The sequence below is a fragment of the Indicator indicator genome, chromosome 13 (assembly GCF_027791375.1).
Source record: "Indicator indicator isolate 239-I01 chromosome 13, UM_Iind_1.1, whole genome shotgun sequence".
NCBI classification, from domain to species: Eukaryota; Metazoa; Chordata; class Aves; order Piciformes; family Indicatoridae; genus Indicator; species Indicator indicator.
Genome location: NC_072022.1, coordinates 6922367 through 7197246, shown reverse-complemented (window position 1 = coordinate 7197246; position 274880 = coordinate 6922367). Strand labels below are relative to the sequence as shown.

Genomic DNA, 274880 nt, shown 5'->3' with positions numbered 1-274880 from the left:
CAAAAAGCCATATACTTCTGCACTCCAAGGTGCTAACTCCCCATTTTACATGTAGGGCTGGGTGTTGATACAGACATCAATGGAGATAGACATGGAAAAGAGTGAGTGTGCAGCTGAGTTCTCCCAGTTTGGCTCAGGGATCCCTGAGAGCAGGCTTAGCAGGCATTTACTACGTTCATCCCCTGACAGAAAAGTGAAGCTCAAAGCTCCACAGCATCACTTCTGCAGGCTCCTGAACTCCTGCCTGGAGTTTCCAGAGGGAGCTCTGAAGTCATGCTACTGCTCTGAGGTTGGAGGAGACACAACGCAGTGATTCACAGGACCCTGCAGATGCATACGCTGGGAGGTGATGAGTAGAGTTTTCCTATGCATTGTGGTTATTCCTAAACATCTATGTGAGTTTTCCAGGCACTGGAAGAGTTGGGTAACTGATTGGTAGTCAGGAGGGCAGCAAGCTGGGCAGTTTTGCTGCTGGGATCTTGGCAGTCCACGCTTTCAGGGTTTGCCCTGAGAAGCGCATTAAAAGCTGATCCCCTTTGGTTTTGCCTGACTATCTTTGTGACTCTGCACTCTAGGTCCTGCCTGCACGGTGCCACTGCAGCTCCTGGGATAGCTTCAGCACACCGAGTTTGTTTGAAAACTAAAATGAGCGAAAGTGTAGCATAAGAGAACTTGGTTGGCACCTGGTCTTCAGCGCTCCCAGAGCTGCCTCAGTGGGAGATCCTGCCCTCTCGGGAGGGCCTGGGGAGCCTGCAGGGTCAGTTGGCAGGAGTGCCCACCCCTGGGCTCTAGTCTGATCCCAGCTGGCTGGAGGGAGGGTCTCCTCTTCCCAGATTTCTTGTCAGCAAAAATCTTCGGTGATGATGCAACAGATCTCACTCTGCAGCATCCCTTGGGCAACCTGGAGTTAAAAATAACTCCCTTGGGTGGTAGAAGGCAGCAGAGATGGGGTAATTTTAACTACAGCTGTTACATCTTGTTCTGAGCCTTAATGAGGACTTTAGGAAGCCCTGCATACTTACAACTTTTTGCTCCTAGTGATGAGGGTGGTAGATGCTGCCTCTTGAGAGCAGCATTTAGTGACTCCTTATTGCCACATTGTCTGGATGAAGTGCAGGGATTCTGCAATTAAACACAAAATCATTTCACAGCCAGGAAGTTGCACAGCTTTGGGAGAGCTGGTCCCAAACCTGTGCCTCAGTTTCTGTGTCCCAGCACAAGTTTGGCCCAGGTCTCAGCTCTGAGAGTCTGGCTGAGACTTCTGGTCTGGGGTGGCAGTTCAGAAACAGAACTGCTCTGGAAACAGAAGAGGAAAGGATCACTCCTGTTCAAGCACAGCTGAGCACAGAGTCTTTTCTCCAACTGAATTAAGTATAACAAAGAGATAATTAAATATTTGGGTGGCTCACTTACTGAGCTGCAAAGTTAAATCTCTCTCTGTACAGAAGCCAAGGAGCCTTGCTGCAAAGTGTACGCGCAGCTGCTGGCACTTTGTGGCCTCTATAGCTTTGAAAAGAAAGTTTCATCCCAGCAGACGAGGAGAATCCTAAGCATAACTCACAGAAGACCTGATGACACCTCCCTGCAGTGATGCCCCTCAGGAGCACAGCGTGGGTTTCTCTTCCCTCTTTCCCAACAGCAATGCTGTGCAGCCTTGGAGTGCTGCAGACTTCAGCTGGTGTTTCCCCATGTGAGAGGAAACACTGACCTGGTACCACCAAAGCAGCGAGCAGCAAGTTCTTCCTCACCAGGCATGAGTACAAGAAGCAGGAGATGCCAGGAGCCTGCATCCATCCCATGACGGCAGGCAGTGCTCCCAGTGTCTCCCCCTGCTTGTTCACCACCTGCCACCTGTCCCAGCCCATGCAGGGTGAAAGAGATGTGTGAATGTGCAGAATTTTGGCAGTCAGGTGGGGTAGTGCATGCTCTGTCAGCCCACAGACCAACCACCTGGAGCAGGCTCACCATCACCCCCTGCCAGCAGAGGGGTGAGGGTGGTGATGGCCAGTGCAGAGCTCCCAGCCTGCCCAGTGTTACTGGGACCTTCTGCTCACAGCCATGCAGAGAAGGGCATGCAGTGGCACAGATGCCATTCTGCAGCTCCCCTGCAGCTGATGAGGGACAGGCAGAGGTGGAGGGCTCTTCTACCTTCCAAAGGGCACCAGGACACCAGGACTGCCTGGAAAACCACAGATCAGGCTGCTTATCCACCAGAGCCAGAAGGCAGCTCACTGTGGTCTGTGGGAAGTGTGGAGGTGAGGAGCCTGGCTAAGACGTAGGTTGCTGTCTTAAAGTAGCTTTTGCTAACACAACGTTTTGCTTGCTTCTGAGTGTGGTCATTTGAAGCTGCCTTTTTGTCTGTGTCTGCCCTGTGTTACAGATGAGTCTCTTGCTCTTCCTAGTGGGGCTCTATCTGTGTAATGAAATAGAAGAAGTTCTGGACCTGGCTGCAGGCTCCTCTAGTCATCTTCTCCCCTCCCTTTCCATGCATAAGGTTGTGTAATTATTTGTGTGCTGTGGACCATCTTCAGCACAAAAGCTTGGGAGACCTGTCCTCACCTCCCACATGAGTCTTGGGGAAGGAGAGCTCTCCCAAAGTGGGGGTGCTGCAGTTTCACAGCTATGCAGCAAGCAGGTCATCCCACCCACAAGCCAGTTGGGATCTGACTGTAGTGCCAAGGACCTGTGCCCTGGAAACCATGGCCTCACTGCAGCTCTTGGCAGAGACTTCAGCCTGTCCTCCTTTTGCATTTCTGACAAACTTCAACAAGCTGCTCCCTGGAGTATTTGCTCCTCTCACTGCTTACCTCTCCATTAGTATATGGGGCCAGGTACTGATGAGAGTTTATGCCTTTCCCAAGGGAAAAGAGGAGGTAAAAAACTAAAATCCCCCACCTAAGCTTGTGCAGGTATTCATCCATAAGGCCAACCTTGCTTTATCTTCCATCCAAAATCTCAAGTTGGGAAGCAACAGGAGGCTGCTCTCCCCCTCCCTGAATACCCACACACCAAACCTCCAGAAAGCTCCTTGCTGGAGCTGTGTCTGAAAGTATGGATGCTTCCATCCTGATTTCTCCCTCAACTGTGAATGCCAGAGCAGTAGCATGACAGATGCAGTAAATATCCACAGCAATCACTGCCACGGTATTTCTGACTTCTTCTGCAGCAGGATAGGATGGAGCATAAATCTTGTGAGATAACATGTTGCCACAGAGACTTCCAGCCAGTTTTTTAAGCCTCAGAAGTCTAAATGCTGCCAGGATGTCAGAATCAGCCCCCATAGGGCTGGGCATTGCCAGCACAGACAGCAGCAGGTTTCTGTTATACCCAGGAACACAGGGTGAGTATTTGCAGCTTCCCCTAGCACCAGATCTTGAAGATACTGTGGGAAATCTTGCCAGGACCTAAGTCACAACATGGTGCAATTAGGGTATTTGTTGTCAGAAGACTGAAAGTGTAACTGATCTGAAGGAGAGATCAGGAAAAATTACAGATTGATTCCAACAGAAGCTTTGGGTTCTTGCTATGAGTTTACAAGCACTGCAAAAGATCTTACTCTCTGATGAATCATCAGGACCTGGGCAGCCCCAGCCAGGATCCCCCACCCTGCCCATGAGCCCCTTTCAGCCCTCCTGTGCCTGTTCCTTTCCACTGGGGTGGGGATGGAGGATGTTGGGTTCCAGCCTCAGTGGGCTGGACTGACCCGTATAATCCTTCTCTCCAGCAGACAGAGCCCATGATCCTGATTCAGGCAAGAGCAGCACTCAGGGGCAAGAGATGCATCTGCTCTGATAGGGTTGCTCCTGGCAGCCATGACCCTGGTCTTGCTAAACCTGCTGCCCTTGAAAATGGTCCTGGTGCCACCAAGAGGTCGCTCCCTCCCACCTTGTACTTCTTCAAATTCTTGCCCCTGCTGTTGCTTCTCGCTACTGAGAGGTCCCTGCTGGGTGCTATAGCTAGTGGATGCGTCCCTGGCTGGGCACTGGCATGCAGCAGAGGGTGCTGGATCAGCAGAAGTGGAGGGAGCTGCTTTCATCTGGCCTGCCAGTGCTCTTCCTGAAGCTCCTCTGGATGCCACCCTGCTCCCTGCCTCTGCTCTGTGGGGATTAGCCACGCTTAGCAGAGACCTTTCCAGGTGAGGGAGTCTGCCGCACAGGGACAGGGATTTGAATTCCCTCTGCTGATGCAGAGCTCCACCTCTCCCTGTTACTTACAGGTTTTCTGTAGCAATGAATCCCTCAGCAAGGGGCAAAGTGCTTTGCTTCCAGCTCATCTGATGTGGAGCAGCACTTCTCCTGAGCAACATCAGCAGCCTGTCTGGAAAGCAGGAGAAAGGAGCCAAACCCTCGGCATGCCACAGCCCAGTCCTGCTCCTACTGGGGCTGCCCAGGCAGCATCCCTCAGGGATTAAACCATTCCCCCTCCTCCTCCTCCCTCGAAGCCTTCTGATCCTTTGTTTCTCAGCTGAGGAAGAGTTGCTCCTCATGTTAATTGCTCCACCAGATCCATGAACTTCCAGCTGCACTCTGACACTAATCTGTGAGGAGCAAATGTCCCAGCAGGGCAGCAAGTGGCTCCTGGGCTCCTTTTGGCAGTGGTTATGTATTTGTCACAGCAGACATGGCTTTGTGCCCTGCCAGGCCGGTGTTCCCTTGCCTCAAGGGGTTTGTCAACACAGGAGGTAACTGCTGTGTGGGAAGCTCTGATGGGCACAGGGGAGAGGCCAGCTCCTCTGTGCAGGGTGACAGCGTTCAGAGCTAGGGGTTCAGTGCCTCGGGGGTGACTGCAGGCGTAGGGATGCCCTTATGTTTTGCAGCATCCTGTGGCTCTGGGGGTGTCCAGGCTGCAGAGGACTGAAGAGGAGACAGAAATGCAGAAACAGGTGCACAGGGCCTTTGGGAAGATTTAGCTCAGCTGTAGTTTGCCATCCAAAATAGTTTCCATGCCTGGGGGGACAGTGACCATCCCTGGCTGCACTCTCTGCACAGTCTGCACCAAAACCCAGGGACACCCTGAAAGCTGGAGCTGGTGGCTCCTGTGCTGGGGAAGGTGAGCTGCTGGCAAGGACGTCAAGAGCACCTCAAGAGGCTGGTAGAATTTTTATTCCTCTTTTGTCATTAAAACAAATTTCCCTCATGGCCTCGGCTGGCATGAGGCTCACAGCGCTGGCAGAAGGCATGGGTGGGAGAGCAGCACAGCACAGGGCTGCTGCAGGATGAGACAGGCAAGGGGACAGTGTGGCATCTCGAGGAGTCTGACACAGGATGGATGTGTGTGTGACTGACCAGCGAGTCACTGTGTGCTCCCTAGGGGTGTGGGAACCTGAAGCAACCCTCCCCAGCCTGGCAGGGGACAGGCCTCACCCTGAGAACAGCTTTCCCATGTGCAGCATTTCCCCCCCTGGCTGCAGCAGCCCAGGGAAGCTCTGGGCCAATGCCACACTGACACCAGAGCCTCCCACCCTGGCACTGCCAGAAGTCTGTTAGTTCTAACCTGCTGCCAAAAACCACACAGTGCTGTGACTTGAGCAGATTTGCCAGCCAGCCTCCAGCCAGCTCCTGCCCTGGCTGCCTCAGGAGGGCTGTGGGGTGGTGGGTGGGAGGACAGGCTGTCCCCAGCGTATGCCCTGAACTGCAATTCCCAGAGCCCTTCTAGTCACCTGCTGCCTTCAAAAAGAGGGATCTAGTAGGGCATGCCTGGTTGGTGGGACAAGCATATAGCAAAGTCCATCTTGTTCATCAGCTTGGTGCTCCTGTGTGGAGGAGGCTGTAGGAATGAGGTAGGCAGATACCTCATTAAGCTATTGCTCTCCCCTCTGCAGCCCAAGGGGATTCCCAGCTTGTCTGCAATCCCAGGCACCCCTGGAGCCCCAGTACATGGTGCCTTACAGCTGTGCAGTCCTTGCAGTCCCTGCAAAGCTGTAAAGGGTGCTGGAGCTGTGGCCCAGATGGGTGCCACGAGCACTGGGTGTTCTGAGCAGTGGGTGGAGGTGGGCAACAGTCCCCAAACTCTGGAAAAAATCCCTTTCATCTCTGCCAGATGAGAACAAGGGGTGATGCAGCTGGCAGCACAAAGCACAGCCAGAGCCACGCACTGGTGCTGCTGGCCGTGCACAGGCTGGTACCACACCACTGGGCTGAGCCCCAGCCACTGCCTGCTACCCTGAAGGGCTCTTTGTCATCCTGGCTGCTGTGGCTCCACCCTGTGCCACCCATCTCCACTCCTAGTCCCCCACTTGAAGCAGAATCCTGTTCACAGATGCTTTTGTGACTTTCTGACCCACTGCAGCCATGCTCTGGTTTGCAGCCTAACTGAAACTCATGCCAAAGTCCCCCAGAAATCCCTCAGAGTGAAGAGCAGACCTTCAGCTAAGTGGTTTTCTGAGTTTGCTCTAGATGTGGCCAGTCTTGAGCTGTGCTGGGCAGAAGGCCTCATGTGCTGGCATCTGGGGTGTGATGATCTCCCAGGATGTGCATCTTACCCAAATGCCACATGTTCTACATGGCACTGAGGGTCACCAGCTTCATTACCTAACAAAGACCTGTGGCAGAGCTGCTCTCATTGCATTGAGGTCTGTGTCCAGGAGCTAATCCTGGCCCTGGCACACCTGCCCATGGCTCTGCCCACCAACACTGGTTCTTTTCTTTGCTGCTCTGTTTGGCCTTCCATGGGATGGAAAATTTGCTGCCATTACTTGTGAGTAAATGGGGCCTTAGGTGGCCCTAGGCTGGGCTCAGTGGTGTTGTGTGCCTGGCATGTGCAGGGAATCACACCAGGGAAGCAGAAGCAGGGCAGATGTCCTGGTATCTGAGAACATCAGCTGGTGTTTTTCTTCCCCATTCCAGGAAAATATTGGCATTCTGGAGGACAGTATTTGCTGACTGCTGCTTCCACCCTTCTACAGTTCTTCAGAGAAAACTCCAGGCATGAGAGCTCCATCCCAGAGATGGAAAAAAATACACCCAAAATCCCAGCCCAGCTGACAGCCAGGCCTCCAAGGAGACAGGGCACAGGATACAGACCCTGTCTTTGGCATCTCTCGGGCATGCCCACCACGCCGAGACCCGGCTCCTGGAAAAGGACATTCTGGTGCTGCCTCCCTCCCGGCCACCCAGCTCTCAGCCAGCAGGGACGGGACTGCCAAGATCTTTGACGTGTGCTTTGTAACAGGATTCATCTCAGTCTGATACAGCACAGAGAGAGGCAATCGGCAAGGAATTACCCAGGAGCTGGTAGATGTCTGTCAGCCCGCGGCGAGGATGAAAGCAGATCAGCTTTCTGTAGGGCTCGGCTGAAACGCTCTCCAAGATCCACTCTCAGCAGCACTTTGAGCTGTGCCGGCAGCTCTGATCCCGAGCGTGGTGGGAAAGCTTGCAGGAGCTCCTGTACTGCTGCGGTGGCCAGCAGCAGCCAGACAGGAGGTCTTGAGCCAGTAACAGTGCTCCCAAAGCCATCACAACTGTTTTGGAGGACTTCTCTAAGGGAAGGCAGCAAATGGGCAGGGCTGGGTTTGTAGCCGGCTGGTAAGGAGGTGGTGGATGTGCCTCAAAGCTGTGACTGAACAGGTGTGCGGCACACACCCACGGTAGAGTTTTTCAGACATCACATTCCTTCAAGGACCACATTTTGGAGGTCCTGTGAGTGCTGTCGATGGTAGAACCTGCTGAAGCTTCTGCAGCAGCAGCCCCTGAGCAGACAAAGGGAAATGCAGGCACAGCTAACGCAGGCGTGGCTGCTTGGAGATGCTCCCCCCCAGGCTGGGGTCTGTGCCCTTGAGGACAAGCTGTGGCCACCTATCTCGGGCTGTGATCCCTCTGACAGACAGATTCTTGTCACCCTTCCACCCTTTTGGGCTCAGCCCTCTTCCAGCCTGGTTACAGGGCTGGCTGAAAACGCAGACGCTTCATGGTTTCGATGTGAGTCACAGAAGCTTTGGTGGCTTTCTCTCCTTGCAGCTCCAGGCTCTCTGGGCTGAAGTGGGTAGCTGGCAGTGTCAGACTCCTTGCCTCCAAGGAAGCAGATCTGCATCCCTTGTACTCGTGGAGAGAAGTGTTTTGAGCAGGCTTGGGGCAAGCAAGTAACAGTCCTAGGTGTTGTTTTGAAGGCTTTTCCTGGGTTTGGGGAAAAGAGACCCATGAGGTTGGTGGTGGAGAGGCTGGGCTTTGTGGGACCCCTGGTATGGAGGGATCTACTCCTGGGGGCATGGGCTTAGTGCCTGCCATGCTTCCTCCCCTGGCCCCAAGGTGGGCAACCCCACTCATCTTTCTCAGGGAATGCAGAGACTTGCCAGGCTCACTCCCCACTGGCAGGAGTTCCTGCCATGCTGGGTTTGCTGGCAGAGATGGGTTTTTAATGAAGCAGACTGCTACAGCTGGGGACACAGGCAATTGCTCAGGTAGGTGAACCCTTCCTTGTGACTGTAGAGCCAGCACAGGACCTCAGCTCTCCCTGCAAGCATCACCTCACAACGCTGGGAGCAGAAGCAGCCATTCTGGCGTGCAGTGTTGCCCAGGAGGGGGAAGCCTGACTGAGTTACAGTCATAAAGCACTGCAGAGAGGATGTGCCACAGCCTTTTCTTTGGTGTGATGTGTTTGTGGAGAGCACGGTGCTGGGGCAGTGCAGAGACCTGCAGCTCGGTGCCCCCATGTACAGGCACTGCCATCAGATGTGTCCTCTGCTACCTGATCTCCTACACAAAGTGCCCAGCCAGCCACAAATTTGAATGCTGAGTGCCCACAGGGCTGAAGTGGGTCCTGGTACTCTTCTGCATAGTTTGCCTAGGCACAACTGTCTGCAGCATCCTCCAGCTCTTGTAGAGGGCAGTGACTGTGCAGGACTCAATATCTCCCTCCCTGTCCTACCCTTCACTCTGCTGCAAGTGTCCTCCCCAGGCCTGGAGCCTAGCAGGGAATGGGCATCTTGGTCTCACCTGGCTCTCTTGAGCTCCATATTCAGACTTGTGCCACCTTCACCAAAGTTTCTCCACCCTCCAAGACTGGTGCCAGCCTTCAAAAAAGTTGATAGTATCCCTTAGTACTTAAAGAGCCTTTCAGCAGCTGTATACTCTGGGAGCTGTCTTTTGTGGAGAACTCTATTCTTTTATTTTGTTTGCACTAAAAATAGCTTGGGAAGCTGTCAATGAATAGCTGTGGAGACACACCACGAAGCAATATGAAATGTCTCAGGGTGAACCTTCACAATGGGCACCATGTTGTCCTGCCTGGGAGCTTGGTGACCCCAGCACCACTTCTCCAGCTTCCATAACAGTTTGTAATGTCAAAATAACCCTGGTCTAACAGCAGCCCTGCCATTTATTCTTACTTATCAGTCTATTTATAATACCTCTAAACAAGCCTGTTATTTACTGGGATAAAATTGGCTCTCCAGAAAGGCTGAAGTCTGCATGGGGGCAGGAAGAACATGAATGCCCATTTTCTAATTCTGACACTGTAAGCCTCCCAAAGGCAAAGGCTGCCAGTGCTGTTAGCAGCCATTGCAGCATGATGGGAAGACAATTCCTGCAGGAGAACCATTTCTGCTGGGCTTAATGCTTCACTGGCACATGCAAGTATCATTACTCCTCAAGGGACTGGAGGCTGGTGGCCTCATGAAAAAAGCTGTTCTCTGCTTGAGCCACAGAGAGTTTCTCCTCTGCTCTGGGTGTATTGGAAAATACAGGGGTGCTGTGCTCATGGTGTGCTAACACTGGAGCTGGGTCATGCTTTGGGCTTTTCTACTGGTGCCTGCCACTCTGCAATGGGAATCTTTGCTTGTCTGATGGGGCTTTTGCTGTTGAGCTTTTCCCCTGCAGCCACAGCTGTCCCATGCAGAATTAGATGGCCACACCTTGAGTATTGTGTTGAGTTTTGGGCACCTCAATAGAAGAGAAATGTAGAGGTGCTGGACCAAGTGCAGAGGAAGGCAATGAAGCTGGGGGAGGGCCTGGAGAATAAATAATATGAAGAGTGACTGAAGGAGCTGGGGCTATGTCGTTTGAAAAAGAGGAGGCTGAGGGGAGACCTCATTGCTCTCTACAACTGCCTGAAAGGACATTGTGGAGAGGCTGCTGCTGGCCTTTTCTCACAGGTAGTTAGCATAAAATAAGAGGGAGTACCCTCAAGCTATGACAGGGTAGGTTTAGACTGGACATTAGGAAAACTTTTTTCGCAGCAAGAGTGGTCAGACCTTGGAACAGGCTGCCCAGTGAGGTGGTTGAGTCACCAACCCTGGATGTGTTCAAAGGTGGTTTGGATGTGGTGCTTGGGGACATGGTTTAGAAGTGAACCTTGCAGACTAGGGTCAGTGGTTGGACTTGGTGATCCTGAGGATCTTTTCCAACCTGAATGTTTCTGTGATTCTGTGACAGGTGAGAAGCTTAGCACATTCACTTGCCTTTAGGTATTCAGGAATATCCTAGGTTCTCTGAGGTTCCCCACAGAAAGGATCACAGCTGCCCTTCATGGACAAAGTACCTTAAGCCCTTCTTTAATGGCAGTGCTGGCTGCTGGGCTTTGCTGAGGGCAATGGATGGGTGGGTTGGGGGTGCTCCCTTCTGTGCTTGAGGCTGTGGGGCAGCCAGGTGCTGCACCAGCTGGTCCAACACACACCACACAAGCTGGCATGGGTTGTGGAGTAATCGGTTTGTAATGGAAATGCTGCCTGCAGAGCTCCCTCTTCCCCTCAGCAGCACTCTGAGAACTCCAGTGCTTATATTCTATGGTTTGTGCATATTCTGGGTGACTTCTGATCACAACAGGCACAGCTAAAGGTATGATGATATGCAGAGGAGCTTACACCAGGCCTGCAGAGAGTCTCCTTCTGAGCAAAGGCTTGCACATTTGATTTGCTGTCTGACTTTGTGAGGGGTTGATTTGTAAGAAAAAAAAATAACAACCTTCTTTTCCCCCAAGTTTAAACCCCCTGGTAAAAATCTGTGTTCATTTGTTATTTATTGCCACAAAGTATTTGTCTAACAGTTGTAGTCACTGCTACTACCTTCAACGTGTCTTAAACATTAATTGCCTGAACTCTTCTCTTAGCAGTGAGATAATGCAATGACCTTCCTCTTGCCTCACCAACCAATTTATCCCAGCACAGCGTGTGGTGCCTGCTGCCTCCTCATTCAGCTTGGTGTGCTCAGGAAAGGCCAGGAGCTGGCTGTGCCATACTTGTTCCATGCTCCAGGAGGCAAGGCACACACAGCTGAGCTGGGGTGTGGGTGATGATGGAGGTGAGGAAACCAGGGAGAGGAGTGGCTGTGGGGCCCAGGAAGGCTAGTGGTGACACAGGAGAGACACAAATATGAAGAGCTAAGCCAGCACGAAACCATCTGCCACAGCAATCCATCCAGCAAGTAGAAAAGTGCCCATGGGCTGTTTTTCAGGGTTTCCCTGGCAGAGTGCCATTGGGGTGGGTAGGGAGCAGAGGTGCTGCTGCCCCTCGACATGTGGTCAGCTGAGGGCTGTGTGTGCACCCTCTTCACCCTCTTGCAAGAGATCCTCCTGCTCACCTGAATCCCTGGGGTTCCTAGGTGCTCATACGGCCCCTGAAACAACTGCGTATTGGGGTACCCTTGCTAACATCAAAGCCATAGGAAGGAGGAATTGCCCTCTGGCACTCTCCAGAAGTCAGCATGCTGTAAAATTCATTACCCTCAGACCAGTTTTAGCCCCCTGTAAAATACATTTTGTGTCTAATCTTGGTAACTCAATCTCTCCTTGCCACCAGCCTGGCAGTGCATTTCACTGCTGATGAGTAATGAGAGCAGCCCTGCTTGGCAGGCACATATGGGGGCCGCCTTGTGGAGACAGATTTTCCCCCATCAGGTTGTTTTGAGCTTCCTTAACCTAAAATCACCAGCACCTGTTTTGCAATGCCTCACACACCAGGTGAGATGCTGCCCCTCTGGCTCTGTAGCTTGGTGGATGTGCCCCAGAGATGACACACGAGGCTGAGCCTGGGGTACAGCACAGCCCAGAGGTACAGACAGGGCTTGCACCCCTTCAGCATAGCCTTCAGCCTGCAGTGAGAGGCTCACTGGCATGTATGACCTCCAGAATGAGCTATGAGAGCTGTGTTAGACTAGGAGTCGTTTCTCCTCGTGGGCACCTACAGTCCATTTAAATCTGTTTAAAGCAGTGTGCAGAGAGGAGCATGCCTCCATGGCACCACTAAAGCAGTCAGTGCTCTGCTGGCCCCATGTACAGAAACCCAAGCAATCTTCATTTCCTCACTAAAGGAAGGCGGCAGAAACTTTCTTGCTTATGGGGAACCCTTGCTGAGTGAGGACAGACAAGTTTTTCTGCATTGTGTCAGGCTGGTGGAGTTAAACAAGAAAGCCAACCCTGGGGAGAGGCTGCATGCAGAACCAGCAAAGCCACTGCATGCCCTGAGCTGCTGGGCAGAGCCTGCCTCTGCTCCCCATGCCCTGCACCAGCTCTGCCCCGGGACATGCAGCCTGCCCAGCCTCGGCGCCCCACTGCTGCCTCCCCGGCTCTCCTTGCCAGCTCTGCTCATAGTCCCTCGCCCTGAGACCGTCCTTGTTCCAGAATGAGTCACCGGGATGAAGGAGATGGGCAACAGGCAAGAGGATAATTCGTCTTGTGATGGTGATTCAGCCCCGGCTGGGTGGCGACAGCAGAGCTATTGTTTCTCCCCACCAGCTGATGACAAAAGCGTTCCTGCCTTGCTTCTGACACTTCATTGTAGAAGACGAAATACGAACACAGCAACGTGTAAAGGAGCCTTGAGCCAAGTCCCTGCTTCAGGGAGCAGCCTCTGGCTCTCAGTCTCCCCTGGATGCCAGGGCAGCTTGCTGTGCAACAGCCAGCCCCTCTGATTCCCAGGGATGCTGTTGCTGTGCTGCCGGTCCCAGGAGCAGCTCTGTGCACACGAGGGAGGGGAGGAATCTCGGTGCATGCAGACCGAGGAGGAACACTGTTGTGGCAGCCTAGGAGAGCCACCCCAGCCACTCATGCAGGCTGCACCAACAAATTCCTGTGCCTGTGTGTCACCCAGCACCACCTCAGCAAAGTGATCTGTGAGGAGCGTGGCACAGCCATGCACTGGGAAGATGATCTGGGGTTTGAACATCTTCCCAGCAAGGAATAGTTCAGTAGGTTAGGACAGTTCTACAAACTGCAAAAATAAATGACCCAGGAAGAATACTACAGAAGTCTGTTCAATACTGAATGCTGTGACAAACAGGTAATGGTTATCCTTTGCCTCTTCTCACACGGGGTTTGGAGGTATCAGGTGAAACTACTAGAAGACTGTTACAGCAGCAAATGAGGAGCTACTCGTTTACAAAATTTGTAGCTAAGCTTGGAAACTCTTTGCCATGTGACACAAGCTACTAAAATGTCACAGGGTTTCACAAAATGATTCATTGGATTCATGGAAGAAAACACATGGTGGTCACCAGTTCAAAAACAATCCCCCTGTGAAGTGCCAGCAGACGTGGGGAGGACATTCTGGAGCTGTTTTTGCAAGCTCCCCTGGGCACTTACTTTTCCCTTGTGTGATGGTTTGAAACTGTCTTTTTAATTTTTCTTTGCAAAGTTCAAGCAGAGAAAGCAAAAGAGTGTAAATAAGTCACTATTGGGTGTAAGAAAGCAAAATACTGATTGTTCTAAACACTTCCATTGGATAGATAGAAATGTTTAAGAACTACTACTCAAAACAGAGTTTGGGCAGTTGGGGCAACTTGCTGGGCTGTCTGGCTGCTGCTTCTTCTCTTCTGGCTGGGGATAACACACTGACCTTGGTGAGCTAAGTTAACAGCTTCTCTGCTTCTATTTCTCTGTCTTCTGCCAGGGGAGTCTGGGGGGGAGGCCCCTTGGGAGGTCCCCTCAGGGGAAGCAAAGGGAGCTTGGTTGTGCTCTTCTGTTGATTGTATATATTTGTAAATGTTGTGGATAGTGTCTATTTGTACATATTCATTGCATTTCATCACAGATTGTAGATTTGCTTGTAAATACAGCTCTCATTTGCTTCCAGACTGAGGTAGCCTGGTCATTGTCAGTGGGGGGGATTTCAGCTCTCACACTGATACACCTCGGCATGCACTGGGGCGAGGCATCACTGGCCCAACTCACTGTGACTGTGTCCACGTCCCCTTGCTCAACATGTGAAGTTTATAGGTTCTTGCATAAATCATATATGCAGACTTTCAACAGATGCTGCCTGATCAGTTCCTGCTCCAAAATGGCAAAATGAATATGGAGCTGAAGCAGGGAATCTTAAATCAGCACTTCTCGACTCGAGCATTTTCTTCTCCCGGTTCTTTATGTTTTATATATTTTGTATTTGCATTTTAGATGAAGTCCTAGGAGCTGTGTGTGAGCTTAGTGCATGAGTGATAGCAGCTTCAGGATATTCAGGCAGCAGTAGTAAGTGTATTATTGACAGTGAATATTCATAGGGATAGATCAGCTTGGGGGGTTAAAAGACATATCCTGGAGGGGTGGATATAATGAAAACAGGGGCAATCAAGTAAATGAAGCAGGAAAGGTGTAGCTTTACTGGCCCTTGCAGTCATCACCTCTGAGCCTCAGTTCATAATTAGTTACAGAAGATAACAGCTATTAGCAGTGGTTACAGATCCCTGGGCTTTTGAAGTCCTGAACAATAGGCCACAGGAGGTGCTACAGGACCTTCTTCATCTCCTCCTTAATCTACCATCCCTGGGTTATGCAAACTACTGACATAGCGTTCCCAGCCACCTTTGGCAGCAGCTGCCCTTGCAACAGCTTTGAGAAGCAGGTTTCATTTTGGTAGAATAATAATTTTGTTTCCTGATTGTATGAAAACAACATCAAGAAAGGCAGTCCCTGTATCTGCCTGGGCAGAGAGGGGAGGTGAGCTGCTTTGGGCAGTGAGCTGCTTTGCTCACTCCCCTCCAGGTCATCTGGTTGAACCCATCGACAACAGCACCCTAAAATCCAGATCAGGTTTGGCTTGGCTGTGGCTTTGTGTAAGCATCAAACAAAGCATGAGGCTCATCCTCAGATCCAACAGGCACAGTGAGATGTGGAGGGCACAGAAGGCCACCACTTACCTCTCAATTAAACCTGCATTCTAATAATAAACCCTCCAAATTAAAAGCAACATAACTCTTTAATTCAAGTGTGCTTTCCTTAAGTGTTAGGGACCTACAAAGAGATTCCTCCTGCACATAACAACAGCCATAGCTACATTCTAATTTGTCCATAAGATAAAAACCCCATTTAACTGTTCACCCTGTGGTTTTGCACTAATTCCATACCATTAAGATGTCAGAACATGGCAGCCTTCTTTTTGCACGCCACATGGGTCCTAGCAGATGTTTTGCCAGGTTGCCCACTGCCAGCTGATTTAATCTGCTTTGTCTAGGGCTTTGCAGTACCAGCAATAAATGACTCATGCTGAGCATGGGGCGTTTATGCTTTCCATGTGCAGAAACCATAGGAAGGACTCAGCTCTCCCTTCCTACCCAGCACCTGGCAGGGGTTGCTCAGGACTTTCTTCACTGTATTTGCACAACATCCTTGTTACGGTCTGAGAGCCTACAGGAATGCCTTATGGATGGGGAGCCTGCTGTGGTCTCTTTGCAGGTGTTCTCTGAATTAGCCAGCTCTGAATGTGAAGGCAAAAACACCCTCTCCTTGGATCACAGAAAATAGGTCATGAGGAGATTCATAGATCCTCAAATCTGATCACTTATTATCTCAAGCAATTAGATGATGTTATCTCTTTCATAAGCAGCAGGACTTGGTCTGCACCATTCCTATATAGAAGCTACTGCAGGAACCCCAGTTTTGATGGATAGAAACTTCTTTTAGGGGAAAAAAAATGTATCACAGCCTGAGTTTTAGTTGTGGCCAGAGGATCTCAATTTGTTCCTGTGGCAACACCAGCCCAGACCGCCCCTCTCAATCCCAGCTGCTCAGGTACCTGTTAGCATACAAACACTTCTGCTCTCAACTTCACTTCCACAAGTGAGAGTGTGAGGATGGTGGGACCTTTTCTCTGGATCAACAGTTTGTTCTTTGGGTGAGTAAACAATGGGGTCACAGCAGCATCATGCAGTGAGGTGAATATGGTGGGAGAGGGCTTTGCAGTAACTGGGGATGGGACTGCCCCATCTGTGTTTAATGGAAACGTGGCTGGAGGTTTCTGACTCATGAAACAGTGCTTTGCTGCAGTCAAAGCAAGGTTGCCCTTTGAACAGTGTGAGTATAGATCTGTGTGACTGAAATAGTTCTAGACCTTGTTATTTGATTTGTTGCCTCTTGTTGTCTCCTGGGGGTTGATAGAGTCTTGCTCTCTAATTCAGCAGGTTTCAGTACGTCCTGAGAAGCTGTGAGGAATTCTGAAAGCAAGGTCTCTAAGAAATTTCTTTCCTGCTCCATCTTTGGGGCTGAATTTGGCTCTGTGTTGTGATGTGGGTGTTATCAGCTTCACAGAATTGTTTTGTTTTGGAGAGGCCTTTAAGATAATCAAGTCCAACCATTAACCCCCACATTGCATTTCCACCAAAGCATGTCCCTAAGCACATCTCTGTCTCCAGGGATGGTGATTTCACCACATGCCTTGGCAGCCTGTTCCAATGTTTGACAACCCTTTCAGTAAATATTTTTTTCTTAATATCTAACCTAAACCTCCCCTGGCACAACTTGAGGCTGTTTCCTCTTGTCCTATTGCTTGTCACCTGAGAGAAAACACAGACCTCCACCCCACTACAATCTCTTTTCAGGTATGTGTAGGGAGTGAGAAGGTCTTTCCTTAGCCTCCTTTTCCCTCAGCTGCTGATTATAATTGCTCTCCAGAACCTTCACTGGCTTTTTGCCCTTCTTTGGACATGCTCCAGAACCCTAATGTCCTTCTTGTACTGAGCAGCCTTCCTCAGGGTCTCCCAACTTGTGCCATGAGCCTGGAGATACTCACTGCATCACTGACTCTCTGCCTTCACTATGTTGTATCTCCAAAACTTTCTGAGCCTGACAGAACCAGCTGATTGCCAGGAAAGGGCTGCCTCTCTCTGGAGAGGACTCCAGGGAGCTGCAGAGCAGCTATGCTGGCAAAGACCCAGTCTCCCAGAGATCAAAACTTGGGCTGCACATCTCTTTCACCAGTGAGCTGCACCTGCATTAAGTTCATGTCCCTGTAGTAAGCAAAGCTGGAGTTTGTGGGCAAAGATGGATTGCAGTGCCAGGGATCCCCCTTGCCTGAGCCTCTTCCACACCAAGCTGAACCAGCTGGGTGCCATCCTACTCTGCTCAGCCCTGCAGTGCCCCTATGCCTCCCCTGGTCCACCTCCACTGGGGGCTGCTGATGTGACTGCCCTGCTCACTTCCTGCTGGGGAGCAGAGGAATTAAAGAGGTAGAAAACAAGACTCTCATCCCAGGCCATCTAGAACCAAATCTTGAAAACTTCAGGATAACACAAACCTTTGTTGGAAGCCATTCATCTACTACAGCCTTGACTTTAAAGCTGAATCTGCCTGTGTTCAGTCTGGAAAACCCTTCTCCTAGCCACCTGAACACGTGAGTTCATTTCCAGTAGAGGCTGGAAATCCTTGCTGTCAGACTGGTGATTCAATGTGCTTGCTTTCTAGCTCTCCAAGATGGCTGTTGCCTGGTCTAGCATGCTGAACTTCAGAATTCTCCTTTTGCCTCCAGTGTGGTTATTTCCTTACTTCTCTGTTCATTCCAGCAGCCTGTCCCTTTTCCTATGGCAGCCATTGTTATTCTATAGGAAAGTAAAACTGCATCCTCCTTTTGGGCCTGGGGGACCTCCAGTTCTGCCTCAGCATCACTTTTCTTGCTCTTGTTTGTTTGCACAGCCAAAAATCCTGGTGTTACTAACTGTTGCTTCAAGCCCAGTGCTGCCCCGTGCTCCACTTTTCCACCCGGCCTTGGGCTGTGCAACTACCCAGGGCTCCCTCAGCCACCACCTGGAAATGGCTGTGTGGATTTTTCTGGTGCCAGCAAGTCTGTTTTCCTCTCTCTCTATGGTTCAGTTTTCATTGGGCTGTGCAGCTCTGAGCTTCTTGGCTGCTGTTGGTGCTGCAAATGGCCCCTGTGGTCTGGAGCTGCCAGCAGTTCTGCTGTGCAAGATGTTTCCTCACATCTGTGTTACTCTGACTTTTTCCTGCTCTGGTTGCTTTGGCAGCAGCCTGCCCTGCCTGAGAAAGCTCTTGCTTGTCCTGGGAAGTAGGGCATTGCAGGATATTGGTGCTCCTGCTCTGTGCTGGAAGTGGCTTGGGGCATGGGTTCCCTGTGAACTAGCTGAATATGGGCAGGTTTGTTGAAAGGTGTCTGGGCTGTGATACTGTTTGTTGTTGGGTAGCAACCAGGCTGCTTCTGGCAGCTCCTGAACTGGGGCAAGATCTCTCCCCTTTGACAGCCCACACTAGTGAGTGTTCTGTTTCTTAACCCTCTACATCAAAATCTCTAGGTCACCTCTTTGATTTCTCCTTTCTGGGTAGGCTTGAGTTTGTGATGAATGGTCTGAAGTCTGGCTCACAAGAGATGGTGCGGAGCATGCTAGGCTGACAGCAAACATGCTGGAGGACAGAACTGGTATTCAAAGTAATGGCAAATTGAAGACATCTGTAAATCTATAGCCTGTATTTTTGCAACAAACTTGTGGAAAGAGAAACTTTACTCAAATTTTATTGCTGTCAGAAGTGTTTTCATCTTTGCTTCCATACTTGTGGATTGCTGCTCTGCAGGCAAGAGAACCTGTACCTGATAAGAACACAAGAGCTGTCTGGGAGGTATATTGTAGTAGGTGGCCTATTGTGCAACCACCATGAGGCAACATGAGTGTTACCTTTTGCACAGCTTCCTGTGATGCTCTTCTTGCTGCTCTGGTGAGGACCCCTGCATTTCCTGCTACAGTTTTGGCTTTGCTACAGCTCTAACCCTTCCAAATGCCCTGATGTCCAGGTTGTCCATTATGTCCCAGACTATTAGTTTGTCACTCCTGCTTCTGTTTCCCACTCTGCTGCTGACAAGCCAAGCACTTTGAACCAGTGGATGTGCTCTGGAAATAATGCTTCTCTTTTAAATGTTCAGTAATTCTCTTCTCTTTAGTCATGCCCCAAAACATCTGCTCATCTTAGTCCAGTTGTGAGACCACAGTCTTCCCTATACTGACTGCTGTGAGCAACCTTCTCATTAAAACTGTTATTGCCTGCATCCCCCATGCTGTGTAACTTAGGAACACAGGAGGAAAACAACATTATTTCAACTGCAGCCAAGATGCAGATGTGATGGTGTATGCCCATGAGTTCCTCACCATGCTTGCTGGCAGCTTTGCAACCTGAAAACAGGATGGTGCCTGTCCTGTGTTTGTGGGGTGTCAAAGGACTTGCAAGTGGCTTTACCAGTTGTATGCATGGGTCTGTTTTTATCTGTATGCATGGGTCTCTTTTTATCTGCTTCCAATTGAGGGCTCATATTCTGGGACTGGGGTTTTTTTTGTGTCCTTTCTGGCTTGTACCTCTTTAAGAGTGTCATTTCTTCTGATGACTCCCAGTGAAGGGACTACTGGCAAACTCATTTTGGGGAGAAAAATTTAACATGATTTTGGCTTAGTAAAGAATTTTCTGGCAGGGTCTGTGGGTGCTTGAACCCACAGAAGGCTGCTAACTCTTCAGGGGGCAGAAAAGTGAGGGCTATCTGACAAGGCTGATACTGGTGTGAGAGGCAAGCTGAGCTTGTGTTCTCTTTTTGATGAAACCTGGAACATATGAGTGCCAGTTGTCAGCAAGCAACAGTATTAACAGATAATTGCAAAATATTCTTTCCACAGGAAAGGGCCTTGCAGCCTGAGGCAATGTTTCCATGGTTTTCCAGTGGTTCTGGTCACTTATACCAGATTTTTCTCTATTTTATTGTGGTCTGGCATGTTGTATGACAGGGGAAATTTTCATGTTATGGTTTGCAGACACAGTTTAAGTCCTGTGCAGACAGAATAATAACTCCCTATATTGTTATGGATTTTTTCCCTAAGTTGAAGTAATTTCTTTCTCAAAACAGGAGGCTTTGAATGTCTTTGGGTTTTTGAAATGTTGGATGATTCTGTCCTCTGTGTGAAAACATGCAAAAAGTCTTTCCACCTCAGCTCTTAGCACACAGGACTAAGTGTAGAGGCTTTAGGGTTTTGTTTCCAGCTCTGCAGAGATCAGGTAGTAAGTTCTCCACTCAGCTTTGTGCCTCTGTGTGTACCTGGGGCACTTACCCACTTCTCAGGTGTATCCTGAAAATAAACCTTGCAGAAATGGGGATTTTTGTGTCAAAGGCATAAAGAGCAGATAGCTGCTGCCTTCTTGCAGTGCTGATCTGGGAACATGCTCAAGAAGGATGGGTTTGCACATAGCAGCAGAGCAGTAAATGTTCCCTTCTGATGCTGGCCATGTGTATCATGCTTGTAAGGTACAGGTCAGGGATTTCTGGTCCTCAATACTGAGCTTTCTTGTACAGCTTGATAAACAGAACTAAGTGTACGTAGTGCTGTATCCAGCAGAAAAAGAGGGATGCAGACCTGCCAGATGATGGCCAAGCCCATGAAGAACAGCTATTGTTGCATCAAGCTGGAGCCTGGACTGGAAATTTTTTTATGTGGGACATAACTGCAGCTTCATGCAATGTCTCCTTCCAACAGGAAAAAAAAACCCATAGGCAGTAACACAGAAAAGACAAGCCAGTATTGATCCCTGAAAGCAAAGCTCTCCTGCCAGTAGGCTAGTTTGGCTCGTGTTTTGCTGTAGCAGTCATTTACTCCTGATCCTTCCTCCTTCATGTCTAGTTCCTGGATCCCATCCTCAAAGTTGCACAGCTCCAATAGTGCAAAAGTTTCTGTGGAAGAAAAGGAACTAATAAAGTAACAGGGATACCATTAAATCTTTATGCTAAATATTTTCTTGGGAATAACTCCCTCTTTTTCTTATATTCACCCAAGTCCTCTGGATGTCACTGGGACTGATGTGTATCAGTAGAACCATCTTGAACCATTTCCCTGGGCACTGACCTCACCAAGGCCCTGTGTTTTTGCCAGCAGGTTTGGATATGTAATGGAGATAGCATAGAATCATAGAATGGTTTGGGTTGGAAGTGACCTCCAAAGGTCCAACCCCCTTGCAGTCATTAGGGACATCCTCAACTAGATCAGGTTGCCCAGAGCCTTGCTGAGCCTGACTTTGAATATCTCCAGGGGTGGGGCCTCAATTACCTCCCTGGGCAACCTGTTCCAGTGTTCCACCACCCACATAGTAAAGAATGGCATCTACCATCCATCTGTAGTTCCTTACTAATATGCAGTGAATGGTAGAATTTTCAGAATTACTGAAAATCCAAAGCAGAATATCTTCAAGGATGTCCACTTTCCACCAGTGTCATGAAGGAAGATTCTAAGTCAACACCAATGCTGCTTGTCTAGAAAAAAAAAAAAAGAGCAAGCTAATTACTCCCTGCCTGACAGAGAACTGGTTTTGCATGATTTGCAGATTCTGATCCTTGTCTCCTTAATCTGCCTTTTTTCCTCTCTCACCACCCACACAAAGCTTCTCTTTCTACCTCCTTCTAGCTGCTGCGTGATGGTACTAGTTATTACCTCCCTTCGTGGTGTTAGGCTCAAAACACTCTGACATCCACCTCCTGCCACAGCTGATGGAAGCAAGCCTATCATGCTGGAGACCTGGGGAGAGCAGCCCACAACCCAGCAGCTGTCCTGACCTGCTGCATGACCACAGGCGAGATCTGTCCATCCATCAACACAGCAATCACTGCTGTGCCCAGGGCATTGCTGAGTGTGTTCTGCAGGCAGCACAGCTCTGCTGCCTTAGACAGCCAAAACTAGCAAAAAATAATTGACTAGCAGCCTTGTTTTGTGGATTCTGCTCAGGCTTAATTCCAGGGAACCCTCCAAGCTTCCAATAAAGAATTATTTTTTGTGGAAATTCCTTAAAACCCCCCAGTGGATTGCTCCTCTGTATATCATTACCTGAAGGAGTGTGTTGGTATCTGCCCAAATATGCACAGATACAGCAGAAAACAGATTTCAGTATAAATAAGATTCAAATACTTTTGTGTATGTGGATTTTTGCTGATGTTATTTTTCAGCCACGGGGGTATACTATAGGCTATGGCTTGGGCAAACCAGGAAAGGCCCTTACTGTAGACTACAAAAAGGCATTTCCCAGGAAAAATTCATATCAAAGAAGAACTTTCTAACATATCATCCTGCAGCTACTTTCTGTGCTCAGAACAGCTGAGTAAAGCTTCTCTTTTCTGCTGGGTACATCAGTTCAGAAAACGCATGTCACCTGGAAAAGAACCTTAAGATATTGGGTGGTGAGACCAAACATCAGGAGCAAGATGCTGATGGTCCTGTACCAGGGCATTTTGTTGTAAGAAATGTGTCTACCTCTTTCAGAGAAGAGGTGTGATGTTTCTGGATATACTCTAAAAGACATCCTTGTTCATGGGAGATGTGGGAAGCAGGTAGGCAACAGATGATACAGCTGCAGGAATTCAGGTGTACCACCAGTACTGCTGCTGTTGGCCCCAAAGAGCCATGCTTGGATGGGGCAGATGATGTTTTGGTGCAGAAAGAAAGACCAGGTTAGACTGGACTGTGGAGTGAAACCAGGTCTTCACTCAAATCTGTCCAGTTGGAAGCTGTGCTTCAGTTGCATGCTCTCTTGAGCTGGGTACCATCTGTACATCCTCTTAGTGGTCTGTAGAGTCGTCTCTCTACAGATGTGATGAGCCCCTCAGCTCCTGTTTAGCTTTAATGGCTCTCTGGGGTTCTGAGCTCTTTTTTATGTCTGCCTCATGTTTCAGTCGTTATTACCATGGACTTGGTGATCCTGCAAGGTGCTGCTTTAATACCTATCCCCCTGTGAACCAGTACGATCCTGCTCTAGTTTTTAAAGCCATCTGAGAGAAGCTATTACATACAATCACAAAGTCCTTTTTTTTTTTTTTCTGGTTTATGTTTTTAGTAGGAAGTAAACCAGGATGCTTTTGATGATTCAGCTCAAAGACGTTTCTCCACCTGTTACCTTCTCCTGTGTACTACAGACCAGAGTCAAGTCACACTGATTTGGTCAAGGAATTGCTTCTTCAGGCAAAAATTAAAAGCCCTGAAATTATTGATGGCAATTTACATATGAAAACTTTTGTGAAAAGTTATTAAAGAAGTTATTTTTAAAAAAAATTCTCACTGGAGAAACAGGTCACTTGATAAAATTCGAATGTTTCTCTGGTTCTCTGGGAGACTTAGTAGTTTGATGTTGTACAAATATTTTGATATGAATTCAGCTGGCACTGCAGTGAGTTAGAAATATTGCTGCAGTAAGCACACAAGGAAGGAATGAAAAGAACAAAGATGCCTTGAGGAATTATGCAGTTCTGTGAATACAATTAAGAGGAGATATAAGAACAAAACTAAGCCTCTCTATAAAGTGGGGTTTTATTATTTTGTTGGCAAAATAGGACAAACATCTCAGTTTGGAAACATCTGGGTGACAAAAGCCTCTGCCCAGGCAGTTTCTGTGGAGTGGAAGGTAAGAGATGTGAGGAGTTATTGGGCAGCAGGACAGGACACTGCTGTGGTGCTTGCAGGGGAACACAGCTCTTTGCTTTGCCCCAAGTGCTGCACATGCATCTGCCTACAGGCTCCTGAAAAAGCAGCAAATGTTTCTCTTCCAAGAAACATTTATGTAACTGCTGTGCTAGGTGAAAGAGAGCTTGTCATTGGTTTAGAAACGGAGCTGCAATTCCTGTTTTTCCCCGGTGCCAGCCTTCTGAGGGAAAGGCTCAGGCCGTTTGGGAGGAGGGGGCCAGAGCAGCGGTTTCTGGCACTTGCTGTTGCTGCAGTAATGCACATTTCTGCTCCCTATGTCCTGTCCCCTAGGGGGCTGAGCCAGAGCAGATGGAACCCTCCATCTCTTGTCCTATGACAGGCTGCAGCAAGTACATTACAGAACTGTAGAGAGCTGATATCTGCTGAGTTTTCTGGTGTTACTTTCCTTGTGTTTCATTTCTCTCTCATCAGCTTTTTAAACTGAATACAGCCTCTCCGTTTCTCCCCTGTGCAATGGAGACCTGGAAGGACCTGATGTGGGCAACACCAGGAAAGGCTGAGAAAAGCTGGAGTCTTCTTCCTGAGTGTGGCAGGGGTGTGGGTGTCACTAGCAAGGCTTTGCAGAGAGGCTGCTGAGCTCTGGACACTGATAGCTCATCGTTGCAGGAGCAGTCGAAGAGCTCTGTTACCTTGACAAAACCCCAACTGTTTGAGCAGTGCTAGGTGTCCTTGTAGCTGTCTAATAGAGCAGAGATGCTGCTTTTAAAAGTGTTGCTATTATTTAGCACTGAATGCTCACCTTGTAAGAGTGCTAGTGCTGGTGGGGCAGAGCAAAACCCAGAGGGAATGGTCCTGCTCTCACCATTGTGGCACTGCAGGGACACGTGCAGGACTATGTAGCGGTGTGGAAAATGGCCCCGTTGAAGTCATCTCCCTTTCTACTCATTAATATTCTTTATTGTACTTAAAAAGTACAGCTGCACTTTTTAGACTCGGTTCTGTAACTATGAATCGTAAAGGCTCACCCATGACTAACCACACTTCTATGTGAGGTAAATGACAATAAAAAAAATGAGTTAGGAGCCTGACAGAAAGCACTACACCACTAGCAGGCAGTAGAAGGGTTTAAATGAGCTCTGCAGACTTGCAGAGATAGAATGATGGCTACAAAGGGGGATACAGCTTTAGGATGAGGACCAGACAGTCTGTATGACCACACTAATTACATTGTGATGAGAAGCAAATGGTAAATTTTCAAGCAAGTCACAAGGGAAGGACTAGGTAGGCAAAAGTGCTGCAAGTTCAGTCTTTGCAGGAGATGCAGAGATCTCTGCCTGTTCCACACCAAGAACTGTTAACTTTCTGGCTGTGCAATTAGCCCTGCTATGAAAGATCAGCAATGGATATTTTACCATGTCCTTTAGGAACCTGGTTCATTAGTTTATCATTTTAATCAAAATTTCTTTGACCTCTATTGCCTTTACTGGAGTGGTGCCATTATATCACAGAACAGAAGGACACACCTGATGCTGGCTGGCTCTAACCATTACTGTGCACAGTCCCTAAGGAAAGCCAGAAGGCCCAGGCATTTTGGAGAGCTGTTGCTATCTCCTGTACTCAGCCACTACCTCTTTGGGTCTGATTGCTGTTTCCACCCTTGGTGAACAAGTCACTGACTTCCTTGGTGCTGCAAGGCACTGGCTATGTCTTCAGTGGCACACAAGGTAGATGCAAGGGACAGAATGACAGGCTGGGTTTGTGTGTTGCTGGGACCAGTAAAGAACACCTCCTCACCTTAACTGGCAGTGCCTGGCTGACATTCAGCCCCATCAGGCAAAAACTTTACTGGAGGTTAAGAGGGAAGAGAAGTATTAAGTGTTCAGCAGAGCCTGAACAATGAAATTAACCTCCAAGTGAGGAAAGAGCCTGTGCCAAGCGATTTTTATCTCCCGTGAATGAGCTGGATACCAAGGGGCTCCTGGCTTTTATGAAAGGCAGGAAACTCAAGCTACTGTTTTGTGAGCCAAGAGATTTGACCACCATGAAGCAATGTCTGTGTCATTAACTTGGCTAGACAGGCCAGAATGTGTCAGGACAAGGGTGGTGACTAATGCTGCTAGAAATGCTCCCGAATTACTTGGGAGCAGCTGCTCCCAGGGCACCCGCTGTGACCGAGGAGTCTGTCCTGGCAGCTCCAGGCAGCAGAGCACCTCTGCCAGCTCCCAACCTCTCCCTGCCAGTGCTGCAGGTACTGTAGCTGTGCAAATGCTCCCTGCCCAATTTGTACAGCAACTTGGCATAGTGTGAAGTGAAACACTGCCCAAATGTGAGTGGAAAGAAGCAGGCACCAAGAGAGGAACAGTGGTTCTAGAGGACAGAATGGCTTTGCTGGTGTGGGTGTCAGCCTGGCTGCACCCACTCCCCTGCCCTGGCTGCTCCTCTTCACAAGTGAATCCCTTTTGGTGTGGAAATGAGTTTGGTTTCTTGCCCCCACTGCTGCTGCTGAACGTTGGGCATACCTCAGCCTGCCGGCAACACTGCTGTCGGGTGCTGAAACAACTGCTTCCTGTCTTGTGCCTGTTGTCTGAGGGGAAGGAGGTCTCCACTGTTCTTCTTTCGTGGCCTTAACCATCCAACCATCAGTGTCCTTGCTGCAGCTGGCTGATTTGCTGGCTGGTTTCCTGGAGGTACCATCTTTCATGTCTGTTGAAATTCATCTAGCTTACTTTGATACAGCTGGCAAGCAGAATCAGACCTATGTTTCCCTAAGGTTTGGTCTAAGTGAACGTGCTCAACTGGTAATAATTTCTCTTTACCCCTTCTCTTTTCCCAAGCTGACACTGTATACTGGAGCAGCCCTCACCAGGTGTCAGCTCTCAAGGGTTACATGTATCTTCTGGCACTGCAGTCTCCTGTCTCTGAGCTTCTTTGCATTCCTTTCATGCTGCCTTCATCTTTGTCTCTTCTTCCTAGGCAGATAAATCCCTGCTCTCCTGTTCACTGCCCACGGCTGATGATTCCTTAACTCCCCTGCCTCTGTTGGCCCTGGCCTTTCATTTAGGGCTCAGCAGTTCATGGTCCATCAGCTGAGAGTGAAGCTTAAATAGGAAAAGGCTCATTCACGCAGATCAGGTGGTGGGGCACTCTTGTAAAGCCTGGCCTGGAGAACAAAGCATTTCTGGGGCTTGCCAAGACGCCTCTAAGGCTGCAAAAAAACACCTCCTGTGCAATTCCTTCCCTTAACAGAGGGGAGTCAAACTGCCTCACATAGCCATGGGGTGTGTGTGATTATGTAGGCACTGAGCAACCTTCATGGCTGCTGTGCCCTTGGAGGATCTGGCAGAGAGCATTACAGCTGTTTTTAGCTTCCCCTTCACCAGCTTTAGCTAAAAATCCGTAGCATACAAGCTTCCTCCATACCCTCACACTTGGGCAGCCAAAGCCTTCCCTCATTGCAGTTTGCAGATAGTCACTTTTTGGTTAATTATATAATTGAGATGTTTCCAGTGGTTAAAAGGCTTCTGACTAAGCTGTTGGCATAAATGGGGACAACTGAAAGCCAGAGTCAGGGGGAATCAAGAATTCAACAGAAGCCTTTGAACCAGCTTTCATTTACATATGAATAACGTTGATCTGCAAAGGGAATTGTGTCCAGCCCTCCCCAACCGAGGCACCAGGAAGGAACTGGTTCCTTGCTGGGAATCTTCTCAGTTCCTGCTAGGATTATGCTCTCTACCGTGCTTTCATGACCATGTACTTCTACCTAGTTACACAGGATCTCATCCAGATGTGATGTTGCTTGATCTCAGGGACATGGAACCAAAGAGTCACTGTGGCACATAGAATAGGCACAGATGTATAGTCCTGGAGGTCTGGGAGGCATCACCTGCTGATGTAGAAACAGACAGAGCAAGGAGGATGTTCCATTACTTGATGCCTGTGCTGGTGGTGAGACTGTGCTGTAGAGAGGCTTGTTCTGCTTTGAGGGGGCAAGAACACTGGAGAGGGACTGTTTACAAAGGCCTGTAGTGATATGAGGAGGAGCAATGGTTTCAAACTAGAGATGAGCAGATTTAGAGTGGATGTTAGGAACAAGTTCTTTACTATGAGGGTGGTGGAACACTGGAACAGGTTGCCCAGGGAGGTGATTGAGGTCCCATCCCTGGAGATATTCAAGGTGAGGCTGGACAGGGCTCTGGGCAATCTGATCTAGTTGAGTATGTCCCTGCTGACTGCAGAGGGGGTTGGACTGGGTGACCTTTGGAGGTGCCTTCCAACCCAGACCACTCTATGATTTTAAGGTGGTACCTCTGTGCTGGGTGTTAACCTTGTGACATGCATCAGCTTCTGGAACAGCTGATTGTCAGTTCTGTTGCTGCTGAAGGTGTTGGAGATGAAGGATTTTGCAGTTTTTGTTCTTAGAGGAGGTAGTCAAGCATAAGGTATAGCCTATAAACTGCTTAGGAGGCTCTAAGCTTTACTTACCATTCCTTCTGGGGTAACCAGCGTCATGTGTCTAGCCTGACTAATGCTTTTTAAAATGCAGTAGATTAAAGGTGAATGTGTTGCTTTGGATTTAGCAACCAAGGGACAGAATTTCTCATTGCTGATCACATACAGCTCATCAGGGAAGATGAACTCTTCCTCTTCCTGAAACCTGCCAGTCATCCCTGAAGGTGACAACTGCATTTCAGTGGTTACATCTCTGCCTTCTTCACACATGTGTGTCAAACACTGGTATGCTGTTTGGATTCACACTGCATGAAGATGTATTGGCAAGTCAGTGCTTGGAGTTTCAGACACACTCATTTCTACTTTTCTATGACTTTTGTGAATGTCGCTTAGAAAGTGTAGTCAATAAATTGGTGGTTTGCATTGTTAACTGGCCACAAGAAAGGGGAAAATGGCCAAAGGTGTTTTGAGGACTGTATAAGGAAAAAACATGTCTGCCCCTCTCCACACAGGCTGTGGATCCTTCCCTAAAGGTGGCTCTGCAGCCACAAACTTTTCCTCTCTGTTGCAGTAATGTTAGCCTGACAGTAATTGAGGCTGAAACTGTACTTTAATTCCCAAACTGTCTGTGGAACGTTTGTTTGGATCTGGATGTCACACCAGATCACTTCAATGGCATAGAAGGTACAACCAGTGTATTAGGACCCTCCATACTCCTGTCTCTTTCTGATCACTGTTGCTCATGTTTTGCTGCTTCAAAACTTGTCTTTTCCACTTGCCCCCAAAATATTTTTGGTAATGAGAGCTGAACTAGGTTTTGATTTCATAGAATCTTGGAATGGTCTGGGTTGGAAAGGACCTCCGAAGGTAATCTACTCCAACCCCCTCTGCAGTCAGCAGGGGCACCCTCAATTAGATCAGGTTGCCCAGAGCCTTGAAGAGCCTCAGCTTGAATATCTCTAGGGATGGGGCTATTCAAAGTGAGGCTTGACAGGGCTCAGGGCAGTCTGATTTGGGATTTCTCACTCTGGTTGGAGGGAGATTTTTTATTTACAAGTACTCTCTTCTCTGTGCTTGTGGTACGCTGCAGGACATCTGGCTGGCTGGAGCTGGTTTAGGCTAACCCCACATTGACAGCAACTTATATTTAATCTGCTGTCCAGATCTAGTGCTTGTGAGACACTTCAGTCCATGCACCTACTTCTCTTTCCTATTTTGGGCTCCTGGGTGTGCTTTGGCTCTTCTGTGTGGCTCAGCCTTCCAAGCTTCAGCTGACGTGAAATCCCCAGCACAGCCGGCTTATGTCACCGGCAGCCAGCAGGGACAGCCACGCAGCGATCTGCAGCTCAGCAGAGCTCTTCTCCCTCCCATTCCTCTGGGAGGAAGGGGGAGTGTAAGCTTAGTGAGAAGGCAGACACCCTGCAGAGTTGCATCTCCAGACAGAACTAAAATAAGAAAAAACATGGATTTGTTGCAGATCTTGCTTTTGAATGTGTTTCATCAAGCAATCATTTGCTACCATGTTAGAATAAAACATCAAGTGCAGCATCATGGACAGATGTGTTGGGTTTTTCTTTTAGCCATAGGAAATTACTTGATTAATGAGGGGGTGTGAAGAAGTGTCCCATAGATCTTGCCTGAGCATATGTCCAAGGTACCAGACACAATGTATGTCTCCTACCTCTTCCTTTATTGGAGCTTGGCCTCATCCCACCTCCCTTGGGTCTCCTTCTGGCAGGGCCAGTGGAGGCTCTAAGTGAGGAATTGCAGCTTTATTTCTTGTTCTGTCAGGATTTCAAAGGAAGTCTCTTGAAGGGCTGTTTTGCAGAGAGGCTAGCAACTACATCCAGCTACAAATGCATTTTCCTTGCCCTTTGTGCAGCTCAAAGCACCATGCCCAGATCACAATCACTCATTTCAGTGGAGCCTGGCATGTTGGCTCTGCTGGGTGACCTTGGCCAAGTTACTTTGCCTCTCAGGTTGCCTCTTTCTTGCTTTTTGCCCTGCTAGAGTACAGTGGCAGGACTGCTCTTGCGGTGTAGGTATGAGACAGCCCCGAGGATCAGCTGGTGCTGCAGGCTCCTCAGCAGGTAGCAACAAGAGTGGAATGAGACCACAAGATCAAGGTGTCGAGCAGCAACTCTTCTGCCTGTGCTACCTAGCACAGCAGAGACCTGGTCTTCATGAGAGGGGGCTCAAAAGAGGTGATGGAGTGTAACACCTCATGTTGCTAACCAGGCAGCTATTTGCTTCTCAGTCTGTCCTGACCATACCAGATTTATGTGCTGCTTGTCTCCTGAACAGCCTTGTACATGCTGTGAAATGATGTGAGAGTTGTGTGCTTGAGGAGCCGGATGCAGGGCTGCTCTCTTAAGTGGCTGCTGTGCTCTGTTGCAAATCAACACGATTGCACTGGGTTAATCAACAATTAACTTGCCACAGAGGTTGCAAGAGAAATCTTCAGGCCACCTCACAGGCTCTTCTGAATCTCTTCCAAGTGCACAAAGCCACAGCTGCCAATGCCCTGCACAGACTGACAGAGTTTTGGGTTTTTTTTTTCCTGTATGCAAGTAGGGCCTGAGATGTCTGCAGGGCTTTGGCCCCTGAGCCAAAGTCACCATTTGGGAGTGCAGAATGAAATAGCCCAGAGTTATAATGGAGTCCCACAAAAACCTGCTCTGTGTCCTGCCTCCTTGTGTGGAGACTTGGCTCCCACCACGCCCCTGCCAGGCTAACCTCCCCTCACTGGTCAGAGAACAAGTGGCTACTGGGGCTGCTCCTGGTAGCAGTGAGGTACTCACAAGCTTCAACTCCCCATAGATTCCACAGAGAGCATCCTGGCATGCCCACTGTCTTTCTACCCTAGCCTGGCACCTCTCATGATTCATAGAATACCAGGTTGAAGGGACTTCAAGGATCAGTGGTCCAGCCTTTCAGGATAAGAACAGGCACCTAGAAATAATGCCCCTGGACCCGAGCCCCCCCATCCAGGGACCTACTAAACTTGCCTTGAGTTTTCTTTCTAAAAAAGATTTGACATCCCTTGTGTCCCCTTCCTGGGACATGCTGCTGTAATAAAAGCCTTCTGTTAGCTCCACATTAGATGGAGGAGAGCTCTGTCTTCTGGGACAAAGGAGTTTGTCAGGCTTGCTGCTTAGGGAATGTGCCATCCCTGGAGCAGGGATTAGTGTTCTGCCCTTCCAATGAAGGTAGGGACTCAGCTGTCCAGCCAGCTGCTTGTGCAGATAATTGCAATATCAGTGAGATGTAATTAGATTATGTTTATTTCATGATCAGTTATGTTCAAGCTCTTACTGAGACATCTTTATCATGTTAAATAAAAATTAATTAATCAAATCACTGATTCTGGGGAAAGATTAGCATCTAAAAGCTACATAAGACAGAGCTTGTGTATTTAATATTGTTTAACTTATTTGTGAAGGCTTGATCTTGCTAAAGTCAGGAATGAAACAAGAAGCGGATCAGCCCTGAGAGAGCTTCGTGTAGGACCTGCACAGGAGTTTGCACTCCCCTCACACATTGCTGGTAATTGCCTGTTTCATTTTTGCTGGTGTGGCTGAAGTGTCCTGGCTATAAACTGGCTCAGCTGGAGGATGACTGAGGACACCTGTGACATGCCTTAGAAGAGCAGCCAGGAGGCAGTCCTTCTTGGGGGAGGGCACGGATTTTGGTACTGGTTGCAAGGGATGCCTGCAAACGTGAAAGCAGGAGTAGCTCTGGCACCTCTCTCCCACATCAGGAGTACTCCTGCAGATGAACACTGTCCTCATCCTTCCATGCCCACCACTGTGAGGCCAGGTCCTGCCCAAGAAGACCCAGCAGTTTTCTGTAAGATGAGAAAATACTTCCTTTTTAACTTACATGTCCTGAGTTTTCAAGGTGTTGAAGTGTCGTACTTGTGCAGGGAGCTGAAAGAGATTTTCTATTCCGTACTGTCTACATCCTCTCATTCAAAGATGGAGCACCACTCCACTCAAACTCTAGCTAAAACCATCTCAGCAGTATGTTTGAAGACAGATAAGGTAGCTCCTGCAGAGGCCAACAGGAGATAATGGCCAAGCACTCTAATCAGCTTCTAAACATGGGGCTCATTATTCAGTGTCCATACATTTCAAATAGCTTTTGGAAGTAAACTTGAATGGTTGATTGCTGTTTTTGTAGCCTGCTTACTCTGCTGTCCTCTTACCTGTCCCCACACCAGTATAGATGTTCTGACAGCTCAGACACCAGTGTTTTATTTCTGCTATTCCTAGTTTTTTTTTCATGTATTGCTAGATCAAGATGGTTGTCTCTGTCTCCTTCACTGAATCTGCTGTAATACAAAAGTAGTGCTGCTAGAAGGCTCTCACTCATCTACAAGTATTTATCAGCAAAATTCTCACTTATCCCAAAAGCAGAGTAACTCTTTGTGGATGTCTTCACTGTGGTGAGAACAGGGTTTTCCATCACTGTGGAAGACATAGACCACAGGCTATGCCCTAGGTGTGTTGACCCAGAGTACTTCTCTCTTTAAGTACAGATCTCCACTACACAGCCTTTCTCCAGGACTTCAATGCTTTCAGGCAAAACAGTTTCCAGTTTTGGTGGACATTTTCCACTGAATATTGCACTGTTCAGAGGAACTCTTACCCCATCTCTGCAGCAGATCAGGTTTGCAGTGAACTTGGGTAAAATCATCTCAGTCCCATCTCTAGACACTCAGCACCCGTAAGAACCAAACCCAAAGCAGGGTTCAGGCCTCATGTCCTTAGGTACCACTGGCTGGCAAAACAAACACAATTCTGTTCAGATTTCCTTACCTGTTTCCTGTTCATGTCAGATCTGAGACTGAAGTTGCAGGAGCAAGTGCACCACAGCCACCAGATGCTATGTTGCACTTAATACAGACTTTTAACTAGAAAAATCTGAATTCCTTAACTGCTATTTACCCTTTCCCTTTCAGTTTATTTATGGGGAACTGCTATTTACCCCTTCCCTTTCAGTTTCTTTATGAGCAACTGCTATTTACCCCTTCCCTCTCAGTTTCTTTATGGGCAACTGCTATTTACCCCTTCCCTCTCAGTTTCTTTATGGGCTTTGGGCTGGTGGAAGAATTTGCTGTAGGAAGAAAAAAAAATGGGGGGAAAGGCATCCATTCTTTCCTTTCAGTTTATTTTTGTCTTGCAGGAAATAAATGACAGGCTGCAGCTGTCAAATAAGAAGGGACAGTATACAGTCATCATATGTGGTTCCCCTTTGATGGATAAGTGTGGGCCCTGGCTCAGGCTACTCACATAAAATCACAAAATCCATGTCTTGATTTTACCTCCTTGTTTCCTACCTCTGAGAGAAAACAACCTTGTAAATTCTTTATGGCTTTTTGTGAGGGGGCAGATACTGTATTCCCTGGTGGTGCAGCAGCTTTTCAGATTTCCCTCATCCTCAGTGAACTGTGGGTCTGTGCACTGTCCAGTACCAGTAACTGAGAGCTGCAGCATGCCCATTCTTTGACTGGAGAAGTTCAAGTGAGTATTTGGTCACAGTATTTCCTAGCACATTTAGGCAGTGCTAAGCAGGTACAACTCCTTTGGCTCCATGAGGTAGGTATCTTGCTCTGTATCCAAGCTTAGCTGTTCATTTGTAAACATTAAGAGTTCAGATGAAATTGCTTAGAGCTGCTTTCACCAAAGCCAAAAATAAACAGGGTCCCCTATGATGTCCCTTTTCTGCCAGACTGTGGTCTCCTACAGAGAGTTCTTCAAAGACCAGTCTCTGTGAAAACAAATTATTTTGGAGTACGATTGCCTCTCACCCTCTTGAATTTCATTGTGCTCCAAAGAGTTTCCTGTAAAGAGATCTCATTCTTTAGAAGAGCCATGCTCTTCTGCAGTGCTGATGGAAGACAGCCCTTGCCAGACTGTGCTCCATTAGCAGTTCTGGGACAGGCAGTGGTTAAGCAGCTTGTTATGTGATAAAACGTCACATTGCTTCTTCCCACCACCGCTTCTGCTGATATTCAGCTTCTGCAGGAAACCATATGGCTTCCAGAAGCCTACCCACATACCTGTCCATGCCCACACAGTCCATGAGTCACATTCACTGTTTGGATGCCCCCTGAGTCATGCTGAAAATCTGTGACATTTCCATGTCTATTTTCCATGCAGTCTCTTAAGAACTTTAGGCAGTTATGCAGAACCATTTGCATATGTATGGGTTTTAGTATTCTGCTTTCAGTTTCATGGGTAGTATTGCAATGGCAGTTCTTATTTTGAAGAAAATCAAATCTAGGTGACTGCAGAGCACTGGCTTCAGCTGTTTCAGGCTGTGGGATCAGACTGGTAAAGCTGAGAGCCTTTTGATAATAGGAGCAGAAAGTCTAGCACACACAGCCACAGATATGGCCAGCTGCTTTGGCTCTTTCTTGGTGCTCTGGCAGACCCATACCTGCTCACTGCTGATCCTTGCCTGGTGGCTTTCTGGGTCTAAAGATAGCTCTGTGCTGCCTTCAGTAGGATGTGGGCACCTGGAGCTTTTGCTACTGCTTCACTGAGCTAAGGCTTGGTACAGAAGGAGCACACTCAATCAGTCCACCAGGTCCTGGGTGAGCAAGGCTCAGGGCAGAGGGGAAGATGTCTATCTTCATGCCGGCAGCTCCTCTGCTGAATGAACTGCAGTCTCAGACAAGTCAGTCAATCTCACACCATAGTAACTTTGCCTTCTCAGCACAGCCCAGGCAATGTGCAAACTTTGCCTGTTTCTTTTTACCAGTGAAAACAAAGATCAGATCCCTCTGCCATCTTCCTCTACAAAGGGCCAGCATGGAAGATGCCTTATAGACCAGACTGACAACTGCAGCCCTGAGGTTTGCTGCAGCAGCTATCAATGAAGTAACCAGCCTGCCAGGAACAGAGCTGGTTTTGCAGCTGTACCCCAAATGCTAGCACTCTTAGGTGTGAAGTAGGAAAATCTCACAGCCAGCGTAAGGGAAGGAAGGTGTAGATACCACTGTTGTGCTGTGGAGGATCTGAGTTGGTTCATGGAATCGTAGAACAGTCTGGGTTAGGAGGGACCTCTAATGGTCACCCAGTCCAACCCCCTCTGCAGTTAGCAGGGACATCCTCAACTAGATCAGGTTGCACAGAGCCCTGTCAAGCCTCACCTTGAATATCGCCAGGGATGGGGCCCCAAGCACCTCCCTGGGCAACCTGTTCACATTAAAAAGGTTTGCATTAAAAAGTCCCCTCCACATGAGTTCCTCAACTTAATAATAGTTTTGTGGCCTTGCAGAGCCAGAAAAAGTGCCAGAGGCTACATGTGAGTGTTCGCTATAGCTGGAAGAAAAAAATGTGAGATTGTAGAGAACTTGTGCTGTAATTTAGCATAATAAAATTGTTTGCCTTAATGAATATTTCTGGTAATTTAGCCTTCTCCTTCTCTGGGGGCAGATGAGTACAGTAACATTCTCCCAATAATGTCATTGAGTGAGGGCAGGGACTTCCCTAGTGTTACTGTAGTGCTATGAAGTGTCTGACCTGGAAAGCTGCAACTCTGCACACAAAAGCATGGCTAATTTAGATCCCCTCCTGTCCTCCATTCACATTGGTACCATTTGAAAAAATGTACTCTGTAGAATTAAAAAAAAAAGGCAAAACAAAAAGAAAAGCAAACCAAACCCAAACAACAAAAAATTCCCAACCAACCAAAAAAACCCAAACAAGCAAACAAAAAAACCCCACAACCCAACAAAAACCAACAAAAACCCAAACCCAAAAAATAAACTCCAACCCCCCCAAATGAAATAACCCAAAATGGACATAAACAACAGCATTCTCCCCCAGCCCCTCAAAAAACCCACAAACAAACAAAACTCCCAAATAAAACAAAACCCCAAACCAAAATCAAATCCCAAAACTCTCCTAGCAAACAAACAAACTCACAGGCAATTGGAAAACACAGTAGTAATCCTGGATAGCTTGCTATGTGTACTATTTAGACAAGCAATATTGATAATTGGAAAGGACCAGATGGCTGCTCTGGAATAAGTTTGTCTCAGGCTATTGCCTGGAAGATGGAGGCAGTTTGGGTATTTCTTATCAACAACCTTATCTGAGACACTAGAGAGGAAATGTTTGCAACCTTCCATGGCAATGCTTAGGTAGTTTGTAAGAGAGCTTGAAGGAGACCTTTCTTTGGCTGCCTGCACAGAATCTTGTCCTGGAAAATGACTGAGTTGAGGAATGGCTAGACAGAGCCCTTCAAGAACTTTAAAGGCATTTTAATTGATTTTACTAAATCATCAGTTTTAATATCACTTCAGTGAGCTTGTAAGCTGTACTATGTACACAGTGGACAAGAGAGTAAAGAGCAGAGTTGAAGTATTATATGTGCATGTGATGACAGGACAGCTTCAAGAGAAAGCTGCACTGAAAGCTGTTTTGATGCAGAGGGTGCAGGGGTCCTGCTGAACTGAACCCCTGATCCAGCACTGCCAGGGGAATCTGTTCTGCTTGCAAGTGCCAGCACCGAGTGGACATCTTGTTCAAGTACTGCCAATAACGTGCTAGCAAATAAGAAGCTGAAGTGTAAGAAGAGATTAAATATTCTGTCCAAATGTATGCTTTTCACAAGCAACAGAACTTAGCTGAGTGGCTGCTTTCAGGAGGAGTTGTTCCAAAACTGTTGCTGGAGGGATCAGCGGAACGGATCTGAGCCCATAAAATGTAGCTCTTCAGGAAGAAGAAAGTTTACAGGCTGCTTCTGGCACAGTCTGTGACCTCTTACAACAAAATTAATTCTGTGCTGGAGTGCCTGTGTCCCAGGAAGCCTTCTGGGTGTCCCTGATGGGCTTTGCTGCCCTGTCAGCCCTGAGGCTGCTCTTCATAAGAGAGTGCATCACCCTTCCCAGGCAGTTCTCTCCCCAGCACTGGGGATGTTCCCTATCCTGAGGGACACTTCTGAAGCTGTCTCTGGTTCATGCTGACAGTACTTAAGTGATCTCAGGTGTTCAGGGGAACCTGGTCCCCAGGTTGGCATCCCAATTACTCCTAGGGAAAAGTGCTGCTCACCTGCAGCCTTCAAGGATGAAGAGGCCTCAGGGAGCAGAAAGCGTGGATCATGCATGGCAGGACTTGGTGTCCCAGATCCCTGCTAGCTTGTGTTACTCCATCAACAGAAACTAGAAGGGACTCTTGCTTTGCACTTCCCACACATCACCTCATCCTTCCTTCTAGCTGAGTAGTTTTTCCTCAAAAGGTAGGTGGATTTCTGTACAACGAGCGCTTTCAAGGTGTTACAGATGTGAACCAAAATATGAAGCCCATTGTTTCATGAGCCTAGATGTGGCTCCCCAGGTCTACAAGGACATTGAAAACATTTTAGGAGTTTGTAAAATGTAAACTTGTATTCTCCTTTCAACATATATAATGCTGAAACTCCTGTGGCATGAGACCAATGATTTCATTCTGACTGAGGGGATTATGGGGTGATTTCCTTGACTTGAACAGTGACAATGGCTTGGGGCAGCAGTTTTTCCCTTGTGGGCAATGAAATGGAGTTGGGCCAGGTGTGGGCTGTTGAAATCTGCAGGGTATTTGGGGGAGTTTTATATTTTGCACATTTTCAGAAGTCCAGAGAGTTTGCAGAAGTAACTTGCTGCAAAAAAATATAAAAACCAGCAAGAGTTTGTATTGTGTGGAAATGCTAATTTCAATTTACTGGGGCTAGATCCCATAGTTTACTTATTTGCACTTTCTGCAGGGCTAGTGAAATTTCTAAAGCAAATAAAGGCTGAGCCTCCTTTGGTGCTCTCACCACAACCCGCAAGAGTCTGTAGCCCAGTGTGGAGCAGAGTAGCAGCAGAATCAAACACATCCTGGCTAAGAGCAGAAACCCAAATGAAGTCCACGTCTGTAATTAAATGAGATACAAGCAGGCTGCTTTGTATTCATGCAGTGTCCCTTTGATGCTTGGAGTTTTGTGAGCCTGTACTAAAAATAGGCACAGCAGGTACCTAAGCAGCTAATTCCAGCCACAGATAGAAATCAGCACACTTCAGTTGCTAATTCCTTGAAGGTACAAGCTGCTGCTGCTGATATAAATACAAGCATGTGGCTCACTGTGCAAGGACTACCCATAAAATTATCATTTTTAGTTACATTAAGCCAGCGCAGGGAAAAAATGAAATCTGCAGAGGCAAAGATGCATCAGAAATTCACTGGAACTGCACTGAAGATGTACCCTGCACAAACAGCCTTAACAAACAATAAATAACAGAGACAGCATGTTTCATCATATTGTATTGTTAAAGAGAACAGAAGCAGAGCTAATCCCATCTAAATTGTAAGGTAATGCCAGAGACAATGGTATAGTTTTCTTTCTTTGTGCTGCTAGCTTTATTTTAAATGATGAAATGTCTTCAGAGAATATAAAGTAAGTGTTTGCAATGGAACTGGATGCTTCCTCCAGCATGTGATAGAATCATAATCAAGTGAGATTTTAATTAATAATTGAGCTAATCCTTAGTGGGCTTCTGAAATGTGAGACATGCTCTACATCTGCTTGGTGCCAGGAGATCTAGGAGAATACTGAGCTGCTTCTGATTAGACAAGTCCTTGAATCCAGGCAGACTGAGCTTCTCTTGAGTCTACTCTTAGTGCACAGGCCTGGAAGTTCACAGTAGTCCTAGAGCACAAGAGTGATTTTTGTCCCTTGATATGATTAAATATAAAGCAGTAAAAAAACAAAACCTTGCCAAAGCACACACACACACACACACACCAACCAAATAAAAATTAAATAAAACAACAATAATGACAATAAAACAACCCAACAAACAAAAAAACCCCAAACCCAGACAAAACAACTAGCAGAGGTTTTTAATCTGTCCTCTCCTGTTCATCTTAGAGGAGCATATCTAGTGTTTTATCATGCTAGAGATGCCCTCAGCTGTTAGAATAGTCCTCAGAACTTGGCTTTCAGCAGTTTGTCATCTTGAAGCTGCAGTACCTTACAACACTGTTCAGACCACCTACCAGAGGGCTCCAGAAACTTCAAGAATGAAGGCACAAGAGAAATTGTGCGAGAGAATTTACTGGAATAAAGCAAAACCAAAATCAACATCTTTGTACACTGGTTTTCCTCAGTGTAAAGCAATTTCAAAGCCTAAATCTGGCTGTAAAATTCGCTTTTCCAATACATCATGCGGTCTGTGAGTATTTAAGGTGAAAGGCACCAAGCCTCTAGGACATGGAATTGAAAGGACATTGTGCCCTTGGAAAGCAACATTTTACCTGTGTTTAGTCTGCTGTAATGTGTGGCTTCATCAAGTCTCACCTTGTAACCAGCTCAGTGACTTGTCTCCACTCCACTAGTTAGGAAGCAGCTCCAAACGTTACTGCTCTTGTCCCAGAAAGCTTTCTGCTTTCTGCGGGAATCTCCTTGTTTTTATTCAATAGCTTTGTTGACCTGAGGATATCCTTTGAAAGTCTCTGCTCCAGCCTCTTCTGCCTTCTTGTAGTGCAAATTTACCTTCATTAAACATAGATGGTAGTGGTTATGCATTACTCTAGGTGAGGTCTCATTAGCCTTTTGTGCAGAGCCATTAGGATAACCCTACCTGCTGAAAACCTCTCTCCTGAAGCCTGCATCAGTCCTCTTCCCCTTTTTCCATCACATCTCAGTAAGGGCTCACAGGCATCCTGTGTTGAATACCTGCATTTCTTGCCTCCTGCCTGGTAGGACTTTGATCTCTACGGTATGCAAATTCAGAGCATTTTGTGTGTGTGTGTGCTGTAGCTCTTCATGTCACTCCATGCTACTTATGTAAGTTCATCTTTGTAGAGTGTAAAATGTTTACTGAAGAAAAGGGAAAATATTTTGCCTTTAAGTCCTAGCCCACATGGTCTCTGCAACCAAAAAAAACACAAAACAACAAAGGAACTTCAAGGAACTTCTTTACTGCTTTCAGCATTAAGAAAACATATAAATGTAAATCATTCCAGAAAAGAGGTGTGCACATACATCATCAAGTTAATGTTTTTTTTCTGCCACATTTCTAAATTATCAGGGAAATGGGACAAGAACTGCAAGCATACACCTGTTTAACAACTTTTAAGTCCATATGAGTCAGCCTGGGTATTGGACAAACCAGTTACTCAATGAGCTTTGCTGTTGCAATAGTGTAGATTTGAGGAGGAGTGTGGCTCTGGTGATACCACTTCTTACCTTGCAAAAACCAGTGGGTATTAATTGAAGATTTTTTTTTTCTTTTTTTTTTTTCCCTTGAGAAATAAGAAAGATTGGTGGATTGTATCCAGAACCACTGGAGGACAAAAACCAGCTGGAAGGAATAGAAGTACTGGAATATTAGTAGTAAAAAGCTTTTTAGAGTACTTGTCCCTGAGTGTGGCTTTCTGGGAGCATATAGGTAAGTCTGTGGGTCCAGCTGGAGAAGTTAGCTGTCCATGCAAGCCTTTGCCAACAGCAATGAAATGCTTAAGTTGGTGTGTGTTCAGCAGTAGCAGATTCTGAGAGCTGAATATAATCTCCTTGGGAACTTATCATCAGAAACTGTTAGAATTTCTACTAACTTCAATGTGCAGTAGTGTTTGATCAGGGGATTGGGGCAAGGTAAGTGATATGTAAGCTGCAAAATTTAAATGAGCTATCTGCCACAGAAGATTTGCTGAAAGGAGAAGCTGGAATCTCTATGTGAATCAGTAACAGGTTCCTTTGGACTCTGACAGTAAGAGTAGACAATACCACACGATTTAAAGGGTGCTTTTTGCAAAACTCAAATGAGAGCTCTGCAAAGTCCTTTCTTGACAACAGAGCTGGTTTACAAGGGCTTTCTGCGCCTGAACACATCAAAATATAACAGAAAAGTTGCACAGGCTCTGCAGGATGCTTGCAGTTAAAGGAAGCTCGCCAGTGCCAAATGCTCGCTTCACCTGGAGTGAAGGGCAGGATATATTAACTGTGGGCAAATAGATCTCTGCATAGTTGGACATAGCTTTACAGGTTTTCTCACTGCTCCAGCTCTCCATTTTCACTGGGACACTGGAGGACTCACCCCTCAGCTTCAGTCAATGTCAGCCTCTCCCTCCCAGAATGTAAATTATTCATAACATTCCAAACAAGACAAAACTTCTCTTAAATTCTCTACCTGCATTCCTTTTTTTTTTTAGCACTGCTTTTTTCCTCTGCATAGCTGTGGAACATACTCACTTTTATCCTCCCAAAGCTTCCACACAAACAAGGAGGAAGAATACCCATTAAAGGGAAGGTGTGCCTGATAATTCAATTACCTGCTCACCATCAGCAGTAGCCCTGAGGGGCCAGCTGAGTGTGCTGGCCCCAGTAACTCCTCCTCTCAAATGGTATCTTTGCAGACAAGGTCTGCAATCTCGAGCAGCAGGCAGCAAGGAGAGGTGGAAGAGGGGAATGCTACAGATAGAGCTATGCTTTGTGAAGGGCAAACCAGCAGTCTGCTGTCTGTGTTTTCACTAACAGCAGTCAAATATGTACTTCTCCAGTTATACAGGGAGTTCAAAAGGTAGGTGCCAGCAGAGGAAGAGGGAATTCTAAACAAGCTGGCTGTCATCCTAGGAGAGAAAGGAGTTAGTGTAGGTGTTCCACATGCTCAGTGTGTCCCTGCACTGTTGGTGCAAATTAGAGTGTCTTAATAACCTGCCAATAAACTGCTTAGTTGGAGACTGAGTCTTAACTTTTCAAAGAAGGTACTTCCTGACAAGGTACTTCCTGATTTTGATTCCTACAAAAACCACTGCCAAACTCCCTTTCTGTCTTTCCCACTCACCTAATCTAGCTACATGTGTCTGTAAACTCAAAACACAGAAAATTTCTTTCATCAGGTGCATGTGATGGACAGTAGGCTGGCAGCAGACATACGCCTTTTACACAGGAGTAAGATCTACATAAAGCTGGGCACAATTCCATGCTCTTTGCTACAAATACTACATTGTTTGTGTTAGGAGCACAAAGGTATCTTGATGTGATATGCTGTGATGTCATTTTCCTTTGTGCTACTGATTGTGTGGTTCAGGCACACCACTTTCTGTAGTCCAGAGGTGGTTAGACTCACACAGATTTCTGAGTTGACACTAGGACAGTACAAGGACTCTGGCTGAGGTAACTCCTTGAGAAAAACTCTCTGAAAATTAGCACAGAGTAAGCTGAAGCATGGTTAGCAGCTCCACTTCAAGGCATGCTGTGTACTGTGGCACAGAAGTAAAGCAAAAGCACTAGAGTAGAAGTGCCTTCTCTGATTGCTTGAGGAAGATGCTGCCTTGCACAGCCTGTTTGTGTCTAAATCTCACAGTGAGCTTTAGTAGCATTTTCTTGTGTTCCATCTGAATCAGATAACCTTGCTGTTTTGGGGGCTTTTGTTACATGTTCATATGATGTGAAGGATCAAATCTAGTTGGAATACATTTTGTTTTAATTGGGTAACACTTAACCATGACAGAAATCCCAAATTAACTTTCTAAACACATCACTTAGTGTTTGATCAGGCAAAACTCCAAACAACTTCTGCGCTACTTACAGGAAACCACTGCTGAGGAGCATCTATCCTGCTCTTTCAGGGTTCACTTCTTGGGCCAGGTTTTCACACAGACAAGCTCCTTTCATATAATACACTAACCTTGCTACTTAATTTGACTGGGAAAGTTAAAATAGGCAGGTTATATAATGATGTTTATCTTTACATCAGGAAGTCAACTAAGAAGCTGTTAAGCTGATATTATATAACCCAGTCCTGATTATAGAAAGTGTGGAGGAAGGTGATCTAGGTTGATGTATGTCATATAGGTAGTGATTGTTAATGGTTATAATTAATATTGTCTTGTATGCTTTTGTTTTTGATGTTTTACAGCCTTCCAGAAGGTGTTGGAGCATTAGCAGCCAGGCACTGAATTTTAATGGTTTATAGAAATTCCAATTACACTGCTCTTCTACATTAGGTAAATATATTTAAACAAAACATTATAAATAGTGAACTAGGAGTCAAACTTTCTTTTTTTTTCAGAATGCTATACTTCCTTAGGTTGCTGGAACAACAAATCTTTTGTAGGATTGTAACCTGTCCCAAGCTGAATCAGTACACTTGATTACAAGGACTAAAAAAGATGAGACGACTTTTACACACAGGACATGCAATCTCTAATTGAACAAGAGCTCAAACTGCTTCAGACCATACCAACTGCACAATGACAGGAGAAAACAAACAAACAAACTTTTTTGTTTGTTTAGATTGAAAAAAAACAGATCAGTTGTCTCAAATCTCCCTGTAAACAGGAACATGTTCATCTACTGGTGATACTTAGCTGGACTTTCTATCTCTAAGAATAAAGGTGTCTTTGTATTCTGATCAAGATCAAATTAGCCTAAGACAAGTTTCAATTATGAGGACAAACTCAATATAGGGGTTGCAAATTAAAAATATGCAGCTTGTATTACTGAGTAAACTGTCTTCTCTGGACAAGAAAGACTAAAATCAAACAATCAGCAATTTATAAGATGATGCCATAACATTTCTATTGAGTAGGCTTTAAATTTATAAGTTAAACTGCAATTTTTTAATAGAACTTTGATTTTAACTGGAATAAGACTCGATCCTCCTGTGTGTGACAGGAGGCAACTTATTTTACCCACAAGAATGAAGATGACAGAAAAGAGTGAGCTTGTATTTTGGCTGTTAATGGTGAACACGACAGGCATGTGTCTCATTGGGTTCTGTGACAGAGTAACTGCACAATGTGATGAAAAGAGCAGCTTTCATCTTCAGTAGCCTTATGAAAATTAGCTCTATGCAGTAGCTCTTTTGGAAAAAACAAACAAACAAAAACCAAACAGACATATGCTACCATGCTGTACTTTCATTCAAGCAGAATGCTCCTATAAGAAGTTGTTTGCATCTCTTAAAACTCACAAAATTACAGATTATAAAGGCACTCTCCCAAAAAGACAGCTCCTAGAAGGTAAGTCTATGGCAGATGATCCAACCTTATCAGACATCAGAGAAGCCAGATGAGTGGAAGCATAATGAACAAGCTAACCTCATTCAGGCTTCATTGTTTCTTAGGCAGGGAAAATTAGGCTTCCTTAGTTTCATTGCTTCCCCAGTTAACTGTGAAGTATTGCACTGAGTTTGCAAGGGAAGTGAAGGTTTCTCTGCAGCTCTCAGAGATCCTTTTATGAATAACAATTCCCAGTTCTGTCTGTAAAAGGGAAATCATATTCTCTGTATGCTGTGTGGTGACTTTGGCTTTTAACCAGAAGACAAACATAAGATAGAAAGGACCAGGGGTATTTTATTCTTGTGTTTTCCTCTATTGGTAAGCCAAATATGAATGAGTCTTGCATTTTACTCATGCTTCAACAGGCAGCAATTCTTTTTGTTATTATCGCTTCCAGTAATATGCCACCTTATACACCAGTGTCCTACTTGAAATGATAGGAGTACCTGTGCCAGTATTAATTGGGATAGTCTAGCTCACCTTCTGCTGTAATGCAGTTTGAGTTCACTACTATTCTGTTTCCTTGGCCATACTGCTAACAGTGAATTCTTGCAATGTGGTGTTGCCTGCTCTTCCTTTTTTCTTTTTTTTTCTTTTTTTTTTTTTGTCTTGGTTTTCAAATTGTTGCTGTTTTGTTGTTTATTGTGTTATGCATGGATCTAATGAATGTTTCTTGAAGTCTCCTGTTCTAAGTTTGTCATATCCCTCCAGTTACCGTGTGGGGTGCCAGCTGCTACACAACTACTTATATTGTCATTTTGAGCAGCCCCTATGATTGTCAACCCGTTCCAGTGGGACTTGAGGGGTAGCTCACATGAAACCATACCCTCCTGTGGCCAACACATGACTGCTGCAAGACATAAGAAGCCTGACAGTGTTCCTGTTCCTCGTGGTGTGGTGCCAGCATAGAGGTGATATTTCTAGAGCAGAAGTAGTAATTTCCAGAGTGACACCTGGCCTTGAAGAGGTATAAGCTGGTGTATGATCAGATATAAATCCCTGGCAGGGGTCACTACACCTATTCATTTTCAGAGTAGGCAGCTGCCAACAATGTCTGGCATAGTTTCTCAAAATGGGGAAGCATTGTCTGTGTTTCCTATGGGTTTGTAAACTGAGTTTGTTAGCCTCTCACACAGGACCTCCTTTTCCTTGTGTGCACAAGCAGCAGGGGCCAGGGGACTGTTAAGTGAGTTTCTCCACATCTGGGCAACAGGCTTGTTCTATGCTGGCCTCCTTGCTGCCAAAAGCTGCCTGCTGCCATACACACATCCCCCTGAGCACCATGTCCTTCAACAGGCAGAGCAACACATGCACTGTAGCAAGCTGCATGCCCCTCCCAGATGGTCCCAGACAGAGTCCCATGCAGGTTGCTGGCCGTGGCTGCAAAAGAAGGGATTGTAACAGCGAGATCTGAAGGCAGGGAGAGGAGGCCATCAGTCATATCCTCAGCTGCTTTTGGGGCCAAGAGGGCTACAATGGCTACAGGCTGCTGCTTTGTAGAATCGCTCAAGAGTCCCTATGCCAAGGGTCATTCTAGAGCACAGCCAGGACATGTGGTGTTCAGCATAATGCTGACCTGTATGCTCACCACACCAGTCACAATTTAAGCACAAACCTTCCTGCATGCTGCCTGTAACGGTTTGACTTGATGATATTGCTTAAGCTGTGGCACAAATGATGCTCTGGTTCATACCCAGATTTCCCCTCCTCCAAGGGAACTACATAATTTCCTGAAAACTGGAGCCTGAAAAAGCCAATGTGTTATACAGGAGAGTTTTGCAACACTGACTTTTACTGCAATGTACTAGCAAAAAATGCCATTTTCCATTCATGGGATATTTTCTTATATGTGCTGGAATTTAAAACTCACTTTATATAGTGGATTTTAGTACTGTGCTTTCTGATTCAACCACTTTGAATCCACAAAAATACTCCTAGAACTGAAACAGAAGTGCTGGGAACCAACACCGCTCACCTAATTGCTTCCTGGCTTGCTGATCTCTCATCCTGACCCACTCTTTGATGGTTTGGGTTTTTTTTTTGTTTTGTTTTGTTTTGTTTGTTCTTTGTTTTGTTTTCCTGGAGCATTAGCAGCAAGTGAGAAATGCTGTCCCAGGGTGTTATATATGGGATTATTTCCCTATTCCCAGCACAATGACCGTACATAATGGGATTATCTTTTATTTAAACTAAAACCTTGGAAACATCAAATTCTGTTTATGAAAGGCAGTTTATTTATGCTGTCTCTTTTAATGGGGGGGGAGGAAAGAATATTTTACTTTATTTTGCTTTGTAATACATATTTGTCAGGAAAACCAGCCTAACCACTGCAGTGGTTTCTCTCTCCTTTCTGCTAGCTAAATTTAAGCTGTTCTTCTTCTGTATATACATTCCTCTGACATCAAGAGGACTATGGCCCCTTTAGAGTACATTTATTGCTGTTGTAAACAGTGAAAACTGAAGAGACCAGATGATGGAGGCTCTTCTGCCAACATCCCTCCATTTCAAAATATATGAGTTGGTACCACTGGTTAGTGCCAACACTCTGTAAGTGTAAAAATACAACTAGAAAGTATAAAAAAGCAAAATGTGAGCCAGTTAGCACTAAACATATATTCTGTGGGTTTTTTTTCAGTGAGCTATGTGAACAACCTCACACTACATAGCTGTGGGAGGAGGAGAAAGTCCTGGTGTAAATCTAAGTACAAAACATAGGAGTAGTGGGGAGGAGGGGAGAGGGAGAGTGGCCTCTTGCAGATCTGGGTTAGGTTTGTGCACTGCAGGTTTCCTCTAAGATTAGGGCTTTGCTACAGCCACATCTAGTTGTTTTTCATACTTCAGATTTGCAAGAATTGCTGAAAAGATTCTTTTTAAGTACCTGGGGTAAGGTCTTGTACCTTTGCAGTTCTGTCTAAATCAAAAAAGTGTAAATGGAGGTGTGAACTTGGATCAAATAAAACACATCAGCAGGATTTGCTTTGAACTTTTCAGTCTCTGCTTCTGATATGCACATAAGGTTTGAAGTGTTTCACATCCGAGTGCCTGGGTGATTGTCAAGCTGATGGAGAAATAAGTGACATTTCCCCTCTGCACAAGTATTTGAGTTAGCCCTAAATTCACTAGGTTTAATATAAATTTTCCTTTCAATGAGCATCTGGAATACGTTTCAAAGATATGTACCTCATGCATGTTTCTCCCCAGGTCCCCATTTTCAATGCTGTCTCCTCTTTGCTATGATGCAAAAATGCACACTGTTTGTATTGCATTTGAAGGCAGTTTATTACCATTTCCATGCCAATTTCAAGGAAGTAGCTTTCATGATTTTGTGATTTCCTAATCCTGTTTCCCTGAGGTTAGCCTATGCACCTATTTTGTAAATTTTCATGTAAACCAGGCTTTTCATGCTTTCTCTCATGTCCTTATGTTAACCTTATGCCCTCTGTTAGTTCCAGAAAAGCTCTTTCTTTATGCTCCTTCAGACAAGCTCTTCCTCCCCTCATGCTGTTCTTCAACAGGATGACTGAAAGATAAAAGCAACAGGTGGGTGCTAGCGTTCCACGTATTGCAAAGGCAAGGCCTGTCAGGTGTCGCTGTTCCCCTGCCTGTCCCTTGGCCTCTTGTCATGTAATTAGATTTCCGACTTTTTGGAGCAAGGGCCATCTCTGTACGCAAAATTTTACAGTAGGCAGCACATCAGGAGTTGATCTATTCCTGCCCACACTCCATTCTTGCCCACTACCTCCTGCCAGTTGCAGACATATTCAGCAAACCGTCGTTAAAGAGATATCGCCGGCACTGCCAAGCAACTTCGGCTGCACACCTGTAGCTGTCCCGCCCTGCCAGAGCACACGGCGGCCGGCACCAGCGGTGCGCTCGGGACCGCGAAAGAGCCTCATGCCCGCCGCGGGGCGGTGGCCATCAGCGCCGGGGCCGTTCGCGAGCGAGTTTCATCGGCGGAATGAGCCCCGTTCTGTTCCCGCCTGTGAAGCCCCATCGCCGGTGGAAGAGAGGAACGAAGAAGGAGGTGAGAAAGGAGGTTTGTCTTCCAGCGGCCCAGGCCGGGCCCGCTAGCGTACAGCGGCACCATTCAGCCGTCCCGAAGGGCTGGGAAAGTGAGTCGGCTCCCGGGACCGCCGGGCGTGGGCGGAGTCAGGCGGCTGCGCGCCGGCCCCTTTAAGGCGGGCGACGAGCGCTCACCTTGCCTCCTCCCCCCCGCCCCGCCGACTAGGTACCGGCCCCGAGCCGAGCCGAGCCCTGATTGGGCGGCCGCCGGGCCCGGTCACGTGGGGGGGGGGGCCGCGCTCCCCACAGCCTCCAGGCCGCCATTTTGGCTGGAAAGTTTGGAATTTCCGAGCAGTGGAAGCGGGAGGTGGCGAGTGGCGTGACTGTGTCTGCTCCGCCTGCCCCCGTACCGGCCCGGCCTGGCCTGACCTGACCTGTCGCGGTGCACTGCGCCGCGCTGTCCGGCTCTTCTCGTCTTGTCCCGTCTCTCACGAAGGTGCCGCGGCGGGAGCCCCGAGCGAAGCCGCTCGCTCGCTGGCCGGCCGGTGGGGTGCGGGTGGGTCGGTCAGGCGGGGCGGCCGCCGTCCCCCCACGCCCGGCCGGCAGGGGGAGCCGCGCCGCCGCCCCCGCCGCACCGCCCGTAGTCGGGTTCAAAGTTTGTAAGGCAAAGTGCCGCGGCCCCGGAGCGCCATGCCCGTCAGGAAGCAAGGTGAGCACCGCGAGCTGGGGAGCCTCGGCAGCTGCTGCAGTCGCTGTCTGACAGTTGCTGTGGGGGTCTGCGGCTGCACAGGCGAGCAGGAGCAGCTGCCGGGACCCGCCGGTCCGTGGGCTGCGGGCAGTGCGAGCTCGCCGAGGGGCACGGTCTTGCCCGTGTTCTCCCAGATGCGAACAAAGAAGCTGCCGGGATGGGCTGGGGCGGTCCCGGTCGCGGAGGCTTGTTGCGTGCCCGGCGTGTGCATCCCCGGTGCTCCTACCCGGTGCGCCAGGGTCACCGGTGTGTCTGGTCTCCGCTTGCAGATACCCAGCGAGCCCTGCGCCTCCTGGAGGAATACCGCTCGAAGCTGAGCCAGGCGGAGGACCGGCAGCTGCGAAACTCCATAGAGCGTGTCATCAGCATCTTCCAAAGCAACCTTTTCCAGGCTTTGATAGGTGAGGGCTGATTTTTGCATTGTGCTTAAGGCGGTCGGTTCTTACTTATGCTGTCACTTGAAGTGTCAAGAAGAAAAGATGTTGTGCTTTTGTTAAAAGCCATGTGCTTGTTGTGTTTTTGTTTTCCATAGTAACACGTGTGCTCTTACAGATCAACAGCTTACTTGTTTCTTGTACTTTGAGGCATTTGACTGGCCTAGACTGCTTAAAACTGCTGCAGTTCTTTTTTCTGTGACATGCTGTTGTAGATTACCTTAGACTCTTTTTCCTTATATCTTTTATTCACCTGAACAATTTATATGGAGTAATTTTTTTTTTAAATCTGTGTGGAACCGGTTAACAAATCAGTTGAAATGGTTTTAATCTAAGGTAGGATTCAGACAAGTAATTCTGCTGAAGAATCTTTGAAAACAGTGTATATCTGAAGTGCAGAGTTAACGAGAAGAGTTAATGCTTCAGGGATTACTGCAGTGATTTATTTTCTCCTTTGTTTGCATAATGAAGTGTAGTAAAAACACTACTAATTTTTACAGTATTTGTAGTGTTTCACTTTACAAGTCCCCATGTGTCTTGGTGAGCTACTTACATGTGATTTTCTGCATATCTGTTTGGAAAAAAGTTGAGCATAAGTACAACATGCAGAAACCAAACTTCATTTAGAAACTTTCGTAGGGAAGCGGTGAGATGTGGTTTCTCCTTGATTGATTGTTGCTATCTTTAAGACAGATAATGAATGAAAGGATTTTGTTTGTTTACCTTGAAGAGTTCTGTATCCTTGTCTTTTAACAAAGTAACCCAAGTCTGAATTGTACTCAAACACTGTAACTAATTTGTTATTTGGTTACTGCATGGTTAGTATCATACAGGTGTAGGTCTTCATAGTCCCACAGCTTCTTTGAGTCTATGTTGAGTTAGAAACACAGGGAGAGAAATACAAGTGTGTATTTCTCCATGTGGAATGTTTTCTTCTGGAGCATTTATTTCATGTGAAAATAGGTCAGCTACAGAAATCCTTTACTTACAGGACGGAACTCCATGGATTTCTTTTCAATATTCAGTTGATGCTTACCAACTCCATGACGAAAAGCTAAACTTAATCTTTGTGGGACATACATAAACAGGATTCACTCGCTGGCGGATCAGAATGTTGGCCTTTTATATCAGACGCTTAATGTAGTACAGTTGTGCTTTGTATTGTCAGTGTTGACTACAATTTTTCTTGGTCTGGGTGTGTATGTTATTTAAACTGTCATGAAGATCCACACAGCACTCTTTTCTCCTTTTTATTGAACAAGATACTTATCTGTTAGTCTTTGGTATTCTAACCTGTAAGACATAGTTTCTTCTCATATGCACTTGTATATCCTCTTTGTTTTAATAACTCTACACTTAGTAAACTTTAAGCAGCAGGTAACCTCATGTCTGCTGGCTTCGTTCTACAAGAGCAGGAAACAGGAATGTGTTGTTGCCTGTTGTTTTCTGGTTGCAACCATGTGATCCTAGTTTTTGTCAAGTTCATCTGTGCATACACAATGGGTGTCATGCTTCTTGCGTGTCTTTCATCAACTTTGCGTTTACTGGTTCACTATGATTGTTTATTCCTGGGGTATGTGCACATTCCCAACCTGTCTGAAAGGTGATAGCATAGAAGACTAGTATGTTCCAAGCAATTTGTACTGTCGGTGTGAGTCTCTCCTCTAACTTGCTCCCTTCCATGGAAATGCATCGGGGAGTTACTGTTCATGACCTGGCTGTTGTATTCCTGGAAAAGTCTTTTTATGGTGTGACTGCTGCATGATGGGGGTGAAGAGTGGGGGACTTCCCAGAAAAGATGAGATTTGGAGAATGGCTGCGGTTCCTCGGAAGTCCTGGAGCCTGCTCCTGCCTGACCTTTTCCCATGAATATCTGGGAGCAGGCTGGATGAGTATTCAGTTGTGCTGCAGGTTAGGCTTACCTGGAATACTGCATTTCACAATCCTTCATGACTTATTAGAGAAGTTGTGATGTGTTCCAAACTGAAATAGTCTGTCCTGTTCTGACAGAAAGATACAAGCTCCACCACCAAATTCTTTCTCCTGTAGCTACTTCTTCCAGAAGAGGTGCTACTTTTAGTTTCTGGGGTTTTATATAATAACACCAAAAAAGAAAATTAACTTCATCCACTTATTTTCTGCTGTTTCTGCCAAGTTACTGCACTATATCAAAGACCTGCCTGTCCACAGTAGGTGAGAATGTTTGTGAAGGCTGCAGTAAGGATCTGCTGTCAACTTCATGTATCTTTTTTAGTACAATTTTTAACTTGGCAATAAGTGCTGTTCTTTCAAGCAATAAATAGACATTACTGTATGCACAGAAATGTATCTTTTGCATTATAGTGGGGGAAATGAAATGCTTCTGAAAAACACAGATTTTTATCAATATTTCATATATCTAGATAAATATGAAGGAATTAAATTTTCCCCCCTGAATTTCCATTTAGCTGGAAAGATGCTGAAGAATAAGTGGTGGTATTGTCTAATTTGAGCTTTAAAAAATGTTCTCCTTTTAATTCCATCTGTAAAATTTTAGTTGAGCAATCTACAAACTTGACCTGGTTCCTAAATATGTAATTAAGACTTTAAATGGTTTGAATTAGAGCAGTAACTAGTCAGTGTGAGCAACCAGTCTTATGAAACTGGCATCACAACAGTGTGATATTTTAGGTGAAATAACTTTAAGAACTACAAATGAGTGCAAATTTGGTACCCAAATGTAACTTCCATAAAAGAGTTTGTGAAAAAAACCCCAACTTTTTATTTTCTGTCTTCTGGATGTGATGTTTCTCATCGCTGTTGCTTCAACCAGCCCAGCGTAACGATGATTAGTACTTTAATTAAATGAATGTCAATGCTTGTAATTAATGTCATCTTGAAGAGTGTCAGTTTTAAGTAAATTTCCTATTTAGAATCTCAGAATTGTGTATCTTTTCTAGATTATGATTTCTTGGTTGTAGTTAAAATAGCTTGTCAGTGATACTCTGATAATTGGTGAGGTGAGTCAGTTTATTAAGAGACTAAAGACAGATTCATATATGGAAGTGTGGGGTAGACTTCAGTAAAGAATTCGATATTTATCTTTAAACAGTGAGGTAGTAATTGTGCAAATAAGTTCAGCCTCTAGCTTAGGCACTTTTTGAAGAGGTTCAGGTTCTGGGAAAAGTATGGATATATGATATATTTATCTTCTTAAAAGCACAAGCAAAAGAACATTTTCCTGTGCTGATTCTTCTGAAGGAAAAAATATGTGACCTAGGCTTCTGTTTATACACAGAATCTTTTTTGTCTGATTAAAGTCTGTTTTCAGTGGGTTGCATGCTGCAGTTGGCCATATCAGAAGTTTTCTAACATGAAAAATATTACTAGCTATAGCTAGAAACATGAGAGTTTATTACTTTAAAAATTATATATTGCTTTTCCCGACAATGACTAACTCTCATTTGCAGGTGCCAGAAAAAAAGAAGTTCTTAAAGAGTCTCTACATACCCTGGCAAAGGAGTTGGCTGTGCTCTTTCTTGCCTTCCTTCTTGTTTTCTCAGTCTTAAGTGTTTTTTAAACTTTTTTTTTTTTTTAGTGTATTATTTTATAGCTGTTCATGGAAAGGCTTTTTGGCATAAAATGGCAAATTTGACTAGGGGAGGCCAAATGTTGAGTTTCATATTTGTAAACAGTCTAATTTATTTCATTTGGATTCTTTTGCATGAAGGCTTGCCTCTAGAATTAGGCTGTTCCTAAGTCTAAATATCCAGCTTGGGATATACTGAAGAAAAAGAAAGTGGTCTCAGTAATCCCTACTGAACCAAAGACCAGCTTCCCTCTGGTAATCATTAAGGTTTTTTAACCATAGTTTGGATTCATGAGCTTTGTGAATGCTGCTAATGTTCTTACACACCAGAAGTCTTGTATCTGAGTGTTTGTAAAACTGATGGTTGTGTTTAAGGTCAACTCTTTGTTCAGATTTATCAGCAGTCTGAACAGGGCTGAAACTTCTGGGAATAGAAAACATACTCTGCAGCTTTCTCAGCTTTCTCCACACTAGCTTTGTGAGCTGAATTTAAAAAGCAATGCTTGATTTTAAGCTGAAGAAGACCGAATTGGGTCAGCACTCCTCAAAGGTGGTACCATTTGGAGGTCTGACCACATTCCTATTGAGATGGGATGTGGCCCTAGTTCTCTGAGCTGTGTAGCATCTCTGTAGGCATTCTTTCTCTTTTAGTTCCCTCTCAATTAGTCAGTACAGAAATATTTTCTGTACTTGCTGGCTAGCACTGATAAAGCAGAATTTTAACTGAAACCAGAAGTTCTTGCTCTTGGGGAAATTCAGTATCAACTTTCATTTCACTGGTGCAGTTAGTTAATATGGCATGATGACACAGTTAGCTTTTCAAATCAGCTCAGGCCTGGTAGAGAATTTTAGTTGTGGATATGTGTAAGACTGCTCTTCAGTTAAGCTTGAGGAAGGCTACTTGTGAATTGCTTCCCAGCTTCTAAATGTTACTGAGACCCCAGCAGAAGTTCTTTCAGATTGAGTTGAATAATACTGAAGAATCCAAGCAAGTCAAGGATCTGGTTAGATAGTAGGTGAATATTGCTTTGGTTTGGTTTTATTTAATTTTTAATTAGAGGAAAGTTTAGAGAGAATTTGATCTTATGTTGGGTACTACTGAAATTGTTGGAGATGCTACATACGGAATTTTCACATTGCAGTCTTACCCTTGCTGCATTTTTGTTTTTCTCCAGATTGCAACTTCTGTAATAGAATATTTTTGCTCATATTTGAGGCTGAAACATCCACAAGAAATTATGCTTGCAACTTTAAGGTGTTTGCTTTTTGGATAAGGTCCTTATGTCTATTAAGGTCTCCAGTAACTTACGCAGAAGTTGGCCAATTTCAGAGAAATTTGACCTAGTGTTGTGTGCTAAGAGGTAGTTACGTATTGATTCATTTAATGTATTTTTCTTTATGCAGATGGAGGGAGGATAAAACAACATTTTAGTTGGTGACCAAATGACTGGGGTGTTAACTCAGTCATAGCATGCTTCTGCCGTGCAGCTTGTAATTTCTTCAGAATGTCCCAGTGTTTGGAAGAACTTCATGTCTTCCTCTTCAAGGAACCCAATAATGAGTGAGAGAGTCTAATTGCTCCTCCTTTTTAAAAGAACTACTGATTGCTTTGTAGGAATGTAGAGTAGTTTGGTAGTGTAGGAAGTTTTGGAGTTGCATGATTGCTTTTTAAAGTGTTTCTTTGTGCTATCTTACATGTGTGTGACAGTGCAGTGTATTGAATTTTTGGTATTAAGTGCTGGGTTTGGTTGCCTAAAATAGTGAGTAAGACTGGTGTAAGTTGAGTAGCTCCTGGTATGCAGAGAAATAGTATTGTGGCAAAAGATTTTCCTTGTGGTCATTATACTGCCTGTGTGTTCAGTGTTGAATAGCTGCACTGTAGAATTTTATCAATTACAGTATTCTCCTCACAGAGTTACCATTAAAAGGGGCTATTGACAAGAAAAGTTTATCAATAAATCTGTTCATCCAGGGGGTAAAAAGAAAGTTCCAGTTAGGAATAATCGGTGTAGTTTCCAGGTTCTGGGGAAGTTTATCGTCTGTCCTGGTCTTCTTTTACTTTATTTCCTGTATTCTTTCACCTGTTTTTCCTAGCTCTGATGCCTGTCTCCCCCAGTGCTGCTGTGTACCTAACTTTGGTCCTGTTCTCCCTCAACATTTGCTTCAGTGCTTGGGTACATGTGTGAGAGAGGATGTTTGGTCTTAATCTTAGTCCTGCTTCCGTGGTGATCCCAGCAGCAAGGGCAGAACATCTCGTTCAGCTCTGCAGCTGGAGTGCCACGTGCCTCCTGTGATTCCAGCTGCTTGTATTTGTGTGGATGGTGCTTGTTTTGGTGTAGGTGGAATGAATCTTCAAAGAAACTGAACTCTGGCAGCTGACTAGGAGTCTCTTTGCACAGATGGCTTACTGAGATGTAACTAGGCCAAATTTGCAAGAATGTTTAAGGACCACAGAAAGTGTAGGGCTGACACTGGAATAACCTCCTTAGCTCCATGTTTCTTCTCCAAATGAGATGAGGCTCTAGATGTCTTTGGTAAGGCTTTTATAGGAATCTTGTCATGTGTGAATATCTTTCCATACCCTCAAAAAAGCTGAGTTATTTTGGCTTGTAATGCTCTGTCAGCCTACAACAGAGGTGCAGTAAAGGAAAGCTGTCATAAAATTGTAAGAGCACTGCAAATTCAAGTCTTGTTTTCAGAAACTTGTGTGGAGATCCTAGTATGTGGTGTCACCCATGTGTTGCCACCAATGTCAGACAAGTATTTTGGAATCTATGAGCTTATTTTTTATAGAAGAAATGAATGTTTGTGCTGTATCCTCTAAGATTTATACACCTGTATGAAAACTCAGCTTGGAGTGTTGAGTGAACTCATCCCAAAAATACTTTTTTTTTCTGTTTGTTTTTTAAGGCATTTGTCTGGAAAGAAACCCCTTCAATCCTGGGATTGGGGCATTTGGAGTGCGTGAATAACCAGGAGTTCATTTCTAGTTTGTGTTTGGATTTTTTGGGTTTGGGTTAATGACCATGTTTGCAAAAAGTGGTATTAAATTGAAAAGTTTGGACAGGAGAAGATATATTATGCTACTTTTTTAGCTACGGTGGCAACTTAGTTTTAAGGTTTTCCTACCTTAGTTCTGAACTTAAAGGAGGAGTCTCATTGGTTTTCTGAAGGAAAATTGCTGAGACATCATGAGGATATGGTAAAGGAGTGATAAGTAAGCAAAGAGGAAAACATGAATGAACAGTTAGAGGACAGGCTGGCAAGGAGCTGAATATGTCTGACTGTAAAAAGCAGGAATAAAAGCAAACAAGTAGATCTGAGGTTAGATGAGGGTGGTTTCAGCTGGCTGCAAATCAATGACCATTTGTGTTAGCAGTGGAAAAATAGCATCTCCTGGAATTTGAGTTGTTATGCACAGAAGGAAGGTTTAAAGGGTGTAGGACAGAGATACTGAAGCAAGCAGAAAGGCTGAGTAGTTGGATGCTGCAGCTTGTAGCAAGGGATCTTGTAGAACAGAATGTGTGGTGATAAAGTTGTACTACACCCTGCAACTCTAATTTTTAAGAAGTCTTGATAGTACACAAGTTAGATGTTTAAAGAAAAAAATCCACAGCCAAACAACAAAACCAGCCAACCCTGAAAAGGGCTTTACATGGGTTGTGATGAGGCTGATTTTTCACTTCTCAGAGTATGAATGCAAACATTTATTTTTTGACCAGAGGCACAACCGCTGAATACACAAAGAGAATGGTTAGTTGACTCTGTCATTGTCTTGGTAAATGGACATGAGGCATTTCTTTGTGTATTTTCCTATTGATCATAGATACTTTTCAGTTCTTGGTTTACTTGTGTTTAATCATAGAATCAGTCAGGGTTGGAAGGGACCACAAGGATCATCCAGTTCCAACCCCCCTGCCATGGGCAGGGACACCTCACACTAGATCAGGCTGGCCAGAGCCTCATCCAGCCTGGCCTTAAACACCTCCAGGGATGAGGCTTCCACCACCTCCTTGAGCAACCCATTCCAGGCTCTCATCACTCTCATGGGGAAGAACTTCTTCCTCACGTCCAGCCTGAATCTCCCCACTTCCAACTTTATTCCATTCCCCCAGTCCTGTCACTACCTGATAGCCTAAAAAGTCCCTCCCCAGCTTTCTTGTAGGCCCCCTTCAGATATTGAAAGGCCACAATAAGGTCACCTCGGAGCTTTCTCTTCTCCAGACTGAACAGCCCCAACTCCTTCAGTCTGTAATGGATGTTCTTACCTTGATGTAGAAGGTTAAATAAGCATGCAGGGTTGAGTCTTCCTTGGAATTAAGAGTTGCTTTATAACTGAAAAATGAAAGTCTTTAGCACTGACATCCTCTTGCCTGTTCGAACAGTGGTTGTGACTCTACTTACCTTTTGTCTATACCTTCATTGTGTAGGGCTGCTAAGAATTTGGCAGATCATAGAATCAAGAAGGCTGGAAGAGACCTCAAAGATCATCGAGTCCAACGTGTCACCCTAAACCCCATGACTATCTAAACCATGGCACCAAGTGCCATGTCCAATCCCCTCTTGAACACCTCCAGGGATGGTGACTCCACCACCTCCCTGGGCAGCACATTCCAATGGCCAACCACTCTCTCTGTGAAGAACTTTCTCCTCACCTCCAGCCTAAAGCTCCCCTGGTGCAGCTTGAGACTGTGTCCTCTTGTTATGGTGCTGGTTGCCTGGAAGAAGAGACCAACCCCCTCCTGGCTACAACCTCCCTTCAGGTGGTTGTAGACAGCAATGAGGTCACCCCTGAGCCTCCTCTTCTCCAGGCTAAACAGTCCCAGCTCCCTCAGCCTCTCCTCATAGGGCTTGTGCTCAAGGCCTCTCCCCAGCCTCGTTGCCCTTCTCTGGACATGCTCCATCAATTCAACATCTTTCCTAAACTGAGGGGCCCAGAACTGGACACAGCACTCAAGGTGTGGCCTAACCAGTGCTGTGTACAGGGGTACAATGACCTCCCTGCTCCTGCTGGCCACACTATTCCTGATGCAGGCCAGGATGCCATTGGCTCTCTTGGCCACCTGGGCACACTGCTGGCTCATGTTCAGGTGGCTGTCAACCAGTACCCCCAGGTCCCTTTCTGCCTGGCTGCTCTCCAGCCACTCTGACCCCAGCCTGTAGCTCTGCATGGGGTTGTTGTGGCCGAAGTGCAGCACCCGGCACTTGGACTTGTTGAATGCCATCCTGTTGGACTCTGCCCATCTGTCCAGCCTGTCAAGGTCCCTCTGCAGAGCCCTTCTACCTTCTAACAGATCAACACCTGCTCCCAGCTTGGTGTCATCTGCAAATTTACTGATGATGGACTCAATCCCCTCATCCAGATCATCAATAAAGATATTGAACAGGATGGGGCCCAGCACTGATCCCTGGGGGACACCACTAGTGACAGGCTGCCAGCTGGATGTGGCACCATTCACCACCACCCTCTGGGCTCGGCCCTCCAGCCAGTTCCTAACCCAGTGCAGAGTGCTGCTGTCCAAGCCACAGGCTGACAGCTTGGCCAGGAGTTTGCTGTGGGGGACAGTGTCAAAGGCCTTGCTGAAGTCCAGGTAGACTACATCCACAGCCTTTCCCACGTCCACCAGGCAGTCACCTGATCATAGAAGGAGATCAGGTTGGTGAGGCAGGACCTGCCCTTCCTAAATCCATGTTGGCTGGGCCTGATTCCTTGGCCATCCTTCAGGTGCTCAGTGATTGCCCCCAAGACAATCTGCTCCATGATTTTCCCTGGCACTGAGGTCAGGCTGACAGGCCTGTAGTTCCCAGGTTCTTCTGTGTGTCCCTTCTTGTGGATGGGTGTCACATTGGCCAGTTTCCAGTCTTCTGGGACCTCTCCAGTGAGCCAGGACTGGTGGAAAATGATGGAGAGAGGCTTGGCCAGCTCATCTGCCAGCTCTTTCAGCACCCTAGGATGAATCCCATCAGGTCCCATGGACTTGTGAATATCCAAGTGACTCAACAAGTCTCGAACTAATTCCACATGGATTTCAGGAGTACAACACTGCTCCTTGACCCCATCGACCAGCTCAGGAGGCCAGTTATCCTGAAGTCCTCCTGCCTTACTGTTGAAAATGGAGGCAAAGAAGGTATTTAGAATCTCAGCCTTCTCCTCATCCTTAGTTACAATGTTACCCTCCATGTCCAGTAAAGAGTGGAGGTTCCTCTTGCCCCTCTTTTTAGCATTAATATATTTATAAAAATGCTTTTTGTTGTCTTTCACAGAAGCGGCCAGTTTAATTTCTAACTGTGCTTTCACCTCTCTATTTTTTCTTCTACATGATCTAACAACATCCTTAAACATATCACTAGTTGCCTCCCCCCCTTTCCAAAGGCGATAAACCCTCTTTTTTTTTCCCTTAAATCCTTCAGGAGCTCCTTGCTCATCCAGGCCGGTCGTCTTCCCCGCCGGCTCGTCTTACAGCATGTGGGAACTGCCAGTTCCTGTGCCTTTAGGAGCTCCTGTTTGAAGTAGGTCCAACCATCCTGGACCCCTTTGTTCTTAAGGGCTGTTACCCAGGGAACTTTCTGAATAAGTTGCCTGAACAACCTGAAGTTTGCCCTCCAAAAGTCCAAAGTGAGGGTTCTGTTACTGCTCCTCCCTATTTCCCTGCATATTGAAAACTCCACTGTCTCATGGTCGCTGCACCCTAGACAGCCTCCAACCATCACATCTCCCACCAGCCCTTCTCTATTTGAGAACAGCAGATCAAGCTGGTAGGTTCACCTAAGAGCTGCATCAGGAAGTTGTCATCCATGCACTCTAGGAACCTTCTGGACTGTCTCCTCTCTGCAGATGACATACATCTCAAAGTACCCTGAACTGAAATAACATGTTGACCTTTGTTCTCCTTTCTAGTAGTTTCCAGACTTAAGTTTTCAGTCATTCAGGTGCTTTGGCAGGAAACCTTAAGAAAGAAAGATATCTTCTCCCGTACTCCCCACCCCCAGCCAAATTAGACAAGTACTTTGTCATAGGATGACACCTCTTCCTGAACAACAGGTACTCCAATTCTTAGCAGACCTGTTTGTTTGTGACCATACCCATATTTGTAAGAAACAAGCATTTGCATGTGCTGTATTTGGATGAGTGAATGTCTGAGAAGAGGCAGATCAATGAGAAATGACAAAGAAGTTGTTTACATGGATGCATCTTCAAATGAAATACTCAACTGAAATAAGTGAATTTCTGAAAGAATTCATAAGCTCCTTGGCTGCTTTGCAAGCCTGAGGGAGCGTGGTTGCACTGAAAGGTGAACAAAGCTGTTATTGAAATGCTTTGTGCGGTGAAGTCCGTATGTTGGAAATGTATCCAGTCGATTTCTGACTTGCTGAAATAGGTTTGTTCTGCTGCTGAATGTATATCAGGAAGGAATACCTCATTGATGCCCACGCAGAATTAACTATATAGCTGGAGCACATAAAAGCTGGGGTATGCCCTACAAAGGAACCTTGACAGGCTGAAGAAATGGGCTGGCAGGAACGTTATGGAGTTCAACAAGGAGAAGTGCAAAGTCCAGCTCCTATGTGTACCAATGTATGCTGTGTGCCACCCAGCTGGAAAGCAGCTTGGCAGAAAAGCACTTCGGGGTCACAGAATCACAGAATTATTGAGGCTGGAATAGACCTCTGAGATCAAGTCCAGCAGCAAGCTGAACATGAGAAAGCAGTGTGCCCTTGTGGCAAAAGCAGCAAGTAATACCCTGGGTTGCATTAGGTGAAGTATTGCCAGCAGGTTGAAGGAGGTGACCTTTCCTCTTTCATTTTAGAATGCAACATATGAATTTAGAGTTTATAATAAAATGAGCAAGCAGAAAACAAACTTCTTCAATTAATGCTTGTTTGTGCACAAAGCTGTTAAACACATTGAAACTGAAAATCTTCAAATGAGGATACAATTAATACAGCATATACAAATGTGTTTGTTAACTTTGTGTGTATCATCGCAGCAGTGTATGGTGCAAGGGCAACAGCTGACTGTTTGAGATGCACAGTGTCCAGTGCAGTCTGTTGTAGTGAAAATGTGTCCTGTATTAACAGGGTTTGCTCTCACAAGCCCCCTTAACGCCCCCCCCCCCCCCAAAAAAAAAATAAGTAACACAAAAAACCTCTGGGCTGAGATAAGGACTATAACGAGATCATACAATGCACAGTTACCTTAGCCTGTTGCAGATGCAGAAGCCAGCAATAAAACAGTTTTCTCCAACCCAAGCACACAGAAGCTAGCCCACTGGAAAGACCAACACCCCAAAACCTGGAAACCAGAAGCAGCAACTGGAACAGGAAGCCTCTTATACTACAATCTGAACTTCAAGCCCCATGGTACTTTGCTCCAGCTAGCACTTTCATTTTGAAGCTGGCATGATGGCAGCATGGTGTTGAATATCAGCAGCAGATCCAACTCAATCCATGACAAAGTGTCAGCGTTATAGTTCACGAAATGTTAAGCTTGTGTAGAATTTCTTGCCATTTACTTAAGGAAAAACACCTATAACCCAGAAGTGGTCTGGATACTTAAAGTATAAAAAGCCTGAAACAGTTTGTTATAGTGATCATCAAAGAACTGCCTTTCCCCCTCCACTTTTTCTTTTCTTTTTTTTTCCAAAATATCATCAAATCAATAATTTAAATGGAAAAGGACCTTCAAGAGTCCCACCATTAACCCAGCACTGCCTACTCTGCCACTAAACTACGTCACTGCACACATCTACATGTCTTCTAAATACCTTCAGGGATGATGATTCAGCTGCTTTCCTGGGCAGCCTCTCTGAATATTTGACAACCTTTCCAGGGAAGAAGTTTTTCCAAATATCCAATATAAACCTTCCCTGGGCACAGCTTGAGGCTGTTTCCTCATCTTATCGTTTGTTACCCCACCTTGCTACAACCTCCTTTCAGGTGTATAAATAGTAAATGCTAATGAAATTTTAGTGATGTCCTCTGTACATTAAAGGTCCAAATTTAGACGAAAAGCTTTAGAGAGACACTTAAAGAAGAACATTGTAAAAAAATTACAGTGAGTTGCTTAATAGTTGTTATAAAGCCAAAACATTAAAATGTGGGCAGGGAAGAATGGGGACTGGGGGATGGCATGGTACAGGGAATGCTTCCTGTGGAGGTGTACAGTGTTGATGGTTTCTTCCTCCTCACTGATAATTACTGTTAGAATTGGACAAGCTAAAGCAAAGCTCCAGGCAAGACAAGTCCAGAGGCCTGATTGTTGGCTTCACATAAGCTCTGTGGCCTGTTAGAAGCAATGTCAATACCTCGTTTATGGGGTTACACCATTCCCTTAAGAAAATGGAACAATAGGTATCCCTAGGTATCCCTTTGACTTGCAGAGTTACAGTTATCAAAAGGTTCATGCCGAAGCGAGTGCAAATTATTTTGGTAGCTGACTATAGCAAAATTGTGTTCCTTTCTGTGGGGAAGAAGGATGAAGAGAGCTTGGCTTGACATTGAGATTTATGGAATGTGCACTGCTCTTCAGTTATGCTGATTACAAGTGTGTTCTCTGTTGAGCAAAAAGTATCAGACACTCCAAATGCCAGCAGAAGTGGCAAACAGAGGCCTTATGTCTGATTCTGAAGGTGCAGGGAAGAAATCTATCTGAAGGAATGGTGTCATGTTACTGGTTGGAATCCTTGTCCTCAGAGGCAGATCCTCTGGACAGAATTTGATGGCTCTTGAAGTGCCATCAAATACACTTAATTTAGAAGATGTAAGAATATGTTTGCTTTTGCAGTTCTGCTGTTCTTTTAATCACTGTTGTGGTTTTTAGTGAACCTGAAATTCCCTTGTGAAGTTGATTTCATTTTCAATTTGTATCTGGCTGATAGCTCTTTCCTGTGTCTTTGAAGAGTGAACAGTTTTAGCATCTAGAATATCACATTGCTGGTGAATGAGCCTGTTCAAAGAGCAAAACTAAGGTGGCTGGAGAATACAGGAAGGGAAAAAAATAATACACCAGCAAACTGCTTGTAGTTGGTCAACATTTCCTGTACTGAAGACTGAGAAAATACTCTTCTTCACCACTGCTTAGCTTTTCAATTACTAATACATGAATAAAAATAATTGTCATGTGTTAAAGAGTCCTACTTTTCAGAACTGATGGTCTGCCACTTGCTTTGTGTATATTTTTATTCTTGTAGCCATCAAACATATTGCTGATTTGGCTGCTTAATCTGTTTTTACTTACAAGCTGAAATAATTCCAGGATGATTTTCTGTGTTGCCTACGATTCATCACTTCTTGTCACTTTGGCTTTCCTGAAACTTCGTGCTCCTATTTTTTGTCAGTCAGCTGTTCTTTTAATATTCCCCCTCTAGTTAGAAGTGTTCCCCATCTGTGTTTTCTTTCAGTCTTGTGTGATATCAGATTTGAATTATTTTTCTGTAACTTAGTTTGAGATGTAGTCTGTCTCAGAATTAATATGGGAGGAAGAGACTGGGATACAGAAGAAGCACATTGAGTTTGAAGAGGGAATCTAACTATTACTAAAAAATATAATTAGTATTTTACTACCTACTACTTGTAAGAATTTGGAAAATATTAACCCTTTTCATATGCTGATTAATGTAATTGGTATGACTTCATTAGATATTTAAGTGTTTTTATGGGATAAAATATTTTTCTGAGCTGATATATAGCAGTAGATCAGAAGAAGAAATTTTTTAGGTCAAATTTAGTGTAGTCTGAGCTTCTGGCTTAAAAAAGGGTGTATGTCCCGCACACATTCTTGTAGATCTGATATATTCAAGGTGCATAGTCTACTTCCTTGTACTCATAAGGACTTGATGTTTACAGTCTGAATAGTAAAGATATAAACAAATGTGGGGTGGTGTTTTTTTTTTTTTTTTTCTATTGGGTGTATGCGTGTGGCAAGTAGACATTATGATATATGGACCCCAAGTTCCTAGAAACCTTTCTTTGGTGGACTTGGAGCAAGTTCAGGATATATGGAGACTAATCTCTGTATTAAGTGATGTATCTATTTCTGACATCTTTCACTACTAAGTCTGTTGTGTCCTTCATAGAGAAGTGAAGAAGATTTATGGGAGAAATAATATTGTTTTGAAACAAGCCTTTCTGTAATATAAACAAATGGCTACTTCTGCTAGCAGAGACTAAAAAGAATGGTAGCAGAATTGAGAATGGGTGTCCTAGATTTCTCTTGTGAAACAGTTGCACAAATAACCCCTTCCCATAAATAATGTAGTGATCTTCCTTGGCTTGGTTGCTGTGCATTGCAGCTGTAGAATCAACTTAAACCACTGCCTATTTTAATATACAAAGTACCGTCTAGGGTTGTGGGGGGAATCTTTACTTGGTGTGCTTGATTGATGTATTAATGTTAATGCACCTACAAGACAACTCTGCAACTGAGGGAGCTAATGTGGGAGATAGATTTAAAGGCAATTTGCTTTGCTCCTGTATATCTAGGTCACTCAACATCTTCTGCAACCCTCACTGCTATTTTTTCCAATCAGCAGTGCTAAGAGCAAGTATAACTTTAAAAATTAATGTAAACAGTGCTATGAATTTGACTCTTGCTCAGAGAAAAGATGCAAATGGAATTTGAGAATTCCCGTTTTCCGAACTGGCGGAGAGCAGGAGTGCAGTGTCCATATTAAAAAAACCCTAAGACTGGAACATCAGCAACAGTAAGACTTGTCTTACTTGCATGGTCTTTCTTTTGTGGTGCAGCTCTATAAAGGAATTAATTGTTGTGGCTCTGCAACTGACTCTGGGCAGCTGCTGAAGAGCTACAAGACTGCAGATTAGTCCTTAATCATGGCTGGGTCATATTTACTTCTTGGACTAACCCTTTCTGTATGTTTGCCATTCTTGAAGTTGATGTAATTAAAAACATGAGTTTAACTCCTGTTTAGCAAATTTTTTCTTTGAAGAAGAAGCTAAAAGCTTTACAAAGATGACTTCTTCATTTGTCTGCCCTTTCATTAGCCTATACCTTTTCAGATTTTTTTTTTTAATGGGTTTATGGATGTGATTAGACTTGTAGTAGCAAGTTTCATGTGCTTATTCTTAACAGAAACACCTATGAAGTACTTCTTTAGATTGTGTTTTTATTGGTGCTTCGTGCTCTGAATAGGATGTAAAAAAAAAAAAAAAACAAGTAATGCAGCCAGGTTCTTATTCCCCAGGAGTTTCCACTCGAGTCTTCATGGTTATAGAAAAAGCTGTTTAACTCATACTGTTAAAAGTTTCATCCTATGTCTGTTACTTAGACTGAACTATCAAGCGATGAGCAATCTCCGTTTTCTGAACTTCATGCAGCTTCTCTCTTACTGATTTCATCAGTACACTTATATTTCTGTGGTCATTTAATTGAAGCATATACCACAAGAAAGGACCTTGCATTACTGTCCTTGAACAGCAGATTTCAGGTATCCAAAGGCTACACTGATGCTGAAATTTCTGTCAATTACAACTTGAAGCACAGTCACCCATTGCTTCCACTATATTGCTGCTGCTGTTCTCTGTGCTTCTGCTGTTCCATTCTCCCAGGGTCAGTGGCAGAAGTCCAAATCAAGTGGAGAAATAGGCCCTGAGATAGGGGGTGTAGAGAGTGAGTTGTGTATGCTGTGGGGAGGTTCATGTGTGCTTGGTCATATAGGTTCTTCTCTAATACGTAGCTAAAATAAGTCGATATCTGGTCTGTTTTGCAGAAGGAAGATGTTGTTAAAATTGGAATGTAAATATAAAGCCTGACTTCGCATTTTTTTCCCATCTTTAGATATTCAAGAGTTTTATGAAGTGACCTTACTGGACAATCCAAAATGCATTGATCACTCTGAGCCATCTGAACCGATACAGCCTGTGAATACTTGGGACTTCTCCAGCCTTCCAAGCACAACAGTGACATCAGAAACACTGCCAAGCAGCCTTAGCCCAAGTGTAGAGGTATGATCTAGAAATCTCTGGTTTCTTTCTCTTGTTGAGACTGTTAGCTCAACACTGCTCTGCGTGCTTCCTTAATTTATCAAATATTTATTTCCATAGAAAACATGCATTATTAAGATCAATAGACATAGGGGGGTTTAATGACTGAAATGTTTAATAAACAGATGTGTGCATTTTGCTTAGTCAAAAATTTATAAACTTGTTTGTCAAATGTACCATTAAGTGACCATTACATTGGATTTATGCTCTGAGTTTGGAACCTCCATGATAGGTGTAGTATGCCTGTACTCCTTAATACTGATGACTCTTCAGTCATTACTTCATTAATAATTTGGGAAATCTGAAGTTATGTCTTCCTGATCGTGAACTTTCCAGTCAGTGCTACTTATACAGCTGTGTTCTGGAAGGACTTTTTGTTTGAAAACTACGTGAATCCAGTTGTCACTAGTGAACAATGAGAAAACTGAGCAGGGAAATGCACTTTGTATTTTCACTATTTTCAAGTGAAAATAGTGTTCCTGCCCAAACTGAAGTTGTAATGTGGCTTGAAATTTTTTTCATCAGACATATTCTTTGTCCCCAAAGAGGTCAGCATTGTTTCAACTGTGTCCTGAGTACTGACAGCATTGGAAAAGGTGTTTGAGCTTTTCAGTAATAACTGAAGGCAGTGAGCTGTGCTGATGCATTTTCATGGAAGGATAATAAAGCTCAGGAGCAGCACTGGCAGAGACCAGCCAAAGGACTAGTGCTGCAGCCTGTAAGGAAGCTGCAAAGCTTGGACTACCCAGCAAGATATAGTAATTAGGATGCATTACTGGATGAACTCTATCAGAGGCTGTTTGGACTTCATAAGATGGTCCAATTAACTGCAGAACATAATCAAGTATGTAATGTGCTAGTGAGTTAGTGCAACTTAAAAAAAGGGCTTCTGCTTTTTGTAGCTTTTTTGAGAAATGAAAGGTCAGACATGCCTTAAAGGAAACTATAGAGGAAATCAAAGAGTTCTGTTATATTCACTCAGAAAGCAGAACATGGCCAGTAAGTAAAAGATCAGTCTAGCCAGGGAGAAGAGTTGTATGTTGCCAAGAACAGTCATTAAGATCTCTTTACATGAAAAAACCCTGAGCTGTCTATTGTATTTTTCAGATCTGGAAGTAATAGAATACTGAATGATTAAAAGTCTAATTGAACTTACAGTGTAGGGAGGAAAAAATGATTTTCCTTTTGCTTTTTACGATTCTTGATTATACACTGGAAAACTGAAGTTCTGTGTCTCTTTGGAATCTCACCTGGAACTGCGTAGAGAAGGCCATGGCCATCATAGTCACCTTAATGCAAATCTTCTGTAAGAGTTGTCATGTTTGCAGAAAATGGAGTAATGCTAGATGTGAGAAATAACACCACTGTGTTATTTACTTGAATGCCATCATCTAAATTGTTGAGCCATAGAACTCTTTCTGAAGGTATGGTGAAAATGGTGTCTCTAAGAAGCAGGAGCAAAATGGACTGCAGAGCCTAGGATAGACAAGGATATGTGAAGTTTACTTTGTCTACCAAGATGTTTTGAAAGAAGCTGGTTCTAATGCATGTCATGTTTGTGTATGGAAAGAACTTAATAAGGCAGTTTAAGAGTCGTTACAGTGGCCTTTAGAGAGGAGCAAGGCAGGAAGTGAGGATCCAGGTTTATCAGGTACACGGAATTATTCTACAGTCTTTTTGTAGCTCCTTGGAAGGGGTAAAAGAGCCAAATATCTTAGATGTTGCTAACAGTTTTTTCAGTTTCTTTCTAACCTGGTAGTAATTATTGTGGTAGGAAGAAACAAATGTGATAAATTCTGAGTTCCATAAAACAGTGGGAATAATTATCTTTTGAAGAGAGTATATCAGTTAAAGTTTCTAAAAAATGCATCCAAGTTTGACATATTAGTGAAAGTAGCCTGAGTAAAGGTATATTTATAATTAATATTATACAATATATTCGTTGTATATAATATATATGAAATTTATATTACAATTTATAATATAATCTTTAATTTATAATCAAACTGTGTGAGTGGCTGCTTCAGAAGCTAAGAATGAAGCCCTTAGAGGTTGAGGGAAGTTCCAGTTCAGCAGTGTCAAGTACTCAAGTAGCACCAACAGAAGCTGAATGCTAAGAAGTGGTTTCTCAGGAAAGATATGAGTAATTTTTTAATTTCCAGGTGAGTCAGCTATGTCAATAGGTGAAAATAAAGACCTTATTGACAGAAGAGTGTGATGTAAAAATGTTTTGTTCTATGTGGTCTGCATAAGGCTTTGCTGGAGATACTGTCAATTTGAGGTGCTATGGTGCAAAAAAGTTGTAGAAGAATGGAAGTGCTTAGAAGAGGCTGACAAGATCTAAAGCGTGGAGAGAAATGAAGACTGATAGAAAGTTTTGATGCTGCTTAAGAGAATAGAGCACTTAATTTGGAAACAGAGTCCTCCTCTGTTTGTAGGCAAATGTAAAAAAGGGAGATCATATTTTGTGCCCATACAAGATATATTAGACTTAACAGTGTAGTCACAGGCTCATCAAAGACATGTTAAATGCTTTCCTAAGTGCCAGAAGAGCTGTACATGAGCAGCCTCCCTTACTGAAGGGCTTCAAAAGCAGCATAACTGTCTTAAATGTTGGGGTGTTTTTGTTGCTGTTGTGGTGTGTTTGGTTTGGTTTTGTTTTGTTTGCTTTGCTCCAAGGTGTATTAGGCGGAAAAGTGTAATGGTCTTGAGGATTTGTGTTTCTACCAAATCATTTTGTTATTGTTAGACTTGTTCCTAGCTCTAGCAGCTAGGGTTGTGAAACTACGGTCTGTGGCTATGGGATTTGTGTTAGAGTGTTCCAACTGCAGCACATTTTGTGCTTTTGCTATAGGGGAAACCTGCTGAAATATGACCTGCAGGGTATTGCCTACTGTTAAATCAAGGCTTTGTGATTATATCTCTCCCCTGCCCCCTTTAAAAGCTGGAAAGCTTACCCCATAAAAGTTTTTGTGACCGAGATGTCCACAATAAGAAATCCTTATTAGCTAAAGGATTCTGTCATCCCTATATTCTTCTAAATTTTACTTAAAGGTGCATGTGAAGTTTTAATTTTAAGATTGCATCTTTACTTTTTCTTCTCATGTATTAGTAGACTGCCAGTAATTTAAGGACTTGTCCATCACACTGCACCAAAAACAAGAGGCACATTATCATGACAATATCACCAATGTGATGAAAGGAAGAGCAGTCTGGTTTAGGAAGTCTCACCACAGATTTAGGTTTTTCAGCTGAACTGTTTGCTAGATAATGCAACTACCCCTCTAGTACAGTCTGGTGGTCACAGTACATTGTGTTACCTGACAGAAACTGAAGCAGTGTCTATCACTTTATTTTTCCAAGTGGCCCAGATGTGAATGTTTATGACAAAATCACCTGTCTTCCTTCATATTTTTTTTTTGTCTTGAGTATCATGTGAAAGTCAGTTGGTTGACCTTCAGTGTATGAAGGTCAGATTTTACATTTGCTGGCAGTATTTAAAAGCCATAGTGGCATGTGTTGGTTGTAGTTGCTGTGGAATTGAACCCAAACTTTTCTCGCTGTCTGTCACCCACAGTAAATGTTGCCACACCCTTTATTAAAATACTGCTCCCACATTTTAGTTGTGAAGAGGGACAGTTTTGAAGAGTGGTATTTCAGTGTTGGTTTAATTTAATTTTTCTGCTGTATCTGCCTTAGTTTAGCATTCAAATACATAGGAAAATTATTAGAGTAAACCTACAGTGTACATTTTATCAGCCTTAATTCTTTATTCTTCTGTCACTTGTTACCTGTAAGTCAGTATCTTTCCTCAATGTTTTGAAATGTAATCAAAATTGAAGAGAAATTCTTATATATTGACAGTATATATTCCATATACTTGCAATGTGTAGTACATGAAAATGAATAGGCCTATCCTGTAAAACTTAATGTATTTTCTATTCAAGAATAGACTTCATTTTTAGGTACTTACGGCCTTTTATATTTGGTTTTAATCAACCCAAGGGCATAACAATTTCGGTACAACATGTGTTTAATGATTTGTTTTGCTTGCTTAAATTTATTAGAGATTGGAGGGAACCCAAGTTTACTATAGCTGGCACTTTTTTTTTAAATTTTATTTTTATTATTATTATTAATTGAAACTGTCACTTTTGCGACTTGTAAGGCTGCTGCCCAGTTTGAAATCAGTTTGTTAACCAGTTGCAACTAGATCAGCATAGCAGATGCACTTCAAGGTTCTTTTAGCTCTATTCTGTTGCTTGCCAGGCTGGTAGGACTGTATGTGATAAGAATGGAACAGTGTTTTTCTTGCTTGCAAAATGTTAGCCTTGGAACCAATATTCAAGAGAATTGTGGCCAGCAGGTCGAGGAGGTGATTCTCCCCCTCTACTCCACTCTGAGACCCCACCTGGAGTACTGTGTCCAGTTCTGGAGCCCCTATTACAAGAAAGATAAGGAGGTGCTGGAACGTGATCAGAGAAGGGCCACAAAGATGATCAGAGGGCTGGAGCTCCTCTGCTTTGGAGACAGGCTGAGAGAGTTGGGGATGTTCATTCTGGAGAGGAGAAGGCTCTGAGGAGACCTTATTGTGGCCTTCCAATGTCTTAAGGGGGCTACAAGAAAGCTGGGGAGGGACATTTTATAGGGTATCAGGTAGTGATAGGACTAGGGAGAGTGGAGCAAAAACTAGAAGTAGGTAGATTCAGATTGGATGTTAGGAAGAAGTTCTTCTCCATGAGGGTCGTGAGACACTGGAACAGGTTGCCCAGGGAGGTGGTAGAAGCCCTATCTGTAGAAGTTTTTAAGGCCAGGTTGGATGTGGCTCTGAGCAACCTGATGTAGTGTGAGGTGTCTCTGCCCGCGGCAGGGGGGTTGGAACCAGATGATTCTTGAGGTTCCTTCCAACCCTGACACCTTTATGACCTTTCAACTCTTTTACCTTAATGACATTTTACTTATCTATTTAGTTATTGCTGTAGTTACTTGGGGCTAAATGACTATTCTTCCAGCTGACACTTTGATGTGAGATGTTTGAGAGTGGGAATATAATGCTCCCCTAAAGTGATTAAGGATTGTATTACAAGAGCTTTCTACACAGCTGACTTTGGGAATGACTTTTTAGCAATGCATGCTTGTGTGTATACATAGAATAGTGGTGTACAAGCTTAGGTTGCCTGAGGATTTTTGGTGGGATCTATCCTAGTTCTTCTTTTCCTGTCCTACCTCTGGGTGGAAAGATTTGAGTTGGTCATCTCCATAGGCATTGTATTAGAAATTGTATAGAAAAAGCTAAAGCTGCAGATTGCAGTTTTCCTGTTCACATTCTTTTCCATACTTTGTTTCCTGGAAGCTTATTTGACAGTTTCATTTTAAGCTCCAGTGAAAAAAAAAAAAAGAAGGGGGTGGGGCAGGGAATATAAAATGCCTAAGACACTGATAAGCAGGAAGGAATGTTAATCCTTTCAGTGTTAGGAGCTAGCAAAAACATTGAATATAAATTCAATTTGAAAAGAATGAAAAGTGCATTCCTTTTTCTTAAATACTGAGTTGTAGGTGTATGTTAGCAGAGCAGCTTACAAATTTAAAGCAAGATCTTTTAACCCTGCTAACTGTGCGAGAGAAGCACGTGTAGAGCAGGGAGCAGGCTTTTGAGCTGTTCGCTGTGATCTGTGGTGCCATCTGTAGGTGGGACAGTTTGTGTTTGAAACTTGAATCCCTGGTAGAAAAATCTCCTTTGACCTAATCGACTCGTGTTTTGATAAGGAGATAGTTGTCTTGTGGCTTTTTCTTTTTAATCTATAAGGCATGTTTTAATACTGCAGTTGTTGTAAATCAGAGAGTTGAAGTGTTTGCTGTTTAGCTTGGATTAGAAGTAGCCACAGTAATTTAATTTTAGATGTTGAAAAAACCCCCACTGAACACACTGTGCCAAAAGAAATGTTTCATCTAGGAGGTGGAACTTGATCTAGAGTGTCTTACAGTTGGGCTAACAGATCTCTTTATTTAATGAGTAATGGTGGCTTAAGTACTTTTGTCTGATCTGTGGTTTCCCCCTTTATCTGCACATGTCCTTGTGTTGAAAGTCTGGCATGTAGAGATTGTCTGGATCCCTGTATTCTATGGCCTTTTGCCAAATTCTTTTTTATTAAAAAAGAAAAAGGAAATAAGGAAAAAGGCAAAATTATAGACATCAGCTAAATTTGATACCAAGGCAGTGTGGAAATGAAACTCCATAAATTTTGGAATCAAAATAATTCAGACTCATTTGTGAGGTCAGATTACAACCCACTGAGCCTTGATGAAAAAGCTTTTCCTTATTTTTGATTGAAATCTTTGTTTCAATTTATTTGTGGTTTCTTACGTCTTTCCATCATGTAACATCATCTTGGCTCTGTCTTCTGGGTAACCTCGTTGTAGGTACCGTAAGGCTGCTTTTAGATTCCACTGAGCTTTTTTTCTCAAACAGGATCCATGCCCTCATCCTCTTTAAGGGGCATGTCTTCCAGCTAGTTATTGCAGAACTTGCTCCAGTTTATGAACATCCTTGTTGTATTGGGAAGTCCAAACTGAATGCAGTATTCCAGATGCGGTGTTAGATGTGCAAAGCAAGTTTTCTTGATGCTGCAGACTGTTTCTGCTAATGCAGGTCCTGTTAACCTCCAGTTCTATGAAGGCATACTGCAGGCTCATGTTTGGTTTGCTCAGTGTCTGTAGAAAGACAAATAATACTCAACCTGAATACTTTGAAATGCGATAGAGTGAAGCTAACTTATTTTACACCTGTAGTATAGGAAGTAGTTTTGTTTGCCAAGCAAGTGGTGATGTCTTTTTAACCTTGGTAAGGTTTTGATAGTTTTGTGTAATTTCTTAGTAAAATGAGCTGCCATAGTCTAGTGGAAAGAACTTTGGATGTATGGTTTCCAGTGGAGTGGAAAAAAAAAAAAAAATCTGTGTATAATAGGTAGCAGTGTGATGGTTTATTGTCGGTGGGGGGGGGAATTTCAGCTCTCACCGACACAAGCAGTTTGTATTCAAAATGGAATGGTGCATCAAGCAGTTGATTTGGTCTTAAGTGAAATCTTGGAAAGAGATACTTGCATGTATAGAGGGCATTATTAAAGCATCAGGATGATCTAATTTTGTTCTTCTGTTTCTGAATTTTGTGAACTGCAGTATCCTTACCTGGCCTTTACAAACGCAGTCAGGTGTATCTGTCATAATAACAAGCTGTTCTTGGTAAAATCCCAAGAGTGTTGCACTGCCTTCAAATAGTTTCTTTGCATTCATATTTATAAAGATTCAGTACTAGTTAGCTTGCTGATATGCTATGCCTTATTTTTGTACTCCCTGTTAGATTGGTCCTTTAATTCTTTTTTTTTGTTGTATTGACATATCAACTCCTTTTCTATAGAAATGGTGTGCTTATTTTACTGAGCACCTAGTAGTGTATTGTCTTGGGTCACTCAGGAGCCTCATTGCTTTCTCTGTGCTAAATTTACAGTGGGGAATTACTTGGCTTGCTCTGTATTTTGCCTTCAATTCTTGAAACCTAGGCTGTTTGTACAAATAGAAGAATGTAAGTTTTGAACCAAAGCTGAAAAAGTCTTCCAGGGCCAGGCTTCTGGTCAAACTGAATGCAAAAGCAAACAAAACCCCTGTGCTCAGTTCAGTGTGAATGCACAAGCAATAAAAATCTGCTGTTTCTAAAAACTTACCTTTCTCAGATCAGAAGTAAATTGAGAACTTAGGGGAAAATTATGTGGATATGGTATTTATGTTTTCTTAAAACCTTGTAATAATTGCATCTTTCAGCCAGGTTCAAAGGTAGCTAGATGAAGTAGGTTACAGCATCTTAAAATTTTAATGTTTTCTTTACTGAAGGAGCTGAGAAAATGCTTGCAGTGATGATAGTGCTTGATCTTTACTGAGTCTTTGAAATGTCTCCTCAAATATGCTGAGGTTAGGCAGTTGACATACCTTTGCAAAGCCAAGCTGAGCCTGCTTCTCTGGTTACACCTGTGACAGCTATGTGTTATCCAGGTTTTCTCATAGAATCTGAGAGCAAATTAGCATTTAAATAACCACATGCACTTTTAAATTTGTGGATAGATGAAGAAATTGTTTATCTGTGAAATCAGTGTTTTCCAAAGCATTCTTTTAATCTGCATGACTTCATTCTATGCCTGGTTTATCTGCGCATGAATTTCCCTTTAGTTATCTGGTGACTTTGTTGATAGAATCTTTCACACTGGAAAAAGAATAAGCCTGTGAAGGCCCAAAAAGTGACTCCCAAACACAACCTGAAAGAAGTGGTAGATAATGCAAGTCAAGAAAAAAAAAAAATCTCCTTTGTTTCTCACATGAGACTTTTTGTTTTTTCTTTATTCTTAATGTTAATGCCACAAATAGCAGTGAATGGAAGTTAATGGAAATTTATCTTTTTCCTTCTGGCCAAACTGTATAGAACAAGTTGTTGCTGATTGTTGAGATGACTTGGAGCTAACAGATTATTTTCATTATGGAAACAGCTCAGTTGAAACTTCACCAGTTGCAAACACTGTTTCTTCTGAGCTCCAAAACCTAACACATGCTTGCTCACTGAAGTAGTTTTAGAATTTTAAGAGGCTGTGTGTTCTTTTCTTATGATAGTGCTGAACCTCGTGAATGTTTGAGACTTGGCCACTCTTTTTTGGAATGTTTATTTCTTCCATGTGCAGTATTTCTAATGGGAAGTCTGCAGAAGCAGCTTTTGGGCTAGAAAATATTTCTGTACGTACAATGCTCTCTTTGAGTACTTGTCCATCTGTGTAGTGTCTGAAAACGTGTATTGGTGTTTGCTACTGTTTCTTGGGTTCTTTTTACCTACCAGTATGGTATGTGTGATTGGTGGCTTTTGTGTTTTGTGTGGATGTTCTGTTGTGTTTAGCTGAAAATGAGCATGTAGAGAACTGATACCTGCAGTGCAGTGATTGGTAAAGGGCTGTAATGTAGCTTGGTTGTAGTTATTCTGATTTGTGCAGTGGCTGTGTTACTAGGTTTTCAAGCATGTTCTTTATGAGGTGACTTTCTTTCTGTCCTCTGCTCTGAAGTTTTTGGTGTGCCTGTTCACAATGAGCAGTCTGGTCCACAAATCCTCAGCAAAGAAACACCTTTCCCTGCTCCCCACCTCTCTGGATAGGTCTCTCTTCCACATTTATAGTCTGTATCAGTAATCTGAAAGAAGTTACCTGCTTTCTATGACCACACTAATGGGCCTCAGGTACTGTTAAAAGAATGATAGTGAGTGTGAGGGGGAAAAAACCAGCATGATAATGACGATTCTTACCTCTGAAAGAGTCCCAGTAAAGGCATGGGAGCAAAAACTGAAGGAACAGAAGAAAGTGGTTGACCCTAAATGTAAGCTGGTTGTTGTCAGGAGTAGTGTGAACAAAATCTCTTAATCACGAACTATGGTGGCTGAGAAACGTTTGAATGCTGGGGAAGTGTCCTTGATCTTTACCCCTCACAGAGCATGAGGGGCAAGCAGTCAGCATCTGCTATTGGGGCTCCTGAATTGAAGTTTGTGGAAGAAATGAATGTGGACTGAGTGCATATTTTAGAGTAGTCATGGAAGATGTTTCTAGGCAAGACACTGGACATGTGCCAAGTCACCTAAAAATGCATTTACTCGGTTTCCCCTAACTTTCTGGATGCTTGCACTTTGTTAATTTCTGTGATCTTTCCAAGGGAATTGAGAAATTCAAGGATAATTTGGATGTGAAGCACCTCCTGTGCATTCAGCTGTGATGAGGGTATTTTGTTTGCGTTGTGGGTTGGTGTTTGTTTTATTTTATTTTTGTTATTACTGTTTTGTTTTATTTTTTTCCTCTGAAAACCAGGAAAGCTCCATGAGCTGAATTAGTGCTTTTATCAGTGGAACTTACAGCTGTCTGTCTTGAGCCTTATCAGTCTCAAAGATGTGTAATTTTCCCACTGATGCTTTGCAGCAGTGAAAACTTCACCTGGGTATTGAAAGTAGAAATTCTTCACAGACTTCATAGACAATATAAAAATGAAAAGCATCTCTGGCTTGACTTGGACTCACATGGTAAAAATCCTGATCTTGGTGGCGGAATGGTATAAGATTTACCTTGAAATACCATCCAAGCTGTTCAGAGGTGCTTTTACTAACAGGCAAACAAATTTTACTTCCATGGTTTGGGTTTTTGGCATGTGGGTTTTTGGAGGGTTATCTTTTTGTTTTCTTTTAAATCAGGGGATTGGCTTTGAAAGTCTGCATTTCCCCTTTGTTCTGTAACTCTACTATTTGCCACCAAGAGGAAATACCTAATTTTCCTTATATCTAATATATCTGATCTTATATCTAATATCTAATAAAGTTTCCTTATTTCTTACCTTTCTCTTTTCTGCCCCTACTCCAGTATGTGACAGAGCCGGGGAACGAAGTGCAGTGAAGTCACAGCAAATTTCAAGGGGAATAATTCTTTAAATACCTACTTAATATATCCTAGAATTATTTGCTGATGTGAAATATAATCACTTTGGCTGGTGTACATCTTAGGCTAAAAGCAAAATATTGCAGTTGAGATGTAATAGCTTGAAATAATTTATTGAGTTTCTTCAATCTACTTCATGGCTGTTGTAGCAGAGATGTCAGGGGGAGATCTAACAGAATATAGCAGAAATTGAGTTAACCAGTTGCTTTCAGTGCCTCTTGTGGGAAATTAAATGTAGTAAGGTTCTTACCAATATATGAAAATGTCAGTTTAGTGTTTTATGGTACATGAAAGGTTTTTGTGTGCCCAAGTGTTTGACTTGTCCCAGCTGTGATAATGAGGTTGAAAGATAATGCCTGTGCACACAAACTTTGCCTTGTCACTGCATTACAGTGTTACAAAAGGAAATGAAATTCTAGGTTAATTTGAGGCTCAAAATAGCATTTCTCTTGCAATATGCATTACTCTTTCCTTGCCACTTTCTTCTCTCCCTGTTCTACGTGGAATATTCCATTCATTACTGCCTAAGAAATCAGTTATTTTGCAGTCTGCAAATGCTGAAATGACGTTAGAGGAGAAACACTTGCTTGCAACCAAAACTATTTTTGAACAAATGCTTCATTTTAGAAACTGTAGCCATCTAAGAAAAGCTGAATTGAATTTTTTTGCTCTAAAATAATTTTGTATTGCATTTCATCAAATGATTCCCTGTGATGCTCATGTGTTAGGTAATCCTGAAAGAGGAGTATATGAAATAGACTATGAGGAGGTACTTAACTGGTATGGAATAGGATTTGACATCTTTTGTAGGATATTTTCAAGGAGAAATTTAAGTTTTTTAGACATAGGTAATCAAAGTAGGTTGAGAATCTTTCATGAAACACAAAGCATTTGTATTTTAGCCTGCCTTTTTTTTTTTATTGTTGCTTTTTTTTCTCCACGGTGTTTCTACCTCTGATTGAATCCAAAGGAAACCTGGCACACATTCTACTGTTTTGACTATTAAACAGTGTGCTTTTTGTCACTCTGAGGTGGTGTTTAGCTGTGATAGAAAGGAAACCTTTTAAATGTTTGGAAAGATACCTGCTATGCCGAAACAATGGATTGCTTATGCATTGTAACAACAAAGGTAAGGTGATAAAGCTTTTGATTAATGCTTACAATCTTGGAGGCTCTTGTTCAGTCTTTTCTTCCAGCTTTTATCTACCTGTAATGAAAATGTCTTAATGGTTTTCTGATGTTAATTTTTTTTTAAACTTTAACTGCACAGATTGCCAAAATAAATTCTGTGGCTGTTGCTAAGAACAATCATAGATGTTAATTCTTCTGAGATCTAATTATACATGTACTGAAAAACTGAAGTGTAGTAGAATGATGAATTTTTTTTGTCATTCTGCAGTAAGGCTCTCTTCTGTAAAAAATGACTCCTTTCAAATGTGCTAAAATGGTAGTTTAATTTTTATTCTGGAATAAAGAATTGCAAATGACATGTTGAAAGCAATAATCAAAGAGAAGATGAATTTTGGAAGTTCTGTTAGGGATGAATATATTTCAAGATGCATTATTACTTTGACATCTTGCTGCTTTGAGATGAAGAGACTGAGACAGCTTAGCATCAGTACTTCTGTGCTAAGGTAAAGTTTTTTCACTGATTTTAATATAGTTCACTTAGAACTGATAAAGAGAAAATCTGATGCATAGACAGAGTGTATTTGTAGTGTGTGTGTGAGTGCAATATTGCTGAGTTTAGTTTTCTGAAGCTTTTTGTTTTCCTGCAAGTAAGAAACTGTTGTTCTGTATTGCTGCCTTTTCTTTGGATGTTCAAATAGTTGCAGCATTAATGTTTTTTTTTGTTTGTTTGTTTGTCAGGGTTTTTTTTTTAACAAGTTTCTTGGGCTTCTAAGCATTCTTCTGGATAATTTAAAACCATAAAACAAGTTCATACAAATGTCCTTCTCAAGAAGTATAATAAAACTCAACATCTTTGAGAATGTTATGTGGCTTTAGTGATGCCTTTTGAAAGAGAAGAGGTCAAGATGCTTATCAGGCTGTTTGACATAATGAGGCATAGACTGGAATGGGTCAAGTCACTTTATCTCTCACCAGCAAAGGAGTCTTTCTGCTGTCTGAACTGTCAGGGGGCTTTTAGCAGTGAAACATATCCTTTTAAATCACATTTGATTAATAGTATTTATTTATGGCATTTCTGTTTTATCTCTTTTAGAACATTCTCTTCTGTACCGTTGAGATTAGGATCGAGTATTAATTACTTGATTTTGGAAAAGGGAGGGGCGGTGCTTTCATTTTTATAATCTAACTGCTCAACTTTATTTTGTGCATTTGTTTACCTTCCCATATCTATTTGTCTAAGAGTAGAAAAAACAGCTAAGCCAACAAAAGATGTGTGTTTTTAATGATTTGCCTAGTTTTAAGTGCTAAGCAAGTAAGACTGCTCACAGAAATGCAGCACACGACAGGAAAAGATCATCTTCTCTGCACAGTGTAGTCTTAGATGGGCTTAGTCTGATCATGTATTTCCACCTGGAGTTATTGGCACTTAATCCTTCCTGCCAGTTTCATGTGAAGTTTTGGCCTCATTTAACCGAGTGCTGCTCTAGTATCATGTAGCTTCAACTAAATCTGCTCCAAAGTAGGTCTTATAAAAGAATGGATTGTTTCTTTGGGAGCATGTGTGCACTTGATGACTTAGAAGTTGTATTTTAATGAAAAATATATTCCTTGATTTTGTGCATAAACGTGTTCCTCAAAAGTAAAGGAAAGAGAATGCATAAAAGGAAGGCAGTTTTAAAACCAGCATTGAAGAAATGTATGGCATGATTAATAATGCTGTTAAATGTTTCCCCTTTATCTACCCTGGGTGGAGGAGTATTTGGAACAATTCATTGTTTATTTCTGAATAGGGAAGAATTTGATCAGCATGATGAATTTTTTAATGAATGTGGTCTTTGATAATTTTCTTTTCCTAAACTCAGAATTAAGATCTAGTCACGATGGGTGAACAGATGATTACACTACCTTCTGTCCTGTCTAAGGTCTAACTAGTTTACTTTCCCTAGTCTGGTGGTCTGGTGCAGAGAGTACTGATTAATACAGTACTTTTGCTCCTTATGTGGGCACATTTGAGGTTTGATGTAGGTAGGCAAATTTGCATCACTGCAACCATGGATACTATTAAGAGCAAGCACGTGGGTGAGCTTACAGGAATGTTTTTTATTTAAGTAACAGTTTTAAATTAGTTCATGGCACTTCAAAATACAGAATACGAAAAATCATTAATTTCTTCCAGAAAAGCCATTTTTGAGCATCCATTCTTAGTTTTCTTGTTTTCAGTAGTATACTTTCAGTGAACAGTTGAATTTAAAGTGCTGTAAACTTACTTCAAATATTTCTAGTAAGACTACTGCAAAAAAAAAAAAAATGCTGTTTTGTACAGTTTTTATTTCAAAATACTTAGAAGCATGTTGCTTGGACGGTACCGAAGCATTATCAGTCTGGTCCAGTACCTTTCTTCTCGCAGTAGCCAAGCCCCAAAGGAGGGTGGAAGCATATATGGTGCATCAGCCTATTACCAAGGGAGAAGGATGAAGGCTTTTTCGAAGTTGTTAAATTTAAAAGTCATGAGTCTTCATAAATTCTCGGTCACATCTGTTTGGGGTGAGCACAGTGTTGTGGCTGCACATGGTGGGAGACTGCATTGTGGCTGAACACAGGAACACAGCTACAGTCAGTAGTTGGGAAGATGACATTGGGTTGGAGTGATACCTGCAGGTTTCCTCGCTTGGGCATGCAGTGTGCTGTGGACCATTGTTGTTAGTGTCTGTTTTAAGAATTGCCCTCAATCTAAGTGACTTTTGCCTCCTCACCCAGCAGTTAGAAGTGCAAAAGCGAGTGTCAGAATCTCTTACACTGGAAGTGACCTAGCCCAAATACCTGTTCCAAGCAGCAGTGTCAGAATCAACCCTAGACCACATTACTTAGGGCTTTGGGGTTTTATAAATCCCCTTGCCCTGTCTCTATTAAAAATTATCTCCTCTTGCTGTCCCCAACAAGAACTGAACTTTTTTTTTCCCCCTGGTAGCCTGTTCTCAGGCATTAGAAAGCTGCTGCTGGCTCTTACAAAGCTGCCTTTTCTCCAGGATGAACAAGCTCAGTTCCCTGAACCTCTCTTCATTGTGCTTCAGCCACTTGGCCATGTTGGTAGCTTTCTACTGTACTTGTTAAACTGTATCTGGAATATAAGAACAAGTGTTTGAAAAAATACAAGGAGAGCTTACAATGCAAGTTTTTGTCTCCTTGAAGGTACTGTGTGCATCAAACCTAAAAACTCTGTTAGTAGAAAATAAAATGTGATAGAGGCAATTATTTGAAGATAGGAACAATTAAAATCTAAACTTTTATGTATAAACTTGATGCAGAAATTGCTTGGTAGATCCAAAATGGAAGAACAAAATACAGAATTCTGTGAATTTAAAACTGTAGAAGAGACTAAAACAGTTACATGGGAAATTATTATACTAAAAGCTTGGCTGCTAAATAGTCCACAACAGCCCTTCTAAGTTGGCACATGTGAATAGTGTGTCATGATGGGTTTTGGCAAGGAACTTCATTTTGCCAACATTCCATGTCCTCACTAAAAAGCAAACTGCTTTCCAAACATATTGGATTGGATTGTGTATAACTCATCTAGTGGGCTGTTGAGTAGCACTAATAATGCACCACTTGGCTTTGATTTGCCAGCTGGTTGAAGGAACACATGCAAAATCAACCATCACAGAAACTTAGGGAAGGGAAAATAAAAAAGGGGACATTGCTAATGTTGGCAGGGCCAGCAGATGGTATGAAATTGCTCTTGCATGTAATCTTGAAGTACAATGCAATGCCAAAGAAGCAGCTGCCTGCTTGCTAGTTGTGAAGTGTCAAAATCAACAATGGTTGTCTGACGACTAAGAGGGTTGGCCAGTTTTCATTTGGAATAGGAGACCAAGCATGTGAGTGATGTATGCCATAGCTGGGTTTAAAGGAATGAGGAATATCAAGAGAGAATACTGATCCTGTGGTCATGCCAAGAGAAGGGATGTCCCAACAGCATGTATTTGCGGTCACGAACAAGCCATTAAAATGCTGAAGTTTTAATATGCAGGATGGGCTTCAGCTGAAGGTCATACTTCTAATACAGGATAGTGAGAAGTTGGTTAAATCCAGAGGTTGTAGCTAAAGAACTTAGGAAATACTGTATCTTGGATTCCATGGATGGAATTGAAGGGGGCTTGTCTAAGTTTTGAAGATGAAAAAGTTTGAAGGTGATGAGTGAGTCCACCGAGGGTGATAAAAGGTCCTGATACGTAAAAACCGAAAAGATGCACTAAGAAAGCATGAGAAAATAGACTGACTCAAGGCAAATCATTAGTAAAAGCTTATGTTCTTACTGTCTATCAGTAAGTAGGATATAATAAGCTTTCTACATTTAACTGCTTTTTGAGGGAATACTCTTCAGTCCAGAGTCATCTTTCTCTTAACATTTTATTTGGTATTTTCCCAACCACCAGCAGTTTAGGACTCAAACTTCCTGGGCCAGAGGCAGTTGCCTCTGGCAATTGTTCATCTTTGGCTCTCCTACATAGATTGTCTAGTCTTACCAAAACACAAATCAAGTACACAAGAAAGGTATAGATCTGGGGGGTGTGTGTGCTTGAGATACAGAGCATCTTCACAGGTAATCTTTGTTTACATGTCTGATCTTTCTAAATTACTGCAAATATGCAGGGTCATTTCATTGATAACCCAAAAATTATTAGAATTGTGGAGCTTTTCAGGCAGAGACACCAGTGGAATTTGTACTTGGTAGAGTTTATGTGCTTGAAGAACCTGCATACCACATATCTGAGATGCTGAGATGCTTTCATAGCCTTATGAGTTTAAGATGAAGCTCGTGAGCTGTTAAGTTAGTACTTATTTCCCCTCCTGTTTTAAAAGTATAAGCGGATAAGTAGTAATACAAACAAGTGACAAATGTGTAATATTTGGTTATTGCACAAATTCTGGGCATGTTTGGTTAGGAAGTGATTGAAAAGGAGATAAAACAAGTGTCTGTAAAATACCAACACTTCCACCAGATGAATTATACAACTTGTGGACTAATTCTGAGAAGCAGTCTGTGGAATATGTTGAGGTTGGAGATGTTGAATGCAGCAGTAAAAAAAAGGAGGATAACTCTGAAATGGGTCCTATACATAAGACCTCTTCAAAGCTTTTTCACAGCTCCATTTGCCTGCCTGTAACTGTGTGGGTTTGTTTCTGAGAAGCTGGTGGTCATAACCTGAGTCATTTTCCAGGTAAGATTAATGGGACCAGACCATTGAAACAGAATCAGTTTTCCTTTGCTGCCCTTGATTACTATAGGAGAAGTATTCAGCCTGTGGCTTCACATGTGACAGTGAATCTATCAGGTTGCTGCTATTGAGAGTTCTTCTACATCCTTGTCTTCACTGCTTGCCTACTAGGAACCTAGTAAGACTTGTGCTTTTTCTGCTGCCTAGTGAGTGAAAGCAGTTCATGGAGAAGGTAGAGGCTAGGAAGGAGAGTTGAAAAGTATTGAGCAGTTAAATTGATTCAGCTGAATGTGAAAAGGCAGGTAAAATGGTAAAGACTTAACAGCTCAACACTTTTGGAAGGAGAAGGGGAGGAGAGCAGTGATTCTTTCTTCAGTAAAATCAATGTTTGCCCTGTTTGGCTGTTGCCCATGAAACTGGACCCTTGGAGTGAACAGCTTAGGCATAGTTTCCTGTTGTAATGAAAACAGTGGGAGAATAAATGTAGGGTTGTTCATAGTTGGGCATATGGTCTCCAACACGATTCTTTCAGTAGGCAGAAGTATTTAGATTTCTTGATGGCAAAAAACCAAAAGGCTTCTTCTCATGCTTGAGATTTTGGGATGGCTGAGCTCACTGTCTGATTATCTGGTATGCCACTAGTCAATTTTGTCTTTGTAGTCAGCACAGTGCTTCATCACTTCTCCTTTGTGAATGCAGCAAGTTCCACCAGGGCTTTGTTAATGAGATGTGTTTTTACACTTTATTTGAGGCTTAATCATAGCTTGAGTTATTGTCAGCAGGTATTACTCATACTTTCAGAAGTGGTAATAACATTACTTGAATCTTATTCCTGGGACTGGTATTTACTAGACAAAAAAAAAAAAAGACACTGAAGACATCTTCAGGTGAAGATTATCACTGTTTAAGTGATATTCAGCCTGGTTAAGGTTTTTTTTTTGGGGGGGGGGTGGGGGGTGTTTTAAGAGATGATTCTTTGAAGACCATATGCTGCCACATCTTGGGTCTGGAGGAGGGAAGGACATGCTTTCATGAAATTCTAATACATACTAGAAGTGTGACTTGAGGGGCTGCTGTCTTAAAGGTCAATGTGGGCAGGAATCGTCAGCGTTTTCTGAACTCATCTAAATGCCCAACAGAGAATGAACAGTCCTTTGGATGTTCTAGTGACAAACCCATACTGCCTGGAAGAATGATTCCCTGACCTCCATTGTTTGAAGACATGAGAATCATAATTAGTTCCTTCTTTCCCTCTTTGTATGAAATCTAAGAATGGGTTTACTTGTACCCACAATTGAATCGTAGAATTGTTCCGGTTGGAAAAACCCTCTAAGATCACCGAGTCCAACCATCAACATAACACCACCATGGCCATTAAGCTGTGTTGCAAAGTGCCATGTCTACCTGCAAAGTGACAGTGATTCCACTGCTTCCCCAGGCAGCCTCTTCCAATGCCTGACCACCCTTTTAGTAAAGAAAATTTTCCTAATATCCATTCTAAATCTCCCCGGCACAACTTTAGGACATTTGTTCTTGCTCTGCCACTTGATACTAAGTGATGCCAGCACCCACCTCACTACAAACTACCTTTCAGGTAGCTGTAGAGAGCAATGAGGTCTCCCCTCAGTCTCTTCTCCAGACTAAAGAACCCCATTCCCTCAGATACTCCTCATAAGGCTTGTTCTCCCAGGTTGCCCTTCTCTGGAAATGCTCCAGTACCTCCATATCCTTCTTGAAGTGAGCGGCCCCAGACTGAACACAATATTTTCAAGGTGTGGCCTCAACGTTGCTGAGGACAGAAGGACAATCACTTCTCTACTTCTGCTGGCCACACTGTTCCTGATACAGGCCAGGATGCTGTTGTCCTTTTTGGCCGCCTGGCCACATGCTGGCTCATGTTCAGCCAGCTGTCCACCTGCCCCTCCAGGTCCTGTTCTGCTGTGCAGTTTTCTAGTCACTTGGCTCGAGTCCTGTAGTATTGCATAGGGTTCTTGTGACCCAAGTGCAGGACCCAGTACTTGGCCTTGCTAAACCTCATGGAATTGACCTTGGCCTATTGATCCAGCTTGTCCAGGTCCCTCCAGAGCCAGCTTCCTACCCTCAAGCAGATCAACACTCTCACCAGTTTGGTGTGGTCTGCAAACTTACTGAGACAGCGCTCAATCTGCTCATCCAGATCATTGATAAAGTTATTAAACAAGACTGGTCCCAAAACAGAGCCCTGGCCATCAACTGGATTTAACTCCATTTACCACCATTCTTGGGCTTGGCCACCCAGACACTTTTTAGCAAAATGAAGCATCCACGCATCCACAAGCCATGTGGAGCCAGTTTCTGCAGGAGGGTGCTGTGGGAGATAGTGTCAAATCCCTTACTAAAGTCCAGGTCAACAACATCCACAGCCTTTCCTTATCCACTAAGTGGGTCAACTTGTGGTAAAGTGCAACAACTACTTACATGACTGAGTTTGAAAATGTATTTTGATTGCTTTAGCTTTGGTTTAGAAAAATGAAGCAGTAATTAAGTACAGTTTCCTCAACACTGCCCCAAGTCTGTTATAGGCCTGCAGTTTAGATGATGCTGTTCCATTTTAGGTGAAAAAAAAAACAAAAACAAACACCAACAACAAAACAGAAACAAGCCCCCATACAAAACCAAGCCACCTTTCTCCTGCTATTTCTAATTAGGACCAAGAATATAACTCAAGAAAGCAGAGGCAGGAATATGTTAGTACATGAAACTTTTTTTATCTGCTTTTTTCATCTCTCTTCAATCTAAGAAAATGGCTTGGGATGCTTTAGCCACTGGGAGGTTTTGGTGGTTTGTTTTTGAAGTTTGACTCTTTATATGCTGTAAAAATTCCAGCTAAGATGAGGAGTGGTTAATTTAATGACCCATTATTAATAAAGGCCTCTTAAAAGCTGTTTGTGGAAAATTTTCTGGAAATAAGCATCATCTCTTGTATGGAGAGAAATGCCTTAGTATCTCCATTTCCTAACAGGCTGTTGACAGGATCAGATGTACACAGCTGGTTTTATGCAAGTAACTGGAATTTAGCTGACTACAGAGAAGTCTAAACCAGCATGGCCTTTGTAGCTCCATTCCTGATCTTACTTTGATTATGACAATGTTAACACTGTTGAATACAGTGATCTAAGTGCCACTCCAACTTGTACATACACAGCTGGAAGTACTATTAGAGGGGTGAGGAAAGTGCTGAGAAGGAGGGGGAAGGGGGAAAAGTAAGCCAGAAGAGCTTGTTTTCATGAGTTAGGAAATAGGTTTTCAAAATCAAAAGATAGCAATGACTTTTTGAATGAGATAATGTTTAAACAGCAAGAGTCAAGCCAAAATCAATTAAGGCTGGAAATCATAAGGTTCCTTGCTTCTAAAGCAATTGGTTCAGTAAAAGCTTTTTATAACACTAATGTAGATAACGTGAGCTCATTATGATATAGCTGTATGATTTTTTTCAAGATCATAAGTTTTTTTATTTTCATTATTAAGGGTTTAGGATATTTGAGAGACCTAGCAGACAAATCTGTCTCACTTTACATAATTTTGAAGGAAGACTGAATAGGATCCAAAAATGATAATTGTTAATCATCTAAAGTATCCTGTTTGTAGCTTAGCTTAGTGTAACTCTCCTGTCAAAAGGACTGTAGAAGCACATAGCTGATAATGCTGAGCAGGAGAATTCAGGTCAGAATAGGAGTGTTTCAGCTTTGTAAGACCTCCCTGGCACTCTAAAAACCTTTCTCCCGTTAATTAAAATGTTCCTTCATGTGTTGATTCAGAGAATAGAATCGACATGAGTTCATGTGCATCAGTTAACCGGTGCACTGCAGTCCATGAGCAGCGTGTTGGGACAACCTCGGCAGCAGATTATGGCTGAAACTTTCTGGTGGAATCAACTCGTCTGTTCTCTGTTTTTGGTGGTGTTTCAGGTCTGATGGTTGGATGTTAGTGGATGTTTTGGGTTGCCTTTGTAAGCTGTGACTGTATTTCTTAAACAGGGGGGTGGGACTAGATCTTCAGAGATCTCTTCCAGCTCCTGCTGTACTGAGTCTGGAGGAGCGTTTGCGCCGGGCTCGGTAGGTGCCGGCTGCGGGCGGCGGGGGAACGCTGCCCTCTGCTGGTCGCTGCCTGCTTCTGTCGGGTTAACGAAGGCACCTTCCAGAGCTGGGCAAGGAGCTCCCAGCCCTTCGAGACTGGAGATGTGTCCGGAGGTCCTTTTGTAAGGTATCGAAGGTCGCAGAATTGCAGTACTAGCTTGCAGCGTACAAAGCTAGGATTAAGTTGTTGGGTTGCTGTTTTTTTTGTTGCTGCTTTGCTCAGACGAGATGATCAGAAACGTTTTCAATAGGCAAGATCTGTGAACACCACAACATCATCCAGAGAAGTAAAACTTTCTGGTTTTCCTCAAGTTTCTTTTTATGAAAATTCGAACTCTGTTCTTCTGAGCTAATAATTTTCTTCCTTGTTGGTCTTATACACCTCCTCTTTTTAGTGAAGATATTATTTTCTGGATGTTTTAAAGGCAGAAGAGGGGAAATGGAAGGGGAAAGTGACCTATATTTGCTATAATATGCTGTCACATTGACTCAGGTGTTTGGGTCCTAACTCTGAAGTAGTATTGCAGTGATTTTGAAGCTGAAGTAGGACACTATTTTGTGAAGTACGGTATTGCATTGTGCTAAAAGCATATTAACCACTCAGTTTTGAAGAACTGTGTAGTTAGTTTGCTGGCAGCTGGTGGTGTTTCTTAAGGACTGGTTGTGTGTGCCCTAGATTCCTGCTAAAATGCTGTGGTTTAGAGCATGTTTTAATGGGCAGAGGCTCTAGGGCCAATAAGTAGGATTTAGTTTAGGATAACTCTTTTGGAAGTTTGCTTCATAAACTGGATGCAATTCTAAACCAAAGTTAGTTTTGATTTAATCTGCTAACATTGCAAATGTTTTAATAAGCTTAAAAACTGTGATTTTAATATGCATATGCTGTAATGGTTGTTGACTTATTAGTAAGTAAATACTTATTACCAGTTTCTGAAGATTGCTTTCAGCAGACTGAAACCTCATTGCCAAAGTCCTCTTGTTTCTTCTATAATAAGGGGTGTTTCTTGTGCTTCCTCTCAAGCTTTGGAGGAGGGGAGAAGCAGGATTTGGAAGCATTACTAAGTGAAATATAACCAAGATAGAGTGAAGCAACCTCGTGGTAATGGTACTTGGTAATAATAAAGTATGTGAAGCATCGCTCTTTGAATTCTTGGCAAAAGATGTAAATCGAGATTCCTTTCTGGAGCTCAAGTTCAGTTCAAGTTACAGTCCCCACACTTTTCACTTAAGCTGTTCTGTCATGCTGATTAAGTTGTAACTTGAGTTCTCAGTTTTCAAAAGGCTGCTCCATCCCCCAACTCTTTTTTCTTTTTTTTATTCTTTTTTTAGTTCAATTACTTAACATCTTCCTTATTTGCAAATTCCGAGCATATTACTGCACTGCTACCATGTTTATGAGCACCAAATGAGAGAATGAATCTGCCAACAATAGCAGAAATACTTGGGAAAATACTTTTTAGGAGCTGGAGAGAATTAATATTTGATTTCTAGTAGTATTTGCTCTACCCTGAACTGCTTACAGCTGGCACTGCCTCTCACAGCCTGCTATCTCCTATTAGCTGTTTCTTGGTACTGCTATTATTCCTCATATCTGTGCCTGGGTTCTGTCCTTGCTGCAGAGCTTGGCACAAGAGCTTGTGCTTCATGAACTGCCTTCTGCCACAGTCCTCCAGATCACAGAGACCTCTGTTGAAGTCTTGCAATTTCTTGTATTAGCTGCTTCAACTAGCAGACTCTCACCTGTGGGTTTTGCTTGGGCTGTGTTGTGTGTCATCATGCCACCATCTAGTGCAAATGTTGTGCAACATGGGCCCAGTCTCTGTCCTCAGGGTGCTTTGCTTGTTACAGCTGCTAGCCTGGTATCATCAGTCACATTTTGAGTCTGGTGGTCACCCAAATTTTCAACTCATGTAACAGCCTGTTTGGCTTGCCTGTCAGTCTTTAAGATTCAAGGGGCTCTATCAGAAGCCTTTCATCTCTGCGTATCTGTTTTGTGCCTTCTTGCAACTCTCCCCTTTACCTTCTAGTTTCCCAGAAAATGTCAGGTTGGTCAGTGGTCTGCAGGCAATAAATCTCAGTTAATAATAATGTGCCAATTGCCAGTATCCTTCCCATCTGGATTGGGATGGCATTCTTAGTTCTTTTATGTAAGAGAAGTTGCGTTTTAAGATGGAGAAAGTGATAGAGCTGCAGTGAATTGAAACTATATGCTGGCAAATTCTTTTGTCTGTTGGAGTTGAATAGTAGCATTATGCATCTTGTCCCTTTTAAAGGAAGAAGTCATCTCTGGTTTTGAAATGTTCAAATCGATTAGGATGACAGAAGAAATCCACCATGGGAATTTCCTCTTTAAGCACTGTACTAACATTGTTGCATCAAAATGTGTTTTTGAAAACAACTGTTTTGTGTAGAACCTAGCAACAGTCCTCTGGGTACCCAGAAATGTGCAGCAGATACACAAGCATCAGCAGAACATGATTGCTGCCTAGATTCTGTCCTGCTCTCAGTATGCTCTGTCGTAATTGAGATGTGATCTGTTTTCACTGTTTTTTTAAAACAGGGGGACTGGAGGATTGGAACAACCTTTGCACTGTCTAGAGGAAAAAGGAAACACCATTATTAATATAGTGCAAGCACTTACCTCCACTGACTGTGGGACACTCAGCCTTCATTCTGTCAGTGCTACATCAAAGCAGAAGAGAGAAGCATGTCAAATTGCAGTCTTGATGTTGTGTTAAGGAAGCATGGATAGCTATTGAAATGAATCTGGAATAGAATGAAGCTTCACCATGTAGAAGAGATGTATTACTAATATGTTTCCTCTCCATTTTCACTTGTTCTACACCTGTGTGCCTTTATTTTTCTAGTGGAGACAGATGCTTGATTACTACTCTGAGAGTTAGCAGCAGAGCTGCTACTTTTCTTGTCTGCATTGCATGGACCATCTGAAAGGTATTCCAGTACTGAAAACTGCTCCTTCAAAAGGAACCCTTGCAAAAAGATAGGATTGCATGACTCAGATTCTGAGCAGTCCTTTGACAGCTGAAGCATCTTCATACGTTATCCATTCTTGGAATAAACCTCAAAGATGTTGTCTTTTGTTCCTCCCATTGCTCCACTTAATACTTTCTGCATGACAATCTGAATCCTGCTAGCTTTCTGTCTCAGCCCAGTAGATACTTGAACAGTGTTTTGGAGGGTATGCTTAGCTGTCAGCCTCAGTCTGACAGGAAGCCATCAAGAGTGGTGAATTGGATCCTTGCTCCAGCCTGGTCTTTACACTGGGGAGAGCACTCCCAGGTAATCACCCTCAGCTGGATCCATCTTTCTCCCTGAGTATAGCCTTTGAAGTATAACCTTGCCTGGCTAATAACCTTTGTCTCTTGCGCTTAGAATCTATCCACCTCAAATACAAACTGAGTGGAAGCTTCATTGAGGGTGTAGGGAAGGGATGAGACAGAAGTGTAAAGCTTTTGGGTTTTTTGGAATGTCTGTCACTGATTGGGTTTTTATAGTTCATTAGTTTCATTAGATATAGTTTCATTAGATTCAGTGTCTGATGTTCTCCAGAGATTTTTTTAAGGCTTGGATGGAACTATCCAGAGCTAAATGCATAAACAGTTTTCTTCTGTGTGGACAGAGGGGAACAACACATCAAAGGCAACTTCAGAATAATCACATTGTTGTTCAAAGAGTGCTCTCAGCAGTTTTTTGAATGCAAAGGTCTCACGGTTCTTAATTTTAAAGATTTTTTCAGGTCAGCCTGGTACAGAGTTTGGCTGAGACAGAGTTAATTTTCTTCCTGGAAGCCCATATGGTGCTGTGTTTTAGATGGTGACAAACTGTTGATTAACACACCAGTGTTTTTGCTATTGCTGAGTAGTGCTCACAGAGTGTCAAGGCCTTCTCTGTTTCTCACTGTGCTGCCCTAACAAGAAGGCTGGGGGTGGGCAAGAGAGTATGAAGGGACACAGCTGGCCTATCTGACCTGAAATGACTGAAAGACACTCCTTGTTTTTTAACATTGTACTCAGCAATAAAACTGAGGGGAATTTTTCTGAAGTAGCTGTTGCTCAGGTTGGCCATTGATCTGCTGGTGGGAGGTGGTTACTGATTTGGTTTGCATCACTTGTATAAGTGTCTCTTTTTTTTTTTTTGTTTATTTGGTTGGTTTATTTGTTTTTGGGTTTTTTTTTTTGTTTTGTTTGTTTGTTTGGTTGGTTTTTTTCACTGATTTATCTTGACCTGTGAGGTTTATGCTTGTGCCGTTGCCTTTCTGATTCTCTCCCTCACTCCTCTATGGGGGAGGGAGTGAGCAACTGTGTGGGTGCTTAACTGCCCTCCACAGTCAGCCTATCACAAACTTTCTAGACATGTTAAATATGTATGAAATAATGAACTACTTTCTGATACTGAGGATTTTCTAGTTGAATTGCAGTCTAACTGTAGTATAGACTGTTGAGAATACAGTTATCCTTTCTTTTCTCATAGACACCTTACCAATATGATGAAAGGAATTTTTCACAATGAATTTAGCAGAGAAGGTCAGGTAGGATCCAGTCTGTCTGCTGAATTTACATCATCTTTCATTGAAGTCTTGCAAAATGAACCATTTATTTTCAGTTCTTTTCCTAGTCTCTTTTGAAGATGTTCTCCCAGTTTTGGTGGTTTCCAGTTAAAAAAAGTAATGTTGGATTTTGGATGTCATAGTAGTCATGCTGGCCAGTTCTCTAATCTCTCTAATTCTCAGGAACTTGTTGTGTAGGAACTGAAGATGTAAGGGCATGATCCAGTAGTGTTAAAATATTTTCAAAACATCAGAAGAAAAGGAAGCGATTCCACTCTCGGCCTTTTTAATTCCAAAATGTGAAATTCTGCCTGTTGTTGCTTAGGCATCCTTAACCCCTTCCTGCTTGACCTTTCTTTGGTGGGGACTTCTTGATGTTTATTTCCTTGCCTGCTGCCTACTTCCAAGAAACCTGCAAATGATTGCTAACCTTGGAGACCTCTATTCTGCCAGTCAGTTTGGCTGAAATTAACCCATAGTATTAAAATTATTAAAAGGCAGGGGCTGACAATGAATGATACAATTAAATATCCTTGAAATCACATTTCACATATGTAGGACCTCTACCCAGTGGTAGCTGTCAGGAAGGTCTGGTTTTTTGTGATGTTTTGCCTCTGAATGCTCTTTTGTCTGTCATTTTGCAGCTCATGTTTTGATGCCTGATCATTTTTGCTTATAGAAGGCAACATGACACAGACACCTCTGGGATCTTTCTCTGACATGGCATTATACATTTTTCTCTGTTTTGAACTGAGGGGAATTCAAAAAGCAAATCTGTTAAACTGCCCACAATGATGGACGCTCAGTTGGGAGGGAAAATATTATTGTCTGTGTTTTGGCTTGACTTACCAAGTGTTATGAAGGACCTCATTGGAGTGATGTCCCAGATCTGTCTTAAACATAACAATTGAACACTTGGAATAAACTAGGAGAAAAATCACAAACACCCACTGAAAAGTTTCTATTCATAGGACCTGTTCTGAGCTTAAATGCCATTGCAGGGCAAGTTTTAAAAAACACAGCTATTAATCAAAATCCTGCTTCCAAACTCACATTTCTCCTTCTGTTTGAAGTTAATGGGGCTGTGGTATTCTTCCAGAATGTGTAAACTTTAAGCCATAGACAGCTGTATTTACAATATGTTAATTGTCCCAGATTTTTTTTTTCCCCCCATTGTTGGTGTCAAAACAGAAAGACTCTCTCAAGTTTTTTGAGAGTTTGTTGATGATTGTTTTCAGCATTGATGGGTCAGATTGAGTGGGCACTGCAAATCAAGCTTCTTAAGAAGGGCAGATGGACATCAGTGACCTGGGATGGAGGTGCTGCAGTGGCTGCCTTTAACTCCTGCAAACATGTTTACTTGCCAAGCTCACAAAAAGGTGCTTCTGAGGTATGGATGCCTGTTAAGGGTATCCCTTAGAAGGGAAATTTCTATTTCATAGTGTTTTAGTAAACAAACCTGTTTGCCTGAAAGTACTATGCAATTTTTTTTTTTCTGGTGGTTGAGGAGTGTGCATGTACAAGCTGTTCATGGTTTTTGGCTGCTTCCTCAGAACTGTCTTGGATGGTCATCTGATACTGCAGGAGGAGCAAGAACTGCAAAGAGAGCTTCATGGGTGCTGATGGATGAAATTTGCACCAGACATCAGTTATGAAACTAGTGTTCAAATTCAATTTCCCTTACAGAAAATGCTCGTAGAATTACTACTCTTAGAGGAAGGAATTGTTAACAGCCACTATGTTAAAATGTTCTGCTAGTATGAGGTAATCTTAAATTAATGTCTAAGCATCTTTACAGAGGAAGTCTGTACATTATTTCAAGACCTTACAGATTATGTAGAGCAGAGGTTAAAATACTTTTTTTTAGATTTAAATAATTTTGATGCTGCAAAGCACAGAAAATTGCTATGGTTGGAAAAGACCTTCAAGATGATCAAGTTCCAACCATTGTCTGATTCTGTTAGGGGCCACTACTACCCCATATCCTTGAGCAAAGCATTTTTTTTTTTAAATTGGAGTTTACTAAGTGTTCTGGAAGTATAGCAGTTCAGGCTTCTGGGGAAGAAAGACCTAAAATCCCCCCAGCTTGACAGGTGCCTGCAGTGCTCCTCATTGGACACATTCTGTCTGAAGAAACACCAAGGTTAGTGTAGTCTTTTCCCCTTCAGTTTGGCAGTCTGACCAGCTGGTACATTTATCAAGATAGATCTTCACATACTCGTTTTATTAAAAGCTCCAAGTCTCTGTCTTGCTGTTTCCTAACCTGTATTGTATTGAGGATGTGGGTGGAACGCATGGATCAATGAAACCAGTACTGTGTGTGTTCAATCAAGAATGGCTGGCAAGTGCTGAACAGAAGCATTAAGTTTCTGAAAGTGTTGTAGTGTGGGTTTTTTGGTGCTGCATAACTCTCATTTATCCAATATTCATACTGCGTGGGGAGACTTGGAAGTAGGAGCTTTCTTATTTTATGATACTAACAAAATCAGTCTTGCTCACTAATTAAAGATCTAATGCTGTTGATATTTTTATTGTGCACATGGGAGCCATGCATAAAGATGGGTTATTGCCAAGTAAACATTCAAACAAAACTTGAAGCAAAGGCTTCAATTAATTTTAAGTGGTGTTTTTGTAACAATGAAAGCAGTTAATGGTAACACTATCGAGTAAACATGACTTTTAAAACGTTTTGAATTGGTTTCTTTAGATTATTCTATTTAAAATTGGCATTTTAACGTTTGTGTCATGTCAAGTGGAAACCTCCTGTGCAAGAAGAAAATTTAGGGGTTTGTTTGTTTTTCTATATTCAGTGAATGTTGATATATTCTTGTTGACTATATGGCAGAAATGGATAAAACATTGGCACTGTGTCTATCTCCCAGCTAAAAAAAAATGTTGTTGTGTTTAATCAGTATGCAAATGGTGGGCTCTGACTGTAGGAGCTCAAGCTTGTATATGATAACACGAATTACGTACTGATAAATTGGGAGGGAGTATCAATAGATAATTAAGGAGTTATGCTGTGTTCTCATCAACAGCTTAGTCATTGTGTTACTTCTTGTATTTTGAAATGTTAACCCAACCTTCAGTTTGAATCAGAGTAGTAGTTAAATAAGTGGAGTTATGTCTCTTTAGACCTCAAAAGTGGAATACAGAATATCTGTTTCTCTAGATGATAACTTACTGTATTCATATTTCAGTAAACCTTTTGTTCCCAACTGTGTATTTATAAATCCTTTCAGTATATGTAATTATTTTGAATAAGTGAAACCTTCAATTAAATATCTAAGTTTAGTCAGATATGTAAGAATACATTTCAATTTTAAAAGCCCAAATATGTTTTTAAGCTTATGGGCAGTAAAATGTGTAAAAAAAAGTTCCATCTTTGTATAAAGATCAAAACAATCTTGCAGTGTAACCTATTTGTTTACAGCTGCACATACAGGGCTGCAAGATTGGGATGTTTTATGTGGTCTTCATCAACAGTGTAGATGTAATTGCCTGAAGTTACATAGGCTTGCTTGTTTTTGTTGTATCTTACTGATGGAATCTTTTGTAGATGTGTAGAATGTATCTCCCTCTTATTGATTCTTCTATGCCTATGGCACATTAGGGCTTATATTTTCTGCATTGCAAAAAGCTACTTCTGCAATATTCAGGAAATGCTTTTAGCTCTTCGACTTTTTGTCATGAAATTGTCATGCATTTGTGTATTTTAGTGTGAAGCTATACTAATACTGTGGGATTAGAGGTATGGGAGTAAGATGAATTGTTGAGCTGTGGTGCATAGGAGAGGTGGTTTTGTGGGGCAGCAACATTCTTGTGCTTGGCAAAAGACAGTTCTCTGTGACTGTTTTCCTCTGTGCTGTATTGCCTTTTTAATATGCGTTGTTTGGGTATGCATCTGGTTGTACTCTGTGCTATTTCTTCAGACAGGAGATTGTGTACCGCATCCCTCAGATAGCTGAAGGAAAAGAAAAGGTTTTTTAGGGTCATTCTGTTATACTTAGGGCTACCATTGGATTTGAATGTTCATGCATTAACACAACCTGACTTGGCCAAACAAAGGAGGTGTATTCTCTTCTTGGAAGTGATTTATATAGTCTGTTTCTTTTTCCATGATGATTAAGCAGAGTATTAGAGATTTTTTACAAGTAACAGTATTGCTGTAGTTGCATGCAGAAGATGACCTACTATGGGAAATTATGTCTAAGGCTATTTGGTGGGAAAATTGTAGGTCACGGCTCAGGGTGGAAAGAAAATTATGCTTATATAGTATGGAAATGCTGTCATCTGTGGTCCTTGGATATTCTACCAAGAAAGAGGTCCTCATGCAAATGAAGTTTATTTTGAGGTTCACAGTGGGCTGAGTTACACATTTTTCTCCAGACATCTTGCCTTAGTTTTGGTTTCACTGATCTGCACATTTATATAAAGATGACTGTCTCAGTGTAATTCATGAAGTTACTCACTTCCGAGCTGCTAAGTGTGGATGCCAATTTTACACTACATGAAACTTTCTACCTCAAGGGGTGCTTGTCAGGTAAACCAAATGAAGTAAAAGGTAGATGATAGAAGGCTGGTACAGAAGCAAACTTACGTCGCATCCTAAAGAGAGGGAGTCTAACAGGACTTCTCTGGAAGGCTTAAATGCTTTTTCACAATACCATTCAATACAATTAAAAATAGAAGTGATGACTAACATTATTTCACTGAAGCTTTTAGCAGAGTTGTTAGCTTACCCTACAAGAACAGAGAAATCACAGAGGATGTATTTTGATCACATTCTCTAAGGCAATTTGTTAAAATACATAAATACATTAAAATCTTGGAGAGATCTGTGAACTGTAAAAAAAGGGATAAAGTTTAAATCCTTGTTGAGCTTGATCAAACACCTTCACCTCCACCCCCGAAAAAAATTAAAAATAATTTTTTCTTAGACTTGTTACCACATAACAGAGAACAGCAAATCTTACAGAGACCACAATCATATTTACTGCAGTTCTAAGAAAAAAAAAGTTTTTTATTCCTGCCAAATGCTTTAAGTGTTGATATGTACAGTTTCTTTAAATGCTTTATTGAGAGCTTCTCATGACCAAACAGATAATGTCCAGTTTATTAAAAATTTCCTAGAGACAACTGCAGATAAAAGAGCAGCTTCTGATTTCATTGTGTTGAAATTGGAGAATATTCCTCTATTTCTGTAGCTGTTTCTTTATCGCTTTTGGTAGAACATTAGGGATTTTACTGTGCAGTTAAAGAACCTTTTTTTTTTTTAAAAAGCATGTGTCAAATAACCTTGCATTTTTAATGTTTGAAAATGAGGATTAAATATCCCATAGCCATTCATTTTGTGGTCTGCTGACACTTCCTTGAAAAAGCTAGTGGAAACTGCAGATCAGCAAATTCCCTGCTGTCAAGCTTACAACTTCCCTGCTTTATAATTATGCACAGCTGATTTTAAAATGGGTTTTCACATGCTCATTGGTGCAGTGCGAAAGCACCTTGCAGGAAGTGTTGGGTTTGTCTCTATCGGGCCGTGTAATGAGTCCCTTGCTGCAACATCTTGCCCCTCCCCTAAGCAACCAGCATACACCGAGCATAGTGGCTCTGCTGGAGTTGCTTCTGTTTTCATGGAGGAGATGGCAGACCTTGCACTGCAGCAGGTGAAGCTGCCTTGGTGGACCTAACCCTGGGTTCTGGCTGAGAGGATCCAAGTATTACTTTGGGCTGTGAGAGAGTTGTCACTTCAAGCTGACGCTAACATAATTTTAAAGCTGACTCGGAAATTTTAAAGATGGACACAGGATTTTTTCTTTGCCTTTTTTAAGACCTGGTTTCTAACGTGAAGTAAATTTTTTTTTTTTTCCTGAAGGATTCAACCCATTTATATAAAGGCTTGTTTTGGAACACTATGGACCTAGGTTAAATGTCCAAGACAGGCAGCAAGCAGCGCTTACAGAGGCATTTTTCTGGAATCTCAGTCACGGATCGATTCAAGTGCACAGGGTCTGAAAAAATGTCTCCTAGCATAAAAAACTTGGATTGTTTTTCTCCGATGCTATGCCACTGTAAAGTAGCATGTACCAACAACACAATATCTTTAATGTTTGGATGTAAGGTGGGTCTATAAAAGGACTTTCCTGGAAATGTAAGCTGCATTTAATGAATGATTGCCATTGTGTCTAATGTAACTGTACCTTAAATTTCTGATTAAATAGTGTGTGTTTTGTTCCATGCCTTACTCGATTATCAGAGCCCTAGGGTGATCGTGACAGAAAGAATGAATTATCATGCCTGCTGCTTAAAGATCCCTTTGAAAAACATTTTGGATTTACTGAATCCTGCATGTAAAATGTCGTCATTCTCCATTAATCAGCATTAATCATCATGTAATCAGTTTATTGCACTTGGCTTTCATTTTCTTCAGCTGTAGAGAATTAAATACACGAGAGATTTGCACTGAGATGCAGGGCTGGAAATGCCTCCTGACATCATATTGATGGAAGCAATTGTTAGTGGCAGGTTTGGGTTTAACAGTGCCCTCAGGCATTTCGTCATTTTAGGACTACATCAACTGTTTAGATTTCAGAGTAATAAAACATATATAATTTGGGATTCCTGAGAATAAAAAACAGAATACATTCAGTGGTGTTGTTTCAGTAAAATTAACACAATGTGAAGGGTATGATGAGAGCATGAAGTGCTGGAGAGCCCTGTTAAAATTCAAGGGATATGTATTGTGAAGTTACTTTTGAGACAGATTCTGAAATCTTTCTCTTCAAAACTTATTTTGCATATTTAGTGTTTCTGAGTCAGTGCACCTTATTTTTAATTAAAAATAGTTAAACTAGGCTTTAATTTACAAATTGGGAGCAGGGGTGTATGTGTTTGTGTATGCGTGTATGTATGTGTGTGTGATGCATTTTTGGATAGGTATATCACAAAATGTTGACGGTGAATGTCACCCAGATTGGGAGGGAGGAGTCTAAATTTTTATGGATCTTTTGTTAGTGTCAATGATTTATTATGAAACTTAAAGTTCAATGTTTTATTTCCAGGAGAAAACAATTTGCCGATTTTTTTGGTTCTACTTGTCTTTCATGTATCCAAAGCATTTCTCAGTTGACAATACATTCACATTTATTGATGTAGTTTGGAATCTATCTACTATAAAATTAAGGTTACTTTCCTTCGTGGGACTTGACATATTTTTTTTTTTTTAAAACTTATAGGATGTTCTCGTGTTAATAAATTTGGGGAGAAAGCCATAGCATGAAAATAACTATCTCCATTTTAATTTTGCCAGTCGAACCGCAGAGCAGAGACATTGTTCACATTAAGACCAAACTAAAAATAATGCAGCCCAACATCCAGAATTCACTTTAGGCATTTTGTGTCGTTGCTGAGTGATGGCAGCGTTTTCTACTGTACTTGCGCCTCAGCGGCTCTTTTTGTCTCTCTGAATGCATTTCTGCCTTCATACCTTGCTCCCAGTCATGGCTCCTTGGTCCTGGGGAAGCCTGCCAGCCCCAGGGAGGTGGCAGCAAGCACTGGAAGCACATGGTGCCTGCCTGCCAGAGGATGCTCTGCTGGGGCAGGGGGCATGGGGGCTAAGGCTGGGTGCAGCCCTGCTATGCCCCAGGCCAGTATGCTCTGTGGTGGGCAGGCAGACCACTGCTGGCAGCACCTTGTCCCTGGCTGGAGTGACTTAGGTTTAGATAGTTGTGGCCTGCAGGGATTTTGTACCAGGTACTTCTTGGGGTTTTTTGAGGGCAAGTTGCAGGGATACCCTAAAGGTACAATACTCGGGTCTGCTGAGAAGATGGCCTTTGAGTGCTGAAAGAGCCAATATTTAAAGGGCAGTGTGAGACAGTAATGCAGGGTGGCCTGCTCAGTCCTTCACATAAAACCCCCTTTTGTCTCACACAAGTAATCCTGTAAAATAGAAATCCTGTAAAAATAGAGTGCTTTCCACTTTCCTCTTCTGTGTGTTGGTGGAGTTTTTTTGTGGTTTTTTTTTTTTTTTTTTAACCACATATGAAAAGAACATTTTCTCTTCTTTCTTAGGTCTCTTTTCCTTGGCATTCTGGAACAGGTGAACTTCTTCACTATGAGCATTTTTGGTGTTTTTATAACTGTATATACATATCTTAAATTGCATAGATTCTGGGTATCCACGATGTGAAGCATTACATAAATATTTACGTTTAAGACTAGCTGTGCATTTTGACATATGATAGAACACTGCAACCTAAATAAATGTGTTCTAAGCAGCTGTACTCAAGATACAAACTGAAACTTCCCAAAGGGGGGAGAAGTGACTTCTGGTTTTGTTTTAGCCCCAGGTATTAATGGAAAACTTAGTGGTTTCACTTGAGAATGAAGCAGTTAGTTACTCAAAGCACAAAACTTGTGTTTAAAAGTAACAAACCCAAAGATCAAAAAACCCCTGTTCTGATATTTTAAGTAATTTTGCTGAGGTCTAAATGGATCTTTGCATGATCAGGAAAGAAGTTCTGAAAATACACAAACATCTATCCTTTTTTTTTTTTTTTTTAATTGCTGCAATTTCTTTTGTTAGCCACAGGCTTTCAGCTTTTCTATGTGAATTGCTGTTCACATGCAAAGAAAACATCACTTGGCTTTCTTTAATCTTCCTGGTATACATTTCTACAAATGAGAAGTTTTCATTTCACTTCAGTTGTGGAGTAGTGGAGGATATCTTTTTTTGTGTGTGTGTGTGTGTCCCTTTCCTCTGTGAGGAAGGCACTCTTATTTTCCTAAGAACTGCTTTCTGATTTTGCAATTCCACTGCAGGAAACGCTTGCACAAAATGCTTTAGCATCTTAGTATACTATTAATTTTAGACTAGCTTTGTTTGAGGAAGATGATGCAAAATTTGGATGTATTATGGCTTTTGTAGTTAGAGTTGTTAGAGCTTATTTTCTGCTGAATGTTATCTGGATGCTAAACTTGTGAATGTTTTGAGGGTTTTGAGGAGATGTAAGAACTGTAGGTATTCCCATTTTTCTACTCATCTACTTCTGACATACTGCATCCCAGGCCTTTCATACAAGAGTGGAGATAAGGGATGCCAAGTAGGCATCCAGTTGCTGGAATGATCTCTTGAAGTGTCCTTTCAGACTTAGTTTAACTTCTAAAGTGGGGCAGTGATGAGCAAGGACGAGTGTTGAAACTCGAGGACGCAGGTGTCTACAGCCACTTTGTTTTATCGTATTGCCTGTTGATACTGTATTGAAGAAGGTCTGACCCTCTGAGCTCTATGTACCGAATGTTTTACTTCGAGTCCTCACTTATTCTTAATCTCTTTCAAAACATGGGATGGACCTGTACAGTGAAAGTTCAAGCTTAGGCAGGACCTGACTGTAAAGTCAAGCTACGTGTTTTCACGGGCTTTGTAGCTTTTGGTTGTTTAAAGCATGCAGTAACTTGGGAGTTGTATTGCTGTGTGGGTGGGAAGGGTTAAAATCTGAAGAAGAAAGGAAGGGGTCATTAGAAGGTCAATTTATGAACTATTGTAATGGGTTTTTTTAAGCACACTTTCTCGTAGTAAAGCTGTTTTAGCTCTTGTATTTCTTTGTGTGTAGAGAAGATACATTAATGTGCTTTCACGTTTGTTTTTGTTACAGTGGATTGATGTGTATGTCTAATGTAGGTTGGACTTTGATACACATCCCATATTGAAGAGTTACAGCTGCCTTGCATTTTGTTATTAAATTATCTGGTAGTTAAGGATGTTCTTGCATAATTAATTCCCTGTCTATGAACATGGCTATCTGTATAGCTCGAGTCTCTGAAATTACAGCGTTGCATGCTGCTGGATATGGGTCACCAGTTTAAAGCATGGGATTCTTTAAGGGTTCCTTAAATGATTTCCTTTCACTTCTGTTTCAGTAATAGGATCTTAAAAATATATAAAATCAACCCACAACTTAATTGCCTCTAGAGGATAATTATGTATGAATCTATTTGAAATACCTTCTTTTTAAAATACAGATGAGATCTTAGGCAGACTAAAGTAAACCATTTTTTAGAGTTCCCTAAAGCTTTTCTGTGCTTTTTCTGTGAAGAGGTGATCTGTAGTCTGGAAAACAGTGCTAGAAAAGGTCTATAAAATCCTTGTTTGCTCTGTATATTGCTGCAGTTACTTTGTTTATATGTTTTTGGTCTAACTCTGGTAGGCCTGAGAATTGAATCAGAAATGCTGTGGGCCTGAACAAGTAACACGATGATTTCTCTGTGGTGGATTTGAACCATCTTCTTGTCTCATGTAAACGAGCATTGGTTTATTAAAGGAAATGAGTTTTGCAGTAGTTTACATTAGTAAATAATATAGTCCATAGTTTTGGTCACAGTTCTAAACTCATCCAAAGTATAATCTAGCGTGAGGAAATCTTCTTTAATATGTTATGTCAGAAAAGAAATGTTTTTACTTCTTGCAACTGAATTCTTTGGGGCAGTATCTATGTCCAGAAGTATGTGTTAAATGTTTAGCACTTGGTTGCTTTTGGAATTTAAATTATCCTTACAAATTATACAGCAGCCTGTAAAGCTTCTTAAAAATAAATTGCTTGACTGCTGCTTAATTGAATGCTGTGGGAAACTTGTGCAGCTGAGGCAGCCTGTCTGCAAGTTCAGAGCTGCTTTGTCACACCTACTTTTTTTCTTTCCTTTGATCTTTCTGCTCACTGCTTGGCTGCCTCTTCTAAACTAGGATGTCCTTGAAGCCTGGATTTGGTTGTAGGACTGGATTCTCTTGCTTGTGAGCAGAGGAACGGTCTTCTACTAGCCACTGTGAGATGAGTTGGTCCTACTCTCTATGTGCTTTTCTCATTATGCCAGCACTGCTGCTCACCTTGTTGTGAGGCACTTTAGGGATTATAATTTAGTATTGCTGGAAGAGGAAATAAACATTCTGCTGGATTAATTTGCTGAGCTTGCTCACCATCTGAAGTCAGATGTGTTCTAGCAGCAAGGGGCAGGGAGACATAGTTGTACAGCTCAACCAAGAGGGATTGAACACGTCCTACTCCTTGGGACAGTAGCTGGCCAGATTGTTATTGTAAAATGTAATCTTTAGACTCCCGTGGAGGGTAACTTGGATGGGATTTGGCTTTGCATATAGCAGTAGAATTAACTTCACATGACTGAAATAGTTGACTGAAATCTTATTCCAAAGGATGACAGCTCCTAGGAGAGGAAAGGAATGGGCGATGTTGGATGGTGGCTGCTTGACCATGCCAGCCCATTCAAATGTGCTAGCTCAGTCAAGAGGCAGAATATTTCAGTGATGCTCCACAGTGTAGTACAAATCCCTTCCACTTGTCTAAAGAACTAGTTGTTATGGGCTACAGTAATTTGCTTTACCTGAAGCACTTTGCTTGAAAGTGATTTCTACAAAGGGCAAGAATAGTGTGGCAGCTTTCAGGGTAAGAAGTATTGGTACTATGGTTTCATGTATGTTGTGTCCTTCCTGTCCCTCCGTCCATTTTTACTTTGAAACAACATCCAGTAAGTATTTAAGTTAGTGTATTTCAAACATGAATTTTGGGCTTGGTGTGGTGTGGGTTTTTTGGTTGGGGTTTTTGGGGGTGGGTTTTTTTTTTTTTTTTGGTAGTTTCAAGTTGGGAAATACTTTGCAAATAATAGTAAAGTCAAACCTCAGTATCACATCCAAGTCCAATTAGCAGCTCACATTCAAGATGGCTTTTGTTAGAATCTTATAGCCCTTGTGAGAGCTTCTTACAGCAGAGAATCTTTAGCACATCTTTTAATTTTTAATCTACTGACATTGATCTGTTAAAACTGTATTATAAGCACTACTATATTGTATAGTGTAAATAGATGTTTCTTAGTGAAGTCTAGAGCCTGTTTGGTCTATAGGCATGTACAAATACCTGTTTGTAATAAATGTCTGTTGTTAGGAAAAAAGTAATCAAGGTAATCCTGTGCTTTACCCAAAGGTCTTGATTGGTACGTAAAGGAAGTTAACTTTGATGGGCCTGTGACTCTTCTATTAGGATATTACTTTTTTTTCTTAATAAGACTGAAAGGATATACTTCAAGCTTTCCATAGTATCTTGTCTGAGATGATTGGGGCATTTAATCCACTTTCAGATCCTGTTTTTATATGTTCTACAGTCAAATAGAAGCTTCAGAATTGGCAGGGATATTTTGGCTCATAAGTCCAGCCAAATACTGCCTTCACCAGCAGGGCAGGCTCCTTTAAGCTAGCAGAATTGCTACTTGTCTGATGTTGCAAGACTTTTTTTGTTTTTCTTTTTTTTTTGTGCTGCTTGAAGCTCTAATGTATATTTTCTCTAATTTCTGATGTGACTTTATTTATGATGTGACAATACTCACTTGTGTTTTCAGCCAACACTGTTCTTTAAATGATAATTCTTCCCTGTTTCCATTGTTTAATGTGGCTGCTCTAGAGAGTTAATGTCAGCTCCTTTCAGGGTTTTTGTTTTGATATGTTAAAAACAAGTCAATGTCAGAAAACAGATGAATGGCAGGAGTCTGAGGCTGAGCAGTCTAGCATCTCACTGCTGCAGGGAAAGGAAAGAGGAACTGTTATCTTCTGCTGGCAGTGACTTATTAAGTTGGCTTGGTCACCTCTGCTGAGGGTCTCCAAATGTAGGGCTGAGTAACCACTGCAATTTTTCACCGCCATCAGCATTCACCAACTCTCCTTTGCCATCCAACTAAGGAGAAGCTATGGAAGTGTTTGGAAATTAATTGTAATAAAAGAAGTCTCAACTCTTCTGCTTTTCTTGTTGGAATAATTTCTTTTGCCTTGTGCTTCTCTGCTAATCATTGACATTTTTAGAGGAAATGTATTGCTTCTACTTTATAATTTCTAATACTTTAAATGCATAGTTTCTCTCATATGGTAGAACATCATCTCGTGTAGTCTCAACAATGAAGGGTTCGATTGAGTAGGTTGGATAAAGCTTTTTATTTCTTTTCATTTTATTTTTTAAAGTACAAAAGTTAATCAGGGTTATAGCTTCAGAGATCTCTGATCATCAGTTACTGGGTGAAAAGCTGTGCATCTTGAATGTCTTTTATGTCTGGTTGCATATGGGCTTGTTGCAATTTTAGGGTTTGGAGGATGGGTTGGGCATGGTGTGTTCTAGGGCAGACTGACTGGTAAATGTGCAGTGGGTGATAGAAATGTCAAGCCACAAGCTGTTCCTTTTAAGTTAGGAAAGGAACTTAGCTTGTCTCCCAAGGTGTCTTACTGTTATCTGAACAGCATGGCACAGAAAAGAGAAGAGCAAACAAATCCTTCCTCTTTCAACACAAGTCAGTTATGTGACTTCAGCAGCCTCATTAAGCCAGTTCTTTACTGGCCAAACTCTATAGTATGCTTATATGATGAGTCTACAGAAGAGAAAGTGGATTAACCCTGCAAAGGAGGGGAAAAGGTGAGCAATTTACTGCTGATTGAGTGTGAGAACTCAAGACAGGAGGGGAGGATGGTGCCTTCCTTGGGCTCTGTGAGACAGGGAAGAGTCCTGTTATTAGGAGTTTAGCTGTCCTATCTGACCATGCTTAGAAGTTGGGTTTTGCTGGCTAGAGAAAAAAAGTAAGTCTTCCTGTAAGACAATCCCACAGAATTGGATTGGCAGGAAATGAATTGGTTAAGCCTTACAGGAGCTGGTAACCTATGGATCATTTCAAACAGTTTCTTGGTAGTTTTATAGTATAGACTTTAGCACTTTGTAACATGCAGGACTTTTCTGTTAAGAGCAGGGATCTTTGTGGTATCCTGAAATTCTGCTTGCTTGTAAGTTAAGAGAGTTGGTTACCATACATTGTTTATCAGGTACTGCCATGATGTAGTGTTGATTTCATTAGAGGCAAATGGGTTGCTCACAGGGATCTACTGGATTATGATGCAGAAATAACAAGAGAAAAACTTAAACTGGAGTACATAGATCTTAGTATTCTGTTAAAGGGACTCCAGGGAAATGTCTTCTGTTGTAATTATACTTCAATAATAGGAATAGCTATGTCCAAGTTTAAAACAATTACATATTTAGAAGGTTTTTCTGTGCCTTTAATAATATGATGTACTTTCTTTGTAATCAAGTAACAGCTATGTATGTACTCTGGAGCATAGCAGTATGAATGAAGCTATAAAATGTTGAGGTGCATCTTACACACACAAACTCTGCTGAAAAAATTTTACTTCAGCTTTTGGCTTTAGTTCTAACTAGCAATAAAATGTATAGACTACCTGAAGCACTGAAGAATTGGCTGAGAATATAAAGGTGAAACTAGGGTGAAGCTTGGATGTGAGTATGTTTGTAATGTGAGCCCATGTTAGCTCTGGACTTAAAAGGTGCTGGATGACTTGTTAGCTCTGCAGTCCAGAGGAAAGGTGGCTATTATATGTGCTCTTGATTTCATTAGTACCTTTTAGAAGAGATCTGGAAGTGTGGATACAGCACAGTCTGAAAGGAATGCATCTCTGGTGGACAAGTAATAGGTTCTGGTGTTGTTTGCTTTGGTTTTGATTAAATGTGAATTAATAAATCAGATTAAATAATGTTTTGTGTAAGACTTGGGGAAGCTTAATCTATCTAGTAGCAGACCCACATTTTATTGCCTTGTAATGAAGTTAGCAGTAGTGAATTGCTGTATGGATAACGCAGTCTAAAAGCTGCAACTCTGTAGCTGATCAAAACCCCCCACTTTTGACAGGTGTGTGTGCGCTAAATTGGAAGTACAGACAAAAGTTTTTGAGGCTGAGTTTTTAAAGGTAGGACATGGTGCTGAATCCAGTTGGTACTGAGAGTGTCTGCTATTAGTGAATATAGTGATGGTAACAAAAAAATTAGTGAAGGGAAAAGTTCTTTGGAGAAGTGTTTGAGATAGGTTATTGTACTGCAGATAGGCAAAAGAAAATTATGTAGCTTCATGGTAGTTCTAGGGGAGACTAAAAAGGATAGATAGGATTAGTCTTTAGACTGAAAATACTAATTCAAACTTTTATTTCCGGATTTTTACTACTTGAATTCAGCAGGGTCAGAAAAATAAATACTTCTGTCTGACCTAGGTTTTCTGGGTAACCTTTTCAAATTGTCTGTGGTGGCCTAATCTATTTCTGTGTTTTCCTCAGAAATACCGCTACCAGGATGAAGATACACCTCCACAGGAGCACAGCTCTCCACACATTACCAATGAGGTGACGGGTCCAGAGCTGGTTCATGTATCAGAGAAGAACCTGTCACAGATTGAAAATGTCCATGGATTTGTTTCCCATTCTCATATTTCACCAGTAAAGGTAGGCATTTTCAAAGTTACAATCAGAACAAACTGTTCTAATATATTCCCCAGGGCGGAAAAAAATGCATGCAGTACATCTGCTTCTGTGTGTTTTAATGGAACTACTCATTTGTAAAATTCACTTCATAGATGTTAAGGTGCTGATTTAGTTCTGTCTGAATATGAGTGGTAGTAAAAGGCCCAGATAATTAATATAGGTGACTTAATGGTCTCAGGAGCACTGCAGTTAACTGTCATCAGATGTGTTTTGGGTTTTCTATCAGAATCCTGTAGAATCCATTCTGAGTTTGTTTCTCAATATTGGAATTAAGAAGCTGTGTGGAAAATGTCATAAGCCAAGTATAATGTCTCTGGAGTTTTTTAGTGTGCAGCATTGCTAGTCTCAAGATAGCTCCAGCAAACTGAAGAAAGATCTAAAAATCAGGAGTGCAAACTGAGTGTGCAGTTTTGGAGGAGATTGTAGCAGGCAGTGTTATTTACTGGATTAGTAGAGAGACATACCTTAATAACATTGTGAGTAGTGTAATATGTCAGTGTTCCAGACTGGGTGCTATTTCCTCTAACACCTCTGATTCTTTATGGTTGTTTCCAGGAAAAAAAAAATAAAAGAGAAATAGTTTGATAGAGGTGAGTATTTGGGCTTTAGATTGGTGAGATGGGCTTACATTGTGGTAGGCCTACAGCTTGGAGTGAACCAGTCGTGTGTGGCAGTCATTGAATTTGGCAGTGAACTGTAACAAGTACTGCTGTATTTTACTAAGAAAGTTGTTTTGAACCTAGTTGCATTTCCAGATCTGTTTTCTATTAAAAAGAAACATCTCTTTGAATTTATCAGCTCTTTATAATGGACTTGCAGAAGAAGCAGCTGTAGTGGGCAGTTGTGTTTAGTAATTGTGTTCCAGTCTTTGTAAGATTTAGAAAATACGTGTGTTGGTTTTGAACACAATTATTTCTTTTTGGTGATGATCTCTCTGTAGGTTTCCACAGTTTTCAAGAGCTAGAAAAGCTGAATTCTTTAAGCTGTAATGAATAACCTTTTTGAAGCAGGCTGTATTTACCTCTGGAGAGCTTTCTAAGAATGCTAACATGACAAACCTTTCATTTTGAAAATGGCTAGGACCTCAGTCTTCTGTTGCTTATGAAGGTAGATATACAGAAACATACTTTCATGTCTAATTCCCTGAATTCATTGGTCTTCAGAAAGTAGTACAACACATTTCATGTGCAACGATTAGAAATAATAATAGTAATCAAAATCCTCTGCTGCTGAGATCTGAAGGTCAACTCTGTTTATTCACAAGCCTTTCCTAATTAGTCTTTTCCTAGTTGGCCTTGTACTTCAGGAAGCATGAAGGGATTAAAAAGGCAAAGGAGCAAACTAAAACTGTCTGAGAACTGGTCAAGTATAATGGATTTCACAACCCAGAACTTAACAGAAATAAAGAATTCTGCAGTGGCTGCGTGAGGCTAAAGGTCTGTTCTTTGGAACTGACTAGGTGTCATTTCATGGTAATTGAGACTGTTCAGAGGGTTGTAAACACCTTGGTTTCTTGCTGGCTGCCTGCATCTAAGAGAGATGAGGCTACTCAGAATAGATCCACTCTTCAGCTTCATTTCAGATTATTTTTGCCAATAGCCACTACAGCAATACAGAAGTGAGATTTTTGTTGTGGGCCATATCAACATTCCATGGAAGGTGACTTTATTTCTTACCTCTCTATGTTGTGTTTGATCTCTACCTTACCGGGAATCCTAATAGGCAGCCTCCACAAAGAAGTGAGGCTTGTGTTTAGAATGCTGTATGGGACTCCTGATTATGTGCTTTAATTCAGTTTTTTTCTGGCTATGGTAACTTTCTGCAAAGTCGGTGATGTAAAACTCAGAACAGTTTCACGTGAACAGATGTGAAAGATTGTACTTTGTCTTTCTCTGCTCATATGTGAGCTAAGCTGAAAACTTCGTAGTTTTTTGGGGGGATATGTTGAATATACACTTCTCAAATTAGTAATCACCACCAGATAGGAAAGAATATGTGTAAGAGAAATACCATTGTGTAACTCATTACCATTTGTACCATTCATCCGTTATTTCTTAGGTGACGATTAATTTCAGAGCAACCTATGTTAGAACTGAAATTTCTGAGGTTTGCTTGTCTGAAAACTGGGGTGGGTGCTTCAGGTTTCAGTTGTTTACCAGCACTTTGTGGAACTTTCAATTCTGTGGCTGTTGGCTACTGTTTTATCTTCTTCAGAAGTTAACTTCTTTGCATAAATCGTTTATAATCAGAATCTGAGGTCTCTGGAGAGAGGGGTACATCTATGCTTTCATAGGCCATAGGAGTCTTTGTGAGCTTTAAGTAAAATGCCCTTGAGCTCACAAAATTTCGGTCAGGGGCTGGTTTGTTAACATTATTGGAATAAATGCTGTTAGAACTTGAGTATGTCAGAAACCCCCCAAGGTTGCTGTTGTATTATTAGCATAGATGGTCTTTTCATCTCGTGGGCTGATGATCCACAAGACCTTCATAGTTTTGGCTTAGCTTGTGCTGAAAATCAGTTTAGCACCAACAGCTCTGAGCTGAGCTAATACACAAGATCTTGATTTGCTTTGTTTAGCACATTTGCTTAAGGAAACTAAATGCAATAGAGGATTTTAAAATTCTTATTAATAAAATAATAACAGAAGACTATTATAATTATTTTTTTGTTTAAAAAATGTTAAATACACTTGAAATTTCACATAGTTACTAGTTTGAAGGACAAAGGTAGATGGATTTATGATCCTATGCTGTTTTAAAAGAGATGCTGCAGAGGGCAGCAGAACCAGACTTTGAGGAATTCACCACCTTCTCTGGGTAGTCCTCTGCAGTCTACAGCAGTAATACAGAACGCGAACAGAAGATCGGGAAGCAGGAAGTGTTTAATTTTGACTAGTTTACATTTGTTCTCAAGAGAAGCATTAATTTTATTTATATTTTTTAAATCTTTAATGATAGAGTATGATGAACAGGTAGTGAAAATGGTCAGACTTCAAATCCTTCACAAACACTCTGTCTCAGACGTTTTAAAGAATATTTTCAGGTAGCTAGGCAGCTAGTACCAGAATTTCTTCAGCATGAGGTTTCCAAATTCGTTATAGAAACTTGTGGTTACAATGCGAGGTTCCTCGAGTTAGGAAATCAAACGGGATGGGGTTGAGTTGACGTTAATGCGATTGCAGCGATACGTTGCTACCGAAGTTGACCACTAGGGGGCAATGGTACAAAAGGGTTTATTTCAAATAGGAGACTGCGTTCAGCTTCTCTATCATACTTCCAGACTGATGTTTGTTGCGTTTTAACATTTGCTTTTATTAAATAGCTCGAACCAAGTGAAATCCGGCATAGTTTAAAAATTTGTTTGGTATCATATCTGTGAAGAGGAAACTTGCTATCAAAGAAAAAAGCTTTGAGTAAGGGACCATTATAAGACTTTAAAATAGCAAGTCATGATGTTATAAGACAAAAAAGCCCCCCCACACCTATCTTCAATTGCAGTATTCTTCGTTTAAAGAAACCTGTGCATGAAAGGGAAAATGCTTGCATCATGACTCTCTATTTATGATGTTAGCATGACAATTCAGTATTCTAAAAAACCCTGATTGTGGCTTGCATATTTGGGCTTCTGTGCTATGCTTGTGTATGATGTGTTGATATTTGGGGCTGTTATTTCACTGGTAATACAGAAGCCCCAAAGAAAATATGTAATAATGTATGATCTTGTATACATCTTGTACTGGAAAGATACACCAAGACCATTGTTATAAATGTTAATCTTTATCCTGCTCTGTAACAAATTCTTAATATTCCAGTATTCACTGCAGTTCTGTTATATCCACATTTCCCATTCAAAATTTATTCAAGACTATTCTTAGAGAGTTTTCCAAGTATTTGTTAAGTTTGTTAAAGATAGGATGGTATAGCTGCCTGCAGTAACAGCAACTTAGACTTACTGTTTCAGAAAAGCCTCTTAATTTTTTTTTTCTTTAACCGAATCCTTTTTTGCTCCTCTGTCTCCGGAGATTTTCACCATAATGCTGTTCTTCAATGGACATGAGAGAAATGCTTGCACTTGATTTGTTCCTTGCCCACATAGCAGGCATTGACAGCTGAATATTCTACCTGCTTTATTAGTTGGGTAAAGTAACTAAAATTGTTCATGTGATATACAGGAAGATTTTAATTGCTGACTGAATGGTACAGCCATAAGGAACTGAAGGTATTCTGGTTGACTATTTGTCATCTTTAAGAGGATAATGTTGTGCAGTCATTGGTGAAGTAGCAGGATAATCCAAGAATTGTGAGAAATGGGTTGGTGGGGGAAGAGGAAGTATATTAAGCCTTAATTTATAGTTGCATAATTATTGGATGTTGTACACATTTTATGCAACACAGTTGGCTGCTTGGCTGGTCTTGTGTTCACAGAAGTGATCATCTCTGTACGAGTCATGCTGGGAAAAGGCAATTCTGAGCAGACCAGGCAGTGCAGTGATTGGATTTTTATTAACCGCTGCCTGTTTGATCTCTTGCAAAGAGCTGTCATTCTGGCTGAGTGCTGTTGTGTTCTGCTAGAGGACTTGAGCTTCAGATAATGCAGTAAAAATCCCTACTTCCCTGTGGCAAAGGGTTTTTTAAAAAGATGTTTTAGATATGTGGATTAATGCTGCTTCCCATTTCCAAGCACAGTGATGGATTCTTTTGTCGTTATGTAAACATTTCAGGTGAAGAAAATGATGACTTCATAATATTATGACATTAAATGCAAATGAGGTGCTATTTTTCGTTCTTAGGATAGTGAAATATTTCAAATTAAGGTGAAATACTGTTCTGTGTTGATAAAAGATGAGAGTTTTACCCCCCAGTTTTTAACTACAAGACTCATTTTGCCCAAGTGAAGCATCTGGTGCTAGGTCTGAAACTGAGGCGGTTGTGTTGAGCACCTTTTCAACCAGTAGCTTTGCCCTGTGTCAGTGGCCTTCTGCTTTATTTGCTTTTACTAGCAGTGTCAGATCTAGGAGAAATTCAACTTATACAGGCTCAGTTTGCATTAAATGAAAAGTAGTTCTTTATTAGAATAAAAGCATTACACCAGTTTACCTTCATTGGCTCTGTACTGTTAGAGCTTGGGATGCTGCAGTAGGGAGCAAAGGATTACTTTATGCTTACACCAAGATAGGCAGTAGGTTAGCTGGGCATTTTGTTTGACCTAGCCTGCTTGCTGTGTAAGAGAGGTGCTGCTCAGTCTTACCTTACCTCTTGCTTAGAAGTAGTGGCCCCTGGTTTTGTGCCTGATACATGAGATATGCATGAGAGGTACCCAAACCTTCTACACAAACAGGCTTTGTAGTGCTAGTACAGTGGTCCAGTTAATACAGGCACCATAGTTTTAATGTGTGAAACAAATGTCTTGTGCTCATGCAGTGCATGCCTGCTTTTTCCCCCACACATTTAGATGTCTTTTGAAAAGTATTTCCTGAACCTAATAGTGTTTTAGCTTAGTGGTTTAAACTTAACTGCAATATGAAACTCCTTAACTAGTAGTGCTGCAATGCTGTACAATAGTCTATTTAAACTGTCTGTGGTATCACAGGAATGAAATGTGGCAAGGTGGTGCTTGTTCTTAAAATAGCATCCAGAAGGGACAGGAGAAAGGAGAACTCACTGTACTGTCAAAACATGGTGAAACTATTCTGAAGAGCAGATTTAACGAGGATGTGGAGAAAATGGATATGAAAGCAATGAGCGCTGAAAAGAGACATTCTGCTGCACAAATCTCTTATATTGTGTGCTTAAAGAAATTTTGCTTGACACAGATTTCTAGGTTTAGGAGCACACAATAGAATTCTTCAAAAAAATCTTACAGAGAAATCTGAGCTTTCATTGAATAGGAAAAAAATTAAAAAGGGGGGAATTTGGTTTTGGTCATGTGTGTGGTTTTGGTTGTTGGATCCTGGGAGAATTTGTGTTTTTATTGCATCACCTCAGAGGAAGAGAACTCAGGATCATAACAGATTAATGGAATGATCATCTCAGTACTCAGGTTAGACTCAAATGGCAAATGGAATATCTGAAGAAGCTATGGCACTAAAACTGCATTATTTTATCACTCTAGAAATCTGCAGTGTTCCTTATCTTTATGAACAAGTCTTATCAATATAGAATTGGTTAATGAATAAGGAATAAGAGGGTCAGGGACAGAGAGCAGCTACTGTGCAATGAAAAATGAAGCAGTTTGACTCCTCCAGTCCTTTTTTCCAGTTTGGGAGAGAGCTTAGTCAGGAGATCTGAATAAAGCTACTGTTAGTACAGCTGAGTCACTAAAAGGATGAAAATTACTAGAGAATGGTTGTTTCAGAAATATGAATCTATGTTCAGAATTAGAAGGTGATAGTTGCCTTAACCCCTAAACATTGCAATCTACAGTCAGCCTCTGACTTTAATCTTTCAGTTGCTGATAGTCCTCTGGTTTCTGGCTACACCAAGGAGGGTATTACAGCAAATACTGCTTGTCTGTTCTGCCCTTTTTCTTTAACGAGAAGCAAGCTCTTTTATTTAAGTGCTTGTTAATCTCTATGAGGAATGAGTGCTTATGTAAATGTGTGTGTGCACTCATGCTGCCTTGAACGCAGGACAGCCCCCGTTCCCTCTGAATCTTGTGTTGACAAGCTTAAGAGGTTCCCTCCTCTTTATCTCTATGTGTCTTCCTTCCAATCCCTCCCCATTCCCTCAGGTGCTTTCCCAGAAGTCTCTGAGAGTGTGAAGCTCCTGCTAAAATAAATTTCTGTGTTCTGTCTGTGGTTTTTTTTTTCCTGCTCTCAAAGAACTGATAGTCTTTACGATTTCGATCTAGACTTGTTGAAGGTTAGCCAAGGGGGCAAAGTAATTTTAACTTTTTTTGCCTTAGTGCATTTTCTTACTTATTTCCTGAATCTTACTCCTGTCTAAGCTGGTAAGCAAGATTATCCTCAAGATGGAGATACTTTTTTTCCATTTAGAAATTAAAGACTGGTTGACGTGTAATTTACAAGATCGGTTATGATGGTGAGAAAGCTGCAATCTGTTACCTTTTTTAAAATAGAGACCTTTCTAGAGCTTTATGGTATCTTTAGCAGGAAGACAGTACTTCTGGAGTTAGGAACATACCAAATACAGTCAAAATTATAAAGATAAACTTGAACATATCCTCAGAAATGCTACTTTTTAGACTAGCATCATATTTTCATGGTCACTCTTGAGAGGAGATGCTCTACAGTCTTTAAAATGCTTTGCCCATGTTCTTGATAGGGCACTGCTTTTAAACTTCCTGTCATTGATGAACACACAAATATGTGCCAAGCCGTTTGTTTGGTAAGAAGCAGTTGAGCAAATCTGCCCCCTTTTTACTAGAGATCTGTTCAACAAATTCTTGTCAGCACAGACAAGGAAGGAAAACTGTAACAGATGGACTCTGGATTAATCCAAACATTAGAACAACCCAAGATACAGTAATCAACATGAAGTCTGCTTAATAACTTGTTATACTCTTTTTGCCTGAGATTTCTCCTGAGCTCTCAGTGCTGTTGGGTTCATTTTGATATCTGAAGAAAGCCTAAAGAAACTTGCATTAAACCCAGGATGTTTTTATCAGTCTGGCGTGCCAGCAAGATCGGCAGGAGATTGATGAGCAGGGTATGGAAGGCCAAGCAATTTCATCTGCGCAGATCGGTAGGTTGTCTGACAGGTACCATTAGCAATAACCAGATTCTATAGTCAATACTTACACTGACATCTATCCTTATAAAATAATTGTGCTGGGATGTTTACTTGGCAGTAAAATATCTGCTTTTCATTATGTAAATAACACTCGATCGAGTGCTATCCTTTCAACCCTGTCTCTCAACCAAAAGCTAAGTTAGGCTTTCTCACCTTTCTTAGCAGAAAGAGTTAACATTCTTGTTCTCCACAGTGTCCAGCCTTCATAGTGTACTGCTGGGCTTTGGCTTAGTGTATTGCATATGCTTGGTAGTGAGAATTAAGTTTGTCATGTCAGTAAAAATTTACTAAACATTGAATTCTGAGAAGTGTGAAAAATGGTTATGAATTTATCCGCTTTTTTGGTGGTGTTTTTTGTTCACCTGCCTGGAGAGTTAAAGTTGTGTAGCCTGTATCTGCATGTTTCAAGTACATTCTGCACTTTTCTTTTGTCTCTTTTGGTAAAACTCAAAATGATACTGAAAATAGAACTGTATATTATCAAAATCAAGTGCCCCTCAACAATTTATTTCTTTTATTTGTGGGTTTTGGGTGTTTTTTGTTTGTTTGTTTTTGTTTTTTTAGGTGGTTCTTGAATTTTTTCTGAGTATTTCAGTTTATTCCTTTAGGGTCTGTGCTTATTTTAGTCAATGTTCTGTTTAGCAGGATAGTAATAAAACTAACATAAGAAGCTTCTCAAATGCTTTAGGCATTTCCTTGCTATTGTTTTGAAAGTGTGATTGAAATACAACTGGTGTTTGCCTTCACTAACGGGTTTTTGTGGTTGTGTATTTTGCATTTCAAGGTATGTATGCTGCTTGTAAAGCTGTGTCCAGGAATGCCCTATCTTTCAGATCAAAATATGGCATTATATTGTGTTTTAACTTGTCCTAGCAAGCTGAGAACAAAAATTGGTTCAGGCATAAATTCAGAGGAATTTTATTGCAAGTACTTGATGTTAATTTAAAAATAATTACAGTAGTTACTGTATCTTGTTAATTTTGTGCACAACAAATAAAATTTCTCTGTACCTACTAAAAATGCAGATGTACCTTAACAGCAATTTTTTTTTAAGGTGAAGAAAGTTGTGTGTGCTGACATCATCCTAATTATGTCCTGGCTCGTGTGTTGCTAGTTTTGGGAGTTTTTTCATCTGTAAATTCTCAGTTCTTGCCTCTTGGTAAATAGGGACTTTTTTGTTTTGTGGTTGGTTGGTTTGTTGTCTTTTTGTGTGTAGGGTTTTGTTTCATTTTTCTGTCCCATCAGCTCCTTTTAGAACTTCCTGAGATTCCCTGGTGAGCATCCTCATTCTGCCTCTTGACTTCAGAGGCAGGCATTTGTAGATGGAATTTCAGTTACTGCCTCTGTGTTGATGATTCTTAGACTGACTGCTTTCTCTGGATACATCTTTTTCTGCTCAAATAGCACTTCTGTTTGTGGGTGTTCGACCCTCTGTTGAAATGCTCTTGGACCGAGACAAGCCCTTGGTTTTACTCTCACCCTGTATATCTGTACTAGTGACCATTTTTCTGCTTTGCATTATCCTGCTGTTCTACCATCTCTAGGGTTATGCCATGTCTTTATCTTCAGGTTACTTTGTAACGTGTGAAAAATCAGAATTTATCTCATCACTGCAGTACAGGCTCCTTCTGCAAATAACTGCAAATCTGTCGTCTTAGGCACCCACAAATCTTGCTCAGTATCATTAACATCCATATGGAGTGTAGGTGACACAGATTGCTGTCTTGTATCACCAGTGTGGTTGCATAACCTCTTCCTGAAGTACTTTTCTGGATTTCTGTCTCCATTGATATCAAATTATCATAGCTTCTTTTTCAGGAATCTATTTTTGTCCATGTCCATAGGAGCATTTCCTGAAGTGTTGATTTCTAGCATCTCTTTGTCAGTAATGCTGGAGTTGATTGTTGGCCAGGTGGGAATCATCCTTAGAACATAATAAACCATCTTGATATAACAGCAAGAAAAATAGGTACTTGGTACCTTGCTTGTCCATGTATTGTGGTGTTTTCTTTCAGAATTTTAAATAATAATCTCTCATGTGACTCTCAGTTTGAGCCTGTGGTGTGATATGTACACACATATATATGTAAAAATAAATTCTTAAAGATCTTTTATAAAGCATTACACTAATATTCTTGTGCTCTCAGATCTTTTAAGAATGTACAGCAGTGTTGACATTCAAAGCTATATGGAGAAATATGTAAAAATCTTTTCAACTTTGACCCTTATTTACAAAAGGATTCAGAATTCAAAGCTTGTAGTTCGTGGTTTGTTTCCAGACATCTTTAATCACAGCCAGGGATTAAGAAATTTCCTCAGGAATAAGTTCACAGGCATTTTGCAGGTGAGGTATTTCCTCTGAGTCTGGAAGGTAGTGTTCAGGTAGGGCTGCAGTCTTCCCATGAGAGGAACTCACGGGATAAAAAAGCTTGTCCATTTAAAAGGATCCTTGCATCTACTGTGTCTTGGGCATTTCTTTGACCTCCATTATCTATCTTATGAACACAGCTTTGAGGACACTGCACAAGTTAGACTGAGTTTCATATGACCTACCCTGATAAGCCATTGTATTTTGTGAGTATTAATCAAGTCTGAAAGATGTACTCAGAATATTTGTACATGATACGTTATCGTGCTGCACTAGTGACCAGATGTAAATGGTGCTTTGATCTTATTACCACAGCTTTAAATTAATGTACTTATTTCTGCTTGTAATGTAAGCAAGCTGTCAGGAAGAATTTGTTACAAGGAATAGGACAGCTGTCAGGAAGAATTTTAGCAGAAGAGTATATTGCAGCAGAAAAAAAAAATACGTGGGGGAATTGGATATCCCCACTAAAATTCATGTCGTGTCAGTGGATTTGCAGAATTGTCTGTTTGAAAGTTGTGGCAGTGTTCTAAGGAACTTTTCTGCCTTTGTTCATCATGTGGAGAGTGTTTGCTTTCTGGAAATGTTTGCCCTGGCATTATAAGCACTTTGTATAGAGGAATACCACAAACAGTTTGGATAACTGTGCTGGGTGTCTGAGGGCAAGTTTGTACTGAAAGCTTTGACACTTAAGACTGAAGTGTGACCAAAGACTTAAGATTTAGCAAAATCAATTGAGTTTTGGGTTTTTTTTTTTAATAGTTGGCTATTAAAATTTGATTGTTGCATCCTGTAAGGTAACTTGAATTCCATGTAATAGTTCAGGTAATTGCTGTGTCAGTTCCTTTTTTACTATGAAGAGAGCAGAGAAAACGCACACCAATAGCAGTAACTGTCTTGTGATCTGAATTGGAAATCAAAATAATGGTTCTGAAAATTTATTAGTGCATAATAAGAACTTTTTTGGGGGCAGTTCTTATGAGAAATAACGTTGAGTCATGAGTATCTATATAACTAAAATTGTTTTCTGCAGTCACAGAATATTGAAAGTAGGATTGATAATCATCATACACTAATCATAGAATAAGAACAACGGAGTTTGGACTGTTAGTGTTTAAAATGAATATCTCTACTTGCTGGTTTAAAAAAAAAAAAAAAGCTAGCAAAACAACCACATTAGGCATCAATTGATGTGCAGCACATTTTTGTGACACTGATTTCTTCCCTCTGCAGCAGTTCTATGCATGAAGGAGGGAAGGGAAAGAAGAGGAAAGCAATGAAGAAAGCTGTATTAAATATAATTTTCTGAATGCAGTGCTAAAGTCTCTTTGCTCTGTGGGACATCATTAGAAAGGCAATCAGTCAGCAAGTGCAGTTATGCTGCATGCTCACTGTGTTGCTCAGTTCAGGGTTATAATTTATGCAAGCAAGGAAGTGAAAAGATGCTATTGGATCTTACTATAGGCAGTGATTGAAACTTGGTTATTTTTGATCCATGCTTTCTCCACCCAGTAGCTGTTATCATCCACCACCATCCTCATAGCTGTGAGTTTGTAACGTTATGCTGTACCTGCTACCCAATTTCTCTTAAATATCTGGCAGCTAGGAAGAGAAGACAAGCTTTCAATCCTGTGGGTTCTGAAAAAGGAGAGGGGGAAAAAAAAAAAAAGAGAAAAACAATTGCTTGCTGCCTTTTTTTTTTTTAAATTGCTTGAGATTATGCTCATCATTATAATCACAGGTAGAGGAGGAATGTAGGGGGTGAAAAAGCTTGGAAAAACAAAACATCATCAGCTATCAAGAATTTTGTTTTCCTGGTTTGTCAATGATGCTGCTGTAATTCTATCTGCCCTTTCTTTTTTTTTTTTTTCCTCTTTTTTTTTTTTTGCTGCTCATTCACCACTCAGCAGCTGGTAGGGAAGTAAGACTGCCTGGCAACCACCTGCAGAGCAGCAGAGATGAATTACATTTTCGGAAATAACACACTGCTCTATTCTCGTGCCAGTCGAGGCAACGCTAGCTCAAGCCACGGGTCCGTAGGCCCAAAGCACAAGCAGTGGGCAAAGAAAGGCTCAACAGATGAGTTACGGACGGAGCCTTCCCGCTGGCAGCAGATAGTTGCATTTTTCACTCGGAGGCATGGTTTCATTGACTGCATTTCTGTTGCTGCCAGCTCCACCCAGGTAATCGTGCCACTTGTTGGAATTTATTCGTCTTGCATGTTTTCTGGTCCTTTGCTGCTCAGAAAGAGCAATTGTGTAGAGCTGCATGCTTTCAGATGATCTCTTGATCGATGAGGAGTGTTTTCTGTCTGCTTTCGTTTTCCTGGTTTACACAGGCTCTGCATAATTCGTAGCGTTAAAGCTTGAAAATGGCAACACTAAACGAGGGCAGATTTTTTTATTTAACTTATTTTGCAAGTGATGAGGCTGCAGCAAGTTCAGTTTTGAGATGGTTTCTTGTAATAGTGAAATACTAGGAAAACGTAGCTTGCATTCTACTGCCTAGCTCTGGAGGGGAATAATGTAGTTTAAAATATCATCTTACTACAGCTATGAAACTGATAAGTCAAATAACGATTACATATTTCCTGGTTAAGGAATTCTCTTCAAAGGATTAAATTATGAAAGCTCAAATTATATGGAGCACAACAAAGTCTAGTCTGTATCAGTTTTCTGGGGTTTTTGGCTGCTAATAATCCATAAATAAGATTAAAGAATGCCTTTTTTTTTAATGTACAGGAACTACATTTAATAGTGCAGTCTTGTAAGCATGATATTTTTCAACTCACTGCTAATCTGCATCATTGAAAGGCAGGTAAAAGGAGGCAAGCCAGATTTTAACTGTGTGGGTTTGGGGTGAGTTCTTATGTTTGCTGTTGAGAGATTTTTAAGCTGAGTTGCATTAGCAAATTAGTATCTCTTTGGATAATGTGACAAGAAAAGATCTGTGGAACAATGCTGAGATGTCAGCATTGTTTAAAAATGTGAGATTTGATTTGTTTTACTTGTTGGCAAGCTAAAATCATCTTTAGTCGAGATGTCATTTAACCTAAAGTACTACCAGAATATGTTTAAAAAAACAAACACACTAACTTGTGATCTTCAGACTAACATAACTAAGATAATTTTATCCATTAGTAATTACTTCCAAGGTGATAAACTCTCACTTCCTCTGTCTGCTTATTGTTGGCTGTTTTTTTTCCTTGTGAATTTAGAGTGAACAGTGAATAGGAGGTCTGAGGGGGACTTTAATTTTTCTTCTTGCTGACACACATGAATGTCACAGAGAGATCCTGTAGTTTCTGTAATGGGTCATTATACACCTCTTCAGTGCTGCATTACGTAGCCAAAATAGCTTTCAAGTACTATTTTTTTTTTTTTTAAGCAAAACTGTACAATGTTAGCCTTTTGAATCAATATTATGGTTGCTCTTATTTGTGTAATACTTAAACAAATAATTCTAGACTGCTTGAAGCTTGCAGTTGGACTGACTGGTCTATTTGCTGATAAATAAAATACAGAACAGTCTGCTTTGAGTGTGGGTTGGACCAGAGAAAGATGCTGAGATCCCTTCAAACTGAAGCTGTGATTCTGTGAATATCCCAGTGCTTGTTTTGTTTTCTGCTACAAAATGAGCTTATCTCTGTGAAAGCCTGCCTGGTTTTTGTGGGGTTTTTTTGGTTGGGTTTTTTTGGGGGGAGGTGGTGGGTGGGGTGGTGGTGTTCTTTTTTTATTTTGAAAGAAGTCTGATAGTTCTTCTGGCAAACAGAACTGTTTATACATGCTTATGGCCAAAAGGAGTGGAAAAATTATTTTGAAGTGGTTGTAAAAAAATAACTTAATGAGCATATTCAGAAACAATGCACTGAAAACATAAGAGCTTGTTGAAGCCTCCTCCTTTGGAAAGATGCTCTACTATCCTTGTACCTTATCCACCCCCTTCAGCTGTTTTCCCTCAGGGAGGGAAAAAGACATTTAGAGATTGCTCATGGTGGTGCAATTTTGTTTTTCAGGGTTGGTTTCTTTTTTGTTTGTTTTTGTTCTGTGATCTGGAATTCTGAATGTTCTGGACAGTTTTTATTTGCTCATTTAAGATGCATCCTCCACTGGAATGGGATTACATCGTAAAGTCCAAATAAATAAATAGATGTGATGCACTTCTCTAACCCTGTCTGTTGAAATTCTGCTTGTGATGATGGGCTTTAAATAGTCTTACTGTTGTGATGCCAAAATTCTTAACATATACAAAACTAAACTGATGCTTTCTTAAGTACTAGTCTCCTGCTTTCCATGTGAATCTGCTGCACAGCACCCATTTTTAGCTGTCCATTTTTTGGGCTTTCTTGGATTAGGTGGGATGGTTTGGAATAATGATACTTGCTTGTTTTCCAACAACAGCTGGAGACTGGGCTCCTTGTGCTTCTCTGATGTTTGCAACAGGGCAGCTCCCCAGCAGGGCAACAAGAGGACTATTCCAAAGGAAGGGACACTGGTTGTTGAGGAAGGGTATTTTTTAAGTAGGCGTTCTTGTACCCAAAAGGAGGAAGGAAGAAATTGGTGATGGATATGGCACTACATTTTGCTGTAGTTTTCACTAAGTTTATGCCCAAAAGAATGCATGGGCACAAATGCATTGTGGCATGGGAAGGGCTAGTCAGGAGTGAAAGGCTACTGTAAAAAGCCACTGCACTCCAAAGACTACCAACCCATTTTCAAATATTAAAAGTCCCTTATTTACTAGTACTGCCCCTTTTTGATATTATTAGAAGATTAAAATCTTCCCATCTCTCATAAGAAGCAGGCAGAAGTGGAAAGAAGATCGTGTGAACAGGTAGAAAAGAAGACATTAAAACAACCATTCTGACTTTCTGCTTGTGTTTTGACCTAGCCAGGTCTCCAGGGTGTTTTGCATGGAGCTTGAGGTGGTTGTAGTCATTTGTAGACTTTATGTTACTTTGCTCAACAAGGAGCTCAGTGCTCAGACATTGCAGTCTGTCCATAGGGCAGCAGCACTTCCCACTGAGTTAATACCTGTTCCATTTGCAGTGTTCTACAGCTGTTGAGGTAGCAGTGCCTCCCTGCCTTGCAATCTGCTTTGTGAGTGTGCGAAAGCTGATTTAACATGCATAGGCATTTGAGGCATTTATTTCTCCCTTCTGCATTCCCTGTGAAGAGGAGTTAGTTATTCAATTAGAAGAGTTAGGCAATTTGGTTAGAAACTGATCTTTCAATTTTTGTCAACAAATTTATTGATTTCCTCAATAAAAGCTAAATCTGTGGCCTAAAATGGAAGGTAAGGATGAAATAAACATAGAACAAATTCATGCTGTCACAAAGGTGAATAAACTAAGCCATGAACTGAGTAAATATATGGTTATGCAAATGAAAAATGCTGCGTAATTTGAAGTGTTGTTCTAAGAAGATTATGCATATTGCATCAACAAAGATAATTGTATCCAGGGCAGTTTTTTCTTCCTAAGTCTTTTCAGAGGTCTGAGAAACACCTATTTCTTGACACTGAATACAGCTGTCATGTCTCAGAATGCACTTTAACTGTCAGTAGTATTTGGCCCATGTTTTGCCGTAAATTCAGGAACAGTGATTTGTCAGAAACTCACATGTCATTAAACTAGTTTTAACAGCAAGAAATTTTGGCTGTTCATGGCATATAACAGTGTGTAATGTACTTCTGGCATTTGATACTGAAAAAAATGTTTAGCTCTTTGAATATGCTGTGCTAATTTACACTAAATTTTTGGGGTTGTTTTAAGGATACATTTGGGGTTGGGGGAAGGCAGAAACCCCCTCCTAACTCTGAGTAATTTCAAAAACTTTAATTTCAAATGTCAGAGCTTATTAACTGCTTCTGTGACCACAGTCATATCTCTTCCTTGCAAGACCTTGGATACAGGTTTTGCTCTATGTTGTTACTCCTAGGATATTGCTTTCAGATTTACTGAAATATTATATTCCAGCATGTATGAAATGCTGTATATAAACAGACAACAGCACAGGGGTGTTGTAAGGTGCATTTAAAAGAATCATGAAACCCCAGGTCTTTACCCTGCTCCCCCCCCCCTTTTTTTAAATCATACTTTTTGCAGTTCAGTAATTACAAAAACTGATTCCTTATTCAATATTTGCCATCTCTTCTATAATTTTTGTATATTCAAATATTCGTATGTTTTTAGACATACAGGTCATAACAGTAAGGCACAAGCTGGAAATGTGAGATAAGAAAAGATAAGAGTTCTGATTTAGTATGCAGAGGTTTAGTTAAGTAGAAATTGAAAAGCAAAGAAAGGGCAGGGAGAGGGGACCTTAATATAAGGCTTGGAATTAAACCTGGAACTTGCAACAGGAAGGTAGTGTAACTAAAAACTCAGATGATTTGATAGCAGTTAAAATAAGAATTATCTGGGGCATATCAGGATGTGTCAGAGTGAGTGATATGTTTTATGAATAATATTAAACTGTGGTATGGACGTGTGACTGTTTTAGCATCCTCTCAAGTTTAGTGGTGCAACTGAGACTTCATTATGCCAGCTGTCACAGAAGGTGAAGTTCTTTACTCACAGGATTTGTTTTCACAGAATGGTTTCCTTAGTTTAACATTTAAGCATAAGCTGCCTGGAAATTGTTGCTTTTAATCTGATGAATGCATGAGAAAGCAGCTTTAAATAGTAGCTGCTTTGGATGATTTTAACTATAAAAGAACCTTCTGAAATTTAAATATGTTTTATTACAACATGTTTCTTTCTTACTCTTGGTTTTTAGCTATGTAATAATGCAGTTTTGTAAGAATAAGAATTTATTTTGCAAATGTCAGTTCTGTCACTGGTTGCCTTTTCCCTAAGAAGAGGGCATTAGAGCAGAAGTAAAAGGGGGATGATTGCAATAATATGTATTCTAATCTATGTAGTCTAATCAAGAGACTAAGAAATAGCAAATTTTTGATAGTTGAAACTCAAACATGAAGGAAGTGTCTCTGGAACCTTGGTTCATTTTGCAAACACTTTTTGTGTAGAGTGGAGATGGGAACTTCTCAAGAAAGAAAAGCTTGCTTGACATTTGAGAAGGAGATACGCAGTTTTAAAAGTATATGATGATACAGCTTAAGAATATGTAGCATGACTCATGTAATGTCATATAGATTGTGTAGAATCTTGCTAAATTCCTGCTGGAGCCAATTGTGTCTCCTCTCATGAAGTCAGCCAGTAGGCCTGTGGTGTAAGGAGATGTGCTGCTTCCTTCCCAAACTCCTGTGTGACTTAACATTGGGATGTGCACTGTGGTACTTGCAGTTAATCACTTGAAGCATGGCAGAGATGACAAGAACTGAGCTGGTTCTCCAGCTAGCTGCAGGCACTGCTTGCTGCCAGAGGGGGCTTAGGTTCTACTTTCTCTCACCTGTTCTCTCCCCGCTCTTGTTCTGGCTCACTCAAGAACTGATAACAGAATTTCGTCATTTTTCTGTTCCATTATATCTCAAGAAAATTACTCTTTCCAGAATGAGTCAGAAATCTGGTAAGCAAAGGAGAAGGGGACACAGAATGTTTTGCTTCTGGACTACTACTGCTGCTGCAGGAACTTTCTGTCTGCGTTGTGCTCAAGACTGTGAACCTTCAGGCAAGGCAGGTTCTGGATGCCCTATTAATCCATTGTCTTCAACTCTAACTAATAAATCAGGTGAACTAACAGGGTCTTGCCTTATAAAGCCAAGTGCATGGAAGCCTGTGAAAGAGGTAGGACTCTTCAGGTCTGTTCTATAACTTAGCACAAATTTGTTTTCTATTGCACTAGTTACCCTCTCAGTTGAGGCTTGTATTGATTGACAAAATGTTTTGGAAGTCAAATACAGGCCAGTCTGTCTTTCATCAGCTTTCAGCTTACTAAATAGCTCAAGCATGGTTGTTGTGGTATAACATTTCTTTTGTTCTGCCAAAGCTGCTGTATGTGTTTCATTTAATACAATTACTAAGTAAATGACTGTCTGACAGAGCCACTGAATCTTCTGCCTTCTTCCTGTTCTTCTATTTTTGCTCTACAACATCAAGAGCACTTTCAGTTATGATTAGGAGTGTGCAGGATATTAAGTTTGAAGATGCTAATGCAACAGAAATATTTTTGATGTTTCTAGAAAATGTGACTTTGTCTTTCTAGAATGATCTGCACCCGTGTTTGAGAGCTGACATGATGCCATGTGTTGTGTAGTTTAACAGACTAACTTTATACCCAGCTCAGTGTCTTGGTAAACTTTGTGTCCACAGTAACTCAATGACAGAAATTGTTGCCTTATTAAAAAAAAATGTAAATTGAAGTCTTTATCTGCACAGTAGCTATGCAGTCTCTTTTGAGAAGGATTTGATTCTCTTTTCCAAAACCTCTGTTGGCCCAGTGATTTCCTCTGGACTCCAAAACAGAGGAGCTACTTGAATTTGTCTTTATGAATAACAATTGCCTATTAAAATTTTCAGTGAAGCAGGTAGGATCTTGAGCACTCCTATTTTTTTTTCCTTTCCTCTTTTCCTATGTTACATGTTTGAAATATTTTGTCTTTGTCAGACTTTTTTTATTTCCCCCCCCTGTAGTTCTTGGCTGTGGTCCTACCCCGCTGTAAACTACTCTGTGTTTGGTAAACTTCTGGTCCCTGATAGGTAATTTTGTTAATATTTTTTTTTCATTTATTTTTCTTGTCACATAATAATCAGTGATTCCTTTTTCCTGTATATTATTCTACCATTTCTTGAGGCCAGTTTTCTTTATGCTGCTGATCCATTTTGAGACCTACATACTACTGTGTATAGCTGTTGCTTACATCTTGACACTGAGGCAGCCCCCCAAGCAAGCACACATTCTGGAACTGTTGTGAGATGCCTGAAGTGTGTATCTGTAGATCCCCTTATAAAAGATGTCTGTGTGAGACATGAACTTCTTGACTTAAGCTTATCTGTCTGGGCTGTGCACACTTTTGGCAGGGGCATGATGGTTCTGAGCGAAGAATGTGCCTTTCATACTCTCTATGAGAGTAAGTTCAAACTAATATTTGACATGGTACTGTTTGAGCTTCAGGCACAAGCAGTTTGTGAAGCATTTCCAGTACAGTTCTTTTTTTATTTTGTATTATTTTGGCAGGAAAACAGCTATCTCTTTGTGCAATGCATCTCCTGTGCAGTTGAAATGAAGTACCTCCGCCTTGTTTAGCACTTTAACCACATTGCTTATGCTTTGCTTTTCATGAAACGGCTCTGGAACAGATGGGTCCCAGTGGATGCTTTTCTTCCCTGAGGAAGGATACTTCCTTTAATGCTGTTTCTAATGAGCCTTCCCAAACTTCATTCAAGTTAAGATAACATAGTTCTGTATATAATTACAGAAACACTTAAAGGTTTCTTCAGTTAGAAGACAAGAGAAATCCTTGTGATAAGTTGGGACTGTGCCTGCAAGAGATGCTTTGCCAACAAAGCACAGTAATGAAGTTCTAGCAAGTATAAAAGGGAACTCTAGTTGCCGTGCTGGTCTCAGGGACATAGGCACAGGACCACCACCACCATCATACATCAGTGTGCAAAACCAATGAAACACATCAGTAAAATTTGAGAAGGATGTAACCATTCTGTCAGATGTGATGCCCGTGTTAAGCCAGCACTCATTCACCCTCCCATTTTATTCCTTACACTATATATAGGAGCATTCCTGCTTCATATCAAAGACGGATAACCTTGTGTCATCTGTCAAGGAAGATCACAAAACTGTAATATAGTTACTGTATACAGAGTTTGTGTTAATGCCACCACTGCCTAGCAGGCCTTTGCTCATCTTGAACGTACCATTTGAAGATCTGCCTTTTCAGGTTTCACCCAAAGTAGAATTAGCAGCAGTAGTTTCTTTACAAGTCCAAATTAATAAGTCAATATTCTCCTTGGAAGTGGTGCATCATGACAACAAGAAGAAAACAATCTGCTCTTTGATGTATTCAGAAAGCTACAGTAGCTTTTAAGATACACCTTTGTTTACCTGGAATCATTGCTGGCCATTTCAAGCCACCATTAGCTTGAGTTTCTTCCAGGAATTACTTGGACTGCGAGATAATAATTCTCCTCTGCATCTCTTTTGTAATTTCAAAGAAACTTTGCCACCAACCAAAGCACTTCTGGACTCATTTTCCAGTTCAATATTCCTCAGGGTGTCTTTGTGCTGTTTATTGCTCTTCCATGTGACTTGGGTTGTCAGTATTGAATTTCATCTTGCTGCCTGTAACCCACTTCTCGAATATATCAGGCTTGCTCTACAGCTTGTTTCTGTTGTGCATTTGTTGCTCTTCCTTTTTTTTGTGTGTGTTTAGCTGCACATTAGGATGTAGTTGAGTTGATGTGTTCTCCAGACAGACAACAAATATTTGACTCATTTTCTCTTTCTTGTAAGCTGATCTTGGTATTAATGAATTTTCTTTTTTTTTTTTTTTTCCTGTGTTAAATAGTTTCCAGAGCATGTTCTAGTTAGTTGCAACAGTCTCTTTTGTGAAATAATACAACTAAGCAGTGATTCAAAATAAAAACAAAGCACCATACCTATATTTTTCATAGAAAAGAAGAAATGGTGAGAGTAAAACAGTTTAAATTTGACCAAGACATTTAATGGGAACTGCCATACTGTGGGAATGTTTTGGATGAGTCTTCTAGCCTCTCCTCCTTTATATATTTGTCATGTAGTTATTTTTATATATATATTTATATTTATTGAAAATTGTTTCTCTAAGAATAATACCTGTAGAAATTAATTGAACAATCTGTATTAGTATTTAGCTGATAGTATTTGGTTTTCATAAGACAGTAGGGAGCAGAGCAATGATTGCCAGTGCTTCTGTAGTACAGTTCTACTTCAAAGCAAATGTAATGTAGTAAATAAATGGTAGTTGTTTTTCTTAGATAAGTGACTGTATCTAAGTAGTGTGATGTAGCATGTGATCAGTGAGTCAGCTTTCCCTTTGGAGAAGGAGAGGGAACTCTGGATTCTGCCTGTAGCACCTATAGTCTCCAGTCTCGATCCTGTCCTGAAAAGGTATCATGATAAATTTGGAGTGTTCAGAAAAGAGAGGAAACTGGAGATTATGTCAGGAAGACCTGCTTTAAGATGAGACACTCAAGAACCTCTGCTTAGTTCATCCAAAGAAAAGTCAGGGGATGATTTGGTCAGAGGCTATAAATAGATAGGGATAGATTTCAGAAACTAGAAAGCTTGTTTATTTACTATGTCTGTATTCTGAGTCAGGGAATTGATGCCAGACAAACCAGGATAGAAAACTTAATTTTAAAGAAGTGTATTAATATAATAAGCATTTTTAAAGCTTAGTAGGATATGATGTAATTGCCAAAGTGGGGTAATAACTCAGTATTTCCTGTGTAAAAAGCATAATGACAAAATTTGTACTTGAAAATGTCAAAGTACATCACAGAATCTCTAATTCAGCATTTAGTACAATGACTTCAAACTGCTATTTGCAATCTGTATACTGCTGGAAAGCAATTTATATTTTTAAAAGCTATTATGGTATCCATTTACTGATGCTTTCAATTTTCGTTTTAGCTGTACAATTTTTGTTACTCCTTTAAACAGGCAAACACCAGGGGGGAAAAACTGTGTACAGTGCTTTAGGACTTGAGCATGTTAAACCTTGTTACAGAGCAGCACTTCAGTAGTTAGATGCTAAATCAGGTGGTATGCAAACTGTGAAATGCTTCTGAGCAAGATGGTGATAGTACAGACTTAAAACTGTATTCCCAGATAACTGTAGATGCCTGTCTCTGATCAAAAAAAGAGCTAGGGCTGTCCCACCTTTGAGCTGGGAGCAGTTCTTATGACTCATTTTACTGTATTAAAAATAAGATTGAAGTGCCAGCGGACGAGGAGTTAAGTGAATGTGTTCAGAGGCACAGGTGATCAATAAGAGATAACATTTATTCAGGATTTCTTAAGAAACTTGTGTTTAATGTGGCTGGACTGTCTGCTACACTGCATGTGACCTTTTTGTTTAAACACTGGGTATTCCTAGAATTCAAGAATTCAAAAGGGAAATATGGTGCCCTTTTTAAAAGGAGCTAAGCTGCCCTTTGTGAGACTACAGCTGAATCCTATATTGTACAGACTTAGAGAAATGATTTATTATTAAAAAAGAATTAAACAGGTAGATGGACAGATATTTTGAAGACACATCAGCTTGTCTTTGTAAAGGGAAAAGGAGGATTCAGACCCTACAGACTTACTGGAAAATGAGAACATGTAGATAGAAATCACACTGGAACATGTGAAGGTCATCAGAAGGTCGTTTTAATTGTAGAAAGTCTGAAAGTAATGGTTCTTGGAACAAAGGCTGTTAAAATTAATGGTGCTTTAAGTAAAGGGGGAGGATGTTTTGTAGGAGGTTTTTTTTTCCCCTCTATTGATGAACACAAGTCCCTTCAACTGGGACTAGGTTCCCAGAAGCTTGTATTTGTGAATGGTTGGGGTGGGGAGGAGGAGATGAGGCAGAGGCACTACGTTATTGTAATTATTATTATTATCATCATCATCATTATCATCACTATTATTATTATTATTGCTACTACTAAACTATCTGCCAAGAGGAGTGAATGGGCACAAAAATAGCTGGTGCCATTGTACAGTAATGAATGAAGAACAGAGTTAGAAGCCTCATCCTGCATGCATGCAGGGAGTGACAGGCTACAAATGAGTGTTTTTCTTCCAGAAAGAGGCTTTCTAGTTGTCACTGATTCTCTTTAACAATTACCTTAGTATTCTGCAGTAGTGAAAAAGGTAAAGGAAATGTCAGGTATTACTAAAGAAGTAGTAGAGAATGACACACAGCATGACACTGAGTTTATTTTTTTTTCCCCATATCTGTATTTTTGGATTTTGTATGGTGTTCAGTTTGTCTTCTCTTAGGAAGCAAAAAAAGGAAAAAGCTAATAAAGTGTTAAGAGGAATAATCTAGTTATCTGTAGGGGCAGTTAATTTAAAATAATTTTAAAAATCTCTCAGTCACCCTAAGGGAGAGTGTGATAAAGATTTACCAAAAATGAAATTAAGAAGGTTCCCAATCAGAATTGATTGAACAGTTCTTTAATTCTATTTCTGCCTCACTGGCTTGTAAAAATTCTGCTAAAAGTCTCTGACCCAAAATGCTGTGGAGAGAAGAAAAATATTTAAAAATTAAGTTAAATGGATTTGCAAAGGGCAGTTGGCAGATAGTGGTTCAAGAAGGCCTGGAGTATCAGGTTCTGGTTATGTTTTCTGGGAAAATTACTGGGTGTGTGTCTAGCTCCTACTTGCCCATCTCTCAGTTTTTGCTGTTAATAAGATTCTTGACCATTTGGGCCTTTGCTCTCATCCAGTGTGGCAGTTTTTACTGTTTGTGTGGAGTGCATTTTTTTCTAATGGAAGACGTGAACTTTCAGGAAAAATTATCTCAGTTTCTGGCCTTCATGCATTACTCAGAGATGGTGACAACCTGCCCCAGAAATCTCCCAAGTCTCCTAAGAAAATCACATCATTCAGCCCCTGGGTTGATGAATCAGTCTTGATATGATGAGAACATCAGAGATTGATCTGGAAATACATCAGGGAAGGGCTAACAATTAGATTAATAGTATCAGAGAATATGATTTAAGGAAACAAGTAAGAGATGAATTCTGTACTGTTGTCCTTCGGCATGTCTAAATTAGAAACATTCGAGTTGTGTCTTGCTGTACCCTCTTCTAAATACATTAGGTGTATTGCTGTGCATCTTACAGCATCTTCTGATGTAATTTGGAAGTAGCAAGAGTGCTGGCAGATTGCTTTTTTTGGTATTAATTTCTATGCCATATATTATTACTTTTACCTTATTTCTTGTAATGCAGGACTTTGAAAATTTAGCAGCTGCTCATTTTGGTTTAAGACTCAGCAAGCAGCATAAAAGACACGTTTTGTTTTCTGATTCTTCAAATGTAAAACAATTTGGTTACCTACTTAGAGCATTGCCATTTAATTTTTGTAACATATCCATTAATCCACATTCTTCCAGTTTTCAGACTTAATTTTTCACTTGTTTCCATCTCTTTTTCTTTACCTGCTCATTTTATCAATGTTGCACTGCTCGAGTTTTATCAATTGTTCTTCATAATCAGGTGAGGTAGAATGTAGTGTAAAATGTTACTTTTCTACTTGCATTTTTGTGTACTGCAAAAGAAAACCTGGAAGAAAAAACATACTGGGATGTCTGTCAAGCCGGTGCCCCACTATGGCAACAGCCAGAGCAGAGGGTTAAGGAACAATATAAACCCAGGACAAATAGGTGTGATTCTCCCTCTGAGGGCCTTCACAGCTTTGTGTGTCCTACTGTAGGTATTCTAAGAGCTGGACATGACTCATATAATAACCTAGTACAAATGGGTTTGGATAGATTTGGCCAGACTTCTTGTAGTGGCAAGGATACCACAGTGGAAGAATAGGTTCTGCTTGTTTGTAAGGGAAGGAAGGGAGAAGAGTCAGGGTTATGGTACCTGTTGGAAACAGAATTCAGGTTGTTCTTCAGAAAATACCCTTTTCCTTTGAAGAGTCAAATTTGTCTTTTCTGTCTTTGAATAGCAGTCTTGGCCCTATTTGGGTTTAGTTCGTTTCTTCAAAAAGGCAGATGGGGATTAGGGAAAGGTTGTTGGGGCCGTTTCTGTTTGGAAACCAGAATGTCTCAGGCTTCCTGCTGTGCTTGAGAGACTAAGCAACTTCAGTGCTAGCTGGGTGTGGGTGCACCATGCCTGGGTTTGTCCAGCATCAATCATAAACTGGCCAAATATGACTTATTTCTATGTTCTGTCTGTGTTTCTATTTGAAATCCAGATAAAATGCCTAAGGGTAATCACTGACCAAAAGTCAGCTTGTCTGTGAACCTTGTTTTGAGAAGCATTGGTTCTAGTTAACAGTGTAAACTTAAACTTTCGTGTAAATGTTTGGGTTTTCCATTGCAAGGTTGGAGAAGGCTGTATTCTTTCTGAAGTTATGCTGATAAGTGCCAAGATCTTGAGGAATTTTTAGCAAACAGCATTGCAAGAAAATAATATTTTTTATTTACTTGTGGACTGGCAGTTTGCTCAAGTAATGCTAGGCATTAAACCTGTTAAAACTGTTACAGTATCTTAATTTGCTGAAGACAATGAGTGTTCACTGCTACATAAAAGATGCCTATTCTGCTGAAATGGTGCAGAGCTCCTATGACTCATTCTAGAGCCTGGGTATATTGTATCATAGTACTTATTCTGCGGTTGTATTATAACTGCATGTTGTCATGGAAGCAAGTCTGAGGAGATTTCACTGTTTCCATGGTGTGAGTATGAATAAAATCAGATGAAGTACCTAGCTAGTGATTCAGTGGTAAAGGTTTCAGCCTTAGCTCTGAGCAATGAAAAGGCAAAGCATCTGGATGGCATTTTATGGGTATTAGAACAGTAGTGAAAGTAATAGTGGGTGTTTCAGGTGAGTTCAGCACCTGCTGATGTGCTGGTGCCACTTAAGTGTATGTAAATGAAGGTGTGGCTTTAGTACAAAGCTGCTTTATGCGTAAATCAAGTGATTAATTTCTCAAAATTTTCTGACATTGATGTCCTGAAAAAGCTAGTGGATTATAATTAATGGGCTGTTATTGATGACTCTCCTTGTGTGGTCATTTTTTCTTAATTATGTGAGGTAAATGACTTTCTGCTCGTGCTCATTGTTTTAGGGCATATTTGTTTATGAAGATATTTTTTTGACAGATAATAACAGATTGCTCACAGAATAATTCTATGTGTCTTAAAATGAAAAGCCTTAGCTTGGATTCACTGACTTCCTTCAGGCTACTATGTTGCTCTTTGTTTTAAGACTGTGCCCTTAAAGTACTTTGAGGGCAGTGGGGTGCTTGAAGTAATTGAACCAGATTTTTTTTTTTTTTAGATCCTAAAGAAAGAAACCTTGTGCTTTAGATTATGCAAGTGAACCTCACCTGATTTTAATATTTTATGAATAATGTTTCTTATAGATGTACCCAACTAAAAAAAAAAAAAAATCCCAAGAAATGAAACTTGGAGAAGAGTAGTGAGATAATTTTGAGACTTAACTGATGCATGCTAGGATTGGACCCATGCCAACCTCATGAGGTTCAAAAAGACTAAATGCATTGTCTTGCATCTGGGTCAGGGCAATCCCTGATATGGGCTGGGCAGGGACTGGCTTGAGAGCAGCCCTGAAGAAAAGGACTTGGGGGTGCTGGTGGCTGGGAAGCTCAGTATGAGCCACCAGTGTGCACTTGCAGCCCAGAAAGCCAACCAGAGCCTGGGCTGCATCAAGAGAAGTGCAGCCAGCAGGTTGGGGGACTTGATTCTCCCCCTCAGTGCCACTCTTGTGAGTCCTCACCTGGACTGTCTAGTTCTGGAGCTGCTAGTACAAGAAAGATAAGGATGTGCTGGAATACGTCCAGAGAAGGGCCACAAGGATGATCAGAGGGCTGGAGTGGAGCACCTCTCCTATGGAGACAGATTGAGAGAGTTCAGTCTGGAGAAGACTCAGAGGAGACCTTATTGTGGCCTCCCAGTATCCCAAGGGGGCCTACAAGAAAGCTGGTGAAGAACTTTTTTTAGGATGTCACATAGTGATAGGACTAGGGGGAGTGGATCCAAGCTAGAGAAGGGGAGATTTAGATTAGATATCAGGGAGAAGTTCTTCCCCATGAGGGTTGTGAGACACTGGAACAGGTTGCTCGGGGAGGTGGTGGAAGCCTCATCCCTGGAGGTTTTTAAGGCCAGGCTGGATGTGGCTCTGAGCCACCTGATGTAATGTGAGGTGCCCCTGCCAATGGCAGGGGGGTTGGAACTGGGTGATCCTTGAGGTCCCTTCCGACCCTGACAGTTCTGTGATCATGTGAAGTTAGATGGCTATAGGACATCTTTGCTATTTTAATGCATTGTAAAGAACAAAATAAGCACATCCTCTAGGAGGATTTAGTTTTTCCCTGAACAATTTAAGAATGAATGGAAATTTTATATTATGAGAGCTTTAAGAAGTGTGATATCTCTTAGTGTGTAAACAGTACCCAACCTTTTATTGTTGTGTTTTGATTTAATAGTATTCCTGGGAGTGAACAGTCTCAGTATCTAACTCGGTTTCTTAGCCTTTCAACTGTGAATTTCAATACCCTAAAATATTGAAACCGTATTGCTGCCATTTATTTTTCTATAATAAAGTTTTAGAACACATTTTCTCTTGCCGTGGCCTCTTTCTGATGCTGCAAACTCTGCTTGGGCTTCTTTATAGATTATTTAGCATTATAATGAAAGCTGCTGTTCTTAAGGCTGACATTACTTAAATGGAGCTTTTAAGGTCTTGCTTTAAGTTGCAAATTAAATGCATTAAACCCATTCTCAATAGTACTCGTGAACCTAAATGAGGAGCCTTGCAATTCTGTGTTGAGCTTTGAGTGCTGGGTTGCTTGATGAATATGGATGAAAAACCTGCTGCATAGGCTTCAGTGCTAGACATTCTTTTTAGTATTTGGAAAGAAGTCACAAATTATCTTTATTAAAACTAATACTAATTTTGTGTGCATTTTGTATCTTATGGATTTGGAATATGATTGAGATTCAACCGTTTAAATTATTCCATAAAGTAATTAGCCCTGTCAAATGTCTGAGCTATGTATATCCTTCTGAATACCAGACATGAGAAATGGACAATGGTAGTCTCCTCTGTATAAAACATTGTCTATAAGAGTCCAATTTAGATTCTTCTAGAGGAGAGGTTGATTGCTGAAACTGTCTTGTTGAGACTGTTGTTGATATTTGCATGAGATTTTTAGCACCTGAGAGTTCTACTCATCAGACAACCACTGGATACTGTGTCAGAGTTCTGGTGATGGTTTTGTGGTCCCAGATGTCTCATTTCTGCTTTGTTGGGCATCTATTTACCTCATAAGCAAAGTCCTACTTTTGCTACAGAGTAGAACTTCATCCCACAAACTGCTGGGCAGTCTGTGTTGTCCAATAGATTTGCTTATGGTTATAGCAGGTTTTTTTTTTTTTCCTTTGTAAATTTCCTGCACTTTAAGAAGTGCTTACTAAGCCTCAGCGAGTAGTAGGAGTCTTTCTGTCACTGCTACTTTACTTCTGCTTGGATAATGGTAGTGCAAATTGTTCCTCACCGAGGTGTTGGTTGCTGTGGGATTTTGCGTTTTGGTTTGGTGGGGTTTTGTTTGTTTGTTTTTTAGATGAAGACTGCAGGAAAGAATTGTCAGTAAATAAATGGCTTCTTTGTCTTTAAGTTAGTTCAGGTCATCATCACCAGGCCTGATTTTGCTGATCTTCTGCTGTCACTGCTTTATCCCTTCAAAGTTATTTATATATTAAGTTCAGAGTTTTAAGTTCATTTGAGTTCAGTGTAAAATGCTGTGGGGTTTGAGGAGGAAACTAGGTTACAAAATCAATTTGTTGACTGAGTTAAAAAAAAAAACAAACAAACAACAAACAAAACCCAAACAACCAGATAACCCCTATAGTTGAGGCATCTCTAGCATGCTAGCTGGGGCTTTAAATTGAGTGCTCACATAGATAGGATTTTTAAGAGCCATTTTTTACCTTGAAAAAAAGTGAATTCTACAGAGAAGTCTCAGGCATTCAGACTCTTCCACTTAGTCTGCAAGGGCTGAGTTGGCAAGCCTTTTCCTTTTCAGGGTTCAGCATTTAATTTCTTTGTTGGCAATACTTCCCTGAACTGATGTTACAGCTACAAGATGGCTTGCCCTGTCCTCAGAAGTCCTGTAGTGAAACTGTTCTGTACAAACCCACCCATCTTCATGTAGACATAACATGTCAGGCTTCAGGCTCAGCTTCATTGTTTCTGAGCTTATATTCCTTCAGCTTTGGCAGACCATGGGAACTGATCTTTGCTCCATCATAGCAAGGATCAGGGAGTGTCCTTGAAGGACCCTGAAGGTAGGGGAGTCAGAAACCCAAATCTGGAGTCAAAAGTTCTTCATCTGCGTATTTGTGCAGAATGATATAGGCATAACTGTAACTACTTATGGGTTGAGGCCATCATCGTTATGTTTATCCTTTACCCTAGTCAGCCTCTCTTGAGGTAAATCAGAAGGTTTGTGGTAAATAAGTTACTGTTGAAAACCAGAATGGAGTATGCTAATTTGGGTAGGAGAATCTGAACACCACCTCCACCCTCATGAAGTATGTGTGATACAAATTTGTGGCAGCATTTGTTAGTGTGAGCAGTGTAGGCTGCAGAGAGCTGAAAAAGTCTGTGTATTTTAAATAATTTATTTCTTAGCCACTGTGTGAATTAATCAGATATGGTGTCCATGTGAAAACTGGAGAATTACAGTACTAACATGCTGAACAAGGTGGACAGGTGAGTTTGAGTTCATCAGGTGGGAAGTAGGTTTTTAAAGCAAAGTAATAGGTTCTTGATAAGAGAGAACCGTTCTCACATGAAATAAATAACAAGCCTGTAGAGAGGGAAAATCTTAAGTCACACATGTTGTATTGATGGTATTTTCTTTTTTGATGGTTTTGCTGTATTTGACATGTTTTACTCTCTAGACTAGCTTATCAGCAGTGGCAGTACTCGTGCCTGGATAGCATGGGGTCTGGTGTCTGCAGTTCTCAGCATCACATAGGTGCAGCGTGCTGACATGTCTGACTGTATTATAGGAACTTTGAAGTTTCAAGTCAGTACTCACATGACTGCCTGTGCTTTACACTTTTTAAGCTCTTGTGAAACTTGGTAATTTTATATTTGATTTTTATGAACTTTTGTTTTGACAGTAGGGAAACAGATGGTTTATTTCCAAATGATCTCGGTGCTACATTTTGCTTTAAGTCCTGGAGAAATACTCTCAGGAAAAATACAAGTCTTAAATATATTGCTTAACAACTGAAGTCACTGGCCTTGTAGTACTAAGGACCTGCCCAGCACTGACTTAAGAAGGAATATGGCAGAGATGGTGCCTCAGTGTTAGTGCTCTGTGCTCAGATTGCAATGCTCTGGGGAGTGTACAGCTAACACGGTTGAGTGAGGATGGGTAGCAGTTGTGCTTTATTCTTACTACTCTTGGACCCCACCAGGCAGCCTAGAAATCCCTGAAGGTATGTTTGGATGAGTATTGACTTCTGTGATTTTGAGTAAGATGGATGTTGAGTTCTTAAAATAGTAGACTTCACTAGGGAAATGTCCCGTGGCATTTTAAGATGTTGTTCAGAGGAAAGGGATAAAACCCCCCTGCCAGACCTAAATGATACATCTCTGGAAAGAAAACGCCATTTCACTGGGTATTGAATCAAAGTTGTTTCTTCTTACCACTTTTAAAGTTGTGTTCACTTGGGAAAATATTTTCTTTCCTGCTTTCAAGAAAGGGCAATTAATACCTGCTTGTTTTAATCAGTCAAGTCAGGTTAACAGAAGTTGCTGATTTTGTGGTATCTGCTTGAAGGCAATGGAAAGTGTGAAGTACAGTGTTAGTTTTGCAGGATTTTCCCAGCTGTTAGAACTGATTTTTGGAGTGATGAAATTTGGTTATCCAAGCTTTAAAAAAGACCTTTGCAGCAGATATTGCTGGTCAAATATTAGTAGTATTTTCCACAGCTATTGTTGTTATCCAGCTATTGAGTGGATGTTATAGAATGTGCAAAGAAAAATGATTCTTGAACAAATACTACTTGTAAAATATTACAGACACTTCAACAGATTGCTGCAAGGAAGTATACACTGTCCACTAGATTTAGTAATTTAAAAGAATGAAATATTGATGATTGAGCTTCATATTAGAAATTGTTCAGAGCTGATATGTAATATGAAAGCACAAACCTGATCTTGAACCCCCCCTAATTATGAAAAATCACTTAATGCTTGATATTGGAGCAGAGCAGTTCATCCTGGTAATTAATACAGTCTGTAGAGCACACTTGCAGGTTCAGGCTTTCTGCAGTCAAAGATGATCTGCCAAACCTGTGCAGCTTTAGTTACATAACTGCCTTTTCTTGCTTTGAATTATGCATACGTCCCACTGCTTTGCCAGAGTCGCCTTTTCCCTCCTACCAGTGTGACTGCAAGGCAGGTTCTGCCTTACCTTACACATGTGAATGTAACTTTGCAGAATGATCCCCATGACTCTCAATTATCTGATTCAACTCTTTTAATATAATTCTTCTCATTTTTCTGGTGCCTTTTTTTTTCTCTTTTCTGATTTTAGTTTTGTTTATACCATGATTGTTCAAAGTAAGTTTTATTACACTTCGATGGTATGTTCTTTAGCTCTTCTTCCCACGTGTTTTGGACCAACTTTCCATACTCATGTAACACTAAATTTTAGTGTGGTCTGAGGTTTTTTTACTGGAGGTTTTCCTGCCATGCTGTGCAGCCCTGGATGAATTTGATGAATTTGGTATTTTCACAGGATCACAGGATGTTAGGGATTGGAAGGGATCTCTGGAGGTCTTTGGGTCCAAACCCCCTGCCAGAGCAGGACCATAGAATCTAGTGCAGGTTGCACAGTAACACATCCAGATGGGTCTTGGAAGTCTCCAGAGAAGGAGACTCCACAACCTCGTCTGGACAGCCTGTTCCAGTGCTCTGTGACCATTACAGTAAAGAAGTTTTTCCTCATGTTGAGGTGGAACCTCCTGTGCTGTAGTTTGCATCCATTGCCCCTTGTCATATCACAAGGGCAAGTGAGCAGAGCCTGAACCTTCCTTCTTGACACCCAGCCATCAGATATTTATAGACATTTATTAGATCCCTTCTTAGTAGTCTTCTCTCCAGACTAAACAGCCCCAGGACTCTCAGCCTTTCCTCATAAGGCAATGCTCCAGTCCCTTCATCATCCTCGTAGCCCTCTGTTGGACTTTCTCCAGCAGATCCTTGTCCCTCTTGAACTGGGGAGCCCAGAACTGGATGCAATATTCCAGGTGGGGCCTCACCAGGGCAGAATAGAGGGGGAGAAGAACTTCTCTCAATCTGCTGGATACACTCCTCTTAATGCACCCCAGGATCCCATTGGTCTTTTGGCCACAAGGGCACATTGCTGTCCCATGGAGAAGTTGTCCACAAGTTTTTGCCTGCACCTCCTGTTCCTTAGCCACGTTTTACTGTTTGGACTGTTGTTCCTGGAACTACCAGTGCCTTCAAGTTTCTGTTTTCTTTTAATTATGGATATACTGTGATCATCTCAGGGTCCAAAGGCATGAGGACTTCCAGAAAAAAACTTGTGCTATTACTGTTTGTCTTCTACATCATCCTCATTCTTCTGTCACTCAAGTCAACATGTCTGAAGGCAGTCTGGAGAGATGTGAATTCTTCTGCCACATCTTTTGCCTTACGTCCTTCCCTTTCTTGTCCAGAGTAGAATGTAGGAAACCAGACAACTGAGTTTCCAAGAATATGATATCCAATATCTCCTCTCTTGCCCTCACTTTCCCACTGAGCATGCTTCAAAGCTGCTTTTAATCGAGAGGATACTTGGTCTTAGTTCACAGCCCCAAGAAAAGATGCTCCTTTTGAATGTAGAATGTCCCCTATTTAGGGGTTTATTATGTATGGAAGAAAAACCTTATATCCAAACTCCCTTGCCTCTTGTTTTCTGCATTTTAGTACTTAGAGAATGTCATGCTGGGTAGAAAAATAAAAGAATATTGATACGCCAATAAAATGGGTGGTATGAATTCAAGCCTGCTAAACCTCAAGCAATCTTGATAACATCTTTGGAAAACAAAGGTTGTTTATGGTCTACAAAGGCTGGCATTGGGCAGAGTGTTGCCAAAGGGGATATTGATACAGGGGCTTTGACACAAGACACAGCCCTGTTCAAATAATCCCTGCAGGCTATGTACCTCAGAGCTACTCAGTATTAGTGCATCTGTGGATGCTTGTCAAAGAAAAAGTTCATGGGCACAGCTTGAACTTTCTAGCTGTCTGCACAGTCACAACATACTTATCTTCCGTGTCTGCCTTTGCCCTTCCATAACAAATTTAGAGATTCTTGGGCTGTCTGAAACAGAAGAACCTGGGTGCTTGTGCTCATCTGTAGTAGTGTGACAGTCCTTCAGCTTTCTGAATTTTCAAAGGCAAAAACCCATACCTACCTATCACATGAGAGTGCAGCTGTGTGAATGTTCGTATGACCAACACATTTCCAGCTTCCTGTCAGTGGACAGAAACCTTTCTGTCTCTGCACGTATGAATATTGCATTAATGATGTGTGATGCAGCTCTTGATTATATCTATGTCTCACAGAAGATGAGACATGGCAGCTCTTGGTGATTAGAGGAGCAACTGTCAGTTCCTATTTGTTGCTTAATATCCATGTCATAAATAACTGGAAAATTTTGTACTTTTAGTCTTTTATTCTGTATATAAAAGTTATGCTAAGTCATTATTTAAATACCAAGATTTGCTATAGGGAAGCATACAATGAGAGGGGGAATAACCATGATTTCATGCTATGAACCAATGCAATCTCTCCATTCATCTAAATGCCATACAGCTGATCTAATCAAGCTTTGTTTCCTATGGACTGGTGTTCTTTATTCTTACCATACCCAGCACCACCAGGTATTCAGATTTACAGCATATTCCTCGAGCAGGCTTCTGAGGCAAGAGGAAGGTGGTGTGTGCTGTGGCTGGCCCACAGCTGTGCAAATGCTGGTTGTGTGCTCACTGTGGAGAAGATTGCATGGCCACTGAGTTGAACCTGCTCCTTCCTTGTGTAAGGATAGGAAAAGAGGGGTCTTTATTTAGCTGTCCATTTTCATGCAAACTCTGGAAAAGCTTTTTGATGTTTAACTTCTTCTTAGAACACTTTAAAATTTTCTGGTGAATGATTTAAGTCAAACTAGCTCGTTGCTGTCTGCTGTTTTTGGGGACTGGAGGTAGGAGCTGTTCAGAAACTTCTTGTGTTTTGAAAATTTGGGTAAAAATGTAATATAGAGAACAGACACCTTTAGCTTTAAAAGCTGAATGAATAAAATAATAAGAAACTCTGCTTCATTTAAATGTCTTATATTTTTTATATTTTAGTTTAAACATTAACACCTTAAATTTGCAGTCTCAGTGCTGCTGTATTTCATGGAAATGCAACTCTTAAAAATTACTTTCTGCTAGTAATTTTGTTAGTGTTATAATCTGAACAAATTTGTTTTCCTCTGGAATTTGCATGTTGAAAACTTGCACCATGTATTTGCTCATCCACAATTTGTAACTTTACATCGTAAGCTTCTTTAAAACATTTTCAGCCCCTGTAAAGTGAGAGAGAAGTAGAGGAATTGGTATATTAAAAAAGTTTTCTAGATGTAAATAGTGGAGAAGCTTTGAGTTGGTCAAATGTGACCAAGTTTAGGGATTGTAGGAGCTTATGGGAGAAAGAGAATAACTAACCTTTCATAGCTTCTTTTTAATAGTCAGCTGACTTTTGCCATCTATTCAGTAATTTGTGCATTGCATTGATTATTTTTGCCCAGCAAATCGACTGTTGTGTGGTGGTTCAATGGTGCTCTTTAAATAGAGCACACAACATGCAGCACTAGCTAAACCAGCATTTAATATTTTTTCCTCTCCCATACTCTAGAAAACAACCCTATTTTTGACTTTCTCAAAAGCACTTTATTGGTTTCTTTTTGTTGTTTTTGCAAAAAGGACTATTTTTGTTGCTAGTTTCATGACAACTCAGTGTCAGGACTGCAAATACCATGGTGCTACAAACGATGGTGAAATGGGAATGCTCAGGCTCTCTGATTTCACAAGGAGCCCAAGAATGGAAATATGTCAGGATCTTCACATGCAGCCAAAGCAGCTTTTCCGGCATCAGCAGCGGGCGCTGAACCTTCATTCATCTTTCAGTTCTTCCACCCTGCCAGTGTCTTCCAAACACAGAGGAAAATTTATCAACCTACGCGACAGCGTAAAAAAGAGTCCTACAAAAAGTACAGCCAAAGTAAAGGCTGCTGCTAGTGGTTGGGTATCTGATGGCTCCTGTTCTAATTACTCTTTAGAAAAGGTATGTATTGCACTGCCTGTTTATAGATGTGCATTTTGGATGCAAACTCTAGGAAGGACGTCACCCTGCCTTCTTTCTTTCTTCAGTTTTATCACTGCTGTTTTCAGAGACTTTGTTGCTTAATTTTCTTTTCTGTTTTTATTGCTAGAAATCCAAGTAGTTGGTAAGTGAAATTGGACTGGCAAAGGCCTACTTCTGCTCAGAATTTTTCCATTAAGATTGCTGCACTGTATACAGCGTGGATTTTGCACAGGAATTCATGGAAAGTGAGGAAAGTCTGGTTAGCTTGATTTTTGTTCTCCAAAATATATCTTTCAGTAACCTTACAAAGAGCAGCATTATGGAATTTGCTGGTGTAGCTGATCTGCTTCAGGATGTGTATGGTGTTTTGATAAAAATTGGAAGGGTTCTTGAATCATTTGGGAATGAGAAGCCCAGAGAGACATGGGAGTTAGAAACTGAAAAATGGAAGGATGCAGAAAAATATAGCTGCCATTTGGTGCAGAGAGGGGTACAGATGGTTTGGCCCACACAGAAATCAACTGCAACTCAGTTATTTTACCAAGAGCAGGGAAATGTATGCTCAGCATCCTAAGTTTGGCTTTGACCTTCTCTTATTGCAGGAGTTGTAACTGTAAAAGAGTTTTTTTTTCTGACCTGCTTTCATCCTTAATGTTGTGTTGTACTTGCATATGTAATACGTGTATATCTGAAGTTTTGGTTAACAAGATTTTTACCATGTACATACATGGCAAGCTGCTTACTTTACAAGGCAGGCTTGAAGGAGTGGCTTATTTTTACCATGTGGAGGGCTGAGTGATTGCTCTAGCTATTTAACTTGATCTGTCCTCTAAAGGTTGCCAGTAAAATGGTTTGTTGTACTGAGCATTTCCTGCAACTTCCTCAAAATAAATGTTATCATTTCTCCAGACTGCTTTAGACTCTTCTCCACCCTCCTTTTTGAACACTTGAGAGATTGTGCTGTGGTCCTTAGATGTAAGGATGCTGAAATGACAACAGTTAAAATTTCTCAGGATATCAGATATATCTTGTTCTTACATCTTTCAACAACTGCAACATTTTTCACCAGCTGTTCATTTTGAGTAGATTGAGCTTAAAAAGCCTGTAGAAATAGCACATCTAGGTTTAGTAGGGTTGTTTTTCTTGGGCTCTCCCAGATTTATTTAATATTTGCTTTTACTGTTTAACTTGCTGTATGCTATTGGCCTGTGTTGCTTTGTGGCTTAAAATATCTCAAACCTTAAAAATATGTTTAGTATTGTTATGTTCTGGGTTTTTTGGTTCATTTTCAGGATTTAGGATTTTGTTTTGTCATTCTGCCTTAATATATTTAAAGATTGCAAGGATGTCTTGGAACAACTGAGTTGCAAGAGCTTTGATCTGCTGTTCAGTTTGTATTTGTGATGATAGTTGCCAATAGCTTGTGTTGCTGACAGTTTGTTGACAGCCAGAATGTTAACATCTCAAAACTGAGTCAATGTTTTTGCACAAAATGCTGTTTGTAATCTTGTTCTTTTACAACTTAAGCGTCAGTAGCTCTTGTGGTTATTTTAATGAAAATTCCTAAGACCAAAATTGTACCAGTCTGAAGGTGTATGAGAAATGTGTGGGGAGGTCTTTGAGAGGTAGATTGGATCTGTTTAAGTTTTTTGTGCTCCATTGACAAAGGTTTTCTTTTGAACTTTTCCTAGTTCTGCAACCTTAATGTAGTTCTGTTTTTTCCTCTTTAATAAAGAGGAATATTAACTTTGTTCAGTGCTATCAACTTCAGCCACTGTTTCCCTGCTTTTGCTGCGCACTGTAGTATATAGGTGAAGGGCTGCTGTTGTGAAACGAGCCCACAAAAAGCCTGAGTGGCCATTGGCACAAACAGGTTTTTCTGTTGGACCCCAAAGTCTCATTACTTTGTACTGCAAGGTGAGTAACTTGGTGTGAATAAGTGATCTAGATGTGCCTGACTGCTTGGACTTACTTTGACCTTAGCACCTTACTGCAGATGCACTGCATGTACAGCATGGTTGAAGATTGTTGGTTATCTTCAGTCGTAGCTATAGTCTCCATATACTATGTCAGATTGATTTTTGGGTTTTTTTTGAGCTGATAAATTGTAATCCTGTTTGTTTTTAAATACTTTTGTAGTTTTCATTATTTGTGACGTTTTGTTGGTGATTTTTAGCCCACAGAAGCTGTTCCTTCCTCTTCTCCCATTGTCCCTGTGATCCCTGTCCCACCAGTCCCTGCTGAGACCACTGTCATCCCATCTACTGTACCACAGGTTTTTATTAATTTTTGTTTTGCTTTGCTAAATTTGTTCAACTTTTATTTATTCAGTTTATTTTGTTGCTTTAAGTTTACCTTTTGATGCTGTCAGCACAGATATAAGATCAACTGTGAAACAGCTGTAATATGCTAGAGTTGCATTTTGTTTTATAACAGCATTTTAATACCTTTAACATATTGAAATTTTCACATGAAAGTAAGCTGTGAAATAACTAAAGAAAAAAAACTAAAGGATGGAAATAAGCAATAGAATATTTTGCAAATTCAATAATTTTAGAGCAATTTCACTCTTAGTAAGTATTCTTGGTTTATTTATTTAAGGAAAACTGTTCTCTCATTTGCAAATACTTAATATTTGTCTATCATTGATTCCATTTGCATGCCATTTCTCATGTTGTCCAACTATTTGTTGGTATTGGTGTCCTGGGGACATGTAGAATACAAAAGGGGTGGTACTTTTGGTTTGTGGTGTTTCTTTTTCCTTAATGTACCTCCCTTCCAGACCTTCAGCCTGTATGTCACAAAGTCAACCCTCACCCTGCCAAGACAAATGCACACGAGTTACTAAGTTTTTGCATGTCAGTTACAATATGTGACCACAGCCTGACAGGCTATGGGATAATTTAGGTTAGGTAGCAGTTATATTTTTACATATATATATGTGTTGTGCATACATATATATATACACACACACACTTCAATTTTTGGGTAATGACCAGCCATGCCTCATGAAAAGATGGGGAACTTTTTTGAATTGTTTAGTGGCAGATATTTATTAACTTCAAAATGGAATTAAGCTATTCAGGATATTGCTGGAGTGTTTTTTTTTTTTTTTTAGTATACATGTCAGGTTGGGTTTTTTGAAGGCCTGCTTTCAAGCTATGCAATTAAACATTCAACAAGTGGTGATCTTAGAATATCTCTACTACATTGTTAAATTTTACATATTCCAATAATTATAGGAAGTTTTTACAGCTGGCTGCTTCATAGTGTAGTTTCTGCTAGATATGTGTTTACACAAATCTATCCCCTGAACTTCTCTCAGGAAGATGACCAGAGATTTAATTAGTTTCAGAGAATTTCCTTCTTACAGAGGCATTCTGCCCACATCAGGATTTGAGGCAGACAGACTACTTCCCTCAGTGGATTTCTGTTCTGTCAGCCTTGATGGAAAAAGATAACTGAGTCTCCAGTATCATTTGCTTCTAAGGAATTGGCTGTAAACTAAACTTAATTTAAAATGCATAAAGAATCATTATTTTATTTATATTTTCTTTAACAGTATTCCTGTCCATTGATGCTGGACTACAGGCAGAAGAGTAAGAATAGAGTAGTCTGTGCCTTTGTCTTTTGAATATCTGTAGGAATTAACTAGATAATTCTGCATAATTTGTGAGTCTAAGCAATTAGAAAATACCATAGAAAATCAGAATCAACTTTGGATTTGGCAAATGTGTTTTTTGTGCAGTAGATACACCTCTCTGTTCTGTTAATCACTTAAGCCCTCAGGCAAGCCCTCAGTCTGCCTGTAAACAAAGTTGTCAAGTGGCTTTTAAATAATTTAACAAGTCCTGACACAGAAGCTTGAAAGTACTAAGTAATTTGGAGAACTCTTGCAAAACCAGGCCTTCCTTCCAGAAACATTGGATGTTTTGAGTTACATGTTGCCTTGAATCTTTGCAATGCCCAGGCCTACCGATTGAATGCCTGTCACAAAGCTTTCCTCTTTCCTGCTTGGAAATGATGGTAAATTATTGCTTCTTGATGGACAAATCAAACGCAGGAGGAGTGTTAAGAGCAATCACTTTGTGGCTCAACCATCCTGTTCACACAGGAAACTCACCTACAAATATGAGTTTGGTTTTAGCTGGTTTTCTTCAGCTTCTTTTAAAAAAAAACAAAAACAAAACCAAAAAACAGTAAAAGAATATTTTTCAGTCTCAAGAAAAAAATTCAGGGGTAAGCAGCTTGCCCTGGCACTGCTTTTGGATACTACAGAGCCCTTGTTTTCATAGAACCATAGAATGTCTTAAGTTGGAAGGGACCTTAGAGATCATCTTCTCCAACCTCGCCACCACGGGCAGGGATACCTCTCAACTAGACTCAGCTGCTTAAGGACTCATTCCACCTGGCCTTGACCACCCCCAGGGAGGAATCATCCACAACCTCCCTAGGCAGCCCATTCCAGAGTCCCACTATAAATTAAAAATATTTTCTTAGTTGGTATGTAAATATAAATGTCTGACTTCTGATCTCTTGCAGATCCAGTGGGCATTAGACTCCTAATGCCTCTTACTCAGACAGGTTTTTTTGGATACAATCTATTGTTTTATTTTTCTTAAAATCATATTAATCATACAGCTTTTACAGGGATGGTGATGCATAATTGAATTGATTGATATTTTTAGTGCAGGGTCTTATTTATAATTTAATCTTCTTTTAACAGAGCTCAGACTTGAGTAAGGAGGAGAAATTAGATTTAACTTAATGGCACAAAACGGTTGTGAGGCATAACATTGCTCTGACAGAGGTTTTTATCATGATACTAGTACCTAGTCCTTGTTTTCTCTACTGCATAAATTGTGTCCATGCTTCTACAGGGAAAAATGGGAAACTGAGTGAGAAAGGTGTTTGATGGAATCTTGACAGTGTCATCCTTTTTGTTTCTTTTTTTTTCCCCCCTCAATAGTTTACCCTATTAACTTGCATAGATACCACCTGATTTTAGCACTTATTAAATTATGACTCCTGCCCACTGATGGTAGATTAATCATCTCAGTCTTTCATAAGAAACTTCTGAGTCATCACTTAAATCATAGTTTTGGGGAGTTTTTAAAAGCCATGAATTCTCCAGAATTATGTTGTTGTCATGGCAATGAAACTCAATTAATGAGTTTACTACTAGCTTCTATTGCAGCCTATTAAATCTAAATTTATTTCCACACATAGAAGAGTGGGTTTAAAAAAAAAAAAGCTAAAGAATATATTATTTTTTAAGATAATGAGTTTTTTTAAACATATGAAAAAAATCTCAGCTTCATTAAAGCAATAAGGAGATTAACTTTGTTTTGTGCACCTGTAAGTCCCATTGAACTTAAAACATCAGAAGCACTGGGATTCTGGAATACATCTGCAGCCTTACTTTGTTTTTTTTTAGACAAACACCATCAGCCTGTGGGGATTTTGTTTCAGTTGAAACCACATTTGTTTTTTTTCAGGAAAAACTCTCAGTAAAACCAGAGAGTGAAAGTGAAGCTTATTTTACCAGTTCCTGGCTAGCAGGGATGCTAAACTATTTCATATTTCTGTAGCAATAAGGTCTGACAGCTTATGGCTTGTGAATCCCTAACGATTTTCTGACATGCTGCTGTGTGGTCTGCTGTGGATTTGCTTTCAGAATTCAGTTTGGTAGATACTTTCTTACATAATTTTGTATTTCTCTGTTTCTATTTTGCAGATTTGAAGGGGTGGGGGGGGAAGTGTTCCTAATAGGAAGAAAGAGGAATCAAATCCACCATTTGGTTTAAAATATGGCTTCTGAATGCCATATCATAAGTACTAGGGTCACTGTGATTGTGTCAAATGGCAGCATGACTCAGTTTCTCTTTTTGAAAAAGAGAATAAGTGTACAGAACTCATAAAATAGGAGCTCAGAATTTTGGAAGAGTGTGGTTTTGTGGCATGGAAGCAATTTGTTCAGGGTTGAACCAAATATTTCAGAAGATGAACTTTTCAGATCTTCAAGCTGACACTATCTCTTAACAGAACTTTGAGAGACCACAAATGAAGTGTTGTATAGTCCTCATTAGTATTGCTTTCTCTTTATGCTGTATAATTATTTTTTTTTTATTCTTTTGTTAAAGGCAAATCCTCCTCCAGTGCTCGTGAACACAGATTCCTTGGACGCTCCAACATATGTAAGCCTGCACATGCTTTCAATTATCACTTTAGGGAAATGTTTTATGCCTGTAGTTGTGTAGGTCTGTTGTTACTGTTTAGTAAAACCTGGTTTGCCTTTCTGATGGTGCTCAATTGTTGTCTGCTGTCCCAATGGTTGTTTTGAAATCCTTAAATATCTGTTTTATAGAAAGGAAAAAAAAAAAAAAACAAAACTAAGGTTGCAGCTGGAAGGTTCTGTGAGAGTACCTGTGTGTGTCAGTGCAAAACAGAGTTATCTGAGGTTCCAGAGAACAATATTTCTTTAACTATGCAGGCAGATGCATTAATATTTAATGTGCCATTTCCATTTCACTTCTCACAAAACCACTTCTTCACGCAGTGGTTGTGCTTAAGACTTTTAGTGCTCTATCTAAATGTTCTAAAAAATGGGTTGGCAGCATTAAGGTACAAAGTGCTCTTACGTGGAGGCTGCAATTTGGTTTTGGCAGTGTATGTTTTGTGACAAGGAACACCACTGGCAGACAGAGACTTCAAAGGCTTTGAAATGTAAGTTTGGCATAGGTTTCAGGTGTGAATTTTCCTCCTGCAGTGCCATCCCCCTTGCTTGTTGTTTACCTGGACAGTGTTAGCACCTGTGCTAGTGGTTTTATGCTGAGGTTATTAGAAGTACTGCTATTAGCAAGGAAAGAGTCAATCTTGTGCTTATCAAAAGCATTCCTAATTCAGCACCGTTGCTAGAAAGGAGCTATAATAACTGAGATGGACAAAAGCTTGAATTAACAGTTTAAGCAGGAGGCACATGTTTAGTACAGTGGCAGAATTGACAGTCTTGAGTGCCTCTGACCAAAAGATCACAGCAGCAGCCTGCAGTGTGTGGTTCTTTGATGAATGTGAGGCAGATAGGGTTTAGAAAAGCATGCTGAAGGTGAGATGTCTCACTGCACACATAAACTAAAAAAAGAACAACAGTGATTATTAATATAAATATTCAAGTTTCAGAAGTGCCATCTGAGAGCCATGTGGGGGACAGTCAGTAGTAGAAACAGGAGAAAACAGTATTAGCAGAACAAACTGCTACTCAAAATTATATCTAAATTACCAGTTTGCAATGAATGCAAGGCAGACAAGCTCATAGCTGTCTGTAACCTAAGCTACTCTGTAACCATAGGAAGATGAGTAAAGGAATATCCTTCTAGATTTAGAAGTAGCTAATGGAATTTCCAAGGGATAAATGATGTAAAATCATACTTGTGAGGAAACTGCATTGTGTATCTACCAAACCCTTCAAATGGTCAGGGGTCTTTTCTACTGAAAGGGTCATAAAGCAAAACACAAAACTAGCAAGTCATCAAGAAATAAATGATCAAGAACAGCTCTCATTGTCTGAATCTGATGAAGTACTCCCTGTTAGAACTGATATAGGGTTGGAAAAATGTCTCACCGAGAAGCTTTTTTCTTTTTTAAAAAATTTTTTGTAAAAACCCAAGGAAATACAAACAGAACTCAAGGTTGTTGCACACAAAAAGATAACCACACCAGAGAAATGAGAGTCATTACAAAAGGCTCTAATCAAATTCTGCTAAACTCCTAATAGGTTTTCAGTTTCAAAAAAGCATTTGTAAAGAACTTCCTTTGTCCAGGGGAAGTCCCTGCAAGTAAAGCTTGAAGCTTGGCTTAGTGGATCTGAGAATGCTTTAAACCTTGCAAAAAGGACAGTGATTGCTGTCTTTTGGTGTATCCTTGCTCCTGTCTCTGCTAATGTTGTTTGTTAGATAAAATCCATTCAAAGGTAAATTAAAAAGGAAAAAAAAAAAGGTGAAGAAAAAGGGCCTGTAGAGTTGAACTAAAGCCAAAGATAAAAATTATGGGTGTTCTTGATTGCTTCTGTTTATCTAGATTGTATTTTAAAATTGGATTACAGAGTTTTGTACATGGAAACGAGACTACTTAAACATGTTAGAATGGGCTTTGTTTTGCCTAATGTTAATGAATAGAGAAATAATTAATTGTCCTTGTTATTTATTAAAAAAAGGGGGAAAAAAAGGCAGCACATAGTGACCAGTCATGAACAAAGCATTTCCCGGGCACTGTAGTATGGGATGACTGGTTCAGTTAGCACCTGTTGTCATTCTTGTAGATAATAGCTCAAGGCCTAAGCCAATGTAAAAACTTCTTGGTCAGAGTGGCTTCTATTGTGTTGCTGTAATAACAGATACAGTTTCATGTATTCAGAGGGTCAAGACCTCTTCCCTTTTTAATGGAGAAATATCGTGTGTTAAAACCACAGTATCTTTTTCCACTGAACAAACTGTAGAGGTACTGCACAAAGATAATAATCTGTTATGTCTGCAATGGATGTGGCTTCTGTTGTATTAAAGGAAGATATAATTAGAGATTGGAGAACAACTGCAGTGAGGGATAAATGAGCTTGATATTAGGCAGCCTGCAAAAGCATCTCCAGGTTTTGGAGATTTTAAGTATGTTAAATAAACATGAGGAAGGAAGTTGGTGTGGTCTAATTTTGTTTGGAGTGCATTTGAGTCCCTTTTTTCAGTTCTTCCCTAGAAAACTGTGCAGATAATAAAATGCTTTCTTATTTACATATATATATAGTGTATTTATTAACTCTTGAATACTACAGATTGTTAAGAATACAGAAGACATAGAATAGCTTAAGAATAGACAGGATGATTTAAAAATTAATACTATAAATGTTATTTCTTATCTTATTAAACATTTATTCTGAAAAGGATTGAAATAGGGAATTGCCTGTAGCTGCATGTTGTATATGATACTGTAGTTATATGTGGAGGAAATCATTTGAGTTCCAATATGTCTCAGTAATTTAAAAAACTAGTGTCTTTACTTTCATATTGAATGTCAAGAACTTGGTATTTGTTTTCTCTTAATTTAGTTATTTGTTACTTCCCCTGTTTGATTCTGTAGGCAGCAAAGACTGTGGGTATCCTTTCTCACTTGAGGATGATGATGCTTACTTCTGGAATTTGGGGGTTTCATCTAACTTTATAAGATAGTCTTCCACTTTTGGTCCTGTTTAATTTGTATGTAACATGATAAATAGGAAATTAAACAGTTGTTAAATGCTGCCTAGGAAGAGTCTCACTCATTTCTAGTGAGAAATGGTGTAAAGCATCAGCCCTGGATATTTATTCTGTGAGGATGGATAGTTTGAAAATACTACTCTGCTCTTCTAAACAATTTCTCCTCTACCCCATGACCCCTTTCTTTTTTTCTCAGTTACATCTTGCTTTATGGTCTGAGGAACATCTGAAGATCTCAAGGGTGTTTCTTTTCTGGTAATCAGAAGCAGAAGGCCACTGCTCCACAGTGTCTGGTCTACAACACTGTGCTGTCTGAAATCTCAGCTTTTAAACTCATATGAAAAGAGTGTTTGAGTTATGTACAGAGCAGTGCCCTCTGAGCACAGTGGTCACTGTGGATCAGCTGAGATTTGATGGGAGTGAACCAGCAGCCAGGCAAAGTGTCTTGCATGAAGTATAAAATTCTCTATAAGTCTGACTTTGATTTCTTTATAGGTCAATGGCACGGATGCTGATTATGAATATGAAGAAATTACTCTTGAAAGGGTAACATGCTAATGTCTTTCTGTAATCTGTTTCAGATTGGATTTATGATGCTTTAATATGAAATATTACCTGTTAATACTGTTAAATGACAATCCAAAACAGTCTTTACTCTTTGTTTTTGTTTTCCTTTGTTTCCTTTATTATTTATTTCCTTTATAATTTTGTTTATTATTTAACCTAAAGTAAAAAAATAAAAATAAAATGCATCCAGTTGCTGGAGCAGGAAGAGAAGTTCTTACTAACATCCTTGACCATTAAGACTACAATGCAGGAAGGATCTCTGAGGGATACTGCATTTAATATTATTATCTAGGCTTGTAGAGAGTAATAAAATTATTGTTTAATTTCCTATATTGCTATTTATGATAGACTTTTATTTATACTATTGTTTTATGTTGAGAGTCAGACTTCCAGTTGAGAGCATATGTATTAATTAGGTTTACAAGGTTGAGATCTATCTCACCTCTCTTTTCTTGAGCTGCACTGTTGAGAAAAAGTGGAAAAAAAGTAAAAAAGGTTGTATTTGGTATCTGCAGTTCCCCCAGCTGAGTGGGTTATGAGGTCTTGCAGCTGATGGTAAGGGCAGGGAACTTCTGAAGAGACAATGCCTGCATCTGTGTGTTTATGAGGCTATAGTACATATGTGACACTAATTACTTGGGGGCTCATCTGGAAGAAATAATTTGTCACTAATAATTTTATGAGGAGCAAATAGTTATATGAATAACCTCAAAGATCTAGCTCACTATATAAAGCTCACTTTGAGAAAGCTGTGGGGTTGGAACTGTTTCTTACAGATATACAATGACTGATGTTCTATGAAATTAATTACATCTTATAGATGATTTTATGTTGTTACCACTTAAAGTGTCTTCTGATATTTATTTTTTAATCATTGAAAGTCTTATAGATTCGGTTCTATATTGAATCAAACAAATAAAGTAGAATATCTTTTCCCCAAAAAAAGAAATATGTAAAATTTTTCTTTCCCCTCTGCCTTTAGGGAAATTCAGGACTTGGCTTTAGCATTGCAGGTGGTACAGACAACCCACATATTGGGGATGATTCAAGTATTTTCATTACAAAAATTATAGTTGGGGGTGCAGCTGCGCAGGATGGAAGATTACGGTACGATGACTTTTTGTGTTGACTTGTTGAATGTGTGTTATTGTTATTAGAACATATTCTGTTAGTTTTAGTAGTTTTATCATGCTACATTACATTTTAAATAAGTTCTTCTTAGAGAGATATTTTATAAATAAAGAACAATGTTTGAGTGGACTAATTTTTATTTTTTCCCCACCCAATAAAACCTACAGTTAAGTGAAATTGTTTTCTGTTGGGTGGTATAAATTGATTAGGCCATATCATAGAACCATAGAATGGTTTGGGTTGGAAAGGACCTCCAGAGGTCATGTAGTCCAACCTACTCTGCAGTCAGCAGGAACATCTTCAACTAGATCAGGTTGCCCAGAGCCTTGCTGAGCCTCACCTTGAATATCTCCAGGGATGGGGCCTCAACTACCTCCCTGGGCAACCTGTTCCAGTGTTCCGCTACCCTCATGGTAAAGAACTTGTTCCTAACTATATTCTATAGTTCTTAATTCAGTGTACAAACTGTTGATTATCTGTATGCACATTTTCTGATCTGTAAGATAGTTGAGCTTAATAGCAACCCTCTTTTATGCTTGTTGTAACTTCAAAAGCAGCACTTTTTGTTTAAATTGAGTACTTCTCTAGTAAACCAAATTTAATTGTGGCCTGATATCACTACTTAACTCCTAGTGAGAAGATGTTGCCACATTATGAAATGGTAGCAAGTGATATTTGCAAATTTCTTTGAAGAGTCCTGTTAGTAGATATTAACAAATTGCATAAATAAATTGTTTTTCTAATCCAGAACACTCTAAGTATTCTGCTGCATCACTGTGTGTGACAAAACACAGCTGATTGCAGGACCAGCTTTTTCCTCTTCTGTTGTCAAGAACTTGCCCTATGACTTTTGGCCCAAATGCCTGATGTGTTACGATTTTTAATCCTAATAAGCTTATCTCGAGGCTTCATTTTAGCTTGTTGGCTATTGTCAGAGGTACATCTGGCAGAACAGGGTGACAGGTGCATCAGGCATTGTATTTAGTGTAATGAGACCTCGCTATTACTACAGCAACATATAAATAGAGTGGAAGGCCAACACTTCAACAGCTTGTGAAAAGCAGGAATGGAGACTGATTTCTTCATATCATGGCTGAGAACTGGTTTGTTCTCCATGTACACCTTCACTAGTTTCTGAATTTTAAACTTCTGTCTTATAGCACTAAGGAAAAGGTTCTGTGTCCCAAGCTCTGTTCCAATGAAACACGTGGAAGGTGGTGTCCTCTATGGCTGTGAACAAAATATTCCCGTTAAAAGCTTTCTAGTGACCTCTGTTTTATTTTTAAGCACTAATACTTAATTTTTAGAGCATTGTCTTGCATTAATACGATTTTGAAATAAAATCTATGAATCTTAATGTGCCAGCAAGTATGTTAGTGTGTTGTAGATAATGTTATTAGGCTCCTAATGTGTCTGCTCCATCAGCTGAACACGACTGTTGCTCTCTCTAGGGTTAACGATTGTATTCTACGAGTAAATGAGGTGGATGTCCGTGATGTGACACACAGCAAAGCAGTTGAAGCACTGAAAGAAGCAGGATCAATTGTACGATTGTATGTCAAAAGAAGAAAACCAGTCACAGAAAAAATAGTGGAAATCAAACTTGTAAAAGGCCCTAAAGGTATGTAGGATGTATAAAGCTTCTCTTTAAAAGGGTAGCGTTAACAATGGATTTCTGTGTATGTAGTAGTTTGCATGTGAGGTTTTAAGAAATGCAGAATCCATGAAAAAGAAGATAATGAAAAAAAAAATAAGATAATGAAATCTCAGATGCCTCTGAATTTAATCATCTAGAAAGGCTCTTTGGAGATTAAAAGGTATTTGGAGCAAGTGTGGCTGTGTTTCTGTATGGGTAAACGTTGGACAAATCGTTCTTTAAATATCAATAGTGATTCTGTAGCTCTGCTGTGTGCATTTTTCAGAAGGCATGAAGTAAATGGTTTTAGCTTTTCTGTAAATGTTACTTATCCAAAAGTTTATGACAAGTCATGGAGTTGACTAAGACTTTCAGTATTGCTTCAGTTACAACTTAAGTATTTTTCTATTTGTGTATGTATGATACTTGTAGCATTATTATTTCTATGATAATCTGAATTATTAAATGCTGAAAGGTTTCTTGAGCAATGACTTTCATTTTCAAGCAGGTCTTGGCTTCAGTATTGCTGGTGGTGTAGGGAATCAGCATATACCTGGAGACAACAGCATCTATGTAACCAAAATCATTGAAGGTGGGGCAGCTCATAAAGATGGCAAACTTCAGATTGGAGACAAACTTTTAGCTGTAAGTAAGAGCTGATTTTTTTAATGTATTTTTTTTCCTTGAAGTCATTCACTTTTATGCCCAGTGAGGGCATTATTTAAGTTGTGGTTCAGCTGCCAACCAATGGAATGAAAACAATTGATATTGCCAGGAAATTATGCTATGAAAATAGACAGTTTTCTCTGTTGAAAATTTGTGTTTTTCTCTTCAGGTGAACAGTGTTTGCTTAGAAGAAGTTACTCATGAAGAAGCAGTGACTGCCTTAAAAAACACATCTGACTTTGTTTATCTGAAAGTTGCAAAACCTACCAGCATGTTCATGAATGACAGTTATGCCCCTCCTGACATCACAAACTGTAAGTTCAGCTTATCTTTGTGATTTAATTATTTTTTCTTGACGGCTTTAGCAAAACCCATTTTTAGCGTATGAACAGTTTCAAGCTTTTCAAAATTATACTGTGTGAAAGTTTGATATCAGAAAGTTGATAAAAATTATGTGCTGAAGACAATAACATCAACTAAGAGCAACATGGGCTCTTAGTGGGTTTCCATGGCTGATATGGCCTATCCTAGTGATTTCTGGTGGCTTGCTGATGGGCCTTATTCTCCTGAAGGCTGTGGAGAGCAGCATAATGCACTGTGTAGGTGTTCAGTGTCCTGTGAACTGAGCAAAAACCAATGGTGTTTGAAGTAGAGGCTAGTGATGTTATGAGTTACTTTTTTATTCTGCTTCCCTGTTTTTTTCATGAGCTGGTCTGGGAGGAGGAGGGGGCAGATCTTGGCCATGCATGTAGGCTTGCTTTTGGCACATTAGTGTCTTTTCTTGCAGGACTCTTTCCATTTGGCTGCTGTCCCTGTAAGAAGGACTTGAGACACAGTGGCATTCTGTTCAGTCCAGTATCCCGTCCTTGGTGTGAAATTAGGTTGTTAGATTGCTCTCTATGCTAACTTCTTTGAAGATGGTGGTGCACTAAAATGCCCAATATCCCCACCAGATTCCAGATTTGGTTGTCTTTAAGTCTTTCTTTCAGGAACTGTTCTAGTTTAATTATAGGACTCTCTCGAGAACTTAAAATGCAGAGTTAAGAATGCTGAAGAGCCAGGTTCACAAATTTCAGTATCTAGGTTTTCTGCAAAACCTGTTTTTTTTTTCAGAACTCATGTAGTAAGAGCACCAGACACAACTACATTCCTGTCAGGTGGTTTGATGGTGGTTGGAGGGAACAAAGTAAGATAGCATCTATATAGATAATTAAATAACTTGATATTCCTTTGGGGTTGTTGCCTTTGAACCAAGGGACATGAGAGCAAGATGTTTCTGAGGTTCTGATTGATGGCAGTATTTACTGAGGAGAGTACAAGTCCTACCAACACGGTGTACCTGGGGGGCTGAAAATTGACCTCTGTCATTTGATTTTTATCAGAGTGGGTGCACAGCTTCTGGCTGCCTTTGGAGGAGTTAATGTTATTAAAGAGCTGGGGCTGTCTGAAACCGCAGCGTTTAGCAGGGAATCAGTGTGGAAAAAGTAGTTCATGGATGTGTCGCTGTAGAGACTGGTATGTGTGTAAGGGCAATGGAAGCTTGACCACAGCCCTTAAGGGTCCAGAATCCTTGATTACTATGCCTGTTTCTATTGCTTCTATGTGATTTTCCTTTTAACACTTGAAGTGTGGATTGCTGATTTAAACAGCTGCTTTACTATGATCTTCAGTTTTGGACTCAAGAGGAAGACAGTTAATGACAGGTGGTTCTTTCTGAGCACAGTGCCATTTGAGTCCTGCTCTCCTGTGAGCATCCAGTATGAGACACAGAAAACCAAGGATTTCCTGTAGAGGAAACATGAAAATTCAACAAAACTCTCTCTGTCCATTGTATACTGAGGAACAACAGCACTGTAGGTGGTATGGTGCTGTGGACCAATACCACCCAGCTGACTAGCACCATTGGCAGCTACATGGATTTCTTGGTTTGATAGTCATACCCATTTGTCTTATGTACTAAGTCATGTGTCAGTAGGGAATGTGACCTGCTTCAGTAATCTGTATATAAATGTTGGTTCATAAATGGTTCCTGGAATAAATGTCCAGTAGCTTGTTGGTATAAATGCTTTTTCAAGTTATTCAGTTGAAATATTGCTACGAACATCTAGAATTCACAATTCTAAAACACCAACATGACTTGTACAGTGCATATTGTGGAATATCAGAGTCAGAGAAGTGTCTACAGAGCTTTGGAGACAGAGGACTTGCTTTCTATACAGGCCTCCTTTTAAGAGATGATTAATGATGCAATTTTGACCCCTATTCAGTTTTAGTTTTCCTTTTGTGTATTGGTACAGCATTTCCACATGGCATTGAGAATAATCAGTTTCCTCACTAGAGACATCAATGCCTTATCAAGCCTTACATGGCACAGATGTGGGTGGGTTTGGAAATGGAATTTCCCCTTGAGGATCTTTGACTTTTCCTGTCAAAGCAAGTTCATTTTATGTATGTGATTCTGTTCAGCCAAACCACAGTTCCTTTATGAATTACATCAGTAATAATATTTACTTGGAAACAGAAGTTTAGAACCGATTTAGGATTCAGGAAGTGATGGTTTGTCTTTTATTTCTGTCATGTTCCTCATGAATATTCTTCAGATATAATCTCCAGCTAAAACAGTTTTAGGAAAGAAGGAGGCATAGGGTTTTTTTGCAGGAACACCATAGAGCCTTTTAATGCCTTGTAGGCTTGCTTCCATCATGCTGAGAATCCCAGCCTTGAGAGAGGACTGTCTTTTCCAACCAAGTAGCCTATGTAGAACTTAATAAATGGTGTAGCCAGTGCTGACATGGAACAGTCCAGAGGTCTGAAGTAATAAACTGTTCTGGTGCTTCATAGCTGAGCTTTAGTGATGTGAATAATGGATACAAAATCTAAACCCCAAGAATATGTGACAGTATTAGATGGAGTGTATGTTTCTGGGCATGATGCAGTTTCTGAGGAAAAGCAAAATATTTATGTCTGGTAGCCATGTTTTCAGGTATCACTTGCTTTCAACAAAACTAAGTACAGTGACATGAAAATAGATTGTTGCATTAAACTGCCTTCTTTTTTTTTCTTCTTTCCTTTTTCCCCCCCCCTTGAAAAGTAAATATTGTCGTGTGGTTTGCTAGTCATTGTGACATTCTTTTGCCAAGACTCCAGTGTGGCTAAAACAGAATCTGAAAATTGACAGTAAACTGTCCAAATCTGTTACCAGTGCACAGAAGCTACATACTGTGCCTGGGGCAGACATGGGATCTTTAGTCTTCAAAACCCTGCAGGGAGCAGAAGGATGAAAGTGCAGTGTTACATGGGTTACAACTATTCTAAAAAATGGCTTTAAGAGTTTTTGTAACGTGTGTGTTGTGGTTCAGGTAAAACATAATGCACTTCATGCACAGGATTCACAGCCAGTTATGGAAGAGTTTAGACTAAATCCTTTAAATATTCTCTTCTGTGAACCTGTGAATAAGGCAATTGACCCTTGCTGTATGACTGAATCATTGTCACACTAGCTTGTTTATTCCTCTCAGTGAATTGATACCTCTTATATTGAAGAGTAGGAGTTGGAAAAATCCTACCTTTGTGTTCTGATGTGTGTTGAGCACATAGTAGTATCTCTACCAGCACCTCTGCTGGTAAAGATGGTTTTCTTCAGTGTGTAAGACATGTATCATCCCTCCCTGTTCAGACTTACTAACCAAAATGGTCTCGGGAGTATTCTGGAGACGTTAGGGTGTTGTGCATCAAAGCATTGAGAAGAAAGAGGTAGGCAGCTTGTTAGTTTGGAAGAGGTGTAACATTAAATGATGTATTGTTCACTGGTGCTCTTGACATACTGATGTTAAGAAATAGAAATTCTTGATTGATATTAGTCAAGTTAAAAGACAGCTTTAAAAACAGATAAATCACCAGACTGTCCTCATGGGCATCAGCTACCCAGAGTGTCTGTTTCTAAAAAAGGGTTTTTTGAAACTTAGTCAAACTGAAAAGTTTTCTCAGTGACTTAGTGTGAGGAAACTGGGCAATGTGTAGCTGTGACACAGAATTTTACAACTGTGGTATTTGTAATGTATCACTAGAAGACGTGCATTTTGGTTTTAGAAGGGACTTCTTATAATACTTGGGTTTAATTCCTCTGTCTCTTATTTCTTACTGCCTTAATGCTTATTTTTTTTCCCCACTCTGAAGCTTATTCTCAGCCAGTGGATAACCATATCACTCCTTCTGCCTACCTGGGACAGTCCCTGCCCCCAGCATCACCTGGGCGATATTCACCAATTCCCAAAGGAATGCTTGGAGATGATGAGATTACCAGGTAACAAATAACCACAGCTACAGGTCAAATTAGTTAACCAGGGAATGCATAATGCATGTTTGTGGGCAAGGTAGTGGAGAATACTGTATTTCAAGAAATAAATGGTTGTTTCTTAACACTCAGAAATTTTGTTGTAATGAGGAAAATAGATGGATTTACTGATTTCTATATACACATGTACATATAATCAATGAATCCAGGAATATTATTAAAATCAGAATGCTCTATCGAAGTGCACCATGAGTTGCTTGAGGTTTTAGGATGATATTATGAACAGACTACAGATTGTTCCTTATTTTAAAGGCAGCAATATTGCAGGGTTTGTGGGTTTTTTTGGTTGAGGGTTTTTTTGTTACTAGTTTTTGGGTTTTGTTGTTGGTTTTGAGGGTTTTTTTTTTGTTCTTTTTGTGTGTTCCCCCTCCCACCCCAGACAAGGGTTTGATTTGATGGATTCATAAATCCAGGAAGACTAGGGAGCTTCTAAGCCTTTCCAATTACCAGACTGTTCATTCACTAGATTGCATTAATCTTTTGTTCATCATTGCTGATAAAGGCAAGCTCTTCCAATTTGCTGCCCTTCTGTTCTGTTCAGTATAAAGATGTCATACTGCATTTTCAGTAGGGTATTGCTGAATTCTGTGTCATACCATCATCTGATACATGGGCAATGTCACTTAGTTTCTGAGGCAGCGTCTACCCAAAATTGCAAGCTGAGTGGTGTAAGTTGGAGAAAGAATTTTAGTCTGTTGGAAGCTGGGATATGTCTTTGTAGTTACTTTTAGCTTGGAGCTAGGTAGGCATATAAGCTGAAGTGATTTTGACCTGCTGATAACATTGCTGAACTTGCAGTTTCATAGCTTCCCTTCTGAACTCCTGTAAAATGCAGTTTCATAGATTTCTTCTGAAATGCAAGAACTATTCAGAGAAGGTGTTAGGTGACCTTTTTTTTTTTTTTAATTACCTTCCCATCTTCCACTCCTGCCATCCCAGGAGGAGGTTTAGAAATTTTATGTAGCATTTTAAAAATTAATGCACATTTCTGTCCTCTAGCTGCAGCGCTTTTGTTAATATATTAATGTGACCCAGAACAATATATGTAGGCTTCTACAATGTCACTGGATTGTAATAAATGATGCTTTGAAAAATGAATATAATATACTTAAGAGAGGGTGAAATTTAAGAATTTGTCACTAAGTATATTTGAGAGCTAGCACAAAAATGGAGTGATTTTCAAAAACGGGAGTAGATTGTATATATATATATTTTTTGTGTTTGCTTTGGAAAAATGCAGTTTGATAGTTTGTCCTAAATTAATAATTTATGTCTCCAAATACTGAAGCATGTCCATTAATTGTTCTTGAGTGCTCTCTAGTGATTTTTCAAATGCAGTGCACAGTTGCTTTGCTTTATTAGAAATGTCTGTTTCTGAAATAATTTCTACTTTTCTTGTGTTGGGTCAAGTAGCAGATGAGGAGATTTTTAGGAAGGAGTGTCTCTGCATTAAAAGTTGACTGACCTTATCTTAACTTGATCTGTATTTCCTCTTTCTCATCCAAGTCAGGAGGGGATCCTGCAAAAAGAAATAAACAACTTGGTTGAGATTCAACTTTTTTTCCAACAGCAGTTGCTGCAGATAAATTGCAAATGTGTTTGGAACTGCCATACATTCTGATTTATGGATTTTTTTCAGTGTGTTTATGCATATTTTTTCTACTTTTATTGCTTGACCAACTGGAGTGAAATTCAAGAACCAAGAACATATTTTTCACTGTAGTGTTTCCATTAGAATGGGTTCTTAAAGTTTCACAAAGGGAAAAACACTGTTGTCTTGCTCACTATTATGATTAGATAGAATAAGGGTGTGAGCTGTATTGAGGCTCTTGAACAATATAAAAGGTGTTAAGTGATGACATTTAGCATTGAACAGGATTGTAATGTAATAAGAATTTAGAATACATACATACAAATGGACTGCTTGGTTTGCCTGAGAACAAAGAGGGGGTGGTAATACCTAAATTGTCACATCTGCTTCTTTCAGAAAATTTTGCTTTTCTAATTATTTTCCTTTTACCAATATTTAGTGACCATGATTTCTTATTCTTTTCCTTCATTCAGGGAGCCTAGAAAGGTCGTCCTGCATCGAGGATCAACAGGTCTTGGTTTCAACATTGTTGGAGGAGAAGATGGAGAAGGAATTTTCATCTCTTTCATCCTTGCAGGAGGGCCAGCTGATCTGAGTGGAGAGCTCAGGAAAGGAGATCGTATAATTTCTGTAGGATTCCTTGCTTCTTTTATTTAATCATCAACAAAAATTTTCCCTTCCCCAGATTTCAATGCCTGTTAATGTTTTGTGTGAAATTAATATCATTGACTGTACTAAATTTGAGACCATGAAACAGATGCCAGTGTACTTCTAGAGTATCTTTGAGGACCTTGGTCTGGCTTGGTTTCTCGTCTGTAACCTGGTTAAGATAACACTTCCTTATCTCAGAGATCTTCAGTGAGGACTTGAACTTATCTTTGTCTAGTAGCTGGAGGCTTAGGTGAGTCTAAAGTGAAAGCATGCAGGCTTCAGAAACAAGCCTTCCTATGAGATGGAGACACTTGGTAGTGCTGTCTAAAACTGGGTGCTAAACTTCCCATTAGTCTTAAATAGATCCATCTCATACCTATCTAAGTACTTATCTATACTGGTATTGAAGGTCATAAAGATTTTGTGTGTTTCTTTGTAAGAATCTTTCTTTATGAAGAATCATTTCTTAGTACAGTTAAATTGTAATTCATTAGTTATTTAAGATTCCTCTTAGATTTTGGCTTTGCTGCTACTAAAATGCTGATATTAACATGCATCTTTATTTTAGTTGGAACTATGAGAGATGCTTTGGGACTAAAATATGACATACATTTCTGCTTCAGTGGTGTTTTTTCTGATGCTATTTTAAAATCTGCTGCATTGAAAATCAGGCTAGACCCATGGAATGTGGAGTCTGCCATGATGTTAAGCATAAGGGTCTGTGGCTAAGGACATTCCTGTTGCAGAAAGATGAGGTGAACCATCACATAAAGTCACATTCTTTGTGTCTCTCTTGAAAAAGAAAGAAAAAGGTCTTAAGAAGCAAATGGAGCTACTTAATACAGATTCATTAAGTGATACACTGTGATGACTGTAGTGCTTCTTAACAGGGGAGTGGATGAGAGACAGGATTTTGGATTTCAAGTAAGAATCAATGATCTTTGTATTAACTACTTGTGATATTTGAAACAGGGAAAAATGGCATGGAAGATAATTCATGTTCAGTTAATTTTTTTTTCTGGTGAGTCTTTGTTCTGTGATGATAAATAACAGCATTTGTTTTGACAAAGAGCTTTTTTGTATCACTTGCAGGTAAATGGAGTAGATCTAAAAGCAGCAACCCATGAGCAGGCAGCAGCAGCCCTGAAGAATGCAGGCCAAGCAGTAACTATTGTCGCTCAGTACCGCCCAGAAGGTAAGAGCTTACTTCCACAATTCAAAACTCTGAGAAAGATCATCCACAATGTCTTCCTACCTCAGCCCACTTTTGAGGAGAGAAGAAATGAATAAAATAGTAAATGTTGACCATAGCTATTGGCATGATTACAAGTGGCCAGATGTACAAGTGTTGGTGCCCTGGCTTGCCGTGTTTCTCGCTCTGATTGTGTTCAAGATTTTGATTTCTTCAGTCAATGTTAACACTGTCATAACATGAAAATGGAGCTGGTAAATCCAGTATTTAGTAGAAATACCATGTTGCCACTTTTTAATTTCACAATTTTCTTCACTCTTTAATGTGGTGGGTTTATTTTCCTTACTAATGGGAGGACAAAAGACTAATTCCAACTTTCATTTCTCTTGTGTTGATTTGGATGACCTAAGGAGACCATCAGGATTTCATTCCTTTTGTTTCATACTGATCTGGTATTTCTGTTTATCCATCAATTTCTTAGGGTCGAGATTAGACTGCATCTGATGCTGATCAACCATCCATTCTGCAAATTCCGAATAATACTACATCATCACAATACACAAATTTGTCCTCTAATATTTCTTCAGCACATTTCAAATGCCTTTGTCTATTTGAGACTTAAACATTCGTAGTCTAAAATTATACTCTTATTGTGAGTCTGTAAGCCTATGTATTATTGTCTATATATAGTAAGACATTTTTGATGTTGTATTATCAACTCTGATCAGCAGCTTTCTCTAGTGTTGCTGAATTGAATAGCCCGTCGTTCAATCTCCCTTGCAGTGACTTGTCTGCTTTGCACCATGAGGGTGGTGAAGCATTGGAACAGGTTGCCCAGGGAGGTGGTAGAAACCCCATCCCTGGAGGTTTTTAAGGCCAGGCTGGATGTGGCTCTAGGCAACCTCACCTAGTGTGAGGTGTCCCTGCCCATGGCAAGGAGATTGGAACTAGATGATCCTTGAGGTCCCTTTCAACCCTAACAATTCTATCATTCTAAACCTTTCCTTTAGCAATACTGGGAAAAAGGGTAAGTACAGGTGTTTGTCAGGACTGGACATTTAGCAGGACTGCTGCCTTAGTCTGAAATTGTTAGACAACTGACTGCAACACGCTTTTCTTTATTTCTTATCTTCTGCTATGTTTCTTTTATCCTGTCCTCCCCAAGTCTCTAAAAGACCAGCTTTCACATTCCCCTCCATCTGCATCACCATCATATGTATCTTCACTGACCCAGGAACTCAGTCAGTAATATGGCCAACTAATTTGTCTGCTTCATGGTCAAATCACTGCAGCCAGGTCATGTTTTCAGCCCTGTGTTGTCTTGAGAGGTTGTGCATCCTTGCATGTTCAGTCTGTAGATTATTCTCTTCCAGAATTCATTTTCTAAGAATGCCATTCTTAAACTTCCTTTTAGAAAGAACAGTAAGGTCAGTATTGGTTCTGGAATATTTGCTTTGTGGTGGGTTTTTTGGTGGTTGTTGTGTTGTTTTTGGTGTTTGTTTTTTTTTTTTTTGTCAGAATTGTCAAATATTTCTGTTGATACACATTTGTCCTATCTTGTGCTTAGCTCCTCAAAGGTGAAATAGATAGGTCAAATTGTTACACCTTCTTGCTCCATGCATAGGGATCCCTTGCCTCAGCGAGAAACAGGACTTGTGCTTTTATTTGCTCACATGTTTTCCTTTTGAGCATCTGACTAATTTTTAGTTGACCCAGGACATTCTTGGTCACCATTTTGTCTGCCATAAAGGTGTGTCAAAAAGTGGGTCCTAGTAGTAGTTTCACTGGTAGAATATATCCAGGACACAAGCACCACTTCCTCCTTTTTTCTTCTTTTTCTTTTTTTTCCCTTGCCAAAAAAAACCATATCCAGATTTCCTGCCAAAGCAGCAGTTTTTCAGTCCTCTCGTTCTGGGATTCAGGCTTTGAAAAGAAAATGATTCCTTCATACTCAGGAAGTTAGAACTCCTTTTCCTTTTAGAATAAGAGAATTAAGCATTTTGGATGGTTCCTACTCTTTCTGCATAGGAAAAAACAGCTTTCTGTATTACCACTTGTCCAAGCAGATAACTTATTTTCTGGAAATGTGTGTTACTGAGATGCTTGACTGACTGATGGGGTTTCGAGGCGTCATGCAGAGATTTGCCCAGGGCGACATACGCTGCTGCCTCTTAGAAATCTCTCAGCAACTGTCACTTGTAGACTTCAAACCTAGAGCTGTACTCATTCCATCATGATTACTGAAGCATCCAGAGCAAGACTGTATGCAGCTGAGCTGTATTGAGAATGCTGTTCTCAAGGAGTTAAGGGTTGTATTTGAGGGGATGCATGTGGGACGTGTTGCTTAAATGATCCTAGGTTATGGACAGGCATCTGACACATGAGTCAAAGGATTTATTATTTAAAGATGCTTGGTCTGCATGACCACCTTTCTTTCTGAAATAGTGTTTAAAATCTCCTTCAGGGTCAAGATGCTGGAAGCATGTTAGGGCTTACTCTACCCTTTTTGAAGTATGCAATGAAGGGAAAGTGTAAGAGATTGAGATTCATTGTAGTTTGGAGGCAAAGTATTAATTGATGCAGGGCCAACCTATCTCCAGAGAGCTCTAGTTGCTAATGTCTCTGTTTAACATCTCTGCTTGCCTTTTTCTTACTCCTTGTAAAAGAGATTTAATGGAACTCAAACTGTCAGTTTCATTCAGGTCTGGTGTGGGAAGTAATTTGGATCAGATACTCACTGCTCATCTTAGCGATGAATAAAGAGAATATTTCTTTCAAGGTTACTGTTTGTTTGTTTATTATCATGGGAAAACAGTTTGAGGTTTGACTTTCCAAATAGGAAATATCATCCAAGTGATTCAATGTACTTGACAGAAGTGCATGTGTTCTTTGAACATCTTCATATTTCCTTAATTATAGCTGTGGATGGTTTTCTTTTTCCTTCACTTAAGTTGGGAATTTAAAAGTAGGACAAGGGGCAATGGTTTTAAACTGGAGCACGGCAGGTTTAGGGTAGACATAAGGAAGAAGCTCTTTACAATGAGGCTGGTGAAATACTGGAACAGGTTGCTCAGGAATGTGGTTGAGGCCCTGTCCTTGGAGACATTCAAGATCAGACCATGGGCAGCCTGATCTAATTAGTGTCCCTGCTGACTGCAGAGAGGTTGGACAAGATGACCTTGGAGGGGCCCTTCCAACCCAGTGCAATTTGAATAATACATATAAAAATATAATGTGCAATATATATATAAAAAAATTAATTTCTGCTTCTTTTTTTATGCTATTCAAAAAGTTAACAAGTATTAAAATGAAGAGTTCACAAAATTGTTTGTCATTGGTGTTTCTTAAATGTCTTCATAAAGATGAAGAGCATCAATTATAACTGCTTGTATTGTATATTGGCTTGGTTTATATTTATAAATCCAGCAGGATTTTGTAAAAGATGGTGATAGCTGGGATAGATCAAGGAGATTCTAGACAGCCATCAGGATTCATTATAACTGGGTAAATTAAATTCTATATGATAGGAGCATTTGGAAGACACTTGGGACCAGCTCACTTCCCTCCCTGTAACTCTATATGACAGTTTAGATGTACAGAGTTGTGTTAGGGAATGCTAATTTATGTTTTCACATCCTACCACATTATCAGAAATTTCCCATTTGTGTTTCTCCTCAGATTTATGGGAAAAGAGGACTTTCACAAGAGACTGTCTCTTAAAAAAGCTTGAGTAGGCTGTAGAATAATGAATCATTGGAAAACTCCTATCATGGAGTATCCATGATATCCATATCTGTCTCTTCAAATCCATGGTTTTATCAAATACTAGTTACTGGATTTAGGGTAGGTTGATATAATTGAATTTGGTTTTATTATAGCTGGTCTCAAGTTACATAACTGCTGACTTTTTTTTTTTATTTCCCTTCCGTTTTCAAAATGGTCCTTGGTTATAAAATTGGGTGAAAGCAGAAGTACTCTCATTCCTAAAAATATCTGTCTGGGTGTTCATTTAGTTTCCAGCAGTGTTCAGTAAATCTGAGAGATGCTGCACAAAATTTTCCTACTTCACTGAATCAGATGTCAGCAACTTAACCAGCGCTCCATGGGATAGCTAAAAGTCAAACAGGGAATGTGAAGGTATTTTCCTGTTCACCAAAGTTACTTGCACACCATGCACCATTCCTGTAGCACCACAACTGTAGTCAATTGACTTATGCTTTCTCCTTGTAGATCCCATGCTTTATCTTGCAGCTTACCAAGGAGCTTTGTTTGTAAGCTATGGAGTCACCTATTGGGTTGTGCTTGTACGGTAAACAGGCACACAGGAGTGTACAAAATCTTCTTAGTTCCTAGGTCAGGGGGTTTGAACCTGCTGGGGCTGGGTGCTGCAGAGAAGGTGTCCATGGTAGAAAAGTAGAAGTTTGGGCAATGGCAATTACCCCATGTGGTGGTGAAGTCAGGATGTTGTTCTTGTTTACCTTTTTTGTTTGGAAGCCTTTCCTTATTTTCACTCTTGTACTACAAATTTCTACCCCCCCCCCCACCCTGCCCCCATCACTCCTGAATTGAAAAGGATTTTACTTTACTAAGAATTCCACTGGAAGCTAAGTACCATGACTTGCAGCAGTTTCCAAGCAAGTGATTGTTGCTCTACAGCAGCATTTTGATGACCCATTTTCGTTTGTAGATGTTTCTGAGCCATTTCATTTTCCTGCTGCTCAGTGCCACGTTGTCATCTCCCTTCTTTGAGTTCTCTACATACGGAGGGTGGCAGGGGCACATGTTAGTGTCAAAACAGGAGAGGAAGCTCTCTGCAGTTCGGATATATCTTTATCTCCTGGGAGTGGGGATTTGGATATGGTCAGAATTGTGATTATGCTGCATAGCTGGGATACAGGAACATGAGAGTCTCAGTGCTTGAAGAGAATGTGATGAGGAGCATCAAGGGAGACATGTAGGATGGTCCAGAGGTGTAGGGCCCTTAGAGGGCTCTTCCCTCATTTTGTGCTGATATTTTCACTGTTGTGGCTATTAAAATTAAAAGCTGATCTGAAACATGTGTTTTGAGCATAACATGATAGAACAGTGTCACCTCAAAATTCACAATTTCTGGGAGCTTAGATTCTGTGATTCTGAAAATGTATGTGGTGCAGTAGAGTCCCATAACTATATCGGAGCTTGGGTGCATTTAAATATTTAGATGTAAACAGCTGAAGAACTAAATTATAAGTATATGTATATACTTGGTTGATATTGGATAGAAAATAATTCTGTGAATTAAATGAGTTTTATTTTTTTAAATAATTATTTTCTACTAGATCAGAATGGGGCAAATAAGTGTATAACATAAACTGCAATTACATACTAATTGTGAAGCCTGCTCCTGGAGGGCCTTCAAACAGCAAGCAGACAAAATGTATTGATATTAGCAGTCATTCATTGGTTACTTGATCCTTTCCCTATAAATGGAGCAAAATTCAGATAACTGTTGTGACTGGAAGGAATAGCAGCACTTTCCCAAGGATGCCTTTTGCACACCAAAATAGAATTCCAGTTTTTCCCTAGTATAGTAATGGGTTTTTCATATGAGTTATCAGCTGCCTGTTGTTTAGAATCTACATTGTTCTTCTCTTTGTAATTCAGCTGCTCAAGTCCATCTCAATAGATCTACTTCTTTTCTGAAAGAGTAGTAATATGGTTAAGTGATCAGATTAGCTCCATGTTCTTAGGTGGTTGAGTGGATCAGTGTAAGATTAAGAAAAGGTGGAGTCAGAACCTCAAAGCAAGATTTTAAGGGTTTTTTTGTAAAATCTCTTCCGAACTCATGTTGTTCGTGTAGGTAGGTAACACGTCTTCCTTTCACCTTTAAAGCAAGTAAGTGATTCTCTGTTGCAAAACATATTCATGACTCATAGTTCAATCAAAAGTCCTCATACTTTGTTAAACAGATATTTAGGTGGATTTTCATATTTTGGTTTGGTTTTGTTTTGAAGGAAGGTATTCATCTATTGAAAATAAGTTCCAAGTATGACAGCCTTGTGTTTTTCATTCTCTCTTGCCCTTGTAGCAAATGAGTCAAAAGGGGAAAAAAAATAAAAACCTCCCACCTCCCCCTGTTTCTGACACTTCATCTGTGCCCTGTTTTCTAGGGGAGTTTTAACAGATTAACTAAGCTCTGGGAAACATCAACAGGTTCATGTGTATAAAATAAGATTATTTAGTGAGCAATTTGTTTTGAAATAGATTGTAAATTTTCTGTTTGTAAAAGTCCAGCCAACAGTGCTTTTGCAAAATTTAGTTTTCAGTATTTGTTTTGTACCAAGAGGATAAGCTTCCCTTGCTTTCCAGCTGAGAACATGGGCTGTCTTAACCAAAGTTTTGGTATAAAAGATCATTACACCCCAGTTTAATAAAATGGTAAACCCTGAAAAAATAATTAAAATTAAAAAAAGAAAACTACCCTGTTTTGGGGTAAGTGGTCTCAAGTCTTCCAAACTTTGGTCCCTGCTTGTTTTGTACTGGGTTCTACTAATTTATAAATAATCCAGATTAGTCAATTAAAGTACCTTTAGAATCAGGCCCATTAAGATTAGAAGAGTTCTGCTATATATAGTCTGGCTAGAGGATATAAAGCAGCTTACACATCTTTAAATCCTTTAAACCCTCACTCCTTTTCTTTAACATAATACATAAAGTCGTTTGTCTTTCTTTAAGAGCAGTTCAGTCTTCTACAGGTTGCGAATGTGTGGTATATCTTCAACAACACTTTTGGTGAATTCACTGCAGCAGTGACTGGATTGTGTCTCTGAGTTTTGCAGGCTCTCTGGGATGTGTTCTTGACTAAATACAAATGCAGTTTTTCTAATCAGGTTTGAAATTCTGCAGCCCAGTCTTCCAAGTGGTTAATGAGGTACAAGCTCATTACACATTAGAGTACATGAAAGTCACTAAGTATATGGAATGCATTGTGGTCTCGCTCAGGTCATATTAATGTAAACCAAGCATTGAGTCCAGATAATACCACCTCAAATTATTTATGATGCTCCATTTATGATTTCATTTTAATAGGTAACCTGTTTGCTAGTGGTTTTGAATGGTTGTACTAAATGTGGTATACTCCGGGCTCCTCTACCATCTGAAATCAATCCTATGGTGTGTAAAAAGAAAAGATATGCAAACCATGAATGGTGCCTATGAATGTATGAAATGTGAGTGTAGATAATCAAGGGATGGTAGTAGTACAGGACTAGAAGTTGTAATAAAACTTCAGTCATCTGTGTGCTGTGACAGTCCTGCTGAGAATCTTAGATTTGAAAACCAGTAGGTCAGTACAAAATCAGTGTGACGGTGTCTGTCCCAACTTACTCTCAGGCTCTGTTTCTCAAATATGAGGCACCATGAAAAGGAAAATTTGGTATTCTGAGAGGGGAGAAAAGAATATAGCAGCAGTTACATAAAACTGTCAGCACAAGAGTCCTACTTTGACAGATCCAACGTGTCCTGCTAAAGAGGGCTTTCCAAAGACAGATGGGAAGAGGGAAGCAAGGAACACACTTTTTTTAATTGAAATGAACTTTTTCAGCTCTTCATGGATTCAGTATATGTAAGAATCTCTGCTTCTCGGAGCTGTACTGCCATCTGTTCCCTGCACACACATCCATGCTTCCATGAGCTGCTTTTCCTTCTGTGCTGTTTGCTGAGCTTTCCACCCTTTGTTGCAGTCTTCTGTTCTTTTGCCCCATTCGGAAGGACCTGTGTTGCAAACCAATTTGTTGTGGCCTATTCTTTTTTCCCCTCTTCTCCTGCCTGATTAGACTCTAATCCACTCTAATATAAACTCTAATGTGTGTGTGTTTCACTGTCCTCATGTATCCCATCCGATAGGCAGTCCAGGAGACTTTCACTGGTGAGATTCAGTTTCTGAAGTTTTTATTTCTGTTGAGGTTAACTTTGACATTGTAAACATTACAGTTTTCCAGGTAAAATCATTTTAGGATGTAGCTCAGGAAGAGAGGAATCTTTCAGGATTTTCTTAATCTTTTCTTGCCCCCTGTTCTTTTTTTTTTTTTCTTTTTTTTTTCTTTTTTGGTCTGTTGCTTTGCAGTACATGCAGACATGAATTAAAGCAGATTTATTCAAGTTTTGCACCATCTGCTTATCCAGTATAATTTTGAGGTTTAAACTTGAGTCCAGATGTATCCATCCAATGTTCTTAACAACTGATTATGTGTAAACCTCAGTAGGCTTTGGGTTGTTTTTTTTTTTTTTTTTCCCCGCTGTGGTGGGGTGCTGTTGGATAACTGCCATGAACTGAAGCAGCAGATGCTTGTGCTGCTTCAAGCTCTGTGTTCTGATAACAGGTATTCCTCCCTTCCTACCCCTAAATTTATTGGAAACTTTTAGGAAAATGCTAGGCAAAAAGAGATACCATTATTTTTACATTCTTTTTTTTTTTCTGTTTCATGTTAGCCTTGCTGCCTATTGCCCTTCATTTCATGCATAGTATCTGCAGATTTGCTAAAATCTAGACCTTTAGAAGGGATCCTGAGCCCCATTCACTGCTTTTGCATGTACATCAGGTTTCAGGTCCTGGTCAGATTTACCTTGAAAGGCATGAGGATTTGGATTGTGTGTTTTGGTTTTCTATCTGTTTGTTTGGGGTTTTTTAATTTCATTTTGGGAAGGGCAGTGTTACTTCTGCCACCATGGTTTTTATTCAACTACTGTTTTACAGTCTCAGTGTTTTGATGGCTGTGGAAATTGAAAGTGTATTTGGAGGTAGAGTTCCTATGAGAAGCCTGCTTCTTTTGCATTAAACTCAGTTTCTTTTTTTCATTTAAATTTGTCCTTTCTGCTTGGATACCTCGAACACATTAGACCAGAGAGCAATCATATTCCTTCTGAGCTCAGCTCTTCATTTCCTTTTAGCCAGGAAAGCAGACATTTCTTTATACTTTGTTCACTGTGCCTGTTCCAGCTTCAAATTTCTGGGATGCTGAATGTGCATTGCATGGATTTGTCGTGCTTAGTCTTGTGGAATTTTATTGTACTGTTCACTGTAACTTAGAGGAAACAATATCATGAATTTTGTCATATCCTATATATGTAACATTATACATAGCCCATATAAGAAAGGATGGAATTTTAAAGAGAGATCTCTAGCATTTGAGAGAGTCTTGTGATGAGAAAACCCAGTCAAATAGATAATGTAGGCATACCATGGAATTCTGTAAACAGTGAAAATTCTTGAGGATGGGAGTGGAGTTCAAATATTTATTAGTACACCCATGTAATTTCCACAGAGATTCATACATGTATGGACCTGCTAGGAAAATTTAGGGGTGATATGGCATTGATCTGCCAAAAGAAAAGGGAGAGTTAATTGCTGTAAAGAATTATCACTCTGTGCTTGCCTAGTTCTCATCCCTAAATGCTTGCCTTATTATCAGTGTGAGAGATAAGTGTTAAGCTAAGATCATGTTTTTCTTTTTTTCCTACATTTCTGCTTTTATGTCTTTTTAGCTAAGAAGTTTCTTCTGAAGTCATCTGTCTTTTACACCTATTGTATGAAGTCTTCCATTAGTGCAAGTTTGATGCTACTTCTCTGTAATTTGTTTGGTTTGGCACTTTTTTTTAACCTTTTTTCTTTCCCCATTTAATAAGTAGTAAGAACACTGCAGGGATTGATTACAAACATAGTGATGTGTAGGTAGCTTTCTGATGCTTCTGTAATGAAATAAAATTGTATACATGGGCACCTCAGTTGAGAGTCTCCACTCTTGCTACCAGCTTTTGGATATTGATATTCTCTTCTTTTAGAGTACATAAGATGGGGCAGCTATGGACAATCTTCTGACTGCTATCCTTCAGCTGCTTTCCTACTTTTCATAAATGGCGTCACTGGTCTTCTGTTTAATAAGAGATTGCTGATGCTAAAGACAGTTGATATCCAACTCTCTTAAATCACAGAGATAAAATGCAACCTCTCCTAGAGATTATCAGAGCTCACACTACTTTATAATCCTAAAGGTGAACCAAACCTAACTGGTCCAGAGGGGATGGATGCTGATCCTTTGGGTGCCAAACGGATGCTGCTTTTCTGATACTATCAAAAGTCCTGCTGTTGCCTTCTCTTCTGTCTCCAGCATTAGTTTCAGTACCACTGTATCTAACACTAAGAAAACATCAAAATCCTGCTTGCTTTTCAGCTCCAAACCCAATGATTTTGAGATTTATATCCATTCTGTTTCTCTGAAAACCTTCTGTGAGAGGAAGATAGCTCAAGTTTTTAGCCTGCTCTCCATCAAAGTTGGTCACCAGATTCTGTCTGTACAGACTGTTTAAGCTTTTCCTATGACATCTCTTGGCACCCTTTCTTTATGAACACAAAGCCTTCCCAGTCTTATCTCATTAGTTTCCTTTTTTGATTTATTGGTATGGCAAAGGCCTCTTGTAGAGATGATTCTTCTTACTCTTACAGATTCCCTGTGCCTCAGTCAGCACTTACTTCGCAGGAGTTCTGATAAGAAAAATTAAATTACTCCAGGAAACTGCAAGAGCAGGATTCTGGCTATGATATACAGGATAAAGAAGAGTTAAACAACAGGAAGGAGTAGTCTCCCTGTTTTTTGCATACTACGTAGGAAGAAATCTGATTCTTCCAGTAGATTACAGATGATAGTTTCTTAACAGAAATTTGTGGTCTTTCCCAGTAGCTGCTGCAGTGAACTGTAGATGTGTCAATACCAAACAGGCTGTAGCACAAGAAGATGCTTGGATTATCTGGTCTTTTCCATGCTTACTTTCCTTTTACATGGGCATATTAAACCGAAACAAAACAAACCTCTTTTGCCAGAAATCTCAGCTACCATCTTGTAGTATGCTTGAAGTTTAGAGCTTTAATCTGCCAAGACACTCAAGAAACACGTGAGAAGGATAAAAGATCATTTCTCAGGTACCAATGAATCAAGTGAGCTGACTTACCCAAGGCCACAGAGTGCAGCAGAAGCACAGCAGGAGCATGCTATTCTTTTTGTATCAAAGCCCTTCCCCTAGGGGGATATTGCTTCTTAAAAGAAGGAGTCTTCTGATACTCCCTTCAGGTCATCTTAAACTCTTTTGCTGTTAACAGGAGCATTATGGTAGTGGTAGAAATGCTGCTTTTGTTTTGTCAGCCTTATTTAGTGCTGTTAAATGATTTGATCTGGATTTTATTTGTAAAAAGGTACTCAATGTGTTTTAAAAGCTAAGATACTATCTTAAAAATGATTGATTAGCTGTTGGGTTTAAAGGACAAAAGCCATATTTGAGAGACTGTCATATTATCCTGGTATGGATAGAGGTAATTGTAGTTGCTGTTGCTGAAGCATCAGATGTAATAGTAGCCTTGATGAAGAAAGTGATTTACCAGAATCTGGTTCTGAAATTGTTCTTCTGTGACTTAATATTTTTTAAATGTTCTCTGGTTAGTCTCTAAGCCATGGTGCTCACCGATGAGTGTGTGGGGAGAAAGTGCTACATAATGGAATATGAGAAATCATTCCTAGTATTTAGATGACTATAGAAGGAACTTCAGTTTAGAGATTTGGTTTTTTTCCCTCAAGATTTTTGCATTTTAGAACCCTCTCCATCAATCTTGCATTTCCTGAGTAAATTTGATGCCTGCAGGGAATGAGGGTGCAGCTAGGAAGAGACATGAATTAGCCAGTGGAGCAGCTGCTTGCTGCACACACCCTGGCTCTCCCTGTGTTGACTTGTTATAATCTGGCATCACGTGGTCTCCTGGTGAAGGTGGTGGCTGCAGAACGTTTCTTTTAACTAGGAAGGTTCTGCAAGTGGATCTGTTGATCCTGAAGTACAAACTATTCAACTGAAGGAAAAACTTCCTTGTTTTGAGTAGATACATGACAGCATGTAAGTACCTTGCTTCAGGAGCTGTTGGTCCTGAAGAAGCCATTACTCTTTTACTCTCTGCCTTTATAGTTAAAAACAAATGCCTTTAGTTTAGTTTTATTAGTACACAGTGCTGCTTAAGAACAAAATCCGTTTTTCCAGGATTAACATTGAATATAACTCTGTAGAGGGAGTTTGTATCTCTGCTGCTGTGCACAAGTGGATCGAGATTCATGCCAGAATTCTGCAATATTTTTTCTTTCCTGAGCTCCCATGGAAACGTTGTCTTCTTCAGATATTTTTGCATATATTTTATGTATTTCCCATCTTGTATTGCTGAATTCTTTATCTAATTCGAGTCCACTAATTTTAGACACTTTTAATTCCCCATTTCTTAACATTTAAAATACATAGTTCTTGATTGTAAACTTCTGTATGTTCCAAAGTTTTCTTTATGTCATGGGTTAAAATTTAGCTGTATCAGTCTTCTTATTACCATAAAATTGATAATTATTAGTAGAAAAATTCCTCTTTATTAGAAAAAAGAATAGCTACTCTGAACTATAGATTAAAAGCATGAGATTTTGAAGGATCATTTCCTTGTTGGTTTGCTTTGTCTAGTCACGATTATGTCAAATTTTGTTTCAGTGAATATTGACAAAGGTAAAATTTCATCATAGTTTCTAATTACAAGGTAAAATTTTATGATCATTTCTAATTACAAGGTAAAATTTTATCACTTCTAATTACAAGGTAAAAATTTTATCATCGTTTGTAATTACAAAACATAACGTGTAATGGAAACATTGAGGTTTTCTTTATATTGGAAAAGCTGTAACTGTTTCTTCTCTGGGATTTTTAGCTTTTTTCTGAGTAATTGCTGAAGTTCAGAGGAAATTAATTGCAATGCTTCCCTTCCTTACAGAATACAGTCGTTTTGAAGCTAAAATACATGATTTACGGGAACAGATGATGAACAGTAGCATTAGTTCGGGATCAGGATCTTTGCGAACCAGCCAGAAGAGATCCCTCTATGTCAGGTAATCATTTTTTTCCCCTTCCCAGCTAGTGTGTTTGTCTGCTTTCCTGTAGGCTTAGTGTTTCTGTATTTGCATTTTAGACAACTACTTACTCATTCTTGAACTTAAAGAATCATATTTATATGCAGAATGTATTAAAAGTAAAGCTTCATTTAGATTGATTAGTCTACTATAGTTGAAAAGTAGTGAGAGCCCTATATGACCCTTGAAGAGTGGTGCTATTTACTTGCTTTTTGTCCTGCCTCTCCGAGCAAAAATAGCCATTTATTCTTTATGTGACTGTATAAGATGGATTAACATCTTGCTTAATGCAGTTTGGTTTTGTGACAGCAGTCTTCATGTTTTCCTCCTTCAGTTCTTGAGTTCAAATTTATGCTCTCCCTTTAAGCTTTAACAGATTTCCATCTTGCTTCCGTCAACGTACTTGAGTTATATTCTCAGCTTGTATTAAGAAATCTTATTTCTATATTCAGTAGCATCTTTTACAGAACGTGTTCCATGGTAACCAAAAGCAAATGCATCAAAGCAAATGACCTGAATATTTTGTGTTAATTTATTCATATAGAACTAAACATAAAGGAAGTAAAACTGTAGAAGATCGTGAAGCAGTTAAGAAAATAGAGGGTGTCACCAGGAAATCGTGGCAAGGGGCAGCTCATTAATGTGCCAACTAACTCCTACATCAGTTGGGCAGATCATTAATGTGCCAAGGAACTCCTACATCAGTTATATACTATTAAAGCATAATGTTTCAAGGATGGAATGTGGGTGAGAGGATTGCATGTTTAAAAATAAATGGATTTTTTTTTAACTCTTTGAACCAGCTCGTCTCTGGATTGAATAAAAGCCAGCAGTATCCTCTTGGCAGAGGCCAGAATATTTTAATAAGAGTAGGCAAGACTTCAGTAGTGCTGGTGCTTGACTTAAATTTGGTTTAAAATGTTGTAAGAACTCACTGGCTTGCCTGCTAAAAATCCTATTGACTTCTCCCATCTGAAGCAGATACTGTTTTGTTCATGGTGCTGTTATCTATTGAACTATGAGAAAGGAAGCAAGTCTAACACAAGGCAGGTACTTGAGTAATTGTATCTGTGCTCATAACAGACAGTCTTTTGCAACCCATTTCTGAAGGCTTTGGGGAAAAAAATAGGAAATTACTCATCCAGGGCTTCCATTTCCATTGGCTAGAACATGTAGCCTTCATGCTTTCACTTGTTATTTTAGTAGCTTTATCTGGTTTCTGGTTTTGCAGAGCTGATCTTGTTCTTTTTGTGTGTGTACTTTGTCTACCTTTAATATTTTTGGGGGTCAACATTTAAATCTCTGTGGATAAATGCCTTAAACGCTGAGTGTAAGTGCTTGCTACCACAGTTATCCATGTCTTACAATTTCCACAGGCAGCTGAACACATGGATGTTGTGATGGTATCTTCCTCCTTTCCATATCTCATCATTTATCACTTTAGCCCTCATCATATAACAAATCTTAAACAATTCCAAATACTTTTATTTTCCTTGGTTAGCTATAGCCTGATTAGGTTCTAAACTGCTTGTGCTTACATTCACACATTGGCTTTGTATTTAAAGCCACTGACAAACATTTTGTGTTTTTGTAGCTTTTATGTCACTGATGGAAGTTGTTAACTGTAAATAACTGAGAATTTGACCTTGCCAGCTGCTGCAAAAAAATTACCCTTCTCCAGGTTGTTGGCAGAAGCCTTATGGAGGCTTGGGAATTCCCTTTCCAAGAAAGGATTTAGAGGCTGGGTAATCAGCTTTTGTTATAAGTCAGACCAAAAATCTAAGATGCAAAAATTGCTTAGGAAAAACACTTTTCTACCCACATATCTTAACAGAGGATACTGCTAGGGCTTCTGAGATCTACTCTTGTCATCTCACCAAAAGATGCCAAAAGCTGGTAGGCAACTCGCTATACACAGGATGGGTTCACATCTGTTCTGTCTAGTTTCTGATATAATTTGGGCCTCACTAAGTTTTGTGAGTCTTTTCACTTACTGCTAGATACTGACAGATGTCAGTTATCCAGTTTATTTATTATTAGTTACTCTGCTATGATCGTTTTGTACTTTTAGTTGTACTGATTCAAAGCCTATTTTAGTGACTGGAGCTATCTTTTTCCTATAGTATTTAGTTCTGGATATGCCTTAAAGGATTTCAGTTATATAATGAAACACAAAATTGAAAAATAAATCCAACAAATAGGTAGAAAACCTATCAAATAAAAATATTGTAAAAAATGTGAAGATGAAGGTGCCAGTCTCTTTTCAGTGGTGCCCAGTGACAGGACAAGTAACAACAGGTACAAGCTAGAACACAGAAGGTTCCACCTTAACCCAAGGAGATGCTTCTTTGCAATGATGGTAACAGAGCACTGGAGCAGGCTGCCCAGAGAGATTGTGGAGTCTGCTTCTCTGGAGACTTTCAAATCCCAGCTGGGTGCATTCCTGTGTGGCTGCCCTAGGTGATCCTGCTCTGGCAGGGGGTTGGACTCAATGATCTCTGGAGGTCCCTTCCAACCCCTAAGATTCTCTGATTCTGTGAGAACAGCAAATAAAATCAGATACATTATCGTGTCTCTATAATTGAAACTTGGTGGTTTTGAGTAGTCTGCCTGTAAAGAGTATTCTGGGGATATTATGTAATACTAAGGAAAAGTCAGTTTTGTTTTCTTCAAAATACAATTTGAAGTAAAACGAGAACTCTTTAAGTGTATGTATATCAATATATGCTGAATAGCAACATAACAAACAGTCCTTGGAAGGCAATACAAATACAGCAGTTCAACTGCAGCTAACTCTTCATTTGCACATCTAACTTTCTTTCTGTACCCCGACTAATTAAGATGTACTGATTTAATGGCTTTCTCTTATTTTTGCTTTATATTTCTTTTGATCTTTATTCTGAGAGGAAAGAGATTGTCTCATAAAATGTTCCTGGTTTTGCATCTGCCCTGTATCTGTACACTCCCCTCCTTCATCCACAGCTTCAAAAAGCTCACATGCTATCAAGTTTCTGTACTATGTTGACAGAGTAAATTTATTCTATAGTTTATCTCATCTTGTATGCCAAATCTCAGTCTGTGCAGTGCTCACAGAATTCAAAATCAGAAATTGCCTATCTGCATTTTTTGACCAATGTGATATGTATCAGATTCAAACAATGGTGCTGATTTCTGCTTGAAGCAGAGCAGAAAATAGTTGCATCTCCAAGTGGAAGAAACTTAACAGTTTTGAAATCATTAGGGAATTTGAACTAAATCCATTGAAGCATTAGCACCAGGTCTGAAAAGTGTAATTGCATCTAGGAGTTTAATTGAACCATTCCTATGTTACTCTGTTAGTCAAAACATCCAAATAGCTTCCCCAAAAATTCAGAGGGAAGAAGAGCCCCTCCTTTATAAAATAACCTTTATTCTGAAGCAGTAAGATTTGATTCCTGTTTCATTAAATAAGAAATGGAGATGCTTTTGCTGCATAAATTCCTGTTGCTTTGTTCGGCAAGAACACCCCAAAAGAAGAAATGCTTCAGTAAAACTTGATCGATAGCCTATGATATTGAAAACAATGTTTGTGGCCAAGTAAAAAGACATCCTGGCATATTTGGCACTGTTATCACAGCCATTACATTTTAGGTTTTGAAGCGTAAACACTCATGAAACATGCAATTTAAATTCTGTTTCTGTAGGCTTTTTTATTTCTGTTTAGTTGCTGAGCGATACAAAGTGAAATGAAATAAAAGGAAGGACTTGATGGTCTCTTTGTGAAATAATTTTTTAGGACTTTCATTTAGAAATAAAAATTAATTTAAATTTAAATAGAATTTAGAGAAAATTCTGTTCAAAGCAGTAGTTGGTCAGGAATACCACATTTATTTTAAGTTTCTGCTTGAACCTTACATGAAATAAATGGCACTGTGAATCTGTGAAAAGTCTCCTTACAGGGAGTTAGTAAAAAGCTATTTTTTCTATACCAGTCCATCAATAAATATGTCATCTTGGCTGTGAAATTAGTTCTCATTTGATGATTTGCCAGGCATACAGGAGAAGCTATGTTAATCAGTTGGAATCAACAGATATTTTTGTTAATTCTCTTCACTTTTTGGCTCATTTCTTTGATTATTACCAGTTCTTGGTGTTCATAGAATTGTAGCTGTATAGTTTTGCCACTGCCTTGTGACACCTTCATTTATCTTCTCAAACTGTCCTACCAGCTTTGACTTTTTTCCCTCCAATGAAATTATTTTACTTGACACAACCTCACCAGAGGAAAAAAAACTTGATGAAGCTGCCTTTCATTGTGCAAAAAACTGTTCTGTGTAATTGTTCATCTGTTTTGAAGTGCATGTGTTAATGGTTATGTTTTTCTCCATTTGTGCTTCCATTTCACTCTTGTGTGTTTTATTTTTCATTTGTGCATCCAACATATTTGTTAATGCTGGTAGGCCCAGCTCATCGCTCATACAAGTTTATACTCAACCAAATCTTAGAGGTTAAAAGTAGTGCTGGTAGAAATCATTGCTTGAATACTAACAAGAACTCTCAGGAAGTGATGCAGTTAGTGAATTCAATGAAAATGTAGACAACTCAAAACTGCATTAAAAGTACATAATGGATTGTTTGCTGTTTATTGTGAGCTATGAAATGATATTTGTCCAGATTGCTCCTGAACAAAGATGTGCAGAATTATTCTGGAGGAGTAACTGCTAGACATGTATAGTTTTCTCACCTGCAGTATTTCAGCTGTTTCAAGGGAAGAAAAGATTTCTGATTTCTTAAAAATAATCAGAATATCTCAAATATGCTATGGACTTAAACTGAAAGATCTTACAGTGGAGATTGCACTACTGAAGGAAGGTGAATAGCTCCTTCTCTGGGGACATTCAAAACCCACCTGGATGTGTTCCTGTGGGACCTCCTCTAGGTGACCCTCCTCTGGCAGGGGGTTTGGACTACATGATCTTTCCAGGTCCCTTCCAACACATAACATGCCGTGATTCTGTCATTTTTCAACTTTCAAAGACTTAAAAAATTACATTAGAAATTTAATATATTAAAAGTATTGCGAGTTTAGATATTGGGCTTTGTGTATCATGGAAGTAAAAATTTTTAAGCCATTTTAAAGCTTCTGTCTTCTTCTTGTTATTAAAAACATTAGTGATTTATAAAAAGTGTTTAATAACTTATTATGGCCCAAGAAAGGCATGGTTTTGATTTTGAACTCAGTGTTTAAGAAAAGCAAAGTTCATAAAGCTAAAACAAGTTTTGGTGCAAACAGTTATCACTTAGTGATATTTAACATGAGTTAGAAAAAAATCTGAGACATGGAAAACCTAGCAGAGAAAAGTGCCTAAGATTAGTGTTTGGGATGAAGAAATGAAGTGAATTTGGACAAGGAAAAGGAATCTATTTGAGATCTTCACATTGTAATCTATTGATGCTTCTTTGTGTTGGATTTGGTATGAAGTCTCTAAATTGAGAAGGATACCAAAAAGTGCATCACTGACAAACATAGGATCTTACAGATGAAATGAAGCTGAAGATTTTTTGGCAGTGCTGTATGCTTCAAGTACTTGCTTACCTTTTTTTGTATCCTAGGCTGATACGTAAGTTGCTCCCTGCAAAGTACTCATTGAATTGTAGGAGGTATCTTCAGTGGACCTTTTATGAAGCACTAGAGTTTTGCTCTGGATTAAGTTTGTTCCCATTAATTAAAACTCAGAAGTGTGCATGGACACTACACTACATATTCTGTGTGTGTCTGTGAGAGAGTGCATTCACTTGCAAAAAGCACAGGCAGCTTTCCTCATATTTTGTGCTGTTGATACTCTTCTAGTGATTTCTTTTCCTATGTTGCATTTTTTTCTTTTTAATGCAGAGCTCTTTTTGACTATGACAAGACTAAAGATAGCGGCCTTCCGAGTCAAGGGTTGAACTTCAAATTTGGAGATATTCTCCATGTCATTAATGCTTCTGATGATGAATGGTGGCAAGCACGGCAGGTAACTCCAGATGGAGAAAGTGAGGAAATTGGAGTTATCCCAAGCAAACGCAGGTATGTCAGACCTTACTGATGTTAAGGTGTCTGCTGTTAAACATGTGATAGGATTAAGACATACGTTGCGTATGCTTTGCTCTTTGTTTGTTGTTAATTCTGCACCACATCAGCCACTTGTTTGGGGTTGGGTTATTTTGGGGGTTTTTGTTTGTTTTTGTTTTTTAATGAAAAAAATATAATCTCTAGTGGGATTCTGACTAAGTAAATGTGAAATGTGTTAAAATCATATTTAGCCTTAGGAGTTGTCTGCTGAAGTCGATAAAGCTGATCCAATTCCGTCTCTCTGTTTGCACTGTAAGCAAGTAATGGATTTAATACTGTTACCATTTGTTTTAATAGCATTATACCAATTACTAATGAAAAACTTCAGAGTGAATTTGATTCAGATGGTGACACCACCATGAATTTTTCCTACTCAAAACCTGGAATGTGGCAAATCTTTCTTTGGTGGCCAGAGTAAACAGAGATGAGGTGTTCGTTGTCATACTAGAGACCCAAATAAGAGATTAGGTGCTCTGACTCTTCATATGTTCTGTCAACTCGTAATTGAGGATGTTCACTTCTTGAGTCAGGTTTTCTCTTTGCACCGTCTGGATTTAGTGAACCCATATAAGCAAAAAGTACTCCAATACTCACAGCTCATCACTTGAGAAATGACACCTTGCTTTTCCCATACGGTTTGCCATTATCAGGCTTCCATTTTCTGGAGGTGTCATCAGCAAATAAGTATCTATACTGCAAAAGGTACAGGCAGATGCTCACACAGTAACCAGTGGTAACTTGAAGTTTTGAATTCTGCTGATTTACCATTTTTGCCTATGTTTTTGTGGTAGAGTTGAGAAAAAAGAACGAGCCCGCTTAAAGACAGTGAAATTCAATTCCAAAACAAGAGGAGATAAAGGGGTGAGTTAATGAAGTGCTAATTACACCTGGCATTGTGAATGGTAACATTTTTCAGTGGTTTTTTGTATGCAGACTCAAGATTTTAATGAACAAATTAAATTGTCAAGTAGAAATAAAGTAATTCTGAGCACCAAAGCAAACTTAATTGCCAAGACACTGCAAATTGTTTGAAGAATTACCTTAGAATTACATATTATCATTAATACTTCCATGTGATAGGAGATAAAACTGCTAATCAAGTATTGAATAGTTCCATTTCTAACAGCTCTGCAGTACTGCTTCTAAAGTAGTATGGATTTTACATGTGGGCTCTCCGTTAGGAAGGAGCCTACTACCAATTAAAGATAACAAAACCTAAACAAAACAAAAAAAACCTCACCTGATTTCCATGAAGTACACAGGCACACCACAGGAAGTAACTTCTTTGTTACAATTATGGATGTAGGACCTTCAAAGAACTTCATGCAAGGGCACAGGCCAACAAAAACTTGAAGCTAGTGCCGTTGTTGCCCAGAATATGTCTCTATCTCACAGCTGTTTTTTCTGACTGACCCTCTCTTTCGACACAAACATGGATGTGACTGCTCAAATCATGTAAAATGGCCAATGTAGATGGACAACAACCCCCACCAACAAAACCCAAATCCTCATTTTAATTTGAGGCAGTCCCTTGGTGCAGTTTACTGCAGAGTATTCAATCCACTCCTACGATGGGAATGAGTGGTGAGAAAGTAGTGCAGGTACTTTACTACTAATAAGAACATTACATTTATAGCTGAAATTATAGCAATTTCATAATGGAACAGCAGCTAACTTTACTTTTATTTTGAGGGTGAGGCTTTTTTTGCAACGTTTTGATCATTTGGAAATTTGAGTAACAATTTTGCAACCTTAGAGATTGCAACTATAATATATAACTAGTAATTTGAAGACTTAGGTATGTGCATTTTAGATGTAAGAGCCTTCAAGAAGTAATAATATATTTGAAATATTCAGAAGTCTGAAAGATGCCTTAAGCTCCTGAGGGAGCTGTTTCTTAAATAGTGATTATATTTTTAATAGCAGTAATGAATACTGTTACAGTAGTCATCCATAACTGGAAATGATAAAGATTCCTTCTAGACATTCATTTCTTCTAGTTATTCACTTGAGCTAGAATGTATTGATAATTTCAGAAATCACATATATAAAATAATAAATATAAAATTATATAAAATAAAAATATAAAATATAAAATATAAAAATAAATTCTAAAGTGCTTCATAGATCTGTGTTGGCAGTCAAATCCTTATGTACATAACTCTGCTACACAGCTAAGGTTTCAGTTTATTAATGACGAATCGCAGAAAGAAGATAGAGAAAAAGAAATTTTTTTATTCCCCCTATAAATATTTATTTAAAAGGAAATCATTATCTCTAGTTATTTTCTGATAAAGAATTATAGCACTGCCTTGAGGATTCATGAGATTTGTAGTTTTTCTCCTGTTTTTGGTGCCTGCAGATGTTGGTGTTGGCGATAATTGATTATCAACTGATGTGGTAATTTTTAACATGGTCATATTTTTTCTAATTTGAGTTCAATATTTAGAAGTCATGTAAAGGAAACACCTTAAGGACTTTATTTTAATCATTATTATTTCAAATTTTCAAATGTTACCATGTTCTTTGGCAGATAATTGCATGGGTTTGTAATTTGTCTACCAATAAACTGTGGACAGCAGATTAACGGTGTGCAAAGTCAGTGCACAGTCCCTGTGTGCTGGCATAGCACCAGGGATTTGCATGGAACACTGAGTGGAAAAGCAACTACGCTTGCCATTGATACAGAACTGCAGTTCTTGTTCTTCAGTAACATTTTCATTTTGCAAACATGCTTACACTGTTCACAACCTTTTGCTTCTGCTGTAAATGTTTCAACATTATGGTTTCTCCTTGAAGTATTCTTCCTGTACTTGTCATGATGACGTTTCCCCCAGTACGTTTCCTGCACCACATGTGTCCTCCATGGACTGTGTGTCTGTCTATATATGATAATACTCCATGGATATGATGAAATAGCAACTTTGTACTTCAAAATTCCTACATTAAAACCTTAAAGAATAATCCTAGTGGTGACAAACATTAAAATTCACATTCCTTTCATTTCGTGGAAAGCTTAAAAAAATCTGGACAACAAATGATTAAATTTTTTCCCTTGTATTTTTTTCCTTTCATGTACACATTTATCTCACTTTCTGTGCTGCTTCTGTTCAAATATATTCTTGCTTATATGATTTGCAGTGGGCTTACAAAAAAAATTAATGCCATTACTATGCATTTGCAACTAATAAGCAATACTCTCTAGCTTTTTATAATCATGGTATCTTTTAGGAATAATCTTTTGGCTAATCTTTTATGCAAAATCAGTATAATATTACTTTTATTTTCTTTATTTTGGCAATGGAACTGACTCTGACCATTATACATGCAGTACATAAAATTTAACATTAGTTCAGTAAAAGAAAGTTAAAATAATTATTGTTGCAAAATATTTTCAAAACTAAAATGAAGAAGCCTGCTATGTTTTATGAAGGATAAAAAATCAGCCACTCCTTTTAATTTAATTATACAAATTGTAGTACAAACTATGCAAATGCCACCTTGGTTAAACGGCTCCATTTTAGCTTTGTTACCTTTATTTCCCCCTGTTCTTTTGCTCAAACTCAGAGGGACTTGTCTGAATGGAACAAGGACAGAGATGTGAGACTTCCACTTTTTAAAATTCAGTATACTTAGCAAAGATCTCCTCTGGGCACATTTCTTTGTTGCCCTTGTTCTGCAGATTGCATTAACCTTTCTAGTTATGAGAAATCAATCGCAATGACTTGTTGACCTCAGATTAGGAAAGCCAGGAGGACCATAACCTAAAACCTTGTCAGGCTAATTATGATTCCTGTGAGCATATGATTGGCTTGAAAACAGTTCTTTTGTCCATATGTCAGGATGATAATGTAATAATTCTTACAGTGGAATGACAGTTTTAGTCAAACACAGATGCCAGCCAATTAGAGGCTTTATGGATTTCCTACTTAACACATTATTGCTGTTTCCAGAGCTCAATGTCACTAATTGTGCTCCTGTGGGGCCATGTGCCTTGTTAACACCTGCTAGTTTTAAGTAAATATTTTTAAACAATAGTAATGAAAATATTCCTGGATGATGTTTCAGTAGCTGATATGGCTAAGCAAGTCTGCATGAAAACAGGTGGCTAAGAAGGGTTGTTAATGCCATAGGAGGGTGCTGCTTTTGTGTTAGACTGTAGGCATTCTCTTTAAGAAAGTGAAATGCTGGTTTTGTAATTGTACCAAAGAAGGTGGTCCACCATTTGATATAATTTTGTGCTATTTGACCCCTTGTTGTTACTGTATTTCATTCCATACTCAGTGCTGGTATTGGAGATACTGTATTACATGCATATATAGTAGAGGAAGATGAGCTCACACTGGCTGAAGACAGACAGACAATCACTTTTAACATTATCTTTAATGTATAAATGGGGGGGAAAAATTAAAGCAATTTTTAAAAAAAGGGTTTGTGGAAGTTCTATTACTTCCTGCTGCACATGAGCTCTGCTTGGCTTAGAAATAAACAGTAGCATAGGGTCTCAAAACCAAGCTAAGGATTTTATTTTTGCTGTCCTTCCAGTAACAGTGACTGCAAACAAAATGGAAAAAAGGGGTAAATTTCATGTCCAGGCATATTCACTTTTGCCTAAAAATGGAAAGACATCTCAGCTGACTTCACGTTAGCTGTATTAGTTTTAGTTCTGGGCATAAGTGCAGTAAAATTGTTACTGATTTATTTGTACACTGAGTTTCTGAATTGACTTAGAACAGTAAATTAAGGTGCTGTAATAATGCAATGTCTTCAACAGAAGTTATTAGATACATATGGCTAAATTTTTGTGTTTATAGCTGTATATGAATGAAAAATCCACTCAGACAAGGAGCACAATAATAGTTTATATTCAAATGTGTGGATGGATATATGTCTATATAGTTAACTAGAAACCCTCCCAGCAACTGCGATGCAGAAATTCTTCAGCAACATGAGCAGTCAGTGTCAAAAGTTGCTGTACACGATTCTTGGGCATACAGGGATTTTCACATAGTAATTCTCTAGATCTGCACCCTTGAAAGCACAATTGTTGCAGTAAACAAATGAAATTACTTTGCATCTTTAGGAAGTTCATCTTGGTATTGGGATGCAGACTTATGAAGAGAGGAGTGAAGTAATTTCTTCCCATGAGCTTGACAGGAATTACAGTCGTGAAAAAAGTGAAACAAACACAGCGTTGGGTTGGGGGGTTTTGTTTGTTTTATTTTTTTATTGTTTGGGTACCTTAGCTAGACACTTTGCTTTTTTCTTTTTTTTTTCCTATTTCACTGTTACTCAGTTTTATTGTAAGAGCATTTGTAAAATGCCAGCTTTTAACTTCCATTTTCCTTCACTGTGTAGGTTATTATTTAGCAATCGTCACCAAAGTACAGTTTTGCCTTTTTAAGTGAATAACACTGGCAAATACTTCTGGTGTACTGTTGTGATATCAGCTGTTTGCATCAGTTTGTTTTTCTTTTTTTTTTTTTTTTAAGTACTGTAACCTTTATGTTAGATAGTAACAATGATTTAATTGAGTTCATTATATTTTGGCCATCTTTTAGCAGCCTAATTTGTCACATCTTTTTGCACTCCCAGCAAGCCTAAATTTGTCAAGTAAAGGTCAAGCTATACAAGATGAAGCAGCCTGCTAGTTCTCTCAGTAGTAAGCATGTGAAATGCAGAGGGTGTGAGCAAAGCCAGGACCCCACCTCTGTTTTTAATGAGCTGAGAAGATAGTGTTGAACTGAAATGTGCGCTGCATAATGTGGTTATAGGAGTCAGCTTCCACAAAGCTGCTGGTCTGGGCCTTTGTTCACACAGACATTAGACATCCTTTGTTTTGCCCCTCCTTCTCTTCTTCAGCAGTCATTCAATGACAAGCGTAAAAAGAACCTCTTTTCCCGAAAATTTCCCTTCTACAAGAACAAGGACCAGAGTGAGCAGGAAACCAGTGATATTGACCGTAAGTATGTGGCATTTGATGGAGAGCGAACCACACGTAGAAGGGCCTGCTAGATTGCAGTAGGGTGTTACCATGGAGACAGTTTCATGAGCTGCAACAGGCTAAGGAGCTTGAGGTGCCAGTGACAAACCAATCTGCAAAATCACTCAAAATCACTCGTTTGTTGATAAAGTAGAATTTAACCCCAAAATACCCCAGCTGGAATCAACTGTGTTACACCATTTTGAATTGGAGCTAACAGCCTTCCAGCGATGTCAGTGATGGGTCCTCATTTCTAACTTGGAGGAGAGGGCACAGCAGCAAATAAAGTATAATGGAGCTAACCAGCTGCTTCAATCAGTCCATTTAGACTGATTTTCTTCAAAGTCATCCATTCTGATTTGGTTTTCCTGATGAAGAGATGCCACTTCGATTTCCATCATTGGTGCCAGCACTAAAAGAAAAAGAAAAGTGTGTTCCCAAAAAGCTTTTGCATAAGCTTGCAAATTCAGACCAGGTCTGCTACAAACTGTGTTCTCTGATTTGCATCACTAATGACACTTGGCGTGCCAGTCAGGTCAAATCCTAAAGACTTATCTTCCCCTGTGATGTTCTGGGAACTGTCTCCTGTCGTAGCGCCAATATTATATATAACTGACAATTATTTTCTTTGTGATTGTCTTTTTATTGCTTGCCCTCTGGGGACTACTCTGCAGGAGGTCCCTGACGACATGGGATCAAAAGGCCTGAGTAAGTGATCAAAATACTCCCAAGTTATTTTAACCTCCAACTGAAAAATTACTACTTTTTAAATTTTTTTTTTAACAGATCTCTTTGAGATTGGTGCTCTGCTGGCATAAGGAGGTTGTCTCAAAATATGTTCCATGAGCTTTTTCTACTTTGTGAGGGTTTTTTTGCTTCCAGAAACATGTTACTTTAATTCCATGTGATTACTACATTAGATTTCATTTGTTGTTTAGGAGTTTTTCAGCGCTTGCTTGTTTGTCCTTGATAGTACTCTGTTTTTAAATTTGGTGTTTTAATTTATTTGGGTTTTTTTTAATGTCACTTTTAGCTTGTCTTTGTGTCTTTATTTGTTTAAAAATAACCTGTGGCTTTTTGCAGTAATAGTACAACCATTGTCTTAATACTTTTAACTAGCTATAGTTTTCAATCCTCTCTCTAGGTGACCTGACAGCTCCTTAAAACAAAGAACTGTGCTTAACAAATGTCGTAAGAGTTTTTCTGACTGACTTCAACTCTTGTGATGCTTTTAGACCAGGTAGAGGGATAGCTGATAGAGGAGACATAAAACGTTTCTTGTGTTTCTTGGAAAAATGTTAACTACTTGAATACAGTGAGATTCAAAAGTTACTGAGAACACTTAACAGACCTGATTGTGTACAGACACCACCACTGTACTAAAAGAGAAGGCCTTGCTTTCATCACATATGTTTAACACATACATTGTTATGTGTTTATGGAATTGCAAAATTGGTCACTGAAGATATGTGGCTAAAGGCCATAAAAAATAATGTTTCTTCCCAGGGCATAATTTGGCCTCAGTTATGAAATGATTCTAGTAGCTATAACAGTCATTTTCAATTTCTGAAATTCCTGGTCTAGAGCAGAAGACCCTAGCAACTTCTATGGCATTATAATTTAGAGCAGAAGATCATGAGCAGCCTTTCTGGCCTTATAATCATACCTATTTTAATCTGGTCTGGAAATGTCACCAGGTGACATTCTTTTACGAAAATAAATGACTCCGAACCTGATTTTCAGCACAGTCAGATGTTATGGAACTGCCTTAACCATGCTTAATGCAAGCTGTGTTACTTGGGCTTTGCAAGACTTGCTGTCTTTGCTGGCATGGTAGGCTTTGCATCTTTACCAGTTTTGCCTAAATGTACCAAATGTCACTTTTATTCTCAGCTGACAGTATCTCCATTTCCTGTTCTACCACAAGGCTTTTAAACATTACTGTGTGCCTCTTCCATGCCAATATGAACATTCTTTCTCCAAGGCAAGAAAATGAAATGGAATTAGATCCAAACTGTTGGTACTCACAAACATAAGGAAGTATTTCTCTGTTTCTCTTGCACAGGAATAAAATGAGGGAGTTCAGTCCAGCCAGAGATTTGTGGTTTCAAGATACTGGTTTATTTTACCCAAAAGTATTTTTTATGTATATATATATATATGTTGACTAACCCTTTTTAATGTTTATTAATCCCCATAAGCATACTTGCTTCACAATTGTATTCTTACCTCTAGAGTCCCCTTGCTTCCTTCTCCTCACTCTTTTAGAGGAGGAACTGCAGTGAATTTAATGTTTTCTAAAGGCTGCTCATGACAACAATATGTATTCTCACATGCACACTGTTGGGTACATAATTTCACATTAGTTTCATTTAACTTGTATAGGTCAAGCATAAACTCTTTGTGCAGACTTAACCTGTGAATGTTGGGTTTTCTTTATATGAAGACACTCATTGGGTGGCATGAAAACTTTTACAACGAAGTTCAGCAATATCAAAGTTCATGAGATCTGTGGGATTTTCAGGTAGCAGTAGGTTGATGCCTGAAATTCTTCAATTGCAGTGATTTTTGTCATAAACAAAAAAAGTAAATATAAACATCTTGCAGCTTCTGAATTATTTTGATTACTGTGCAAAAGGCATGAAATTAATATAGGTAGTCCAGAATAAAAACTGGGAGCTGTTGAAAACCTAATGCATTAGTGGGGAGAGGGTGGCAGGACCTTAATTCTGCATTGCACTTCAAGTAAGCTCTTTAACATACCATAGGAATTATTGAATGTGCTTTGCTACACTGGACTATGTTGCAGGAGAGATTTTCTGTGACAAGGCTCTAAATATAATGAATAAAAATGTCTGCACAAAAGATGAAATGCATATCCCCATAGTTCTTGCACAACAAAATCCATCTTGAAGTGAAAATCTGCAGTTGCAGGCTTACATGTGAGCTATGACTTAGTGTACTTTTTGTAATCTTATTTTGATGTGCTGTTTAATGTTTTTCTTTTTATTAACATCAATTCCTTTCGTATGAAATTAAGCTTGATCCTGAGAGCTATGAGAAGTACCTTAAAACTTTTATATGCAGTATGTATTGATTTCAGCATTTTGATATCAGTATTGTCTTTCATCTGGATTATTTTGTCGATTTGTTTTCTTTTGGATTCATGCCATTAGTGTCTGTTCCTTATTTTTTTTTCCATTGTGTTGCAATTTCAGAGCATGTAACCTCTAATGCCAGCGATAGTGAAAGTAGTTACCGTAAGTGTTTTTAAGTTCTTTGTTTGTTAGAATCTTTGTTTAGTAGCTCTTCCTTCATCTTTGTTTGTCTATCTTCTCTGGGTATTTACATGTTAAATAGAACATCCCAGTCACCTTCAGGTGAAATCAATATTCATGTGTTTGGTCAGTACTGCAAATTGTGCCCTGTCTGTCTGTCTGTATTTTTTTAAAAACTGAGAGAATCATTGCAGTCCTCCTTTATGGATATTTTTATTGTAATTATGTTTTTCATAGTTCAGCTTAATCTGAATCTATTCCTACCTTTCTTTAAAATTATGCAAGCTAGCTGGACCTATTAAAACTGAAATGTAGATGTGTTGCTGACAAATATAATTTTATGTGAGCTTAATACTGGAAGGGTAGCTAAACTGTGTAATCTGTTAAATAGTGCAGTAACTATCTACAGGTTTTCACAGCTGATACTCAGATTTAATATTTACAGTACCATTAATAACACTTCTAATGAAAGTAAAGATAAGCAAACATGTATTTACCCTTGCTTTCAGCTTTCATTTACCTATTTTGTCAAGTGTGGGTGCTTAGTATGTAGCACATGCTAGGCACACATGCACATTCTCTCTCTCACTGAAGACACCATATCTTTTAAATACTGAACTGACTTAGCTTTTTCACTAGCCCAGGCTACAGTACTATTTATCATTACCCAAGCTGCAGCAGTACTACATGTTCACAGCACGTAATATGGTTCATGAAGCTATTCTACAATGCTTTAAAGTGTCTTAAACCCAGGGCCAGAACTTCAATCCTGCTGGCCATTTCCAGTGAACAACTCCTCTGTAAGGTGCATGGTGCGGACCTGAAACCTAGGATGGAGCAGAGCAGGAAGTTGGAGGAGTTAAGGATTTGAAGAGGAATGTGAAAAGGAGGAGTAGCACAAGTCAGGCAGTGTGCCAGAGTGGTTTACTGGTCAGCTTTTGGTTGCCTGCTATCTACTTAATAGACACTTCAGATGTTATCAATGTCAGGGAAATAAGGAACGTAGTTCATTTCAAGATAGATTTGTTTGGAAGCTGTAGATATTCTCAGAGGTGATTATGATCCACAGTTTTCCTTCCAGATGACTACACTTAGAGAGAGAGTTTATACATAAATACAAGATGCTAATATTGCAGACTGTAATTGAAAAGAAACCCATTGGGGGAGGCATTTGTGTTCCCTGAGAGTAACACAAAAATGAGCATGTATGGAAATTGCCTTTGACAAACTTAAAAACTTTAACCACTTTTAGTGCCATGTCACTAAAACTAACCATGACTGTCTCCTCTTAAGTGTGCTGCTTTCCTCTCCCTCCCCTCCAAAGTTTTTCTCAGAGTTTCCTTTTATTTTTGTTTAAAGCTCGTTACTGATACTACTAGTTAGCTTTTTAATCCATTTTTACTTGAAAAGCCCTGATTTTATTAATGAATGTGATGGATTTGCTTATCTGCATGTGTAATTCCAAGCACTTTTTATTAAAATATATTTTTTTAATTTCTTCTTGCTGCTGTCTAATATGAAAGTTATCTTGATTACAGATGAGTACGGTTGTTCAAAAGGTTCATTCTATTAATATCCATTTTTCCAAAGTATTCAAAAGCAGTGACAATATATACTTTTTGCCCTCTCAGGAATGCTTTTTACTTATTATCTCTTTAGTAGTTGGCTTAACTAATTTTTGGTCTTTTAGCAATGTGACTTCTCCAAAGAAGTATCTAATTATATATGAGTTTTGTCCTTCATAGATAACTTAATAGCTGGTTATTCCTTATTCCTCTCTCTAGACTAAAAAGGGTCTGAAAGTATATACTGTCCTTCTAAAATCCATTGCATGAGTATCTTTTTGATATATTAAAATACGCAGGTTGCATGTTTTTATGTCTGTCTTAAGGTATTCCTCACTTGCAATAACTTTATTAAAATGTTCATTCATGTATTGCTGTAGTACAGTTTAAATGCAAAATTGATTCCAAATAAGAGAAATATTTCCCTCAATGAAACTGTAAATTTTGGATTAGTAGTATTTGCTATGAAATAAAGAATAGATGTGTAGAAGCAATATATGGATTTATCAAATCCTTCATCAGCCATCTGTTTCTAAACAACTGTGGTATAACATTGCTGTGTTCTTTTACTTACTGTAAGTATGGCTTATGAATTCCAAAGAACGTTCCAAAAATGACACAAGTGAATTATTGATGGACTGTATTTTATCCCAAGTTCCCACTGATGTCATGGAATTTGAGCTCATGTCTTCAGAATTACAAATTCTCTACTGTCACAGAGATTTCATTGCAAAAAATCTTACTCAGAGATACCTGTTAGACTAGAAATCATCTTTTAGAGGGATGGCAACTGAGGTATATATCAGATGCTTTCACTAATATTTAAGAAGCCTGCAGCTGTCAAAGGTCAAAATTCAGTTACCTTAGTTTCATTCACTGCTGATGTGCTTTCTGGAGCTGAGAGCAATATAAAGCATTCTTTGTTTTCAATTTCATCTTTATGAATTCACTTAAGAATAGTTATTTAGTATATAGAGTCATAATCTAAAAAAAAATTCAGACTGGTTGAAGGTGTTCATGTAAATGCCACTTCATGATAAAGGTAAAGGAAGGTGTGTACACCTTGACACATACGGTTGTCAGCTCTGTATAAATATAGAAAAATGTTCTTGTAAATGCTGGCATCCAAGGAGGGAGAATATTCATGATGAAGGTGGCATTGCCACTAGCAGTGAATGACAGCATGCATGCATTTTGTTCAGGGAAATGTGTGTAAGAGCATTTCAGTAATGCTTTAAAATTCTTCTTGTGCTTGATGTCAGTTTGACATGCTAAGATAAACCAGGAAATTACTTATGCTGTATGTGTCCTATGCTTTAACATTTTATTTGGCTTATCTTTGTGATTTTTATAGTTCATCACTCTTGAAAAGTGTCCTTCATCAGTACCATTGTAATGCATATTACTGGGGAATGTCTGTATTATTGTAGTTCGTTAAATGGCTCAATTTAAGTACGTTGGCTTAGAAAAAAATACATTGATATGTCTTTGCATTTACATTTTAGGTGGCCAAGAGGAATATGTCTTGTCATATGAACCAGTCAATCAACAGGAAGGTTTGTAGATCTCATTTTAAAATAAATGCAATTTTCATGAATTTGTTGCCATCGTTCAAATGAATAAATCATAAAAGCATAAATTATTAAACACTATTGCTAAATTTTGTAGTGCAAATTCCAGAGATGTGCTACTGAAAATTATTATGTGTGGTTTACAGTACAGAAGGAAAATATGAAATGCTTAACAGTTTCATCAGTGTGAACCTTGGAAAGTGTAGTTTTCTTCTGTTTTGTGTTGCTTTAGCATTCTCACTGCTGAACTTCCCTTTCCCTGCTACAGCAAAAAGCGTGGCAATAGATAATTTTTTTGGATATTACTAAGCTGCAGTTGAAATGTCTCTCAATCGTTGCAGCCTCCCATTTCTCTATGTGCTTCTTATATAATTAATTTGGTTAACCATTGCCAAGTGATTGATTTTAATTTATTTTTCCAGAAAAAATACTATTTTTGTATGAAATGGCAATTGCTAGGAGAAGTTATTTTACCATATTTACATTTACAAGTAAAATGCTTTTCACTGTTTTCCTATGGGTTGCTATTATTTCCTTTTCACCTTGGTCCTAATCTTGCATTGTTGTGTATAACAGGGAATTTTTAGTGTTTGTATTCCCCACTGCAGTGCTAATAGTTGATTGATCTGATACGCAGCTCATGTATTTGTAAATTCATCTGTAAAAGGAATACTTGGTATCTGTTACCTATCAAATAAGATGTCAGTTGAAGCAAATAGACATATTATTACATGATTTTTTGAATGGAAAGATTTCCTTTTTGGTTTCATGCAATGAGTGCTACAGCCCAGTTGTTTCTGTAGCATTGTGAAGCATGTGTGCCTGTAGAGATTTTTCCATTCTGACCTGTTAATCACGGCACGTGGGCTCCACTTCATCACTAAGTTTCCAAAAGTAGTAAAAAGCTTTGTACAAGACTAACACAATCAACATTATTTATGTAATTTGTAGTTTTGGCAGGTTCCAAGTAAAATCATGCTTGATAAATGCATGAGTTAAGACTGTGTTAGAAATGGTAAGGCCTTCTTGGACATGCTAAGCTAAGCTAGGGAACTGGAGGTTTGTTACCTTCAAATGAACAGCTGCCAGGTCTGAGTATGTATACACACCAGAGGGTCTCACAAAATGAGAAACAGCTTTTCAGATGGCAGTAGCATCCCAGATTCTGAGAGCTTAATGTTTTAGTGAGAACAAGAGTCACAGCAAGTGACTGAATGTCAAGGTTGAGGAGGAAAGATGTGAATGAGTCTTAGCACACACCAGTGGTTTAGTAACTATCATATTGGAACCCAAAACTTAGACAGCCAAGTGCTTGGCATTTAAGTACATGACTGTAGTTCCCTTTAGGAGTCTAACATAGTGTATGGGAAAGGTCATAACAGAATCAGCACTTTGTTCCTTTGCTTAGGACCATTATTGTATTCCTTGCACCTCTTACCTGCATTTGTCCACTAATTCACTTCCACAGTAATTCTTTGTTTTTAAGAAGCCTAGAGGGGTAAAGAACTGTAGTGACCAATACAGATTTAAGAGCACTTGGACTTGAGACACTGATGGGGCTGCCATTAGCCTTTAAGCAAAGGTGTTTGTTGATAAATGAACAGGTTGACAGTTACTGGATCCAATACACTCCTTTTACAGGTATATTAATACCTTGGAAAGGAAATAGCTCTAAGAGTCAAATTAAAATACATTTTAGAGGTCAGACTTTATTTAATTGGGACTTACCTGTGCATTAAAGACAGATTGAAAGTATAACTATAGTTTTCTTACAGCTGAAATTACATGCTAAGATACTTATGTGTTATAGTCTTCATGGTTCTTGCAGTGTAATCAGATATTTTCTACATAATTTCCAACCAATAGCCCTTTATGAATTTCTTAAAAAAATGAAGCTGTTTTTAGAAGGTGCTACGCTAATTTGTAAGGGTGTGTAATAGTTACAGAAGCTATAAATAGTTGAGTCTTTTCTTACATGAGTATTTAATTGTGATCTTAGGGGAAATGAAGCAGCTTCCCAACACAGAACTAGAATTTCACGAACACTATTACTGCTTATGTACATTTTGAAATGAAAAGATTTTCAAACTTCCCCTTTTTGCATTAGAATGAATGATATTACTTTCTGAAAAGATGAATTTATTTTTTTCCAAAGATGTCATAATATTCACTTTCAGTCAGCCAGGATAGTGATTTGGCAGTGAAGATGTAACATCTTATTATGACTACAGTATTAACTGGCTTACATTTTTCCATGTGTTTTTCTTCTCAGGAGCTCATATTCTTTTAGGTATTAAAATCATTACTATGTGACAAAGATTATTTTACTGAACTGTAACCGATGTTATTCCTTTACTTTCTATAGTCAGTTACACTCGACCTGTGATTGTTTTGGGACCCATGAAAGACAGAATAAATGATGATCTGATCTCAGAATTTCCAGACAAATTTGGCTCATGCGTTCCACGTAAGTCTCAGTAAATATGAAAGCAATTCTGAATATTTTTTTTTTCCTGTTAATTTTCTGTCATGTGTTGAATTCAAAACCATTCAGCCTCCTGCCAGCTTCAAAATGAAAGTGCTGGCTGGAGCCAAGTATAACAGGGCTTGAAGCTGAGATTGTAACATGAGAGGGTTCCTGATCCAGTTGCTGCTTTTGGGTTCTGGGGTTTTGGTTGTTGGGTCTTCTGCTGAGATGGCAGTGGGTCAGGGAGGGATCGGGGAGTAGATCTCTGGCTTGGGTTTTTACCTCATTTGCTTCTGCTTGCTGCTGCTTTCTGCTGTGGTTTTTCTGCACATAGGCTAAGGTAATTGTGCATTGTATTATTTTTATCTCATTTATTCAGTAAACACCTTACCTCAACCCACAGTCTTTTTGTGTGTTACTTTTCCTTCTCTTCTGTGTTGTAGGGAACATGCTGTGTTATACTAGCATGTTTTCTTAACAGACATCCTCTGTATGCTGAGGTAAAGTTTAATATATCCTCTAAACTTTATAGACTTGCCTTACTTGTCAGTAATCTCTTTGCTTCTGAAAATTTTGCAATAGAAATGGGAGACTAGTTTTGTATATAGTAGGAAAAGAAGTTCCTGGGTTTCAGTTTGCTTTAAAAGTCACTGGTTTATATTTAAAGATACTACTAGACCAAAACGAGACTATGAGGTGGACGGACGTGATTACCACTTTGTCACTTCTCGAGAGCAAATGGAGAAGGATATCCAGGATCACAAATTCATTGAAGCTGGCCAGTACAATAATCATCTTTATGGAACAAGTGTCCAGTCGGTGCGAGAAGTAGCAGAAAAGGTAAATCAGGGTCAGGTACTTTTCATTTACTGAGGGGGAGTCTCTGATTGTGCTGATGGGGGGAGAAGAATGGCAAGCAGCCACAACGACTTTGAAAGGAGCTTGTGCAAAATTCAAAGCAAAGTCCATTGTCACAAATGCATTTAGGGAAACAATGAAGCTTTGGCATAATGAAAGCATCGTGATTAAATTATGGGAAAAGAGCAAACGTAATTTGTGTTTTCTTATAAAAAGGGAATAGGGAAGAAATAATTGGAATTACAGCCTAATGAGCCTAGCTCGCATACACAGATCATTAACTAATTAAGAAGAGTGGTGGTAGAGTTGGTTAATGTGATGATCTGTTTGATATAGACCTGTGCAGAAGAAAACTCACATAAATGTTGTTTTTGGTATCCTTCGTGGATTTAGCTGACAAAAGGGAAAAAGAGTAGATGTAGTAAACTCAGAAGACTGACCTCATTGGTTTTATCCTGAACTGTTCCTTGAAAAAAAAAAAAAAAAAAAAAAACCAAAAAACTAAAACCCCCCCAATAAAACCACCAACTAAATATTTCTAAATTCAAACAAAAGTTTACTTGAGCTCTCTGAAAAAGGAACGAAGGCAGGCTTATTTCTTAGAGGGAGATGCATGATTTAATGACAGTTTTTGGTGAAAATTGTTTGCAAATGTTCCATGTTAGATTTGTGGGTGGTGGTCTACTGCTTACAAATGATGCACTTACAGTAGACAACATTACTTGATGTGTATGAGAGCAGAAACAGCTATTTTCTAGACTGGAACTCACAAGAGTAAGCACTTTGAGTCTGGACATGCAGAGGGTAAGTGTGATTAACCTACCTGACCTAGTCCTCTGGAAAACAGTGTAGACCATTCTGGCCAAATGGCTGAGTGTTTTTATTTCAAGCAATTTTATTTACTGGAATCAAAACCAGAGCAAACATGGTGAGATTCTGTGTTTTGTGTGCAGAAGGTTTTTTTCTGCTGTCTTTCCTGCCCTATGGAATAGAACCTTGTGGTATATAGCAAGAAAAGTAAAGAAAATAAAGTGAATTACAAAATTGTTTAAGTATCACAGAATTGTCAGGGTTTGAAGGAACCTCAAGGATCATCCAGTTCCAACCCTGCTGCCATGGGCAGGGACACCTCACACTAGATCAGGCTGCCCAGAGCCACATCCAGCATGGCCTTAAAAACATCCAGGGCTGGGGCTTCCACCACCTCCCTGGGTGACCTGTTCCATTGTCTCACCACCCTCATGGGGAAGAACTTCTTCCTGATGTCTAATCTTAATCTTCCCTCCTCTAGCTTGAATCCGTTCCCCCTGGTCCTGTCACTATTCAATACCCTAAAAGGTCCCTCATCAGCTTTCTGGTAAGCCCCCTTCTGAAGGCCACAATAAGGTCTCCTCAGTTTGGAGGAGGAGATTGAAACTGAACAACCCAAACTCTCTCAGCCTGTCCTCATAGTGCTCTTTATGGGAGGCTGAACAAAGTTGTGAAACTATAATATGTGTTTAAGTTATGGAACTAGTGAACAGCTTAAACAGTATAAACTTGTCAACAGTTACTTCACCTGGTCATAGATGAAATGCTTCAGTTCCATCCTAGACTTGAAATTGGCTGTGTTCTTCTGCCCATCTAGTGGGATTGGTAAGCCACAAAATGGTAGTGAATCTTCTATAAACTGACAGGAAGAACAATGTACTGCCAGATGTTTCCATGCTGTTAAATCTCTTGTGCAGGCACCATGGGACTTGGGGCAGATGCAGCAGTTTTTCAGTTCCAGCTAACATTATTGTTCTGGGAAACAATGGTCTGTCCTTCAGAACCTGGCTTCAGAAACTGGTCATCCATCTGGGGCTACTCCCTTCTTGTGTTCCTCGGTTTCACTTTAAGAGATGAGTCTTTTCAGTGGGTCTTACTACTTGGATACAAAAGACAATTTCCATGTTTTCTATGGTGAATTTAGGGAAAGACTCAACAGAAGTGACTGCCTCTACCCCAAAAGCAGAGTTTTTGCAGGAACTTTAACTTGTGTTCATTTGCCTATGCTTCCAGCTGATCCTTATCCCTCTCATTTCCTTACCTGTACCAGGCACAGTAAAGATGGTTTTTTCATGTACAGAGTGCTGTGCTGTGTTTCTCAGTAAGATGCAGTGAGAGTAAGGAACTAAAACAAGTATGTAAAATATTGTTTGAGCACACTGTGCAAAGAACAAAATGCCTTCCCTGGATGCAAAGGTGATAATTTATAGTGAAGGACTTGTGCTTCTTTTCCTTGTCTTCCAAATCCTCACTCAAAGGGAGTTTTCATATCCTCTTTTCTTTGGAATCACTAGCAGCTTGCAGATCTGTGTCTGAGGCCACTCTTAATGCACTCTCATTTGTGATTTGGAATAAATTATCAGTGTTGTATGCCATAAAGTCCAGCACAGTTACTGTGCTGCCATTCTAGTCCTCCACACTCTCTCCAAGATCCGTTGGCACCTGGCAAAAGTTGTTAGGCCAGACACAGCAAATACTAAGTCTTTTATCCCAAGAAAGGAAAATGGACCAGCTAATGCTCTGAATTATCAATTCCCAGAGCATTTGTCACATATTAAAAAAAAAAAAAACCAACACATTTGAAAGATGTCAACAGGTCAAGCACATGCAGTAAAATACTCTGCCAGAACATACAAACTTTTCATCAGTGGTACCAGTCAGCATCCAGATCCATTCACTGAAAGCAAGTAGATTTTTATTGTTCCTGTGGGAAGAAGAGTTCTATCCTCTTCAAGAATTCCTGAAGTAAAATTCTGTGGTCTTGTTGTGCAAGAGATCACATAGAAATGATCTTGGTGATCAGTTCTGCTGGGATGCAGAAACATGTCAGTCTTTTCAGACTGCAGTCACTTCCTTGCTCTTCAGTGGGTCCTCCAGGCATGATATTCCAGGAGTTCAAGAGGTGTGTTTTATGGCAGGAGTAACCTTTGGTTTAAAGATGCTTTTGAGTTTGTATCACAGTATTTTAGTCACCTGGCAGTGGTTTTCTGTTGCTCTCCCTGGCATACCAAGTTACTCCTATGGCCACCTTCCTGAGGGATCCTCTGAGTATTAAATAAATAATAATTTTAAAAGTAATTTTGGGGGTGTGATTGAAGCACAGTTGTTCCACTGGATGATACAGGGAACTGCTTGAAAGAGTCCAGTACAGAGCTGCAAAGATGCCAAAGGGACTGGAACATCTTCCTGTTGAGGACAGGCTGAGGGAGCTGGGGCTCTTGAGCTTGGAGCAGAGGAGCCTGAGGGGTGACCTCATTCATGTTGATAAAGATGTGCAGGGCAGTGTCAGGAGGATGGAGCCAGGCTCTGCTCAGGGATGTCCAATGATAGGACAAGGGGCAATGGGTGCAAGGTAAGGAAAATGGGTGCAACATAAGGAAAAACGTTTTCACTGTGAGGGTGACAAAAACACTGAACCAGGCTGTCCAGGGAGGTTGTGGAGTCTCCTTCTCTGGAGACATTCAAAACCTACCTGGATGAGTTCCTGTGTGACCTGCCCTAGGTGATCCTGCTCTGGTAGGAGGGTTGGGCTGGATCATCTATGGAGGCCCCTTCCAACCCCTAACATTCTGTGATTCTGCATTATTGATTGGGCTATGTTCTCTGATGGAGAAAGGAAGGTGGAAGGGTCAGGAACATCTCAAATGATACATGTTCTCAAAAGATGAGCAAGGGTGGGACCTTGTGCTGAAGTGGTGATATCATGAAGTCATTGATGCAAATGCTCTGGTGTTGCTGCCTTCAGTGGAGACATTTGTAAGCTATTACGCTGTGCATACCTGTGAGTTCAGCTTTGCTCAGTGCCATTTTCCCTTCTCTCTTACTTTTTAGGGTAAACATTGCATTCTTGATGTTTCTGGTAATGCCATCAAAAGGTTGCAGATTGCCCAGCTGTATCCCATCTCCATTTTCATTAAACCCAAAACAGTGGAAAATATCATGTGAGTAAAAGCAGAGTGCCTCAGGCTGAATTGTTGGAGACTGTCATTGTATTTGAAAAGCCAGTTGCAAGTTCTGTGAAGGCAATTGCTGTGTTTGCATTTAAACCAATATTTAATTTTCTGAGTTTACTTTTTTAGGGACTTTTAGACAAGGTGCAACGCAGTATCAGAACAGCTCATTCCCACTACAGTCTTTTCCTAGGTGTGTCATTTAGGAAGCTGCCTTTTATTAGGGTTAATACTCAGACAACAGTTTAAAACCTTTTTTCAAAAGACTTGGAAGTATTTGAAAGTAGTTTTTGAATGTGTGGTGTTATCAATTCCAGGGAAATGAATAAACGTTTAACAGAAGAGCAAACCAGGAAGACCTTTGAAAGAGCAATGAAACTGGAGCAAGAGTTTACTGAACACTTCACAGGTGTGTTTTGCTTGGGCCTCTTTCATTGTCAGAGTTGATGTTTTATTGCTTGCTGTGAAACAGTAATTACCTCACTGCTGAGATAAGGCTGAACTTTGTTTTCTAACTGATCTGTGATTCTTTTGAGGCATAGAGCCATCTTAGTTACCTCTAAAGTGAGCTCAATTTGCTCAGTTAATTCAATATATACACCAAATTTACTGGGTGCTCAGTTTAGGTTTGAAAAAGGGAGACTTTCTACCATCTTCCTAGGTATTGCAAATGTTTTCTTTGTTGATATACTTTTTTTAAAGCTATTTATTTGCAGAGCTAAAATTGCCTAGCAAAACTCCATGTAGAGAATTCTTAATTTTTATTTTTTTAAATCAGGAAGTAATGAATTGATAGTAATTAATTAATTAAACCTCTGGAAATTGGGCCTTACAGCATTATGATACTTAGGAAATCACTTTTCTGTATGCCATGGACCTGACTGTAATAGCAAGGGATAGGCTGCAAGAGCTCAGGCTGTGCTGTCTGCATTGTAGCTTGCAGTAGGAGCCTGATCAAGTCAGGATCTTCAGGAGATCAGGAATGAGCCTTGCCTGTTCCTGTCTTAGACACTCACTCCTTTCCTTCCTCTCACGTTTTCTTTTGCAGTGTTCTACCATTCACTACCACACTCACCTCCTTGCTGTGACACAATCCCTTTGCCCAGTGCCTTCTTCCACTTCCTAGTGGGCAGAGCTGTGAATGCAACAGGTTGCTCTACCTGTACAGAGACACAGGAAGGGGGTGCTGGCTTCATAGGAGAGGCAGTTAGAGGAACCAGTGGTTTCCCTGGCCCAGTCTTCACGCTGCCTTGTTCTCCATGTTGTGTGCTACTCACACAATGAACAGCTTGTGTCCCTTTTTGTCTTTCTCTGTCTTGCAGCTGTTGGTTTATCCAAATAATGCATTTGGCTCTCCCGCTCTTCCCATAGCTCTCTGTCTGTCTGCACACAGAAAGTTATGGGACCCTCAACACCTATTGCAAACTCTTCTGTTAGAGAGCCCCTTACAGAATTATTTACAAAGGTGACAGGTTCAATTTTTTTCAGGAAACATACATTTTAATTAAAGATTTCCTCAGTAACTGATGTTGTTCCAAAGCTGCCTCAGGGCATTTTGTAGGACACTTTTGTAGGAAATTACAGGATGTAGTTCAAGGTGTTTCAGGAACATAGGGGCCTTTTAAAGTGCTCCAGGGCTCATGTTTCTTCTTAGAAGCATAAGATTAGTTGACAAAGGAAGATAGCAACAGCCACACTTTTGTTCTTGATAAACCATACAGGCTGGAAATCCTTTTCTGAATCTGAGATACTTGAAGACATTTCAAATCTTATTACTTAGTTTGTAGGCTGCCACCAATATGAGTCAGGTGATTGAATGTGTGAGCATTCTCTAATCTGTTAAAAAAATATCACATCAGGTGATTGAGATCAACTTCATCAACAGGTTAAGTTTAAGCAGGCTTAAACTTTGCACTGAAGCACATGAAGAACTCATCCATTCTCTGCTTTGAGGGTATGGATCTTTGGAAGAGATGTGGTTGAATGTAACTGGAGAGAATTATACCTGACCTTTAATAATTGAGCAGTCTCCTCCCAAAGGCACTGTGACAATGAGCTGCAGAAATATTTTTTTAGAGGTGGGACTGATGAATGGATTAAAAAGGGAGCAGTTTGCTTGAAAGCAAAGCTCAGAAGCAGCAGTGATGTATTAACGTACAAAAGAGAGAGCCTGGCCTGCTTCTAAAATTCTTTCATGCTAGACTTTGTTTCTTGGATTATTAACACTGAGAGGATGATCCCAATTTAAAATCAGTTGCTCTCTCATGTTGATTGCTTTGTCAGACAGAAGTGTGGTTAGGACAACTCGAACTGTACTTTGATGTGTCAGAGCAGATATGTATTGACTCCTTTCTAATCGTTTTCTAACCTTGGAGAAATGGTCCTTTTACCTATACAAAAAAGACTATTGTCTATGAAACTCAAATCTGTTTCTTGGCAAGCAAACTTCCTCTTCTTTTAGAGCAAAGCAAATGGTAGTGCTAGCAGGTAAAAATCCCAGGGTCACCCAGGATTGCTGCAAGGTTTCAGGATCTGGCTGAGTTCACCAGTCTGTGTTACACCAAGCTTTTCTGAGGCTCGGGACAAAGCCCTGTACTCAGTCTTGCCTTGTGTTGGAAACACACATGAAAGTTGTACCAAAAAGAATGCTGGTGACCACAAAATGATTCAGGCAAACTCATAACATGTAAGGAAAAGCAAAATGAAAAAAGCTCTCTCAGTCATATGTTTATACTTGCAGTAAAGTCAAAACCGCCTCCTAAGCCCACGCCTCTGAGCAGGAGGGATGGTGCTTTGTGTGTCCTGTAGTACCATCAACAATGTGCTTCATTTCAGCACAGAAACCAGAAATCTCAGTGTGTGTCCATTCCTACAGCAGTCTAAAATTCTCTTGCCACTCTGAGAGAAAAGAACAGCTTGGCTTGGAACATCTTGGCTTCGGTACAGAGCTAGGAAGGATGATTGCTGATTGCCACATTATGTTTTGCAGCTATTGTCCAAGGAGACACACTGGAAGAAATCTACAACCAAGTGAAACAGATCATAGAGGAACAGTCTGGACCTTACATCTGGGTTCCAGCAAAGGAAAAATTATGAAACCAGATTTTTATTTTTCATTTTCTAACTGACATCACCTACTACATCTGACGACTCTTAAGCCCTTCCAGTGGAGCCTGCCTCTAGTTCTTTCCAGCGTGGTTCATACCCTAACCATCACATTCTGCAGATCCCATAATGCTTCACATCTGATATCTCTCTTAGTTGAAATAATTTGTATTATTGTGTGTTGTTGGTTTGCCATTTTTCAAACATGACAGTGGAATGGCCTGACCAGCTATTAGTTTGGGGTGGGGGTGGGAGGGAATTGCTTGGTAAAATTCCTTAATGTTTAAGGGAAAGTAACTTTCAAAGATTTTTTTCAACAAAACTTTATAGACATTCTTTTAAAATTTCATAACAGTTGAAAGAAAAGTTGTATTTGAGGAAGTTGTAAATCATTAGTAACTTTGCACGTGTGACTTTAATAGCATGGTTTGGTCAGGGCAATCGAGTTCAGGTTTTATTTTCTGAGTTGAATTCTATCCTCACCGTGTTTTTGGTTTTCTTTCCAGGCAGTTAGAGAGAACCTTTCAAAATTTGAGTTAACATCGTCATGAACTCCCATTACTACTGCTCATGGGATATTCATTTTCATAATTTCATCTGAATATTCTTATAAACTATTTTTTCGTTTTTTTTTCTTTTGCCAATAAAAAATTGCTAGGGACAAAGACCTGTAATGTTTTTAATCTTCCTCCTTGAAACACTATTTATAGTGTCTTACAGAAATTGTTTATAGATAATGGTCATCAGACTTTTTGAGCCTAAAATCCATTTAGGTGCTAGGAAACTTTGTCTTTCTCAGAAGAATGCCAAATTTCCATTGGCAGTAATACAGAGAACAGCTGCAGAGATGGTCATTAGGGCAATGAGAGAATGATTCGTAGCCTAAAAATGTGTGTGTTCTTAGGGGTCAGATTTTAATGGCTATTTTACCCACAATAACTGCCTATTTTGTTATAATAAATATATATATATTAAACTTTCTTTAACTAAACTCTGTAACTATGGGAATTATTTTCTTTACATAGTTGCACACACGTATAAATATATATATATATAAAAAAATATATATTTTTCTTTTACCACCTACTCCTAGCTTTTTTTGTTTTGAATAAAAATACAGATTAGGATTTACCTTCCTTGTTCATGAGAAGTCAAATGGGCTGTGGTGGCTGGGCATAAAGTCCAGGGAATATTAGTTACAAGAAAAAAAATTACATGCAAGTTCTCCTCTTTTCTACAGGATTTCAGGTGTCTGACTCTCCCCCCCCCCCCCCACCTCGTAATCTGCATGTCTTAACCAAAGGGAGACTTCAGTGTCAACAATACACTTTATTTTTCTGTCCTTGTTCACCTCAGGTTGCAGAGGTGCAAGATCTTCCAGCTGTGATGCACAACATTCTGTGCTGAATGTTATAAATCCCTTGTACCAAAACATGGAACTACTTTCAGTAATGAGACCTTTTTTCCCCTTCCCCCGTTATTTGGTGCCTGCCATTGCTTGTTTGACCCTGATTGTTTGTAAAAGGAATGTACTTATGGCAGTCACACAACCAAATTAGCTTTAGTTTGTAAAGAATTTTCAGCACTATCCATTCCACTTGTTAGAAAGAGGAGAACAGCTAATAAACTTTATTGTACAATGTCTTTGTCAGTTGTGTTTTTAATCCAAAGCAATAACAGGTGTTGCAGCATTTTAAAACTGGATGAGGCTGTAAAAGAGGAGCACTGGTGACCAGACTGGGGCTAGTGAAGTTACTACATTAAAAGCAGTTTAAACTCAGAACACAAATATTGCTGATGTCATGTGGAAGGCTTGTGAGACTTACAGACAGTGTGAGCTGCTGTAGGGCCCCAAGTCATCTTTGTTTTTCTGTGATGTCTTTCTGAGACTCCTGTCTGTGGAAGTGGGAGGTGTATTAGATTGATGCAGCTTCTGAGAAAGAATATTATGCATTTTTAGAAGTGCTAAGAGTGCACTAGTCTGTCCCCCTTTGAAAGTGACTGATTACCTGAGGTGTATAGTGAGACATCTCTAAAAGAACAATTAAAGTGGGAAAGTTCTAAATCTTAGCTATCATAATAATAATATCACTGTAATGTCTGAGATCTCTGTATTAATATGTGTTTTTTTCCCTACCCCTGTTTTTCAACCCATCAGTAAGATTCCTGTCCTGCTGAGTAGCTATGTGAGGAGTTACTCTTTCTGACATTGGAGTGCCTTGGATAACTTTCCCAGAGCATTTCTCCCACACCTTTCTCAAGTGCTAGCCAGGTGCCACCAAATACTGCACTTGGACTGAAGTCCACAGTACCTGCCTTCCACAGTTGTCCTCCTAGGGTGAAAAATGAGTCCGAGGTCAAGAAACTCCAAAAGACTCAGATGTCATCTTTGCATCTTTGTTTGAGCCCTGGCAGAAAAATTGATTGACAGCCCTGCTGCTCCCAGCTGACTTGGTTTATTTTGTAATTTCTAGACTTTTGCATTAATTACTGTTTCTCTAGCTCTCATTTTTCCAGTATCAGGTGCTGATAATGTCTTTTATTCTTGGGTAAACATTACTTTCTGTATTTTAAAGATACATCTTACAGATATGTATACTGCTTCTAAAGCTTCCAGTTTAATGACCAAGAAACCCAAATGGTATCATATCCATGCACTACCACCCTACTTTTGCTGGCCCAATGAAGGCACTGTGGGATTTCTTCCCTGCCTGCTAACCCACCTATTTGTAACTGCTCTACAGAAGCATGGATCATGAAATAATTGCTGGTCTCTTATTGTTTTTAAGTTATGTCAATTTCCTTTATAGGTGCTTTTGCTAAACTGTGCTGAAAATTAGGTTAAGGAATCTAATTATCTCCTTAAAGCACAGAGATTCATAGAGTTGTGAATAAAATAGGAGAGTGAACTTAACTCATGAACTGTGCTTGTGTGATGGTTTAGATTTCTTCTTGATTATGCTCTTGCAGTCTTAAGCAACTGGTGCTAGGCCTGTTCCTCGGTCTTCTTGTCTCTATACCCATGTAAGCCTTGCTGCAAGCTTGAGAAGGTTCATCTGTCCAGTGGGGAGAGGCTCAGGAGGGATCTCAATAATGGATCCTTCCAGAAATTTGTAAGGAATCCAGTGGTGCCAGGCTTTCTTTAGCAGTTTAGATGTCAAAATGACAACTAGTTCCAGATGGCGTAGGCAGCCAAGAAACAGAGTTCAGCCATCAAGTGGTGTTTGAGTGTCTGGAGGAGTCATTAGTTCCCTTCTCTTTCTTTTCTTTTTCTTTTTTTTTTTAAACTTGAAATAACAATTATTTGACTTAACTGCCATCTTACTGGTGCTAGTAGGTGTTAAAGGTAGCAGCCTGGCCAAATTGCTGTCAGGTAGCTAAGTAACTAAGTCCTGAAGGCATCCAGGCAACACTATTGGATGCACAGACTGTCTGAAGGGTGCATACAGTTGTGTTGTTTGTGCATGCTCTCAGTAGATGATGATTAAGACACATCCATAGGCATTTATGGTGACGCGTAACCATCCTTGTTCTGGTAGCTGGGTGCTGAGCTGAGCAGTGGCAGTCAGCAGAGCAAAACAGCACTAAATGGCTTTTATCTAAACAAACTGTTACAGGCAGCTGCAGTTCAGTGACTAATGAGAAATGAAGAAAAGGGCAGCAAGAATGAGTGCTGCTCTGTAAAAGCTGCTCTAGAAGGCACAGCCGCTCTCAGTTTTCACTCTGGAAGAGAAAAGCCTTCCTGGGCCTTTTCTAAAACCTTAGAATAAATAGAGTCAAACTATTTCAGTTATTTCATAGCACTTGCTGTTAAGTAGACGTGCACTTTGCCTGTGCTGTACCACCTGTAGAGTGTATAGGCTTCCCTGTTACAAAAACCTGGGTTTCTCATTCTGGCTTTATGAAATCTATGACAGTGCTGAGAATGTGGCGAAGAAAAAAAAAAAAGTGATCACCAGCTCTGTCAGATGAAGTGCTTATCTTGAATCTACTTTTGCTTCCTCAGACCCAACGCATAGGGAATAGACAGAACTCGTACTGAAAATGAGCATTTCCTTGTGCTGCCCTCCTTTTACCCCATGCAGACTGTGTGCAGCTGTTTGTTTAAGGCTTTAGGTGGTGCTGCAACAGTAACAACCTCATTGGTGCCTCAGATGTTTTGCAATTTCCCAGTCTGCATTTTTTTGCAAGTGGAGAGGCAGTGTGAAGAGAGGTAGGCTTTTTTTACCTCATAATCATGATGAGGTGCCGTGTGCCAAGGTAAGCAAGCTAAAGCATTGAACAAAGTGCACCTGCAGTTGAATGCTGCTGATCTTTACCCAAGAGCAGGCTGAGGAGAGCACATTTGCAGAAAACCTGATCCCTAGGGATTCTGAAGGCCAGAAAAGCACAAATCCCAAGGTTTTCACCATGAAGAGCTCCAGAAACGTCTTCTGTCTTCTCTTCTGTCATGTTGGTAAGTGCCCTCCAAACACTTTTGCTATGGTGTGGTGTCTTTGAGGTTGACTTCCATGTGATATGAGAAAACAGAGGGAAGCAAAAACCATTTCAGAACCAATCTCATATGGCAAGGAAAAGAGAAAACTGAAAAAAATAGAGGAGGAGTAGAAAGAAAAAGCTGTATTGAACACCTTGTATGTCTTGATTCATTGGTGTCAGATGCTGTCTTTCCTCAGCACTGGATCTGCTTTTGGTCCAGTGGTGTCTTGTTCCTCACAAGTGTGAGCAGTTCTCTGACCCTTTCTTTGTCAAAAGAGAAATATTTGCCTTATTCCATTGATCATGCTCTGTGCCACATGTTGCCTTTCTCTTTTTGCTTTGAATTTCACCAGAGGTGTGGATGCTGTTGCTGAAGCACTGCACAGTTCTCCCCAAAGAAATTAACCTAGTTTGTCTTTATTTTTATTCCATCATGCCTATTGAAAACCCCTAAGAGAGTACTAACAGCCATTTGCTGTTTGTTGCACAATGTGGTACTGCTGCTTTCAGCAGGTGTGAATTGCATGTATGCCAGGGATGAAGCTGGATGTGTGTTTGGGACCTGATTTCAAATGGAAGTTGCCAGGCAGAAACAAGAAAATTGTAAATGAACTTGGGTTCAGAGACTAACCTGCTGTTTAAGGTGTACTTGGTTGGCATTAGGAAGAGAATCTAACTACAGACCTTGTGCATGCTCAAGCCCCCTTCAGATGGGTTACTTCTAAGGAAGGAAATGGCACGTTGCCCAGGATCTGGCTTTACTTTTTTTCCACTTCCTGTAACACAGTTCAGTTTGGGAAGGGACAAATTAATTGCCACTTTCAGAAGAGGGAGAAAAAATCCAAGAGATTCATGCTGGGTCACCATTTTGGCTGAAATGCAGAGCCAAATGAGCTTTGTTTCAGGTCTATATGGCTAATGATTTCTTCATACAGTTCATGCATTTTTCTCCTGTGTCTTTCAATTGACAATCAGAATGCTGAGGCTGAAGAGTGGCACTTAGCCATGCATACTGTGCTGCTGACACCCCAGTTTAATTTCCTCTTGCTTGTGTTTACCAGATCTAAAACTCAAGCCTGTTTATCAGTTAAAACCTTGATTCTTCCTCTTGCCCCAATAAATCAATGGTGAAAATTTCACCAAGGTAAATGAGGTAAAGGTTAAGCTTCCATGAAGTGCCTTTTTACCATGGCTCTGTTGTGCTTCTAACCATCTTGATTTTCAGATTTCCTGCATCTCAGACATGGGCAGTTGTTTCTCTCTCTGCTACCACATGCTGCCATAAAAACTTCCTGTAAGCTTTCCAAGTCTGACTTCATGTTTGTTGACAGCAGCAGAGTTGGCTCTGAGTTGCAGTGAAACAACAAGCCCAAGCCTCTGATTCATTATTGGGTGCAAAACAAGCAGTGTGGTATCACCAGTCCTGTTTAGTCTGCAGTCACTGAGTCAGAAAATGTGGTGCATGGCTACTCTTGAGCACCAGTGGAGTCATTTGAACTTGCCAAGTTGGATGTGGTGTCTACACTGCGTGACAGTGGTGGGAAAGTAAAGAGCCAGGTAGAGTTTTTAGAAAACCACAGGATAAATAACTTACAGAAGTGTCACAACTTAAACATTTAAATTGTAGGAAAGCAATGGAGTGTGGTGCCCTCTGCTTACAAAAATTGTCTGTGGTGGTTTATCAGCATAAGCCATGCTTGCAGGGGCACTGTAAGTACAGCTGCACCCTTTGCTCATGATGACATTGCCTTACCAAAGCAACAAAGTGTTTGCAGCTTCGGTGCTTAGCAGCGGTTGGGCCTGCTGAAAGACACCTTTCTTCACTGATTAATGCAATCTCCTCTGCTGAACTTCAATCTTTTCATTCATGGACCCACCCTCCTCTTTTCCTGACTGGAAATGACCTCTTATGAAAGAGTGTTTTGAAGGGGCAGGTTTACTTTTCTAGTTTTCATAACAAGCCTAGTGGCAAGACTCCTGAGCACTGAAGATTGTTTTTTTCCTTTAGACCAAAGAGAGCTGAGGCAGGACTCCAGGTACTGACTGGGAATGCCTGAGACAGAGTTGTCTTTGTACAGCCTCTTTGGTTTTGCAGTGTATCATTTCAAATAAGCTTAGAACGGTTTGGGTTGGAAGCAACATTAAAGATAACCTAGTTCCAGTCCTGTCATTGGCAGGAACACCTTCTGTTAGACCAGGTTGCTCAAAGCCCCATCTAACCTGGCTTTGAATGTTTCTAGAGAGAGGGCATCCTCAGCTTCTCAGGGCACCCTGTTCTAGTGTCTCACCACCTTTACCCTGAAGAATTTCTCCCATATGTCTAATCTATATCTACCCTCTTTCAGTTCAAAACCATTACCCCTCATCCTTGATGAAAGTCCCTTCCCAGCTTTTCTGTAGGCCCTCTGTAACTACTAGAAGGTTACTATAAAGCTCTCCCTGGAACTTCCTCCAGGCTGAACAGCCCCAGCTCTCTCAGCCTGTCCTCAGAGGGGAGGTGATCTTCATGGCTCTCCTCTGGACCCACTCAAGCAGATCTGTGTGTCAGAGTTGGACAGAGTGCTCCAAATGGGGTCTCATGAGAGCAGAATAGAAGGGGTGAATCATATCTCTCATCCTGCTGGCCACACTTCTTTTGGTGCAGCCCAGGATGAGATGGGCATTTGGGGCTACGAGTGCACCTTACTGGCTTGTGTTCAGTTTTTTTGTCCACCAATACCCCCAGGTCATCCTCTGCAGGGCTGCTCTCCATCTACCAAATGCCTAGACTGTATCTGTGCTTGAGGTTCCCCTGACCCAAGTGCAGGACCTTGCACTGAACTTTGTTGAACTTAATGAGGTTAGCATGGATCCTGTTGCCAGCCCCGAAAGCTTGGATGTTTGTCTTATCTGAATGCAAGTGCGAAGCATCTGTAAAGCCTCACTGTCGAATGAGCCTTGATTCCTTTGTGGTTTGGGGAGAGGAATGGAATTAAAGGTTGAATCTTTGGGAACTTTTAAATATGAAGGTCTGTTACAAAGGCCCTGATGTGTTGTGTAATATTTTCTCTCGGTGTTGTTTGCAGCTCTCAGCCTGGAACGTGTCCGATGGTGCACTGTCTCTGAGCAGGAATTTTCCAAGTGTAGTGACATGAGGAAGGCCTTTGGTGGGGTTGGCATCCTTCCCCCTCTGGAGTGCACAAAGGGAGGGTCAGCTGCTAACTGTACCCAAATGATCAAGGTGAGTCGTGAGTGACAGCAGTGTCATAGATTTCATTTCCCCACGTGCCTGATAATAATAATGCAGTGGTGATGTCCACACTCTGCAGGGAGTGTCTGCTGATCCTGGCAGCTGTCCATATGCTTCCTAGCATTCAGGTCTGAAAAATTGAAGTCTGTATGTTTTTGATAAAAGACATAAAGGTACAGATATGAACCTGAACATCAGAATGACCCTGTGTCATCTGTTTGGCTGGTCACATCTGGCCTGTCATTAGGAATGCGGTCGAAGTCTTAAATATGTCCTTCCAAATGCTAATCTTTGATTTGGGAATTGTGTCAGATTTATTTAGCAGATATTTAAGAAGGGATGGAGCTGTAAGATGCAGACAGCAGTTAAAACTGTGCTGCTGAGCCTCTAAGTAGATTGTATTTTAATAAACCCTGGATCAAATTTCCAATTTAGTGTCCCGTGGTGGAAATTGCTGTATATACAGATGAGATGAGTGTGAAGCCAAATCACATCTCCCAGTACTGAAGCAGGACAAAGCAGCAAGCAGGGTGAGCAAAGGGCATGCAGGCCCAGCTCTGTTAATTCATCTGCCCAGAGTGTTCCCAGTTTCCAAAAGGAGCATGGCTCTGGGGCAGGTTTTAACCACTGTAAACATGTGGCTTTGCAAAATTTCCTATGGAAAATTTCCCCCTCTCTAAGAGGGGAGGTGGTGGGAGGCAGCAGACTGGAGGAAATGTGGAGGCAGGTAATCATTGTTGTCTTCACTGGCAGAGTGTGTGGGGGAAGGGGAGGATGGCTGGCTCTGTTCCTAAATATTATTTTTGTATCCTTGGTAGACATGCCCAGAAATCAGGGTTTGGTCAAGGGGATGCAGCCTGTCAAAGACAGGAAATGAGGCCTGGCAGAGCAGTTGAAGGGAGATGAGGAAGGTGGTTGTGTGGCCAGAAAAAAGGAACAGGTTTCAGAAATTGGGATCTTGTAATTTTTTTGTCAACAGAAGCTGAAGGGTTGTCTGCTAGAACTGCTGCTCTGCCTCCTGGTAAACACTGCTCTTGAGCAAGGGAATCAAGGCTGTACTGAAGAATGTGGGGAGCAGATACCAATACATACATGGATCTTACCTTGGATTAGACAGGAAATAATTTCTAGTGTCAGATCTTCCTAGAACTGCTTGGCTGATGGCTGCACCCCACAGAGGGAGCTGTTAAGACTCTGCAGAGCAGGTTATTAAAAAGGCTGATGAGTGTTTCTGAACAGCCTGCATGCAGAGCTGCATTTGTAAGCCACTGCAAGCAGCAGGCACCTGCCTAAAGCCTGGGATTCCTATAAAACTTGATGAGCTGGACTCAGAGACCTGCAGGCAGGTAGCATCAGTGAGTAGCTTTCTGACTGAATGAATCTTCACTCCAAGACAAGGCTTTGTCCTTGAGACCTCGTTTTTCTTGTGCTAATAATCTACTAGATGTTTAAGCTGTGCAGGTCTGTTTGGAACCCCCAAGTCCACATCTGCACTGAACTCTGCCCTTTGAGGCCAAAAAGGGAGTGGGATGCAATGCCTGAGGAAGCAGAGATCTGCTGGTTTATAACACTATGTAACTTGGACTTAGTCCTGTGAGTGTGTTAGCAGATGGATAAAGGAAAAGCTCTTTTTCTTTGGAGGTATTTAAAAATTGAGACATGTTAAATGTTGTCAGGATCCCTAGTTTAATATTTAAATGTGACCCAGAGCTGTTCTTCAGCAGGTCTTTAAACACCTCTGTAGGTAATTCTCAAGTGCTGTGACACACAGAAATTAAATCCCTCTGAAAATAATTAACAAGGTATTACCATCTGCATACAGACTTAAAAAAAAATCAAACATGGAAAAATCCTTAGCTTCTCTAAATGTGTTAGTAAATGTTTGCTAGAAAAATGGAATAAAAAGAATACCCAGCCTGTTGCTGATTTGTCCCCTCAGCAGTGACTGTATGCATTTAAAGGGGAGGTCTGTAGCCTGTGAAGTACTTCACATTAAATACCACACCAAGCTGTGGTACCCTTGAGGGCAGGGATGCCATCCAGAAGGATCTTGACAAGCATGTGAAGTGGGCCAGTGCCAACTGCATGACGTTCAACAACTCAAAGTGCAAGGTCCTGCATCTGGGTCAGGCCAACCCCAGGCACAAAAACAGGCTGGGTTGAGAGTAGCTCTGAAGAAAGAGACTTAGGAGTGTTGGTTGATGAGCAGCTCCCCAATGGCCAGCAGTGCCCTCCTGCAGCCCAGCACAGAGCTGCTTGCTGGGCTGCAGCCAGAGGAGTGTCACCAGCAGGGCAAGAGATTCTGCCCCTTGACTCTGCTTTGCTGAGACCTCACCTCCAATGCTGCCTCCAGTTCTGGTGTCCCCATCACAAGGAGGACACAGAGCTGTTGGCACGAGTCCAGAGGAGGCCACAAAGATGATCAAAGGGTTGGAATACCTCTGCTATGAGGATAGGCTTTAGGGTACTGGGGCTGTTCAGTCTGGAGAAGAGAAGGCTCCAGAGTGACCTTAGAGCTGCCTTCCAATACCTAAAGGAATCCTGCAGGAAGGCTGCAGAGGGACTTTTCATGATAGTGTCTAGAGACAGGATAAGGGGAAATGGTTTGAGGCTGAGGGAGAGCAGAGTTAGACTGGAGCTTAAGAAGTTCTTCAGTACAAGGGTGGTGAGACTCTGGAATAGGTTGCCCAAGGAGCTTGTGGATGCCTCCCTGAGGGTCTCTCTGAGTCAATTTGGATGAGGCCTTGAGCAGTTCAGTCTACTTGAGAGGTGTCCCTGCCCATGGCGGGGAGGTGGTAGCAGATGATCTCTAAGGTTCCTTAGCCATTCAATGAGTTTTTCTGTCTTGTTTTGTGGTTTATACGCTGTCAGGTATACACAAGCTGTTGATGGGAGGTTCTTCTCCTAAACAGAGCTCAAAGGTTCAGCTTTCAAATCAGAAAGTGCTATCTCATGTGGGAATATGTCCATGTAATACAGTCCTTGTCCTCCATGTCCAGCCCTTTCCATTTTATCTGCTCTGTTTCCTGTCCACCACCAGTCCTAGAGGGTCATTTTGTTCTCCTTGAGAGTGAGGTCCTTTTAACTCCAGTCTCCTCTTCCTCTCACTGTCAGGTGTCCCTTCTGAACACCCAGCTGTGTTTGATTTCTAAACTGTCATCCTGTGCTCTGGCTCTCTCACCACTGGAACACCAGATCTGGTTATTCCAGTAAAGATTGTGCACGTTCTTTAAGATGCAAATATATCACAACCTTGATTCCTCTCCAGGTTCCCCTAAAGTTTTGTTCAGCTCCCATTCATGAGAAGCAACTCTTGGGGCATCTATTGGTCCAGCTAATTATTGGATATAATTTTTCTCTCTTGAGCCAAATAAGTAAAATACTTAAATTACACAGCAACTTCAAATCTGATTTAGGTATCAACAGCAATGCATCACCTCTGGTCTCATGTGATCCCTTACAAAATGTTCAAGCTTTTCATGTGGCTCAGCCTGTAGGAAATGGCTGTGGAACACCAGGCAGTGTAACCCAACCAGTGCTCAGCAAACTGCCATGAGATGGGTGAACTCAATTATCCATTCCAGTGCCGAGCCAGAGGTTAAGCAAACTTTGATAAGAAACCTGGAGTTGGCTTAGAAATGCAAATTGTCAAGCTGCTGCATATCTTCTCAGCAGTGTCTTGTTGCTGTGTGAGATGCCATCTCCAGGGTTCCACCAGGTTCAGTACACAATGAGAGCCAGGTTCAGCTGATCAGGGTGCAGATAGCAGTTTGCCAGTTCTTGCTGCTGTGGGAATTGCAATCCTGTGCTATCCAGGGCAATCTTGCAGCTGTAGCAGGATTCCAGCCAGCTTGGTGTCACAGTCGGTCCAAAAGATACGTTGTTGGACACCTTCCCAGCAGTGAATGCCCCACGTTTGTGTTCCCCCACCTTGGAGAGGCTTTTTAGGTGCTTTCCTTCTCTGAAATTCTCTGACATCTGCTGCCCCTCTCCCCAGATGTGTGGCTGTGTCTACTGAGGTACAAGCCAGTATGATTAAGGTTGCTTTCTGAGTCCACTGAGGCATTCAGAGGACATCACGTCAGACTATGTGTGTACAATCTCAAAAATCTATTTACTTGTTTAAATCTTCAAGCTTTGGGGCAGTAGGTATAGAGATGAATGGAACTCAGATGGGTGGGCCTCAAGATTAATGACAGAGCTGCAGGATCTTTTTCTGAGATTTCTTTGGACTATGAAGATATCTCTGGACTGTGAAGGCTAGTGGAGCCATCGTGGGCCAGGGCTGTCTTCTGCATCATTCCTGAAGGAGGGCAGTTGTGAAGTTCTGAAGTCCCACTTGGTAATTGTTCTTCAGAAATTTGAGTGCCCTTAAAAGAAGTTTTTGGAGAAAGATACATGAATGGGCCTCTTCTCTTAAATTCCTGGGTACTCTGCCTCTGGCTGTTCAGAGATCCTGATAATTAAGCTTCAGTGTGTGTTCTGCCCTTGTGTCTGCACAGGATGATTTGGCAGATGCAGTGGCACTGGATGGCCGTTTGATTTACCAGGCTGGAAAAGAGCATGGTCTGAAACCTGTGGTTGGAGAAGTATATGATCAAGGTATGTTCTGATTAAATAACTTTTAGACCACCTCATGCAAGGTTTTTCTTATGTATTTTTGCTGTTTTCATTTTATTTTGGCTCCCTTTCCTGAAGACTCTAAATACTAGGTAATGGTCAGGTTCCTTTTTGGGTGTTCCTGCCTGTAACAGAATGTTTGTTGGGGTTTGGTTTGTTTGGCTTTGTTGGGGTTTTTTGTTTACTGTCTCACTGCTAAGTGTCTTCTTGGTTCCATGCTTTGCAGATAAATCAATGAATTGCAAAGCATAAGTTGTTATTAGGCCTCTGTCTCAATCCCATAAATCAGAACAATTAGCTTTTTGGTTTAATGGTGTATAGGATTACCTCCTGGAAGGAAGGAAGTGATACATTCTGCTCCTTATCTGGGTGTCCTTAAGCTTTGAGTTTCTTTCAGGACAGAGAGAGTAATCCAGTCATCCTGACTAAGGGCTCAGGATCAACATGTTTGTCTAGTTCAGAGCTGGAAGATGTCTCCTGTAACTCTGAGAGACTCAGATTCCAGGGATGGAACAGCTATGGAAGTGTAACAGTGTGAGAGCTGAAAACCTCCTCCCACACCGACAATAACCAGGCTAGCTCAGTCTGGAAGCAAATGCAAGCTGTATTTACAAGCAAATCTACAATCTATGATGAAATGCCATGAATATGTACAAATAGACACTATTCACAACATTTACAAATATGTACAGTCAACAGGAAAGCACAACCAAGCCCCCTGGCTTCCCCCTCCCCTGGAGGGGCTATGCTTCTTCCCCAAGGGGCCTTTCCCCAAGGGGCCTTCCCTCCCCAGACCCTTCTGGCAGAAGGCAGAGAGTCAAGAAGCAGAGAGGCTGTTAGATTTCTCTTGTCAAGGTCAGTATGCAGGTGTGTTATCTTCAGCCAGGAAAGAAGAGGCAGGCAGACAGAAGCCGAGCAAGCTGAGACTGAGACACTTTGTTTTGAGTAGAGATACTTAAACATTTCTATCTCTCCAGTGGAAGTGTTTAGAATAATCATTATTTTGCTTTCTTACACCCAATAGTGATTTATTTACGTTCTTTCACTTTCTCTGGTCAAACTTTGTGAAGAAAAATTAAAGACAGTCTTAAAACCATCACAGGAAGCAGCCTGCAGGCAGTGATGTCCCACCACTCTGTTGTGAGATGGAGCTGGGTTTAGTTTGCTGCTGGGTCTTGGTGTGATCTGGACAAGGCATCCTCAGAAGTGCCTCTTAGGCTCAGTCCACAAGGACTGGGATAGCCTACCGCAGCACACACCCTACCACGACTACACACAGAGGTCCCATTAACCACAGCATGACCCTGGGTATGTGAACTGTACTTCAGTTTCTCAAAACCACATGGGCTTCGTGATTCAGAGGCTGCCTATCTTCCTTAGTCAGGTTCTGAACTGAAATCAGAGAGAAGTGAATGAAATTTAGTGATTTCTGACCTGAACAAAGTCAGGTTGAATGACCTTATGGCTGTTTCTGACCCTGAAGTCTTGACTTCTGAGTTGTATCAAACTGTAAAAGAGAATAAAATCAACTGAGATGCTCTGGTGACATCCACTTGCTGTGCTGTGTCAAAATGCAGATAAATTAGTAGGCAACTGGGGAATATTTTTTTTGTCATTAATTCTATTATTCTAACTAACCAATATAAAATTCCTTCTTGTAAGGAAACTTTGGATGTTTTTCATCCCATGACCTTCAATGTTATTGCCGATTGCTGGTGGCCTTTAACTAAGTCATTTCACATTGAGAAGATACTGAAAGCTATTCACTCACCATCAGCAGGTTCTCACCAAGGATGTGAACAATGTGACTTGCTGGTGGGTAGGGGAGCCACAAATCAGTGTGTCTCCCTGTAGTGCTGCTGTGAGGCTACTTGCTTCTCTTTCTACCCATGCTGCAGAGTTTGGAGCTTCCTATTACGCCGTGGCTGTGGTAAGGAAGGACTCCAGCATCACCATCAACAGCTTGAAGAATGTCACTTCATGTCACACAGGCATCAACAGAACTGCAGGCTGGGATGTGCCAGTAGGTTATCTAATTGACAGTGGCCATCTGGCAGCAATGGGATGTGACCTCCCAAAAGGTAAGAAAGAAAAAAGAAGAGAAGGCTGAGAGGGGATCTTATCAAGGTCTAGAAATATCTCAGGGGTGGGTGTCAAGATGAAGAGGCCAGGCTCTTCTCAGTGGTGCCCAGTGATAGGATGAGGAAATACGGAACACAGGAGGTTCCACCTCAACATGAGGAGACACTTCTTTAGGGTGAGGGTGGTGGAGCTCTGGAACAGGCTGCTCAGAGAGGCTGTGAAGTCTCCTGCTCTAGAGACTTTCAAAACCCACCTGAAATGCGTTCCTGTGTGGCCTGCCCTGTGTGATCCTGCTTTGGCAGTGGGGCTGGACTTGGATGATCTCTAGAGATCCCTTCCAACTCCTAACATTCTGTGATCCTGTGTAAGAGTTACAGGGTGAAGAGCTGTTCTTCAGCAAGGGCTTTCCATATGGTCTTGGGACCCTGCATGTCGACAGACGTGTGGTTCTAACTGTTGTTTTAGTCCTTCCTTGTAAGACAGAATAAACCTGATGTAGGTCTGATGAAGACTGCAGTTGTTTTTTACTTTTTAAGCTTGGAAACCATCTTTTCAGAACAAACTGATTTATCCCTTCTAAATGCTTTTAGACATGTACTGTGTAGCTGTGTTAAAATGAGATTCTAGGATTGGTTTATTAATTGCTAAGAATTTCTCCTTTCATATTTAGCTGTAAGTGACTATTTCAGTGCAAGCTGTGTTCCTGGAGCAAATGGCATCAACTATCCCAAATCCCTCTGTCAGCTCTGTAAAGGGGATTTGACTGGGCAGAAGAAGTGTGAACGCAGTTCCCAGGAGCAGTACTATGACTACAGTGGGGCTTTCAGGTAATTTCTTTCACTGTTTTCTATCCATAGCCATCATGCTCAAGCCTTACTGACAGGAAATTGAAGCCAGAGATCTCCTACTTTGTTGTTAGAAAGTCTGGTGTTGTGTTAGGACAACCATGCTTTAAACCTAGACACTGGAAAAAAAGGTAGTTCTAACCCCACTGTTTCAGAGATTAAAACCAAAATGGATATTTAGCACTTATGCTGGGCAGGGACATCCCACAGCTGTTTGCTCTGTCTGGCAGCTGTTGACACAAGTCTGAATGTTTATTTCAGCAGGCTGTGTCTTTCCCAGTAAAACCTGATGACCTCTGGAGTCTGAGAGCTGAACTGCTACCCTACTCAGCTGTTTCAGTCATCCCACCTCAAGCTGCACTGAACTACTGAGTTGCTTTGCCCTCCTTTTTTTGCACACCAATCTTTCCTGTATTTTCCTTCTCCCATCTGTGTGCTGTGTTGCAGCTCCCAGTCCCTGAGTTGTTCTGCAAGGGCAGAATTTGCTCCTGTGAAACACTTCCTTCTGTCTGTGTATTCCCCAGAGGATTCTGTGACTGCCTTAGACAGAGATCTCTCCTGGACAAAGAAGGTCATGGTGTTTGTCCCAGGCAGCACTGAACACATTGTCCATGCTCACCAAATGACAGTGATAGTTTACTTCATGCTCTAACAGCCACTAGTCTGTGCCTTGAGCAAAACTCTAGCAGGAGGAAATAGGTCAGTGTCTGTGGCTGATGAAACATAGCACACAGCCCTCTGGCTGTCAGCTGGCAGTGTCCAGTGCATGGGGGCTGTGCTTTGTAACCCATCCTTGTGCTGGATTTGTATCTCTTAGGTGTTTGGCTGAACGTGCTGGAGAAGTTGCTTTTGTGAAGCACAGCACAGTGCCTGAAAACACAGATGGTGAGTCATCCAGAAGCTTGATGAGTAGTGGCTGCAAGATCTGAAGTACTGTGTCTGCAATGACAGTAGAATGTCAAATGTTTCATTTATTTTCAATTGTGAAATCAGCAAAAAATGTCTAATTCCTCATGCCTTGCTGGAGCATGTCCAGAGAAGGGCAGTGAAGCTGCTGAAGGGCCTGGAGGACAGGTCTTAGGAGAGCAGCTGAGGGAACTGGGATTGTTCAGTCTGGAGAACAGGAGCCTGAGGGGAGACCTCATTGCTCTCTACAGCTACCTGAAAGGAGATCAGAGCGAGAATGGGGGTTGGTCTTTTCTCCCTAGTAACAAATGATAAGACAAGATGAAATGGCCTCAAGTTGTGCCAGGGGAGGTTTAGATTAGATGTTAGTAAAAATGTCTTTCCTGAGAGTGGTCAGACATTGGAACAGGCTGCCCAGGGAGGTGGTGGAGTCACCGTCCCTGGAGATGTTCAATAAACCATGTGGACATGGCACTCTGGGACATGGTTTTATGGTCAATAGATGGACTCGATGATCTCAGAGGTCTTTCCCAACCAAAACAATTCTATGATTCTATTGCACGATTGACAGCAAACCCAGATGTATCCACAGCTGTATGCATCAGGAGATAGAGGTGTCCAGATGATTTTCTTTTGACTTTTTTAATATTTGATAGTTTCAGTAAAGATTAGAAGTAGACTCTTAAGCTTCTTCAGCAGAGAGCTTAAACAGCTCTAAACTGTTTCATACAGAGCTGGGCTGCCCACTGAGGGATTTTAACAAAGTCTAGCAGCAGAAGGTTAACAAGATGTGGCCTGTCCTGTCTGGCCCCTTGAGCATAACATTGCTTTAATATCATGGGCCTGTCTGACTATAATTTACAGGGGGGAAAAAACAAACCCAAAAGTTGCATGTGATGCAAGACTTGGGGTACTGCAGACCCAAGTACAGTTCAGTATTGTCTTGCAAGCGTGAAGCAGTCGATCGTCTTATCAGAAATACAAGACCGAAGGACTGAGATAGGTTGTGCATCCAGCAGTAGTTCAGAGATGCTCAGATGTGTGTTCTGATCCACATGTGCCTGTGATGCTTGGAGAACTCATGGAGGCAGAAGCATCAGCGTGTGTGTTCCATAAGCATGTCCTGTCTGATCTCAGGAAGAAGTCTTTCTTCGTGGGCCCGGCGGCTTCGCTCCCAGGACTTCGAGCTTCTGTGCCGTGACGGCACCAGAGCTGCTGTGACGGAGTGGAGACGCTGCCACCTGGCCAGGGTCCCAGCTCGTGCTGTGCTGGTGCGGCCTGACACCGACGGGGCTGTTGTCTTCCAGCTCCTGAACCAGGGACAGGTAGGACACTGCGTTTTCGTTTCTGTGTTGTATTTCAGAGGAGTGCTCCCGCTCACCTAGCTGATTGAAGCCAGGATGTGTGGGTGCCTTCAGCTCCTTGGGGTCGGAGGGCTGTGCAGGCTGTCACCCATCCCAGCTGGAGGGATGTGTGACAGGTGCGTTTTTTTTCTTTCATTGACATTACAGCAAAGGTTTAATGGGGTAGGTACCAAGTTTCAGATGTTTGACTCTGCAGCCTACGGTGCCCAGAATCTTCTGTTCAGAGACTCCACCACAGAGCTTGTTGCAATCACTGCCCAGAATTACCAGGCATGGCTGGGTGAGGAATACCTTCGTGTCATGCAAGCCCTGAGCTGTGACCCCAGCAGTAAGTAGTCTCTAGATTCCTATTCTTAACCATGAAAGAAAGTAGATGACAACAAAGACCAACTTTTTTTCACCTTTGTTTCCTCCTGATTCTTGGAGGTTATGGCAAGATGCCAGTCTAAGCTTTCAGCATGGAGAAGGTCACTTTTTGGCCTAAATCCAGTACCATGTTGCTGAATATTGTCTTGTGCACATTGGCACACTTTGTGTAATAAGATGCAGGCATTTTCTACCACTCCTGCTGTATGTGAGACATTCCTCTGGTAAGCTGCTGCTGCTGCTACCTGAGACTTGAATTTCTTACCTGCCAATGAGGAGAAGTAGTAACGTGTTGCTGGGTAAATCCTCAGGTAGTCTCTAAGGGATGGATGGATGAATGGATTCCTAGCAGAGAATTTTTTCCAGGAATCTGAGGAAACTCTCACTGCTCTATATTGTGCCTTCTACTATTGAAAGAATGCAGAAATTACTAGGTGTGAAACACAGATTGTAAGAACCTCTGCCTTAAGAAGCTTAATGGCAACTGAACCTCCCAGACGTGTTCTGTGCTGTGACAAAAGCCCCCTACCTCCTAGACGTTTTTGGGTGTTGCTCAGTGACTGTCAGGTGGGAGGAAGCCTGGGTTCAGGGTGGTGTTTTGCTGCCCTCAGATGACGCATTGTGGCTGTGCTCAATGGCCAGCAATTATAGGAGTTCTTGTTCCTTTGCTATTGATGGATTTGCAGTGTGGACATACTGCTGATCTGGAGAGCTCTGTGGTTGTTAGTCAGGTGTCAGTCTGAGCTAGAGAGGTGGTGAGAAACCCTAGAGTAAACATTTTTAATAATGTGGATGGTACATATGTGACAGAGGGCAGTGTGTATCCCTCCTTGTCTATTGCAGAGAAAGCAAACTTGGTGTTTACTTTCTCATTTTGTGCAGCATTGCCAGAAAGCCTGAACTGGTGTGTTGTGTCCACTGAGGAGATTTGGAAATGTGGGGAAATGGCCGTTGCCTTTAAGCAAAAGAATTTGAGCCCAACAATTCAGTGTATTTCAGCCAAGACAAAGGAAGAGTGCATGGAGCTGATCCAGGTAGGCTGCTACAATCCTTGTGCAGTAAACCAAATTAGCAGAAGCTGCTGTCTGCTGGGGAGGTAGGATCAGAGATACACACATTTAGGTGCCCAGCAGGAATAGTGGGTTTTACAGTGGCCTGTAGCTCGCATGGTATAGATGGGCCTGAATCATGATGATCTTCAGCTGTGATGAGGGAGTTGTTGCCCATCTAGCTCAAGCCTGTGCGTGTGACAACTCCTGTCCTCATTTCACTGATGGTGTTTGGGGAGGGTTCTGCAGGGCTCCATATTGCTCTTTTGCTGTCAGACTTGCCCTTTGAGATGAAACGGGCATCATGCTAGAAGTGTCATCATTGTAAGAAGGAAGGTATTTGCTGTTCTGTTTTGGTTTTTTCTCACATAAATCCTAAAGTTTATTATTCTTTTTTTCAGAAAAAGGAAATTCATGCTGTAGTTCTGGGTGGAGCTGATATTTACACAGCTGGGAAGACATATGGCCTTGTACCAGCTGCTGGAGAAAGTTACTCTGGTAAGAAGGTCAGGAAACAAATACAGACTTTTTTTTCCAGGTTGTTTGACAACAGCTCTAAAAGTGCAGTCCCTAGCCCTGCTGGGAAAGCTATTTTCAGAGGAAATGGGAATTACCATCTTAATGTCATGGATAGAGGAGGAAATAAGTATGGGATGAGTTCCTGCAGTGAACTCTTGGCAACTTTTATCTGTCCTGCTGCAGGACCAGGCTGAGTCTTTGGCAGTTCTGAGTCTTGAGCTCTTTATTTGTCTTTTCAATTCTGTAAAAGAAATATTCACAATGATCAAACAAACAAAAAAAAAAAACCCAAAACCCAAGTATTCAGAGAATCAAAGTATTTTTACCATTAGCAAAACTACAGAAATCGTACAGTCTGAAACCAATTCTTCCAGGCAGTGTGGCTGCTTCAAAGTCACTCATGAGAAGAGGACTTGTGGACCTTGTGTCACAAAATCAGAACTTTAGTGTTCTGCAAAATTGATGGAACCCTTAATAAAGGTTTGAGTTTTTCCATCAAAATAATTTCTTAAAGTAGTTTTATCAAGTTACTACTGCCCCCCAAATGTTGTTTTTTGGGGGGATATATTTCTAAGAGCTGATGTTAACAAGAACACTTTCAGGTTCATCTCTGGATGATTCAGCTCAAGTGCACAGCAGTACCAGTACACAGACTGGTGCTCTTGTGGCCAAGAAGGTCAATGCCATCCTGGGGTGTATTAGAAAAAAGGTTGTGGTTAGTAGGTCACGAGAAGTTCTCCTACCCCTCTACTCTGCCTTGGTGAGGCTGCAGCTGGAATATTGTGTCTAGTTCTGGGCCCCTCAGGTCAAGAATGACCTCAGGGAACTGCTTGAAAGAGTCCAGCGCAGAGCCACAAAGATGATTAAGGGAATGAAGCATCTCCCTTATGAGGAGAGACTGAGAGAGCTGGGGCTCTTTTACCTTGGAGAGAAGGAGGCTAAGGGGTGACCTCATTCGTGTCTATAAATATGTAAAGGGTGCGTGCTGAGAGGATGAAGCCAGACTCTGCTCAGTGATGCCCAATGACAGCACAAGGGGCAACGGTGGAAGTTGAGGCCTAGGAAGTTCCATGGAAACAATGAGGAAAAATTTTTTCATGGTGAGGGTGACAGAACACTGGAACAGGCTGCCCTGGGGGGTTGTGGAGTCTCCCTCTCTGGAGACATTCCAAACCTCCCTGAGTGCATTCCTGTGTGACCTGCTCTAGGTGATCCTGGTCTGGCAGGGGGGTTGGACTGGATGATCTTTTGAGGTCCCTTCCAGCCCCTAACATTCTGTGATTCTGTGATAAGGGAATGCAGCATTGTGAAGAATAACCACAAGTGCATTCATCATTCCCAAGCAGCTGATGGTTGCTGCAGCTGATGTTGGCAGGATGGAAGCATAACGGATGTGTAGATGGTCAGTAAGCAGCAGGAATGCTTGAGGGAAGCTGTAACTCATTTTGTGTTCTTTCTGCAAGCGGATGACAGCAGCAATGCATACTATGCTGTGGTGGTGGTGAAACGAAATCCATCCAATGCTTTCACCATCCATGACCTGAAAGGGAAGAAGTCCTGCCACACGGGGCTGGGCCGAACCGCTGGATGGAACATCCCCATCGGCATGCTCATTAAGAGGGGTGTTATCAAGACCAGAGACTGTGATATTCCGCAAGGTAAGACAGCAGGACTGCATGTCAAAAATACACTAACAGTGTAACTGTAGCCTTTGATTAGAGAAGTAGCTCAGACATTTCATAGTTCTATATTAAGTTTGTCTGTCTGTGAAGGGGTGTTGTGTTTTTAATGTAGTGATTTGAAACTCTGAAGTGTGCCACCAGAGTAGACTGGTGGAGAGGTCACGCTGAGGATGTTACATCTACCGCAGAAGTATTCTTGCCTTCTTTCCTTTATCATAAAACCAGTGGTTAATTTAAGTTGGAAGGGATCTTCGGAGGCGATCTAGTCCAACCAATTGCTCAAAGCAGGTCCAGTTAGAACAGATTGCCCAGGGCCCTGTCCAGAGATGGATGGACATTACACACAACCTTGCTGGACTTCAGTCCTAGTGTTTGACCAGCCTTTGTATAAAGAATTTTTTTCTTGTATCTAATCAGAATTTTCCTTCTTGTAACTTCAGTCTGTTGCTTCTTATCCTTTCACTCTGCATCTCTGAGAAGGATCTGAATCTAGCATCTTGAAACAACAGCCCACTTTGTAAATGAGGACAGCCATACAGTTAGCTGTCTTATCTCCAGGCTGCCCAAACCCAGTACTCAGACAAATATGTTTTGTGTTTACAGCCCTCTGGCATCCTAGTATTCTTCCACCATATTTGCTCTAGAACATCAATGTCTTTCTAACACTGGGGGCTCAAAATTTGGCCGAGATATCAGAGGAGAATAACAACTTCCTCTGACTGCTCCACTAACATAACCAGTATGCCTTTGGCCTTCAAAGGCACAAAAGCACACTGACAACTGATGGCCAATTTGTCCAAGTTTTAAAGTTTGTCATTTATTCATTTCAGTAAAGCAGCTGTAACTTCCATTTTTAGTGGTCTTCTGAAACCTCAGTGGTTATAACTTCATGACAGTGTAGCTACTTTTCTTGTGAAGAGCTTATGCCTTGCTGTCATTATATTGGTTTGTCTTTCTTTTCCCAGCTGTGAGTGAGTTTTTCTCTGCCAGTTGCATACCTGGAGCTCAGGAGGGCAATTGCTCACCAAAACTCTGTCAGCTATGTATTGGAGATGATAGTGGAAACCACAAATGCAGTGCAAGTATCCAAGAACGTTACTACAGCTACAATGGAGCCTTCAGGTAAATAATATCTGTGGTTGTTAGTCAGCTTGTCAAAAGGCAAGGAGGAACTCTGCTCCATCCCAGTCAGCAAAAAGCAGTTCTTGCTGCTTGAGTTGGATGGAATGTGCCATCAAGTGTGACATTGTGTCCCCAGATTTCTCCAGCAGTCCAGGTATGTCATAAAGTGTTATATTAAATCATGGCAAAGCCTTTTGCCAACCTGCTGGCTCGCAGCCAACCAGAGGACAATGAGCCAAGTCCCTGCTTCTGTTAGCAGAGCAATGGACACCTACCTAGTGAGGACCAAGTGTGTTGTCATCAGTTTCCAGGCTTCCTGTAATCCAGTTTGACAGACAGTCTGCCACTCTGAGCAGCTGGGAGCTTTAGCAGGGACGCAAGCAAGCCGTAGCCAGTATTTAGCTGCTGTGAGTCCATGCTGAGCATGGCAGGCTAGGGAGGGGAAGCCTTACTCATTGGTGGCTGTATGTGAAGGTAGGTTAGAATTGAGGTGAAAAATAGAGGGTAACAATCTTCTGCAAGGTAGGCGGATTAGTCTGGCTGTGATGCTTAGGTGATCCTCTCTGAAAGAAGAATGAGTTGTGGAAGGTGACTGACATGACCATAAAATACAGCCTCAGATTTTCATATTTCTTTAGCTCTGAATATCTTCAGACTAACCTATCTGCTTCAGACTAACCTATGAGAGATCATTGACATTGTAAATTTCACACACTTGGGGAAAATTAAACTCTGCAGAGTACTGAAAAATCTGTTTGGAACAGCCTTTTCTGATGCAGTGGGAATGCAGTGAACAAACAGCTACTGAGTCCTCAATTACCTGTGTGACATTGTCAGCAACATGGTGCTGAGACCTTTGATTATAAGCACTCATGCTAAACCAGGTGCATGAGAAATACATATGGGTTTGGTTACTCTTAGCAGTAATAACTTTCCCTCACGTTTTCACGACATAAAGCATGCACAATTACAGCTTCCTATCATCTTGTTTTAGGAAACTCGTTTTGAAAATGCTTGTAGAATAAACTACAAGAAACCACCACTGAACTCTATTGCCTCCCCTGCAAGCACACAGTACCCAACACCTGAAAAGCGAGATCTTGCTTAGCTCACCCAGCTCACTGAGTTGAGGCTTATTTGGTTTGTGTGTTATTTGCCGTCGGAAGCAAGTGTGATGCATTTCTTCTATCTGTTGGCTTCATAGTGCAGTTCTAGCAGCAATGTTAGCATGTTAGGGACAAGTTCTTTACCATGAGGGTGGTGGAACACTGCAACGGATGGCCCAGGGAGGTGGTTGAGGCCTCATCCCTAGAAGTATTCAAGGTGAGGCTCATCAGGGCTCTGGGCAACCTGATCTAGTGGAGGATGCTCCTGTTTAATGCAGAGGGGCTTGGACTGGATGACTTTTGGAGGTCCCTTCCAACCCAGACCATTCTATGATCTGCTCAGGGAACTGCAGTGCCTCCTGTTCCCTGTGCTAGACAACACTGCAGTGTACCACAGGAAACAGCAAATGATGCTAAAGGTGTGCTGCTGTTCTACACTTTGGTCCTGAAACCTTATGGAATGGGATGCCACACCTGTAGGAGAGGAGGAAATTTTAGGGTGCCCTTGGCATGTTGGGCCACTTCTGCTTCAGATAATTAGGGGAAACTGAACTTGGTTTGCTTAATCTAACTGCAGTTAGATTAAATAGATGCCTTCAGTGTGCAGGGCTGTAAAAGCACAGTGCCTGGATAAGCACCAAGGGCACTCTAACTTGGAAAGAAAAGTGGGGAAAAAAGGTTGTGTGTGTGTGTGTACATAGGTGGAATTTGAACTATGGCTATACACACGCAAAGGATTTTATTCAAAATGTCTTAAGTGACTTTGTAAGTGGTTTAAAAAGGAGCAAAAGCTGCTGTTAGTAGATACTTCACTCAGTAGCACATATTTTGCTTCTTTGTTCATTTAATATTTCTGTCTCTCATTATTTTTAATTAAAAAAATATATCCTGTTGTATTCCTCTCCTAAAATTCTGAATTCCCAGTATTTTTTAATACCTTGCAAAAGTGCTGGGTATTTCTCCTTTAAAGATGCTTCATTTGTCCAGTGCATTTGTTTGCAGGATTGAATGCTAAACATATCTAAATTCACATTGCTTTGAATTCAGGGATGATTTGAATTGAATTTTTATCTCTCATTTCCTACAGGTGCCTGGCAGAGGACTCTGGAGATGTGGCCTTTGTCAAACACTCGACAGTGTTTGAGAACACAGATGGTACTTACATATCTCTCTATTATAATTCAGTTATTCTTGAACATTTTGGTCTAAAGCATTCAATGACTGGCAAAAACCAATTTCTTTTTTACTTTCAGGTAAAAATACTGATAGCTGGGCCCGAGACTTGAATTCCAGTGATTTCCAGTTACTGTGTCCAAATGGTGCACGTGCTGAAGTCACCCAGTTTGCTGAGTGTCACCTGGCTCAGGTGCCTGCTCAGGCCATTATGGTTCACCCAGATACCAACATTTTTGCTCTGTATGGACTACTGGACAAAGCCCAGGTATTCATAATCAGTTTGTTCTGTGGGAGAGTTATGCATGGTCTTAACAGACCAAGGATGAAGACTGCCATATTATGTTCCCTGCTTCATGGGACTGGCAGCATGTAGTGTGCAGTGCCCTGCTGTTGGTGTGGGAGGCAGAAGGTAAAGACAACCCAGGTAATTCTAGTAAAACCATCCTGGTGCCTAAGGGGTTTCAACTTTTAGCCCAGCTACTGGTTTCAGTGGTTATTTTCCTGGAGCTTAAAGTGTTGCCCCAGGCTGCATGACTTTGAAATCTACTAGAAATGGAGTACATGCTAACACTTTCCTGCCCTGGAATTTTCCTAGGAATGCAAAAGAACATGGCTGGTTATAGGTATGGGGCAGCCATGCACATGGTAAATCTAGGCAGACCATGCTTGGCTGCTGTCAGTACTGAAGTTAGCTAGTTTAAAAGCAATACTTAGTATCTCAAAGCTAGGCTTCAGTCATTTCTGTAACTCCTATGATGCCAAACCATCTATTATACAATATTTAGATAGAAGTTCTTTAAAATACAGCTTTTTCCAGGCAGTAACAAAAAAATTCAAAATCACAAATGCTGTTGGCATTGCCAGTGGCAGAATTCTGTATCTACTAAAGCCTCTACAAGCAAATGTGTGAGAGAGATTCTGCTCCTGTGCATGAATGTTTAATCTGCTAGAGTAATGTGGTACTTAATTGTGCAAAATACTGACAATTTTGCATTGTTTTCAGGACTACTTTGGAAATAGCAGCAATGGAAATGGATTTAAAATGTTTGATTCATCAGCTTTTCATGGAAAAAACCTGATCTTTAAGGATTCTGCTGTTGAGATTGTGCCAGTAGGAGAGAGAAGGACATATGCAGAATGGCTGGGTAGTGAATATATTGAGTCCCTTGAAGGGATGCAAACACAGTGCTCTGGTGCAGGTAACAGGATAAGACAATACCTACTCATGACTACTGCTGTTCCCCTTCTCATTTTGCGTCAGATACAAGGCTTAGACTAGCAAGGTCCAAATGGCAAATTCCAGGACACCTCTGCCCTTCCACCTTTTTCTTCAGATAAGCTGTTGTTTGGTTAATGTGCTGTGCTAACATTTGACTGTGTCTTCCTGCCTCTTTGCAGGGCAAGTGCTAACAGCACCTGCTTGTCAAGGGAGTGGGGTGGGGCTGGAGGCTGCCCCATTGGAACTTGGGGCAGAAGCCAGCAGTACAGTTTACAAGATGAGTCCAAAACTGGAGCATTTTTTGCCATTGTTGCTGATGTTGAAACACCCTGGGCTGGAGGATTCCCAGGTGCTCTTAGATGGATTACTGTTTTTTCTCACCTGTAGAAGAATTTCTTCATTTTGAAAGGCAGTATCAAAACTTGTCTAGTGAACCCTCTGTGGCTCCCTGGCTGGTTCAGACTCCTACATCCCTACTTATCCCATCTCAGTGCTGCTGAGGGTATCAGTTTCTGATGAGCTCTGTTGCCTGAAGAGGTAAGTGTGCAGAGAGACAACCTGCAGTACCTGCCATGGGCAAGATCCTCCATCTTGCAGTAGAAGAAAGTAAGGAGAATCTCTGAAGTCAGTGAATGAAAAAGAAGGCCAGAAAGGCTTGGAGGGGGGATACCTGTTGGCAGAGGAAAAAACGAAGCCAGGTTTGTGCATCTACCAAGCTTTTTGACTTTCCACATCCAGTACTGCTTGGGAGTGATGTCATCTGCTCTGTGATCTCAAATTTTATGCAATCTCCATCAGAAACTTGTGGCTATCCTCCTTTAACATGACATTACCTTGAGTGCCTGTGCATGTAACTTGGATTTGCTGTTAGTGAAACAAATTGGTTCACTTATTTGTAACTGTTTCTGTATCTACTGGCTTGTAGCATGGCTTTTTATTTTCATCCATAGCTGCAATAACAACAAATGTTGCTGTGCTGCTGGCAGGCAGTGTCCTCCTTACCACAGCTTCTGCCTCATGATCCTGGGATGAAAAGACATTCGGCATAATAAAAAAAAATGGTAACACTAGATGATGATAATGTAAATAAGTGAAAATAACAAATAAACATGAGAAGTAATTAAAATTTACGCAGACTTCAGCGTGATGGCTAAAATACTCCTTTACCCTCGTTTCCGGTCAGTTAACCTTTGCCCCTCGCTTCTCTGTCCCTGCCTTGCTCCCGTTACCTGGGCTTAGGAGGGCGAGACACAAGGTGCCCTCCTGCTCTCTGTGTCTGCAGCGCCAGCGCCCCTGTCTCCCCAGCTCACAACTGGGGTTTTTGTTTTTAGGTAGTTACGAGATAATTGAAGTTTAATGTGTACTTAGCTGTCGAACGCTGCCCGTGGCGGCGGGGCCAGGCACTGTGGGACTGGCAGGCCGCATTGCGAAGGGCGCTGCGCACGCGCGCCGGGCTCCCGCTGCGGCGCCTCGGCCGGCAGGAGCGCGCCCCCTGGCGGTATGATGTGGGCGAGACCCGATGCCGGCGCTGGCATCAGCATGTGGGCCAAGGGGCTGTGGGCGCTGCTGGCCGCGCTGCGGGCGGGTTGGTGCCTGCTGCCGCAGGCCGGCTACCTGCACCCCGACGAGTTCTTCCAGTCGCCCGAGGTTATGGCAGGTAAGACGGTGGGCGCTGTCGGGAGGGGCGGGGCTGAGGCGGCCCGACCCGGAGAGGCACCGGGGCTCGGCCACGACCCCTCAGAGGGGGAGCGGCGGGAGCGCGCCCTACGGCGGGCAAAGGTGCCGGGGCAGTCCCGCCGCTCCGGTTCGCCCGGGGTCCAGAGACCCTGCGGGTGCGTTTTCCCTTGCAGCCCCGCAGCGCGGGCTCCGCGGAGGTGATAACGCCTCGCTGCGCACCATATAGGCGCGTATTTGTCCCGCACCGCCTGCGCGGACGGCGACGAGCGGCTGTTCCCGCAGGAACGCGACTCCAGCAGCGTGCGCCCTGCGCACCTTTCCTTAGCGCCTCTTGCAAGTAAGGCAGGTGCAGGTCGGCAGTTCAGGGTGGCTGTTTCTGCTGTGCTGTACACAGCAAGTGGCGCCTGGAACCATGGCCCCCTATCAGAGTTGGGGTTTTGTTTGGTTGATTGGTTTTTCGGGAGGGCATGTTTTTGTTGATTTGCTTTTTTCTTTTCTTCCTGAAATTTTGATTTAAAATGATAATGTACTTCTAAAAAGGTTGACACCCGTCTCAAAAGTTTAGGGACTGCTCTGCATCTACTAACATGCATCCTTAAATAAAATACATTATGGATGTATTTTTTTTCTTCCTTTGTAGGAGATATTTTAAATCTACAGGTCTATTATCCTTGGGAATTCCTTTCCACCTCTCCTTGCAGAACAGTTGTTTTCCCATTAATGACATCTGGAGTTACCTACTGGGTGATCAAATCTTTGCAGCAGCTGGGCTTATGTTCAAGTTGCATCAACAGCTACACCCTTCTGGTATCACCTCGTCTTCTCTTTACAGTCTCTTCTTTCATACTCGACTATAGTGCTTATCGATTAGCGCCTTCCTGGGAAGCGGATCCATGGAAAGCGCTGCTCCTTCTTGCTGGATCGTATGTCACTCTGGTGTTCTATACAAGAACCTTTACCAACACACTTGAAGGACTTCTCTTTGCTCTTCTGATGGTATTGGTTTCCTCAAGGAAGTCCAATGGCAGCTTAGCAGTGCCTACAAGCAGCCCTCTTATAGGTATTATAACGACTGCTGGGTTTTTCAACAGGCCAACCTTTTTGGCATTTGCTCTAATGCCCCTGCTTTATTGGGCAGGTTTAATTGTTGACTCTCAAAAGAGCATTAAAACTGTCATAAACCACTTCTTGAAGCTTGTCCTATGTGCATGTTTTACTGCCATTGTTTTTGTAACAGCTGACACCTTCTATTTTACTTCCACGGGCTTAGATAATCTCTACAGCATTAGAAAGGGCAGCCCGTTTGATGTGCTAGGTCAGTTAAATGAAAAAATTGTAGTAACCCCTTTCAATTTTCTCAGATATAATCTTAATCCTCATAATCTTGCTCTGCACGGAAGTCACCCACGAGTCACGCATTTTGCGGTCAATGGAATAATGCTCTTTGGGATCTTACATATTCTGGCCATTGGTGCTGGCTTTAAAATGTTAAAGGAATATATGCAGCATTTAATACGGGCCAGATCGCATTGCCAGGGGTCATCTGGGCTGTTAGTGCTTTCTGAGGGCAACCCAACATTACTGCTGTTTTATTTTGTTCCTTTGGCATTGCTCTCCCTATTCAGCCACCAAGAACCTCGCTTTCTCATTCCTCTCATCTTGCCATTGGTCTTGTTCAGCACATCACAGAACAGAGCTGTGAAGTGGAAACATGTCATTGTTATTTTCAACGTTCTAGGGGCTTTGCTGTTTGGGTGCTTACACCAGGGAGGACTGATACCATGTTTATTTCACTTGGAGCAACTTGTGCATTCTCCAGAGTCCTCGAACCATCCAAGACACTATACTCTATTGTTTGCTCACACCTACATGCCTCCTAGGTCTCTGCTTAATATCAAGAAGAGCGACACATATATAGAAGTTATTGATATGGCTGGATCTGAAGAAGAAACCCTCTGCCAGACAGTAGAGCAGCAAGCAAACAATCTGACCTGCAATAATTGTCATGTTTTTGTTATCATTCCCGGTACAGTCAGAGCCACAATTACCAAGTGTGATGTTTCAGTCAGAAATGAGACTTTGATATTTCCACACTTATCAATGGAAGACCCACCACAAATACCCTTGCTATTCAGTGGGAATTGGAGAAGTCAGTTAGGATTATACATCCTTCAGCTAGACAGAAATCAGAACAGCCGTTAGACTCTAGGAAAATTATGTTTTAGTTTATTTCACTTGGGTGCTAAGACCACCTTCTTCACAGACCCACCTTCAGCACAAGCAGTGGCACTGGGAGTTCCTCTGAGTTTCTTTATTCCCCTTCTTTGTGACTTTACACTCATCCAGTATAGCCAGTTCTGGAAAGAACCTGCTTAAAATCTGATGTCTTTAATACAACCTTAGACATGTGCCTGATGAAGGATGAAATTGGGTCCCATTTTAGCTCTTCTCACCTCAGATTTATTTTTGGAAGTTCTTATGCTCTTGAAATCATCGTGGATTTTGTATATGCTGATAGGAGGCATTAATTCAGATGCTGGAAAGAAGTTACAGGACTAGACAATAGCCGGTCTGACTCAATGTTTTATTTTATGCTCTTAAAAATACAGAGTCATCTCTCAGTTATTAGACCAGACTGCAGTCACAATGCAGGCACCAGCACTGTAATTTTGTGTTGGGTGGCTGTGTCTTGAAAAATCCTTAGCACTGATCTGACAGATTCTGATTTAGGACACAGAGGATGTGACAGCATAAGTACTTGTGCTAAATCCTAAAATCCAAGCTTTACCTGTTTAGCTTTTCTTATTGCAGCTCCATTCTTGAGGATGTGTCACACATGTATTACAACAGGAGCTTGAGAATGCTGCGTTTTGAGGGCATTAAACCTACTTATCATTTAGCTCCTCGTTCAAGGAGCTGCACAGACAGCAAACAGGGAACCTCATAGGGATCTGATCCTTTGTTTACGTTCGACCAGATGGATCTCTGACCAGCCTGGCCATATGGTTAGAGATCTAGGGGAGCGTGTGAGGATCTGAGGGTGGAGCTGCATCCCCCGTGCCCGTGTTTTCAGTAACCACTCCCCATTAAATCAGCTTAGTGAGAATGACAGCTTGCATCCTGGCTCTCTATCGGACAGCAGTCTGACCTTACAAGTGCAATACAAGTAACCCTGACCTTCAGCTGAGAATGATGTACAAGCTTATATACAAAACTAACTTGCTCTTATATGCTTATAGTACAACTAACAATTTTTGGGTTTGCCTGCCTGAACTTCTGGATTCAAAACATCTGGAGGTGCTAATTTGGCACATGCATTGTAGGTCAAGCCCCTCTATAAAACGAATCTTGGCACTTGAAATTCTTTTGCTCATCAAGGCAGTAATCCTTTTTTGCAGTTCTGCCCCCCCTCACAACTTTACATGAGGTCTTATAAGCCAGTTTGTTAACGTAGGTAAGAATAGTGTAAGTTCATGTCAGGCTCTAAAGGGAGGCTGGGAGCAACCTTTCTGAGGGATTTGCCCTCATCTTTGAAACTACGATCTGGATTTTTAAGGAACATAGCTCTTGCTCTCTTGTAAAGCATTTTGTGTTGTCTCCCCTCCATGTTCACCTGACATCCTTCATCCCTAATCATTGACAAGCCTGTAAATTAAAGGTGCATGTTTTTGGGGGAAAGTAGGGGGAGAAAGGAGTGCACATATGTTTGTACTGATGACTCATAAAATAGTGGAAGTAGTTATGAATGCACTATGTCAGCAAACCTATTTTCCAAGTTAATTTTGTTTTTGTTCTCTTACACTGAGATGACAGCCACGTGCCACAGCTGGTACTTCATGTCCTGCTCACTGCTTTCAGCTTTACTAAACAGCTGAAGTTTTGAAAATTATTTGCATAGTAATTATGATCTGTCAGTCTTAGTGGGGTAGAGCTTGCATCTCTTCAAGGATATAATAGAGCCAGGAAGAGAAACTGGACTACTACCACCAGCTCAGACTGAAAAGACACTGCTCCTGTCTCACCACCTAAACCTATGTAATTTCCATCGTAGGTCAATTTTTTCCATCCATGCACACCTAAGTCTTTGTTAGTGGAAGGTTTAATTTTACCAGAAGTGCTGGAAATTGTACTTAATTTAATATGCAAGGTTCTTTTCATCTGGGGTGATACAAAGAATGAAAACCATCCTTACCCGTTAACTAAGCATCTAATTAACTGAAATAATGACATGTTTAGTCTCATATATATTGTTAGATAGAACAATTTAAGTAAATCAGCCCTGTGTATCACATGTGATGGATACATCCTTTCCCATATGTAGAGTTAGGATGGCTCTTTTGATCACTTCTTGTCCCCCTAAACCCTTCTTCCTACCATTGACTTTAGGTGTGCTTTTAGGAGAGCTACTGCATCTCTTTTACCTACCTGTGAAATGGGCAGTTATCCTATCCCTCAACATCATCCTCAACCGTTAGAGCTCTTTTTGTATCAGTTATATCAAACGTACCATGTTACTGTTGTATAGACAGAAATTAAGTCTCCAGTGAGACATTTGTTTTTATTACAAGTTTCTTGCCAAGCACTTAACAGTGACAAGTTTGACAGCATTCTCGACGATGTTTAATGTGAGTCTGCCTGTTACTGAGTACTGTGGAAAGTGTAAACTGACTTTAAAATGAAAATCCATCATACCAACAAGCAGCATGCTTCACGTGTCCATGCTTGGGCTCAGGAACCGCTCGTGGCTTTATGCTATGGAAGAGCAGCGTCTGCAGGCCGGGTACCGCTGGGGTCCCTCGCAGCTGGCGCCGCACGCCAGTACAACCGCTTCAGGAGAAGGCTGCTGTGGTTCGGCTGTCACCCCAGGAGCCCGTTAGCAAGGCCGCCGGCCCCTTCAACCGTCGGCTCTAATGTACTCGTTTCCCAGGGCTTGGCACAGGAAAGCGGCCGCGGTTTCCTCCTCGCTCTGGCGGGTTCTTTGCGCCGGCTGCGGCTCGGCAGCTGCTTCCTCCTTAGCACGGCGGTCAGGGTGCTGCGCCGGGGCGGCCCCCTCGGCCCGGCCAGCGCCAGGGGGGCCGCGGCCAGCCCCGCGCCCGGGCGCCGTCCTTGAGCTGACTGAGGAAGGCGTCGCGCAGGCGGAAGAGGCGGGGACCCAGGTCCCGGGCCGCCTGGCGGGCTCCGAGCTGCCCGCGGATGATGCCGGTGGCGGTGAGGCGGGCGGCGGCACGGATGGGCCGCGACTCGGAGAGCTTCTCGATCAGGCGCGGGTTGCTGAGCAGCGCAGCCAGCACTCGGCGCAGCACCATTCTGCGGCCGCTCTCGCGAGAGCTGCTACCACGCCCGCTCTCGCGACAGCCGGGGCCCAGCTCGCAGTTGGCTGCTCGCCGCCCTGCGCAGATCGGGTGCGCCGCGGGGCGGGCGGCCGTGTGGGAAGCGCCGCGGAGGGCTCGCCATGTGTACCACGGGAACGCTCAGCATCCTGAGCAGCGACTCCTATGCTGATCTTAGCCAGTACCGGGACCAGCACTTCCGGGTGAGTGAGGCGCTGCTGCCGCAGCTAGCGGGGACCGTGCGGGCCGTCGGGCCCGGTTTGGGGCCCGGCGTGAGGTAACGCTGTCTTTGCGGCTTAGGGGACGCGGTACGACCAGGAGCGACTGCTTAGGAAGAGCTGCACCCTGTACGTGGGGAACCTTTCGTTCTACACCACGGAGGAGCAGATCCACGAGCTCTTCGGCAAGAGCGGCGATATCAAGAAGGTCATTATGGGGCTGGACAAAGTGAAGAAAACCGCCTGTGGCTTCTGTTTCGTGGAGTATCCTTCTGCGGGCCTGGCCCTGCTGCCCTGGCGTCCGCCCGAGCCAGGCGGAGGGAGCAGGCCGCCTCAGCGGTGGGCAGGAGCATGGGTGACCTGAGGTGCTAGCTCTGAGTCTCGGGGAAACTATGCAAGGATAAAATTATTCGGTTGCCAAAGCGTCTGCAGGAGTCCGGGTGAGGGAGGGCACGTTGTTAGGTTGCTTTCACTCTGGTCCTTTAAGCCAGATACTTTTTAACTAGTTGGTGTCTACAGTGAAAGCCTGTGCTTAGTGCTCCAGTAATGAGGTGTTCTTTTTCATACAACCATGTGCATAAATTTGCCGTTGGTAACTTGCCCTCCCTGTCATGTGTTGACTTTATTGTGTGCTAGACTCTTGAGAAATATTCACTTGCTTGTTCCAGCTAACTCATTGAAAATTTCGCAGCATGCATGGGGGTTCTCATTCTTCTTTTTAGTAATAGAGCTTTACAATTCTAAGGGTGAGAGTACTTAAGTTTACCCGGTATTTGTATTTTTAATCTGCTTGAATTCCTGCATATTGCTCTGTTTCACTAGCAGTTTTCTCAGCCTACATACCTTCATAAAAGCAACTGCTTTTAAAAGTAGTGGAGCAGGAACTTGATTCAAACAAATACTTGTGTTTGTAGCCCATTTGATGTTGTTCTTTTTACCATGTGTTGAAAATAGAAGCCCTTTTTATTTCCTTAACCTGTGTGTAAGGTATTACGCAAGAGGAGACGCGGAAAATGCAATGCGGTACATCAATGGAACCAGGCTCGATGATAGGATCATAAGGACAGACTGGGATGCAGGATTTAAGGAGGGTAGACAATATGGTCGTGGAAGATCAGGGGGCCAGGTAGGTTGTTGTACGGTCTCGTTTTGAAGGGACTGGTCTTTTTGCCAAATTACTTCTTTTTGAGTAAACACACTCAGAACAACTTCAGAAATAGCAGCTTCAGAACTATTGTTTAAGATAGCAATGTACGTCAGTCTGTAATGTCTTTTAATGATGATGTTACCCACTAAGAATATATTTCATATATTTCACTGAAAGCCCTTTCAGAAACCTCTTAGCTGCTTGGGGAGATGATGCTAATAAATAAGCCTGGAAAACGTAAGGCTGCCAAGAGCACAAAGGACGGCACTTAGCTTACCTAAAGCTGATCAGGCTGCAGATGGTTTTACTGTTGCAGCATGAGGCTAGCGTTCTTGCTTTCGTGTCATAGAATCACAGAATTGGAAGGGACCACAAGGATCACCCTGTTCCAATTCCTCTGTCATGGGCAGGGACACCTCACACTAGATCAGGTTGCTCAGAGCCCCATCCAGCCTGGCCTTAAAAACCTCCAGGGATGAAGCTTCTACCACTCCCCTGGGCAACCTGTTCCAGTGTCTCACCACCCTCATGGTGAAGAACTTCTTCCTACCATCTAATCTGAATCTACCCACTTCTGTTTTAGCTCCATTCTCCCTACTCCTGTCACTATCCAACATCCTAAGAAGTCCCTCACCAGCTTTCTTGTAGGCCTCCTTAAGATACTGGAAGGCCACAATAAGGTCTACTCAGAGCCTTCTCTTCTCCAGACTGAATAGCCCCAAATGTCTCAGTCTGTCTCCATAGGAGAGGTGCTTCAGCCCTGTGGTCATCCTTGTGGCCCTTCTTTGGACACATTCCAGCATGTCCTGATTAAAAGAGTTCCCCTGGACATTATTAATGAAGTTACTTACTGCTGTATTCTGGGCTTCTGCGTGATGCACATTGTCTTCTTTTTGGTTGGGCAGCTTGTGACCATTGACACGCTGTGAACTGAGTTTGACTATATTCTGATCATGTAATAGTTTTTGACAAATTGTTTGTCTTTACTGGACTTCCCCTTTTTCCTCCTTCCTAAGGTCCGAGATGAATATCGGCAAGACTATGATGCTGGAAGAGGTGGCTATGGCAAAACTGTTCAATACCAGTGAATAGCGAATGACTCATCAGCCTTACAGGAGAACTAAACCTGCAGTGTAAAGGCACAAAATAGTTCTGTTGGAAACAAATTTATGTAGCTGCAAATTCACAGAAACTACTCTCCTTGTTCCTGTGATCGCACGGTATGTTCAGTGTTTGTTCTGCTCTAAAACCAGGATCCAAAGCATTGCAGAGCACATTAATACAGAGGACCTGGGGGCAAGGTTATGCACAATAGTGTGTGTGAGGCTTTGGTCTCTAAATGCTGCTGTAACTACTAAACCATACAAAGGTTTAATGATATGGTGCTTTGTTTCACTGGCAAAACTTGATTATACTAACACTGGATTTTGTTTACATTGGTAGCACAGGGTGGGGAGCTACAGTAAGGGAGGATTGGGGTATGTTTCAGAGATGAAAGAAAAAGGCAGAGCCTGAAAAGGAAGTGGGATTTTTAGGGATTTTTTTTCCAATGACTTGAATTCTCTTGCAGATATTCTGGGATTAGCATCCTTTTACACTGATGTTGTCCCTAGCACACCTACATGAATGGCCACAGTAAAACAGATGGAGCCCAGGAATCATAAAGTGAGAGGCAGGCCTAGCAGAGATCAGCTAAGAGTCTTTTGCATTACATTGTGATTGCACAGTGTTGGTTGATTCAGAACCATTTTGTTTCATGGGGTATAGACAACAGCAAATATAAAAATTACAGGAGCAGTTATTTTCATAGTTGGGAGTAGAAGTATTTTGTTTCTGTCTGGTAGTTCTCTACAGCCTTTAGTATATTTCCTGTGCATACAAAAATGGCATGGGTTCTATAGTTAGCCCTACAAATAGGAAGTCTGATGAATTGTGCATAATAAGAAAGTAGATTCTCAAAGTAAAGTTTCTATTTGAGAGACTTGATTACAGACCAAGATAAAAATAAAATACGAATTTTGGGAGGAGCCTTGCATTCTACATAGAGATTATTATTTTCTCTCTGTTAGATGATGGGATTTTGATGTACTACAGACATAAGAGTAAAAAGAATTGGTGCTCTCACAATCTGAATTTGGTCTCCTGAAAGTTTCAGAGGAACTGTTCCAGAACTTGGGAGTATTCTATAAATGGACTTCTGAGTTCTTTGGAAATGGCAGTTCATAAACTGTTGTTCAAATTCCCTTTCATCTATGACTTCTTAAAAACCTTAAATGTACCAGATCTGTTAGATCTCACTGAATATACTGTTGGAAATCTTGATCTGTTTAGTTAGTCTTAGCTGTTACTGTAAATTGCAAAGTGGGGTAGCACAACTGCAGTGAGACTTTGCTTATGTAGGAAGTTTTGGGAGGGCTTTGGCTTTCTTTGGCATGCAGAGTAAAACTACATTTTAAGGATTGCTTGGTGCTGTCTGCAAACAAGACCTTGAACAAAGTTACCTTTTTTTTATAGAATGCATTTGATGATGAGTTTACAGCCTGTAATCTGCTCTAGGAAACCTCTGAAGTTTATTTTTCATTGTATTAATTTTGTATTAAAAATTAATTACCAAAATTCTAAGTCACTTTAAAATAAAGCTGCAACATGAAAATCTGTTGGTATTCCTTATTAACAGAATCAGTGATAGAAAAGAGCGCTCTGCAGGCTCTTGTCCACATCCTTTGCTGGAGTGTCTTGTGAAGTGGTGAGAGTGAATAATCCTTCCCTTTGGATTTTCACAGAATCACAGAACGTTAGGGGCTGGAAGGGACCTCGAAGGATCATTCAGTCCAATACCCCCTGCCAGAGCAGGATTGCCTAAAGTAGGTCATACAGGAATGTGTCCAGGTGGGTTCGAATGTCTCCAGAGAAGGAGACTCCACAACCTCTCTGGGCAGCCTGTCCCAGGGTTCCGTCACCCTCACAATGAAGAAGTTTTTCGTTATGTTCACATGGAACCTCCTCTGCACCAGCTTGCACCCACTGCCCCTTGTCCTATCATTGGGTATCTCTGAGCAGAGCCTGGCTCTGTCCTCCTGACAGTGCCCTGCACATCTTTATCAACATGAGGTCACCCCTCAGTCTGCTCTTCAAGCTAAAGAGCCCCCCAGCTCCTTCAGCCTTTCCTGATAAGGAACATGTTCCACTTGATTATCTTTGCAGCTCTTCACTGGACTCTTTCAAGCAGTTCCCTGCTCTTGCACTGAGAGGCCCAGAACTGGGCACAATATTCCAAACAGAGCCACACCAGGCTTGTTCAATTCTTATCTGGATGCTGGAAGATGTTTGGTTAATTCTCTTCATTCTGTTACGTTTTGGGTTACAGAACATTAACCTCTTCACTGGTATTGAAGTGATGTGAAAGTTCTTGGTGTGTAACAACTAGTTTTCAAGGGGCTGTTCATAAACTGAAATCTCACTTCTGTAAGTATTACAAGACAGTCAAATGAAATGGAGGTGGTACAGTTTTTGTTTCTCTAAACCATCACTGTCTTTTGCTGCATGTGTCAATAGGTATGAAAAGTTCCTTTTCTGTGGTGTTTTTGTTTGGGTTTTGGTTGGTTGGTGCTGCTTTTCTTAAAGTGAGATTTTTCTATTTTGAGGGAACTTGCAGTCAGAATGGGACTAGAAACCACAGGTTAGATCATGTGAAGTCTTAGTATCTCAAAAGTACATAGAGAGGAAATTGATTGAATGTGGTTTCATTTTTCCCTTCCCTAACTGAAATCTGACAAGCCTCTGCTGAAGCTGGTGCTTCACAAAAGTAGCTCAGTGAAAGGCTTCTTTAGCCTTCTCACATGCCAATGTTGTATTTAGGTTCTCTTGGAAGAATGGATGTCCAGTGGTCTTTTGACATGCCAGTTTATGATGATTAAACTTCTATGAAAGTGTACATAACCTCTGTATTAGCTTTTTAAAATACTTGTTCATTGTAGAATGATCTGTGTTGGAAGGGACCTCCAAAGGTCATCTAGTCCACCCCCGCCTTGCAGTCAGCAACAGGGATATCCTCCACTAGAGGAGGTTGCTTAGAGGTAGTTGAAGTTCCCCAGCAGAAGAGCCTGCAAGCACAAATCCTCCTGTAGTTGGAGTAGGAAGGCTTTATCAGTTGGCTTCCTTTCATCTGGTGGCCTGTAGTTGATGCTAACTGCAAGGTTCCCTTTGTTGCCTTTGTCTCTTAATTCCTGTCCATAAGCTTTTGACCTGTTCATGGCTGTTCTTCAGTGACAGTTCCTCACAGTAGCCCTTTCCTGACATAGAGGGCAACACCTTTACCCCTCCTTCCTCACTTGTCCCTTCTGAACAGTCTGTAGCCATCAGTAGCTTCAGTCTAGTCTTAGGATTCATCCTACCAAATCTCAGTGATGGCTACCAGGTCATAGTTTTCTAACTTCACAATAGCTTCCAGCTCCCCCTGTTTGTTGCCCATACTGTGTGTGTTCATGTAGAGGCTTCAGCTGGGCAGTTGGCTGCATCTCTTTCTTAGCAGAGCTCCCCTTGATTTCCTTGAGGTGTTTCATGGGGGTTTCCTTGCCAGCTTCCTTGCCTCAGGTGCCCCCAGTGAGTCAATCCTCTGTTTAGCATAACTAGGTACCTTTCTGGCATTATATCCATAAGGAAATACACCAGCTGAGAATATGAGTGGCTACTTAGAGTTTGATGGAAGAGAGGCTGTTATGAAGACATCAAGACATCAAGAGCTTCAGTCTTTCCCCCCCTAGACTCTTGTGCAGTCTTGTAGGGGATTGGTTTACACGCTTCTTGGTGGCACTAATAGCTGCCAGTAAGATTTGTATTCACAGCATTTTAATCTTTGTATTGCACTGTAAACCCAGTAGAGTGTAGGAGCATTAAAGGCCTTCATTTTCAGTGACTGACAAAGTAATCTCTGTTACCAGTGCAGCCCTGCAGGCTAGATTAAAGGTGATCTTGGTACCAGTCAGGTTAGTTGTGCCAGCAGCAAAGTTTCTGCTCAGGTGGATGCCAGTGCAACCACCATTGGTGTTAACATAAGATTTCTTTTTCCTCTCAGAACACAATTTGAAAGCAAATAGGAATATAATTTGCTATTTTGATATTTCTCCAGTTATATGCAGCACAAATACCAGCTTAAATTACCTTGAGTCAGCTTGCAATTAAATTTCTGAACAATGAAGCTTTTACCTTCTGTGTGCCAATCTCTTCCTGCAAGACAGAATTTGAAAAGGAGATTCTAATTTTTTGGTTGGAATAGGTAAGAATGTATTAAGTATTAATAATACATACTTGTCTTTAGATCTCTAGCGCACATGCAGTTAAAATTGCTTCAAAATTAACTTGTTTCAGTTTTCTGACTTAATATTTTATACTTGATGTCTTTAAATATTTTTAATGGGGATTTTTTATGACTTCAAAAAAGCATCGCTAGCTTGTTCAGCTTGCTTTGATTATAAGTTGCTGCTTTGGAGATTATAAGTTGTTGCTTTGCGGTGTGTTTTAGTTTTGAGGTGTTTAGTTTTCTGTCAGACCACTGTTTTGTAACATCTGAAATGACTTTGAGTGGAAACAAAACCCTTGTCAGCTTGTCACACTGCCACAAGATGTCATGAGAAGCCGTGTCTGGCTTCTAGATGAGCGTACTCTGGGAGTCCTCACGATCAGCTGAGTCAAGTCATTGTTCTGTAACTCTGTGTTCTGAAAGCATCTCTTCACCATGAGGCTAATGCAGTGTCTCAGTTCCTCGAAGAAGCTCTTTTATATGAGGATTCTGCTTAAAGCCAAAGTGACTAGTGACTGTTTACGTGCCATGAAGCAGTAAACATGGAAGTGCCTTACGGTTGCTGAGATGTAGCACACCTTGAATTCTTAAGCACTGTAGCACTGCAAGGTTCTGCATGTAGTAACCAAGATTGTGCTTCCTGGCATAGGACTGTTTTGTGGATTGGCTTTTGTAATTGTTATTTTTTTCCCCTCTGAATTTACTCCAGTAAGAGGAGAAATGTGTTTCTAGGAACTAGAAGGGACTTTTCCCCATTACATCCGGGAACGTCCCAAAGCATTTCCGCTTCTACTTTCAAATTCCCAGCTAAATTTCCTCTCTGAAATCTACATGTTAGCTTGAAAAAAGCCTTCAAGCAGCAACCTTGCATGGCTCCACTCCTCACAACTGTAAAGAGAAGGCATTTGGTGTTGTCTAAGCTTGTCAGAGGGAAACTCAGCAGAGAATTTGAAGTTACCCAGAACTCTCTCACACACATGTTGAGTCACAGTGACATTTTTGATGAATTTTTTTATAGAGTACAGTCCTGTCAAGAACTTGGTTTTATCTCCCATTGAGTTCCATGGGATCTGTATGCATAGTGCTAAAGTACCAAATGTGCTTTAATAAACTCTCTCTGACATTTCTCCGTAAACTGAAGTTGTGACATGCTAGCATGCCAGTAGAATTATTGAAGGCTCATGGGGGAGCAGGATTGACTCCTGAGTTGTATCTCAAATTGAGTCAGGGAGGCTTAGGAAAACAGTGTCACAAAAAGTAACTTCAGCTTTTTGGTAGGAGAGATTCAAAATCCCTCAGGGTAAGTCTACAAAATCAGTTGCAGGGCAGTGTTTTTCTCAGAATCCAAGCCCACAAGGGCCAACAAATACTACTTGTCTACAGAGTTTAATAGAGAAAGACCTTTCTTCAGGACACTGCAGAAGCTGGCAGGATGTGGACGGAGAGGGAAGATTCCATTTGATCTGTGCTAATGCAGTAATTTGGATTCTAGACACAAGACGGTCACCAAGGTGGAGTTAATAAAACATTAAAAGAGGCCCAGTAAGCCTGAGTAAGTGCATGGTGTCCATCAATGTCCCCAGATGTGGTGTTGATTCTGTATTTGATCATGTACTTTCCCCTGAAGATATTTAATTGAACTAAAACTGACATGAGAGTGAGTTTATTGTGATTGATTCATTCCCTGTTAGAAAACAAAATCACTTTGATGTACATGAGCGAGCGGTGCTGTTTCTCCTTGTGCTCTGTGAATTGTCTTCCTGGTAGAGCTGAGTACTTCACAGGCTGGAGTACTCTGTGAGTGGTGCATGCCTCAGCAGGCAGAACACATTTGGTGTTAATATAGAGAGGAATAAAACTAAGTAATTGTAATCTCTTTCTAGGGAAGAATGAGCCAGGGCTCCAACTTCAGACAAATGCAAAGGTAATGAACTTCTCAGACCCAGAGCTGTCCAGAAAGAGACCTATCAAACGAAGCTGTATGCTTGAAGTGCCGAAGCTTTAAGGTGCTTATGTTGTGATGGACTCTCAGACTGTAAAGTTTGATTAGGCAGGGCTGTAGAGAGCATATTTGCAGTGGATATTGGCACGACATGTCTATCCTACTTGCTGAAGGACAGTGTTGTATCTGGTAAAGGCTTCAGAGCATATAGACAGCTGCACTCTGACTGCCTTCTGTGTAGATCAGAGTGCCTTTCCCTGCACAAGAACAAAGCCTGTGCTTTTCCTTTTAAATGGTTGTGGCAGGTGCCTCTCCTGTTCAGGAAGGGAGTTTCATTACAGCTGTTCAGTCTGGGAGACTATGTTCTACAGGTGTGCAGCTGCAACCACACAGAGTTTAGTCTGGGTTTAAGTTAATGTGAGAGTACTAGAATCTTTATTTCATTTTTTTTGATGCTTCAGGTTTTCATAAATGTGAAAGGATATTTTAATGAACATAAAATTAAAAATTGCCTCTCAATAATGTCTTATCCACTGTTAGCCAGAAGTTTATACTGTGCTATGCAATTTAACAATGAAGTTCTCTCTTAGCTGCATATCATTACATGATATTACAAACCCTAGGATTTCCAAAATACACAGATAACTGAACAAAGTTCAGTGTAAGTATAGTATAATACAGCTTTTTTAAAAGCAGTTTTAATTTCCTTTGATTTTTTTTTTAAGTTTTGAGGTATAGTTGATTTTCTAGTTTAGAAAGCATGTGGTCAAAATTAATTTTGTATTAAGAACCTTTTAAAATATTTCATTATTTCTAACCATTTTTTTATTATTGAATATGTTGTTGCCACAACTACTGTCAGTGGCTGTATAACTTACAGTAGAGATGTGAGAATCTAAAACTGCAAACGAATTATGATGACAAAAGCTAGAAATAAACCATAGTTTCCTGTTCTACCTTTTAAATGGAGGAGAGGTATTCCACATTTATAAGGAATATATTGTTGCTTTTCAGACATGACTCAAAGGTACCTATTGAAAGAGGGAAAGTATAAAACCTCCTTGTGTCATTAGGAAGCCTAGTTCCATTTGAATAGGGAGTGTTCTATTTATGATCCTTAAAGCAAGCCTTTAGGTCGCGAACAGCACTTCCACTTGTGGAGGAAAATGTTAAGAACAGTTTTCTGAAAACCTGTATGAAATGAACATTCTCTTTTGAAGCCTTCAGTCATTCAGTTGCTGAGTCCGTTTAAAAAATCCTTGGAGAGTTAATAGATGCTATGTGACAACTGACATTAAAAGCCCTCAGTGAAATTCCATTTTTGGCAGTATTCACAGTTTAGGTTTTGAGTTAAATAACTGCTGATTTCAATAGGCCTGAGCTCATTAGTTGAATATACCACAAGATGGAGTGTGAATTTGCTGACTTTGGTGGCATTATTGTGCCTAGACCTAAGAAGGGAATGGGTGAACAGATTATCTGCTGTCATAGGCAAGGGAGACTTTTTTAAGAGAACAGGATCTCAGTTTCTACATTTAAATATACTATAAACCTGGACATTAGAATATTTCTGCTGTGTTGAGCACTTGAACTTCTAAAACTTGGATGTATGTGAGGTTATTATCTTTAGGCATGCAAATCCTATGGACAGGGATGTGAAAATATCCATGAAAAGCAGGTTTTTGTAACTACTCTTGGGTTTACAGTTTTATAATCTGAGCATTTTGCACCTTTACAATGGCAAAAAAAAGGGGACCATGCTGATGGGTGATGATGCAACCTATGTGTGAACAGTGATGTCAGTGCTGCACCACAGCATATTTGTCTTTGAGTTCTGTTTGTAATTTTTAAAATTTACTGGCATCTCTTGATTTATGTAGCAGGTTGATTAAGTTATGGGCTAACTCTGATAAAAACAGAGACACTCTGAGCTGTGTCACTTCTGGACTTGAATCGATTGATCGTTGTGACACTGAGCTGTGCTCTGGGGCCTCCCTCTCAGGTCTGCAGCAACAGAAAGATCTACAGAGATGATAGCCATTACTCCTGGAATGGTTTCCTTTTTTTTTCTTCATTACAATCTTTATGCTGATTCTTATGGCCTAATGTATTAAAGAGAAACATGAATATTTTGGTTTTCCTCATGAAGCCAGGAAATCGGCAGTTGATTTGATATTAAAGTGATTCATACTTTAGTTGGAGAGCTCCCAAGTTAAGCATTTCAGATCTTCTGTTAAATGCAGAAAGAAAATATTTTAGTGTTTGCCAGGGAACTGGGGTGCTTTGTTGAAAAAGATTTGCAGAAAAAGTTTTAGGTGTTTTGCAATGCTTCCCTATTTCTTGGCTAATCTGTATATATTCGTTTATTGGTGGCAAATTCTCTGTTTTCTGTGGCTGCAAAGTTTACTGCAAGTAGCCTAACATCCTTCCTGTAAGTTCCATTCTCAAAAGCAGCATTTGACTGTTTCCTCTTCTCTTATGGTAAAAGCCTGTATGCAGCTGTAATGCAGCTGTTTTGAGTGGAGGGACAACCTGCTTCAATGCGTGGCCCACATCTGTCCTTGGAAAAGTTCAGAGCGACCAGAAGCATGCTGAGGTCATACGTCAGCAAAGCTGGGTTCAGAGCAGGCTGGGTTCAGAGCAGGCTGCATTCTAAGCAGAGGTTAGTTTTTGGGGCAGTAGAGCTTGGATCATTAAGAACATAAGTATCCTTCTCTCCGTTACCACTATGTGTCAGCAGCTGCTTGAGAACTTTGAACAAACTTGGAAATATCTTCCCCAGAAGCATGTGTTTAACTCTCACACAACTGTTGGAACTTACTGTACTTCATTTTTGTGTATCGGTTACCTGCTTTAAATGTTAATGAGTCAAGAATTTTTGTGTGCTGCCCTTCTTGGGCCTTTGCAGCTCATAGAGGAACATTTCCTCTATGAGTGGTCTGGTATCTCCAGTATCACTCCTGTGAGACCTGGCACATGGACAGTACATTGTCCTTAAAACACTTCATCAGTTCTTAAATCCGTTTTAGTTTTAGAGTACTGAAATGAAGTGACTGTTTCGAGTGTATTTAGCTAAACAATAGCCTAATATGAGAAAGGTGGCAATGTTTGGATGTGATTCTCAGCCAAGAAAATAGAATGCTTCATTTTTATTTATCTGAATTAAAGGAGCAGTATACATCAAATAGGAAAAGCTGAAACTGTTCTTCTCAGTCCATGGTTGACCTGCATCAGGCAGAGATTAATTTTACAGGATCACAGAACAGTTGAGGTTGGATAAGACCACTCAAGACCATCCAGTTCAACCTCCTGCTCAAAGCAGATTTTACAGGGCCATGTCCTGTCAATTTTTATTATCTTCAAGGATGGAGATTCCACAACACCCTAATTTGTTCCAGTATTCAAGCTGCATGGATGATGTATCACATTTAATTGCTCTTCTTCTCTGTATGTGTGTTGTTCGACCAGAGGTGCCAGGGAGTACCTTCTGTGGAGAAGGCACAGAAAAACTGCCAATCCCTGCCTTGCTGTGATTTGACCTCTGTGATTTCTGTTGCTGGGTGCTGAGACCTACCCCTCAGCTGTATCTGTAGCTGTGTGTTTGGTTGCCTGCAGACCTACAAAGAGCTTTCCTAGCAATGAATGGTGCCGAGTACCAACAATTCACCTTGCAGGCGGTGTAAGGCCTGTGATGTCTGCCCAAATAATACAGTTATAGTCAGGATAGTCCCTGAGTGGTTGTTAATAATACTTAATTAAAATGAGGCAAAATATTTTGTATTCTGAGTAGTTTATTTTCTTGCCCTTTGTGGCACTTTTGGCTCTGGATGATATGTTCTGAAAGCGTCCTGTGCTATTTTTAGCAATGTTGATGATCCTTCTCTGCCTTCTGTTGCAAACCAGAATGACATGTCTTTTTGCTGGTACCTGCTACTTTCACACATGGGTTCAGTTTCTCCAGAGATCAAAACCAGATGGATTAGTCATATGTGGGGACTAGTTTGATCTGAGTGCTGCTGGATCAGTTGTATTGTGCTAATGGAAGTGTTCCTTTCTTTTTCTTATAAACGTAAACGAAAGAGTAATTTTAAACTGGACCTTTTTATTCCCCCCCCCCCCCCCCAGAGAAGAGACAAAAGAAAGAACATGGTGGGGTTTTTTGAGAGGTCTGAATTTGGTGATTGTCGTGGGAGAACCATTTTCTCTGTAAGATATGTTTCATGGGCTGTTTTGATTGCATCAGGTAGGGACCTGCCCGAAATGGTGCTAATTCCAGGAGCATCAATGAGCAGCAGAAAGTTCTCTTCAGAGCTTCCAGCAAAGGCAGGGAGATCAGCCAAGTTCTATGTTGACATAAGGCTTTTCCACATCTTTCTCTGGAGTGTGCCCCATATTACCAAGCTCTAAACACCATTAATAAATGCAGAACACATTTTCTGCAGCTGCCTGAGAAAGCTGTCCAGAGTGGCTGTTTATCACTCTCACTCACTCTGACCTAGTCAAACCCACCTTACCTGTACAGAAAATTGATTGGGAGGGGATAATTCTGTACAGCTTCTCATGAAGGAAACAGTTATCATTTATCACCAGACTTAATTGTAAATGACAATTCTTCCACTCAGGACAGTAGGAACATGTGGAGCTCCAGGAAATACCAGGACTCTGAGAATGTTTTGAAAGATGCAGTGAGTATGAGAGCCTTAAATGCAGGGTAGCATATAGTGTGGTTTATATCAAGTCTTGATCTTTAAAACTAGTAGTAATTTTAAGCTTCAGCACTCAGTTCAGATTGGACTAGCAGTGACCTCAGACCAAACTAGTTTTCAGCGATGGGCAGATCCAGAGTGGGTTTTGAGAAAAACTGCTGGAGCATATCACAGTTAGCCTTGTTTTAAAAGTAGGTGATGTGACCTTTCCCTTGCTACTGTTGCTATTAAGACAATGAACGGGTGGATGAAAGTGCATTTGTATGAATCAGCTAGCTGTTGCCATCCTGCTTAGCATTCAGGATAAGTTCTAATGCTCTATCTGTCTGCTATGTGTAAAGATAATTTTAAGCATTAAGGCAACCCTTACCTGTAAGTTGATTAAACTTATTGTGCTCTTTCTTTCTAGAACCCCTTGACTATACCAATTTCTTAAAAAAAGGTATCATTTCTCTTGACAAACTTGTAGTTCTATTGATCTGTAATAACAAAGGATTTGATGATCCTTGAGGTCTTGTTGATTCTGTATTGATTCTGTAATTCTGTGATTTTGTGATACGGATAAGAACATTAAGCAAAGGGAAATAAAAAACTTAATTGTTAGGGAAGAAAAAAAAAGGAAGACATCTTTGAATAAAACTTGCTTTAACAGTTTTTAGAACTCCATTCTAATACAAGTGCTCAAGGACATAATTGGCAATGTATTTAACAGCGAGTAAAGTCTCTTCACAGGTTGGCTTTATCTGAGATTCAGGGAGAGCAAAACCATATCTACCAGTGTCTCTGAGCTCAAAGGTAAAAGAGTACTTGATGCCTTGATTGTAAGCCCAGTCGTCAGAGCCCCCTGCAGCAGGATCTGTTGGTAAAGAAATGGAATAAAGCTGAAGTGGGAAAGCGTAGCTGTGCCTTGAAATGTGATGTGCTTTGGAGTCACATCACATAGCCAGAAATGCAGAAAGGACAGATAAAAAGGAATATTCAGGGAATTGATTGGTTTCTCCTGCTCATGGAAAAGCTTCTGTGATTTCAGGCCATTTGTGAGCTTCATGCCAGAGGATGCACGTAAGCGAATGTAAACAAACTAAACTGCTCCCTCTTTGTCAGTGCCTGGGGAGACTGTGGGAGGAATGTCTAAGGAAAAGGAGAATGCTTGCTTGGGGCTTAGAAAGCTTTGGTATCAGAAGGAAACACCCTCTCACTGGGTAGATTTAGAGGTTCATTCAGAACTGCAGAGCTGGTGTATCAGCTCTGTCTTTTTCTTCTGGACAAAAGGTTCCCTTCCTTTCCAGGCCAACAAAGGCGCAGTCTCTTTCACTAAGGAGGGAGACTCTAGAATTGCTAAGCATCACCAAAAAATTTTGAAAGGAAAAGCCTTTATAAATCTTCTAAAGATTGAGAGAAACTGGGTTTGAAGTTTTTTTTCTTTTAAAGAAAGAGAAATAGGGAAAAGAGTTTCCATATTTAAGGAAATTAAGAGATCTTAGGTATAGGAGATACTAAAGTTCCAGAAATCTAGATTTGGCAACCTCAGCTTGGCTTTTGACGCTGTCAGCTGAGTTCCCAAGAAGGACAGAAGAATGTAATTGTAATTAGTACATTTCCCAGACTGTAATGCAAAGCAAAAGAAATAATTATCTGTGTTGCTAGAGTGGTTGAAACCATTCTTTAGGATTCACATCAACTTTTCACTTTGACTTGGAGATAATGGAAAGCAGAAAATCTGAGGTTAGGATTTTTATGTTTAAATCTACGTGTATGATTTAGGTATTCATGCTATGCACGTGAATTCCCAAACACTTTATCACATCACTTCACCTTCCAGGGGGTCACACACTCCTTGGGAAGAAATAAATCATCCCATATTTTAGTAATGACAGATTCCACATATACCTCTGAATAAATGCATGTGAAAAAAAGGCGGGGATGACTAAGGAAGGGGAAGAACAATCAGTAGAAAACTGCCTTTGGTGATCTTGATAGCGCTCCATATAGATGGCTAGTATATATAGGTCAGTACTTACAGATTGTTTGAGCTCCTGGGCCATATGTGTATTTGGTATTATACAGACTTTTCAGCTTTTTAGATGCATCACGAGCAATGGCATTCTGTAAGAAAAGAAGAATGATAAATGCAGATTTTCTGAAGCTTTCTGAGTGAATCTAAGCAAATTCATTGTTGAATAAACTGAAAAACCATGCTTGAGAAGTTTTTCTTTCAAACCTGTTGTTAATTTCTCAGAATGACAAGATGTCAGGAGCTGACAAGGCACAGCTGGCCCTGTTGTTGTGAAAAAAAGCTTATCAGTAAAGAACTCATTCTCCAGGCTTTAATAGAGTATAGTGCAGTCTATGTATTGCTCTGCAGATGTGCAGCCTGCTCTGTGGTCCAGTATAGTCTGGAAAGGTAAAGGGACAATAGGTAAAAGGATTTTCTGTACTTAGAAGAAACTGGTAGGACATTAAAAATAAATAAGGAATCTTATTCAGAGATAAGAGAATCTTAGAGAGTAGTAATAACTTGATACAGTAAATTGCAAACATACAATAGCCTTTCTTTTCCTTCTATTCATGCAGTAATAAATTCAGAGCAGAGTCAGCTTAGTCAGTGGAGCTGAACACTGATACAAGTGGAAGCCGATTAAGGTTCTATAAATATTAACAGCCAGAAAAGGCATAAATTACCCTGGAACCATATGTAGTCTCATTAATTTCAATTCATTTCCTGTGCACAGAGGGACTCATTCAGCTCCCACTGATTTGAGCAAGGGTTGGATCAAGCCCATCAGTAGTACTATGAAGCTTTGTGTGTTTGCATTAAGGAAAATTACAGACTTTTCTTTGGAACATGTGACTTTTCCAGTTCTTCATTATACAGAATATTGGTAATAAAGCATAAAAACTATTGCTAACAGATGATAAATAGGAATTATTTTTGAAAGCAGATGTTCAGTATAAGAATAAACAATGGGTTGCCATATCTTTCTTTATAGCTTACAACTGAATGCTTTACTATTCCAGGAATTTCCTAAAGCCCCTTCTTTCTCTGTAGGTTATACTCTGGCTTACTTCCCAGTGGAAGATATATTGTCAAATATTCTTTGTTCAGAGTTAATGCTTCAAGTGTTCCAGTGAATTCTTGAAAAGGCATAGTGGACAATGTATTTAGCAAATCTTAGTTAAGTGAAAGAACTTTCACAGCTTCTACAAAACAGAATCAAAATATGTTTCATCAGCACTGGAAGCCTACTGCATTGCACAGTTGCAAGTGTTTCCCTATTCCCAAATGTTGGATTTTAAAAGTTTGAAGATTACAGGAGTTTGTTGCAGAAATTCACAGTCACTTAACACATTAAAAATATATAAATGAGGCAGACCAAAGAGGCTTGGCCTTCTACCTGTAACATTGACTGTACCTGAATGTGGGATATGGTTTCTGGCCTTCCTATTGTCCAAATCCAAGCAATTGTAGGAATAATGTTGCTGCTTTACATTTCACAGTCTTCGATTCAGAGCAGTTGGTGTAGCTGAGCTCTCTATGGTGGTTTGTTTTTAATTCCTTGACAAGCTGATTTTTCTACAATCCATTAATATTTTTTGACAGATAGAGGGAATGGTAGAGGTTGGAGAATACTATCTGCTAGTGATACCATGTTATCTTCAATAATTTTTTAGTTTATGATATATACATTGAATCAACAGTTGAGACCGAGTCAAATCTTCTCTGAATAGTAAATGAATTTTTAAATGTAAATGGATTCCTCCTCTTTTCAAATACATGTGAAGTGAAAATTAACTTTGGAAAGATAATCTGATGCTAGACGTAGACCTGTTGGTAACCAGTATTTGCTCTCTCTTTAATGAACTGCATCACAGGGACAATAGAACAACAGAGCTGCTGTTTGTGAAGAAGAGGGCATTCCTTTCTTGTCAAATGATGGCTTTAAATCATACCAGAACAAATACCAGGAAAAAGTATGTGAGGAAATCTTTTTAGCTGAGGAATTTTTTGTTATTGGCCAGGAAGGTGAAAAAGAGAGATCTGTGGGAAGAACGTTTGAAATTTCCATCTGTTAAGAGCTTGGAATCTAGATAAACTTCCTCAGTGATCTCCAGGATGGAGATCAAGGTGGTGTTTTAAATTACCCTGTCTAAGTGAAAAATGTGGCTGAGCATTTATGACTTCATCAAATGAAACTTTATCAGAAGTTTTGATATCTGGCACCCTCAAAGTAAAGAAGTTTTTTGTTATGTTTAGGTGGAACTTAAGGTATACAAGTTTGTGTTCGTTGTCCCTTGTCCTGCCACTGAGTACCACTGAAAAGAGTCTGTCCTCATCTTCTTGATAGGCACCTTTAGATATTTACAAATGTTGAGAAGATGTCCTCTCAGTTTTCTCTTCTCCAGGATAAAAAGTCCCAGAGCTTTCAGCCTTTTCTCAACAGAGAGATTCTCCAGTCCCCTAATCATCTTTGTGACCCTCCATTGGACTCTCTCCAGTAGTTCCTTGTCCCTCTTGAACTGGAGAGCCTGGAACTGGACACAGTACTCCATATGTGTCCTCACTAGGGCAGAGCAGAGGGGAAGGAGAACCTCCCTCAACCTGCTGGGCGCACTCTTCTTAATGCACCACAGGATACTGTTGGCCTTAGCTACAAGTGCACACTGCTGACTCATGGTGAATTTGTTGTTCACCAGGACTCCAAGGTCCTTCTCCACAGAGCTGCTTTCCAGCAGGTCAGGCCCTTACCTGTACAGGTGCATGGAGTTATTCCTTCCCAGGTGCAGGATTCTACATTTGCCCTTGCTGAACCTCATTAGGTTCCTCTCTATCCATCTCTCCAGCCTGTCCAGGTCTTTCTGAATGGCAGCACAGCCTTCTGGTGTGTCAGCCACTGCTCCCTGTTTTGTGTCATCAACAAACTTGCTGAGGGTACGCTGTCCCTTCATCCAGGTCATTGCTAAAGTTGAATAAGACGGGACTCAGAACTGACCCCGGGGAGCACCACTAGATACAGGCCTCCAAGACGCCTCTGCACCACTGATCATATCCCTCTGAGCACTGCTGTTCAGCCTGTTTACAATCCACCTCACTGGCCACTCATCTAAGCCACGCTTCCTAAGCTCACATATGAGGATGTTATGGGAGACAGTGCCAAAAGCCTTGCTGAAGTCAAGGTAGACAACATCCACTGCTCTTCACTCATCTACCCAGCTAGTCACACCATCATAGAAGGATACCAGATCGATCAAGCATGAATCCATGCTGACTACTGAAAACTTTTCCTCCAGACTGAGCTGTTCTGTCACCTTTTCTTGGGATGGAGGTGAGGCTGACAGGCCTGTAATATCCAGCATCCTCCTCCTTGCCCTTTTTGAAGATTGGAGTGACATTGTCTTCAGTCCCCAGACACTTCCCCTGTTCTCCTTGCCCTTTCAAAAATGATGGAGAATATCTTAGCAATAGCATCATCTAGCTCCCTCAGCACCTCTGGGTGCTTCCTATTGGAGCCCATGGATTTTGGGTTTCCAGCTTGCCTAGATGATCCCTAATCTAATTCTTTTTGACCTCCTCCTTCCATCTTCTCTCTTACCTCCAGGGACAGGGATTCTTGAGGGCTGGTTTTAGCAGTGAAGACTGCAGAAAAGAACCCATTCGTTAACTCTGCCTTGTCTGCATCCTTTTTCTCCAGGGCACCCACCTCATTCAGTAGTGGGCCAACATTTTCCCTAGTCTTCCTTTTCCTCTTGATATGCTTGAAGAAGACCTTCTTCTTGTCTTTTACATCCTCTGCCAGATTTAATTCCAAGAGGGCCTTAAGCTTCATCATTGCATCCCTACATTCTCTGGCAGTGTTCCTACATTCTTCCCAAGTGGCCAGTCCCTTTTTCCACAAGCTGTAAACTTCCTTTTTCCATTTGAGTTATCCAAGAAGCTCCTTTCTCATCCGTGCAGGTCTCTTGCTTCCTTTCTTGATATTTTTTTACTCATAGTCATCTCTTAATAATAATAGTAGTAATAATAATAAATGGCAGGCAAAATCAAAAGTTAATATTTATGAGTATAAATCCAAAATATGAGGAAAATGGGGGGGGGGAATGTCCTTTCTTTTCCTTTCTTTTCCTTTCTTTTCCTTTCTTTTCCTTTCTTTTCCTCTCTTTTCCTCTCTTTTCCTCTCTTTCTCCCTCTCTTTCTCCCTCTCTTTCTCCCTCTCTTTCTCCCTCTCTTTCTCCCTCTCTTTCTCCCTCTCTTTCTCCCTCTCTTTCTCCCTCTCTTATGATTACTCAAAATCATCCATTGAAAGGAACTAACATGGATATTTATGCAGATGTATATAAATAATGGCAAATTTTTCCCAAAAGGGAAAGTTATATTTAGGTTTTGAAAATGGTTTAGACTTACCAGCCTGTATGTTATTTGGAATACAGCTGCAAGAGGAAAAGTTGGTACCTTTTTGGCTTTTGGGGATACTCTTTGCTATTGAGTGATTTTTTTTTTTTTGATGTCTCTTTTTATAACTGGCTTAACTGAATTGTTGTGCTTTGGAGTTTCGTTTTTAAGGTATTTTTTTAGTGTTAAGGATCTCTCACAGAACATTTTGCTGTGCGTTATAGTAGCAGAGAAACAACTGGCGCCCTGAAGTCCTAGAAATAACTCCAAATTAGTACCTTGTAACTGGGAGCAGAAAATGGCTCTTCAGCTTGTGACAGCAGCTGACCCTGCAGAGCTGGTCATTTCAGCAGGAGGTGGTATTCCCTGTGTGGATCACCCATCTGTGTTTGCACAGCGATTACTCATGTTTTGCTTGATCTTGTGTAGAGTGCGTGGGCCACTGAGGCAGCAGAGTTGTGATCTCAGTTGCCATTATCTTACATAATTCAAAACCTTTAAACCTATTATTAGCTTTTAATGAAAGACGTGTAACTGGCCTCTCTTTCTCACCACATCTGGAGTTTTGAACTAACAAGATAAATTATCAGGCTGAGCTTCTTCTGTGTGTTAATAGGTAATTTTTTAGGGACCATTTCCCTCGTTTGACTCTTGTATCATCAGGATGGATTTGCCAGCAAATTGCAGCTGTTTTGAAACACTTCAGGGACATCGATTGTGCAGCTGCTGCATGTAGACAACTCCCTTTGTCTGACAGTGATCTGGAGAAGCTTTTTCACTAATTGGCTGGACCTCTTGCTTTCTCCCTTCACTGGGCTGCAAACTCATTTGCCCAAGGTTGAAAGCTGTGTTTTCACTTCACCTTGGTCTGACGCGCTACGTAAGTGACCCTCAACTTCCTTTGTAATGAAAATCTGACAATGTGGTATTTGCAAAGTTAGCTTTAGCCAAGTGAAGCTAAATTTCTGAGACTTCTTCTTTTGCCAGTAAAAACAGATTGCTCTCAAAAGAGTCTGCAACTGATGTGTAATTTAGTTCATCATTCTGTTGTTGCTCATAGTTATGCAGGTCCCCTCAAGAATCCAGGGAATCCAGCCAAGTGAAGGACTTTAGTATGATGCTTCTTTTTTTCTTTGCAAGTCTGTTTCTGTGTGGCAGTCTCACAGAGTGTTTAAGAAACAGACCCCTGGTGAGAGGGTTTCCAGTGTAACTAAGTCAAGGTCAATGAGCCAAACAGCTCTTAGAGACTCCTGTCTTTCAGCCAGATTCATACATGAACTTCATGATGGCTGCTGTATAAACCATCCTCCCACAGATTTGAGATTGTCAGTACAGAGCAGTTTTGTTGTGGCAAATTCAGTGGAAGGGTTGTGAAGTCAATTCTAAAAACTACTTTTGTGCTCAGTTCCCTGTTTATTGTGCTTCCTAGATGAGTTCAACAATATTTACTTGTAACAAGTGGTACAATCACAGAGGAGTCTGCACCAGCATAGGCTGCAACTTTTCATTGATATGTCTGTCTCCTAGATTGTTACCGTTCAAAAATTCTTACACACAGACACATTCAGAAAAAAAAGTAGGAGTGGAAAGACTTTGCTGCCAAAATTACAGGCATCAGGTTGATGTTCACAGTCACGCAATATATTTAAAATACTCTTTTCTTACAGGCTGCAGAAATTCAGGACATGGCTCCACTTTCTACGATTACCTACCTTAAACACTCGAGAGCAAATTAAATGCTAGAGCAACCCAACATAGAAGGTGAATTCTGGTGAGCTGAAACAATAACCAATGTGGCCAGTATGCATTCAAGTAATAAACATTGAAATCCTGTGTCTAGAAAATTATCTTGGGTTGTAAATTAATACAGCATTCTGCAGCCTGCCAAGCTGTAATACTACATGTACATTAGCCTAACAGGCACATATTTGGCTCTGAGTTTATTGTTTAACTGGGAGATGGAACTCAACCTGGAAAGGAAGACAGGCATGATGCACATTCCTCTGCTCTATCAAACCATAGTTCAGAGCCAATTCAAATACAAAAAAGAACTGATAAAGCTAGATTTGTCTGTTGAAAATGAGGAAAGCCTGGAGTAACCTAATAGGAAGCTAAGGCCAAAATAGGAACTGATTAAAAAATGTGGGCTGAACTGTTTACAAACAAATGTGATTAAATGCAGAGTTCTTTACTGCAAGAGGACAAAAATGTGTTCAGCAAAATAAAGATGAAAAGAATATTTTGGGGTGTGGGAAGATGCTGGTCTTGCCAAGCACGTTTTTAATTGTGAAAAGCTAATGCTTCTGTTCTCTGTAGGAGATGGATTCAAGCATGTATTCTGTGGGCTGGGTAACACTCCAGGGTATAGTGAAAAACGAGCCAAGAGGATTATGAAGCAGGCAAAATGTGATTCACTAAAAGGAGTACATATTTGTGTCAGGGTGTCATCTCAAGGATATTGTGTAACTTTTGACAAATTCTTGACCTAGATTTTCCTGTCTTGGGTGGTTTTATTTTTATTTTTCAAGTATTGTTTGGGTAACAGTGAAAGTTCTGTGCAACACCTGGGCAGGGGGTGGGGGGAGATGTGGAATGGGAAGAGAGGGGTAGAGGAGAACAAAACAATAACCCTGAATTAGGGAAGGAAAGTTTGCATCTAAGGAGATGAGTGGGAAGTTGTGGGAAGGACACATGACTTTCATCATGTTTCACAGCCCAGGGTAGGGAGTGGTTGAAGGATAGTTCTAATCCCAAACTCAAATAAAGTACGATAACTTGGAGGTAGTTCTGATATGCTATAATGAAGCATAAAGGATGTCTGGGATTCTCAGAGTGCCCTGCTTTACCTGAGAAATGAAAATCAGAACAGTTTTATGCCTCTGGTGCTTTCCTCAGACTGTGAACAGAAAAAGGGTTTTGAGCCCCAAGGACATGCTGTTCAGTATGCTTGCAGGAAAACATTCTCTAGATCTTTCTCTTCTGCAGACTTAGTGTCGTCAGTTTCAATTACTCAATTTTTGGGCCCTCCTGTATCTCAGACACTGGAATGCAACATAAGCCAATGGTATTGTGCCACCTTTAATTAAATGCAATGGAGCAAAATGTTGTTAATGATAAGCAGACATGTGAGGTTTTATTTAAGCACATGTCCGGTTCCTCGCTGAAAAAGATAAGAAATTGCAAATATTTCCTTTCATTTATTAGATCTGTCAGAGTAAAAATAACACCGAAGATAAGATAATGGCACTGTAAATTTTGCTTCTTCATTTGCAAAGTGATTTATGATCCTTTTATTTGCCCAAAGAATTTATATTAAAAGCTGAGATTCTCATTCTTCAGCATTTCTCTAAATCTGGACAAAACTTTTCTACACAAACCACAACAACTGGCGTACAAAATAATGCCTCTTTTTGTAGCTGTCTCATTTCAAGCAAGGACAATTACTGATTGAAAATCTTTACTTTTCTTTAGTCACAGCTTAGATGAATATGTTTTGAAGTAACCTGAAAAGCTGCACTTTCAAACCTGACCCAGAGCCTGCTGAAGTCAGTCTTTCTATTTAATTCACTGAAAATGGAGGTGAATTAGGCCCTGTTTAATTATCCCAACTACAGGCAATGTTGATTGAGTACTACTCAGATCTCATTTTCCAAAAGAAGGATTTTTGGCAAGTCTTCCCTTGTTAAAACCAGATACTACACCTCTGTGATCCTGCTGTCTTTTTGTTGGGATGACCAATAGAGGAAATATTTTCCCTTAATTAAGATGTGAAAAACACTCATAAGGTCACCTCGTCATGGTGGTGAGATTTGTGAATGCTTTGTAGTGGAAAATAATGGAATTCCCTCTGGGATCAGTGTGCCCAATTTAAAATGTAGGATATTGGAAAGACTTAACTTACAAAGTAAAATCACATGAGTGAAGAGAAATATATACCCTGCCTTCCTGAGCTGTTTATTTTTTATCCTGCATGGTAATAGCAGAATCATCCTCTATAGCAGAAAAAGAGAGTTTTTAGGGACAAAAATTGTGGAACCTTAGTATGGCTGCTTCATTAAATTTTACTATGGATTAGAGTAAAATATTGCTAGTATAAAATTGTCGTTTGATTGCAGAACTTGAAAACTTAGAAAAGCACATAGGTTCTTTCTTATTGTTATGGATTGTTTTAAAAATGAGCTGTCAACCTAAACGTTTTCCATTTAACTCTGTGAGAAACATGCTGTACTTTTAGTTGGGTTTCCTCACAATTTGCTCGATTCAAAAAATTAGGCAGAATGTCATGCAAATTTTTAACACATGGGAACTGAGTGATCTTGACAACAAAGCAGCTTCAAGGGGGTTGTGTTGTTTTATTACTGTAGATTGAGCTGCAATGTGTGAATGTAAAGCTGCTGTGAAAACTGAAGACAGTTCCCTGCACTAACTACAATTAAAAATCTCTGGAGTACACATTAAGAAAACAAAATCTTCATCTTCATTTCATACTCTGTTTTAAACTGTAAAAAAATCTAACAAGAAAATTCACTGTTGGCCCCAGTTTGTATTTGTGCTTCAGAATCATGACATCTCTTTGGGAGCACTCATAAATCTGTCAAACCTGCACAGCAAAGCAAGACACAGTGTTGTTGCCTTGGACTTTTGGCAGCATCTAGGAAAGAGATTTGTTTGTTTTGTTTTGCTCTGTTTTCCTTGCCAACAGCTTCTAATTGCTAATATGCCAGAGAACTGAATTAATGTTATTATTCACAATTATTGGGGTTTTTTCCTTATAAAATGTTTGCAAATTTTATATGCATTTAATAGTTTTAACCCTTCTCTCTGTTTTTAAGGATAAAAAAAAAAACCACAACAAAACCCCTGTAGATTATTTTAATTTTACTTAAATAGCCCTAGGGTGTGGCCTTTCTCTAGGATGAATAAAAGAGGCATTGTCCTTTAAAATACCACATTCATCCTCTTCCAAATAAAATCTGTGTTTGCATCCAGGCCTACTTAGAAAGGCCTCAGAACTGAGACTGTTTACTTATCTTCTATCTGTCTTTAATTATACTTTTGACAAAAACACTCTCATTGTCCTGAACCTCTATTGATAGGAGTTTCACTCTTTTGCCTCAGTGGCTGCTAATGAACTGGTAAACAGAGATCCTTGTCTGCTGTTGATGATACACAGGTTGGACTTGATGATCCTTGAGGTCTTTTCCAACCTTATTGATTGATTGATTCTGTGATACCATTGAGTACATTAGTAGTTATTCCAATCTGTTGAGCCCTTAGCTTGATGTGCAGGGCATAATGTTTCTGTGTAATGTATTAAGGCTATATACACAGCAGCCTCTTGGGTGAGGAAGAAGCGGTGCTGCACAGCATAGTGGATTTCTATATAGCAAGATTGGTAGACAAACCTGACCTTGTGGCAGGTTCATTGTCTGTGTGGAAATTAAATAAGGCTCTTAAGTTTATCCTGTGCTTAAATTATCTTGAAGCCATCATGGTTTCCCTTGTTCTTGCTATGAAAGACCAATGCATTGTCAGAAACTGGCAGCACAGATTCTTCCCAGATGTTAAAGAAACTGCTTAATGCTAAATGGACCTAAATAGCAAGTGATGATGATTTTTTACTTATTCTTTTCATTATGTCAGAATGACAAAGGGACTTACCAGTTCCTCATAATCCGATGGCAATTTGTAAGTGTATGAATAAGGAAACAGTAGCAGCTGGGAGTAGGAGTGAATCGTCAAGTATGCCTTGATTGTAGAAAGGTGTTCACGAATAAAATCAGCCAAAGCCTTGGTCTCTTTTTCAGACTCAGGTGCAGAGCCACAGTATGTAGCATCACATGGGTTTTTTGAGGCCCCAATAGCTGGGAAGAAAAGTAAATTTAATCAGTATTTAATGAAAAAATGTGGTTGTTAGGAGAGTCACGTTATGCCACTTCTGCAGATAGGCTTTGGAAATCCTGCTGACACACGTGCCACATTAGAGGAGAGAATATTTTATTGCATAGTTAAGACACTGGGCAAGCTGACACAGCATTAAATAAATATGCCCTGTACAGTGTGCATAGTTGGGAGAACATGAGTATTGATGGAAAGCCCTGTGTTATGTAAGTGATTAGGGATATTGATTTGTTTCAGTACTTACCAGTCCTCTCCTCATAAATTTCCCCATTTTCTAAGATGCTTCTAGGAAACAGCTGAGTAGAAATGACTCAGAAGAAATCCCTCTCCACTCAGTAAAGCAAACCAGAAGAAAACTTTTGTGATTTCCATTCTGAACTGATAGAGGGGTGTGTTTATAGCTATATATGTATACATATATATTTATATGTGTATATGTATATGCCATGTGTGTGTATATGTATGTGTGTATGGGTGTGTGTATGCACATGTGTGTGTGTTATATATTCACAGAAGTAACCATACTGATGCCACTAGTAACCAAAGTCTGGTTTTTGCCCAAAACCACTCCAAAATTCCTACTTCACGATGCTATACTGGTGGTCTTCACTCAAGCTTAAGCTGGGCCTACCATCAAGTAGGGAAAATTAATAATGAAGTATCTTGACTATTGCAGCTCTGTATGATTGTTTTGCAGCTACTTTTAGGTGACACTTACTGCACCAGCCAGCATTAAAATTCCTGTTGGGATCTGTACCAATGCAACTGCTCACAGCATTTTTAGACCGTGTCTTTCTCCACATGCGGTTCTGAAACGGAGTAGTGAAACACAGATCAAACCTAAGAGAAAGCTCTAGCAGTTGGCTTTTCCAGCAATGCTCTTCCTGAGAAAGAAGAATGCACTTACAGTTGTCCAAGTGTAGACATAACCATCAATATTAACAACAGGCAAAACATAGAAGTCCAAGTTGTTGAGAAGTGTGGTCATGACAGTATCTTTTCCATAGGTCTCAACAGCCTAGTTGGAGAAAAGTAGAAGCAGCTGATGATGCATTCATAGGTCTGTATCTCCTGTGTGTATCTAAAGGCTTGGAATTAATAAATGTGGTGGGCAAAGTCATCCAGGTCAGTCCACCATGTGAGATGGCTGCTCTGTGATGTTACATGCGCTTAGGGGATTTACACTGATTGTCCTGGCTGGCCAGGCAGTATGGCATTTGCCAGTGCTGGGTTGGATGTTCAAAGGGGATGTCCCTCCATGTGTCATTCAACTAATGATACATGGAGTAAGTAGGTTGCACTGATCACCCAACAGACTCCAAGAGAAAACCCCAGTCAACCCACTCTGCCATATCAAACTGCTGTTGGAAAGCTATTTTATTCCTGCTGATAAATTATATGATAAAGAAATGTTCATTGTGAACAGATTAATATATCACCAGTAAGAGATCTCCATCTACTAGCTTCTTGTTTACAGAAGGGGCAAGGTTCTTCTCTCTAAATTCTCCCTACTTGCTGTCACCTTAAAGGTTTGGATTTCATTTATGTGAGAAGGAAATTTTTATTCCTTTTTTTTCCTTTGTCTGTTGTACAGAGAAATTTCTTCAGTATCCAAAATGAGAGAGAGTGTTTCCAAATGACACTCTTACACATTTCCAGTCATAATGTTGTGGATGCACATAGTCATAGGGAGGCAGAGCTTTCCTTCCACTTCCAGACACATACACTGAACAACAAACATTAGAATTCCTGCTATAAACCTGTATATCCTGTTTTTTCATGGCCTGGCACTTTGTAGGCTTGTTCACAGGTTTATATCAGTGTCAAGGGAGCATGCAGCAATCGTGAAAATTTGCTCTAAGAAGTACCTTGCACTCATGTTTCCTTTACAGAAATACTTTACAGACATAAAGGACAACACAGTGAGCAATACAACTGAGAAAAGCATCTTTTGTACTCTAACTAGCAAGTGTGGAGGTTGGATGTAGAATCTAGAAAAAACGGTTTCAGACCACTAGAACTTACTTTTGCATGTTTTGAGTTTTTATGCTTGCTTTATTTTGTGTGGGGGTTTTGTTTGCTTGTTTGGGATTTTTTATTTTGGGATACAGATAAGAATCTGTCTTCCTCATGTTTTTCTATAGGTTTTTTTTTGCTTTTATGTCTAGAAGCAATCCCAAGTGAACTGATGATGGTGCTCAGAAGACTGCACTTTTGAAGCACTTGTGCCTATCCACACTTGGATCTACTGAGCAGAGCCACTGCTGGTGTCAGGTATTCCCATGAATTAAGTGACCAGACAGTGAAAATGACAGCTGTAGTGACGTGAATTGCTAAGAGAAAAATGGTAGCACATACTGTCTGCAGCCTCATTAGGAGATAATGAAATCACATTCCCATTGACTCCACTGAGATGTCACTTTCAATTTCCACTGCTCCCTACACAAAACCGCATGGCTGTCTGATAAGACTGAGATTATTCTTGGCACCAGTGCCTCTGCCAGTGTGGCTCACTCACGTACTTTGGCTTTCCTTTGCTTGGGTTTTAAATCCTAGCTGTTGCTTCTGAGCTGCTTGGTTTTTTTTTAATCTTACAGCAGGAATTCTTACAAAATTTGAGATTCAATCAGTGAGTCATTCTGCTAAATTCATTGATCTCCCCTGCTTAATGGGAATATACCTCTTCTGTGCAGAGTAGGCTGTGCAGCATTTGATAACTCTCACCTGCTTTATACTGGTAGTGAGGAGAAGGAAAACACAAAGGAGAGAAAATTAATTCAAGACCCAAAGTATCCCAGCCTGAAGTGAAGCTAATTTTACCTGTGCAGCTCTTTCCTGAGTATGGTTTTCATGTTTTAGCAACTATTCTGTACAATTTGAAAGTGGCAGCTCAAAGGGATCTGTATGCATTTCCTTCTTCCTGAGGGGCGATTAGGGAGCTTCATCTGTAGCCTTTCTCCACTCTTGGGTACATTTCCCTAGTGCACTCTTGTGCTTAGCTGAGGGTAGGTTTCTACCTCCTCTGTCCTTACTGAGTAAAGCTGGTTGCAGTGAAGACAGCAGCTGATGCTGTAGGAAGACAGCTCATCTGATGTGCATTCAGATGGCTTCTGGTGTGCCCTTGAACTTCCTTATTCCCTACTCCTTATGGCCATATAAAGAGCATGACTATGTTTATAGTGTTACTAGACCTGTTCACTTGTCTGTCCCCTTGCTCTGACTACAGGTGCAAAAATGAATTTATAGACTGTGTGAACAACCCTTGCATTTGTCAGTGCCTCTTACACATGCTTTTTAGATAGTCTTAAACTGCTGAAAGGTTCCAGGTCCAACTGTTAAGATTTGGTTTGAGAAGTTAGACCCTAACCATCTGAGGTGAGAGAAGGGTTGTGTGGACAAGTATTTAAAGGTAAAAAGGCCATGTGCAGTGGCCTTATTTAAAGGTAGAATGGCAATCTGCAGTGGCCTCAACTCTTGCTGCTCACTTAAGATTTTCTTAAACACAATGACATTTAGTAAAATATTTTTTTCATCATTAAGCTTACTGACTTCTTTCACAAACCACTGGCAGAAAGCAGGGGAGATCCACTCTCTTGCATGGAAACCACAATCCACAAAGATGGCCTTCTTATTTGGACCCCTTTTTCCCACCTAAGAAAAAAAAAACAACAGCAAAAAAACATCTTGAACAAAACAATTTGCATGTAGAACAAGGCAGTCAGCTTGCTGACTTAAAAAGTAAAATTTTATAAAATTATGGCATTCCTTGATTAAATTCAAGTCTATGGAGTGCTTTTAGCACTTAGGTGGCCATCACTTTCATGCTAAGACAACAAACTCTAAATAATTTGTTTTATTAGTGTAGATAAACCTCCCCCCTTCAATTATTTGATTATTCTCTGTTGTTGATTTACTTCCTGTAGCGTCTCCAAAAGTTGGTCCTGCTTACTTCAGTGAGATATTATTGTAAATGCTTATGCAGTTTTGATAGGTAATCTTTATCCTTTCGCCTCTATTTAGCAACTTGTATCTTATTTATTCATAAGAGTTATGCAGAAAAAGTTGTTGTGGTTTAACCCCATCTGGCAATGAAGCACCATACAGCTGCTCACTCCCTCCCTGCCCCAGTGGGATGGGGGAAGAGAACTGGGGGGCTAAAAGTGAGAAAACTCATGGGTTGAGATAAGACCAGTTTAATAATTGGGGGAAAAAAACCAGTAGTAGTAATAATAATATTATAATATGAAAACAAGAAGGAGAGAGAAATAAAACTCAAGACAAGTAATGCAAATGAAAACAATTGCCCAGACAGTCCCTGAGCAACAGCCCCCTAGACCCTCTTCCTTCTAGTTTATCAGTGAGCAGGACTCTGTGTGGTGTAGGACATCCCTTTGGTTCGTTGGGGTTGACTGTCCCAGCTGTGTCCTTTCCCAGCCTCTTGTGCACCCTCAGCCTACTCGCTGGTGGGGTGGTGTGAGAAGCAGAGAAAGCCCTGACTGTATAAGCACTGCTCAGCAGTATCTAAACATCCCTAAATTATCAGTATTGTTTCCAGCACAAATCCAGAGCATAGCCCCATACTACTACGTATTGTGAAGAAAATTAACTCTATGCCAGCAAAAAACTGCACAAAATTATATGTGATGAAGATACAAAATAATTTCTTGTTTACTGCTAGAGAGATTGATGTTTATAGGTCCTTTTAGAGTAAATAGGTTTACAAACAACAGATGGAGAGAACATAAAAGCAGATGATCACTCAACTATCTCTCAGGATTGTGGCTGAATTTATGTTTGAACTTCTAATAATTCATTATGTCTCTTTAAACAAAAATCTTAGAAACTGAAAAAAATCATAGTAGTAGAGAACAAAAATGTATTAGATTTTGTACAAAATGCATATCACTATCTGAGGGTCATTAGTGTTTTAATAAACACCATAATGTCCTGGTGGTTAATAGAGGAAAAGGAAATCCAAGCACTTACTTTGAGAAGGTAGATTGGTCGTCTTTCGTATGTTTCCCCAATCACGCTGCGAGAGACAAGGTTTGGGTTCTGAGCAGCAATGTCAGCAGTCCAAGCAGCTATCTGGTTAATAGTGAGGTTAAATTTAGTGATGTCTCTTTTCCTCAGGTCCAAACTAATTAGTTCATGGCCCACAAGCCAAGTCTAGCTTGAGTTAATATTCATACAGTTTGTAGATTTAGAGGAATTAATTTATACTTGCACTAGAGCTATGTATCTGAATGAAGATTTTTCTAGTATGAATTTATCTAAACCCATCACTGGAGTATGGCTGATGGATTACAAATCCCTTTGAATGCTGACCTTATATAGTTATGACCTTGTCACCCCTCTAACTCTCTTAACAAAAGAAAACAATTTTTCTTGTTAAGCTGTGTAGATTGAATGCCTTAAATATTCTACATGTTGTAATATTTTTCAGTTTCATGGCTCTTTTATTCATCATCATTCTTGACTTACTGACAGAAGTGCTGGACAGGGATTTGTAGGAACAGTCTACCAATGCTCGACAGAGATGTAAGTATATCTCCTTACTTCTATTTATTATTTAAGGAAAGTAATAACAGCCTTTATTGTCTCGACATTGCAGCAGATTCCCTTTGTTACAGGTGCCTTCAGAAGCTCACAAAAATGTTGTCATATCCACACAAAAGAGCATTTCATGCCCAAAGAGCTATCAGTGAAGTAAGAAAAAGACAGGAAACAGCAGACAGATCTAGAGAAACTGGCAAGGAAATACTATAAATAATAGTTGACATTATGGATGTGGGTGGGTTTTTGCATGCCAATAACATTAGCAGAGTCAGAGGAGCTTTTGTTCTTATTTTTAAATAGCATTGTAAAAGGAGACCGATATTTTTTCTTCTTTTAAGGAAAGTTCTTATGTAGTTCTATATATGTTGTATAGACACCCCCTGAAAAGGAAATACAAATTTTCTCATTTGAAAATGTGCAAAGTACTTAGTGGGCAATGATCAGCACAAAAATGAAAGATTTTTGCAAGGAAAGATATAAAAGGGAGAACGTCTCACTTTTAAGTATAAAAACTGTGATGCAATGGATGATAAGGAGCCCCTGCAAAGATGTGAAGACTGACATGGTCAAGACTTAATGTCAAGAAAGGGAGGGAGGAGGGGAGAGCTTATGGGGAAAGATGAAGAACTGGAGGTGAAGCAGGGAATGGGATTATGTTTTTTAGCAGAGGAATTGGGAGAAGGAGAGAAAACAAAAGAGCAAATTAGTAGTGAAGCAGTGGTCATTGGATTTCTGCCAGAGATTCTTTGCAGCACTGGAAGCAAAAGTAGGTGTGGGAGGTTGGGTTATACAGATTAACTCAGTAATAGGCAATAAAGGAGAACAGGAAGAAGAGTTTGGAGGAGTTATGATCATAGAATCATAGAAGGGTTTGAAAGAAACCTCTAAAGCTATTCTAGTCCAACTATTAGGTCACTATTAGGGCTCTCCAGAGCCTTCTCTTCTCCAGGCTGCACAGCTCCAGCTCCCTCAGCCTGTCCGTAGCAGAGGTGTTCCAACTCCCTGATCGTATTCATGGCCCTCCTCTGGATCTGCTCCATCAGGTTCCATGTATGGAACAGAAGAGGAAAAGGGAAGAAGGCTGGAAGCATATCAGAAGCCATTTTGACTAGAGAGGCTAAGGTACTGAGCTGCTGAAGTGGTACAGTTTTAGACTTTACCGTTTCCCAGTTGTTGTACTTCACATAGCTGTGTGCAGTGCCTCGAGCCTTGCTGTCGAACTGGGCATCCAGGGCAGCTTGCAGGTTGTCAATCAGAACTCTGCAACATGGCACCAGGAAAAGCATGAAAAGAAACGATCTGCTAACAGGGCAGTAAGCACCAGGCAGACATTTCAGGGTCTTCCTGGAATAAAGGCTGCATAGATTATGAAGTGAAATGTGACAAGATTAATTTATACACTTGAAAATGAGATACATTAGGTTAAAATTTCAACCTACTACCTGATTCACTCTTGCCACCAAAATGATCAGGTTCCTCCTAATTAAAACCTACCTACTTATTCCCATACTAGCAAACTTCCACGATGGCAACAGTTTGCTTTAAGAAGAATGGCAATGCTGAGAGAAAGTGTGTGGAAAATGAGCTCTGGGTTTATCTGGTGTTGCCATATTGTCTCTGCCTCAGTAGGAAAAGGGGCCTCCCTTAACTTTATGAGACAGGAGTAGATTTAGACTGCAATAATCTAACACTCCCATGTATCAGACCAGAGATGTTTCCCTGATGAAATTCTCTGTCAAACCAAGCTTCCAAAGTTTAGGTGTGGTTTAACAGCTCCATTGCGGGTGGCATTATCCATCCTTCAAGCTACTTTACTGCATGTAAGGTGGGCTATTAAAGTGGAACCTATAATGGCAAGAAAATCCCAGCATCCTGTCTGGATTGGTTGGATCTCTCCTGTTCATCTTTCTCGAGCTAACACTAAGGCACAGCTCATCGTCGAGCATGCTCTTGAGGACCTTTTGCTTCTATTTCAACCTTGGCTATCAAAAAATGAAATCCTCTTGTTTTTCCAGTGCTCATCTTAACATTCTTACAAATCTTAGACATCAAGATATGTCCTTGATCATTTGTGATTTGGATAGATGAGTGGGAGGCCAATTTATGAGGCACCACCAGCCTTCAGAACAAACAGTGCGAGTGACTACATTGACATGATGCCATGGCACTGCAGCTGCACTTCAAAAGAATTGTAACAGCTTGGGTTGTCAAGGACACTCCACTCAGATTTGTCAGGGATGCTTTCCAGACGTTATGGCCTTTGTTGCAATCAAAAGATTTGTGCATGAGCCTGAACAAGTTCATGAATATTACAGGAAAATCTAACACATGCAGAGTAACTCCTCCTTTGCTGAGAAGGAAATTCCATTGAAATTGGATTCCTGTGCTGTGGCATTACTGAAAATTATTTCTTCTAGAGTGATTTTATATTCTGTTCCCCAGTGGCATCCAAAGTAGACATGGGTAACATCAGACCAGTAAGCTTAGGGGTGAATTATCCTCATATTTAGCAGAAAATAAAAGTTTTCTTTCATGAGAACTGTGTGGTGTCCAAGGTAGGAGTTCTGTCTGGTGACAGTGATGCTGAGAAACAAATATTCTCCACTCAGCCAAGTGAACTTGTGAGAATTTGATCAAGTATACTGACTTTCTGTGTCTGAGTACTTAATGTTATTGACAGAATATCCACTACACGTTGAAGAACCCTCATAATTAAACTGGCATGAGCCAATTTCAGTGCTCAAGTAGAGCTAAAGAACAAATGAAGACAGACAACCTCACTTCACACCAGCTCAAAGTCAGCTTCTCATCCTCTGTTAATGCTTGCATAATGAGTGGAAGGTATGAAATAAATGCAACTGCCTGATCCTGCTCTTTTCTCCTTGCTCTCCCATTAGTACTACTCACTACAATGCTTCCATTCTCAGAACTGTGTAATGTGGCAATGTGGCCTCTTCTCTCCACTTATGCTGCACTTGTAATCAGTCATGGAAACTCAGGGCTTTTTTACCCATGAAGAATATACTTGCAAAATATTTAAGCCAATTAAGAGTTCTCTCTTTGGCGAAATCCTTGCCATGGATCTGCTGTGTGACTTGAGTAAGCCCAAGGGTGTCCTGGGAATCTGTTCTCCCCATTCCCTTGGCCCTTCACTTGTCTTTGTCACCAGTTTTGCTCCTCTAGCTATCATTCTGCAGCTTAGAGAACTGTGTGAAGAGCCCCTCATGGTGGCCCTTGGGGTCACCATTTTCTGGTTTCAGTTCCTCGATACTATCATGCAAACCTTTCTGGTGTACTTTCTGTCTTTCTCAACCTTTACTGCTTTTGTCTTGACTGAGAATTTTTTTTTCCCTTCTGTACTCCAGCCTTTTGTACTGCAGGGAGCTTTCACCTTGGGGAAGTTCCTGGTAGTAAGCCTTTGCTTTTTTGTCTCGTATCTCTATCCACATTTCAATTCACCTCTTTAATACAGTCCATTTGAACTGCCATATGAAAGCTGAACCCTGTAGAGGCATCCACAGTAGAGATTAAGTTTATGACAGGAAGACTGGTTGACCAATACGAAAATATCAAACACATTTCCCCAGTAATTAATCTTCAATTCAAAGAGCACAAACTTACCTGTACTCCATTCCACTTTCTTTCAGAAGATCTTCAACCTCAAAGGCGTCAGAAGCATCAACTCGGAAATCAACTTGCATTTTTTGTCTTACCAGAGCGACAGAGTCTGGCTGCCAAAAGTCAACCTGAAAGAAGACCAGATGAACAGATAAAGAAGTGAATGCATCCATATGGATGTGATTTTTAGGTGGATCTATGTGTGCTGGCTATCTTGCTTGTGATTAATATACCAAAATTTATTCCTATCCTATTACACAGACTTGACCTTGCTTGCCAGAATTATCAATCTAAATTTTAACCTGAAATTGTTTAAGAAGATTTTATTAGGCCCTGCAATTTATATGGCAGAATTCTGGAGATGGCAGTGGCACTTTCACAAATGCCAAGTATTCTGCAGTGTCTGAGTTCTGAGCTATGTCTCTTAACTGAGATGGCTATTTCAGGATATACTACTACAGGAGTACTGGCTGTTTGCTTTGTATAACAATGGTAGTCTTTCTCTCTTTCTTTCTTTCTTAAAAGAAAATAGAAAGCAAACTATCCCTTTGTGCTACACAGTTAAAAGCAAGCATGGTATGTTTATTTTCTTAATATTGGCAGCACCATTCCAATAGTATATTCTACTGAATAGTGTTCCAGCATGCCTGCTGATGATAGTTCTCCACATCTGTACCTCGTTAAAAATACCATCCTTTCATCCTACAGATAATGGTGTCTTTTCCACCAACAGCTATTTTACAACATCAAAGCTTAAGAGAAATATTGAAAACACATTTTCTGTCTTTATTGTTTTTCCAAATGTCATTGTGTCATCATATATCTACATCAAGGTCACTGAGAAATATGCAGCTTGGTTGGAGAGAAAGGAAGCTTTAAAGGCAAGTCAGAGAAGAAAAGATGACATGAGAGATTAGAGGCCAAGCAAAAGTTCACCTTATAGGGAGTATGGATTTTTAGATTATTTACATGAGCAAAATGTTTGGCCTATAAGGGTAAAAATTCTAGTAGTTGGAATTTCCATGTTTTATCTGATATGTTCTTGAAAGTTCCCCACCTTGAACACACCATTTCAGATCAACTTTCTCTATGACAAAAATTCTGATGGGCAGACTGATATTCAGGCTGAGTTAACTAGGCTCTCTAGAATGATGCTGAAATGTATTTGTACAGCTCTAGCTTTGCCACCTTGTCCTGTTCCTTCTGAAGAAACACTCCAGATGACTTGAACGAAATCAAGTAATCTTGTCTTTATTTCAGCAGCATGACTTTTTTTTTTTTCTTAAAAAGATATATGTTAGTTAAAACAAAAGGAGAAATGTTCCTTTCAAATGCAATATAGCCTCTTCCCCAAGTTCTTTACCTGGATGTTGCTGGCAAGGGAGTTGATGATTTCCACTTGCTCATCATTCTGTGGAATCACACGAAACACCTTCTGCCTTAAAGGGGAGAAAAGGGTTGAATGTGAAACAGGTAAGTCAGTTGAAAGGCTTTTGCTCATGCAGAAGAAATTGTGCAAATATAAAACTTGATGTCTGTTCTTACTCATCAAAGGCATGATCCTGCAGGTGAGCAGAAACAGCTGCAGCACCTATGAGAACCAAGAGTGCCCACATTTTTTTTTTTAAGAAAAACCCCAAGGTTCTGTGCTGCTTTTATAACCTGTTTTGCCCTGCTTCTTATCAGTTATACCCCAGAACAAAGCACTGACCAGATGATAGATTATTCCCTTGGCCTTGTTTTATTTGCACACTATTTATAAAATGTGTTTTGCTCCACACCTGTGAAAACAGCTGAAAGTCTCAATTCAGGCTGGCTAAAGAGTCTTGCTGCTTTAGTGGGATAAACTCTTGATATGAAAGAGAATTTAATGTCTCTATTTTATGTTGTATGTGAATTTAATTTTGGGTTTTTTTTTAATAATTTGATTGCTGGAATACAAACTTTATAATACTTTGTTGTTACTTTATGTGGTAGAGGTCTGTCAGAGGTTGTTGCAGCATGACTGGTCTTAATCACACACTGTCCTGCTTGCTGAATAATGTGAGGCTGACTCTGACAAAGGAAGAGGAAACATAGTTAAAATGTGCCAATTCTCTTTTTCTTTGCCAACAGAGGAGAAAAAGTACTGATCTTGTTCTTTGATTTGTCACTGAAACATAAGTCAAGTGTCTGCAGAACTTCAGTGTAGAGTTGTAGATATCCTTCACATAATGCATTCACTGATTCTTGCATATTCTCTAATCACGTAAAAATCAGAGGAGATATCTTTTAATTTAGGTACTTCTGTAGGCATAACATTGTAGGCCAAGAAGATCAAGTTAAACATGGTCATACAAAAGCATTTTTAGCTTTACCTTTCATGTTGTGCTTGAAATATCTGAGAAACAATTGCATGCTTGCATCACTGCACTTGCAGCTGTTTAGTTTTCATTAACGAGTACTTGGCATTAAATGTAATGTTAATTGCCTGTTGATGCTGTGTCCTGAGGTGACTGATGTTTTGGACAGGGAGCCTCTAAATGAATCCATT

At 40.9% G+C, this 274880-nt stretch overlaps 5 protein-coding genes across 21 annotated transcripts; 4 read left to right on the top strand and 1 right to left on the bottom strand.

Annotated features, from left to right (window-relative positions):
• Positions 1-48760: 48760 nt before the first annotated feature.
• Positions 48761-204789, top strand: DLG1 (discs large MAGUK scaffold protein 1). 17 transcript variants are annotated; one of them, XM_054385848.1, is made up of 26 exons: positions 48761-48779; positions 49088-49219; positions 65617-65783; positions 106511-106675; positions 144091-144189; positions 148058-148111; positions 151652-151702; positions 152706-152830; positions 154306-154475; positions 154999-155135; positions 155326-155470; positions 159333-159459; positions 161575-161731; positions 162845-162947; positions 175762-175876; positions 181770-181946; positions 182783-182852; positions 188649-188682; positions 191193-191234; positions 192791-192811; positions 194323-194373; positions 196754-196855; positions 197523-197695; positions 201575-201684; positions 202011-202102; positions 204683-204789. In XM_054385848.1, exons 1-26 carry the CDS (start codon positions 48761-48763, stop codon positions 204787-204789), a joined length of 2745 nt encoding a protein of 914 aa, XP_054241823.1. The 17 variants fall into 17 exon arrangements, with proteins under 17 accessions (XP_054241823.1, XP_054241829.1, XP_054241822.1 ...); XM_054385854.1 differs by lacking the exon at positions 144091-144189 and having other exon boundaries at positions 192776-192811; XM_054385847.1 differs by lacking the exon at positions 192791-192811.
• A 4419-nt stretch (positions 204790-209208) lies between these two features.
• MELTF (melanotransferrin) lies at positions 209209-230622 on the top strand. Its single transcript, XM_054386148.1, has 15 exons — positions 209209-209254; positions 212343-212497; positions 217009-217108; positions 219025-219207; positions 219879-220035; positions 220871-220938; positions 222097-222284; positions 222471-222651; positions 223572-223723; positions 224140-224236; positions 225721-225915; positions 226905-227061; positions 229255-229322; positions 229421-229608; positions 230347-230622. The coding sequence occupies exons 1-15, from the start codon at positions 209209-209211 to the stop codon at positions 230620-230622; spliced, it is 2211 nt and encodes a 736-aa protein (XP_054242123.1).
• Positions 230623-232101: 1479 nt separating this feature from the next.
• PIGZ (phosphatidylinositol glycan anchor biosynthesis class Z) lies at positions 232102-234441 on the top strand. The gene is made up of 2 exons (XM_054386182.1): positions 232102-232219; positions 232880-234441. The coding sequence occupies exons 1-2, from the start codon at positions 232102-232104 to the stop codon at positions 234439-234441; spliced, it is 1680 nt and encodes a 559-aa protein (XP_054242157.1).
• A 3250-nt stretch (positions 234442-237691) lies between these two features.
• Positions 237692-240022, top strand: NCBP2 (nuclear cap binding protein subunit 2). The gene is made up of 4 exons (XM_054386140.1): positions 237692-237772; positions 237870-238051; positions 238775-238913; positions 239951-240022. The coding sequence occupies exons 1-4, from the start codon at positions 237692-237694 to the stop codon at positions 240020-240022; spliced, it is 474 nt and encodes a 157-aa protein (XP_054242115.1).
• An 11527-nt stretch (positions 240023-251549) lies between these two features.
• On the bottom strand, positions 251550-273963 carry CPB1 (carboxypeptidase B1). Its single transcript, XM_054386000.1, has 11 exons — positions 273893-273963; positions 273711-273786; positions 272351-272475; positions 269890-269989; positions 268157-268258; positions 266720-266821; positions 264078-264188; positions 263889-263979; positions 262931-263133; positions 252903-252987; positions 251550-251737 (listed from the first exon to the last, which is right to left on the bottom strand). Exons 1-11 carry the CDS (start codon positions 273961-273963, stop codon positions 251550-251552), a joined length of 1254 nt encoding a protein of 417 aa, XP_054241975.1.
• Between the last annotated feature and the right edge of the window lie 917 nt (positions 273964-274880).

Excerpts from the sequence above, each read along its gene's own strand:
- DLG1 (XM_054385844.1), top strand. Across the intron at positions 161,732-162,844 it reads AAGGAGATCGTATAATTTCT|GTAAATGGAGTAGATCTAAA; the intron begins GTAGGATTCCTT and ends TATCACTTGCAG. Across the intron at positions 202,103-204,682 it reads GTTTACTGAACACTTCACAG|CTATTGTCCAAGGAGACACA; the intron begins GTGTGTTTTGCT and ends TATGTTTTGCAG.
- MELTF (XM_054386148.1), top strand. The coding sequence starts at position 209,209 with ATGAAGAGCTCCAGAAACGTCTTCTGTCTTCTCTTCTGTCATGTTG. Across the intron at positions 223,724-224,139 it reads AGTGCATGGAGCTGATCCAG|AAAAAGGAAATTCATGCTGT; the intron begins GTAGGCTGCTAC and ends TCTTTTTTTCAG. Across the intron at positions 225,916-226,904 it reads AGACTGTGATATTCCGCAAG|CTGTGAGTGAGTTTTTCTCT; the intron begins GTAAGACAGCAG and ends TTCTTTTCCCAG.
- PIGZ (XM_054386182.1), top strand. The coding sequence starts at position 232,102 with ATGTGGGCCAAGGGGCTGTGGGCGCTGCTGGCCGCGCTGCGGGCGGGT. Across the intron at positions 232,220-232,879 it reads GTCGCCCGAGGTTATGGCAG|GAGATATTTTAAATCTACAG; the intron begins GTAAGACGGTGG and ends CTTCCTTTGTAG.
- NCBP2 (XM_054386140.1), top strand. The coding sequence starts at position 237,692 with ATGTGTACCACGGGAACGCTCAGCATCCTGAGCAGCGACTCCTATGCT. Across the intron at positions 237,773-237,869 it reads ACCGGGACCAGCACTTCCGG|GGGACGCGGTACGACCAGGA; the intron begins GTGAGTGAGGCG and ends TTTGCGGCTTAG. Across the intron at positions 238,052-238,774 it reads TGTGGCTTCTGTTTCGTGGA|GTATTACGCAAGAGGAGACG; the intron begins GTATCCTTCTGC and ends CCTGTGTGTAAG.
- CPB1 (XM_054386000.1), bottom strand. The coding sequence starts at position 273,963 with ATGTGGGCACTCTTGGTTCTCATAGGTGCTGCAGCTGTTTCTGCTCAC. Across the intron at positions 268,259-269,889 it reads AGTACAACAACTGGGAAACG|ATAGCTGCTTGGACTGCTGA; the intron begins GTAAAGTCTAAA and ends ACTATTAACCAG. Across the intron at positions 263,134-263,888 it reads TTTTAATGCTGGCTGGTGCA|CTATTGGGGCCTCAAAAAAC; the intron begins GTAAGTGTCACC and ends TTTTCTTCCCAG.